The sequence below is a fragment of the Anastrepha ludens genome, chromosome 6 (genome assembly GCF_028408465.1).
Source record: "Anastrepha ludens isolate Willacy chromosome 6, idAnaLude1.1, whole genome shotgun sequence".
NCBI lineage: Eukaryota > Metazoa > Arthropoda > Insecta > Diptera > Tephritidae > Anastrepha > Anastrepha ludens.
In genome coordinates, this window is record NC_071502.1 from 13,647,327 (window position 1) to 13,858,366 (window position 211,040).

Sequence of the window (211,040 nt, forward strand, 5' to 3'; positions counted from 1 at the left end):
TCGATGGTTGTAACTTGTGTTTTAAATCGAACCGGAAGTGAGTGACTGCAGCCGAAATGGGTAGATCTACACAGCAAACAGAGTCTAAAATTCCTTACACGTTTCATTTAGGGAATATGAATCGATCATCAGATGCGTGATTCACCGAAACTAGCAAATAAATTTACCTATAAAATTAAAATAAAAATTATATGGAAGAAATACAATTTTAGTGCCATTTTATTCCTTCCGTCCAGCCCAAAAAAAAAAAATCGTATTAAATATTTAATATAAACGCTTTGAAAAAATTGTTGGCCAAGAAAAATCTTACTTTTCTTGAGTTTGTTTTATTTCATTTTTTTTTTTTTCAAAAAATTCAAAAGATAAAGTTAAATTATTATTATTATTATGTATAGGGGATATATACAATATAACCCTAACTGAATTTGCACACTGGCTACAGGAGCTGGCTGTTGTTGTAAGTAAACGCTTCGGAAAAATTTGTCGCCAAGAAAAATTTAACTCTTTTTAAGTTTTGTTTTATTTAATTTTTTTTTTTTTTTGCAAAAAAGTTAAAATTAATAAATGTCTAATATCTTTTATATTTGGCTCATTGAGTGAAGTTCTGGTTAATATAATTGCAAATAAATTAAAGCCCACGAGAGTATGTGTATATGTCACAAATAGGAAGTGAAGTTCTGAATGAAGTTCTCAATATATGTACATATATAGTATTTTCCCATGATTTTTATAGAACTAAGTGCTCATTTATTGTTAAAAGCAAAATTGAAAAAAAAAACAATTTATATTCCTCGAAAAAGTCGGCAAATTATTTCAATAAAAAATCAGTCACCCTTTGAAAAATCATTTGAAATGCCAAATAATATATAATATATTTTTCCCCCCCATAACAAAGTATTTTAAACTAAGGAACTTACTTGTTTTTCCTTTCAATTTTACTTGTACACATATCATTTTTTTTTCTCTTTAAGTCGCCATTCCTACACTTGTAGCACCCTAACCATTTCTTGAAACAGCTGGCCTACCATTTCGACCGGCTCTTTCGCCGACTTACAAGCCCACGTCTACCAAGTCATCGTCTAGCATAAGCCGCCGCCATACACTCGAAAACCACTTGAGTTCGCTCAATCATCAAATCGATGTCAAGTCTAGTTTTTTCGAAACCAAATTTGGTAAGTACAAATTCTGTTGTTAGCCTATGCCACCAACAAATCTACGAGCAGAATATAGCTAATTTACTCGAACAACTAACTAACAGTCTATTACCGCCATTCTGACCGTAGAGTTCATTATACTCGCCTATGACCGAATTTGGTTATAACTTGTATATAGATTCTCTGATGATACTCTCATGTGTATGAGTATTTAGTGGGTTGCGAGAGTGCTAGCGGATACGTCATACACGAATGATAATCACGCATACAAATATAAGTTCAGTACACAGAGATACGCACGCACATACACATTTACAAACGCTGAGAAACAACTACTTGTGAGTATATGGCGCCTTAAAGAATGGAGCTAACAAAGAAAATGTAGTAAATTAGGTGAAGTGATGAAAGTTAAGTAAGAAATATAAAAATAATTTCAAATACGAAGAAAGTCAAATAAATGGAATAACCGTAAACTAAGTTTAAATAAATGAAAGAAAAGAAAACAGAAAAGATAAAATAAAGTAAATAAAATAAAATAAAATAAAATAAAATAAAATAAAATAAAATAAAATAAAATAAAATAAAATAAAATAAAATAAAATAAAATAAAATAAAATAAAATAAAATAAAATAAAATAAAATAAAATAAAATAAAATAAAATAAAATGAAATAAAATAAAATAAATAAAATTAAAATAAATAAAATAAAATAAAATAAAATAAAATAAAACAAATAAAAAATAAATAAAAAATAAAAATAAATTAATATAAAATAAAATGAACTAAAACAAAATAAAATAAAATAAAATAAAATAAAATAAAATAAAAATAAAATAAAAGAAAATAAAATAAAAATAAATAAAATAAAATAAAAATAAAATAAAATATTGTAAAATAAAATGAACTAAAATAAAATAAAATAAAATAAAATAAAATAAAATAAAATAAAATAAAGTAAAATAACATAAAATAAAATTAAATTAAATTAAACTAAATCAAATTAAGGGGACAGATCCCTGTAAAATTTCGAAAAAAAAATTTTTTTTCATAAAATGTTAATATAATTATTTAAGAATACGTCAAACAATTTTATAACGTAAATTTAAGTACATTCCAATCGTGATAGTCCGACACATACGGGACCGACTCGTTGTCGGATTATCAAATATTCCGGACTACCGAAGGTTCCATTTAATCAATGTTAATTCGAAAATTATTATCAAAATGCATAATGCAAAAACAATCTTTTTATTAATATCTCTTTTAGTGGGGGAACAAAAACGTAACTGCTAAACTTAAAGAAAATAATTACACGAAAAGACAGAAAAAAATCACATCAACACCGTCAGAAATCACGAGAGAACTGGCGTCGTTCAAATTTAATGACAACGGGAAACAAAACACAATCCCCCTCTGCTGCTCTGCTACGACTGATCAAAATAAAATAATGCCAATTGCATCCATAGACGTTATGAGGTTGTCGGATTACCGAACGTGTCGGATTAAGAAATGTCGGACTATCACGATTGTACTGTATTTCTTAAATAATATTATAGATCGTCAACCGTGACGACTCTATTCTTTGCGTTCGATTGCTGGGAGAGGTATAGTGACGTATTCAAACTTTAGACGCGTTTTTCTCAAAACTATATTTTTCGAATTGGCGTACACGATAACTCGAAAAGTTATTGACCGATCTCCATGAAATTTTGCACACATCTTTTTTATGATATTACTTTCTATGTGAATTTACAATTCGAAAATTTTTCGAAAATTTAATTTTTTCGAAGCACAAATTGTAGGAAAATTCGCCTGAAAATTCATTTTTTTTAAGCATTTTATTCCGCGAATTTTTTTTCCATTTTTGTTTAATTCATATAGAAATTTTGACATTAATAAACAAACTAATCTTTGTTTTTTTAGGTTTTATTCAGGTCACTGACGCCGATGCTACAATGCCCGCCGATTGAGAAGCCCCGCTGCGACCTTCCTGGAAGAATTGAGTGTACATCCGCCATTTTAAGTGATTAAAATATAAAAAAAAAAGTTTATATCATTTTAATGTATAAATAAACTGTATGCCAATTTTGAAAAAAACTGTATTGACTTCTTCATTTTAAATAATTTGAATGAAAATCCGGGAAAATATGGCCGGTATCTGTCCCCTTAAATTAAATTAAATTCCATTAAATTAAATTAAAATAAATAAAAATAAATAAGAAAATTTAAAATAAAAAAAGATAAAATGAAATAAAATAAAGTAAAAAAAAATAAAATAAAATACAATAAAATAAAGCAAAGTGTGTGTGTCCGTGATATAGAGTTCTTCTAATATCGACAAATAAATAAAAAAATTACTTAATTTGTTCAACCGGCATGGAATTCATAAAATAAATTTAGAAAAAGCAAAATAAAATCAATTAAAAAGAAGTAAGAATGAATTAAAGAATGGACAGGTAGAAAACTAGTCGACTGTGTTCACTCATCACTTGCGTAAAATTAACGGTAAATAAAAAATAGTACACATATTTATAGTGTTTGTTGTCACTATTAATTTGGCGTATTCACTTTTCGCAACTTCTACGCATTCTTCAAAATTTGTTCGGTTAGATGTGAGCTTGCGGAGAAAATTGTGCGCAAAAAGCAAGAAAATGGTCATTTGTCGCACAATGGCATAACAGAAATTTTAAATTGTCCGAAAAGTGCGCTAACTTATGTGTTAAAAAAGTTTAACAAAACCTTGTTGGTGGAACGAGACCTGGATGTGAAAGAAATAAAGGATTTGTGCCCCAGTCGAAAGCCAAAGAAGTGGTGTCATTATTTCAAAAAAACCTTGCCCTTTACTTCGAGATGCTACAAATCAGGTCCATATGTCCATGAAACATAAGTCAAAGTCGACTTTAAGCAGATTCAGGGCGCTGAATTTCATACTGCAGCGAAGAGCGGAAGAGTTCCAGATGATTTTAGCTAAAAATGTTGAAGAAAGTGCACTAAAAAATATTTGGTTTGTCAAGCCAACTGCCAGTGTGATATGAAAAGCAAAACGGGCACTAAAAATCAAGAAATTTATTTGAAACAGTGTTGACAAAAACGTTTGCTGCCATTCGTAAAACAACATAAAGGCTTAGTTCTGCTCTGGTCCAATCTAGCATCGTACCATTACAGCCGTCTGCCATGAACTGGAATGCAAATCACGCGGTAAATATTGTCCAAAAGAATCACATCCGACCAAAGTGTCTACAATTGCGACCCATTGAAAAATATTGGGCAATTGTTAAAAGAAAATTCCTAAAAATAAAAAAAAAAAATTAAAAATGAACAGCAGTTTAAAACGAATTGGCAGAGAGCAGCAGATACCGTAACAAAACCTCTTGTTGCTGTTGTTGTAGCAGCATAAACAATCCCCATACAGTGACAGTCCTTGGCCGGATATAAATCCGGGTCGTTCCGGTAACGTAGAACCGACTGTCGTGGGAACGAAACAAAAATTGACGTCCATCGCCTAATGAGAGGCGTCAAATCAAAACCGCGCTATTTTGTTTACAACAAAGAGAATTGATATGACTGACATCTGTACGTGCCTAGTTACCTAGTTCTTTATACTCTTACTACCTTTCATGGTATTTTTTTTTTATCGAACCAAGAAGCACCGAGAGATTTGGTACCTCTAAAATACTCCGAATAAAACGTCCATTGTATTTAAATCTCTGAAAAGTAAACGGGAGATAGTCAACGAGGATAGGAGAATGGAGAGAAGTAACAGAAAGAAAGAGATAAGATAGAATAGAGACATAGAGGTAGAGCTAAACCTGTGCGAAATTTCCATATTCTTTGGCAAATCTGAAAATATCCTCCTGTTGGAGAGAACGAATATTTCGCATTCTCATGGCATCGGAACCTAAAATTCGTACCTCCAGCAAAGGCAGGACACTCATAGAGAAAATGCTCAACACTATCTGCCTCCTCTCAGCAAGACAGGCAAATCGGTTCCTCAATGATTCAAATGGTGGTCATATGCTGACCCCATGGATTGTGTCCTGTAATAATACCGACCAACAACCGAACGTCTTTTGTTCCAAGTTTTAGTAAAATATCTATTTAAAACTTTTTCTGTTTTTTTAATTTAAATTTAATTAAAAAAAGAACTTTATATTTTTTAAAATTTTCAAACTTTTTTTTTAAATTAAATTAAAATTTAAAAGCCAAAACAAAAACATTTATTTAATATTATAAATTTTTTGTTTGTTTTTAAATACAACCATCAAACGAACAAAAAACATTTTCTTTTTAATTTAATAAATTTAAAATTAAAAAAACCCCAAAAAAAACTTTTTTAATGACGTTTTCAAAAACATTTTTTCTTTTCTGTTTTTTAAATCTTAATTTAATTAAATTTATTGTTTTTTAAATTTTAACTTAATTTAAAATAAAAAAAAACTTTATTAAAAAAAATATTTTTTTTTATTTTAAATTAAGTTAAAATTTAAAAAACAAGTTTTTTTATTTTAAATTAAAATTGTAAACCTTTTTTTAATTAAATTCAAACTGAAATACAAAAAAAAAACATTTATTTAAAATTATAAAAAAAATATATTTTTTGGTTTTTTTTTTAATTAAAAAAACTATTTTTAATTTTAATTGTATATTAATAAAAAGCAAAACTAATATGGTAGTTTCAATGACATGTTTAGGAACATTTTTTTTTAATTTTATTTTATTAAATTTTAATTTAATTAAAAAAAAGAAAGTTTACTTTTTTATAATTTTAAATAAACGTAGCTCAACCGAGGCTCCCTTAAGGGGGGTTTCTAGTGTAGAATTTTGAAAAAATCGAAATTTTTTTTCCTATTTTCAAAGTTTAGACATTTAAGAATACGTCATTAAGAGGATTTATTAAAATTCCTATTATTTCATGAGTTATAGCCTTTTTGGTCACATATCATTGGTTGCAATCCGTCTTGTCTGAAAACTTTGAACGCGTTTTTCTCAAAACTACTTTTTTCGAGCTGGCGCTATGGATATCTCGAGTTCTAATGGACCGATTTGCTACAAGTTTGGGGAGATGTTCTTTATACATTCCTTCATCAGATGACCCTAGCTCGAAACTATAACTTTTTATTTAGTATTTAAAAAAAATGGAATTGTTGAAAAAATATTTTTTTTTTCAAACAGCCGCCATATTGTGAGAAAAAAAGTTGTTTAACTTGTCCAAGGCACATTTGATAGCGGCATCTATAATAATTAAGAATCCATTTGGTTTTTATTTTTGAGATCACCAGGAGGGTTGGAATCATGCACGCCAGGACACTCTCTTTGTTTTTTTGGACCCCCTACTTTGACTGCGCATAATTTTGTCGATTTAATTTCTTTTAGGTTAATTTTTAATGTATTCGATAAACAAATAATAAATAAATGGATAGTAAACATTTTTTTTTGATTCGCTTCAAAAACCGGACGAAATTCATGCCTTTACACTAGAATACCCCCAAATTTGAGCTGTGGAATGTACAGCCACTTGTAATCAACTGAATGAACCAGACAAAAAATTTTCATCATTCCGCTTTGCACTTACCTAATTTTAGCCAAACAAAACAAAAATGAAAATTTGAAGTGAAAAGGAAAAAAATTACACTTTTTTTATAAATTTATATAAATTTAAGGTTCATGCAAAGGCCAATATGTTAAAGAATATCGCTGTAAAACTTTAAATTTATATCTTGATTAGTTTTTGAGTTATATTCGATTAAAGTTTTCCTTCTCACTCATCTTTCGTTCGACGCTCATCATTTAACTGACTTTATAGGGGCTTTTTAGACTTTCTAATAAGCTTGAATCATTCAAATGATATTCTTTAGATTGTAAATGAATTTTTAAAGCAAAAAAAAAAAAAACAATAGAAAATTTGAAAGGGCTGGAGGAGCTTGCCCTCCTTAAAGTTTGAATAATTCTAATTTAGCTTCACAATATTTGAAAAATTCGTTCACAGTTTTCAAGTCAGTCAAGTACAAATTGAGTACAAAATGAAAAACGTGTAAATCCCTCTTAATCTACAGCCATTTTTTTTTTGCTTCCATAATCACTCCTCTCGAGAGCATAGGACCTCCTTTCACCCTTGCTTTTTAACTTCTACATCTCGAAGCTCCCCCAACCACCAGCGGGAGTTTCCCTGATCTCATACGCTGACGATTGCACGATAATGGCGTCGGCCAATGACATCGATGGCCTGTGTTCCAAAGTGAACAACTACCTCACCGACCTTTCTCGCTTTTTCACTGCGAGGAATCTCCAACTTTCCCCCACCAAGTCCACGGCGACCCTTTTCACCACCTGGACAAAGGAGGTCAAGCTGTCCCTTAAGGTAAAAGTCGACGACACACCAATACCGACTGTGAATAACCCCAAAATTTTGGGTGTAACCTTTGACAGCTTGCTCTCCTTCTCTGCGCATACAACCGGAATTGCCACTAAAGTCCAAAATCGCAACAAGGTCCTCAAATCGCTGGCCGGCAGCACTTGGGGCAAAGACAAAGAACTGTTGCTTTCAACATTTAAGGCAATTGGCCGGCCGGTTCTAAACTATGCTGCGCCTGTCTGGTCGCCTGGTACTAGTGATTCGCAGTGAACAAAGCTTCAGACATGTCAGAATACCGCCATTCGGACAGCGACCGGGTGCCTCCTGATGTCACCTATACAACACCTGCACAACGAGGCACAAATGCTCCCAGTCGCGGAGCACAACAAATTGCTCAGCAAGCAGTTCCTGCTGGGGTGTTACCGCAGGTTTCACCCCTGCAGACACCTGCTTGAGCCTGAGCCGCCTCCCAGGCACGTCAGGAGACACCTCCTCGACTACGCTGACGAACTCCAGGACAAAACTGACCGAAACCTACTAGACCGGACAGTATTCAGATAGTCAATAAACGACATTCACCGGGAGACCGTTACCACCTTCATGAACTCCCGTACTGTGAATGCCGTAATCGGAGTCCAACCACCACCTATCGCAGATGAAGAGCTTCAGCTTCCCCGTGAGACTCGTGTAACATTGGCACAATTACGTTCTGGATATTGTAGCAGGTTAAACTCCTACTTATCCAGAATTGACCCCGACATACCAAACACATGTCCGGCATGTGAAGGTACCCCGCACGACACTAACCACCTCTTCACATGCCCCCTTAATCAGACTCATCTAACCCCCCTCTCCCTCTGGACCCAACCCGTCGAAACAGCATGTTTCCTGGGCCTACCCCTAGATGAGCTAGACGAAGACGACCGATGATATACCTACACTGACAGGGCAAACTATGCTGTTAAAACAACAACAACAACCAGGCTCTTCCATCGGACACGGTTCTGTGCTGTTGCCCATGAAATGTCGGCATCTGCCAGTTCGCGCAACATCAACATTTTCCAAGTGTTTTTTGTCGACTGCGACCTCTGCTCTCTTGCGGGTTCCCGTCCAGTGCCATTCTCGTGATGCTATCTGCGTTTGATCGCACTTTCTGCGTTTTATTTACCTAAGGATGGGTCCCTCGTTCGTTAATCTCCACAGTGCGTCGTTACTGATGGTGTTTGGCCAAAATATTCTGCAGATGATGCGGAGGCATTTGCTGATGAAGGATTGTAGTCTCTATGTGATCGTGTTAGAGACCAGCCATGTTTCGCTTCCGTGCAAGAATACGGACTTCACGCATGAGCCAAATATTCGTAGTTTAGTGCGCCTGGAGATTTGCGAACTCCCCCTTACTGTATGCATTCGCCCGAATGCCGCCCTTGCTTTGTTTAGCCTGCAGTTGACATCTTCATCTGCTCCACAATCTGTTGTGATGATGCAGCCGAGGTAGCAGAAGCTTTCGACGAATTCCACCGGGCATCCGCATTGCGTTATTGTGGTTAACTCTCATAGCCTTGGTCTTGGCGATATTGACCTCCAGTTCGACAGGGCGGGCCAGCGCTACTAGTTTGTCCACCTTCGGTGGCATGTCAGAGAGTTTGTGAGAGAGAAGGCAGATGTCATCGGCGAAGTCTGGGACCTCAAGATGTCTGGTGAAACTCCATACGATGCCTTTTGTGTACGGGGTCATCAAGGACGATGGCGAAAAGAAGGGTCGACAGGGGACAACCTTGCCTTACACCTGCGTTGGTAGTGAATGAATCGCTGATATCGCCTTTGGGAAGCACTGCCTGTTCAGAGTTCTCGTAGGTGGCTTAGATGAGACGGATTATCTTGGCGGGAACTCCCTTTCTACTCAGTGCCAGCCATATTGCGTCTCGTTTAAGAGTGTCGAACGCCTTCTTAAAGTCTACGAACAGCATGTAAAGCGGGGAGCGCCACTCAACTGATTGGTCTGCTATAATCCGAAGTGTGTTGGCTTGGTTAACACAGCTTCGGTGAGGGCGAAAGCGAGCTTGCTCTCTCTTAAGGAGCGTTCGATATCTTTGAGCCTGCTTTGTATGATCACGGCTACAATATTGTAGATGGTGTTAAGTAGGGTTATTCCTTGTCAATTGCCGTAGTCACGCAGGTCGCCTTTCTTGGGCAGCTTCACGACAGCGATAGTCAAAAGTATTTACACAAAGCTGTAATTTCGCATAAAATCAAGCGCTTGCTTTAATGTGAAATATACTCTGTTGTTGCATTTCAATTTGCACCAGTTATCTTAGCATACTGTAAATATTTCAACAACAACAAAAACATTTTTCAATAGTGTTGCTTAACAACAACAAACAAAGGCATTCTGGTGAACATTGTGAATACTTTTGTGTAAATATTTTTGACTATGGGTGCATGTTGCAGTCATCAACAAATTTTCATATAAATTTCAAGAATAATTAAAAGCTGGCATATTGTATTTTCTTTTAAAATTTTATTTCAATTCTCAATTTCGATTTTTTTGTTGTTTTTTGTATATATGCATTGATTTTATGATTAACAATTTTGGATATTTATTTTTGTATCATATTTTTTAAATTAATTTTAGGTAATAAATTTATAGTTTGATTGCTAAATTTCAATAGCAGGTTTTGCAATGCGAAATTAAATTTTTCCACTAATGGACGTCATCATGCACACAAATCGAAATAAAGAATTGTAGAAAAATGTATCTCTATATCTATGACATAGAACTGAAAGTTGATTGAATCGAAAATTAGCAATCAAAGAAGCCTTAATAACTACGCTTAGTTGCTTAGTTGTTGGTTGGTACAGTACAAAAAGTTATTATTTCCTTATTTTTTATTTACGAAACGCACTAGAATTATGCATATATATTTTTATATATATATTTTTTTTAAATATATATATATTTTATTTAAACAAGTGCAGTTTTTGTTTTTGTAACTGCGCTAAGTTAGCCGGCATTTAATTTATTTTACAAATGTATGCGCTTAAATAAATTTCTTATCAAACTAATTTGTAAGTAAAATTTCTTGAATATTATACTTTTATGTGTGTAGGTGTTCTTATTATTACTTTTATTATTTATTTTTTTTTGTTCTTGGTTTAATTTGTAATTTGCATATATTTCATTTTAGAAGAAGGCGTTTGTTTTAAAATGAATTTTTGAAAAAACGGTAAATGGGGAAAAATTGGCCGTTTATTTATGTTATGTCGTATATTTTATGCTAAAATGTTAAAACTTAATATGAAAAGCGTATAAAAACTTTTTCGCAATTGCAGTTGCCGCAGTCACGCAGTTTTTACACGTTTATTTTGGTTATTTAAATTGTTTGCAAAATTTCTGAGATTTTTGAAGCCACAACACAGCGGCAGCAAACGTTTCAAAAATTTTTTTCAACTCATAGGCTACTTTTGGCAGCGCATTGAGTCTAATTGCTTTTGAAACACAAATTCTTTATAGAGATTTATTGAAAATCCACGATTGAATTGATTATTTAGAAAGTTCAAGTGGCAAGCGCGCGCAATACGTATGAAATGTATTTAGGGAATATTTTAGGGCACGTGCAGATCAACATTTTTATGTACTGTTACTTCAAGAGATTTGAAAACTTATTAATGACAAACTCAAATCATATTTAAGGAGCGAGCCTGGTTTATAAGGTCAAAAAAATCATTTTTTTTCGTTTTAAGCGATTTCTAATATATTTCAGAATATTCACACAAAGTTACAGAGCCTAACTCTCAATATATCCGTAGATACAAAGCCAAAGGTAGGCGAGCGTTAGGTAGTTACGCTGTGACCGGACAGCTCTAGTAAAAACTTTATCTTCTTTTCTCGACTTTTCATTTTTATGATTTCTTTGAATTGGCGTACATGAATGAAAAAAAACTAATGAACCTTTTGAAATGAATCATAGCTTGTTCCCTTCAGTATTAAATTCTCTTCTATTTGAACTAACAACATAGATAAAAAAAAATTTTTTCAAGATTTTTATACCAAGTTGAAGTGAATTTTTTTTATAGAAAGGCATTTTTTTCTTTAAAACCTCCAAAAAGTTGAAATTTTGGAATTTCTCTCAGTTTTCTTAGTTCATCTAGAATAAAAAATCATGATAATTAGAAATCCATTTGAATTTTTTGCTTTAGATAATAATTACGAGCTGTATCTTGTACGCCAGTTGGAAGCTCCAGCGTTGCAGCGCTCTACTAATTTCTATGTTAAACATTTTTTTCAACTCATTTTAACCAGTACAAAAATTTTTTATACTTTTTAAATGTTCATTAAAAGATAGAAAAAACTTTGCAGTGCTAAATTAATTTTTTCCTTAAAAAAAATCGCAAATAGATGCAATTTTTAGACCTCATAAACCAGGCTCCCCCTTAACTACTCAGTGCGCACTGGGCAGCATTGTCGCAATTCTTTTAACTGCCTACGGTTTTTGTTTGTTTGTTTGTTTTTCAAAAGGCTCTTCTTTATAATAAGTGATTGTTGTTGTTATTGTTGTAACAGTAAGTGATATTCTCTTTTGCATACGAAACGTTTCAAGCGCAGGTTTTCTCAAGGCAACGATACTCCGCACATTGTAACTGTTAAGTTGAATCCATTATTTTGAAAAAAAAGATTGAAAACGCCTTAATTTGGCTTTTCGTATTTTAGTCACAAAAAAAAAACAGCGAGTTTTTATAAGCTAGCAATCTTTCACTTGGAACTTTCCATCAAAACTCGCAAATTTCTATATATATATGATTACCTACAAAAACCCTAGCGCAAAACACAGATATTAATTTTTTCAGTTAAAAATATTATAATACGCATTTAATAGAATTCATGTTGAACATTTAACAATTAATGCATTTTTGAGTCTAAATGAAGATGAAATAACTATTTGGATAATTGAAGATTGAAAGTTTTAAAGTTAAAGAAGTGTTGCATATTCACCGCATTCGGCGCATTTAAGGCAAGGCGAAACTCTATTAAAGGTGGTGTTGGAACATCAGCTGATTTGTTTCTTTTTTTCTTTTGTTCTTTCGCCGTCTCCCTATGGCTGTCAGCACAGCATAAAACAAGGCGTATTAATTTTTTGTTCATCTACTTTTCCAATACTTTGCCGTGACAAGCAAACGTACAAAACATTGTTGTTGGTCTAGTGTCACCACCACCGCCTTGGTTTAAGGCATAGGTATGAAAAATTGTTTTTAGTAACTAAAATAAACTACTAGCACTTGTTACACACACACGTCATTATTAAGAAATGATCAAAAGTTCAGAGTTTTCTCCCATATTAAGCGAGCAATCAATATTTTGCGTATTCTAGCGCAGCTTCAAAACTAATTTCTCCACTTTTTAAGCTCCATGCAAGCAAATTTGCATGTGTCTGTAAGAATTGATTTAATTTTCAGTTTCTATTAATTGCCTAGCACATGCACATCCTCATCTTCGTGTTCCTTTTCACGTTGGCGTACGGCAACTGCCGTCTCCACCAGCAGGTACAGACATTTGAATTTATCTTTATCGTCACGTATAACGCCTATAAAGCAATTTAAACAAATAATTAACACAGTGACTTCATCAAAAACAATGGCATGCACACAAACCTTTCACCAAATGACTACCAGGATGTATGACTTGTACAGATGACGTAATCGCATTGTTATTGGTGGCGCTCGCACTATTATTGTTATTATTGACCAAATTCGAGGCTCCCGACGTTACCACCGTGGCTTCGGCACCAACTGTAACACCAGCTTCAGCTGTCAATTCAACGGGTGTCACCAGCGCGTTCACATTAGCAGCAGCTATCACATTGTTGCCTGTTAAGCAAAATATTTGAAGACAAATTTTCAAATGCTGGCACATTCTAAATCTCTGACGTTTTAACACGTTCCCGCCGACATGTACCACACTAGTGGTACATTGAGGCCTGTTCCATTGGACGGCTTGTACCATTGGCGGTACATACACAATTGTCTCATCGGCCGCTTTTCTGAGAATGCTGGTAACGATTGTCTGAGCAAAAAGGAGGGACATAGTTTACATCTAACGCAGACATAGTCGGCAGCTCTCACTGAGCGATATGCAATTACAGTTACAACAGCGTCGTCCGATGAAACAATCTTGCGGTTACAGAACCGCCAGATGCCGAGAACAACAAATTCGGTCGCCGGCGGGAATGTGTTAAACACTCGGTTGTTGTCATGTACTCACCAATAGCACCCGTTGTGGTCGATCCGGTGGTCGCGCCTATCACATGCGACTGCGCTGTCGTCGTATGCGGATGCGATGCTGTCGTCCAGTAGGTGTTATTCGTTGCTGTTGGACTAGAGGTCGTTACTTCCTCGGTACTGAAAACAGTCCCGCAAAAAGAAACGTTCAATAGACGAAATATTTGTACGCATACATTTCAGTATAAAGTAGAGCGAACAAACGAAATGGATCAGAATGATTTTAAACCAAGTGGTAGATGGTTAATTTAAGGCGGACAACAACGCACAAATACAATGGTGGAGAGGTTTTTTTTTTCGGAATGAGGGCGTGGTTCCGTGTGGCGTGTAGGGTATTTGGATAACATATGTTTGCGGTAGTGATATAGCAGTAGTAGTGGTAATAACGTTGAAAAATTTAAAGGCAAATCATAGGTTGTAGACCAAAAACGTGTGAAAAACGCAATTTTTCGAGAAAAATCATATTCAGTGAAAAAATAGAAAAAAATTAAATTTAAAAGAAGTATAAGCATGAAAAGAATATAAGAGTAAATGGAAAATAACTACACCTTTTTGCATAAAGCAACGTGCAAAAGAAACAAAAATTAAAACGTAACAATTGGGCTGTCCGGAAAGAAATTGTCGATTTTTTAAAAGAAAGTAAATACATTTTTTCAAAACTTAGAATGAACTTAAATCAATTATATATTTTCCATTTTGTTGGATAACCTTTTGCCATCATTCCGGCAAATTCATTATTCCGCGCTCATAGAACTTCTGGTCTTTATTTGCAAAAAACTGAACCAAGTGCGATTTTATAGCCTCGTCATTGTCGCAAGTTTTACCATTTAAAGAGTTCTGCAAAGACCGAAACAAATGGTAGTCCGATGGTGCCAGGTCAGGCTATATGGTGGATGCATCAAAAGTTCCCAGCCAAGCTCTCTCAGTTTTTGGCGCGAGTGACCAAAAATGTATGCGGTCTAGCGTTGTCCTGATGAAATATGAAACCTTTAGGACCGATCAATTCTGGTCGCTTCTCGTTGATGGCTGTAATCAATTTGTCCAACCAGTAAACATCCGAATTAAACGTTTGGTTCCTCTGAAGCAGCTCAAAATATACCACACCCTTCCAGTCCCACCAAACTGGCAGCATAATCTTCTTTTGGTGAATATCAGCCTTTGAAGTTGTTGTTGTAGCAGTACCTTTGCCCTGCCAGTGTAGCGTAATCACCGGTCGTCTTCGTCTAGCTCATCTAACGGTAGGCCCAGGAAACTAGCTGTTATGACGGGTTGGGTCCAGAGGGAGAGGGGTTTTAGATGAGTGGATCAGCCTTTGAAGTGGTGTGTGGCGTTTCATCATGCTTGGCCCATGATCGTTTTCGATTGACGTTATTGTAAACAATCCATTTTTCATCACCGCTTCAAAAAGGGATCGACTTCATTGCGTTTAAGATGCATATCACAAGCGTTGATTCGGTTTGTTAAATGAATTTCTTTCAATTCTTGTGTTATCCAAATATCAAGCTTTTTTACCAGTCCAAGACATTTTATATGCTCATGAACGGTTGATTTTGATATATTAAACTTCTCTCCAATCTCACGCAAAGTTACATGACGATCTAATTCGATTAAAACCTTGATAACGTCTTCATCGACATCACTTTGCCGACCTGAACGTGACTCATCTTTAAGTGAAAAACCTCCAGAACAGAATTTGATAAACCAATTTCGACACTGTCGTTCTTTTAAGGCTTTATCACCTTTCACCATACAAATCACGCAACTTTTTAGCAACCTTCGCTGCGCTTTTTTCCTTTATGGAAATAATAAAGTAAAATATGACGACAATGCCCTTTTGTGGGCTCCATTTTAAAATTGACGGCAAACAAACAAATATAAACAATGGACAGCTAATAACTGTCAAAAGAAAAAATTTAAATAAATAGTCACGAGCGGTTCAAAACAATTATCAACGCCGTCTATATGTAAAATCGGCAATTACTTTCCGGACAACCCAATATCAAACTCCAAATACAAGAACCAACAGAAAAGGGAGACCATCTAATAAATTAAAATGGTAATCAAAAATAAACTAAAATTTTACATTTGATTTCCTTTCAGCAAAAGGTGTAGTTAGCGGCGTATTTAGAATAGTTAACTTACTTCATAACACTTTGCCAAGCGTCTGAGCTTTCGAATTTGCCCTCCTCTTCACTCTGTGGCTCGCATGAATCATATTCGTTTACACTATCATCCTCAGATCTGCAAAAATTAAAAAATGAAAAATTATTTCATATTACTTACTGTTCGTGCAAAATACAAACTATTACGTAAATTAGAAATATTAAGGTGAAAAAACAAAAAAAAAATTATTCAAACAGATAAATGAAGCAAATTCAAAGCAAAATGATACGCTAATAATCAATCAATCTCACGGACGGCAAAAATCAACCCTACAAGAATAACAAAAGAGAATCGTCCCTCTACCTCAACGCATTAAAATGTGAACTCTTCGAAGGCGGCATACTATTCTGGATGTGAAAAATTTGATTGAGTGTCTGCGAATAGAAATATTTCGTATTATTGGTATAATGTGCGACAGCCGCGCCAGAGTTGCTTGAAGATGGTAGAGTAGTAGCTGACACACCCGCAACAGCAGCACTATTCGGATCTTGCATTATATGAGGGCTTGTACTATATGAGGGCTGTTGCATTTGTTGCATTGTAGCGGCGGCAGCTGTCGCTGCTTGCCTTTGTTTAGCTGCTTGAATCTTTGCCAAAATTTTCGCTTGAATTTGCGGATGTAAATTTTGAAAGCCCTGTGGATTGGCGGCAATCGCCTGTTGCCACCTGCATACATGATTATGTTTGGACAATTCGATTGATTGATGAACAGTGGAAATAAACGCAATATTTTATAAACATTAATGGATGGCGTTAGTATGTGGAGGATATGTAAGTGTTAGGAAATGGTCCAACAAATTGAATACAGCAAATTAATAGAGAATATTTGGTTTGGATGAGAGTGAAATTAAGAGTGTTTTATACCTGTAAATTACGCTATCATCGTAATCCATATCCGGCTCGACTTTAACCATGTGGCCGCCTGGCGTTTGCACAAAATGACCTAAGGCTGTAAGCACATTTGCCACACCATCATGTACCTCATCGCCTTCCACTTCCTCTGTGGCGCCAACGATCTGAATAAATAATATATTTTAGTTAAGTTTGACAAATTTGCATGCACAACATTCGCTTACCACTTCCGAAGCTGGACTGCCAGTAATAGGATTTGGTACAATACCAGACGTACTAAGACTGTTTGATGAGTTTATAGATGTGTTGAGTTTTTTGCCACGTCTTGAAATCGTAAAATGCAACGGATCATTGCCTTCTCGGCGTATCATTTCGGGCAGTATACGTCGGCGTGCGTTAATGAACCAATTACAAACCTTTTTCAATGAAAAAAAAAATATGTGTACAAGAAATTTTAAAAACATTACAACTTTTATGCTATCGATTTAATAATTTATTTTAGATTTATATATATATATAATTGGCGCGTACACCCTTTTTGGGTGTTTGGCCGAGCTCCTCCACCTATTTGTGGTGTGCGTCTTGATGTTGTTCCACAAATGGAGGGACCTACAGTTTCAAGCCGACTCCGCACGGCAGATATTTTTTTTATGAGGAGCTTTTTCATGGCAGAAAACACTCGGAGGTTTGCCATTGCCTGCCGAGGGGCGACCGCTATTAGAAAAATGTATTTCTTAATTTTGGTGTTTCACCGAGATTCGAACTAACGTTCTCTCTGTGAATTCCGAATGGAAATCACGCACCAACCCATTCGGCTACGGCGGCCGCCAATTTAGATTCAGATTTAATAATTTTTTTTTTTTTTAGTAACTCACCTGTAGCACAGTTAAATCCGCCTCTTGTGAGAGCGTAAACTTTTCTGCATCACTTGGATATGCATTGTAACGATGTTCATACAACCAACGTTTCAAAATCTTCACTGATTGTTTCGGCAAATTGCCACGTCGCTTACGCATTGATGAAGTGTCCGCATTGGCGTCACTGGACTCCATTAGTATGTCCTTGAAATCTTTAACATCTTGCATATCGGACAAATCATGTTCGGTCAAGTCTTCTTCAACAATGGTTTCATGATGATCGCCATCGTCATCATCATCCGCCTCAACGACACCCAGCACTGTAACGCCGTCGTGGTCAATATCCTCATGCCCATCTTCCTCAACGCTTGATGTGGATTGAAAACGATCGCGCGCTAGAAAATGAAAATAAAAATATAATCATGTTTCCATAACTTATACTTTTAACATAATTTTCGAGCTTTCAATAAATAATAGGGCGTTTTTTTTGTACGTGCTTTAAACAATATAACCACCAACCTAACTGGCACCGTTTTTTGTGTAACAAGTCACTCTTCACGAAATCAACAACCTCAAATGGCATGTAAATATAGTGGCAATTGTGTATTGATTTCGACTTTAAGTGAAAATGACATTTTATGTCAAATTACAAAATTTGACATCTCCAGTGGTGGTGACAAGCGCCACCCATCTTATATTGTGATATTCCTCTTTGAGGTAATGCCAACACTGCTTGCTGCCTCTTATCAAAGTAAACTGTTGGATACTAATATTTAGTAAAGAAGCATATACCGAACGCAGTGCACACTTTTTGAGTTCTCAAGTATATAAACATACATACATATATGTAATATATTATAAAGCTTTTCGTTACGTTATCTAAATGGTATTTATCAAGAATATTTACATACCTTCGTGCTCTATAATTTGTGCTTGAATTTGCGCCTCCTGTGCCATATCTTGTATGTCTTGGCGCACCTGTCTGTCCAGCGCCAGATTGACTTCTTCGTGGTGCAACGTGTCCGGCGAAAGCATTTTTAGAAACTATTTGTGAATATGTATTTTCCCCGTAATTAACAAAATCGATACCACAGTATCATTGAAGCTAATGGCTCAAACGTGCTTATTCACGTTTTATATAAAACGGTCCAACTGGTAAACCTGCAAACAAAAGATTTTCGAATAAGTATCCCTTTTTGCCGAATGTATTTTATCCATAAACTTTAGTTGTATTTGAAATAAAGCAGATGCACTAACAATGTTTTTTTGTTTAATAAAATGGTTGCTCCCAAGCGACAAATTAATGTCTTCAAAAATCAAAAAGTGAAATATTCAATTTTAGTCAAAATTGAAATGTGCGCCAAACGGCTGCTATCTGACTGATATGTTACTATTCAAGTGTTTTTTCGCTTAAATACAATTTAATTATTTTCATAAAGTGGATTTTTTAACAAAGTTGCCTTTTCAATCGCAAGTCAATAGTTGCTTGGATGCACCCAATCGCTTTCCTAGATTGTTCCAGCCTTGGGCCTATTGTGCACAGTAGTTTTCCGGCTCCAGTGGCTTTTGACAATCATTTGTAAACAAAAAACAAAACGTCAATTTTTCTGCGATTTTTGATTAATTAAACTTCAAAATTTTTTTCCTGCTAAAAACTTCAAGGAAGCAAGAACTTATGCACGCGTTTGACAGTTGTCATTCGCCCGAACGATGCTTGACACTTCAGTCAATTCCCACCACAAGCAAGAGTGAAAGCGCAATACTAGTGACGCATGGAGCCCCTCTCAGTAAGAAAGGGTAAACAGGTCTACAAAATTTACTTCTCATTTTTTTGTGGCTGTTGTCAAAATGGCGGAAACGAAAGAATTGATGCGAAATATGTGAGGCGATTGAAAAGTCATTGGAAAATTCTTTCTTATCTACATGCGTATGTACATAAGTATATAATATACATACATACAGATGTTAACATAAATGTGACAATAATTACATGGTTCAGAAGTTACTACTATTTGGCTACTTCTTTTTAACAATCTTGGAACAAGACTATTTTGTACGCTACAGGAGCTATGATTTCCTAACCATTTCCTGCCTAGATGAATAACCAATGTTCTTCACTGTTCCTTTACCGATATTACCCCCGCCCCCTCTCAACAAAATAAAATAGGTCAATGGTGAGGCACACCGACGAAACAAGCTTCTGCGCAACATGGTAGTACAATGCCAAACTTGGGATTTCCAACAGTTTCTATATAGCATCCAATTCACTTCAAACTTTAATATTCATTATATTCATAGCAAGCTGCACTAAGTGATATCATCTATGGCCAAAATACTACGTTGACACCACCGATATATTTCATACCTCAAATGTCGTTCAATTGTCAAATAGAAGCAGAAGAGACAGCAAAATACCGATAATTTTTCACAAAGCAGAAAAAATGAAGTTTTGTCCGTCAACTGGGTAAAAATGTCAATTTGACATTTTCAACGCACAAATTTTGTTATTGTGTACACTCAAAGCAACGAATTGCGACTTTGGATTCTGCAAATCACTTTAAAAATATATTTTTATTACAGTTTTATATATTCCCGAAATGTTCACGACTTTCCACCGATTGCGTTAACCATACAAGAAACGATTCTATTGAATACCAGAAATGCAATCAAAAAGTAGACGAAAAGACCAACCAGCTATAGCCGATTTGACAGCCGAAGCAGCGAACGAAGCGGAATTTGCTTCGCTTTTGCGCCTTTACAATTTCGTTTTGTATACAAATTCGTAGAAGAATTTGTACAAAGGTAGAAAGCACAATAGCCGTTTTGTTTTGCTTTGTATTTTCTGCATGGTTGTAAAAATATTCATACTACGTTTTTGCTCTTGCAGATAATTTTATTATCAAGTGACATTAACTTGTTTTTTAAAAATGTATCTTTTATTTCAAAATTAGCACGATGATGTATTAAAATGAAAATATCTGATATATTAATTAAAAACTCGTTGCAACCCTGCATATCCCTATTAACCCATTTGATTAACGGAAATTTTATGAGCATGAGTGAGTAGTACAATGAAAATACTGCATTTTACAAAGTGCGATAACGATTATATTCTACCAACAGATCAAAAACAATGAGTTTTTCGCCGAAAGTACTAGCCAACATAAAACAGGCAATTGATTCAGACGAAGATGAATATGATATTATAAAAACTTTTCCTGAAGCTACAACAGCAATCGAACCGATAGTAGAAATACTTCCAAGGTGCAAAGATTTCAAGGAAGAGTTGGATGCCAACGTTGATCCTCTACTTGGCAATGTCGAAAAATTTGTTCAAAATAGCTTTGTTGGTACTTATCAAGATACGGAAATTTTAAAGACTGATGAAAGTGATGACAATGAGGACAATGCAACAAGTCGCCCTAGCAAGAGAAAACGGCTTGAAGATGAGGTAAAAGGCCGCAATGGCTATACATGGAGCACAAATAAGGCCGCGGCTTCAACTGACCGTAGCTTTGACTCTGCTTTAGAGTTTCTTCAACCGAAGGGGAAAGGGCCCGCACATACAATAAACAATATACTCGAAATGTGGAGTTTGCTCTTGGATGAGCAAATTGTTTCCCAAATTGTACACCACACTAACGTAGCTATAAAAGAGCGTAAAGTTAAGTTGCCCCATCAGCGATTGATTGACGCGGTGGAGCTACGCGCTTGGATAGGACTTACATATCTTTGTGGTATTTTTCGAAATGCAACTCATAATGGCCCACTGGATGAACTATGGTCACTAGAGTTAGGTAATGCTATCTTTCGCGCTACAATGTCTCTCAAAAGGTTTAGGTTTATATTGGAATGCATGCGATTTGGCGAAAACTCAAAACAAGGAAAGACACAGCAGTCACAGGCGGTCATTGATATATGGAATAAGTTCATAGTAAATTGCCGTTCATATTATGCACCCAGCGGAAATTGTTCTGTGGGTGAGGTGGTGATGAATTTTACAAATATAAACGATGCGCCTCGATTACTAATGATATGCGATGTCAAAACGTTATATATGTGCAATGCTGTTCTAAATCCCGCTGGCGACGATTATAGAGACCGTGACGTACTACGACTTGTATCCGACATAAAAGGTAGCAAACGAAATATCGTACTTCCTTCACATCTGACCAGCATAGAACTAACAAATAAACTGTTGGACATGGACATGTCAGCACTGGGCATTTTGCCGTATACAGCTAAGGAAATACCACAAGAGCTTACGTCAAATAGTGCAATACGAAAGTTATACTCTAAATCTGCTAATTTAATATGCAGTCAACAAAATTTAGGCATCTTATTAACCAGCGGAATTCCGAATAGAATAAAAGTTGAACATCTGTACAGTTTAAGTTGTAACACCAGCCAGAGCTACCAAGAAAAAGTTTGTATGTATTCAACTAGTCATGCCGCACAGCCCAATCAAGATTGCTATGCATTGAATTTCTTTCAAAATATTCTTGACTATGCTGTTGTAAATGCCTGGATACTTTTTGTACTTTCTGCGAATAGCGATGGCAGTATGAAGCAACGAGACTTTCAACGACATCTTGGACTATATCTAACGCAACAACAACTCAAGCGGCAACTTCATTCCAATCGTCTTACGTTGCCACAGAAGATACAAATCTCAGATGTTCTGGGTGAGCCAATAGATCAGTTATTTGCAAGTGTCACGACAGGAACAACAAACGATAGCATTATTGCATCCATACCCAACGAAAAACTAAACTTGCCAGACGGTGTTAAACTAATGCCTAAGAATTTGAAAACTCGCACTCGTTGTCGGAAATGTCCGAGCAAAGTTTCACGAAAAACTAAAACAAGATGTCAACAGTGCTTAAGGCCACTCTGTCAGAAACATTTTATACTGCGATGCCGTGATTGCACAGGTGTTCCAGAAATGGAAACAAGTGCAGATGTAGAGGAGACCGAACCTGTATTGAGTGAAAGTGATGGAGAACAAGGACAAGATGATAATGACCTTCTCAACTTTGAATAGTGTCAGTTGTCTGTTGATTAACTTTTTTTATATTGTAAAACGTATTATAGGTTTATAATGCATATATGATAAAAATGAAAGTAAATGTATGTAAATATTTAATTATTCTTAAGTGACCAGGGTGATTTAAACAACGTTTGTATTGGGGCATGCTAAATTAATTAGCAGTTAAGTGGAGGTCGGGCGACAGCTAAAACCCCATTGATTAGAAAGACGTACCATACGTAGAGAGGCGTACCAAAACAACAACAACTACGGCGTACCAAACTTAAACAAACGTACGCACTAACCCATCAACCGACTCCAGGGGAGTCGTTTGAAAATGGTGTAAATCACTATTTGGGTATAGAAAATGTGGAGTTACTCGGGGCAAAAACCCCAAAGAACAGGAGCTATTGAATTTTTTCATATAAGTATACATACTATGCATACGCTCCTTCGAGCTTGCCCCGGCTGGTCTCACTCTTAGGAATAGTCGTATACTGAAAACAGTCGCTACTTTCAAAAGCTACGTCTATCACGGCCCGTGCAATAGAATAGCCATCAGTGTCAACTCACTTCATGGTGTTCTCGACTTCTATGGTGGAACCTACGATACTTTTCTGCGAAATGCCAAAAATATCATCCTATAGATTTTTCTCAAGAACCGTCTGGCCCATTTTCTTTATCATTGTATTACTAACCAGCCCTCTATAAATTCTGTTTCTGTACCCTCTTTTTATTTGTATGTACAGTGGCTCACAGCTATTTCGTGTGGCTGTATGTTAAACTAAAGAATTGTAAAATTATTTTTATTTGATTTACTTTAAAAAAAATTTAAATGCACAATCAAAGATAAATTATTTCTAATTACAAACATGTATAAATGCATTCAAATTTTTTCTGCTTTAGTAGAATATTTATAACAAAAACAGAATACTAGATAAATTGACGTCACAGCTTATTTCGTGTGTTCACTTTTACCGTTATCGGCGCCAGTAAACCGGTTAGCAATTATAGGAAATTTATTTTGCATAGTATATTAGATTATATCCTTATTTAGTTTACACATTGAAAGTAGTCAGTTGTCCAGCTTAATTTAAAAATACCGTGATGGGTCGTCGTACGTCGATTGAAAAGCGCGAATTAGTGATTACGCATTACAAAAATGGAAAGTCGTGGAAAAAACTTGCTGAAATTGTAAATTTAAGTACTTCCACAGTACAGTACATTATTCAACGCTTTTCTCGTGAAAAAAGAGTGGTTGACAAAGGCCGCCAAGCTCCAAACAAAATTTTTACAGAAGCTGATGAAAGGTGGATATTAAGAAAAATTAAAAAAGACCCACGAATTAGTGCGCCAGCTTTGACAAAAGAGGTTGAAAAAGTACTTGGTAAGTCATGTAATCCTGAAACAATAAGAAGAATTCTGCGCAAAGCTGATTTCAATGGTCGTACAGCTCGAAACAAACCGTTTGTTAATGAGCGTAACAGAAGATTAAGGATGGAGTTTGCCGAAAAGCATGTTAATAAAGACCAAACAATTTGGAATGACGTTATTTTCGCCGACGAAAGCAAATTCAACCTCTTTGGTTCCGATGGAAAGTCTTTCATTTGGCGTAAGCCCAACGCGGAGCTGGATCCGAAGAATCTGCGTGGTACAGTAAAACACGGTGGGGGCCATGTAATGGTTTGGGGCTGCAGGTCAACAGCTGGTGTCGGAAACTTGGTTTCTATCGACGAAATTATGGATAAAACTTTTTATTTGAATTTATTAAAAAATAATTTACTACAAAGTGCTGAAAAATTAGGCATTCGGGACAGGTTCAGGTTCTATCAGGACAATGATCCGAAGCATAAGTCGGAATTAGTGCAACGGTGACTTATATGGAATTGCCCTCATGTGGTAAAAACGCCAGCACAATCACCTGATCTCAATGTAATTGAGAATTTATGGAATATTCTGGATCAAAAAATTAGAAAACATAACATAAGCAACAAACAAGATCTAAAAACATCTAACACCTCTCTCCCTCTGGACCCAACCCGTCGAAACTGCCAGTTTCCTGGGCCTACCGTTAGATGAGCTAGACGAAGACGACCGGTAATTTACACTACACTGACAGGGCGAAGATACTGCTACAACAACAACAACAACATCTAAAAACAGCATTGCAAGTGGAGTGGGAGAAAATATCTCCTGAATACACTGGAAGACTTGTTAGCTCCATGCAATCCCGGTTAAAAGCTGTATTAAAACAAAAAGGCTACCCTACAAAATATTAGATTAGTAAAAACTTAATAAATTTAAAAAAAAAAATCATGTTTTTTCTAGTTTGGTTAAGCACACGAAATAAGGTGTGACATGGATTTACTTATAATTTTGATTTTGCTGTAAATATATTACTTAAGAAGAAATAATTTAAGTTTATTTATGTATGTTTGTAACAAGAAATAATTTATCTTTGAATGTACGTTTAAGTTTTTTTTCTAAATAAAGTTTATACAAAAATATTAAACTTTTTTATTTTGATAAACGGGCACACGAAATAAGCTGTGAGCCACTGTATATTGCCGATTGGCGTTTGTTAAATAAATAAATAAATAAATACTATATGTACATGTATCAGGTGTTTTTTTAAGAGCTTGAGAACATAACACGATAATAAATATAAAACATAAATATTGTTGTAATGTATTTTTTTGAAGTGAAAACTTCTTTAGAATGTTGTTGTTGTTGTTTTAACAGCATAGTTAGCCCTGTCAGTGTAGGTATATCATCTGTCGTCTTCGTCTAGCTCATCTAGGGGTAGGCCCAGGAAACATGCTGTTTCAACAGGTTGGGTCCAGAGGGAGAGGGGGGTTAGATGAGTCTGATTAAGGGGGCATGTGAAGAGGTGGTTAGTGTCGTGCGGGGTACCTTCACATGCCGGACATGTGTTTGGTATGTCGGGGTCAATTCTGGATAAGTAGGAGTTTAACCTGCTACAATATCCAGAACGTAATTGTGCCAATGTTACACGAGTCTCACGGGGAAGCTGGAGCTCTTCATCTGCAATGGGTGGTGGTTGGACTCCGATTACGGCATTCGCGGGACGGGAGTGCATGAAGGTGGTAACGGTCTCCCGGTGAATGTCGTTTATTGACTGTCTGAATACTGTCCGGTCCAGTAGGTCTCGGTCAGTTTTGTCCTGGAGTTCGTCAGCGTAGTCGAGGAGGTGTCTCCTGACGTGCCTGGGAGGCGGCTCAGGCTCAAGCAGGTATCTGCAGGGGTGAGACCTGCGGTAACACCCCAGCAGGAACTGCTTGCTGAGCAATTTGTTGTGCTCCGCGACTGGGAGCATTTGTGCCTCGTTGTGCAGGTGTTGTATGGGTGACATCAGGAGGCACCCGGTCGCTGTCCGAATGGCGGTATTCTGACATGTCTGAAGCTTTATCCACTGCGAATCACTAGTACCAGGCGACCAGACAGGCGCAGCATAGTTTAGAACCGGCCGGCCAATTGCCTTAAATGTCGAAAGCAACAGTTCTTTGTCCTTGCCCCAAGTGCTGCCGGCCAGCGATTTGAGGACCTTGTTGCGATTTTGGACTTTAGTGGCAATTGCGGTTGTATGCGCAGAGAAGGAGAGCAAGCTGTCAAAGGTTACACCCAAAATTTTGGGGTTATTCACAGTCGGAATTGGTGTGTCGTCGACTTTTACCTTAAGGGACAGCTTGACCTCCTTTGTCCAGGTGGTGAAAAGGGTCGCCGTGGACTTGGTGGGGGAAAGTTGGAGATGCCTCGCAGTGAAAAAGCGAGAAAGGTCGGTGAGGTAGTTGTTCACTTTGGAACACAGGCCATCGATGTCATTGGCCGACGCCATTATCGTGCAATCGTCAACGTATGAGATCAGGGAAACTCCCGCTGGTGGTTGGGGGAGCTTCGAGATGTAGAAGTTGAAAAGCAAGGGTGAAAGGACACCACCCTGCGGTACGGATTGCTTAATCTTCCTCTGCTTTGACATTTGATCTCGAAAAATCACTGACGAGTGCCGACCGCTCAGGTAGTTCGCGGACCACCTCTTCAGCCCTGGCGGGAGTGTCGACTGATAAATATCATCTAGTAGCGTGGAATGGCTGACTGTATCGAAAGCCTTCTTTAGGTCCAACGCTACTAGGACAGTCCTCTCGCAGGGGCGGTTTTGGTTAAGCCCGCGATTTATCTGGGCGTTTATGGCGGTGAGTGCCGTGGTGGTGCTGTGCACTCGTCGGAATCCGTGCTGATGTGGGGCTGGGGCCAGGTGGGTCGTGAAGAGTGGGAGTAGGAGGGCTTCAAGTGTCTTCACTACTGGGGAAAGGAGAGTTATCGGCCGATAAGACTCCCCTTGGTTGGCGGGTTTCCTAGGTTTCAATAGTGGGACCACTCTCCCTGCTTTCCACTTGTCAGGGATGATGAGAGTGGCCAGAGACAAATTGAAGACCCTTGTGAGGTATCCTACTTCCAGGGGTCCCAGATGCTTCAGCATCAGCGCATTAAGTCCGTCAGGGCCAATGGCTTTCGATGATTTCGACTTGTTGATGGCCCCCTGAACCTCATCACCGGAGAAAGTAAGTGGCGCACTGTCGTTCGTCAGTTTGTGCAGCCTTCTGGTAACACGACGTTTGGTTCTGTCGCCCGGAGGATGCAGTGTAAACAGCCGGCTAAAATAGCTCGCGCATCTCTTCGGGTCCGACGAAGTACAACCGTTGAAGGTGATAGCCACCTTGTCGTTGTGTTTCGTCAGGGACCTAACGGTGGACCAGAGCTTACTCACTCCGGAGGTGAGGTTACAAGTCTTCAGGTGCTCAACCCATTTAGTCCGCTTGTGTTGATTTACCAGTTGCCGGATCTCCAAATTGAGATCCCTTATGCGGGGATCCCCGGGATCGGCCTGGCGTAGGTGGTCACGCTCGTTTGCTAAACTGGCTGCTTCTGCTGGGAAGTGGGGACGGATGTCCTTATAACATCCAGCTGGGATGAAGCGAGCCGCAGCAGCTGTGAGCACCTTGCGGAATGCGCGTTCGCCGACGCGCACATCAGTGGGGATGGGAAGAGCGGCGAAGGTGTCCTCGGTGAATTCCGTGAAGCCGGCCCAATTAGCTTTTTTAAAGTTAAAATAGGACCGGTGATTCGCGGAAACGAAATCGGCAGGTCTCTCGATCGAGACGATAATGGGCAAGTGGTCTGATGCAAGCGATAGCATAGGTCGCCACGTTATGCTATTTATCAGACCCGCGCTAGCTATTGTTAGGTCAGGCGAGCTGCTACAATTGCCCACTACCCTGGTGGGGGCGTCGTCGTTCACTGTGCTGAATGTCGAGTCGTCTATCTGCTCTGCCAATTGCTGTCCCCTACGATCATTTGGCAGGCTTGAATGCCAAAGATCGTGATGCGCATTAAAGTCACCTACAACCAATCGGTTTTCACCTCTGATGAGCGCACCTATGTCAGGGTGATATCCTGCCGGGCAGCAGGTGACAGGGGGTATGTATATGTTAAAAATTTCGAGCTCGGAATCGCCTGACCGGACAGCTATGCCTTGACATTCTAAGGTGCTGTCCCTGGGGTCGATTCCTTCATCGATAAGACGATACTGCACAGTGTGGTGGACTATAAACGCTAGGCCACCACCGTTGTCTCGCTCGCGATCGTGTCTGTGCACGTTATAGCCATCCCTGGTGATCAGAGATGACCTAGCGTGCAACTTTGTTTGTTAGACCGCAGCTATCTTGATACTGTGCCGGTTCATAAAGTCGACTATCTCGTCGACCTTACTCGTAAGTCCGTTGCAGTTAAACTGGAGAAGCTTGAAGCTTCTCGGTAAGGTCAGTGTAATCCGGGGGGTGAGGGACGCCTGGGGTTGTCTACGTTGGACCTGCTGCGCAATCCACTGTGGTTGTTGCGGCCTGATGGTGGTGGGCGGCCGCGCCTCCGGGGGAGGTAGTGGGTGCAGAGCTCTGCAGCAGGGGGCAACGTAGGCAGTTGTCCACTCACGGGTGGTGCGCAGGCCGGAACATGTCCGAAAATGGCACCAGCCACTGCAGGAATTGCATTGGACTGATACCAGATTCCGAGGTATTACGGTCTGACACACGGAACAGACTGTACGGGGGACCAGGAGCTGCTGGTTTGTCCCCGCACTGGGGTTGGAGCAGGAAGGGATAGGAGGGATTAAAGGGGAGTTGTGTTGCTCCGATAGGCTCCTCACCGTGGAGGTGTGGGTTGTGGTGGCGGTTGGTAGTGCCGGCCTATCAGGGGGTGTGGTAGCCGTGAAGGCATCAGACGCCTGTTGGCGGGAGCAACACGTGGCCACATACCGTGTGGACTACTCCCTGTGCGACTTAAGGCCTGAGCAGGTCTTAAGGTGGCTCCACCCATTGCACTTATTGCACCTAACCGAGGTGGAGTTCGGGTGGAGCCGTTGATGGCAGACGCAGCAGTAGAATGCCTCTGGCCCAGGGTTGGATTCGACTCCAGCCCTGAGGAGAAGTATTTGGAGCAGGTTAGCTGCGAGAGTTTGCTCCTGTGACGTAAGGGGTGGGGTGATATACGATACACTAGACAGGGCTAGTGTACTGGGGCGGCAGCCCTTGATCGGGAAAACCCCGAGTCATTCCGGTAACGTAGAACCGGCTGCCATGGGAATGACTTTAGAATCGTTGGGAGTGATTTGGAAAAAGTGAAACGAAAAAAACGACACTCTTGGCTACGAATATTACATATACACGTAGCGACGAACTAAATAACTTTTAGGCCAGCGCCGACAGCATGGCGCGATAGCCGAGCGGCTAGCAATGTGAGCTTCCGATCCAAAATCCTTGGTTCGAATCACAAGAAAAAAAATTTTTTTATACAGTTATTTTATTTTTTTATTTTATGATATGTTTATGAGGAGCTTTTTTTCATGGCAGAAATACACTCGGTGTTTTGCCATTGCCTGCTGAGGGGTGAGCGCTATTAGAAAAATAGTTTTCCTTAATTTTGGTGTTTTCACCGAGATTCGAACTGACGTTCTCTCTGTGAATTCTGAATAGTAGTCACGCACCAACCCATTCGGCTACGGCGTTTGTTTAATTTTACTGATGCAAAAATGAGGAAAAATATATGAATAAAGTTTGCTTACTGTTTACACATTTTCCAAAGGTGACGGAGAACCAAAAAAAAAAGTCGATTTTCAAACAAATACGAGTGCATATGTGTAATTGTGTTAGAGTTTCGGTCACGCCCCAGCAAAACCTGCGTGCATATGTGTTTGTAACATTCAAAAAAATGTAATTGTGTTAGAGTTTCGGTCACGCAGGTTTTGCTGGGGACGCTCATAATAGCAACCGCGTGTGTATTTTTATATTCGTAAATATTTTCATTTTTAAATATTTACCGCAATTATGCCGAAAAATAATGCAGAAAAGTGTCGTGAATATCGACAGAAAAAAAATCAATAAATAGTATCACGGAATTCATTCACGAAAATTTAATAAAGTATACACCAGAAGTATCGCGGATACTTAGAAAAGATTACAATAAAGTTACAATGATTTTAAGTGGCGATTTTAACGTAAATTTTGCATTGGACACAGCGGTTCCTTTAATTGACGTTCTCAATACAACATTCAATTTAAAAATGTGTAACAATCGCACTGAATCGACAACACGATCAAAAACAACAATTGACGCGGTATTTCAAAGATAAATTGACAATATCGAAACCAAAGCATTTGTATCATATTTTAGCTATCATAAGCCACTCGTATCATTTGTTGAAATTGAAAACATGGAGGATGAATAATAATAAAATGAAGAAAATAAAATATGAACTTTATAGCAATATTATAATGAACCTATAATTATCCCGCTCCTAATGCTGCTTTCGTCTCATTCTCTCTCAGTTTGTTTTACGGAAGGTTTCACTTCTATCGCGTCTAACCGTTAGACTGGTGTTTTTTTTTTTTATTGTAATCTGGGGTAGAGGTATTTTGTTTTTAATATAATAATCGGCATACATCTGAGGTATATTCAGAAACGCATTATAATGCGCAACGTACTTTTGCAGTGTTGCCAAAGCGTTCAGAAATGCAAATATGGCAGTACTGCAAATGCATCGCGTTCCAAAACGCCATTTTTGTATCAAACGTCACGCATTATTTGCAGGAAAAATTTTAATACTGCCGTTGATTACGCTAATATGTTGTCTGATGAAAAGTGAGTATAAAACTATTTTTTTAGCTTTTAATGCAAAGATATATTAAATATACGTTATTAAAACAATATTTTATTACATTTTTCTTGATTTTAGCGATTATCTAAGTACATCGGAAGTAAAGTTGCTTCTCAGAGTCCGACTGAGCATGGAAAGTGAATTTGCTTCAGGGAGGAGGAAAAAGAGTGTTTTGTGGAATAATGGGGCGGCGGAAATAAAAAAAGTGAATAAAGATTTGAAAATAGACGGGCAAATCGCGCAGCGAAAATTGTTTCAAAAGAAGATTTTTTTTTTTTGTTTTTTTTTTTTGAAAATTGGAAAGGTAATGAATTACAATCACAATAAATTAAAAAGCATTAGCGACTAGGAAAAAAAGGTTTATTTTTGGGAATTTTTCGTTTTAATGAACATCTTACTATATGTGATCTTCTTTTTAACTTTTACACGTCTTTCTTTTTCTTAAATTTAGCAAAAAACTATCACTTTTTACTTCAAATATATCGTCAACAACTAAACTCAATAATACTTCCATTTTAGTGTAAAACGCGTTCATAAATGCAACAAATCTTTTTGCAAATCGTCGACAAATCTTTCAATTGCATCACTTGTCACATTGGCAGTGTTGCCAGCGCTGCAATTACTGCGCATTTATGATGCGTTTCTGAATATACCCCTGCCGCGGCTACGAGTTACATGGTGACATTCCATCGGTCCAAATTTTGACTACTTTTCCAATTAATCTGAATAATAAATCTAAATGAGCCCAATTAGCAAAAATGTGACGTAGACTGCTACTGCTAAAACAACAACAACATGGTCATTTAGCTCCAATTCTCGCACAAACTGTATTTGATAGGCACTTAAGCCAAATCCTTGCGTGGTCGAAGAACAAAGGCCAATAAGTTGACAACGACAACGAATCGACATTTCGGCGTCTTTTCCAACACTTCGCTCTAAGTACGTCGGGAATAGATTTTTATTTTATTTTTTCAAAGTAAATTTCCACAAATTCAAATCGTTGTTCGAGTATTAAACAATTCATGATGTCTTGCCAAATCTTACTGAACAGAAATGTCAGCACAGTTTTCCATGCTTAGCTGTCAAACCATAGTTATCGGTCTCATGAAGCTAAAAGCACACCCGATATTCTGTATTAAGTGGATGTCAATATAAAAATGGATTGATTAACTGGCTGCTTTAACGAAATTTAATAAATTAGTGTACAGAATTTTTAAAAATTTCGTTTCAAATTTAAGGTTTGGAATCTTAACTAGAAATGCGTGTTACATTTTTTTGGTCGGGTCACTAATTTAGACACAATAACCCGAAATCATTAAGTAATTAACTAAACCGTAGCCTGTGGACCATAATGTGGTAATTTTAAAGGAATCAAATCAATTACTAAACTATATCTGCCGATATTATCGTGAAAAACATGTTAAGGGGTCAAGGGTAGTCAGAGGCCCGAGAAAATTATGATTTTCAATATTTTTTTTTCCTGGTCAATTGCTCTATTTTACAAAAACGTAGCATTAATACGTCATGTTTCGACTTGACTTTCAAAAAAAAAAAAAAATTAATAATTGTAAAAGTGATCGTTGTTTGTGGAGCCCATTTCTCTAGAAGCCCCTTGCGTGATCATCACACGTACATGGAGATTCATCTAAAATCAATCGGACAAGAGAAATTAGTTTAATCAATAGATAATCTTGTGCCTAATCGAAGTTTTTTTTCAAAATTAACAATATGGCGGCCTCAGGAAATATTTTTTAGACTTTCCAGAAAAAAAACCAGCAATTTATTAAAAAAAAACAAATCGAAATTTTTGAAAAAAAATCCTGCGATCAGGCACGAGTTTTTTATGTTTTTCAAAAGCAGTATAAATTTTATTGAAATCTGACAAGCGGTTTTTAAGTTTCAGTGATCACCAATTCGAAAACCATTGTTTTGAGCAAAAACGCATTTAAAGTTTTGCTCCGGAGCGTTCGAGCGCCCTTTGTTAATTGTTGAATAGCTCGAAAAGTATTTATTGGATTCACTTCAAATTTTCACATAATATTTTTAAGATATTATACTTTAAGAAAATGCAAAACAAATTCCAATTTTTTGAAAATTCTGACTACGCCTAACCCCTTAAAACTTAGACAAGTATTCCGGAAGCGGATACAATGATAACAGAATTCTTAAGAAACTGTAGGGAAAGAGAAAAGCGAAAAGCAACATTTTTAAGTATCTGCTCATCATATAAAGCGGCCTATACACGACACTAGCTCCGCACCAGTTACTTGTACAATATTTATTTCTTTACATAAAGTGTGAGTAGCAGATCGTTATGAATGAAGACTAAATTAACACTAAGATTCCTATTGCTATTGCCTCGGACAGAAAACGAAAAATAATAGGAACAAAGCAGTGTGTGTGTTTGGGTACAGAGCTACTTAAAAACTGCTTCTTCAATGACCTAAATTCGTAAAATACAATAAAAATAACATATTCGTATTGATATTGCATCAGCAGCTGGTACAATCCCACCAGAAGCACATACACAATCCCACAATCGTCAGTATACTAGCCCTGTCTAGTGTACCGTGCATATTCCCACGGCAGGCACAATCGCTTGATGGCGCCAGCAAACCATTGTGGTGTATGTACCCTTTAAGCTGTAAACAATATATTATATTGACTATAACGTTCAATCATAAAATACATAGAAATATATTATATACATATATATAATGCAGTACATACTATATATTAAAGGCGAAGCATTTTAAAGACTGAAAAGGATGAAGAAAGTAAACAAAGTAAGCCCTTAATGGAAAATGCAACCGTGCACACTAAGCTTAACCCTTTTCGCTTTTTGTTGTCAAACGCAGTCAAAGATTTTACGCAGCGAATAATAGACAATTTTTATTAATTGAGAAATAATATAAACCACCCAGATAAATTACCGGCAAAAATGAGTGATTCAGAGGAGGACGATAATAAGCTATCTCTGCAAGCTTTAAAAGAAATATCTATAGTTACTGCAGGCACAGAGTATGTTGAGCCCGTTTTACAAGACGAAGTGAAGCAGTCTTTTAGTGATATAGACCTTGAAGACGAGTGCACGGATCCCCTCAATGATAAAGAACAAGATATAGTATCCGCACAATTTCAAGGAGAATACAATGAATGTGATTTTATTAATGAGCATAGTGATGCTGAAGAATCGAGTCCACTGCCAATGCCTAGTCGTAGTAAGCGGTCAAAGACTGTAAACGAGTTTAAGTCGCCTAACGGACGTGTTTGGAGTAATAATAAAACATGTTACAAACGATCTATTCCAACTGATTCAGTTGTACTACAGCAGCTCCCGACGGGAAAGGGGCCTGCAACCAAGCTTAAAAATCCACTTGAAGCTTGGTATTTGCTTATGGACGAGCGTTTATTGGCTACAATTCTAACACATACTAATGAGAGGATACGCAGCCATAAAGGGAAGTCGTCCTTTGAGAAAAGTACAGATATCGTGGAACTGCGTGCATGGTTGGGATTGAATTATTTATGTGGTATATTTCGTAACACTTCGCATCCCGGCCCATTGAAGGAATTGTGGACCTGGGAATTAGGAAATTCGATTTTTCGTGCTACTATGCCATGGAAACGATTTGAATTTTTAACGACCTTTATTAGTTTTGGTGCACCGGCTTCCAAGACGGGTGCGTTCGGGAATTTTTTGCAAATTCAAGAAGTATGGGAACGATTTCTAGCGAACTGCCGTTCGTATTACTCTCCCAGTGGTAATTGTGTTGTACACGATATGAAAGTAGATATGAACGACCACCAGGAAAACCTGCATCTAACTGTATTATGCGACGCAAAATCCTTGTATATTTGTAATATGTTAATTACAAATCAAACAGGTACGAAAAATAGACGTGAACGCTCAGTTCTACATTTGGTAACGGACATTAAGGGTAGCAATCGCAATATTGTTTTGCCTGAACTTTACACAAGTACGGAAATTGCGACCAAGTTGAGAGAAAGACAATTGACTTTGGTGGGTGCATTGCCGAAAGAATCCGAAGAATTACCGAAAACTTTATTATTAAATGAAACACCACAACAATTATACTCTGACATTGGTTGTTTAGTGCGCGGGCGTGGTGAAGCAGCTCCTTTTTTGCTATCAAATGGATTACCCGGCAAAGTAGCAGTTGATCGTCTTTTCAAATCGAGCATACGATCATGTAACCACTTTGAAGAAGCTATCGAAATTTTTAGCACTACTAACGCTGCTCCAGAAGCGCCAAACAACTGGCCTTTAACTTTATTTTATCGTATTATGAACTTTGCAGCTTTAAATGCCTGGATCCTGTTACGGCTCTCTACATCGGGTATTAGCAGCGCACCAACGCAACGTGAATTTCAACGCGATCTAGGCCTTTATCTCACACAAATGCAACTAAAACGGCAACTTCAAGCGAGGAACAAACTCAGCCTTGCACAAAAGCTACAAATATGCGAAGTGTTGGGTGAGTCAACAGAGAAACTACTAGTCAGCGCTTGTGAAGAAGCGAAAAAGAATTCAGCTAAAGGCTTTGTACCATTAGAGAAAATTAATTTACCTGAAGGTTTGGTGCTGATGTCCAAAACATTAGATCGACGTAAGCGTTGTTGTATTTGCACGAAATATCAAACGCGTACGCGTTGCCAGCAATGTTTACGGGCACTTTGTTATCGTCATTTGATTGCACGTTGCAATGATTGCATGGGAGTCACAGAGTTGCCCGAATAATAACGGTAGCTTTTATTTGTAGAATAAGGGAAATAGGTAACATTTCAAATCAAACATGGTAATTTTTATATTGGCATGTGTTCTTAAAAGCAACTTGATAATAAAAAGAAATAATTATCTACTTGCAACATTTAAACAGTATATTACTTTATTATAAACTTTACATAATGAATCATTGTATGTGTAATATTGCGATAGACATAAGTATTTTCAAGTATGACGTGAATATGAATGACCGCTCTTTTCAAAGATCAACACTAGAGTTTGATTAACTTATTTAAAAAATATCGACAGATAGACCCAGAACTCTTGACATATGATTCCAGAACTGTTGAGATATCTGGCGATAACTTATAGCCTTCGAGCTTTTAAAACTTATATTGAAACTCTTTAATTGGTTTTCGTGTAGCAGCTGTGGCCGGCTGATTTAGGAACAAACTCAAAAACTGCTCGTTTTGAATTTCATTTAGTGGCATATCCAACGCGTTGCAGGACTTCACTACCTCAGCGCAAGCACGCAAATCATTTCGCAAATCTGAAAATTTAAAAGTATTTCCTTTTATGTTATTTCTTTCTAAATATATAGTAAAACTTTACTAACATTGATAATTAAATAATTGACCGAGACAGATAGCGCACGCCTCTCGCTGTTCTTTTTCTAAAAACAATTCAATAAGCCGATGCACAGCATCCACATTATTTGCTCGTAGAAATGATGAGCAAAGCGAACTCGATCTACGAACGGAAAGAAAGAAAATGTTTAAATGCCTTGTATATAATATTTTACGCACACCTACCGCCTGGCTACGAGGTGTTGCAATTCTGTGTAATTTTCGTATAGGTCAGCCGCCGATTCCTGATCGCAAAACCAATCACTAGCGAAACATTGCTTCCACACGCACGCTACAACAAAGATATCCTTTAGCTCCGTGTATATTGAACGTGCCACGTAGAGTAGGGAAACCAAAACGGCTTCGCTCTTCAGCGCTAATGTATCTTCAATGATGATACGAAACACATAGCGCGCCATTCTACGGCCCTCATCTGTTCCCGCGCAATCGCTATAGCCGCGATGCAAAGTCATCAATGCTATATCTGCACAACCGCTACGCCAGATGGCCATCGCTTTGAAGGGTGCAAAGTTGGCATACACTTTAAGTAGGGGATGCGCATGTAATTTACACAGATCTGCCAATGATTCGATCTGTTGAAAGTGACACAATTGCATGAGGTATTTAAGGCAATCCACTAGCACTTCATTCGATGGTAGCTGCTGATGATGGACGCACTCCCGAATTAGGTATAGAAAATCGGGTTTATTTCTTATTTCTACAGTTGATAACAATAAATTGTCTAGCTGTGCTTGAGACAACGAACGTATATCTAGACCCAATTGCGGCGCACGAATAGACTGCAAGTCACTCACAACCCCTTTGGACAAAATTTTTACATTCTGACCAAAACTGGTCGAGGCAATGTCATTGCATTCGCTAAAAGAACCTGAGTTTAATTCACTTTTATTTGTTTTCTTATTAAACGAGTATCTCAACTTATCCCACTTCTTTGAATTGCGATTCACTAATTCATTAGTTAAGCAATCAATGGGATCCATTTGTGTTGATTTCCGTTGTAATGAATGTGTTTGTGTTTGGGTTGGTGCAGAATGAAGTGACGGCCAAAGAAAAGCAATACAATTTTGGAAACGATGTAAAGCTTTTGGCGAACCGGGAGCGGTACTACGCGTTAACATGGACATGATGGAGACTCTGCACCACACTTATATTTTACGCGTCCACTGCTGTTATATTAAGCGAATCTCCCGCATATATTTTGTTGTTATTTAACTTACTAGTTATACTACGTAGTTTACTTTTTCCACTCGCTTGTGGAAAATATTACGAAAAACGATAGAGGTGGAGCAAACAACGGTGGCGCTATCGATGTTTGATGCATATTTGTCAAATATCGTTGGTTGTTGGCGACTATCGAAGATTTCTCTCTATACTTCTGCGACACCACTTACGATGTATATAATAAAAAGCTGCGGCCATCATTACAATACGTTCACATATTTATAAGTAGATGATATACTTTTTCGCGCTTTACTCAAAATCTGTGATTAAAAAGCGCGATTTCCCATGCAAAATTTCTCTCCCAAAATCTGAGATTATAAAATAATCCTAGATAATAACGCTACTTATTGACATAGATCCCTGTGTTATCGATAACTATTATTACGAATATAGGCAGAAACCAGTGATGGTAAATGTAGGGAAAATTCCCCACATGTAGGGATTTTTGTCGAAAAAGAGGGACAGATTTTTTTAAATTCTGTAAATGTAGGGAATTTCCATTAGTTTTTAGTTTACTTTTAGCTTTTTTATATTTAAAATTTATATATTTTACAGAAATGAGCTGCTCCTCTTCAACTGACTCTTCGGAGGAACACCAGGAGAAAAATTCAAGTATCGGAAACAAAAGTTCAATAACAAGTGGCTTGAAGACGACAATTTTAGTGGCTGGTTGAAAGCTGTGGCTAACGATCCATTTAAATGCAAGTGCGCTGAGTGCGACAAAGTTTTGAACTGCGGCAATTCTGATTTGCAGAAGCACGCCGAAGCAAAAATGAATAAGAAAACGCCGAGTAAATCAAATAGTTCTAGAAATTCCGAAATAAAACTTAGCATGTCCTTCGCTGAACATAATGTCGCGCTGCAAGTGGTGGACCATTTAATCCCAATCTTAAAAGTAATCGTGCCGGATTCTGAAAAAATAGAAACTCTGTCTTATTTTAAACAGAACTGAATGTAATAAAAAAGTCTAATTTTTAGTTTTTTTGCTGAATTTTTCTTTATATATGTGTTTATAATATAATAAATATGTGTATTTATATATATTTTTGAAATAAAATTTCTTATTAAAGTGCAAAAACAGCACCAAGCCCAAAGTTTAAGCAAATAATTCAATTTTGACGTTGCAAGTGCCTCATTATTGTGTAAACACAGGAGAAAAATATGTAGGGAATTTTGTAGGGAAAATTTTTTGAAGCGTAGGGAAAAGTAGGGATTTTTTTTGGGCTGTGTAGGGATTTTTCAAAAAATCATTTACCATCACTGGGAGAAACATCAAAATAAAAACTAAAAAAAATGGATGCCGCCAAAGAAAACAGGTCTTTAAACATAATACTAATAAAATTTTTGTTAAATATTATTAATTATGGATTCATTTTGCAGAAAAAAGCGTGTGTCCATAAACGTTTTGTCCTTTCTTTTTCTATGAAAAAAAAACCTCTCAAAGCAGATTGACAGCTGGTTGTAGATTTTGCAGGTAATCTGCCATATGTGAACGTATTATAAATCTGAGATTGTGTTGAGCATACGTTACACAGCAAGCAATTCGCTAAGTAATTCGTGAATTACCCTGTTTCCATGGCGTATACGTAATTCATTTTGGTATCTCTTTTTGTTATTGTTACTTGCATTATTTTATTTATTTGCTGTGAATATCGGTTGTGGAGAAAAAACTAAACACTATGATTTTACTTTACTTTATAATTATCATAGTTGTTAAGGGGTTTGAGGTAGTCAGAATTTTCAAAAAATTTAATTTTTTTTTTGTATTTTCTTAAATTATAATATCTTAAAAATATTGTGTGAAAATTTGAAGTGAGTCCGACAAATACTTTTCGAGTTATTCAATAATTAGCGAAGAGCACTCGGGTGCTTCGGAGCAGATAGCAAAACTTTAAATGCGTTTTTCTCAAAACTATGTTTCTTGAACTGGTGATCACTGCAACTTAAAAACCGCTTGGTAGATTTCAATAAAATTTATACTGCTTTTGAAACACATAAAAAATTCGTGCCTGATCGAAGGATTTTCTCGAAAATTTGAAAAATATTTCCTGAGGCCGTCATATTGTTAGTTCTTAAAAGAAAGCTTCGATCAGGCTTAAGATTATCTATTAATAAAACTAATTTCACTTGTCCGATTGAGTCTCCAAGAACTTGTGCTGATCACCGTAAGGCACTTCGGGAGAAACGGGCTCCACTCAAACAGCGATAACTTTTACAATTATTAATTCTTTTTTGAAATTTTGCTAAAGTCAAGTCGAAACATGATGTATTAATGCTATGTTTTTATTTTTGTAAAATAAAGCAATTGACTAACAAAATAAAATTATTGAAAATCATCATTTTTTCGAGCCTCTGACTACCCCTAGCCACTTAAAAAGCCTTCGGCTCATCCGAAAATTACTGTTGAAGGCAAGTTCATCAGCACGCAGGCAGTCTGTCTCCCAGAAAGATTCAGTTCGATCGTAAAATATTTGTAATAATATATTTTACAAAAATATTGACAAGTTCATACAAACTTCTTAATGGACTAATTTTCCTCCAAGTTAAACCTTCAGAGGTTAATAACTTCACAGTTCTTAAAAGATGCAGTTGCTTCTCATGGGGGTGGAATAATTTCTCAGAAAACAATTCAGTCTCCTTCAAAATTTTTGAAGCTTCAGCAACGTTCTCGACATAATAATTTTTTCACCATACTTTTGTGTACTTCCTTTATTAAAATTTATTTTTTACTGGTCATTATTAAACGCTTGTTAATATGTTTTTTTTTTTACTCCTTCATTTTAGTTTGACAGCCAATTTCGATAAATTTCCGATAAAAGCTACACATTCCAATGATTTATTCGTAATTTGCAGGGTGATTCAGATTCAAGAATGATAGAATACAAGATTGCGTTTTCTGAATTAACTGCGGGGTCAGGCCCCTAGAATATACAAATAAAAGGAAGGGAAATTACTTGTTTGTGAAGGCAGAGAGTAGGCGAAAACAATAGGAACTGCCAAACAAAACACATTCCCATTGCAGCCGGTTCTACGTATCGCAATGCCTCGGGTTTCACCCAGTAAACTCGGAGCAACCTCACTCCCAATTTCAAGATTCGGCAACTGTTTACTCAACATAAGCAGATCAAATGGGCTGAGCACCTGCAACTTCACCTCTGGTGTGAGCTCTAGTCCACAATAAGGTTCCTGTCGAACCCGACGAAGTACAACGACAGGATGGCAATGATTTTCGGTGGTTGTACTTTGTCAGACCCGAAGGGATGCACGAGCTTTGTTAGCCTAACCTATCCATTCAATAGGGTCAAGCGTCGTACCACCAGATGACCGAAAAAGCTGTCAAATATTTAAGCACCGCTTTATTTCTCCAGCAATGAGGTGAAAGTAGTCATTAACAAAGCTAGAGCTTTCAAAGCTATTGACCCCGACGCAATTACCATGTCGATGCTGAAAAACATGGGTCCTCACAAGAGTCCTCAATCTGTCCTTGGCCACTCTCATAATTCCTGACAAGTGGAAAGCAGAGAGAGTGGTCCCAATATTGACACTTAGGAAACCCGCCAACCAAGTAGAGTCTTATCGGCTGACAACTCTCCTTTCCCCAGTAGTGAAGACTCCTAAGGCCCTCCTATTCCCACTCTACGCGAAACATCTGACCCCAGCCACACATCAGCATGGATTCCACAGAGTGCACAGTACCCCCACAACACTCACCGCCAGAAATATCCGGATAAACCGCCCCTTCAAGAGGACTGTAGCGCTGGACTTGAAGAAGGCTTTCGACACACTCAGCCACTCCACGCTATTGAATGATATTCTACAGTCGAACCCCCGCCGGGACCAAAGAGATGGTCCGCGAACTACCTGTGTGGTCGGCAATCGTCTGCCATCTTTCGAGATCAAAGCTCAAAACAGTCGAGGATAAAGCAGGGGGGTGTCATTTCACCCTTGTTTTTCAATTTCTAGATTTCATAACTGACTAGACCTCCCTATTGCCAGAATGAACTGACCAAGAATTAACGAGCTGTCACAAGCATGCCTGCCGATTGGAATTTAAGTGTACTCTGCCCAATCCACAAGAAGGGTGATACTGTAATATGTGCCAATTACCGCGCCATTAGCCTTCTAAATATCGTCCAAAAGTTTCTAGCGAACGTATTGTGTGAAAGGCTGAAGCCCACCATCAACCAACTTATTGGAATTTATCAGTGTGGCTTTCGGCCTGGCAAATTCACCATCGACCAGATATTAACAATAGATACGCAAAGTATTGGCAAAGACCCATGAAAGGATAATCGATAGACACCATTTTTTTGTCGATTTTAAAGAAGCTTTCGACAGTACGAAAAGGAGCTTGTATGGCTTATACTCGGCTTTCGAGGTTGTAAAAGACTTCGTTTATTTAGCTTCGATAACAATGTCAGCCAGGAAATCCAACGTAGAACCTCTCTTGCCAACAAGTGCCACTTTGGACTAAGTAGGTAATTGAGTAGTAAAGCCCTCTTTCGAAGAACAAAACTAACATTCTACAAAGCTCGCATCATACCCGTCCGAGCATATGGGGCAGAAGCTTAGACGATGACAACATCTGATGAGGCGACGCTTGGAGTGTTTGAGAGATCGATTTTGCTGAAGATTTTTCTACCTTTGCACGTTGACAACGGCGAATATCGCAGGCGATGGAACGATGAGCTTTATGAGCTTTATGAGCTTTACGATAATATAGACATAGCGCATCCAGCGGCTTCGTTGGCTGGGGCATGTCATCCGAATGGAAACAGACGCACGAACGCGGCGGCTCTGAAAGTATTTGATGCGGTACCAACTGGTGGTAGCAGAGGAGGAGGAAAGATCAAGTGAAGAAGGACTTGGCTTCACCTGGTATGTCCAACTGGCACCGGTAAGCGCGAGAAAGAACGACTGACGCGCTTTGTTAAACACGATCAAAATCGTGCAAGGGGTTTCGTGCCAATTAAGAAGAAGAAGATCTCCATAAAAGTTCGACTTATCTTTATAGCCTTGCTTGGTACTACAGGATGAATAAAAAATTTCATTAACAGATTACAAAAGTGAAAAATTTAAATACATATATTTAAGTGTTGTAAAAACCTCAAAGTTTCACAAGAGCATTTGCATCTGAAACTGAATAGATGTATTATTATATATGTAGGTATCCGTTAACACTCGTAACTTCTGTATACAAATTTGTTGGCCCTACCAGTGGCTCGCTCCTCAGGTTTGTTTTGGGCCATTTTTTTTAATGCAGTCCTTCTAATTGGGCCATACCTGTGATTGGAAAATAATAATAGTTATCTAAATTTTTTGCATAAGAACCAATGCTTAGAAAATATATGTAAATACTATCCGCAACATATCACAAAAAACAATTTGTGAATATCTTACCATGCACCTCAGCAGTTGGATAACTGCACACTTCATTACCAAACTACATCACCAATTATGTGGCCAATCAGGAGATTGCACTCTACACTGCAGTTTGCATTTACATTTTTCCATCCGTTGACGTGTTTTTGCAGGGGTCCTTCGCTATTGAGCAGTTTCGCAAATTCAGACCACAGAACCTCCACTTCCACTCTGCCGCCTTTCACAGAATTTTTAAAGAAAATTTCAGATTCTTTTACTTCAGCCCATATTTAGTACAGGCCACAGAGCGTCCACTTCCACTCTGTCGCCCTTCACAGAACTTTCAAAAAAAATTCAGAACTTTTTACTTCAGCACATATTTAGGACAGGCGTTGCATAGCTCTTTATGGCGAAAACATTCTTCTACTCGAACTCAAAGCAAAATACTAAGTAAATACGGACTTGTTTACTTCGATTGGTATCAATTTCAAAAACAAGATGTCTCGCATACATTTTTAATCAAAAATTAAAAAAATATATATATAGTATAATTGCAACATCTGACGCAAAAGCCAAGGAGACAATTAATAAAAATCACAGTATCACTTATTTGTGAACCCTTAACTTCACGTAAAAGAAAAGATACTGGCACGTATTATATATAATACATACATACATATGAATATAAAGTATCTATGTATGTACTTGTAAGTATGGAGGTCAGTTGGCCAAAGCTTTGTGATTATTACTTTGTACATGCATGTGTATGAATTAATTTTTTATTAAACTCAAATAAGAAATAATCATGGGTGTATACATAAATCCATACATAAGTACAGGGTCCGGCACTCGAAGCATAACCACCTTCAGACCGCTCGCGCACAGGCATCAGCTGTCTATAAGTTGGCTAAATGACAGTCCAGAGTATTGTTTACAAGCGCGCGGAAGCATTTACCCGAGATTAAACGCGAAAAAAGAAAATCAGTAATGGATTTCAAACGTAAAAGTGTGATTGTATTATATTTGGTTGGAAAATCACAACCAGCGATTGTTCGTGAGCTCGAGCATCTTAAAGTAAATAAAGTTATTGTTTATCGCACCATTACTCGTTACAATGATACTGGTAGAACCGCGAAACATCAAAAGACTGCAACGTCGTGTGAAATGGTTCAAAAAGTGAAGTAGCGACTGAAGCGAAATCCCCAACCAATCAAATAGCGACAGAACTGAAAATATCTGACCGTAGCATCCGCCGCATACTGAAAAATGATCTCAAAGTCAAGCCTTACAAGATCCAAAAGGCGCGTGATCTCACACCAAAGCAGCCACAAGTCAGACTTGAGAGAGCGAAGGAGTTGCTTCACTTGTCCCAAAGCGGTCAAATTCCGAACATTGTGTTTTCTGATCAGAAACTTTTTCAAATTGAGCAATTGGTGAACTTCCAAAACGATAGGGTTTATTTGACCAACCGTTCATACGTGCATTTGAATCATCGATTGGCCACCAGGAGGCCGGACTCGCCACAGGTAATTGTTTGGGTCGCTGTAATCGCAGATGGACGCTCTCCAATCGTTTTCATCGAGGCTGGCGTCAAGGTACATAAATGCGAAATATTATCGGGAAAGTATTCTGTTGTTTTGAAGCCGTGAGTAGACAAACATTTCAGTGGCAGACCAAGGACGCTTCAACAGGACCCGGCACCGTCTCACAAAGCCCGAGTGAACCAAGAATTGCTAAAAAACAACGTTCCGAAGTTCCAAAGTGCTGAAAAGTTGGGAATTAAAGACAATTTCCAATACTAGACAACGACCCTAAGCATAAGGCACTTGATGCCCGTCTCTTGCTTATGTACAATTAACCTAAAGTCCTCAAAACACCTCCACAAACTCCAGACCTCAATGTAATTGAACATCTGTGGGTTCATTTGGAAAACCAACTGAAAAACCTTGTTATTAGAATCAAGGAAGAATTAGGAGATGTTATTAAAGAAGAGTGGGGGGAAATAGATCCTTTAACATGCAAGACTGAATCCTGTGGGAAAAAATAAAGGCTTGCCGACTAAACATTAATTGTACGTTTCTTCCTCAAATATTATTTGCCTAACTCTACTTTGTATAAAATCCGAGTTCTTTTTTGTGAGGTAGTTTGTTAAATTTGTCTAGATTTGCATTTTGTTTTTTTATTTAAAACCATATCACTTGGGTGTCCGAGTTCTTTATTGAGCCACTGTTAGTACAAATGTAGCTAATCCAACAAATGAGAAAATGTAAAATGTTCCTAAAATGGTCAAAGGCTAATAGATGGGGATATTATAAACATTTCGACGGCCGCCGTAGCCGAATGGTTTGGTGCGTGACTTCCATTCGGGAGTGCGTAGCTTCGAATCTCCGTGCGTAGAACAGCAAAATGATATAAAAAGTTGTTTCTAATGGCGATCGCCACTCGACAGGCAATGGCAAAGCTTCGAGTATATTTCTGCTATGTAAAAGCTCCTCATAAAAACCATCTTGCCGTTCATAGTCGGCTTCAGAGTCCCCCCATTTCTGGAAGAACATCGAGACGCACACCACAAATAGGAGGAGGAGCTCGACCAAACACCTAACTGAAGTTTACGCCTCGAATATTTTTTTTTAACATTTAGATTGGTTTCCCAAGACTCGCTTGCGCCTCGGATTGAAGAATTAGGGAAATTCGCTTTAACCTATCCAAATGGAAAAAAACTCATTTTACGGCAGTGACTTATCGGAGAGCTTCACTGGTTCAGTCAATCAGAACTTCGACAATTAAAATAACAAGGATTCAGTATACTCAGGCCTATTTTAAAAAATTTTTTAAACCGTATTTACAGCTAATTTAATCACAAATGCCAGATAGAATTTACGCTTTAAAATTACAAACATACATACAAGTATGTACGTATGTATTTATATTTTAAAAAATTTACATTTCAACGAAACTTGATTCAAGTCGGCCATTTTATCGATTTATTAGCTAGAGTAACTTTTTCAATAGTGTCCACCGCCGCGACCACCTTGGCTGCCACCGTATCCTCCTTGTTGGCCACCGTAGCCGCCACCTTGACTGCCACCGAATCCTCCTTGTTGTCCGCCATGGCCACCACCTTGACTGCCACCGAATCCTCCTTGCTGTCCGCCATGGCCACCACCTTGACTGCCACCGAATCCTCCTTGTTGGCCTCCGTAGCCCACACCTTGGCTACCACCAAACCCTCCGTGCTGTCCGCCACGGCCTTGACCACCTCCGTAACCTTGTGGATGTGCCACTGCCAGCGCAACACATACAGCGAGGATTATCTAAAATTTAATTCAAAATGTAACAGGAAATATTTAAAGAGTTATTTGTTTCTTACCATAATTTTGACCATTTTTAGAGCTTGAAAATTTTCACTTATTTAATAATTAAATCTTTAAATTGAAACTGAATAAATTTTGAGAACGTATAAGTAAATTCAAATTCGTGCACAAACAAATATTTTTTAAACATAAGAGTGCAATTAATTGCTATAAATAATATAATTAATAACATAATTTTTATACCCAAAGAACAAATTTATATTTCACATTATAATTTCAAAGAAGTGCTTTCTAAAATAGCGCCGCATATAGGAGGTATAGACAATTACTGCAAAGATTCTGAATGTCGTTTAAAAATATCCTAAGGCGCCTGCTGAATCATGATCCATCTATACGTCCCCTTACACGGGTCATAAATATCAGAATCCAGTATTGCGATTCAAATATTTCACCAAAGTCGGAAGCTGTGAAGACCTGGAATCGTATGTACGAGTAGAAGAATCGGGTTTGAATCGAATTCCCAGTTGCGTAGGCGCAAAACACGGAATTACAGTCAATAAAATAAGAAATAAATAATTGGCGCACTCTTCTGTCAGGTGCTTAGGCGAGCTCCTCCTCCTATTTGTACAAGGTGAAGTCCAATAACAAAATAAACAAGACGGGAGTCATACAAGTGTTTTGGATGGCGCCATCTTTTTAATGAGTTAGTGCGTTGGAAGTTGCATTCCTAGCTGACTTCCAGTGAAAATTTGGTGACATTTGATTCATTGGAAGCGAAGTTATTGTGTCTAGAGTGTCAGTATGTTTGTGTCATCGGTACAAAAATGAGTTTCGAACAAAGAGCTCCCAGCTAATCAAATTTCGTTTTAAAATCGGTGAAACGTTTACCGAAATATTTGAATTGATGTAAAAAGTTTACGGCGATGATTGTCTATCTCGTGCCAGAGTTCTTGAGTGGTTTACACGTTTCAGAGATGGTTGTGAGGGCATAAATGACTATGAACATGAATGAAAATGACAATGAATTTATCAAAAATGAACCGAAATCATCGTTGAAAGACACGGAATCGGTGTCGAATATCACCATAACATCGATTTATCGCATTTTAACTGATCATTTGGGCTCACGATCCCGCACAAGTTAACTGAGGATCAAAAAATACCAGTCTAACGGTTAGACGCGATAGAAGTGAAACCTTCCGTAAAACAAACTGAGAGAGAATGAGACGAAAGCAGCATTAGGGAGCGGGATAATTATAGGTTCATTATAATATTGCTATAAAGTTCATATTTTATTTTCTTCATTTTATTATTATTCATCCTCAATGTTTTCAATTTCAACAAATGATACGAGTGGCTTATGATAGCTAAAATATGATACAAATGCTTTGGTTTCGATGTTGTCAACATATCTTTGAAATACCGCGTCAATTGTTGTTTTTGATCGTGTTGTCGATTCAGTGCGATTGTTACACATTTTTAAATTGAATGTTGTATTGAGAAAGTCAATTAAAGGAACCGCTGTGTCCAATACAAAATTTACGTTAAAATCGCCACTTAAAATCGTTGGAACTTTATCGTAATCTTTTCTAAGTATCCGCGATACTTCTGGTGTATAGGTACTTTATTAAATTTTCGTGAATGAATTCCGTGATGCTATTTATTGATTGATTCGGTGAAATATAAATTGCCACAATTAAAACTGTTTTTCCATTGCTCAATTTGGTTTCGCATGCACATATTTCTCCCACTTTAGAGAGCTGAAAAGACAGTGATTCTAGTTGCTGTGCATTCAGATCTATTTGTGGAGTTACAATACGAGCACCGTCATTTTGATTGTGGTATATTGCAACACCGCCTGCAATTGCGGTAAATGAAATGGTAATGAAAATATTTACGAATATAAAAATACGGACGCAATACAGCACACGCGGTTGCTACTATGAGCGTCGTAACGCATATATTACACAGACGTACTAACTTACACACAAACATTCGTAGGACGCTTGGCCTAAGCAAGTATTAGGTAGTGTAGTATAGGTATACATAATGCCTTCTCGCTCACCGTGGCTCCGTAATACGCAGGCGCGCACATACGTACTAGCATACATACAAACATACATACGTATGGCGCTTGAACTAAACACCAAAGCAAGTAATAGGCAGTGTAGTATACATACTACAATACTCACTATACTAGCGTGGCTCAGCAGTACGCAGCCACACACATATAACGCTTCGTAGTGTCGCTTTTTCGTTTCTTCGAGTCTCAAATCACTCCCAACGATTCTAAAGAAGTTTTCACTTCAAAAATTGCTCAGAATGCAACATTCGAAAGACCTCATTAAAGAGGCGAGAAAAGATGAAACGAGGTGTTTCCAACACGAACCTGCACCTTAAAGTAAAAGACCCGAATGGAAGACGAGCCACCACCCCAAAAATCGCGTTTGGAGAAGGCAAACATCAAGACGCTGCTCATTTGTTTTTACGATTTCAAGGGAATTGTCCACAAGGAGCTCATGCCAACGGGCCAAGACGTCAATGCAATTTTCTATTTTCGCGATTTGAAGCGTTTGATGCATCGCATTCGTCGAATTCGCCCTGAATACTGCAAAGAAGGAAGCTGGCGCTTATTGCATGATAATGCACCAGCGCATCGATCCACTCTTGTGACTGATTTTTTGAATAGAAATCGCATTTTAACCAACAATCACTCACCACATTCGCCTGATATGGCTCCCTCTGGCTTCTACCTATTCGGAAAATTGCATTTCGCCATGAAAGGAGAACGTTTTGCTTCCGTGGAGGCCATCCAAAAGTCTTGTACCGACATCCTGAGAGACATTGCGGTCAATGACTTGAAACACAAAACAGTGTATCGAGGTGTGTGCGTCTTGATGCTGTTCCACAAATGGAGGTGCCTACAGTTTTAAGCCGACTCCGAACAGCAGATGGTTTGCTTTTCATGAGGAGCTTTTTCATGGCAAAAATACATTTGGAGGTTTGCCATTGGCTGCCGAGAAGCAACCGCCATTAGACAAAACTTTTCCTATCAATTGCTGTTCCATGCAGGGAGATTCGAACCTATGCACTCCCAAATGGTAGACACGCACCATCAATTCGGCTACGGCGGCCGCGGTATACGCGTTGGGTATAAAAATTTGAGCTTCCAGAATTTTATAAGTATAATGTGTAATTTTGATATGCCGTCAAAATAATTAAAAAGTTTTGTTTATGATTAGGAAAACCCAAATCAGTACTTGTTTATATTAATACCAATTTAGGGTTTAGGCTAATTTTTTGAATTTCTTCTTCACCTCTTATTTTTTTGTTTTTAATCTTGACCGTTCTTTATTATTTATAATATGCATTTGAAACAATTCTGTGCAACAAAATTCAACTTTTTTCGAAATAACGAAGCTCTACCAAAAATGAATTGGTGCGTGACTACCATTCGGAAGTGCACAGGTTCGAAACACCAGACATGAAACACCAATTGATAGGAAAAAAATGACAAACCTCCGAATGTATTTTTGCCATGAAAAAGCTCCTCATGAAAAACAAACCATCTGCCATCGGAGTCGGCTTAAAACTGTAGGTCTCTCCATTTGAGGAAAAACGTCCAGCAGCACACCACAAATATGAGAAAGAGCTCGGCCAAATACCCAAAAATGACGTAAGCGTCAATTATAACCACACCGAAGGTGGAAGCTGTAAGCTCCCTCTTATCTTGGCAATTGTAAAAAGAACAACAAACGCACAATCGCGTAAATCTTAAATCGGAAAATGAAATATAAAGTTGTATGAACATAAAAGTGTTTTAATTAATTTTCTTAGTTTTAAGTTAGTTAGCTGTCAAAAAAGCTTGGTGGCCGAACATTTTGGTGACCCCGACGTGATTGTCGTGTGTTTTACTTGTGTAAAATAAAAATTATTATTCAATATAATAATATTTGTTAACCCTTCGAAAATATTTTGTTACGGTGGTTAATTATTGTCGCGTAGTGGTTCCTAATACCTATTCAATAAATAAAACCGTTTGGTAATAGGACTATGAATAAGTTCGTGCGGTTTTTTTCGAAATTTGAAACTTTATTGACGTAAAATGGTTACAAATTTAATATTCAAAATATTGTCCATCGCTTACTACTACTTTTTCCCATCTTTCTGGCAATTCACGGATTCCCTTTGTGAAAAATTCGGTCGGTTTTGCCGCAATCCACGAATCGATCCATTTTTTGACTTCATCGTAATTACGGAAGTGCTGGTCAGCCAGGCCATGTTGCATCGATCGGAAGAGATAGTAATCGGATGGCGCAAGGTCTGGACTATACAGCGGGTGGGGTAGGACATCCCATTTGAGCGTTTCTAAGTATGTTTTGACCACTTGTGCAACATGTGGCCGAGCATTGTCATGTTGCAAAATAACTTTGTCGTGTCTATCGGCGTATTGCGGCCGTTTTTCTCGCAGTGCTCGGCTCAAACGCATCAATTGTCGTCGGTAGACATCCCCCGTAATCGTTTCATTCGGTTTCAGTAGCTCATAATACACAACACCCAGCTGGTCCCACCAGATACACAGCATAACCTTCAGGCCATGAATATTCTGCGCCGACGTCGATGTTGAAGCATGGCCAGGGTATCCATACGTTGCCCGACGTTTTGGATTGTCGTAATGGACCCACTTTTCATCGCCAGTCACAATTCGATGCAAAAAACCCTTTCTTTTGTGCCGTTGAAGCAGTTGTTCGCATGCCATAAAACGGCGTTCAACGTCTCTTGGCTTCAATTCATACGGCACCCAATGGCCTACCTTTCGGATCATTCCCATGGCTTTTAAACGTTTGGAAATGGTTGATTGATCAACTCCCAAAGTTTTTGCAACCTCTTCTTGCGTTTGAGCCGGATCTTGATCGAGCAATTCCTCCAATTCGGTATCCATGAACTTTGGCGGCGCACCCTCGCGTTCTTCGTCTTCCAAGCCAAAATCACCACTTTTAAAGCGTGCAAACCACTTCTGGCACGTTCGCTCAGATAGAGCATGCTCACCATAAACTTCCACCAAGATACGATGACTTTCGGCTGCTTTTTTCTTCATATTAAAATAATGAAGAAGAATTCCCCGCAAAAACACATTATTTGGCACGAAATTCGACATTTTCAAGTGTGGTAAAAATATTGTTGCTTACGCTTCAAATAAAAAACTTATACTGACATTTGTGCCTTACGACAGTAGCTCTCCAATGAATGTTTGGAAATGTGGATCGATGGAATAATAATCAAGTTACGCCATCTGTTGTAAAACCGCACGAACTTATAAATAGACCTATTAACTTTTTGCGGGACTTGTAAAACAAAGCAGTTGAAACCGCAACCTACATATATTTACGGTTAATAATTAAGTTTCACCATTTTCTATTTACTAACTTTTTCAACGGTTTCCGTGTACATAAAACCGTGCCTATATATTTGCGCGCTATCTATTTAACCGGTCAGTTAGTTTTTAAAATCAAACGATCAACATGTCGCTTAGTCTGTGGGGGAATAGATCCCCCACATGTACTTTTTATTTTATATTAACACTATTTATTTGTGATGTTTAATTCAAGACTGTTAAGATAAAAACTTATAACTTATAAAGAAACTCTAATTTTATATGTCTCGTCGTTTGCAAGAACGCTTCTCGAATGATCTCTTTCTTAGAACGAATAACGACGTTAAATTAAATTGAATAATGAATAAAAATGAATAATGAATTCAGTGTGTCCAAAAGGATAGGTATAGGTGTGTTCCCGTACGACACTTTCAGCTGTGTTCCCACAAGTCCAGGTAATGGTACCTTCATTAGAGGCGATTCACCGAATACTGCACCAACGAGGTGGCAACCGTCTTCAGATCGCGTGTCGTCTTTAAAGCTGAAAACATTGTCAGTCTTTAATCGACTTGAGCATACAGCAGCAGAGATGAACATCGAAATGCTACAAGGCATGGATGAGTACGGCTTGACAGCAATTATGGAATCAGTGGGGGATTTAAAAGCAACATTCACCGTCGCTCACACCAGTTTGAAGGAAATGGACTTTGAGTCTATTGCCAGTGACCTGCCCTGCAAATGCGATGCTACATTAGTGAAATTTAAGGCGAACCTGTAACGAGAGATTGGGAGACGTAGCACAGGCAGCACTGCTCGACATTTAAAGCGAACACTGGTGACTAGCAGTCGATCATCGTGAATGCCAATCGTTCTCGCTTGCCTTTGCTAATGTTGCCTAAATTTAGTGACGCCTACACCGAGTGGAGCAACTTCTTCTCTATGTTCACCTCCGTCATTGACAACGATGGCGACCTAACGCAAAGCGATAAGCTGCAATACCTGCGTTCCTGCTTGAGTGGTACTGCTTTGGACAATATGCAATCTCTGGAGATAAACGAAACTATGATAATTATAAAAATTCATTAGATTTACTCAAAAAACGTTTTGATAACATGCGAATTATATATATTTCAGGCACACATCAGACAGATCTTTGGACTGGACAGGGCAGATACATCCGCAAGCAAGCTGCGGGAGTTGACAGACAAGGTTACATCACACATAAGCGCGTTGCAGTCGCTTGGGTCAAAAGAACAAATCGCCGACTGTATCATAGTGGAATTACTAATCCAGAAATTGGACAAGCCTACTCAATCCAAGTGGGAAGAAAATTCATCTAGCAACGAACTGTCGTCGTGGGATCAGTTAGCTGCATTTTCGGAAAAGCTGTGGAGCTTGACATACAAACATATACATATATTATACAATTTTACAACTTTTGCATTTACGTATATTACGTTTTAAATCTTTGCATTAAATCGTTAGGCTGACATTTTTTTAATCTTGAGGAGTAGCTTATCTTGGAAAGGTTATTTGCTCGGTTATTCGGATGAGTGGCAAGGCGGTTGTTGTATCTCTGGCTGAAGTTGTTTATTTCTTCGAAAACTGTCGTAACTTTTAGGTCACGGTGCAATATCTCGTTTCGTACAAACCTTGGCGCATTGGCACACATGCGGAGCACCTTTGACTTTGCGCAATTATTGGATTTATCCTTTTTAAAAGCAGCTTTTCGAAGAGCTTAGAGGCAACAGGCAATAGACTTATTGGCCTTCCATTGGGGTCTTCCCTGGCTTTTGTATAAGGATGATTTCAGCAACTTTCCACTGAGTTGGAAAATACTCTTTTCTGATCATCGCGTTAAAAATAATGGTGAGGAGTTTGTATCCACATATGGGCAGTTCTTTTAAAACCTTACTAGTTATTAGATCGTAACCTGGGGCCTTTTTGGTTTTAAAGTTTTGGTTGCTGCGTATTTAACTTCTTTCCAGGTAAATCGTACAGTTGGAAAATCCATTTGAAACGGAGCTGAGAGAAATTCGTTAACTTCTGAGTATACCTCCGCACTTTGACTCGGAAATGGGTAGAAAGCATTTGATAGATGTTTGGTAAACTCTATTGCTTTTTGTTTATCAGTTTTTGCCCAATCTCCATTACACGTTTTTATCGCTGCATTGGGAGGCATGGGTTGTGACATCTTTTGCGTTGCCTTCCAGAGTGAGTAGTCAGAAGCTTCTGTAGGTGACAAGTTAGATGAGTATTCATGCAGTTCTGAGTTTTTTGCGTTTCTTATAGTATTTCTTAATTGTTTTGTGAGCTTATTTAGTTTTTTTTGTCGTTCTTGTTTCTGGTGATTTGCCAGTCAGTCAAGAAAATGATGAACAATGTTATCGAAGCAACAATTTTGACTGGAAAATTCAAAGGTGAAGACGTACTGTTGCCACGTATCCCAATGATACCGACAGATATGCCATTCGAATTCAAACGTTTACAGTTCCCGAAGCGACTCGCTTTCGCAATGACTATTAACAAAGCACAAGGACAATCCTTACAAGTGTGTGGATTAAATTTGGAGAATCCATGCTTCTCACATGGACAGCTCTATGTGGCTTGCTCACGTGTCGGAAAACCTTCTGATTTATTCGTCTATGCACCAGATGGAAAAACAAGAAATATATTTGCTAGGACTGTTATAAGCTTACATGGCAAATTTCAGCGTGATATTTCACATAGTTTGTTTTCTGTGCTACTGTAAACAAGTCAAGCTCGAGTGTGGAAAATTTTGAGTTGTGACTCTTTTGTATTTAGGGTGCGATATGTCCTCCTTGGGTGTCAATTACCGCTTGAAGACGACTTCGCATTGATTTAATTAGTTTCGGAATATCATATTCAAATGGTATTTTTCCCCACTCTTCTCTGGTGATTCTGGTTAATTCATTTTTATTAGTTGGCGATCTTTTTCCTACTTTTCTTTTTAAATGAACCCACAAATTTTCGATTGGGTTAATGTCGGGACTTTGGGCGAGAGTATCAATAACTTTGGTAGAGTAGAGTAGAGTAACCAGGACCTGCATAAATAAGATTTATGTTTGGCATCATTATCTTGATAGTAGTTGTATTTAAATTTGTTCCGATTTTCCGGGTCAACAAAGTCGAATTTTTTAATACTGGAAGTCAGTTCGTTTTTTAAAATATCAAGATATACTTCCTTGGTCATTATTTCATTATATACAACCTTAAACCATTACTGATAGTTTCCCAATCTTTAGGGTAGGAATAATATTTTTGTTTTGTAGTGCTGTGAGAGGCTTACGCCAAACTCTCTGCGGTCTATCATGGTAGTAGAGCATCATTTTCGTCTCATCTGATAGGAAGTGATATGTGCTCGGTGGCAAATCGCAATATTTTATCAACTTTTTGTGCTGATATCAGGGGTTTTTTCCTAACCACTCTTGAAGAATATTTGTGTTTTTGCAACACTTTTCGAACAGTTTCATGAGAAACTCTTAACCCGTTTTTCCTTTCTTTGAAGGTCTAATCCTCTTGTACTGTTTGCGGGCTATTATAGATAGTTTTTTTTTGGTCTGCCTGTAGATCCTTTCAACTCGAGTCTTCCTTCATTTTCAGCACGGTTTATTCTATTATATACAGTTCTAATTTTGAGTGAGAACATATCGGCGGTTTCTCTGTCTGATTTGCCTTTGTAGTGATTGAAATACACTAATTGAATAATATTTTTTGAAACTCGTTTTCCTGGCATTTTTTTTATTCAAATCTGAGATCACTTGTAGCACTGAAGACAATCACTTTATAACTAAATAATTTCGTACCCCTTTCACATTTCATACCATTTGCAAAAAAACTCAAATGAATGAATTTCTTTTTTATTTCTTGTTGGAATTCTTGATCAAAGCTAAAATTTTAAATCTTTCTTCACTGTGCAAAGATATTCTTGACAAACTGTACACACATATATTATATACAAGCTGGGCTAAGCAAACATTTCGAGACTTGAATTTCGACATCAGCTGGGACCGGTTAACTTCAGCAATTGTAAAAAAAGAGGTTGTCTGTAAAGTCGGTTTACTGGCGATAGTTTAACGTGATAATGTCATAAGAAAATACTGATTGAATGGTTGCATTTTTCAAAAGAAAATTTTAATTTTATTTGTTTGATAGATATTTTGTATGGATATAGAGAATGAGTTAACATTAACGTAACATAACATAATATACTTTAACGTAACATAACATAACATAACATAACACAACATAACACAACACAACATAAAATAACATAACATAACATAACATAACATAACATAACATAACATAACATAACATAACATAACATAACATAACATAACATAACATAACATAACATAACATAACATAACATAACATAACATAACATAACATAACATAACATAACATAACATAACATAACATAACATAACATAACATAACATAACATAACATAACATAACATAACATAACATAACATAACATAACATAACATAACATAACATAACATAACATAACATAACATAACATAACATAACATAACATAACATAACATAACATAACATAACATAACATGCTGTTCAAGCAAGGTAACGACGCATGAGCAAGATAACGACGCATTTTTTGGTGTGTGCAGCCGGCTACATAGAATTATAAGACGTTATCACGTCAAAAAATAATAATAACATTAAAACAACAGGTATTATTAACAAACTTGGTTTTATTTTAAATTCTTCAAGTGAATCAAATTAATAATAATCAATAAGAAGGCATATGCAAATACAAATACGTGAATTTATATATGTACATATGCGCATATACATACATATATACGCTCGCTTAAGTAGGAGAGAGCAAGATGTCGAACGTTGCCGTTCGTTTGCTTTGTTTGCTTTGTCGTTCGTTCCGCGCTTTCGCTTGCAGTTCATTCAATGCAATGAGCAAGGTAACGACAAATGAGCAAGGTAACGGCAATGAGCAAGGTAACGACATATGAGCAAGGTAACACTAATGATTACGGTAACGACACATTTTTTCGTGCGTGCAGCCTGTTAAATCGAATTATAAGACGTTATCACGTCAAAAGAACAACAAACACACGATCGCGTAAATCTTAAATTGGAAAATAAATTATAAAGTTGTATGAAAATAAAAGAGTTTTAATTAATTTTAAAATTGGTGGCCGAACAGACAGTATTTAAAAAAAGCAACCGAACAACATCGAGACGCACACCACAAATAGGAGGGGGAGCTCGACCAAACACCTAACTGAAGTGTACGCATCACATAGTTTTTATTTTCTTAACATTTCGATTGACTTCGCAGGACTCGCTTGTGCCTCGGATTGAAGAATTAGGGAAATTCGCTTTATACGATTTTTTAACCTATCCAAATGGAAAAAACTCATTTTACGGAAGTGACTGATTGGACGGCTTCACTGGTTCAGTCAATCAGAACTGCGACAATTAAAATAACAAGGATTCAGTATACTCAGGCCTATTTTAAAAAAATTTGTAAACCGCATTTACAGCCAATTTAATTAAAAATGCCAGATAGAATTTACGCTTTAAAATTACAAACATACATACAAGTATGTAACTATGTATTTATATTTTAAAAAATTTACATTTCAACGAAACTTGATTCAAGTTGGACATTTTATCGATTCATTAGCTAGAGTAACTTTTTCAATAATGTCCACCGCCGCGACCACTTTGGCTGCCACCGTAGCCACCACCTTGGCTGCCACCGTAGCCACCACCTTGACTGCCACCGAATCCTCCTTGTTGGCCACCGTAGCCACCACCTAGACTGCCACCGAATCCTCCTTGTTGTTCGCCATGGCCACCACCTTGGCTACCACCACGGCCTTTACCGCCTCCGTAACCTTGTGGATGTGCCACTGCCAGCGCAACACACACAGCGAGGATTATCTAAAATTTAATTCAAAATGTAACAGGAAATATTTAAAGAGTTATTTGTTTCTTACCATAATTTTGACCATTTTTAGAGCGTGAAATTTTTCACTTGTTTAATTATAAAATCTTTAAATTGAAACTGAATACATTTTGAGAGCCCGTGGTGCTTTTATAGAACCTAAGCGACTATTGAAATGAATAAATTGTTTGTTATCACCACAAACAACAATAAGCAAAACGTGTAAGTAAATTCAAATTCGTGCACAAACCAATATTTTATAAACATAAGCGTGCAATTAATTGCTAAGAACAAGTAATAACAAAATTTTTATACCCAAAGCAGAAATTTATATTTCGCAATCAATAATTTCAAAGAAGTGCTTTCTAAAATATCGCCGCATAAAGGAGGTATAGACAATTACTGCAAAGATTCTGAATGTCGTTTAAAAATATCCTAAGGCGCCTGTTGAATCATGATCCATCTATACGTCCCCTTACACGGCTCATAAATATCAGAATCCAGTATTTCGATTCAGATATTTCACCAAAGTCGGAAGTTGGGAGGCTCTGGAATCGTATGTACGAGTAGAAGAATCGCTTTTGAATCGAATTCCAGTGAAAGTTTGGTGACATTCGGTGCAGTGGAAATGAAGTTATTGCGTCTAAAGTGTCAGTATGTTTGTGTCATCGGTACAAAAATGAGTTTCGAACAAAGAGCTTCCAGCTAATCAAATTGTTTAAAATCGTTGATAAAAGAAGTTTATGAAGTTTAAGATGATTGTCTATCTCGTGCCAGAGTCCATGAGTTGTTTAATCGTTTCAGAGATGGTTGTGCGGTCATAAATGACAATGAATTTATCAAAAATGAACCGAAATCATCATTGAAAGGTACGGAATCGGAGTTGAATATCACCATAACACAGATTTATCGCATTTTAACTGATCATTCGGGCTCACGATCTCGCACAAGTTAACTGAGGATCAAAAATTGCTCAGAATTCAACATTTGAAAGACCTCATTAAAGAGGCGAGGAAAGACGAGAACTTCCTTTACAACATTGTCACAGATGATGAAGCGTAGTATTTCCAACATGAATCTGAAACTAAGCGTCAAAGTGTCGAATGGAAGGCCCCAGACGAGCCACCACCCAAAAACATCGCGTTTGCAGAAGTCAAAAATCTAGTCGATGCTCATTTGTTTTTACGATTCCAAGGAGATTGTCCACAAGGAGTTCGTGCCAACGGAACAAACCGACAATGCAATTTTCTATCTTGACGTTTTGAAGTTTTTGTTGCATCGCATTCGTCGAATTCGCCCTGAATACCGCAAAGGAGGAAGCTGGCGCTTATTGCATGATACTGCACCATCGCATCGATCCACTCTTGTGACTGATTTTTTGACTAGAAATCGCATTTTAACCTACAATCACTCACCGTATTCACCTGAAATGGCTCCCTCTGGCTTCTACCTATTCGGAAAATTGCATTTCGCCATAAAAGGATAACATTTTGCGTCCGTGGAGGTCATCCAAAGGCTTGTACCGACATCCTGAGGGCATTCCAGTGAATGACTTGAAACGCAAAACAGTGTATCGAGGCCAGAAGGGACTATTTTGAATAAATAAACACAAAGTTGTAGTGTGCGTCTTGATGCTGTTCCTCAAATGGAGGGGCCTACAGTTTTAAGCCGACTCCGAACAGCAGATGGTTTGTTTTTCATGAGGAGCTTTTTCATGGCAAAAATACATTTGGAGGTTTGCCATTGTCTGCCGAGGAGCAACCGCCATTAGACAAAACTTTTCCTATCAATTGCTGTTTCATGCATGGAGATTCGAACCTATGCACTCCCGAATGGTAGACACGCACCACGCCATTCGGCTACGGCGGCCGCGGTATACGCGTTGGGTATAAAAGTTTGAGCTTCCAGAATTTTATAAGTATATTGTGTAATTTTGATATGCCGTCAAAATAATTAAAAAGTTTTGTTTATGATTAGGAAAACCCAAATCAGTACTTGTTTATATTAATAGCAATTTAGGGTTTAGGCTAATTTTTTGAATTTATCCTTCGCCTCTTATTTTTTTGTTTTTAATCTTGACCGTTCTTTATTATTTATAATATGCATTTGAAACAATTCTGCTCAACAAAATTTAACTTTTTTGGAAATAACGAAGCTCTATCAAAAATGTATTGGTACGTGACTACCATTCGGAAGTGCACAGGTTCGAAACAACGCGCATGTGTTTCTGTCACAAAAAGGTCCTCATAAAAAACAAACCACCTGCCGTTCGGGGTCAGCTTAAAAAAGTAGTTCACTCCATTTGAGGAAAAACGTCCAGACGCACATCACAAATAGGTCTTCCTCCAAATACCCAGAAGTGGCGTAAGCGTCAATTATAATCTCACCGGAGGCGTCGGGTTTATTCGCAATACGAAAGCTGTAAGCTCCCTCTTATCTTGGCAACCAGTAAATTAGTGAATATTGGTGTCTCACAACAACAACGGCTTCGAACACATAATGGGAAGCAGAGGCGTAGCGAGGGCGAGGCGAGTAAGGCGGCCGTTTGAGGCGCCAGACCAAGAGGGCGACGAAATCGTACGGATATAATATAGAACTTTTTTTTCGTGGTGCTAATTTGTCATCTTGCCTCAGGCGCTGAAAAAGCTCGCTACGCCTCTGATGGGAAGACATGCCCTTGCCAACTTAAACAGCGGTAAACTGTTTCTTGAACTCTGCAGTTCCTTCGATTTGGCTATTGGCGGCCATAAAACAACCTGGCTCTCCCCCGATAGTATAACAGAAAATCAAATCCACCATACATATAAGTATATACATGAGTCGAAAATGGCGCAAATATATTAATACACATTATCCAATATTTGTCATTTCCTAACTTTCGTATCGACTTACATTCTTATATATGATACATATACATATTATATACAAGCTGTGCTAAGCAAACATTTCGAGACTTGAATTTCGGCATCTGCTGGGACCGGTTAACTTTAGCAATTGTAAAAAGAGCAACAAACACACGATCGCGTAAATCTTAAATCGGAAAATAAATTATAAAGTTGTATGAAAATAAAAGTGCTTTAATTAATTTTAAAATTGGTGGCCGAACAGGTGCTATTTAAAAAAAAGCAGTTTTGAATAAAATGGGGTTAACCCATTAAGGTCCATTGATTTAAACAAATTCCAAATTACAAAAATATAATTGAGTTTTTGGGATCGCTGATTAGAAATACGGTGTTCAAATTGGCCAATGTAAATTCAGTGTTCTCTTGGATGACCTTAGCTCAACTTTTTGATTTTGCATCCGCCATTCTAAACAGATATGTCTCTCATCCTTTACGCTAAACATTGCAATGAAAAAATCTATGCAATGAAAAAATTGAAATAGGTGAAATATTTCCCCAAAATTCCCAACTTGCTAACTTTTTCAAATCCCTGCCCAGCGGTGACGGCAATTGGAATACAGACTAAGAAGCCATGATCACAATTTACAAAGGAAATAGCTGATCTGTGTAGAGTGTGGATGATAAAGACTAGCGGTACAGAGTGTGGTCCTGCGTACGGCTGCAGGAGGCCTTCTTATGACATCGAATCATAAGCTTCACGACGAAAATGAAATGAGAGCATTCCATTTTAAATCGAGCTGCCTTCCCGGCACATGATTGGCTTTTCGAAGGAACAAAGTTCATTACACCAAAGCACTGAACGACCATCCCGACGTACTTGTAGTACAGGGTGGCTGATGAAAGCCGCTACCAAAAAAAAATTGAATCACTTTTTTTCTTTTTAAGTTATCTGTTCCATTTTTGTTTTAATTTGCAGATTGATCTTTAAAATTTATTAAAATGGATAACTGGGACACGCAAACAAGAATTTGGATAGTCCGCCGCTATCACGCACTGGAGTCCGTAGTTTTGGTACAGAGAGAGTACAGGCGGATGTTTGGCGGCGATCCCACGAGCAGATGGACCATAATGAACTGGTGAATAATTTTGCTGAGCAAGGAACAGTCGCAAGAATGCCTTATCATCGAAACCCACCAGTTCGGACGGAGGAAACGATCGCTGCTGTAGCTGCAGCTATACAAAGCAATCCAAGGGTTTCAACAAGAAGCTTATCTGCTCAACTTGGTGTCAGCCGACAGTCTTTGCAAACAATAATGCACAAAGATTTAGACTTATTTCCCTACAAAATTCAAATGGTTAACAAACTGAATGCAGCAGACTTGCCGATTCGCTTGGAATTTTGCCAGAAGATCCTGCAATTGGTGGAAGAAGGCCAAAACATTTTAAACTGCCTTTTCATGTCTGATGAGGCCCATTTCGATTTAAACGGCAATGTGAACAAACAAAATTGTCGAATATGGAGTACTTCTAACCCACAGATACTCCACGAGACGGAATTGCATCCTCTTCGCGTGACAGTGTGGTGTGCGGTTTCTTCACGCTGTATTGTCGGACCTTATTTTTTTGAAGAAAATGGTCACACCGTTACGGTTACTGGAGACCGTTATTTGAAAATGCTGAAAGAATTTTTCTATCCAGAACTACGCCGAAAGAGAATTCCTTTCAACTCTGTGTGGTTTCAACAAGATGGGGCAACGTCTCACATGGCCCAACTGTTATGACAGAGTTGCGACGAAAATTTCCCAATAAACTGATTTCAAGAAACTCCGAATTTCGTTGGCCCCCCAGGTCGCCTGACCTTACTGCACCTGACTTTTTCTTGTGGGGTTTATGTAAACAAGAAGTTTATAAAACAAAGCCAACAAATTTGGATGAACTAAAACAATCCATTCGGGCAACAATTGCGGCTATTCCTGTCGCAACTCTCAAAGCAGCAATGAACAACTTTTTACTAAGATGCCGCACTTGTGTCAACGAGCATGGGGGGCATTTAAATTCAATTATTTTTAAAACTAGTTAAGCTACATTTAATAAAATTTAATGACCTTCAACTTGAAAAAAAAAAATAAATGAATTCCATACACTAAAAAAAAAGTTATTTGAGTTTCTTAATGTAGCAAAATTCATCAGCCACCCTGGCCAAGGCCTTCGCTAGAGTGAAATATTATCTCGCATTTGCTGTTTATTAATAAATGAATCCTCTGAAATCCTATGAGAGTTTGTTTTCTGAATTAGGGCATTCGGTAATGGTATGGGGCTGTATGTCCGCTGCTGGTACTGGAAATTTGTGCCTCATTAGCGACAATATGGACCACAAACAATACCTAACAATTATGGAAAAAGATTTCGTCCAAAGTGCTGAAAGGTTGGGAATTAAGGACAATTTCCAATACTATCATGACAATGATCGCAAGTATAAGGCACCTGATGTCCGTCGATGGCTTATGTACAACTAACCTAAAGAACTTGAAACACCTCCACAATCTACTGACATCAATGTAATGGAACATCTGTGGACTCATTTGGAAAACCAACTGAAAAAACTTGCTATTAGAATCAAGAAAGACCTAGAAGATGCTATTAAAGAAGAGTGGGGGAAAATAAAGGGTTTTTCAATAAGGGCGGGTAGATGTTGAAATGGAATGTCGTGGCGTTTGCTGTGTGGCACGTAGCGCCGTCCTGCTGGAACCACATGTCGTCTAGGTCCATATGGTTCAATATGGGCCATAAGAAATTGGTTATCATCGTTGTGTAGCGCTCGCTGTTGACGGTGACCGCCTCACCAACGTCGTTTTCAAAAAAGTACGGACCAATGACGCCACCGGCCCAAAATCCACACCAAACTGTAACTTTTTGAGGATACATTATCACCTGGTGAATCTCGTGTGGATTGGTGTCGTCCCATATACGGAAGTTTTGTTTGTTAACACAGCCATTCATCCAAAAATGTGCCTCGTCACTAAAGATGATTTTTCGCCCAAAACTGGGGTTCTCTTCCAAACGATTCGAAGCCCAGTCAGCGAACAAACGGCGTTGTCTGTGGTCATCAACTTTGAGCTCCTGGGTCAGTTGAATCTTGTACGGTTGTAGGCCCAAGTGCCGACGCAAAATTCGCCAAGTTGAAATCTGCGAAAGGCCAAGTTATTGTGAACGGCGAGGAATAGACTGCCTCGGGTTCTGCTGTACACTTTCACGGACCGCGGCAATGTTCTCGGCTGATCTTGCGTTCCTTGAACGTACGGGTGTTGGCTAATTGTTTACTGACCCGGTCGTCTCAAATTTGGCCACCAAACGTTGAAGAGTCGACTTTGAAGGGCCACCACGTCTACCGAAAAATGGGCGCAATGCACGCAACGTTTGCGTTAATGAACACTCATTTTGATAATAAAGTTTTATCATTTGAACGTGCTGTTCAATCGTGTAACTTGCCATGATGATTTGGCATAAACAACTGAATAATAAACAAAAGATTTGACAGATGTCACAAGAAAAAACAAAATGGCTGCCACAGGGCGCCAAAATCGACACGCGCCAATTGAAAGCCCCTTTAGATTCTTTAACATGCAAGAAGCTGGTCGAATCCATGCCGAGAAGACTAAATGCTGTGAGAAAAAATAAAGGCTTGCCGACTAAATATTAATTATAGGTTTTTTTCTCAAATATTATTTGCTTAACTCTACTTTATATAAATGCCCGAGTTCTTTTTTGTCATGTATTTTGTTAAATTTAATAGGATTTGCATTTTAATACATATTTTTTTATTTAAAACCATTTCACTTGGGTGTCCGAGTTCTTTATTGAGCCACTGTATGTACAAATATAGCTGATGAGGCAAAATAAAATGGTCAAAGGCTAATAGATGGGGATATTATAAACAATTCGACGGCCGCCGTAGCCGAATGGCTTGGTGCGTGACTACCATTCGCGACTGCGTAGCTTCAAATCTCTTAATGATCATCAAATGATAGAAAAAGTTTTTTCTAATGGCGATCGCCACTCGGCAGGCAATGGCAAAGCTTCGAGTGTATTTCTGCCATGAAAAAGAAGAATTAGGGAAATTCGCTTTATACGATTTTTTAACTTGTCCAAATGGAAAAAACTCATTTTACGGAAGTGACTGATTGAAGGGCTTCACTGGTTCAGTCAATCAGAACTGCGACAATTAAAATAACAAGGATTCAGTATACTCGGGCCGACAACAATTAAACATTTTTTTAAACCGCATTTACAGCTAATTTAATTAAAAATGTCAAATAGAATTTATGCTTTAAAATTACAAATATACATACAAGTATGTACATGTCAATGTATTTTAAAAAATTTACTTATAAACGAAACTTGATTCAAGTTGGCCATTTTATCGCTTTATTAGCTAGAGTAACTTTTTCAATAATGTCCACCGCCGTGACCGCCGCGACCACCTTGGCTGCCACCGAATCCTCCTTGTTGGCCACCGTAGCCACCACCTACGCCACCGAATCCTCCTTGTTGTCCGCCATGGCCACCTCCTAATCCACCATGGCCACCACCAAATCCTCCTTGGCCACCACCACGACCTCCGTGACTACCGTAGCCGCCTTCACCGCCGCCATAGCCTCCTTGTTGTCCGCCATGACCACCACCAAAGCCTCCTAATCCTCCTTGGCTACCACCAAATCCTCCTTGCTGTCCGCCATAACCACCACCACGACCGCCGTGACTATCGTGGCCACCTTGACCGCCGCCATGGCCTCCGTAACGTTGTGGATGTGCCACTGCCAGCGCAACACATACCGCGAGGATTATCTAAAATTTAATTCAAAATGTAACAGGAAATATTTAAAGAGATATTTGCTGTTTACCATAATTTTGACCATTTTTAGAGCGTGAAATTTGTCACTTGTTTAATTATTAAATCTTTAAATTGAAACTGAATAAATTTTGGGAGTCCATGGTGCTTTTATAGAGACGTAAGCGATTATTGAAGTGAATGAATTGTGCGTTATCACCAAATAACCAACAATAAGAAAAACGTGTAAGTAAATTCCAATTCGTGCACAAACAAATATTTGCTATAATTGATATAATTAATAACATAATTTTTATACCCAAAGCACATATTTATGTTTCGCAATCATTATAATTTCAAAGAAGTGCTTTCTAAAATATTATCGCATATAGGAGGTATAATTACTGCAAAGTCGTGTAAAAATATCCTAAGGCGCCTGCTGATTCATGAACCATCTATACGTCCCTTTACACAGCTCATAAATATCAGAATTCAGTATTTCGATCCAAATATTTCACCAAAGTCGGAAGCTGTGAGACTCTGGAATCGTATGTACGAATAGAAGAATCGATTTTGACCACTCCCAGTTGCGTAGGGTGCTAGACAAGGAATCATAAATCAGTAAACTTAAAAATTGGCGCGTACTCTTAGGTGTTCAGCCGAACTCTCCTCCTCTTTGTAGTGTGCGTCTTGATGCTGATCCATAAATGGAGGTGCCTACAGTTTCAAACCGACTGCGAACGGCTGATATTTTTTTATGAGGAGCTTTTTCATGGCAAAAATAAATTTGGAGGTTTGCCATTGTCTGCTGAGTGGCGAACGCCATTACAAAAAACTTTTCCTATCAATTGCTGTTTCATGCAGGGAGATTCGAACCTACACACTCCGGAATGGTAGTCACGCACCACGCCATTCGGCTTCGGCGGCCGCGGTATACGCGTTGGGTATAAAAATTTGAGCTTACAGAATTTTATAAGTATAATGTGTAATTTTGATATGCCGTCAAAATAATTAAAATGTTTTGCTTATGATTAGGAAAACCCAAAACAGTATCAATGGGTTAAGGCTAATTTTTTGAACTTCTTCTTCACCTCTTATTTATTTATTTTTTAATCTTGACCGTTCTTTATTATTTATAATATACATTTTTAACAATTCTGTGCAACAAAATTTAACTTTTTTGGAAATAACGAAGCTCTACCAATAATGGTTGGTGCGTGACTACCATTCGGAAGGGCACAGGTTCGAAACAACGAGCATGAAGCACCAATTGATAAGAAAAGTTTTTTCTAATAGCGATCGCTTCAATTGTTGAACTCCGAGTGTGTTTCTGTCACAAAAAGGTCCTCATAAAAAACAAACGATCTGCCGTTCGGAGTCGGCTTAATACTGTAGGTCCCTCCATATGTGAAAAAACGTCCAGACGCACACCACAAATATAAAGAAGAGCTCCGCCCAATACCCAAAAAAGGCGTGAACGTCAATCATAATCACACCGATGGCGAAAGCTGTCTTGGCAACCAATAAACTAGTGAATATTGGTGTCTCGCAACAACAACGGCTTCGAACACATAATGGGAAGACATGCCTTTGCCAACTTAAACGGCGGTGAACTGTTCCTTGAACTCTGCAGTTCCTTCGATTTGGCTATTGGCGGCAAAAAAAAAAAAAAATGGCTCTCCCCCGATAGTAGAACAGAAAATCAAATCCACTATACATATAAGTATATGCATGAGTCGAAAATGGCGCAAATATCTGCTAGATGTCAGATTGAAAAGAAGTGCTTCTATTGACATTCGTCCTCGTTCGATCCATCTTGATCTTGGGATGCCTCTGGCATTCGTTGTAAATATTTTAGCGTTTATTATTTTTCATTGAGTTTTCGTGGGGTCCATTGCCATGGTATGGCCTAGCCATCTTAGTGTTTGAGCTTTCATGAACCGCACAACATTTTTCGCTCTTATAAGTTGTTCCAGTTCGTGGTTCCATCTTATACGCCACTCGCCGTTGCCTTTGAGTACCGAAAATTAGCCTCAACATTTTTCTCTCGAATATTTGGAAACTCTTTTTGTCTTTTTCACTTATTGTCCAAGACTCCGCTCGTAGCAAAGAACTGGTCGGACTATATGTAGATTTATACAGCGAAATGTTGCAAGGTCTCTTCAGCAGCTTAGATTCAAAAAAGTTTAATAAGTCAGTAGAATGCTTTATATGCTGCTTATATTCTCTCGTCGATTGTGCTGGTAAATTTCATAAATGTATTTAATTTGACTATCATATAAGCACTCATATTATCATCATCACTATCCTCATTAAACTACACATTTTCGTTCTTGCCATGGGAAAGTTCTAATAGTTCCCCCTTGTCGGTGTGATATTCTCGCTCTTTTTCACCAATAGAAATTTCATATGACTGAGAAATATAATTACTAGACTCTAAAGGCAAGGCAACTAATCATTTTTATTCTTACAATGTAATAACTGCTGACTAACTCTAACTAAACTCCTCATTGTCGTCATGACAACCTTCTCAGCACTAATAATCATACTTCTCAATTTCGTTATCAAAAAGTAATCAGCACCGATGACAAAAACTCCTCATTTTCGTTATCATAAATTGTTTTATTTAAAAATATATAAAATTAATATTTTTTTGTATTCATTAGAAAACTTTTAAATATCAATTCGTTGTTTCATCCACGGAGATTCGAACTGCCGCATTTTTTAATGTTAGCCAAGTACCTATTTATTCGACTATGACGACCATACAAAAAACACAACAAAATTTCACATTCACTTTTTACGCACACATTTCACTTTTTCAGAGCAGCCACATATAAGCATAGAAATGAGTTGCCTTGCCGTTTAAAGTACAGTAGATATATTTTTCACTTATATGAAATTGCTATTATTAAAGAGAGATAGAATTCAAATCGAAACGGGGAAAGGAATATCAAGTGGGATACGGTAAACTAGACAGGGCTAGTTTACCCCGCACGACACTAGCCACCTTTTCACTGGCCCCATAAAACGCACTCATCTCCCTCTGGACCCAACCTGTCGAAACAGCTAGTTTCTGGGGCCTATCGTTAGATCAGCTAGACGAAGACGACTGGTGATTACACTACACTGACAGAGCAAAGTTACTGCTGCAACAACAAAAACAAGGTATATCAAGTGAAATATTTAATTTCTCCATTAAAAAATGTTGTATATGCCATTCTGATAATGCGCATGTATCAGATACTAATGAAATAGTTGTAAATGTGTTGGAATTTTTGCCGAAAGTACTCAGCAGTGTGTTGTAGAGTAGTTAACCTTAGCAATCTGCTGTCGTGGTTTACACCGTTCGGCAATTTTCATTTACATCATACACCCATTAGTTAAATCGTATCACGAGTTGTAGCCCCTGGCGGCTAGTACTCGTTCTTGTATTAGTTTTAGTATTATATATTAATTCTAATAAGTAAATAAATAAAATAAATCGTATCAGCTGTCACGTTCTACATATGTGTTGATGATTACTCGCATTAGTAAGTCAATCACTACACCATTAACCGTTGACGGGGAATCTTTCATTCATATTGTACAATATTTTCTTTCCTAATCGGAATTATTACGAGTTTTATTAAAACTTCTATGCTACATTTTTTATACAAAAAATCGAAAATAAAGCGGGCACTCTCAGATCATTTGCTTTCATTTCTAGTGAGCTGGTGGTGTTCTTGCTGGGTAATTTGTACCTACATATGTAAATGCAAATGTTGCATAGTTTAGGGCGCATTTTAAAGCGAAAAGAACTGTGCATTAAGTTTGAAATTTACATATAAGAGCAGATGTTGTTGTTGAAGTGGTTGAGTATTTCCCCTGAAATAATCCTAATTAGTGACCAGTACCGTTTTACTAAGACCGTCCTCGTGTAATGATGTTTTTTTTTTGTTTTTTTTTTTGTTTTTTTTTTTTTGTTCTAAGTCAGATCCATTTAGTGAGGTCCAAGTATAGCAGCAAATTCTTTATCTCAATGCCTGAGATCTCATTAATTTGCTGCAAGAAAGACTTGCCAAAGGAGCGGAGTCGTGCCCTAGCTTGCCCTGGGCATTCTCATAAGTAGTGGAAAAGACTTTCCTTCACCCCGTCCGCTTGACAGCTTCTGCAGAGAGAATTGAAGGAGAGGTCGAGTTTGGCTGCAGGATCCTCTACCTTCCAATGATCTGTAAGGATTGCGGTGTTGCGTGAAATGTTTGGCCGAGAGCATCCTAACAGATCATTCGCCCTTTGTATTTTGTATGACGGCCACATGTTTTTTGTTGTAATACATGTAGTTAGTTGCTTCCATCTTCTTTTGGCTAAACCATGATAGTGGGGAGCAATGGATGCTTTTATTGTGTTGAGTGGGGTGGAGACTGCCACCGCCTCTGCTAAGTCTACTGTTGAACCTTTTCTTGCTAGCTCATCCGCTATCTCATTACCCCGTATGTTCCTGTGACCGAGAACCCATATCAAAGTCAATGACTCAACATTTCCAGCTCCTCTCTACACTGTAAGACTAGTTTGGATGAAATGGAGTTGGAATCGATAGGCCCTTATAGCTGCTTGACTGTCTGAGAAGATAGCTACTCTTGCACCAACTTCCTTGTAGAGTTTTAGTGATTTGCATGCTTCTCTGATCGCCAACAGTTTTGCCTGACACACACTGGCATAGTCAGGAAGACGAATTGACTGAGATAGGTTGAGCGGCTCCGAATGGAAGTCAGCTCCCACACCACAGTTCATCTTAGAACCATCGGTATAGATTTCGATATCGTATCTTACAATCACCTTCCCTTTGCTCCATTTGGCTCTCGGTAGGAAACGCACCGTAAAGTATTTCTTAAAGTTAGGGTCGGGGACAGTGTAGTCTGATCTGTTTTTGAGCAGTGAGGGTCCTTGTAGGAGAATCTTACTGTGACCGTACGACCTTGTTGTCCAGCTTCCTATGTCTCTGAGTCTCGTCGCGCTGCAAGTAGCGATTGTTTTGTTGTGTAAATCTAATGGTAGCAGATGAGTTAGTACATTGAGCGCTTCAGTAGGACTGATGCTAAGCGCTCCTGTAGTTAAGATACACGCTATTCTTTGTATCTTGTTCAGCTTAGTTTTGTTATATTTCTTTTCTGTTGCAGGCCACCAGACTAGTGCCGCATATGTTAGTATTGGCCTTACAATGGCTATGTAGGACCAATTGGTTAGTTTTGATTGGAGACCCCATTTTTTATAAGAGTAGTAGTTGTTGTAGTTGTTGTTACAGCAACATAAACATTCTCCATACATATACGGGGAATGCTGCTGAAGTGACAGTCCTTTGCCGCATATAAATCCGGGTCGTTCCGGTTACGTAGAACCAACTGTCGTGTGAACATTTAAGAGTCTTTTGAAATATTGTAACATCATTGTTTGCAGTTTAAATAAAAAATTTATTTGGTTTCATATGAAATACATAATGCTTGATATAAGACTGAGTTGATTGCAACTAAAAACAGTAGTGTGATGAGTCAAATGAATCCTATAATACTGATACTTTCACACATGTGCCACATCCTTAACCCCATACTGGATAGATGGGACGACGATAGTAGCCGCCGCCATAACCACCAAACCCTCCATATCCACCATAACCATGATAGCCGCCATAGCCCCAACGTCCGCCATACCCATACCCGCCATAACCTCCGCCATGCCCATATAGACCACCGCCATAAATACCCGGATAATAGCCCAAGCCAAAGGTTTCCGAGCCCTTTAAATCAGCGTCTGCTTCGGCTGATGCCACAGCAACTGCACCGGCGCCACCAGCACCAATGGTTTCCTAAATGAAAGACAAAAATAATCAGCAAACAACAAACACTAGCGTATAAGCAGCAACAACAACGAACCGCATCAGCGTTGGCTAGCGCAGTAGCTTTAGCAGCTTGAGGATAACCATTTACAAAGCAATGTTGGCCAATGAGCAGCATAGTCCCGAAAATTAAAACATACTGCCAAATCGAAAAAGAAAACAATTTTAATAAGTGCAAAAACAAATTTCTGTTTATTTTCCGTGCATTGACACGCGTACCTGTGCAGTGTGCATCCCCATGATTTACGTATCTGTAAGTCTTCTATTTACTCAGCGAATTAACACTTAATTTTCGAAATAATTAACACTTTCGAGCCGCTGAACTTTGTTGGGCAGTTGGGCGTTCAAATTTCGTTCTAAAGTGTGTTGGTTACTTCTAAATTGCTATTGAAACTGAACTTGGCTATGAACTGACGCATCTTTTATAGTAAATCGGCATATCGGGTGAGCCCGAATGCATGAGGATCAGAAATCAAATCGTGTAAAAAGCTGCGTTTTAGATTTTGTGGCTTGCTTTATTGACTGCATATTCTGCCATATACGTACGCATACACTTACATACTAATAAATAAGGTGCGTTTCATAATCATAAGACACCCCTAATTTTTCAAAGTATTTTAATTTATATATTAGATGTCAGAGGGATATAAAAATTTTACACATCGATTAAAGTAACAATCTGTTTCATTACCGAATTTAGAACTTTTTTTTAGACATAAAGAAAATTTTTACAATAGCAAAAACGTATTTCCAGGCGTTTGAAAATGATAAGGCACTGTTTAATTTAAGTGATCGCGTAACAAAAGTATACTTTTTTCGAATTTTTTTTCTGTCGTCTAGATTTTTTTAGTATTCTATAGAAGCACCATTTGCTTTAGCGACACAAAATAACCTTTTTTTTCGTCGATTCTGCCAACTTTTTAAGTAAATTTACATCTAGAGAAGCCCATTCTGTCTTAATTGCTGCTCGTTAATCTCGTTGATCTGACTAATAAACCCCAAATGTTTTCTATTGGGTTTAGAAACGGAGAACACGCCGGCCAGTCCATAGTTTCTATGGAACAATCGGTCAAATACTGCCTTGTTTACCGCACAGACCGGATATAGTCCTGCTGTAAATAACTGTTAAACAAGTTGGTAACGAGGATGTGGCAACAAAATGGTGCGGAAGCGCTAGTTGGATTCTGGATGAATCACCACTCTAACCAACCAAGACGCGCCAGCTTGAGCCGTGGCAAAAGTTGGGTTCCTTTTCTTATTTTTATTAATTTTAAATGATGGCACCTCTGTAGTGTGCGCCAAACTGTTGTTTTTCAAATCTTATTTTGAACAACAGCGGCCAAGTTGGCGCAAGACTGAGTCGAGTTAGAAGCTTTTCTTATGGTTGCCTGCTGTTCTCGACTTGTTGCAATTCTCAGGACTCCGTAAAAAATTCTGGATAACACAACGACTTCTGCCTGTTTTTTTGATTGACAATCCATAAATCCTTGTAGGCCAAAATATTTCCACACTCCTCTTGCGATAATATTGAACCTCTCGGCATTTTAGGTTAAATTGAAAAAAAAAATTATAATTAAAGTCATCCAAAACAACAATCAGCACCTTCTATCTCTTCAGAGATAGTCCACAAATGCTCAACTCTCCCCACCCCTCTCCTTTTCGTCCTATCTTTTCTTCCTTCACCTCTTTTTCCGCTCTTGCAATGGTATCACAAAGGATGAACCAAACTTCTTTCGTCCAAGTAGGCCCACTCTCTGGGCAACCATTACTACCTAACCTAACCATCTCTTCAGAAGCTTATTTTCGTCTAGTGTCGTATAATTATAAAACGCCGAAAAGAATAGCAAAAATGCAGCTTCTTGCAAACAGATAACGGTTCTACAAAATAGAGTGAGCTTTCGCACCAGAAACAATTGATGGAAGCCTTAAGTCTATAACTGTTAAAATCACGCCAAATAAAAGCTACTTCGGGAAGTAAAAGCGAGCTTTTAGTAGTTCAAAAATTGTATACCAAAGGTGTCTTATGATTATGAAACGCACCTTGTGAACATGAATTAGCATGCGAGTGTACACTTGTAACGTATTTTCGTTGGGGTATTTTTTAAGCCACATACCTACATTTTTTCAACTCTTAATCCAAAAGGAACGAAGAAACCATTCTAGCTGCATTTTTGATTGCGCTTTCAGCGTTCATCTTCAGATTCCATATCTATGCTTGCTTGCAAAAGCCATTATTGTTGCAGTGGCAGTGACTGTTGAAACTATTGGAGCTGAGCAAAGGCAAGGTTGTTGTAAAGGGGTTTTCACTAGGGATGTAATATAACTTTTCAAGAGCATATTGAGAAAATGCCATTCAAGTGATCAAGAGGCTCCACTGCTTGAGCTGATTTGATCATTTGAGGTAAGATCAGAGGGAAATTCACACCAGACGGGGACGGAAAGGCGTAATTTGGCTTATTTTAAACTGAATCATTTATATACAGTGGTCACACAATTTATTCGTACACACAGTTTATAAACAGATACACCTGATACTTACCACGATTTATACAAAAGAACAAAATTTGGATATATTCGGAAAATTTAACGCATTTTTATTCAATATTTAAGGAACAAAAACTTCCAAATTCATTTCTGGAGTTAGAAAACTTAAGGTAATAACGAAAAAAGGGACAATTTTATGCAAAAATATTATTCGTACATAGCCATATAAAGAATATTTAACCAAAACACTTATACTAAGCAAAATCGACTACGGTCTGTTCCTCTTTGGGAACACACCAAAATCGGCATTAAACATCTTCAGGCCGGTATATCACCAAGCGGCGCGAACGAGTATTTTTGCACTTCGCGCAACTCCAATAAAAAACCTTTTAGCAGAGGCTGGCCTATTAATAATTGAAGAAAGAATACATCACATTCAAGCGAGACTCATTCCTAAATTTCTTTTTCCATCCAACTCAATCATCGACAAAGACATCTCAAATATAAACCGATCCAAAAGCCAGGAAAGAGTTACTTCTGTTATGCATCAAATATCGTCGGAATCGCCAACAAGCTAGAGTTATCCAATCTGATGGTAAACTACCAAGCAAAAATCCCCCTTAATGGGAGATAACGAAAGTATCCTGTGACCTCAGCCTATCCAAAATGGCAAAAAAACTACATTACCCAAAGCATTCCTTTCTATATTCCAGGAGCGCAAGACATACTATGAAGCAGACAATTTGACTTTGTGGTTCACAGATGGCTCAAAACGGAGACACTCTACGAGAGCAAACTTTGCCGGACTTTTCATCTGTTTTTACTGCAGAAGCAGTTGCCGTTTGTCATGCTACAAACATGGCCTTGGAAAATGACCGTAAAATTCTCATATCCACCGACAGCAAAGCAGTTCTTAATCCTCTATTCAATTCATCCACCATTAGCAGAATAAGAGAAACGCTTATTGGCAAGGAGGCTTCCTCACGCTTCTTTTGGATACCAAGCCATATAGGAATTCACGAGAACGAGATGGCCAAACAAGCCTAATCAGCACCGATAACAAAAGATCACACATGCGAAAAGAGAGATATTCTGTCAGCAATTAAACGATATCTCAACACCAGCATGAAAATAGAGCGGCTAAACTACACCCACCACCACTAAACTACCATAAACCGAGATCATATACCCCCACCGGCGAAGGTAAAACACAAATAAAACATTTATCCCGGCCACGTCTTGCCCACACTATTAACACCCATCAACACATCCTGACTGGCAAGCCACCTCCAGTCTGCGCACACTGCGGAGAAGCTCACCATATATTCCATGATAGTCCCGTTTTGGTAGACGCCAGAAATCATTAGCTGAGGAAGAACTGGATTAAATTGTTAAAAAAAAAACCCCACATCCGATAATATCATCGCTTTAACAACTGTATAAAGCACATCCGAGCCTGTATTTGAATTAAGTATAAATTTTCCGTACTTAGTTTTTAGTATATAAGTTTATAAGTACAAGCATATTTCATTTTATTTCTACACAAGCATTCTAGCCCTACTGTTTTTAAATACTTTTGTAGAGCTGATAGCCCTGGCAGCTAATGCTCTTTATCAATATTAACGTAATTAATTTAGTTTAATTTGTTAATAAATAATAATAATATTAAAAAAATAATATCAAAAACAAGTATTCAGTACTTTGTTGAGCCGCCTTTAGCTTTAAGGGGGGAGCCTGGTTTATGAGGTCTAAAAATTGCATCTCTTTGCGATTTTTTTTAAGGAAAAAATTAATTTAGCACTGCAAAGTTTTTTCTATCTTTTAATGAGCATTTAAAAAGTATAAAAAATTGTTGTACTGGTTAAAATAAGTTGAAAAAAATGTTTCACATAGAAAATAGTAGAGCGCTACAACGCTGGAGTTTCCAACTGGCATACAAGATACAGCTCGTAATTATTATCTAAAGCAAATTCAAATGGATTTCTAATTATCATGATTTTTAATTCTAGAATCTAGATGAACTAAGAAAACTGAGAGAAATTCCAAAATTTCAACTTTTTGGAGGTTTTAAAAAAAAAAATGCCTTTCTATAAAAAAAAATTCACTTCAACTTGGTATAAAAATCTTGAAAATTTTTTTTTTATCTATTTTGTTAGTTCAAATAGAAGAGAATTTAATACTGAAGGGAACAAGCTATGATTCATTTCAAAAGGTTCATTAGTTTTTGAAGTGAAACTTCTTTAGGCGCGTCGGGGGCCCCAAGGCAGATTGAAAATAGGCGAGTGAAACGGTAAGTCCGGAGCGTTACCGAAATCCGTCAAATGAGCGGGGCCAAGGAGCAGCTGCTCCTTCCCACTCTCGCCTATTCGCTCTCTCTCATTAATTTGTATATGCATGTTATGTTCCGCAATTATCTCTTTTATATACAAGTAAATAGCGTGTGGAGACTATAATAGAGGATTTTCGCTTTAAAAATTAGTTTGACACTGGTATTTGAACAAATTTCTATTGAAGAATACTTAGTTACACAACGAAATACTTCGTCTGGCCTTCTTCTTCTAGAAGATAAACCAGTGCAAAAATGCAAACGTCTCTAGCACACCCTGTAGCGAATAATTTCGAAATAATATGAACTGAAATGTATATAGCACACAAGTAAGCATTGAAGTAGACTGGCGACATGCAGGCAACCGACAATCGACAACCGACAACGGGTATTATAGATAGCCATAGCCCGTGCAAATGAGTGCTGTGTGTGAGTATCAGATAAAGCGCCGATTGAATGTGTGTAAGCGGGAAAGCAATAAGAAACTGCTGTGAAGTAAATAGATGGTAGGTATGGAGGAGACGAAGCGATACAATGAGTGCGTTTGCCAAACGAGTGACGATAGTTGAAGTAGAAGGTTGTAAAATGACATTTCAACCGTTTCGGTGTTCAAAGCAAATTGATTAACGCGCCAAAAGTAGGCAAAAAATACCATTGGAAGTGCAAAGAAATGTCAGCGTCAAGTGCAACACTGCACCCAAGTGTCAAATTTGAAGCTAATAAGGACAAAAATAAATAGTACAAATTTATGTGGAGTGATATAGAAAAAAAAAATGAAAACCTGAATTTAACACGAGAGAGAGGGGAAAGATCTAAACCGGGGCTCCCATGCATGGAACAACCAACTTAGAAGTTTCACTTTTACCGTGCGTGAGTCTGACAGACCCTAGTTTTTTTTTTTCATTCATGTACGCCAATTCAAAGAAATCATAAAAATGAAAAGTCGAGAAAAGAAGATAAAGTTTGTACTATAGCTGTCCGGTCACAGCGTAACTACCTAACGCTCGCCTACCTTTGGCTTTGTATCTACGGAAATATTGAGAATTAGGCTCTGTGACTTTCTTTGAATATTCTGAAATATATTAGGAATCGCTTAAAACGAAAAAAAAAAAATGAGTTTTTTGACCTTATAAACCAGGCTCCCCCCCTTAATAACTGCTTCCAAACGTCTATGCATGCTTTTTACCAATGCCTTGATTTCATTAGCTGCAATTTTCCACCACTCAACAATTAAAGCTGCCTTTAATGACGCCTTTGATGTTATTTTGTGCTTTCGGATTCTCCTTTCTTTCTTTCTCTCCTTTTAAGAGCTCTCAGACATGCCCAATTGGGCTTAGATCCGGTGATTGAGGTGGAGTTTTAAGCTGCTTATAGTGTGAAATAAGCCATTCTTAGGCGAGATAAAACGAGCGTTTTGGACCATTGTCTTATTGGAACAAGAACCCTCTAGCATTCAGTCCAAGTTTAACGGCACTATCACACAAATTATTCTTCAAAATGTTTAAATACAGAGGTTTGTCTATTTTATCATCAATAAAAAACATTTTTCCTACTCCAGTTGCAACTATGCACCCCACCCCCAAACCGCTGCATTTCCTCCTCCATGCTTAACGGTAGGAATACGATTGTTTTTTTCATTCTATTCTGTACTTTCTTTTCGCCAAACTCTGGGAGGGCAATCTGATCCGGAAACATTAAATTCCGACTCATCACTTATGCTGCAAATAGTCATCGACGTAAACGCATACCCCTGTCAGCTGTTACGATCAAACTAACGATCCTCTCAGGATTGCTCTCTCACCACACAGTGTTGCCAAACAGTACATTTCGAAATTATTTACAAAATAAACTTGGACAAATTTTAATTTTTGTTAAAATAACTTAAAAACAATGTTGAATAATGTTAATTATAGATAAGGAACTATTTGCATTTGGTGGCCTTTGACTTTGTCATATTATACAATGACAAATTGTAACTGATAACGCGGATGTGAGAAAAAGTGATTAAGCAAAAATAGCAATGGCAACATTGTAGAAATACGACCAAACACATCCACACACAAACCGATGTATTGTATAAATATGTAACTAAAAGAACGCAGTTGTTCTCTACGGGATGAGTTTTGCTCAGTTTTGTGCTCGTTAGGGGCCGCGGTAAGGGATTACGTACGTCGGTCACTGTTTTCAGCATAAGGGACTACGAAGATACGTCGGTGTCTGTTTGTAGCATTAATATGACGTTTTCCCAAAAAGAATCTGGCACAGTCTTGGGCGAACTTCAATATCTTCTTACTGTTTATATCTGAAATGTAGGGCTTGCGGCGTGCCACTCTGCTATATGATAACCAGCATTTTGCTGGCAATTACGAACTGTTTGTGAGCTTACTTTTTTATGCAAAGACTCTTGAATATTTCGGCATAGTATCGTGGAGGTTATTTTTGGATATTGCGCGACGGATGCTACTATGTTGCGTTCCTGCGTTTACGTCGGTGAGTGTGCGCACTATCAGTCTCTCAGTGTCCCTGCCAACGAATATGCTGAAAGAATAATTGAAGACTACCAATGCGAATTTCGTAGAGGCAAGTCTACAATCGACCAATGTTTTGTTCTTAGCCAAATGCTTGAAAAACACTATGAATACGGGTTAAATGTTCACTGCCTGTTCATTGATTTCAAACAGGCCTTCGACAGTGTTAAAAGAGATAGGATCCAGCATATATTGCTTGTTCTTGGAATACCTGCCAAACTAATAAGGCTCGTTAGCGCAACGCTCACAAATTCACAAGCAAAAGTAATCGTTCAAGGGAAGCTCACAGAGTCGTTCCCTATTGAAACAGGTGTAAAACAAGGTGATGCCTTATCAACAGTCATATTCAATTTGATGCTGCACTTTGTCCTAAGGGAAGTCAACCTTGATAACTAAAACAACCCAAATATGTGCTTATGCAGATGACATCGCTATTCTCTCAAGAAATAGGAATGACTTAAATGAAATTTTCTTAAAAATTAACGAAATTGCGCACGATATTGGCCTTTTTGTAAACGATGGCAAAACCAAATATCTGTTGAAATTGAGGCGGACTGCACAGATGCCAAATTTCCATGTGGGAGCCTATACTTTTGAAGCAGTGCAGCATTTTGAGTACCTAGGAGTTATGTTCGCATGTAGCGGTGATTCAATTTCCGCCGTCAGGAATCGCAACAATGCCGCCAACAAAGCGTATTACGCCCCCCTTAACTTGTTCATGTCCCGACTTTTGTCTAAAGCTACAAAGTTCACTATGTACAAGACTCTTATTCGACCAATCCTAACATATGGTTGTGAGGTATGGACTCTTAAGGTTGATGATGGTACCAATAGAATCCGATTGAACTCTGAACTGAACGATCTAATTCAGAACGAGACAACTGTGCGTTTTGTTAAAGCGCAGCGCATAAGATGGCTAGGTCATGTGATCCGTATGCCTGTTGACTGTACCGTGAAGAAAGCCTTCACGGGAAAGTTAATGGGCGTGAAGGCCAAAGGCAGACCGAGAAATCGTTGAATAGACGCAGTGGAACACGATCTTAAGAAGCTGGGAATACGTAACAACGAAGCAACAGCTCAAGATAGACTGCTTTGGAGGAGCATTTTGAAGGAAGCTTTGACGCACCCCGCGTTGTAACGCTATGAAAGAAGAAGAAGTGTCCCTGGCAGAGGAACCAGCAGGCTTTTTTATACATTTTATATTTTATCCTACGCACAATGGCTAAGCGATCTAGAGATGATACGTTAGATAGTGACTGTTCTGACGAATATTACTTTGCATCTAATAAGACGGAAGATGACGGCATTAATTCGTCGAGTGGAAGTGAAATCCGTGCAGTAAGGAGTCCACTTAGGCATTTCAATATTACCTTAATTTTACAATTAATTTTTGATTTTATAAAAATTTGTTCTTGTGTTAAATAAAAAGCCTTAGTTTTTATAACATTCAAAGTATTTATTTTCTTTACTGCGCACTCCAATACTTCTCGTCCTCAGCGACGCTCGTCCGTTGAGCGGCTCCGTCCCCAAAGAGTTAAGATGTAAATTAAACTCTCGACCACCAATTCGAAATTTCGCAAGTAATTTTTCCAAAAGTTTCTCAATCCTGAAAATCATCATGTTAAAAATATAGACCTTGAATGAAAGGTTCTCATTGCCACATACTATTACAAATAAAAATAATTGGTGTATTTGTATATATCACCAAATTGTAGATCCCTATTGAAAACCCCATTATTTGTGCGGCTTTTTTACGTAGAGCCATAAAACGAATACCCAAATGCTTATACATATACGTATATGCATGTATGTAGTGTATGTATATGCAGATCTACTAAGGTCGTCATATGAGCTTACATAAATAAGCAGATGAGTCAGGCAGGATGCAAGTATACTAAATGTGCATACATACATATATGACCCGTTTTTCAAGTTTAAGTTTAATACACCCTTATTATTGTAGTAGTACAGAGTATTTTATAGTATTAAGGTCTCGCATCGCCTTTTAATAGGAGGTACACGTGTTGTGTTTGCAGTATTGGAGCATGCAACAGGCGTGTTGAATGTGTGCCTTCAAAGGATCATAGGCATACTTATCTCACGAATACTCCACATATCCCAATATCCCGAAATTGCGCCCGTCTCAGTTAGGCTGATTTTTGCGTGATCGGTTGATCTTGGGTTTGAAGAGCAAACAATAAAATGCTCACAATGCCCGTTCAATGCTTATCAAAATCATAGTGACTATTTGTAGTAGCAGAATTCACTGATCTAAGTAAGCTACGTATATTTATTATTATTATTATAATTTATTAACAAAATTAAATAAATTAACTTGCTCTTGCTATTCAGCTCTTCTTAATTTTATTATTATTTATTAGAATAATATAAAATATTACACTAACTTAAAAACAAAAAGGAGCACATTTGCTGCTTGGGCCTTCGGCCAAGCTCTTCTTATATGAATATAATGCATATAATTTTTTTTATATTGTACTAATTTTAGATTGTTGCTTTCACAGTTTTGATAAAGTTGTTGATTCAAAATTATGCTCACTTCATTGGGAATCTTGAGCAGTTCAATCCATTTGCGTTTGAGAAGACGGTTTGTGGTTTCTTCGAGAGCAGAGCATTCAGAAAAAATGTGCTTCAGAGTCAAAATATGTGGACGAAGCGGGCAAGTTGGTGGTTTACTGCCTGTTAGAAGGTGTTGATGGGTCCAAAGACTGTGACCTACGCACAGTCTTATAAACGTTCGAGTGCGCTTTTTTGAAACATTTGTTGGATAATAAAGGCGTCTTGAGCTCTCGATTTATGGCTATGTAATGGTGGTTGAAATTAAACCAATTCTGTACTGGGATACGGTACACTAGACAGGGCTAGTTTACTGGGGCGGCAGCCCTTGGTCGGGAAAAACTCGAGTCATTCCGGTAACGTAGAACCGGCTGCCATGGAAATGCAATTCTATACTCTTACGTTTCGGATGTGATTTAGTATAAATCGCCTGACTTCTACTTTTTCGATTGTGTTCTTTGTTGTTACAGGTGTTGAGTTAGTCGATTTTGCGACACGATCTGCTGCTTCGTTGCCCATGCTACCTAAGCTATGTATAAAATCGTGCAAAACTGCAAGTTATAGCCTAGACAGACAGCGGCGTTAATCGGGATTACTGGTGCAGTTAAGTCTGATTAAAATTGTACTGTGACAGGCGGTTATTACACGGATTAGTTAACAGCTGATTTGTTTATTGGATAGTTTTGTCAGTAAAAGATGATACGCAGGCGGCAAATATGGGTAGTACCTGCTCTGATAGCAAAAATAATTATCATATTTATTAAAAAAAAAATGTAAATGATATTTCTGAAACTGCTCAGAAATATGATAGTTTTGAACGTTTAAATAACCCCTTTAAGGGTTAGAAGGCCGAAAAAAGCGAATTTTCCAGAATTTTTTCTGAGAAAACTTTCGAATTTATTGATCTAAAAATTTGTGCACGTATTATGTTATCTTTTAACTATATTTTAAGACTTAGTATTAGTTAAAATATTTATTTGAAAAGGAGCTACAGCTGATAGCCGAGAGCTCTTCTCAAAAAAGCCGTTTCGCCGTGACCACTATATCCCTGAGCTGGATCCTCTGAAATTAAAAACCCAAACAGATTTCGTTAAAGTAATGTTAAATCTAGTAATTCATTGTAGGAATAAGCAAAATAAATTATTTTGACAAAATGGCGGCTTCTCAAACAAAAAAAATCGATTTTTGTCTAAAATGTCGGCCTTAAATTGTTAATAAAAAAAAAATATATTTATCAGTGAGAAATAATCTCCGATTAATTACTAAAAAATATATTTAAGAAGCTCGTGTTAAAATTTGAGACTTAGCCGTTTCCGAGTAATATTGGTCACCGATTTTGAAAACACCATTTCGAGAAAAACGCGTTTAAAGTTTGAAAAGCACTTTACAAGCACTCTGAAACGACTTTTCAAATTTGCCTTTTCAAATTTGCCTGTCGAAAATATTCACCCGATATTAAATTTTCTGTGTGTATTCTTAAATAAAGGGTGGTTAAGTTTCAAGGGCCGGTGTTTATTTTGAATAAAATACAATTTTTGTAGGAAATTATTGTCATTTCTCTTTATTATGATAATATTGGTATAGCTCAATTACGTATGGAACAAAATATCGGCCAAATGGCCGCCATGGCCTCGGCGGCACACCTCCATCCGATGGTCTGAATTTTCGATGACGCTGAGGCATGTTTGAGGTTCTATGCCGCACCAAACAGTCACTCTTTGTGGGTGCATTGGTTTTTCGGCAATGACTCTTGGATTATCATTCGCCTAAATGCGACAATTCTGCTTATTGACGAATCCACTGAGGTGAAAATGTGCCTCATCCCTGAAGATGATTTTCTTCACGAAGTGCGCGATATGCATTTTGATTTGAACGCCCGTTTTCATAATAAGCCTGAATAACTTTAACGCGTTGCTCGATTGTGTATCTTTCCATGGTTCAAATTGAGTTAGTCTGAAATTGAAAAATGTCAAATGAAATGCAGAAAAAAACTTGACGTTTAGGTGTGGTTCACATTCAACATCGGCCCTTAAAATTTTACCGCCCTTTATATGTACCTAAAAACTATTAAAAAACTATTTTTGAAAATTCTAACTGTATGTTACCCCTTAATGCAAACTATTCAAGTCTTTCTTGTGCTTCTCTTTAAAATTTTAATTATTTTTCATTTACAATGGATATTAACTGCCATTTTTCGGCAATGTTGTCATCGAAAATTCCCCGAATCCGCTCCAATTATAGGAATTAAGTCTAGTGGTCAATCTGCATTAGTTGCACAAGTTGTTAATCCCGATTAACGCCTCCGTCTGTCTAGGCTATTAGACAATTAAACCATTATATTATATTTAGTTATCATCTCCGTCATCGTATGAGTTTTCAAACCGATCTCGTTGCGTCGTTACTTCGCAATTTTACGTATACTATTTTGTTTTTGTAAATCCAACGAAAACGGCTAATCGCCAAGTCCTTATTACAACTCAAAAAAATATTTAAGGTATATATGTATGTACAGGGTCCTGCACTCCATAGTCAATGCAATAGGTGGTCATATCGAGCAAAAGTAAAGTGATTCTTAATATTGTAAATATTTTCACACATTTTTTTACGTTAAATTGAATAAAAGTAGTTTTCCAAACTAAATTTATGGAATTTTTAATTGGTTACACTTCGAGTGCCTGTAGATAATAATAAACAAATCGCTAGGTGTGTTAGTTTTTGTAAGACTGATACAAATGATTTAATTAGTTCTAATTAACCTGCAAGAATTTAATTCTGTAAACCCTAAATAAATAAATAAGAATTTTTAACAATTTTATTTGGTTGGGAATAATTAAAATCTATTGATCAAAATAAACGCTCATAAATTTGTTATATCATAACCAAATTGATCGCTATGAATTTGACAGTTTGAATATTTCAATATGAAATCTAATTAATCTCAGTGACGCCTGGTATTTTAGATACTGGGTTATTTACATCGATTTGAAAAAGCGATGCTGGTATTGGGTTTTTGCTGCTGCAGCTAACTGACAGTTTCACCAAAATGGTGGCAGCACAGTTGAACGCAATTGCGATTAGTGGTGGTTATGATTGGTGTGACTGGTATTATAGTTGTTATTGGTTGTTTGGCAACAGTCAACGAAAAGGAAAGAAGAAAACGAAAGTTGGTGGAAACAATACATGATTTTTTTCCGCTTTGGTGTTGAGGCCGATGAATCTGAAGATTTTTTTTAGGGTGGAGTGAAAACTTTTTGTGAACAATGAAATCGAAGCGCTACAAAAGTGAACCGCAAGCAGAAGATGCTAGTAGGACTTTGCTTGCCTTTGAAAATGGTGATAATGAAGCCGCGGAGTTCAATGAAAGCGCCGAAAACTGTGAGCTGCAGTCGCCACAAGCCCAAACACGATGGACACCAGAGTGTACGCGAGTTATGTTACAGTTACGCTTTGAGCGCCAACTGGAATTTCAACAACGAATACGCCAAAAAAAGGAACTTTGGTCTGAGATTGCTACTGAAATGAGGCGACAAGGATTATGTGATTTTTCGTTAACAGCAGAGGTTTGCGATCTAAAATATCGCAACATGTTACAGACATACAAGAAGAATCGAATAAAAGAAGATAGTGGAATGCAGTCGCTGATAGCGTGGGAATATTATGAACTCTTTAAGGATGCGCTGACTGCGGTTGATGAACTGGATGCTGCTCAAGAGGGACAAGAACGTGTTGTGCCATCATTGTTGTGTGAGTCAGTGTGTGAAGCCGGAAACGAGGATGAAACATGGCCAGCAGCCAATGAATTAGATTGCAATCAAACGACAGTGGAATTATCTTTGAATGCGCCACAGGAATCATTAGAAATAGAAGCGGAGGAGGTCAAATCTGTTACAAATGTGGGTAATTTAGTATTAGTGAAAAAGATTAAATATATAATAAATATGTAATTTCTAGATTAAGCCTGCAGCTGTCAGCAGCCGAAAGAGAAGTAGAAGGTGCGCCATGAAAAACGAATCGGTGAGTCCACCACCGGTAGGTCAAATCACTTTAAGTGTACCTACTGCAGAAGAAGCAACGATTACAGAAAATTCGAAGCAGGAAAGCTTTTCACACGCTCCCCTAAATGAAACGGTAATAAATAAAAAAATAGCTCCACTATCTCAATAAACATAGTATATTATTTTAGCCACTGCAACTGCTCAACCCAAGGTCATGTAATTCTGCGCGCCCTCAACGAAAGCGTGCCTGTCCGTCCTTTATTGCAACAATACCACACACAGTAACTATAGAAGCTGGATCTGTGGGGATAGATGCTCAAAACGAATCCACTTTGACCGCCATACCAAACGAGCCAATTATTTCATCAACCTCCGCTGCAACAATACCAATTCCAGCAATAATGCAAGCACCAACAATACAACCACAACCGCCACAGATTGCAGCACCTCTAAGCCAAACGCCAGTTACCATAGTTCATCCAAATCATTTGCAAGCTATACCAACTGGTTTAGCACCTTCGGAAATGCGTGAATGTCAGGTGTTTGGCGAAAGTATTGGACTGCAATTGGCGCATGTAAGAGAGCCGCATGTGCGAGCGATGTTGCAATTTAAAATACAAGAACTACTTTACTTGGCGAAAACTGGTAAACTTCTAGAAACTGTTCGCGTTTGAAACTTCATTTTGGCAATGATGAGAGACCTTTCTATAACTAATTCTAGATATTCTTCGTGCTTTTAGGTATAATGTATTTCTAAGTGATGTCTGAAATTAAATTACATTAAAATTTAAAAATGTAAAAATAATTTTCATAAGGTTCAATTGGGAAAAGAAGATGGTACTTACAAAACTAGACTTAAAAATTTCACCCATGAGAGCAGGGGTCACTCTTCCAAAACTATGCGAGCTTATACGAGGTCAAGGATTCTTACTTCATCGCTATGCTCAAGATTTGTTACGTAGTTATGTTACAACAACAGTAAAATTCTGGATTTGTTATATTCAAGGCGCGTTCATTAAAGGTGGTGGCACTAGACCAACAACACTGTGCTGTACGTTTGATTGTCAAAGCAAAGTACTGAGAAACTAGAAAACAAGTAATGAATTCGCCTTGTTTCATTCTGAGCTGATAGCCACATGGACACGGCGAAAGAAAAAAAAAACAAATCAGCTGATTCGCCTTGGTTATATTATGAAAATTTGATTTTAATGATATTTCGACAGCTATTCTATGAACAAAAAATAATACTTGTCAAAAAAATATGTATACCAGCGTTGAACGGTATGAACCCACACAACTATTTTTCAGAAATGAAGGTGATTATAACGAAAGCGAAACTTTCAAACCAATACTAAACTTGCATTGACTTTATGACGCTTTGTTAAGAATATTTTTTTGGTTATACGGCGCGGCGGTACAGTTTTTCTATGGTACTGTTTTTGTTGTATAATAAGCCAGAACCGCGCTTCAGAAAAAAAATGCAAAGATAAGAATTTTTAATTATCCCTAGTCCATGATTACGTTGCGTTCAGTCCAATGTAATCAGAGTCTTACTTTATACCTTTGCTTATACTTATACCTTTATACTTTCTGGCATCACCACAAAATTTTGACGTTTTTTTATCTTATGTCATTCTGACATTTTGGTGGAATGGTGAAAAATCGTTTCGTGTTTACATCGGAAAGTTGAATTTTTGTCAGTCTACCGGAATTCGTCGCCACATAATTTTTAATACGTCGGCAGTCGGCAGTTTTCTTCATTCGTTCTTGTTGGATTTTCTTCTTTCCCCTTAAAATTTTTTTTAAAGTTTTCAATTCTTTCAAAACAAAAATTTTCCGCGAATAAAATTTTCACGCCACGCTTTATTGAAAGCAGAAAAGCGGTTCAAATTTATCAGGTTAAGCCGAAAGCTTTTTTGTGCGCGTCCTTGTTTGTGTGAAAGGAAAATTGAAATAGAAAGAATCCAAGTGAATCTTAAAGAAAAGTGAGTGAGTGTGAGATGCTGAGCGGCAATTTGTCCAGCTCGTCAACATCAATTTATGTGTATTCGAATTTATTTTATATTGTTTTTTGAATTGAATTCGTCTGAGTCAAGCTCAAAGTGTTGACGTGATTTGCTCTGCTATCGGTAACGTTTGTGTGGTCAAATCAAGTTTAAACACAAAAAATTGCAAAAATAATAAATTGTAATCTAATAGGACGAGGAAGTAGCAAGCGGATTGGTAGTCAAGCCGCAGGAATATCATAAAATTATGACAGTTTTATTTTTATTTTTTTAATTTTTCACATTTCGTTTTTACGCAAACCGCTCAACGTACATACATATATGCGCGTTTATGTGTGCAACTTGCCGCCGAACTTGTGTGCGTGCGGAATTTGCACATTGTCGGCACTGTAAGTACGTGTGTGCAAGCAGAGCGACTAGCACAATAAATGCTATGTTGCTGAGTGCCTCTCATTCGCCATACGTACACGCGAGAGTGTGTTATCTGAGTCCAACACCCAAAAAAGGGAATAAAAATGTTGCTGCTGCCGTCGATTGCTGCTACGCTGACCCCCGCACTGTTTGTAGCACCCTTGCGGTCGTAGTTTGTTGGGCCAGCGACACAAACATTGATAGAGCGATTGAGCATTTTTGTTTGTTTTATTAAATTACTGTAAACGCATTGCATTTCATAAATATGCCAAGTTTTGTTTAGAAATCGAAGTCTCAAAAGCTAAACAATATTTAAATGTTTGCGTGAAAATGCGTAAAAGCATTTAAATAATTATTTTCGATTTAATTAACATCCGACGAAGATACAGTATGCAACAAGTCGTTAGAATGTAGAGAGTGAGAGCGTCTCTCCGGCCAAGGACATTTGTAAAGAGTTTCCTTTGGATATTTTTGTATGAAAAGCATCGATATTATTAGCGGAGAAGAAGAACGCTTTGTGTGTGCCAGGGATGTTAAAAAGAAATCGGTTTCTCAAAAAAAAAAAAAAAAAACTACTGATGTTGCAAAAACTATTTTTTTTTATTTGCTTAAAGTACATTCACATATCGATGGTTTTCGAGAAAAGTGACATAATTCAAAAATACAAAATACTGAGTTGGGTCAGTTTTCTAGATAAGTGACGCGCCAATTCGATCACCTGACAAAACGACACTAACGCCATCTCAGAATTGCTTCAAGTTTCGCTTATGACGCTTTTCCAGATAAAAATATATAAACTCTGTAGTTGATTTTTGCTTGTAACGGCAAAACTCCGAATTTTGAGTTGTGTCGCTTTTCTCGAAAACCATCGATATGCAGTGATTAGCAATAAATCCACAAAATGAATCTACCCGTTTACATATGGCAGATTAACTGCAAAATTGACAATTAGCTGCCCAGACTGTTTTGAAAGGTCTTTTTTCACACAAATTGGTTTGGTGGAATAGTTTAGTGTTTTCGGTTTGTTTATTTATTAATAAGCAATAGTTAATTTCCTTGCGCTGCGCAATTTGGAGAAATTCGTAAACGACGTCTACTGATGTTGCAAAAAATTATGGCAATAAAAAATAATGGCGCATGCGACTATAAGCAAAACAACAGGCCAAAGGGTCTATGGGCGCAGGCTTTTTTCTGTAATTTACCCGTATAATTAATAATATATAACAATTTTAATTATGTCTACAAACATCTTCTCTTTGCCGCCATCCGTTTTATTAAGTTTTTACTTTTGCATTTCTCCTTACATTTGTAATAATAATTATCGATAAATACAAAACAAAATACACAGAGTTGTACAGCACAGACTATATTTATAATTTGAGATTATTTTATAATCTCGGATTTCGGGAACGACATTTTGTATGAATTGAGATTTTTTTAATTACGGATGAGGGACTTAGCTCGAAAAAGAAAATACTCTATAGGGTTGTCCAAACAGCGGTGTTATTTTGATATTCAAAGTAAATGCTATTTTTTAATATGAATGATCGGATGTTTATTTCATTATAAAGAGGGCGGGTATGCCGTTAATAGTGGAAAATAACATCAGGCAAATTACCACCACGACCGCGCTTACAGGACAATATCCTTTTCATGAAATTTTCCATAACCGAATTGCAAAGTGGCTGCCTTATGTCCTCAATAGCCTCACGAATTCCATCTTTGAGGTCTTGAATCGACCCTGGGTTGTTGGCGTAGACCTTCTCTTTCACGTGACCCCAAAGAAAAAAGTCACAAGATGTAAAACCACAAGATCTCGGTGGCCCATTATGATCGGCTCTTCGACAGATAACGCGGTCCGGAAACTTTTCCCGTAAAAGATGAATGGTTTTGTTGCTTGTGTGGCACGTAGCGCCGTCTTGTTGAAAATGAACGTTGTTCAGATCAATACCATCCAATTCTGGCCATAAAAAATCGTTATTCATCTCTCGATAGCGTCATCCATTCACCAATAACACCTGTTATTGGAAAATGTACAGCACTCCGACACAATTAAGTCCATTGTACTGCACTCGGATTCCTTTTTAATTTTCTTTAAATCTACCCCACCTCCGAAGAAATCTGAGTAGATCTTGTGATGCCAAGGAGCCAAGGTGGTCGCTTCTTAACACATCAGTGCCAAAGACCTCAAGACTGATTCGAGCAAAGGCGAGGCAGACGCACAGGAAGTAGTCCGCCGTCTCATCATCCTCTTCACAAGCTGAGCAGAGTACACTCTCTGAGATGCCCACCTCTTCCTAGTGCTTCGTCCACAGAAATTGGCCCGTGACCAGTCCAACCAACTGTCTGCAGTCCCTTCTGCTTAATGACAGGAGGATTTGCGACAGCCGGTCGGACATGCAGCACTTGAAAGGTAAAATAAATTTAGTTCATATGCTTCAAAAGTGTCACATTCCAACAAATTTTAGCAATTTGCTTCTAAGAATGTCAAATTTCAATGAGAATGTAAACAAACAAAGAAGGCAACAACAAAGAAGCAGGGCACTTCTAACTTTCAATCAGCAGATCGCAAGAAAAAACAAATCAGCTGCTAGAGCGAACTCACCTTCTGCAGATTCGCCTTGATCACACTCTTGCAGCAAATGAGCGATATGAACTGTAAACGGTTTGAAACCTAAATAAAAAACCACGATTAATCACAAGCAATTTTTTTTTTAATGATGAAGAATTTTTGTGAAAATAACAAGTTTTAATTAAAATCATAAAAATAAATAAATAATTCGCGTGCACACTTCTGTTTTCTATTTGGCCGAATTCTTCCTCCTATTTGTGGTGGTGCGTCTTGATGTTGTTCCAATGGAGGGACGGACCTAAAGTTTTTAAGGGACCCACGTAAAGAACGGTCCTCGCACTTTTCCAAATTTACCTCTTTCCCTGTTTTTTTTTTTAAATAAAAATCTCATTCCTCAACCCCAAAAACTTATCCTTTCCATCCTTACTCCCGCACAGTAGACAGCGCATTATTTGCATTGTGGCTGCTAACACAAGCAAAGACAAACAGTTAAACATTGCATCAGTGGCGCCAGCAAGAGGGCAATAGCGCAGACACATCAAATTTAGCGAAGCCCTCAACCGTCTGTGCGATCCTTCTGGCAGAAAAATGGGAAACACAGATGGCGCTGCAAGCAGTAAGAAGGCTTTGTTCCTAAGCAACGACAGGTGGGCATTTCCACCATTTGGGACTGGTAGCGACAGGCTAATTACCTACCCTGTTAGAAATCAAACAGATTATATGGAAGGCCCATGCTTCTGAGAGGAGTGAATAAGGAAAACAAGTTTTAAGCTGACTCCGAACGGCAAATGGTTTCTTATGAGAAGCTTTTTCATGGTAGAAATACGCTCGGAGGTTTGCCATTGCCTGCCGAGGGGGTGATTGCTTTTAGAAAAAACTGTCTCTATCATTTGATGTTCATGCACGGAGGCTCCAAGCTACGCACTGCCGAATGGCAGTCCCGCACCATCCCATTTGGCTGCGGTAAATGTAAAACGAGAATGTAGCATTTTTTTTTTGCTAAACCATTGAATATTTTTTTATGTTCCTCTGCGAGTGCGATGAGTACAAAAACATCCATGTGTAGAAACCAGTTTTGGGAAGCTTGGATCTAAAACAAATAATTCAATTTCAGATTTTTTTTTTTAATTCCCGCCACTTGTTTTTTACGCCATCTTCGTCATCGAAACATATTCATAAAATAAAAATAATATCTAAATATTTGTGAACGAGTTGAAAAGTATCGACTATTTTCTCATGACTACTAGACGCGGCTCATCACTACACTTGGCATTTTTGTTCACATAAAAAAACTGGTGCGCCAGCGGGTAAACGAACCGTCAATCAGTTGGTGCGCCCCACATCTCGCCACACGCACCAATAGGCGAAATGTTCATATTTACACATGCATACATACGTGCATATACATACATACACATGTATGGGTCTGTATGTGCAATGAAGTTGTGTGGCAGCGAACAGTAGTCGACATGCAAATGTAGCAAATAATAACTACCAAAGTCATTAAGCCAGCAGAAATGTGTAGCAAAAGAAAACAAAAAAATTGGAAAAATTAATGAAAACAACAACAAAAATCATGTAAAACAAGGGTTAACATCAAATGGCTAAGCAAGTGTGAAAACAAATCGACAACGTGACCTCCAACTGTGAAAGAGAGCGGCAAGAAATCGCGTTGAACAACACTTTTTTTGTGCTATTGCGCATGCGCGCAAGCGTATGGTCACGGCAATAGCCGTCTCCACATAGATATCCGCGAATGTTAAATTGCTTGTGCTATACGTCTACACTAATATATGTATGTGCATATGCCTCTATATATAAAATATGTATTTTGGCTGGTTGATGCCCCCACGCACAGTACCAAAGAACGACATACTGAGGCCGACGACGTTAACTGCTTTTCTATATAAGGCATAAGGAGTAAAGCCGGACTAACGAAAAACAATGCCATTTTAATTATTTTTTTTTTTTTATATTTATAGAGTATTATAAAATAACTATGCCTATTATTGAACTAACGAAATATAAAAAAAAAATATTTAACTTATATATTGGCGCATATTGAGAAATATTAATTAAATACAAAATTAAAAAAAATATATACATATGTATATAAATTAAAAATTAAATAAAAGGGTATTACCTGCTTTCATTTTAAGTAAAATTTTTTATTTATTTAACTATACAAAAGTTAAAATATGAATAAAAGTCCGAGCAATGGCCAACTGCTGAGAACGGCGATTTTGAGATGTCCTCGGTGACGCCTTGGTCGGTTTGGATTTGGCCTTTTTAGATTAGAAAGAGCATCACCAGTCGAAAATCTTTCGTACAAACGCTTAACGGTGTTCTTAGAAGGCGCACTTTTCACATTATTTTATTTTTTATACGCACGTTGAGTTTTCACAATTGACTTCTTTTGTTGAATGTAAATTTCAACAATTTGGGAGCGCTCGCGTGGCGTGTACTGTTCCATGGTAAAAATCTGCTTGGACTGACGCTTCCAACGCGGTATGTCATTAAGCGATTTGACGTTTCTGTCAAAAGATACAGGGTTGTCAGATGGGTCCGTCGAATATTGGCAACCCTCTACTATAACCAGCGGTGATAGTTCGAGCAAACCTCCAGAGCAGCTGTAACTAATTTTCGTATTGCTTCCGTAATGCCCACGCACGCCAGGCAATGTAGTTGCAGAGCTTGCAGCATTGTTGATAAGACTGTGCTCGAGAAGCTGGCTAGGTTATTGCTGATCAGATCATCATAGTGTACATACATACATCTCAGTATTCTCGGGAGTTGACACATACATATGCACATTTCGCGAAAACTACGGTAATACAAATATCTCAGCAATTCATTCGCAGATTTCCTATGTGCCCAACAAACAAGCACCAAATTAGCACACTTTAAAAATGTATTCGTATGTACGTAAAAGAGAACAAACTAATTTATAAGCCAACGCGCAAAAACCACAATGAATAGAAAAAACTCAAATTTTATTTAAAATTAGAAATAGAGTGCCACTTTCACTTGTCGCACAGCAAGCTGGCTGACTGACTGGCTGGCTGTCCAGGCAAACAAGGAGGTGGGCCGTAAGCAGCGTAGCTATTGCAGGCATCACGCACGCACGCAAGAAACAAAAAAAAACATGGATGCAACCAATGTGACGCAGGCGGCAAGCAAGCATTCATGCGCAGACTAACCATAGCCAAGGCAGCCACTGGCGCAGTCAAGCTCCGAAAAGCCAAAATGAAACCACAGCAAAAGCGCCGAAGCAGTAATATCTGAAATGTGATTTAGCAACGCAATGCCTCAACGCCTTAAGCAACTTGTCAACTTGCGACAACACGATCGACCACCAGCCAGTTAGCTGGCCAGCCATTCAGATAGACTGTTAGCTCCCTTATATATGTATGTACAAATGTTTGTATGTACATACATACATACATAAATACATATGAATCTAGCTAAAGATAGCTGGCTTGCTAAGTTGGACAGCTAACAGACACATGGACTAACGGACGGACGGACAGAACGAGTGTACATTCGTGTAGCAAAGTGTTTCAGAGACAACCAGGCAGACAGTTGGTTGGTATTTTTGTCACCCGTTGCAAAAATTATTTCAAAAAGTTGTATAAATGCAATAATCATTAGCACACTGTAGTTAGCTACACACACACGCACTCATACGCCAATAAGAACAAAAAAATTATATTGTAGCAAACGGAGGAGTAAAAATTATCAACTCATGAGTATGTTCATATGCCCCTACATACATACATACATACATACGTATCTATCTAGCATGCGTTGAAGACGAATGCGTCATCCATATCGGCGGCACAGCAGCCACAACAGTAACAGTAGCAGCAAAAACTGTAAAACATATTGCAAGCACTGGCGTCGTCATTATCGGCGCATTGGCATTGCTCATCATTACAGAGTTGCCGTTCGTAGTCGCCATCAGCAAGCCTTTGATTGCATATCGGCTACTGTTGTATGGCAAACTCCGAGTTAACATACGTACATACCTACATACGTACGTATATACATACATATATTTAGCTGGTGTGAGATATTCCATTGCGTTGCTTGCTGCATCCTTTGCCTGCTAGCGTCTTGGGCTACATAACTTGCTATCTGTACATACAAACATACATACATATATATGTACATACATGCATAATACACACACATTCATACATAAATAGGCACATGCATACACTCGGACATACATACATATATACATATGTATATATTGAGTTCTGTATTTTCCGCTTCTTATGTTCGCGTGCAGGTTTTAATGAGTTTTTCACAATTTGTATTTTCCTAAAATTTTTTCTATATATTGCCCGTATGTACATACTTATGTAACTGTTTTCCTTTCTTAATGTATAATTCGCACATTGCTGCTAATAAATATCCACATCTGTGTTCAAAATAATAGCAGCGCGACATATTGCAAAGTTTTCACTATTTATTCAGTTCTTATTTAATTTCTTATATTTTTTATGCAAATATAGCCTGTACTGCAACAAAAACCATATAATTTCAAGTATGAAAAATTGATTTTATTTTATTAATATATATATTTTTTTTATTTTATATATATGTATATTAGGCCGGGTCGATTTGTGAAGAGGCAAAAAAATCGCCCATTGCTCTGTGAAAATCATATTCTAGGGACCAAAATAAGAAACTTTGCCGAAGGAACCATACCTCTAAAACGAATTCTGATGTCCCCCAATTTGGGTCGCACTTTTTAGTTTCTTTTCTATAACTCACTTAAATTAATTTTTTCATTTACATATGTTCTGACTAAATAAATTTCTTAAGAGAACAAATAGATATTATTATAAATAAATAATAAATATTCTTTTAAATAAATAAAAATAAAGAAAAAACATAGCCATTTAGCTTATTTTTTCATGTAAAGGCCAAAAGTGGTGATATTTTGAAATTGGGGGACATCAGAATTCATTTTAGAGGTATGGTTCCTTCGGCAAAGTTTCTTATTTTGATCCCTAGAATAAGATTTTCACAGAGCAATGAGCGAGTTTTAAATCGACCCGCCCTAATGTACATACATATATATATATATTTTAATTTTTTCTTTTTTAAGTGGGGCGAACGCTATTAGGAAAAACTATTTTTTTTGTTCTAATTGTTTTTGTCAATTTTGTTATTTTTTTTATTTTTTTTTTTATATGCTTTTTTAAATATTTTTTCTATTTTTCTATTTTTTTTGTTCTATTTTGTTTTTGTTTCTATTTTGCCTTCCTTTCTATTTTTTTTTAATTTTTATTTTTAATTTATTTTTTCTATTGTTTTTTTTTTCTTATTTTTATATATATTTTTTTTATATATTTTTTTAATTATTTACTAATTTTTTTTTATTTTATAATTGGCGATTGCACCCTTTTTGAGTGTTTGGAGGACCTACAGTTTTACGGCCAACTCCCAACGGACAAATGGTTTTTTATTAGGAGCTTTTTTATGGCAGAAATACACTCGGAGTTTTTCCATTGCCCGCCGAGGGGCGAACGCTATTAGGGAAAACAATATTTTTTTTGGTCTATTTTCTGTTTTTTCTATTTCGTTTTGTTTTGTTTTTCTATATTTTTTTTTGTCTATTTTCTGTTTTTTCTATTTCGTTTTGTTTTGTTTTTCAATTTTTTTTTTTTGTCTATTTTCTGTTTTTTCTATTTCGTTTTGTTTTGTTTTTCTATTTTTTTTTTTTGTCTATTTTCTTTTTCTAATTTTGTTTTTCTATTTTGTTTTTTTTTCTCTTATTTTTGTTTTTTTCTATTTTTTTCTATTTTGTTTTCTTTTTTTTCATTTGTGTTTTCTACTTTTTTTTCTATTTTTTTTTTTTCTATTTTTGTTTTCTATTTTGTTTTTTTTGTTTCTATGTTTTATTTTTTTTCTATCATTTGATGTTTCATGCACGGAGATTCAAACTTACGCACTTCCGTATGATAGTCACGCATCAACCCATTCGGCTACGGTGGCCCAGTTTATTGAATATTGGTACAATAAATTAAAGGGGGTTGTTGTTGTTGTAGCCGCATAAACATTTGCCTTACATATACGGGGAGTGCTGCTGGAGTGACAGTCCTTGGCCGGATATAAATCCGGGTCGTTTCGGTAACGTAGAACCAACTGTCGTGGAAACGATTCGAGGAGGCTTAAAAATTGCGGTGATTTTTGATTTTTTCTGGCGGTTTTGTACTTTTCTCTACATGGAAGAAAATGCATAAACAATTAACACAAATAATTATCAAATCCAACGCGAATTTTGAGCCACTTTAAGCAGGCACTTTTTGCCAAAATTTAATGGATTACAAAACTGCATACTCGAAATTTTTTGAAACTTTAATTTGTATGGTTTTTTTATAAAAGGTGATCAATTTAGAGGTATGGGATTTTAAATTGAAATAAAACAACGAAAATTCACATTGATTGGGCCAACTTTATTATTTTTGTGTAGAACCACTCATGACATTTATTTTTTAAAGACAATCTCTTTCAAATGTTTGCTGCAACTGCGCCGTAATTCGGCCATCCGTAAACACCAATTTTGAATGACTCGCTGGAGAACTTCAGTCGGTATCTCGTGAATAACTTTAGTTGGCTGAATGTTGGCTTCCAATGCCTCAATCGAAGCTGGTTTATTCACAAAGCATTTACACTATACATACCCTCAAACATGACAGTGCAAAGGTGCGATATCACACGAACTTGGTGACCAATCCACTGGTCCGAGACGAGAGATACACGGGAACGACGTCGCAGTAAATCCATTGTTTCTTGGGCTATATGGAAAGTAGCGCCGTACGCCGTCTTGTTGGAACCAAATGTGTTGGAGATAACGAGCTTAAATTTTCGATATCAAGAAGTCGTTTATCATGGCGCGATAGCGTTTGCCATTCACTGTTACATTGGTGCCAGCCTCGTCTTTGAAGAAATATGGGTTGATGATTCGTCCAGTCTATAGGCCGCACTAAACAGTTGTATTCAAAGGATGTAGGGGTTGTTCTTGAATGGCTATGTGTTTCCTTTGACAATAATCTCGCGGGGTCTGTCAAAAAAAAAACCTATTGAAAAAAGTACCTCCAATCTGATCACCCTTTATAACACTGTAGAATTTTCTTTATTAGGAAATTGTAAATAATTTTTTGTAGTACATTTGGATAATGCGAATAAAACATAAAAAAAATTACAAAATTCGGCAAACTGACTCACTTTGACTGGCTTTTACGATACGTTTCGAGGGTAATTTATTTGTTTTTATTAATTTCAGAAAACAAATAGCAAAAATTTCAGTTTCAGTTACGCAGGTAGATATGACAAAGTTATCAGTTTTAAATTTATATTAGTCATATTTATTTAATCTTAGTAATAACCTCTTTTGTGTAAGGGTCGCTTTTATCACTTTGCGTTCTATACTTCTTGCTGTTCGAAATCATTTCATTCACTGGATGACATCATGGCACGAAAAGAATGAAATGCAGTTTTTTTTTTTTTTTTTTTTTTTTGTGTATTTTCAACCAATGTGTCCGAAGCAGTTCATATAAATTGTATTGTTTGAAACTTAAGTTCTAAAAAAACGTTCTGATAAGCAATTGATAGCCTAATTTGTATTAAAAGTTTTTGCTTACATAAGTAAAACTTCGCTGCTTGAGTTGTATACAATGAAATTGGAATACGTGAATATACGACACGGCTATATGAGCTTCGATTGTACACTCCAATAAATACCTACCAATGTTTGTAATACAACTTTAGCGGTCGATTATACCTTCATATGTATGCACGTATTTATTAAGTGGGTGGCAGCTTTGCATTTCGATGCGTTAAATGATAAGGTGGCGCATAGTGAAATGGTATATCTGCATAGATACAACTGTTCTTCCGTTTCGTTAAAATTGCATACAGGGTTGACCGTTTAAACTGGAAGTATCGGGTGGCCCTTTAAATTTGGACAGCCAATGGGGTCGATTCTCATTCTGTGTAAACGTGAAATGAAACGTTTTTCCCGTTTTCATTACAAAAAATGAAAAGAAACGTCAACATATTTTAATATGAATTTTTTTTTTCACTGACGATTGTGAAAAAATAGAGAAGGAGGTCCGTGAAAAGCATGCAACTGCGAGCACAGTTGGGTGGCTACAAATTGGGAGGAATGTAGGTTCGAATCTCCGTGAAAAACCAAAATGAAGTAAAAGGCTTTTCAAATAGCGGGCACCCCTCGGCAGGCAATGGCAAACCTCCTAGTGTATTTCTGCCATAAAAAGCTCCTCAGAAAAATATCTGCCGTTCAGAGTCGGCTTGAAACTGTAGGTCCCTCCATTTGTGGAACAACATCAAGACGCACGACCCCGCCACAAATAGGAGGAGGAGCTCGGCCAAACACCCAAAAAGGGTGGGTGTAAGCGCCAATTATACATAGATATACACATATATAATATCAGGTCAATATCAAGTCGAATCCTTGATCTCTCTCCTTGTGTTTGTGACTTGATTTTTAAGTTGTTAAGAGGTTAGGGTAGTCAGAGGCTCGAAAACATGATGATTTTCAATAATTTTTTTGCTAGTCAGTTGCTTTCTTTTACAAAAATAAAACATAGCATTAAAACATCATCTTTCGACTTGAATTTAGCAAAATTTCAACAAAAAAAAAAATTAATAATTGTAAAAGTTATCGCTGCTTGTGTGGAGCTCGTTTCTCCAGAAGTTCCTTGCGGTGATCTTCGCAAGTCCTTTCAGATTCATCTAAAATCAACCGGAGAAGATAAATTAGTTTTATTAATAGATAATATTGTGCCTGATCGAAGATTTTTTTTAAAACTAATAATATGGCGGCCTCAGGAAATATTTTTCAGATTTTCAAGAAAAAACCGACTATTAATTGTTAAAAAAACGAAATTTCCTTCTTTTCCTGTTCCTTCGAATAGACACGAGTTTTTAATGTTTTTCAAAAGCAGTATAAATTTGAATTTGAAATTGAAATCTTTTAAGCGGTTTTTAAGTTACAGTGTTCACCAGTTCAAAAAACATAGTTTTGAGAAAAACGCATTTAAAATTTTGCTATCTGCTCCGAAGCACCCGAGCGCTCTTCGTTAATTGTTGAATAACTCGAAAAGTATTTGTCAGATTCACTTCAAATTTTCACACAATATTTTTAAGATTATACTAAAAAAAATAAAAAAAATAAATTTTTTTTTTAATTCTGACTACCCCTAACCCCTTAACGTAACCAAACCTTCATTTACAAGGTTATAGGAAGCCCATTTATGCGCCAACATACGAGTTTAACTCGCCGCCTTATCGACTGAAACATTGGCCTACGCAAAGAAAATTCCTAAAAATAGCATATTTCACTGTCTGGGTCAAAGTTGGCTATTTGCGCAATATCACCCACGAAAAGCAATTGAAACAGATCTCATTGAACTAAAGATTTTCTTCTTTACTTTTATTTATTAATTAATTTATTTTTGTTTTGAATCTTTTTTTATTATTTTTTTTCTATTTATTTTTATTTATTTTCTTCTTTTTTTATTATTTTAAATTGTTTTTGTTGTGTAGCATAAATTTTTTAGCAGAAAGTATAGACTCCAATTAAAACGGTTAAATAACACAGTGCGATTTTTAGGTCATCGGCTCGGGCCCAAACCAAACCAATTGAATTTTTTGTTAAATTTTTTTCAAGTACATTTAACACATAGATGTTCAATGTCTTCGACAACCCCTAGTGAAATTTTTCAAGGAATCTTTTTGTAGAACATATTAACCCTTTAATATCCAGTTTAAGAGGGCTTTTGAACCATTTAAAAAAATTAGTTAAATAGTCAAATGACGGTGTGATTCAAGGAGTAAAATGTTCTACAAAAAAGTGTATCATTGAATCATTCACTAAAAATCTTCTAAGACGAAATTTAAGAAAAATCAATATTTGTACTGGATTTACCATATTTGATATGGCAATTGCTCAATATTGCGAAACTTTAATACACTGTAAAAAAAAAAATTGTGACCCGGTAAACCAAAACCCATTTGGGGTTTTACTATTCTACATGAGTACTTTCATTTGCAATTGGTTTGGTTAGGGCCCGAAAATTGGTGTCGCACAGTGTAATCTGCTCGAACAAAAAAAAATATTTTTTAAGGATTTTTTAGAAACAATTGCCACCATTTTAAACGGTCAACCCTGTATATTATATATATGTGCAAACAGGTGATTTTCTATGACGACGACACTGTAATACACAAAGCCATATCGACGCATAATCTTATCAATATGCACACCTGAAACCTTTTTTCCATTGATTCTACTGCAAATCAAATGATATCAATGAAACAAACATCACGGTAAAGCTGATTTTTAGACAACTAATTTTAATTTAAAGTTCAATTCTCCAGCGCAAATCTTAATGTGTGCAGTTTAAGTGTGGTGAATTACTTTTAAAGTAACTAGAAAACAAAAACGAGCCAGATGCGTCTTTATGTGGCGCTACCAATGGAGAGACCCACAGCTTAACGACGCCTAGAAACAGCAAATGGTTCTTATGACAAGTTTTTCCTGCAAGAAATATGTAACATATGTATGGTATATTCAGAAGCCCGCATTGCATACATTAGGAAACCACTCGCCATCATTTGGTGGTGTGTCATGCCCATAGTGTGCATCGTACCAGGGACTAACCGAATGATAGTCATGCATAAACTTCGACAATAATCTTGTGGTTCTTATCTCAGTTATCACTTTCATCATTTTCTCTACAGAATTCAATTTCGAAATTCCGATTTTTTGACCAGCTGTGATTTCTTTTCTTTTGTACTTTTTGTTATTTTATAAAAATATAGCTTATTAAAAAAAATATACGTATATTTTATATATAAATCAAAGCTTTACACTTTGTAAAAAAATCAACAAAAACCCAACAAAAACTTCCAAGCTTTTAATCAGAATTAAAAAATAAATTGGGTATGCAGTTTTTTTTTCTTCCTTGATAAATTATATATACTTATAGATGGCATTCTCAATTGCAAATAAACAATTTATTTAAGAAAAACATCATAATTCATATTATATCGCTCTTAATCGGAACATAGGGCGGAAATACAAAGAAACAAACTCAGTTTTATAGCCCATTAAATTTTCGTATAATAAAATGCAAGTTTGAAATGACTCTAAATTCTAGTTTCTTTTTGATACTTTTTTTCGCTGACTGTTTTGCGCATTTTCTCCACGAAACGAATGCACGACATTTTATTCTTTTCTTCTTTTTAATTGGAGCGATAACCCCTTACGCGAGTTTGGTCGAGTTTAACAAAGAGCGCCAGTCGTTTCTTTCTCGTGCTAACCCGCGCCAGTTGGACACATCAAGTGAAGCTAAGACTTTCTCCACCTGATCTTTCCAATGCAGAGGAGGCCTTCCTCTTCCTCTGTTACCACGTCGAATACTTTTAGAGCCGAATACTTTCATTCGGACGACATGACCAAGTCAACGTAGCCACTGGATCTTTATTCGCTGCGCTATGTCTATGTCGTTGTAAAGCTCATCGTTTCATCGCCTCCGATATTCGCCGTCGCCAACGTGCAAAGGTCCAAAAATCTTCACTCCAAGCGTCGCCTCATCGGATGTTGTCATCGTCCAAGCTTCTGCGCCATACGTTAGGACGGGCATGATGAGAGCCTTATAAAGTGTTAGTTTTGTTCGTCGAGAAAGGACTTTATTACTCAGTTGCCTACTTAGTCCAAAGTAGCACTTGTTGGCAAGAGAGATTCTACATTGGATTTCAAGGCTGACATTGCTATCGGTGTTAATGATATTTTCATGAAAGTATGCATTTTTAGAAATGCCAAATTTTGTACTGATGCATGCAGGTGAAATTGCCATGAGCTCTAACTTTCAATCTTCAATCTTAAAAAATCTGGTCACCATTTGTATACTGGGATTTAAAGGTTTTAGACAAACTTTACTTAAGGGGTTTCGGTGGTCTAGAGATCGAAAATTTAGGGTATTTTCAGGAATTTTTTTTTTAGAATAAAAAAATTGAAAACGATTTTTAAATTTTTTAGTCTTTTTATTTTAAAAATAGCGCTGAAGTTGACCATTTTGGCTCTTCTATTTATCTGAAACACAAAGACCAAAAAAACTATTAATAAAGAAAGAAAAAAAAAATTTGACAAATGTCTCGGTTTTGAATTTGGCACTCTAAAAATCGTTTTTTTCCAGTTTTTTTATCAAAAAAATACGAAATAATTGAAATAATAATATGATTCTAGTACGGGCGGTAGCCATTGATGTTGTGAACAACATATGTATGTACATAGTAAAATTTCCGACGATTTGATTAAATCGTTTTTTTTTACAACACCTGGCCGAAAAAAGTATCTAGTTTTGAGATAATTGAGTTTAAGGTTTTGACCATTTAAATGCGACCATTGATGCCGCCGCGTGACGAACCTGGTTCTACCTGCTAAAACGGCTGTATAATCGAAAATACTGGGAATATCCTACCAAAAATTTGACTGTATATTCTTAAAAGCCTATACTTGCCATTTTTAGGCAGTTCCACCTTTCTATCTCTATTTGCAATTTTTCTAGGCATTTGAAAGAAATAGCGCAGTTTTCACAAATCCTAAAAACCATCATCCGACTGTTGTTACTTGTTGCTTTTTGTTATTTGTTTTCACATTCATCATTCGCTTATGCCAAATGCCTGCGATGTGTCATCAACAGCGCAAAAATGCAACAGCAGTTGCGGCAAATGTAATTTCTTATCGCGTTGCAGACATCAGTGAAATATTTTTACACAATTAAACCAACTACTGTTGCCTGCTTGCCCGCACATACAAATGTGTTTGTGTAAGTGCGCTTGCCGTTGACACTTCGTTGTTTGGTGTGTGTAAATGCATTGTGTTGCAATAAATGCAATTGTTGTGACCGCCTACCCGCACCAGCTCGCAAATGCATAAACCGCATTCAATACAGTTATTAACATAGCGCATAAAATGTTTTAATAACATATTAAAAATGAACTTAAGTAGTAAATGGCATAATACCTATAGTGCGCTTGCATCGGCATAAAGATCTTACAGTGTTGCTATTCGCATTCGTCGTTGTCATAAGGAAAGAATGCAAATTGACGAAATGGAGCCAAAAAAGGAATACATGAGGTTCTTCAACTGAACTTTATATGTATCTGTGATGAATATCTCAGCCGTAAAATACATTCTGATCTACGACGCCACAGTTTGGTGGGGCTGTAAAAAATCGAAATGAAAAGTAGGATAATGGTGGGACATAAAGCGTAGTCAGAGCAGCTAGAAAACACCAAACGCCACCAGCTTACAACCAGCTTCCATTCTTTTTAGTATCTTCAAGCTCAATGAGGCGTTAGGTTTGGTTGTTTTTCCTCATACTTTGTTTTCGCTTGCGTTGACGAAGTTTCTGCAATCTGCGTGAAGTTTAAAAATTATTCTGCAGTAGTGTCATAATCGAAAACAGATTTTTTTTACTCACATTTATGGATTTACGCAGAAAGTACACAAGCTCTCCTTTTATGATGTATGAAAAATTCATGGCGCTATTAAAGGGTGCGCAGTGGCGGAATTAGGTTTTAAATTTAACGTTTCTTACTAACCGTTGAGCGTATGAGCGGGGCGTAGAACGCATTAGCTTCATTATTCGTGCTGGTTATTTATAGGCCTGTCGCAATGGGTCCGTTGCGGAAAAAAATTTTTTTTGAGCCATACGAGGTTCGTTCAAAAAGTAGTCAGCCTTCAAAAAGTTGTCTTCCAAAAAACGGTAAGTCGCTGGCGACACGGATTCCGGGTCTCACAGGTGTCTGAAATTAAAAAGACAAAAAGATTCTTGTTCAGTATGAATGTTGTCATCGTGTAAACTACGATCTTTAAAAAAAAATTCTTAAAATGGCGGATGTTCAAAGATGGAAAACCGTTGTTTGACCCTTTTTTTACTTTAAAGGTCCGAAAAAACTACTAAAAAAATTGTTTCCTAAATAATCGTGGGTCACACGCTAACGACATCAATCCTACGCCATTTAAATTTTATTTCATCAAAATCGGTTGAGTAGAACCGGCAACTATATCTGTGTCCATTGTCCGTGTGAAGACCATTTTTTTGAAAGCTGACAACTTTTTGAATAAACCTCGTATGCCCAAAAAAAAATTTTTATTTTTTAACAATGGATCAAAAAATAAAACACTCAAAACAAGAATAAAAAATCTTTTTTCGTTTCCGTTTTACACGCTTTTAAAGAAAAATCCAAAAAACACCATTTCAAATGAGGCGAGAACCTTAAGTAAATATTCCCCCACAATTATCCGAAATCCACCAACCAATATTCTTTGGCAAATGGAATATAACATTCTCATCAAATTCTTTAATTGTTTCAATTTGCATTTCAATTCTCATAATTTATCTTCATATTAATTAATATTTCTGTTCTGTCAAACTTCCATCGTTCGCATTAAAAGTAAATGTCAAATTGCATAGATAATCGCGTTGCCAAACGCAATAAACTACTAATTGTGTGGAAATTGCAGCAGTCGCAATTAAACTTGAAATATTTTCACGTTGCAGTGACGCTTGCCTGCCTCTACCACTGCCTGTCTGTCTGCCGGCCGCCATTGACTCGAACGAATGTTGAGTCCGCCCTGCTTTGGTATGCAATGAAGCGTTATTCATTGGTGATTGAGCGTGCAAAAACGGAATTTATGATGAGCGTATTTTTATTTATGATTTCATAGACAAATTAAAAGCAAATTGACAATATTTACGAGTGCAACAAATGCGACGGAGTAACAAGAAAAAATTGTATTTTTATTTTATTTTATTTTTTTACAAATCTACTTTCTAATCCAAGTTATGTGTTTGCATCAGTAGGTACACTTGCATACCCTTTAGTGGTAAATGTAAAAGATTCATAAATAAATAAATATTCTAGAGTCTGTAATAGAACACCAAGTGCAAAATGACTAGTTCAAGTTTAATGCATACCAAAATTTTCAGAAAACTTTATAAGTATACGAGAGGGGTTCAATAAGTGCCCGTGAAGACAGCATTTTCCAAAAACAAAATTTTTTTATTTTTCAAAAAAAAAAATTTTATTTAAAAAATAAAAAAAAAATTTCCAAAAAAAAAAATCAAATTATTTTCCAAATTTATTTTTCAAAAATTATTTTTCTAAAAAAAATTTTTATTTTTCAAAAAAAAAGAAAAATTATTTTTCAAAAAAAAAAATTAAAAAAAAAATTTATTTTTCAAAAAAATTTGTATTTTTCAAAAAAAAGTCCCCTTTTAGAAAGATACACTTCTCCCAATACTCCGGCAATTTTTTGAACCCCTCCAAAAAATAGGATTTGTCAAACTCTCCAAAATACGCTCTGTCTCGGCGGTGACTTCTTCGTTTCAACAAACATTTTTTCTCTCAAGCCATTTCTTTATGTTAGGGAACAAGAAAAAGTCACAGGAGCCAGATCGGGTGAATACGAGGGGTGTGGCAGCAATTCATGCAGTTTTCGGCGACAACTCCGGATGAATGTGCTGGTGCGTTATCGTAGTCAAACAGCACCTACTTTTTCGCCAAGTGCGGCCTTGTCTCCTTCAAAGCTGGAAAACGCTCCAATAACTCAATGTAGTATTGTCGAGTGATCGTTCTGCCTTTTTGTAAAAAATCCATTTAGATGACGTCGTGCCATGACTTTTCCGGCCAATGGGACCTTCTTCGCCTTCTTTGGAACAGATTCACCGGGGAAAATTCCATTGTTTTGATTGTTGCTTAGTTTCTGGTTCGACACAAAAATTCCTTCGGATCTCGCTTAAATTACTCCAACCACTGCTTCGAAGTTAACAGCCGCAGCCACTTGTTGTTGCTTGTGAGTAATCGCGACACCCGAACTTATCATGCAAAATATTAATTGCCGTTCCGGTCGACCTCTGGCTTCTATTAACTCGCGCGAGAGTGAACATTTTGAATGATTTCTTCGGTAGCCTCGTCCGCTGGGCGTCTTGATCGCCTGCGAAATTATCAATTCTGTTAAAAGACTATCCGGGATATCGCCGTATAGAGTTCTCCAAAAGAATGTGATTTCACATCTCTGCACTAGTTTTTGCAGTTCTATTTGAAGCGGACGAGAAGCTATTTAAGCCTTGGAAGTCAACATCAAACTCCAGATATTCGTCCCTCATATGTTACGCTTCGCTGTCTTATAAATAAAAATAAATAAATAATTGGCGCGTACACTTCTGTTAGGTGTTTGATCGAGCTCCTCCTCCTATTTGTGGCGTACGTCTTAATGTTGTTCCACAATTGGAGTGACCTTCAGTTTTATGCCGACTCCGAACGGCAAATGGCTTTTTATGAGGAGCTTTTTCATGGCTGAAATACACTCGGAAATTTGCCATAGCCTGCCATGGGGGGACCACTATTAGAAACAACTTTTTCTATCATTTTGCTGTTTCATGCACGGAGATTCGAGCCTACACACTCCGGCTTGACGGCTCGCCGTCATATGCCCGATATATTTTTTCTGCTATTTGTTATTTTTGTTTTAATTTACAATTCAACATCTCAAAAAGTATGTAATTTATTTATGGTAGTAGTCTGGTCAAATACTCATTTTTTATAGATATTTTTTAGGAATTTTTTTTTTAAGAAAATAAAATGCGATTGTTTTGATTTTATAGTATGTTATTATTGACATCAAATAGTATACAAAAACAATTTTTTTTACATATTTTTTTGTAGTAGGGTGGCACCAAAGTAAAGCTTGTCAACAGGATTTTGGCTCTCCAGGGCATCTGAAACGGAAAAGTTAAACGTATTACTATTCTGCAGGCTTGTCATTCTGGCAGGTGCTACTTTCGTTTCTTTTCAGCCCTAACTTTCCATACTACAGTCTGATTTCCACCCGAAAACATACCTTTTTTTCAAAAGTCCGCTATTTTTTATTTTTCAAAAAAAATTTCCCTTATATCAAACCTTGAATGCAATGCAAACCAACAAATCGAAATCAGATAGAACAGCGTTTCCTTTAATTTTAATTAAATTTTCTACAACTTACGTGTATGCATTTAACAAAATAAAAAATTAAAATGAAAAAATTATTGATTATTAATTTCTATTTTCTTTCTCTCTTTGAACCGAAGTCAAAATGTATAAAATATTTTCATGGAAAAATCCCACTGTTGCCATTTCAGAATTGGTTATTTTTGCCAAGAATTAAATAAAGTCTTTTGATTTTTGTCCGCTAATGCAGCTGACCAACTGTTGTTGGCATTGAATAAAAATAAGAGGCGAACTACTAACGCTTGGGCTGTGAAACGAATTAGTGATTCGTTTGTTTAGAACTAAACGGTTTGCCTGTAGGGTATCGCTAATTCGCAGTTTACAAGTGCACTTGAATTCTACTATTCACTGCATTCTCGTGCCACAAGTGTCAGAGCTTTATCGCACTACCCACAACTGTGTGCGAGTACAAGCCGATACTCAGCAAACAAGTAAGCTCGTACTCCCGACTTACATACATTTTTATGTACATACATATGTGTGTGCACTCGTATATGCTACCCTAAGAATGTTCGTGCAGTAAGTAAGTTTTATCGCTAAACAAGAACCGCATGCAGCCACTAATACCAATGCTGACGTATATCGACTTCCGTGTACGCATACATAAGCCGACAAATGGTGCGTAGTATTAGTGCAATTTCTGATTTAATTTGTATTATAAAATAAGGCTGTAGTAGAAGTCATAATCTTGAAGGTATGGTTTGTGAAAATCAGGCATTCCAAATTTTTTATTATGAACACTCGTACGTACATTTGATTCTAAATCCACTCAAGAGTCAAAATCAGCCAAAAAGAAATGTAGAATTCTATTAAAAACACTTAATTTGGAATTAATGAAACAATTTGAAAAGGAACAACCTTTCTTTTGTAATAATTGTAGGCAGGCGAAAGCAATAACCGACAAATAATCGATTATCGTGCGTTCGCTGTTGCAAGAATTTTCAATGACATTTTAGCATAGTTTTGCCTAAATTTAAGGGAGCAGCTCCGCCATACAACGAGTTTTTCAAACATGTTTTGTGGAAAACTGAGAGTATTTATTATCTTAAAATAAATTACATATTAATCTTCCTGCTTAAGTGAATATACAAAAATTTTTTCGAAAAAAAAATGGCGGCGCTACGCTCAAACGTTTAAGAGGGTATTCTAGTGTAGAATTTAAAAAAAATCGAATTTTGTTTGCATATTTGCAAAGTTTAGACATTTAAGAATATGTCATTAAGAGGATTTTTGAATTTAATTGTCATTTATTATAGCCGTTTCTATTATTTCATGAGTTATAGCCTTTTTGGTCACAAAACTTTGAACGCGTTTTTCTCAAAACTACTTTTTTCGAGCTGGCGGTAAGAATATCTCGAGTTCTAATGGACCGATTTACTTCAAATTTGGGGAGGATGTTCTTTATACATTCCTTTATCGGATGACCATAGATCTATAACTCTTCATTTAGTATTTTAAAAAAATCGGAATTGTTGTGAAAATAAGCAAAACCAAAGCATTTTGTTTTTCAAACAGCCGCCATATTGTGAACATGTTTTTTTTTTTAACTTGTCCGAGGCTTATTCAATAACGGCATCTACAATAATAAAGAATCCGTTTGGTTTTTATTTTTAAGATCACCAGGAGGGTCGGAATAATGCACCCCAGGACACCCTTTTTTAGACCCCCTACTTTGACTGCGCATAATTTTGTCAATTACATTTTTTTAGGTTAGTTTTTAATGTAATAATTAATAATCGATAAACAAGTGATAAAAAATGTTTTCCTTGTTCTTTGTACGGCGAAATTCATGCTTCTACACTAGAATACCCCCTTAATTTGCGCCGTAGAATGTACAGCCTTTTGTAATCAACTAAAATGAACCAGACAAAAATGTTTCATTAAAATAAGTTATTCCACTTTGCACTTACCCAATTGTAGCCAAACGAAAAAAAATAATAATTTGAAAGAAAAGAAAAAAGTTACACTCTTTTTATAAACAAATTGAACAAAGCAATATTTTTAGTGATAATACTCGTAGAAAATTTGAGGTGCATGCAAAGGCCAATATGTTAAAGAATATCCTTGTAAAAGTTGAATATTCATTAGTTTTTGAGTTATATTCGGCAGCGTGGGAAAAACGTATTTCGAGAAAAACGCGATTAACCCTTTGGGGACCGAGAAGAAAATAAATACGTTGAACGTTATTAAAACTAAAAATTTTTATTTAACCCAATAAAATTTTTTCATAAAATCCAAAAATAATTATAAACAAACTGCTATCACTGCTAATTTGGAAATGCCTGAGTGGCTGCATCGGAGAACTGAAATTCGTGCTGACTCTACCGTCGTCTGACGCCGTAAGTTTACACTATAAGGAAGCCATCGCTGATCTCCCCTAGTGTCTTTGAATGAAAACGTGACTCTTTTACTATACCTTTGCGTATCTTATTCCTTCATAACGACAGACGTCGCGAGCCTTGCAGCTGCCAACTAATTTGGGCGGCTATATGCCGACACGCGTCCCCAAAGGGTTAAAGTTTTCCTTTTCACTCATCTTTCGTTCGACGCTCATCACAACACTGACTGTATAGGGACTTTTTAGACTTTATATTAAGCTTAAAACATTGAAAAGATATTCTCTAGATTTTAAATGAATGTTTGGAGCAAAAAAAAACAAAAAATGGAAAATTTGCTTTAAATTCAAAAATTGTGCTCCAGTTATTATCATGTATATTCCAAAGCAATAAATTTCACGGCGCCTTAAATTACATTAACTTGGTGGACAAGTCACTTCGCCTTGACGAGAAATAGCACATTTTTTGAAGACTTTCCATAAAATTCACTATTTTTCGGCAGTTAATTTTTAAAAATTTCACCATCACTATTGACACGAAAAAGCTCTACCATACTATAACACATGGGCTGAAAAGTCCCGGACCTAGGTTAGATTAGGTTATACTGGCTGGCCAAAGCCACGCAGAGACCATTTTGGTCCATAGCGATACCAGATCACAGTCCTATTTAGCGAAAATATGCATCACTAAAGATGCGCGTACTGTTCGCGAATTTTAGTAGTCGCTCGAGCTCCAGTTCAGGGATAGATTCAAGCCTTTCAAAGCTGTAAGCACCCTGGTAGCATAGTCTAGTTTTCGAGAGAGCCGGACAGTAGTTTACAAGATGTTCCCAGGTTTCTCTTGTACCCGGCTCATTACATTTCCCGGACCTAACAAAGAAAACATTTGCTTCAAAATGTGCCTCAGTTTCAGCTATAACCTCTTCACTCGTGCGAAATTTCTTACCAGCGAGCATTTTGTAAGTCTGCGAACAGTCAGTAGTTTCTGAGAGCGAAATCTGAAGAATATGGTGGATGTGGGAGCAATTCGAAGATCAATTCATGTAGTTTTGCCATTGTTTTGATTGACTTGTGCGTTGTCTTGATTTTGGTCAACAGTGAGCAAACGCAACATCCACTTTGAACAGAGCTTTCTCATAGCCAAATGCTCATGCAATATAAAGTCAATACATTCTTTTGATATCTTTACGATAAAATTGCTGATGAGCTTGCCAGGAAGGGGACTGAATTGGCCTTAGAGACCTCCTACCCGGTCATCGGTATCCCCCTGACAGTTGTTAAAGGGGAACTGCACAAATTATTTCTCATCAAAGCGTAGAAAAGATGGAGCTCCATTTCTTCATGTGCTATTTCGAAAACCCTTTGGCCCCAATACAATATACGAAGGACTCAGAAAGTCCTTTGGTCTTCTCGCCATTCAATTTCCAAACTCGTAGCTGTGTTTACCGGCCACTGGATGATCGGCACACACGCGGAAAAGCTAGGGTTACCATTTAACCCCCATTGCAGAAGCTGAGGGGACCTTTCAGAGAAGCCGACTGTAGATCACTTTCTCTGTTAATGTCCGGGTTTGGCAGTTAGACGACTAAGGCCACTGAGCGCTCTTTTCTTCGACAGCCTGAGGCAGTGCGCCAACCTAAATCCCATCAATCTTCTCCATTATAGCAACAGCTCTGGCTGGCTGTAGATATCTGCCTGTTGGAGGTCTCATAATGGTATCAAAACGGCGCTTCAGTGCTACTTGAGGAGTGCCAGACTGATACTTCAACCATTTCACCTACCTACCTACGATGTCGCTAACTCAGGCAAATTGATTTTTCGATCATTCAAAACTATTTTGCGGATTTTTGATGTTTTCTGCCGCATTTGAACGTCAACTGCGTTGTGCGTCATCGGTGTCTACGATCACGATCTCTGATGGAGCGAAGTCCTATAACACTTTTCAAGCCATTGCTTCGCTTGAATGGTATTTTTCCCCAAATAATAAAACTAATGTCATTTATGTTTTCGGTCCAATACTTTTCAGCCCATGTGTTTTTAAGAAAGGCAATTTTGGAAAATGCACCGAATGTGCAGATACATACATACATATATACCACACAAGCCTAACATTATGGTATCTATGTATGTATATTTAAATTGTTAAAATGCGCCAACCAAATTTATCGGATAACAAAGTACTTTTTTATGGTATTTGCCTTAAATAATAGCCCATTGATTTAACACCTATCGGTTGTTTGCACAATAGGAGTATATGGAAATTATGGCAACACGCGAAGCCGTGTTAAACGCCACAAAGTGGGTTAATGTTAAACCATAAATATTTAGAAATGTCCATAAGATATGATGTAAACTGTCACATATTGTTTAAAAATAGTTATTGTTTATTTATTTAAGTCTTATGCAAAATGGTGTTGAGTTTTCGATGTACCTATGTGCATATTTTTTTCATTCTTTTGTAAAATAAATTTTCAAAAGCTGCTTTTACATTTTTTCTTTCGTTGAAGGTCAAAACATTTCGTTTATGTTTAATTTTGAAAGGTGTTGGGGGGAAAAATTACCATCTCTATTCAATTGCCGTGCCAATCGAAAGTTGACCAAAATTATGACAGGCGCTGGTGCTTGTATGAATAGTTTTGGGTTAAAATAATTTAAGTTATGCAATAAATATAACGGATGTTTTTTTATTTTTGTTGTTGTTTAAAGATATAGAGGTTTCGATTGGGAGATTTTTGAAACCAGCTACATGCAGTGTATCACATAAATAAGTTTCCCCCAGCAAAGTTATGTTCACAGTATCCAGAATATTTTGGTTTATAAATGAGAATATTGAAATTTCTTTTGATAAACTATACACATAAATAACATACAGTGGCACAGTAAAGTCTTCATACCCCATTGAAAAGCGAGGTTTGGAGATTTCTGTGAACATTGTAGCATTAGAATATATTCCAAACAAATCCAATCTAACAACAAACAATAAATTTTAACAAAAAAATTTTAATCCAAAAATATTTATTAACAAAAACAAACAAAATTCATTTTCCAAACACAGAAAAGTCTGCATACTTTGTAAAAAGAATGTGTTTCACTTAAAAGGATATAAAAAGACAACCGAATTAATACTTGGTGGGTCCGCCACGACTTTCTAGAACAGCATTTAATCTATTTTGCATGGAATTTACCAATACTTTTGTGTAATTATTCGAAATTAAATTCCACTCTTCAAGTAAAGCATTTTTGAGGTCCTGTTTATTTTTAATTGTCCCTTTCCTAATGCGACGATCCAATTCATCCCATAAATTCTCTATGGGGTTCAAATCCGGTGACTGGGGTGGGGAATGAAGTTGAAGGGGCACATTATATAGTAGCCATTCTTAGACAACACCAGCAGTATGTTTTGGGTCGTTATCTTGCTGAAAGTACCAACCCGCCATAAGACCCAGTTTACTCGCGGATTGCTTCAAATTATCTTTGAGAATGTCCAAATATACTATGCGATCCATATTAATATCAATAATTGTTAAATTACCCACCCCAGCCGCTGACATGCAGCCCGAAACCATTATGGAGCCACCACCGTGCTTCACCGTAGGAAGCAAGTTTTTGGGCAATAATGCTTCATTATTTCGACGCCATACTTTTTGTTTGCCATCATAGCCCAACAAGTTGAACTTGCTTTCGTCACTAAATAAAACATTAGCCCAAAAATCTTCGTATGCATCAATATATTTCTTAGCAAATTCGACTCGTTTCTCCATATTTATTTTGCTGATGAATGGCTTCTTTCGAGGCACACGGTTGTGGATTGCATTGCTTCTCAATAAATGTCTCACCGTTTCTGGATGCACTGAAGCAATATCCTGATTTTTCAGGGTTTTTGCAATTTCTATTGCTGTTATTCTTGGATTTTCTTGCACGTCTAACAATATTTTTCGCTTAGCACGAGGAGTCAGTTTAGGTGGGCGACCACTTCTTGGTTTGTTTTCTACACTATTAGTGTGATTATATTTCCGAATAATTGTTTGAATGCTTGATTTTGGATGTCCGACCAGTTCTCCAATGTCTCTTAAAGATTTTTTTTCCTTATAATATTTCACAATTAGCTCACGTACTTTAACACAGATTTCTTTACCCATTTTGGTTAAATTAACACAGCTAAAATATTAATATCGAAGAACTAAACTTCTTTCTAACTAACGGTATCTAGTAAAGACGCCTGAAGTGATTGGTAGCACTGTTTGAGTACAGAACTGCATTTTGTGTACTCCACTACAAAGCCGTATGCAGACTTTTCTGTGTTTGGAAAATGAATTTTGTTTGTTTTTGTTAATAAATATTTTTGGATTAAAATTTTTTTGTTAAAATTTATTGTTTGTTGTTAGATTGGATTTGTTTGGAATACATAATCATGGCTGTGTTATTCATGGAGCACATCTCCATTCAAGTGGCTACCTTGGCTAGTTTGGTAGTAGACCACGTTGAGAAACATTTACTTTATAAAGAAACTTCTTGGTGGCCTACCCTGTATTTTGAATACATTTTAATAGCATTCGGAATATTGCTGCAATCGTTACGGAAAATTTGTCGTAGGTTATGATTTTTACTATTACCTTCGGGTGCATCAGTAACATTATGCAATATTATTTACATTTTTGTGGTCGCAAATATAATAATATATACGTACTTGTATATAAAACGTAGTGACATTGAAAATTCGTTACAAGTTCGCAAACATGAAATGGAAATAATTAAAAAGGGAACAAAAAACAAAAAAAAAATATTAGGATTGACCGCTTCAGATGCCTTAAAAATAAGTAATATTTTAGAATTTACAAACCCAAATAAAATGTGTTGTAAATTGTTAAGATTGTCATCGACGTCAAAGACACATTTTCGAACTTATCAAACGATTTCCGTGCTGTAGACTTGCCTATGACCCCTTCTCTAGACATGTCTTAAATGTCCCGGGCTACTTCGGCAGCTTCTTGACCTCGATGAAAAGCAAAGAGGAGCAGGTGTCGAAATTGTTAATTTTTGCCTCCTGGTATTCCATTTCTAATCCTCAAAACCAATAAAAAATTAATTGACTCAAAAATACAATTAGCATAGTTTTGTAGAGCAGAAAGAGTTCTATCGAATGGATGCTTACCCTTTGCCAAACAGCAAACAAATCGTTGTAAAATAAAAGAAAATATTAAAACGCTATGAACTTATTCCCCAATATTTTGTTTTTAGAAAGCAGCGTCGAAATAAATAAGAACTTTGAGAATATATAAAATAATGGATTTATATATGAATAGTACAAGTTATAGTACAAATTGTAAAGAAATGTTTATACAAAATTGATGGGAAAAAACTTCTCCATGAAGACGCATTTCAAATTCTATAGTCTGCTTGAGTTAAAAACAAGCAAGCAAAAATAGTAGTGCGTCGCATATATTTTGCGTTTGTCTATTTAGTAAAATTTATTTATTTTTGTTCATTATCTGGTGTGCACTTTACTTATTATTATTATTAATTTATTTTTTATTGACAGATTCAACGCGTTAAAAAGCGTGTATGAACGAAGGAAGAAGAATTCCACTTGGCTACTACCTAGTAACGATTTGTAACAGTAAACAAACAGAGTCAACAATAGATCAACTAGCAAAAATACACAATAAATAACAGCAAATATAGCAACAATAAAAACACAAAACTTACAGATCGAGCAACATCAATCGTCAACCGTCAACAATCAAGAATTCACAAATAAGTAAGCCAAGTTAGCAAACACGACGACGACTAACACCAATTCGAAATCTAAACATTTCCGTTAGAAAAAAAAATAACAAAAAATTACAACAGCAATAAAAAAGTTAAAAAAAAAAGAAAATAGCTCATTACTTCGGCGACTCATAGCAAATGAATTAGGCGAATTAAAGAAGAAATAAAGTTTTTTTGTAACAAAAGAAAAAAACAAAAAAAAAAAATAGTAAACCTAAGTAAAAGCGGTAAAATATCACTAGCAACAATAACTACAGCAAGTAAAGTAGTTGTAGTAGTAGTAGTAAACGGCTATAGTAGAGGAGCAGTAAACTAAGAGCGGCCAAAAAAATGTCATTTCGCGTTGTACGAAGTTCAAAATTTCGTCACGTCTACGGTCAGGCACTGAAACGTGAGCAATGCTACGACAATATACGCGTCTCAAAAAGTAGTTGGGACTCCACATTCTGTGCGGTGAATCCGAAATTCTTGGCCATCATTGTGGAATCCGCTGGCGGTGGAGCCTTCATTGTACTGCCACATAATAAGGTAAGCGCACACACACACACACTTGTACACATTTATGTGTGTTGCATGCACGTATATCAAATGTTTTTTCTTTTCTTTTATTTATTTATTTGTAAGCGTGAACGCACGTTCAAAGAATTTAGAATAGACAGACTGACGAAAATGTAATTTCTATAAAAGAATTATTGAAAAATAGAGAAAACCGTGAAAAAAAAGAAAAAAGAGTGCCACAAAAGTGGATATTGAGTGTGGGTGCAGTTACGTTTTAGTTGGACTACGTGCGTCAAGTGGAAGTAAAATGTTTATGATTAATCAGTTTTTATAACTGTTGACGTTCGTCAGGTATTGCATGGTAGACATGCATACACACATACAGTGCCGAACAAAACATATTGGACGCTAATATGAATTTATTACCATATAATTTTCAAAAATTAGGAAATAAAATTAAATTTAAGGGGCTGTAAGGGGTTAGTGGTAGTCAGAGGCCCGAAAAAATGTTGATTCTCAACAATTTTTTTTTTGCTAGTCAATTGCTTTATTTTACAAAAATAAAAACAAAGCATTAATACCTCATGTTTCGACTTGACTTTAGCGAAATTTCAACAAAAAAAATTAATAATTGTAAAAGTTATCGCTGTTTGTTTGGAGCCCGTTTCTCCAAAAGCCACTTGCGGTGATCATCACAAGTCCTTGGAGACTCATCTAAAATCAATCGCACAAGAGAAATTAGTTTTATTAATCGGTAATCCTCTGCCTGATCGAAGCTTTTTCTTTTTTTTCAATTTTTTTTTCAAAATTAACAATATGGCGCCCCCAGGAAATATTTTTCAGATTTTCGAAAAAAAATCGAAATTTTTGAAAAAAAAATCTTCGATCAGGCGCGAGTTTTTTAAGTTTTTCTAAAGCAGTATAAATTTTATGGTATCCAACCAAGCTCTCCACAAGGCTTGCCCAGCAGCTAAGCATAGAGGAAAGAATAAGCCACCCTGGTGGTCCCCCGAACTGGACAAGCTACAAAAGAATTGCAGGAAACAATTCAACATGGGCAAACTCTCCCAAAGAAAAAACGAATGGGACTTGTACTATGATAAACTGAAAATATATAAGAAAGATATACGAAAAGCAAAAGGATCTTCATGTAGAACTTTTTGTGGTGAGATCGAGACTACGGTAGAGGCATCTCGACTGAGAAAAATCCTAACCAAGTCTGCTCAACCCATAGGGTATCTTCAGAAGCCAGACTCCAGCTGGACAGAATCCAGCGAATAATCATTAGATCTATTACTGAATACTCACTTCCCAGGTAATTTACAGGAAACAATAACCACCAATACTCCAACTTCGGATGCGGTTTCCGATATCCTCAACATTGTCACAAAAGCCAAGATAACGTAGGCTGTAGAAAACTTCCAACCATATAAAACACCGGGACCGGATGGAATGATCCCTGCGCAACTACAACAGACAATGGGCAACATTATGGAATGGCTGATAACCATATTCAGAGCAACATTACGACTAAATTACGTCCCCCTAAGGTGGAGGGAAATTAGAGTAGTTTTTATACCAAAGGCTGATAGGAGATCGCATACGAAACCTAAAGACTTCAGACCTATTAGCCTTTCCTCATTTCTATTAAAGACGTTAGAGCGATTAATAGACACCTTTATAAGAGAGAACTTGACACCGTCGCTACTCGCGAGATCACAACATGCATACTCTAAAGGTAGATACACAGAGACAGCACTAAATTCACTAGTTACAGAGATAGAGAAATCAATAGAGAATAAGGAGTATTCTCTGGTAGCCTTCCTATACACATAGAAGGCACTTTCAACAACATCCTACAGGAGGGTCTTGTGAAATTTGCACAACAATTGCTATTAAGCAGGTTCGTAATTTCGACGTTGAGCCTCTCGACGATACGCAGATCCGTCAGGAGGGGTGCCCCTCAGGGCGGTGTACTTCTCCTCTGCTGAGGATTCTGGCAATGAATCAATTGTTGAAGAATCTAGAGGAAATTAGGATACACGTAGTAGCCTACGCAGATGGTGTTGCAATACTAATAAGAGGAAAATTCCCAGATACCCTCTGTAATATAATGCAAAATGCTTTGAACGATGTAAGACGGTGGGCTGTGTCGAGTGTTCTTGGGGTAAATCCCAACAAAACAGAACTAATCATGTTCACCAGAAAACACAGTCACACTGCCAATTGGGGAAAAGCCAAGCTACCTAGGACTAGTATTAAATAGGAAGCTCTCGTGGAAACAAACGATTAATGATAGAGTAACAAAAACAGCCTCAGCACTCTATACATGCAAAAGAATTGTGGGGGCAAAATGGGGCCTAACCCCAAAAATAGTACACTGGCTATATACAGCAGCGGTACGGCCTATCATGACATACGGAGTCTTAGTCTGGTGGCCAACACTCGAGAAAAGAACAACAGTAAAATGCCTAGAAAGTATTCAAAGGGGTGCATAAGTGGGGCACTAAAGACTACGCCCACGGCAGCGACGAATGTCATGCTGGACCTATTACCGATTGAGGCCTACAGCAAACAGTTGGCGGCGAAATCGGCACTTAGGTTAAGAGAATCTTCTAACTTAGCCACTAACAGAAGAGATCACGCAAGAATACTAGACAAATACCCCTTCCTACATCAAACGACAGACTTTTGTAGCTCAGTAGAGTTGAATTTAAATACATCCTTTACCACAACTTTCCCAACCAGAGAATATTGGGACAATGGGGTAATGGACAAAAGAAGCGGAATCAGTCTACATATATACTGATGATTCCAAGCTAAATGATCAAGTAGGCGGAGGCCTTCATTATGAAGGAATGAATGCCAACATCCCATTCCGGTTACCGGATCACTGTAGTATATTTCAAGCTAAAATTCTGGCTATCAGGTAAGGCCTGCTAGCCCTGAATAAAAGTGTCCTCACCACAAGAGATATACACATATACGAGTATTCAGATAGCCAATCGGCCCTGAAAGCTTTAAAATCGTCTAATATTAACTCGAAGGTATATTAGTAAAAGAATGTATTCACGTTTTGACAGAACTATCACAGTACTTTGTAATAAACCTGCTCTGGGAGCCGGGTCATAGAGACATTGAAGGCAATTGCAAAGCAGATGAACTAGTGAGATTTGTTACCACATTGCCGATCTAACCAGACAAAGCGAACATACCTATACCTTTAGCAACATGTAAGATGCTTTAAGATAAACACACTATCAGTGCTGCCAACAGACTATGGTCTCAGTCCCTAACTTGTGCAACAAGTAGAATGACGTGGCCAGAATGGAACATGGGCCGCACAAACCGACTGTTGAAACTAAACAGGAAAAACATGAGAAATCTTCTCGAGGTCCTAACAGGGCATTGTCTGATTGCCTGACATGCCAGTAGACTGGGAGCACCCTATAACAACTATTGCAGAAGCTGTAACGACATTGAAGAAGAAGATACAATAGAACACTTTCTATGCGGGTGCATGGCTGTGGATAGAAGAAGGTGCAATATTTTAGGAAAAAGTTCCCTGAATAACTTGGCAGAAGTAGCCAATATAAAAATATCAAGCCTTATTAGATGTATTAAAGCCACAGGTTGGTTCAATGAGGACAATGTAGAGTGAGGAGAGGGGACAGCCCTTGTGGTATCACATGCAGCAGACCTAGGTGTGTCAACCAACAACCTCTATACCTACCTATCTACCTACCAAGCGGGTTTTAAGTCACAGTGGTCATCAGTTCAAAAAATATAGTTTTGAGAAAAACGCATTTAATGTTTTGCTACTTGCTCTCGAAGGCTCCGGAACGCCCGAACGCCCTTTATTAATTGTTGAATAACTCGAAAATTATATGTCAGATTCTCTTCAAATTTTCACACAATATTTTTAAGATATTATACTTTAAGAAAATGCCAAAAAATTCGAAACTAAAATTCTGACTACCCCTAACCGCTTATGGCGGTCACGCTTCCAATAGACAAACTAATAATATTATCCTTTCGGTTTCAAGGTGTTTCATTTATGAAAATTAAAAAAAAAAATTCGAATCACTTGCATTTTGCTTATTTTTTGGCGGAGTCATAGGTGGGTAGGTAGCTGCCGTATCAAGTGTGCGGAGCCTCCTTGTCGCTAAGCTTTCACACTCACATAAAAGGTGTCTGACTGTTTCTTCTTCTTTATAAATCAGCTCCTACAGAAATCGAAGTACAGGAGTCCTAAACTTCTAGCGTGGCTTGCTATTAGAGAATGACCAGTTAATACCCCTATAATTTTTCTTATAGCTTCTCTGTTAAATCTTAACAACATTTTTGATTGACTGCTGTTCCATTTCAACCATGTCTTATCCAGTTGGAGATCAAGCATTGTACCGGTTCGAGCAAGTTCATGTGCCTTGCAGTTCCCTACTATATTTCTGTGGCGTGTCACCCAAATAAGGTGTACTTTGTATGTAGTATTTAGATAAGTCATTTAGAAGTTAAAAGCATTCTATGACTTTTTTTGACGAGTGTGTTTTAGATTCTAGCGATTTCACTGCTGCTTGGCTGTCCGAGTATATGAAGACTTTATTACCGAAAGTCCCTCTTTTATGGCAATGACTTCCGCCTGAAATACACTGCAATGATCAGGTAGGCGAAATTATTGGCTAACTGCGAGTTTATCGCAGTAAACCCCTCCACCTACTCTGTTGTCTAGTTTTGAGCCATCTGTATAGATGTTTATATAATTTTCTCTAACAAAAAGCCCGTTATCCCATTTATTTATTTCAGTTAATATCTTTGGTCTTACAGAAATCCGTTGTATCAGAAATGCAGGGAAATTTTTTATAAAATTGAAGAGTGTCGTCTCGGGTTCGTTCTGAGTAGACCGATTTCTGTTAATGTTTGCTTACCAAATTGCTCTATTGGTAATAGGTTAAGCATAATAGTTAGTGCCCCTGTGGATGTAGTCCTAAGGGCCTCGCAGATGCAAAGACTGGCCATTCTTTGTACATGTACCGTGGTTTTTTTTAATATATACATAACTTATCTAAAGCCGGCCACCATACTAATATAGTATACGTTATGTTAGGATTAGTCTTACAATTGCTCTGTAAAGCCAATATACGATAGATGGGGAAAGAGCCTAACTTAGTCCTATTAGCTGTTTACAAGAGTAGAGTGCTATTGATGCTATTTTTACTCTATCCTCGACATTTGACTTCCATCTTAGTTTTCTGTCTAGTATTAGACCTAAGTAGCGGGCCTCATCACTAAATGTCAGTGCCGTTCCACCTAGTCATACACAATTATAATTTATGTATGGTAGTGAGCGTTGCACTTTGTTTTTTGGCTAAATTTTCTTCGAGCAGATTTAATTCTGTAAGCTAATTTATTAAATTTGACCATGATGAAGAGGCGCAGCTAGCCTTCTAACGCCAACATTAGCATTTTACAATATTAAATAAACAACAGCACATGCACACGCGCGTAGATAAATTCGTCCTTCAACTCGTACAAAAAGCACACAAAAAAAAATAATTAAGATCAAAAACAAAATCTGAATGATCTTCAACATCTTTATTATATAAATATTGCTATTTTTACAGTTTTCCAACGCACAGCCTCTCATACACACACGCACACATATGCTTATACTGTTACCTACTACATTCATATGTGTGCTTATACTCGTACTTTACATAAATGTATTTTCTCTCTAATTGGATTGCTGAAGTCGATTCCAAATAAGGTTAAGGTTAAAATAAAAATTTCGCTCTTTTTCTGGTTTAACGGTAGGTGAAGGTGGTGCTGCGAGTATATGCGCTCGTATGTGTGAGTATGTGCATAGAAAATAACTAAATTTAGCGCATATTGGATTTTTAATAAATTATTTCTATCTACATATAAATTTATTATATGGAAAAAAAATAAATATCACGCTTTGATCTGACGATGGGAATATTAATTTAAAATCGTGTGAAAGCAATGTGAAACGCATTTGGAGAAAGAAATGAAACGATTGTGCGAATGAATGCCAATCGAATGCAGAATGAATGCGAAATTACACGAAAATCTACTTATGCACGAGTACAAATGGTTAGCGATGGTAATTTGAATGCGAGCAACACTGAGCAGCCTACCGCCAAAAGTAGCACATACACACTCATACATACATGCGTATAAAACAAAAAGTAGCACCAAAACTGACCACTAGCCGGCCACTTGATCGTTCGTTCGCTCGCTAGTGAAACATTTTTTTTTGCGTGGGCGCCCGTGTACCTACCCACTGCACGGAGCGTGTAAGGCCTCTATTTATGAGCTAAAAATTTTCCAAAAAGTTTTACTTTCTAAATCTGTTTAATACGCAACATTATTCTTGCTCTTCTAATGAATGATGTGTGGCTGAGAAAGGAGGGAAAGTGGTGAGGGCTAAGAGGTGGTGACACCAATACATATGCAGCCAAGTTGTGTAAACGCATTCAAAAGTGATTTTTCATTTAGAATGAATATCTCGCTTAAAAATAGAATACGACTACGATACATTTTGGCAATTGACCAATAATTGAGGTAACGCGCGCAAAAATTCTAATTTAAATTAGCGACGTTAGTGTTGGTGCTGCAGGCAGGCAGGCAAAGCGGCGACAGGGAGTGTAATGCGTTGTTGGTGGTGGTGGTGGTGGTGGTGAACGGTGGGGGCGATATAATTCGAGGCAATAATAAATCTAGCAGCTGTGCTTTTTCGGCATAATTTTTCAGCATTGCAATAAATTTCAGAATTAGAAAGTGTTGACAATTATTTGTGGCATTGCCGAATGAGCAATGTAGGTAATGTAATGGAAGAAAAAAAATTAAAACGCCACATTTTTATTGTAATCAAATGAATTACAAACACACACTTAGTTCTGTGGACTTTTGAGAAAATTTTTTTTTTATTTAAATTCTGATATTTTAAATTCTATGATTTCTAGGGACTTTTGAAAAAAAAATTTTTTTTTTACTTAAATTTTGATATTTTAGGGGGTTAGGGGTAGTCAGAGGCCCGAAAAAATGATGATTTTCAATAATTGGTTTTTTTGCTAGTCAATGGCTTATTTTACAAAAATAAAAACATAGCATTTAGGGGACAGATACCTGTAAACGGCCATATTTTCCCTGATTTTCATTAAAATTATTTAAAATAAAGAAGTCAATATATTTTTTTTTTACTTTAATCATTTAAAATGCGGATGTACACTCAATTCTTCCAGAAAGGTCGCAGCGGGGCTTTTCAGCGGCGTCAGTGACCTGAACACAAAAAACCAAAAATTTTCTTGTTTATTAACGTCGTAACTTCCATATGAATTAAAAAACAATGGAAAAAAATACGCGGAATAAAATGCTCAAAAAAAATGAATTTTGGGGCCAATTTTCCTACTATTTTTGCTTCGAAAACTTGAAACACATAGAAAGTAATATAATAAAAAAGATGTGTGCAAAATTTCATGGAGATCGGTCAATAACTTTTCGAGTTATCGTGTAGATACGCCAATTGGAAAAATATAGTTTTGAGAAAAAGGCGTCTAAAGTTTGAGTACAACGTAACTATACCTCCCCCAGCGCTCGAACGCAAAAATGTGGACGATCTATAATATAAGAAATACTTAAATTTACGTTCTAAAATTTTTTCACATATTCTTAAAGGATTATATTAACATTTTATGAAAAAAAAAAAATTTTTTTTCGAAATTTTGTAGGTATCTGTCCCTTTAATACAACGTGTTTCGACTTGACCTTAGTAAAATTTCAAAAAAAAAAAAATTATAATTGTAAAAGTTATCGCTGTTTATGTGGAGCCCGTTTCTCCAGAAGTCACTTGCGGTGATCATCACAATTAGATTTATTAATAGATAATCTTGTGCCTGATCGAAGCTTTTTTCCAAGAATAACAATATGGCGGCCTCAGGAAATATTTTTCAGATTTCCGAGAAAAAAACGACAATTAATTGTTAAAAAAAAAAAAAAAATTTTAACAAAAATTCTTTCGAACAGATACGAGTTTTTAATGTTTTTCAAAAGCAGTATAAATTGGAAATTGAAATCTACCAAGCGGTTTTTAAGTTACAGTGATCACCAGTTCAAAAAAACATAGTTTTGAGAAAAACGCATTTAAGGGGGTATTCTAGTCTAGAGGCCCGATATTGATATTTTTACGATACATTTTTTTATCATTTATCATTATCATAAATTTGAAAAAAAAAATGAATTTTCATGGAGTTATGCGTCCTTGAAGTGGAAGGGGGGGAAAAAAAGGCAGTGTCCCCGTCGTCACGATTTCTACCCTTGTGGTCATCTGAAAAAAAAAAAAAACAAATTCTTAATTAATATGAATGTCATTATCGTATGAACCAGAAAAAACGGGGGAAAAAAATTGTCCATAAAATGGCGGCTACTCAAAAAATTGAGGTCGATTTTTCTCTTATTTTTAAGCTTTCTCGAATTGTTTACACATATTAAAAAATTGAAATTTCCAGTTTTCCGAGCTTCATATGATAGAGATATATTTAAGGAATATTCATGACAAATTTCAAGCAAATCGGTTGATTAGAACTTGAGATATCGTGCCGACCGTATCGAACGAAGTAGTTTCGAGAAACACGCGTTTGAATTTCGCCGTCCGCTCAAACCAGTCTAGCTGTCGCGTCACTAAAATAGTTGTAATTTCGAAAATAATTCGAATTTTGCAAAATCCTTTTAGGGAGATATTTTTGAATACTAGTTTAGGTAGGTTTTGAAAAAAAAAAATTTCGATTTTTTCAAATTTCTAGACTAGAATACCCCCTTAAAGTTTTGCTATCTCCTCCGGAGCGCCCGAGCGCCCTTTGTTAATTGTTGAATAACTCGAAAAGTATTTGTCCGATTCACTTCAAATTTTTACACAATATTTGTAAGATATTATACTTTAGGAAAATGCAAAAAAAAAAATCCAATGTTTTGAAAATTCTGACTACCCCTAACCCCTTAATTTCTATGATTTATGCGGGCTTTTGAGAAAAATCTTCTTTTTTTAATTTTTTGTTTTTGTGCTTTCAGATCTATAAATTCTGATATTTTAATTTCTATAATTTCTGTGGACTTCTGAGAATTTTTTGTTTTGTTTTTTATTTAAATTCTGATATTTTTAATTCTATGATTTCTGCGGACTTTTGAGAAAAAATCTTTATTTGACTTTTTTTATGCTTTCAGCTCAATCATTTCGGATATTTCAATTTCTATAATTTTGTGGACTTTTGAGAATTCTTTTAAATTTAAATTCTGATATTTTAAATTCTATTATTTCCACGCACTTTTCAGAAAAATTTCTTTTCTTTAATTTTTATTTCTTGTGTTTTCAGATCTATAAATTCTGATATTTGAATTTCTATAATTTCCGTCGGCTTTTGCGAAATTTGTTTGAATGAAAGAAAAATCTCTTTCTTATTTTTTTCTGTTTTCTGATCTATAAATTCCGATATTTTAATTTCTATAATTTCTGTCGACTTTTGAGAAGTTTTTTTTTAATTCTGATATTTCAAATTTTATGTCCGCAGAAATACTTTTGAGAAAAATCTCTTTTTTTAATTTTTTTTTTTTTAATTTTTTTTTTTTAAATTTTTTTTTGTGCTTTCATCTCTATAAATTCTGATATTTTAAACAAAAATTTAATATTTTATACCACTTTTATTGCGATGCTTAAGATGCAGCTATGAATGATTAGTAGTGTAAATATTACATTAAAATCTAGTAATTAAATGCTTGACAGGCAAAGTACCACGCGATTTAAGTTGTTTTGTGTGTCTGAAACCCACAGATTTTAACCGTTGGTTGGTGTCATAGATTTTTAAAATATTACTAAAAATAAAATCAGAGATTGAATCCTTTCCCTTTTTTGTCACGCTGACGCACATTTGCGTACAATGAAAACAACAAAACATGAAAAAACTATATCATCCCAGGATAGTTCATGGGAAAAACTTTGGTTTTCAACAATCTGCACAAACACCAGCAAGCCGGCAGGCTTGCAAATGTGTGTGAGAGTGGCGAGCATGGTGAAGTGTTATTTAAAAATAAATGTTTAATTTTAGTTCTTCATCAGAGTTGCGTCTTTTAGCGTTCGACCACTCACTCTGCCAGACCGCCACCGTAATACACTTATTCGTAAATACACATCAACATGTATATGTGTGTGTATGTTTGCATATAAGAGGATGTGCCAACCATGCAGATAAATTTGCGGATTCCTAACTAATGAGTTTCTATCGATGTAGATGAAGATCAACGATTGGCCAAATTTTCGTTCGAAAACAGATATTGGAAAAGTCTCGTGAATACGACATGACGACGTCTCGGCTTTTCATAGATTTCAATCGCAGCTTACGACAGCATAATTCGTGACCAGCTCTTCTCAAAGAGCTATTCCACGCTACTAGATGATATTTTTCAGTCGACACTCACCCAGGGCTGAAGTGGTGGTCCGCCAACTAACTGAGCGGTCGTCACTCACGAGTGATTTTTCGAGACCAAACATCCAAACAGGGGAAGATCAAGCAAGGTGTTCCGCAGGGTGGCGTCCTTTCATCCTGGCTGTTCAAGTTCTATCTATCGAAGCTCCCCCAACCACCAGAGGGAGTCTCCATGGTCTCATACGCTGATGCCTGCACGATAATGGCGTCGGGCAATGACATTGATGGCCTGTGAACGTCTACTTCACCGACCTTTCTCACTTTTTCACTGCGATGAATCTTCAACTTTCCCACACAAACTCTATGGCGACCCTCTTAACACCTGGCCAAAGGAGGTCAAACAGCCTCTCAAGGTATAAGTCGATGACACACTAATTCCGACTGTAAACAATCCCAAAATTTTGGGTGTAACCTTCGACAATTTGCTCTCCTTCTCTGCGCACACAACCACAATTGCCCCTAAAGTCCAAAATCGCAAACTATGCTGCGCTTGTCTGGTCGCCTGGAACTAGTGACACGCAGTGGACTTCTTCCAGCTCCAGACTTGCCAAAACACTGCTATTCGGGCATCGACGGGTTGCCTCCTGATGTTCCCTCTTCAACACCTTCACAACGAGGCAAAGATGCTCCCTGTAATGGAGCACAATAAACTGCTCAGCAAGCAGTTCCTATTAGGGTGCTACCACAGGTTTCACCCTTGCAGACACCTACTTGAGCAAGAGCCGCCTCTCAGGCACGTCGGGAGATACCTCCTCAATTACGCCGACGAGATCCATGACAAAACTAACAGACCACCACTGGACCAGATAGTGTTTAGACAGACAATAAACGACATTCATCGCGAGACCGTCATAACCTTCCTAAGCTCCCGACCACCGAATGCCGTAATCGGAGTCCAAACACCACCTACAGCAGATGAAGAGCTCCAGCTTCCCCGTGAGACCCGCGTAACACTGGCACAATTGCGTTCTGGATACTGTAGCAGGTTAAACTCCTACCTATCCGGAATTGACCTCGACATACCAAACATATGTCCGGCATGTGAAAGCACCACGCACGACACTAACCGCCTTTTTACATGCCCCTTAAAACCCACTCATCTAACGCCCCTCTCCCTCTGAACCCAACCTGTCGAAGCAGCAAGTTTCCTGGGCCTACCGTTAGATGAGCTAGACGAAGACGACCGGCGATGTACATTACACTTTTGTTGCTTTCACATGCAAATTATTCGTCAAGTGAGCAGAGAGCCTAGAGATAGCGGGCAGAGAAGTGGTGAATAGAAGATGCCTAATGTAGCTTAACTAGCATTTATTAAAAAATGGTAGGAGCCTCGCATCTCGAAAACTCTACGCCATGAGTCTTGCTCTTAGTGAGCGGATCATGATCAAGTTGCCATTGACTGGAATGCAATGAAGAATTAGATTAAGGGGTTAGGTGGGTTTCAGAGGTTGAAAAAAAGGAGATTTTGACTATTTTTTTTAGAATATAAAATCATATATTTTATTTAAACAATTCACTACATCTAAGGTACATATATAATCAGTATTTTGTGAAATGTTTATTTAAAAATTTCGAAAACTCAGCCGTTAGTACCTCATCTTCCTTGACGTCTCAAAAAAAAAATGCTCTTGCCGTGGATAGCATAACTCATTATTGGTTCATCTAAAATCAAAAAACCAAACGGATTTCGTTAGTACGTAAATCTCGTTGTTGTATGAAGGAAAAAAAAACAAAATCAAAATTTGAATTTGAAGGCTTTGAACCAAAAAATAAATTTTTTACTGAAATTTTCGACATACATTGGCTCAAAAAAAATAGTTGTAATTAAAGAAAAAAAAATTCTTCGTTCAATAACTAGAAAAAAACAAAAAAAAAAAAGATTATTCATTTTGATGTAATTATCTTCTATGTGAACTAAAAAAAACATCCAAAAACTTTTTTTAAGCTACTTTTTTACCCAGTTGAAGAGTTTTTTTTTCCTTGAAAAACCACTTTTTTTTCTACCTTCCCCAAAAATTCGAATTTTACGTGTTTCTCCCAATTTTCTTAGTTCACATCGAAGATAATTACATCAAAATTAATAATCTTTTTTTTTTTTTGTTTTCAGATGAAAATTGCAAGTTGTATCTTATACAGAAGTTGGATACAGGCGCTCTGGGAATCTATTGATAACTCGGCTTACAATATATTGTTGGAGATTGTACAAATTTTTTTTTTTAGTTCAAATATATATTAAACTATCCCCAAAACTTCATTTGGCTAATTGTTTTTTTTCTCATCCTACAACGCTTCGCTAAAACTACTGAATTTAGGACATCTAATTGGCCCGCCGGCCTTAAATACACCTCTTTGTGGTTTCATGTTAACCGATGCCAATCTAGCCGCTAGTAGACTAGTTCTCACGTAAAATAGGGGATTTATATTTGCACAGCCTGGTGGGATCTAAATATATATGCAGAATATAAAAGCAATTTGCATACAAAACTGTTATGTGCTGTTTCATTTAATATACATTCGATTTTTCTACTTTTCTAACTTTTTTTTATTTGGCTGCTATGTTTTATTTTTTTTTATTCTATTAGCTAAGCTTTAAATTTAGAACTTTCACAATTGTTAGCCAAATAAAGGGATTTCCTTAAAGTGTGTGTTGCTTGGCGACTGAAAGAATTACTAATTTCGAAGTGCTTTCGGTATAGACAAATGTATTGTAGTTATGTATGCATATACATATACATATGAATGTTGCATGAAGACATTTTGCAGAAATTGTTTTGAAAAAATATATATTATATTTTTTTAATGAGGACGAAGAGATTAAGAGCTGTGAATTTAAATTGAATTTCGAGGGAGCTGTAAAGGATATGAAAATAGGTGTTTTATTATGCTTCATTATGATTTTTTTAATTGTTCAAGTTAAAGTTTTGTTATGTTATCTCAAATACAATATATTTCCAATGTGGTGCAATCTTGTTTTTCAAAATGATGTAGAGTGATGGAAATTTTAATTTTGACCTTTGCATGCTCCATTGCTTGTCTATTTGTATACTGCAGCTGTCTAGTTCACAAGTGTCAAATACATATGATTGATTGCTTAATACCATTGGCAGTGCTTAGTACCATCAGTGAAAAGAAGATTCCAAACATTTCGTTTCATAGAGTGAACTATGCTCCAGAAAATTTGCTGATATGTTGTGCTGTTGGTGCACTGCTTCCGTAAAAAGCATAATTTTTCGATAAAGCTCTCTGAATTTATTGAGGTATAATATTTTCATTGGAGATATTTTCAAGTTTAAATAGTCGGTGAGCTCGTGTACCTCGCATAATGCTGGTTTATGTGAAAGTGGTCTTCTTCTTTTATTCAGTAGCTGAATCTCAGGATGAAGAATATGAGTAGAATCGCAAAGTAATTTATATATTATGCGACTTCTCAGATGCTCAAGTGTTTGAAAACCACCTTCCATAAGCAAATTTCTAGTAAGTGTTGTCCTGAAAGCACGTAAACTCCGCCGAACCGCGGCATGAAATGATGCCTTGATGAAATATTTGACAAAATATCACCGTCACAAGGTTTCCATTTAACGATGTTGTATACATAGCTTCCTTGAATACGTTTTAGATTACAATAAAAACACCAGAGCTTTTCAAATTTCAAAAGAATGCACCCTAAACAGGGTGATACCTTTCCTAAAAGGGAAATCTACCGAGACAGTCCACACGAAGTAGTAGGGACTGTAGAGAAATCTCTGGCGGGAAGGCATAGATTGCTGAGTCAATTGTCATTGCACTAAATAGGCTAGGGGTGGAAAGACCAATCTACCTCTGAATCTCGTCCTTGCTTGGTTGTAGGGAAATAAATGCTGTGGCAGGAGAGGATAAAATCACTAGGTTCGTACATAGGGGTACACCGCAGGGCAGCGTCCTCTCGGATCTCCTTTGGCTAGTAGCTATTGACGAAGCTTTAACTCGTTTAAACAGGGGTGGGGTAAAGGTGATAGCATATGCCGATGACTTGGTCCTAATGGTTTCAGGACCCCTCCCATCAGTAACAGTTGAAATTTTGGAAGGTGGTCACACTCAGTATATGGACTGCCAGTTGCTGTCTCCGAGTCAACTCTGACAAAACGGAGTTGATGTTATTCACCAGGAAAATATAAGCCTTCACCTCTTAAGCTTCCAAGGCTAAACAAACACTCTCATCGGAACTCAAGTATGTTGGTGTAATACTTGACCCCAAGCGCCACTGAAAGCTGCAGATAGAAAATCGAGTTAAGAAGGCCAGTATAACCTTCTAAAAAAAAAAATAATAATTGGCGCGTACACTTCTGTTAGGTGTTTGGCCGAGCTCCTCCTCCTATTTGTGGTGTGCGTCTTGATGTTGTTCCACAAATGGAGTATAACCTTCTACGCCTGTAAATACAGGGTGCACCATCTTTTATGTCGGTATGAAAATATTGAATGTTTTTGAAAAAAAAAAACTGATTTGTATAAGTGAGGTATTTTTATTTGGTTTGGTTATTTACAATTTATTAAAACTATTTTTGGAATACAATATCAATCAAGTGACCACCTTTTTTAGCAACCACAAACTGCGATCTTTTTTCTGCGTTTGTCGTCACCTTGTCGAGCATTTCGGGCTTTATAGCGTCAATTTCGGCAGGAATGTTTGCCTTAAGCTGGTCAATAGTCTGCGACTTGTTGGCGTAAACCTTACTTTTCAGATAACCCCACAAAAAGAAGTTCGGGGGAGTTAAGTCAGGTGATCTGGTGGCCCGTCGATGTCGCCTCTTTTTAACATTAGACGTCCCGGGAATTTCCGTTGCAGAAATTCAATTGTTGCATTCGCAGTGTGGCATGGCCCACCGTCTTGTTGAAACCACTAACCGTCTAAACCTTTCACACGCATTTGCGGGCAGACATAATGAGCCAACATCCATCGATATCGGTTTCCATAGCGCTTGAGAATCCTAAGCGTGCCCTTTGGGGATGGCTTGAGGAAATTCTCCAGCCTAGATCCCTGTTCTCTACTCCACTACATCAACAGCACTGGATGGCTGTAGATGGTTTTCTCTTCTCTAAATTTCTTTTCGCAGGTAGGGCTCCACATTATGGTATCATAGTGTGTACTTTTGCCATCTAACCTACCTACCTACCTACCCTGTTTTTAAAAATGCCAAAAACTATTACTACATGCAATGTTTTGAAGGTTTATTGAATTTTAAAGGCTTAATCATATTCGGTTCTCCCCGCGCTACCAATTTAACGTAGTTTACGTTACTTAAGCATACAAAATCAACAGCTTTCTATGTTTCATAAGTTGGAGTAATCGTTTGTACATCATGCCCATTTCGCAGGTTTTTATTTAAGTTTGTTAAGTTACGTTTAAGTCTAGAATAACTACATTGTTAATAAGTTTTATTTGCAGGGGATGTATCAATAAGTCTCTGAAAATTAGAATAGATGGCACTTCCACCTCAAGTCCAGCATTTTGTATAATATTAAACAATTAGCAACTGAAGGTACGCGAACATGAGAAGTCTGCAAGTTTATCAATCAATTATTCATTTTGTTTTTTGTTGTTTTATATAAATACTTTAATATGATAAAGTTATGTGAAAGATGGGTCAACAAGGTCACGGTAATAGTTTTTTTTTTTTTTTTTTTGCGATATACCTCTTTCACCTCGATTCTCTATAGTAGAGTGCGAATAAAACGATCACCGATTTGAAGCAAAAACTGCGGCATTTGTTCCACCAGGTCAGCGCACTGGTCACTAGACTAATTGCATGAATTAGGGTACGAATTGCTTCCCCATCAAACATATTCGATTTAGCGCCATTCGACTATTTCCTGCCTTCAAATATAAAAATGTGGTTCGGTAGTAAAGGATTTGGGTCGCATGTAGAGGTCATCGATAAAGCAAACGTCTGCCTTTAAACCTAAAAACTTCTAAAACTCAGCAGAAAGGGCCCGAGAGTACTGGTGGGTGTAATCACAGGGCACAACGCCTGTGGTCAGCATATGGCTGCCATGGGGGTCGTTGACAGCGCGATATGTTTAGTCTGTCTTGAGGATGACGATACTGCAGAGCATTTTCTCTGTAGCTGTCCGGCGTTTTCCAGAACCAGACTTAGGATATTGGATTGCGATATACTGAGTATGGATAAAGTTCATACTCTTCCTCTTCCGGATCTCTTAAGATTCATCAGTGAATCCAAAAGATTTGTGGAAGAGTGACCTCAAACTAATTTTTTCGTCTTACAACCCACATTTCATCTTTCCTCTCTCTATTCTTTCTACTGAAATCTATCCGGGTGTAATACAATGGCCTCCTGACTTAGTGCTTGTACTTGTCCAACCACCCACAAATCTAATCTAATCTAATCTGCCTTTAGACCGTCTGAAAGTCATATTTGGTTGGCATAAACAATTTGCAGAAACATCGAATGAAGTGTAAATAATTTGTTGTTGTTTTCGTTGTTTAAATGTTCACTGGGTTTTAATGGTCCACTCTTGAATGCTTATAACCTGCGGCATTTAACGAAAAATTACGCATCAAATGCATATTTCATGTTTTTAGTGTATTTATGGAAGTATAGGGTGTGTATTTAAAATCACCCATTTAAGCACTTAAAAATTTGAAAGCGGATTATTTTGTTTTTATAAGAAATGCAAAACAAATCATGTAACCTTGATGGTGAATCCACACATCGCCACGCCGTGAACTTACATTACTTTATTACAACCACAGGAAAACTGCCATCATTTCGAAGTGAAATCTCACTAATTTTCACACTGTTCGCCACTGACGGTGGTCAATCAATGACTAAAAAATATGTTGCTTTCATAAACTAGGCGGCCTTAACAGAATTTTGGAATAAAGGGTGATCAGATTGGAGGTACCTACTTTTTCCAAAGTCAAACTCTTAGGTTTGGGAATAAGTTCGTAGAGATTTTACCGCCGACTTTTATTTAAACAAAAACCAATAATTATATCAATAAGTTAATCAATTATATATATCCCCTTGGCTGTTTACAACCTCTTCCCACCTTCCGATCAATTTGTTGATGACGTTCCGCCAAAAGTCGCCTAGTCTGGAGTCAAAGAAGTTGTTGAGCCAGTTCTCAAGGACCTCTTTGTTATCGAAGGTAACACCCTTCATATAGTTTGACAGGCAGTGGAAAAGATAGTAATCGGTCGATGCAAGCTCCGGAGATTACGACGAATGCTGAAGAACCTTCCATTCGAACTCTTGGATTGCGGCGTAGTATGGTTTGACCATGTCGATCAGGTCTTTTCAGTCGAATAGCCTCATTCACATGGTATAGTTGGGCAATGTAGCGCTCCTTGTTGACCGTGGCATTTTTTCGAGCATTTCCCAGTGCACCATGCCCTCCCAGTTCCACCAAACACATACCATGATCTTCTTTGGTTGAAGATCCGGCTTGACTCTCGGCTTTGGCGTATCTCGTATAGCCACCCATTCCTTTCTTTGCTTCATATTGATGTATAGGCAACATTTCTCATCTCCCGTGATGATACGGTACAAAAAGCGTTGTTAATAACCGCGTGTTGCTTGATAGCGGGCGAGAAGCTGAGAAGCAATTTGAAGGGGACTTTCTTTGTTTTTTTCGTTGAGCCCTTGAGGCACCCAGGCTCCCAATTTTTCGGTAAATCCCATTGAATGAAGGTGATCGAGAATCGTTTTATGATCGCAGCCCATTTTTTCCGCCAATTCATGACTGGTTAGCCGAACGGTCGGCTGAGATGTTATTTTTTCGTTCGCCAGTTTTGAACTTTGCAAACCATTTCCGTGCTGTAGACTCGCCTGTGACACCTTCTCCATGCACATCGCAAATGTCCCAGGCTGCTTCGGCAGCTTTTTGACCTGGAAGAAAAGCAAAGAAGAGCAGGTGTCAAAAGTTTTGATTTTGGCCCCGGGTATTCCATTTCTAAGCCTCAAAACTAATAAAAAATTAAATAATTCAAAAATACAATTAACATAGTTTTGTAGAGCAGAAAGAGTTCTATCGAACGAATACGGGTACCTACCCTTTGCCAAACAGCAAACAAATCGTTGTAAACTAAAGGAAGGAGGAATCATCGGCCCATTTCAAAGACGAGAGTGGCGCCAATGTACCAGTGAATGACGAATGCTATCTGTGATCTCCACAACATTTGGTTCTAAGAAGACGTCCCACGGCGCTACTTGCCATACAGCCCGTGAAACAGTGGATTTACTGCGTCGTCGTTTCGTTGAGCACTAAATCTCTCGTCTCCGACCAGTAGATTGACCACGAAGTTCGTGTTATATCACTCCTTTGGACTTTTATTTGAGGGGGTATGTAAAGTCTAAATGCTTTGTGGATAAACCAGCTGCGATTGACGCATTGGAAGCCAACATCCATAAAGTTATTCGCGCTATACCGACATAAGTTCTCCAGCGAGTACTTCAAAATTGGAGTTTACGGATGGCCGAATTACGACGCTGTTGCGGCCAACATTTGAAAGGGATTATCTTTATAAAATAAACGTCAGGAATGGTTCTACAAAAAAATAATAAAGATGACCCAATCAATTTGAATTTCCATTGTTTATTTCAATTTAAAATTCGATACCTCTAAATTGATCACCCTTTATGTATAAATACAAGCAAGCAGGCAACGAATACAGCAGTTGCGTTGCATCAAAGATAATCGGTGGGAGGGATCTGGAGAAAATAAGTGTACGCCAATCTCTAGTTATTAAATTTCGACTCTGCTCTTTAATATGCATAAAAATCCTAGAAATGTCAGTATGTACATATGAATGTATGTACACTGAAGAGCAAAACTGTAACAAAATGTAATACTTTCTATTTCAACACATTTTTTTTTAGACATGTTTTAACAAATCAAATATTTTTTTTGCATAACTTTATTGGCATGTATGTACTCTCTCTCTCAAACCGATTTGGTGTCAATGCAACAACAACAACACTAGTAGCAAGCAATAATGCAAATAAAGACAAATGTTACAGTTTTGCACTCACTCTTAATTTTCAAATTTTCCGTTATTTTTCTCGTAATTATATATTTGGTGGATTTTTAATTATTATAAACGTGACCGTGAATAAGACAAAATGTTAAATCGGGAAGTACAATGCCAAATAATTGATTTGCTGAAGAAGGGCGGGTCTATAAGAAAAATAGCTAAAAAATTCGAAGTGAGCCACATGGCTGTGCAAAGGCTGCGGAAAAATGTACCAGACGCTGTTCCCAGTAACAAAGGAGGCCGGCCAAGGAAGATAAGCGACCGCGATGCCCGCCATCTGGCAAATTTGGTAATACGCAGCAAGGCGGTCACTCCCAAAGAAGCACTAAAGATGCTGGATATTGATGCCAGTCAGTGGACAGCCAGGCGCAGCCTGTCAAAACTGGGGCTAAAGGCAGCGGAGAAGAAAACCAAGCCAATGCTGACAAAAAGACATGTGCGGTTGAGGCGGGATTTTGTTGCGGCTCACCAAAGCTGGACAGTTGAAGATTGGGATCAGGTACGTCTTTATAAATGGATTATAAAAGACCTTTTTTCATAAAATTTCAAAACGATTGCAGGTTATTTGGTCTGATGAAACCAAAATCAATCGATTTCAGTCAGATGGTCGGGCCTGGTATTGGGTTAAAGACCCAAATGCAGTCCAGCCACATCACATCAAGCAGACAGTAAAACATGGTGGTGACTCCATTATGGTGTGGGGCTGCATTTCCAAAAATGGTGTGGGTCCTTTAGTACGAATAGACAGTATAATGCGGAAAGAGGAATACCTGGCCATATTGCAACAAAATCTGCCGGGTGTAGTGGAAAGTATGGGTCTTGCTGCTGAAAAAGTAATTTTTCAGCAAGACAATGACCCTAAGCACACCGCACATGTTGTACGAAATTGGATGCAACGCCAAAAATTTCGTAACTTGAAATGGCCTCCACAATCACCGGACATGAACCCAATCGAAAATTTATGGAGTCATGTAAAATCGAAGCTTGCCGAATATTCAAGTCCGCCCAGTGGAGTTAATGAGCTGTGGGAGCGAACACGCGATGTATGGGATGCTATTCCGACTGACTTTGTCTTGAGGTATACACGAAGTATGCCCAATCGTATCCACGAGCTGAAAAAATCCAAAGGATATTGGACATCTTATTAATATTTATTTTATTTATTGTAAAAAATAAAAAATGGGTTGAGTGCAAAACTGTAACATTTGTCTTTATTTGCATTATTGCTTGCTACTAGTGTTGTTGTTGTTGCATTGACACCAAACCGGTTTGAGAGAGAGAGTACATACATGCCAATAAAGTTATGCAAAAAAAATATTTGATTTGTTAAAACATGTCTAAAAAAAATGTGTTGAAATAGAAAGTATTACATTTTGTTACAGTTTTGCTCTTCAGTGTATGTATGCGCACATACACCTAAATACATACAAATACTTGTATGCGTACATTTATGCAGTTCGCAATTTAATACGATTAATGACCGGTTGTCAGGTGTTTCGGTGTTTTGATGTTTTGGTGTTTCGGTGCTTTGGTGGCATTAGGAATCTCACTGAATGGGTCGGAGCCACCTGCTTCACGCATTTTCACGGCACATTGCTATTATTTACCAGGCGCTGGCTCATAAAAATGTGCCGATTTGTATACGCAGTGGTCCGGACGGTGCTGTCGGAAGCGGGGTGGCGTACGGTGGAAGTGCTGCGGCACTACTTAGCAGGTGAGAAATATCGAATGCGACGATGCGGCTGGTGGTGGCTGGTTGTACGAATGTGTTAGTTTTAATTTTCAGAAAAATATGAAAACACTGAAAATTCCGAAAATCTACAAAACGAATAAATAAACAAATGAAAGCAAAGAGGTGGAAAGAATTGATGAGGAGCGCGCTTGAAAAGGGAATGGAAAATAAACTGTTTGTTATGTTGGCAGAAATTAGGAAATGAGGTTGACAAAGCATCATACCGGCAGGCACATACTTATTTATACATATAAACACAAACATACATACATACATATGTGGACACCGATGCTTGCCATACACACTCTTTTGACGGATGTGCGCGGGTGTAGGAATATAATTAATTTGGCACTCGTATGCAAAAATAGAATCATTTTCGCTTCAGCTGTTTTTAAAAGTTTGCTTTCGTTTATTTATTTCACCTATCTTTTTATTTATTTATACATGCACACATACATATATATGTACATAATTCTACTTATTTTCACTTGCATTGCTCTCATTGCTCTTACTGCTGGCTGTCTGTGGTCTGGCTATCTGAAACTTATACTTTGTACGTTAATTTATCTCCCTCTACACTTGCAGGTCGGTCGCATAGCTGCCGATCATCCATTGGTGGGTGGCCATAAAGGACCTGTGCTGGATATTGCCTGGTGTCCGCACAATGATAATGTGATCGCCTCTGGTTCTGAGGATTGTGTGGTAAAGGTTTGGCAAATACCCGATGGCGGTCTGTCGCGTACACTCACCGAACCAGTTGTCGATTTGGTGTTCCATCAACGTCGCGTCGGTCTTGTGCTGTGGCATCCGTCCGCGCTCAATGTGCTGCTGACAGCGGGCTCTGACAATCAGGTAAGGCTATCGAAATATGTTAATTTAAAGATCGTAACATAAAAAACCGCGTGAATAGCATAGACACATCAACTTTAAGGAAGTCCTCAACCTTTTGTACGATCCTTCTGGCAGAAAAATGTAAAACACAGAAGGCGCTCCAAGCAGTAGTAAGAAGGCGTTGTTCCCAAGCAACGACAGGTGGACATTCCCACTACTTAGGACTGAGCGGCAGGCTAATCACCTACCCTGTCAGAAATCAAATAGATTAACGTAACCAACGCAAGGCACATGTCTTGTCGAGGCCCTATGCTCCCGAGAGGAGTGAACAAGTAAAAAAAAAATATATAAAAATCAAACAATACTTGTGACTTTTTAGAGGCTAAACTCCATTTTGACAGAACGATTGAGTTGAAATTAAGTTATTCAAAGTGTTATTAGTTTTATAATTTTCTCCTTGATATGGAAATCGAAAGCTCTGAAGCCTTATGCGCATAACAGGGTCCGGCACTCGAAGTGTTACCAATTAAAAGAGGCCATAAATTTAGTTTGGCAAATTACTTTGATTCAATTCTTACTTACTTAGGTGGCCTAACAACCCGTTACCGAGTTACGGCCGACTTCACTAGCTCTCTCCAGGCGCCTCTGCTCCGCGCGCGGCTTCTCAAATTCTGTACACCAAGCGAGCATAGGGTTTCCTCCACCTGGTCTTTCCGCCGGAGCAATGGTCTTCCTCTGCGTCGGCTCCCTTGGACTTCGCCCTCGAACACCTTCTTTGCTGGAGCTTCTTCATCCATATGCACGACATATCCTAGCCAACGCAGGCGTTGGATGGCGATGCGTTGAACTACGTCAATGTCGGCGTAGAGCTCATACAGCTCGTGGTTCATTCTTGAACGGTAGTCTTCGCCAACGCGCACAGGACCGAAGATCTTACGAAGAACTTTTCTCTCGAACACCCCAAGAGCGGCTGCATCGCTTTGTGACACTACCCATGCCTCTGCGCCATAAAGCAACACCGGTATGATGAGCGTCTTGTAAAGTGTCAGTTTGGTCATGCGAGAGAGGGCTCGACTACTCAATTGCCTACTTAGCCCATAGTAACACCTATTAGCAAGAGTGATTCTCCGTTTGATCTCCAGGCTGATATCGTTGTTGCTGTTAACGGCGGTGCCACGATAAATAAATTCTGGCACAACTTCGAAGGTATAGTTGTCCGCAATGACGTGCGTTCCTATACGCCGTGTGTTCCGCGTTGTAGACAGCATATACTTCGTTTTTGATTAAATTCAAAGTAAAAAAATGTGTGAAAATAATATACAATTAAGGATAAATTTACTTTTGCTCGATATGACCACCTTTTGCCTTCACTATGGCCTTGAGACGGTCCAGAAACGAATCGAAAGCTGTCCGAATATAACTTGTAGCTATTTTGGCCCACTTGCGGACAATGGCTTTTTCCGCGCCTCGAGACTGGTGGATCTTCTAGATCGGTCCTTGCTCTTCAAAATGGCTCAAAGAGAATAATCCATCGAATGCGCGTCTGGTGAACTTGAGAGCCATTGTGTGGGCGTTATGAAGTTCGGAACGTTGTTTTTTAGCCATTCTTGGTTCACTCGAGCTTTGTGAGATGGTGCCGAGACCTGTTGAAACGTCCATGGTCTGCTACCGAAATGTTTGTCTGCCCACGACTTCAAAACAACCTCAAGAATACTTTCCCGATAATATTTCGCATTAACCTTGACGCCAGACTCGATGAAAACGATTGGAGAGCGTCCATCTGCGGTTACAGCGGCCCAAATCATTACCTGTGGCGTGTGCTGCCTCCTGGTGGCCAATCGATTACTCAAATTCTCGTATGGACGATTGGTCAAATAAACGCCATCGTTTTGGGAGTTTACGAATTGCTCAATTTGAAAAACTTTCTCGTCAGGAAACACAATGTTTGGAACACGGAAATTGATCGCTTTGGGCCAAGTGAAGCAACTCCTTCGCACTCTCAAGTCTGACTTGTGGCTGCTTTGGTGTGAGATCATGCGCCTTTTGGATCTTGTAAGGCTTGACTTTGAGATCATTTTTCAGTATGCGGCGGATGAAAAGTAACACAGGTTTGATAATTTCTGAAGCACCGAGTTGGATTGTTGTTGCCATCAATGCGAAAAGCTTAGACGAATAAAGAATTTAGTTTTTCTTCGAAATTTTAACATTTAGTTGCTGTTGTTGTAGCAGCATGAACATTCCCCATGCATCTTGTCGTTACAGTCCGCGCTGGACCATTGCCTCCTCTACAATATACCTCCATTCTTCACGACAGTCCGCTTTCGCTCTATGTTGCGAGATTTTCATCTTTCGTATAGCGGCCGCCGTAGCCGAGTGGATGGGTGCGTGACTACCATTCGCAACTCAGAGAGGGCGTAGGTTCGAATCTCAGTGAAACACCAAAAATTAAGAAAAAGTTTTTTTTCTAATAGCGGTCGCCCCTCGGCAGTTAAAACCTCCGAATGTATTTCTGCCATGAAAAAGCTCCTCATAAAAAATATCTGCCGTTCGGAGTCGGCTTAAAACTGTAGGTCCCTCCGTTTGTGGAATGACATCAAGACGCATACCACAAATAGGAGGAGGGTGGCCAAACACCTAACAGAAGTGCATGCGCCAATGATTTTTCGGATGTATTTCCCGGTTGTATTAACCTGTTCGAATAGATAGATTCTGATATATCTCAGACTGAGTTGACCTCCCGGAAGTGTCAAGGTTGTTCTCTGCGGCAGCATCCCATCAGAAACTGCTTGTAAAGCAAGGTGTGTTGGAAATTATCTGAAACCAGAATGCCTCATTGCGTAAATGGGGACACCAGAAGGTATCGTAAGTGCCTTATTGTTGCAGACCTACAGATACGACATAAAATAGAATTTTCTTCCTCCATGTGATATTACATAAAACTTTAAAATGAAATTATTTTTCCACAGGTTGTCATTTGGAATGTGGGCACTGGTGAGATACTCGTTCACATCGACTCTCATCCGGATGTTGTGTACAGCGCTTGCTTCAACTGGGACGGTTCGAAGTTGGTTACCACCTGTAAGGACAAAAAGATTCGCATCTATGATCCACGTAGCGGTGAAATAGAAAGCGAAGCACTTTGTCATGAGGGATCGAAAGCAACGCGCGCCATCTTCCTGCGTCATGGACTCATATTCACCACCGGTTTCAATCGCTCATCGGAACGTCAGTACTCGCTACGCGCACCCGACGCCCTCAATGAACCCATCGTCATGGTGGAGTTGGACACATCCAACGGTGTGATGTTCCCACTTTACGATGCCGATACGAATCTGATTTACCTCTGCGGTAAAGGTGATTCAGTCATACGTTACTTTGAGGTAGATATGCATGCATATTCAAAAAAAAGATGGTATTATTTATTTCTGTTAATTTGCAGATAACACCAGAGCCACCGTTCGTGCACTATATTAACACATTTCAAACGCCAGACCCTCAACGCGGTATTGGTTTGATGCCAAAGCGTGGCTGCGATGTCACAACCTGCGAAATTGCCAAATTTTACCGGCTGAATAATAATGGTTTGTGTCAGGTGATCTCGATGACAGTGCCGCGTAAATCGGATCTGTTCCAAGAGGATTTGTACCCGGACACACTGGCCGAAGATGCAGCACAAACAGCTGAAGAATGGATCGCTGGCAATGATGCAGAGCCACTAACATTTTCGCTTAAAGTAAGTGTATTGGGTGTAGGGTGTGACATTGAGTGCTACCTAAAATTGGAATACATTTACGGTTCGGGGGCTTGATTAGCGACCATCATTGGTGGTCGGTCAATAAGTGAGCTGCTTTATAAGTTTGTCCGAAAAGATTGTTTTATAAAAATATCCAACTAAATTGGATAACTTCTTAGGATATTCGGGTCCATGATTTATAAAGTTGTAGCTGATTTCATGTATTTTTTTTTTGTAATCATACAGTTTTTGAGCTTAAACGTTTCTGATCTAGTGGGAAAGCGGAGAAAATCCACCTAAAGTCAAACGAAAACTACCAGACTACTACTACTGCTAAAGTACTTTAGAACACCTTCTGTGCGTTTATCCGGGATTATTAAAAACGCGTTTAAAATATCTGGGAGCTCCACTGTTTGAGTGTCTGGAGGCCGTCTCAAAAGCGGATCTCCCAGCTCAGCTTAGATTCGCCAAAAGCGTTGACATCCTACATGATGTCTACTTTCAGTATTCATAGAACTCAGTCTCCATCTGGTATCGCTAGGGGCCAAAAGGTCTATGCGTGGCTTAATGCCAACCAGGCTAACCTAACCTAACCTACAAGGGCAACAAGCTGAGTTGTGTTTTAAGTCATATGACTGAAATTGAGAATCAACCATTGCCACTCTGTTAAGGGGTTAGGGGTAGTCAGAGGCCCGAAAAAAAAATTTTTTTTTGCTTGTCAATTGCCTTATTTTACAAAAATAAAAACATAGCATTAATACATCATGTTTCGACTTGACCTTAGCAAAATTTAAAAAAAAAAATTATAATTGTAAAAGTTATCGCGTTTTGTGTGGAGCCCGTTTCTACAGAAGTCCCTTGCGGTGATCATTACAAGTCCTTGGAGATTAATTTAGTCATTTTAGAGCTTAGGCCTCAGCATTTAAGGATTTACTCAAAAGTTGTTTTGTTTTCCAAAGGTTTCTCGTAGCCTTTTTTATTACAGAGTGATGGGCCGCCCAGGTGAGTTTTTTATCCAGGATAATTCCTAGATATTTAACCTCTCCCTTTAGAGATACTTCTATTCCATTTATTTCCAGAGTAGAGTGGAGTATATTAAAACCCCTTTCCTGGTAAAGGAGTAATAGTGGTTTTGGTAGGGTCTATTGATTGTTGTTGTAGCAGCAACTTTGCGCTGTCAGTGTAGTGTAAATCACCGGTCGTTTTCGTCTAGCTCATTTAACGCTAAGCCCAGGAAACTTGCTGTTTCGACAGATTGGGTCCAGAGGGAGAGAGGTGTTAGATGAGTGGGTTTGCTGGGGCCAGTGAAAAGGTGATTCGTGTCGTGCGGGGTGCCTTCGCATGCCGGACATGTGTTTAGTATGTCGTGGTCGATTCTGCTACTGTATCCAGAACGTAATTGCGCCAAGGTTAGCGGGGCTCTCGAGAAAGTTGGAGCTCCATTCGGGGGTCGGGAGCTTAAGGGGTTATATACCTTGTGAGGCCGAAAAAATGGACGATTGTCATAATTTTTTTTTAATATGTTTTAAAACTTTTATTCAAATGAGGCATACCTATATCATACTGAAGCGTAACTCTCGAAGAATACATTTTGGTGTTTTTCTTTTAAAAAATGTTATTATTTATTGTTGATATCGCTCCTCTCCCGAAACGCCGTTTTTTAGAAGAGGCTTGTGGTGATCACGGTAGCGCATGAGCAGCTCAACTGAAATCAAAAAAATTAAATGATTATTGTAGAAAAATGTTTTTAGTGAATCTGAACGGTTTATTTACCAAAAAAAATTTTCTCGATATGAAAACAGCTTTGCACCAAAAACAAAACGATTTTTGGGGGGTTGAAAAATTAAAAAAAAATTAATTCCAGCGAACTATACAAATATTTATAAAAAGTGAACCGTTCGGATTCACGAGGTTGTAACTTCGAATAATTAAAAAAAAAGTTTATGCAAATCGGTCAAATAGTTCTTGAAAAATAATGATAAATTTTCAAAAAACACGACTTGGAGATAATCGCGTCTAAAGTTTTGCGTGCACTTCGTTTATGGATAAGGTCGCGCGCTTCCACAGCCTGTAACTTTCGTTCTAGTGTTCCGATCTTTATGATTTTTTGAATTTATATTTTTTAGATGATGTACTTTTAGAATATGCCATAAAAAATTTTCAATTTTTTGGTTCAACACAAGGTATATAACCCCTTCAGAAGGTGGTAAGCGTCTCCCGATGAATGTCGTTAATTGTCTGTCTGTACACCGTCCGATCCAGTAAATGTCGGTCTTTTTTGTCCTGGATATCGTGCGCGTAGCTAAGGAGGTCCTGTATGACCCTTTCGTGGTTGCCCTTAATTATTACAGAAATGTTATCTGCATATCCTATTTCTTTTTGGATCCTTTATTGTTAAGCGTTTGTACCAGGTTATCAGCCAGGGCAGACCAAAGTAGCTCTCATAGTTTTCAATGTCTTTTAGAAGTCGTTTAATGTTACCGCTTTTTAGACGCAGCCGTTCATTATTTTTTATGATATACTCAAAATGTAATCCATACAATCTGCGTTATTGTGCCAAAACTTTTCCGCGATGCGAAGTCTAATGATTTGTATTCCAATTTAGAAAGTTTTTTGAAATTTTCAATTCATGGTTTGACTTGGTTTGATGGCTGCATACTTCTGCCTGACATGTTTGAAGACCACTTATACCACTAATAGCATTAAAGTATTCTCTAAGTATTCGTTACAGTTTTAAAATTGCAAGAATTTTGTTTGAATGCCGTTCCAAAATGTTTAATTAATTGTACAGTGCCAGTTGAATAGCGTTTTTCATTCAAACACAAAGCATATGCTATATTTTTTTTTTTTTACAAAATGAAATGAAATTTTGTTTTCTACAAAATGAAACTCCTTATTTTTTGAAGAGACTGCTTTGTCCATAAAAACATAAACGCATATAATTTGTTTTTCTAAAAACCACTAAAACATTCATAGCTTTAAGAGCCGCTTCCAAAAAAATCAGCCATTCAAAAATTAACCCATTTCCATACAATTTTGGACATCAAATAAATATTTCATATGCTCTTCATTAAACCGTTATAAATAATCTATTGAAGAAGTTCAACGACAATTCAATCCACTTTTCGGCAAGAAACTGCAATTATATTGCTTTGAAAGAGGTATTGAAACAACCTCAAACAACACTTCACAAACGCATGCATTCACACTCATACAGAATACATACAAGAATACAATACAGCATTTTCAAAACGCATGCCATCCACATCACCCACATACATTCACATTCTACATTCGTTCATCTCCACCGCTAATACGCACGTTGTATGGCGTCGTTGTGTTTTCGTTGTGTTCTTTGTTATTTTCCATTTTTCATCCGCTCCCTGAGTGGGCGGAACAGTATTACTAAAACGCTGAAATAGGATCGTGTCTCTATTGTACAGGGTGGCTATGTCTCACAATCGGCCAGCAAGTCGCTGTCGGTGTCAAAGAAAGCGAATATCCTCAATAAAGCTTCGGCGGGTACTTCGAAGAGTGCGAGCAGCGCAGTAATTGGTGGCAATCATGCAACGTCGATTAACAACAACGCATCGAGCGGGTCCGGCGGTATAAGCGGTGTCAGCGTAAGTATACAAAATAAAAGAAAACAATTTGAAATATTAAAAAAAAAAACTAACTTACTCATAATTTGAATTTATGTTTACAGGAAAAGGATTTGCGAGACATCACCGACGAAATACGTAAGCTGAAGGCGATTATTGTGAAGCATGAGAATCGTATACGCGCGCTAGAGGCAGCTGTGCGTGCACAAGAAGGCGACGATGTCGATGCAAGACCAGCGGCGTCGGCTGCCGCTGCTGGCAACGGCAATACTTCGTCCAAGTCGGCAACAGATGGTGGCGCGCAAAAGGAGAGCAACGACAATAGCAGTGCCAACGATCAGAGTCACCCGACCACCACTGCGAACGACGATGAATTTAATTAAATTTATATTAAAATAATTTTTAATTAAACTTGCTCCGCGACGCTTTATCGATTCAAAATACGTTTCGTTTGTATTAATATTAATATTATTTTATCGATTTTTAAATTATTTTAAAATAATACTTAGAGCTTTTTCCACCTTTTAATTTTATGAAAACCAGAAAAATACATTTTTACATTTTCATTATTACATTTTTAAATAAACTTAAAGAAATATTGTTTGTAAATTGTCCACTTACACACACACACTCACACACTCTAAATGTGCTTTAGTTAGACTTAAAATATCGTAAATAACAATTTAAAAAAAAAAAAGAAAATGTAAAAAGCAAAACTTGTTAGAAAATCGTTGGAAGTTGTCTGTAATTAGAACAACTGAAAATAAAGCAAATCGAAAATTTGTATATTACCATTGTAAAAGAGTAGTTTAACTCTAAACATGCATATTTCTTTTCACACACACACTCACACAAGAGCTGACGGCAACAGCAATGTTAACTTTGGACAGGGCAGTTGACTACGAATATATATATAACATAGTTTGAGTGAGCAAACGCTTAGGTACAGCAGAGAATGTTAATGCAATGAGAAGGCGCAAATGTTACTGTTAAACATTTTCAGTACAATTGAGTTTTGAAAGGTTGTTTGTAAGGTTTTTTGGAACACCGACCATATCGACACCACACCGGTGATATACACTAGACTGGCAGAGCTTAGTATTGCTGCAACAACAACAACAAAAACAACACAACACTGAATTTTGCACACACAAAAATTGAAAACACCACACATTGGCATTCCATTAACATTCTCTGCTTACAGCTGCGTGCTCTGCCGACACGAACAGAGCTCTGTTAAACAGTTTTGTTATAACGGATATTAAGAGTGATTTTGAGTCATTATGTATGGATAAAACGCGTGATTAAACATGCATAATTAGAAAAAATTACTATTATTACAAAAAAGAAGTATAATTCGTTATGTGAAAACGCATTAATATTATGGTATTCAGCTCTTATAAGCGTGAAATTAACAGACATCTGCAATTCGTGCACATAACTGAATAGCAGAGCGCCAGCCTGCATACAAGGGCGCTCAACGCCTGTATCTCTTACAAAACGAGCCAAGAGATTGTCTGGTAGCATTTTTTTTTTTCTTTTTGTGTTTTTGACTGACTGCAATAGACGCACTTAAATTCAAATTTTCGAGATTATATGATATTTGTATATTTGCCGTAAATGTAGTTATCGTTTCGATTAGTTGTTTTACACTTGAATGTGTTTCCCTCCCGCCGTTGCTGCCTTTTAATGCTCACAAATTTTCGCGTTGTACAATAACTTTATAGAAAAAAATAGAAATATATATTTTTAAAATCAGTTGTTGCTACTCACCGAAATAAGAACATTTTTGCACTCCGTTAACGCGCGCGCTGGTTATTTCGTTAAATATGCAGACATACGTACATGCATACGTATGTATATGCATGGCAAGTTAGAAAATGCGGAAATAAAAATGCTAACACGAAATTGTGTAATTTTAAATGGAGTTTGTGAATAATTGAAAAATAAAATTATCTTAGTTCAAGTTGCCTCAAAATAACATACCTGTGTACTGTATTAAAATAATCTTAAAATGGTGAGCGCCAAATCATAAAATGCTATACTAAATAAATACTAAGAGATTAATACAATATTTCAATGTTCAATTATTTGCTTATTTTCATTTTCATTTCCCAGATGTTAAACGTAGAACAATTAATAAATGTATTTGAGCAGCATTAATGAAACAAAACTAATCAGCCGATTTAACAAAACACACTACTATTGTGACTGAAACAATGCGCGGCGATAGCAGAGAACTGAAAATAGCTTATTTTCGTAAAATGAACAAAGATTTGATAATATCAAAAAGCATATAATAAAAAACTGCGAAAACTGAAAACTCTTTTAAGGGTGGCTATTTATGTATGTACATTTTCTGCTGTCTGTCCAACGCTGCAAATCGTCCTCTCTAATATTAGCATACTTATATAAAATTTATGCCAAATTAATAATGTATTTTTACTATACATACATACATTATTGCCTAAAAATATATATATACAAAAAACATATATATGTATGTTAAATAAAGCTAAATATGATACGAGAAAAAGTAATAATGTATTTATATAGGCATTTTTTGATAACGAAAAACGAAAAAAAAACTTACAAAAGTCGTTGTAAACTTTATACTAAGCGTGGAAAAAATCGTAAAGTATGTGAGAAGCTGTGTAATGGCAAAATACGTTAAACTGGTCTGGCGAAACGATTATATAAGAAAATGAAAGTAATATTTCGTTGACTAGTGTTGCGTGCGCAAAAACTAAAGAATTAGGACGATAAGTATAACTGGACAAAGCTTGAAAAACATGAAACACGAAATTTTATATACGTACTTTAAGAAATCTATTTTTTTCCTGTTTTTGGTTTACCTTATTTCTGTACACTTCAGATTTGCCTCGAAAATTGTGTACTTTCCGTTTGCTTGTAATATATTTAACCTGTTAAGTGATTATGCCGTATATATGCGTCAATTTCAAAAGTTAATTTTTTAGTTTATGTCGTATGTGTATGTGCGTCATGCCGAAAAAGGAAATTGCATTTGCTATGAAATTTAAAGTTAAGCCAAAAACGAAAATTGCCCTGTTATTTTGACATTATAAAGTAAGCATAAACACTGAATTTCCTGATAATCGTTCAGCCAACGCGCACGGTGCATCCAATATTTGGCTGAAAACCGGTTTTGCATCGACAGTCTTCGCTTGAAATTAATTCAGCACAGTAAATCGAGCTTTATAAGAAAAACTAATCGCTTAACAGGTTAATTGTAGTCTTAATTTTTTTAAAGACGTTTTAAATGTATTTAAATTACTTTAAAATAATTCGTTTGTATGTCTCTCTTTTTTACACCCTATTTTTGTATTATTATTTTGTGACTTTTCTGTATTGATACAACAAAAAAATGACTTGTTATGGAATGTTTCAATAAATGCGATTGTAGTTCATATTTCCAATTTTTTTCTTTTTCGCTTTCGTTTCATTAATTACGTAAAAAGTTATCGAAATAAACTTACATAACCACAGAGTGCTTTCCTGCCGATTTTCAACTAGCAAATCATCCTATAAATTTAACTTGAAAAACAAAAATACTTTGTAATATACCTAACTAATTATGTAATATGCGTGAAAACAAAAGGTTTATACTGAAGCTTAGATGTTTTGATAACCCTTTTACAATTGCAATAAATATATGTAATTCTAAATATTTAATATTAAAGCCTGAACTTTTTTACTTAAAAGAAATTTACCAAGGCGAATCCCTATTAAAGGTGGTATTGGTAAATCAGCTGAGTTGTTTTTTTTTTCTTTCGCCGTGTCCATGTGGCTGTCAGCTCAGAATGAAACAAGGCGAATTCACTATTTGTTTTCTAGCTACTCAATACTTTGCTTTGACAATCAAACGTACAGCACAGTGTTGTTGATCTAGTGTCATCACCTTTAATGAATGCGCCTTGAAATGTACAGATATTATGACAAAAATTTGCATCTGCGGAATCAAAAAAGAAATGTATTCCGATTCAATGCAATTGGGTTAAAACTTTTGAGGTTGGATTATTGAAAATTCTGCATAACACTCTGGAGCAGTTCACAATAAAGTGCAAATGACCTGGCATCCTGGCATCACAACAACTACAATAACACAGCTAAAGTATCCAACTAAATGGCTGTCCAGAGTATTGTTTACAAGCGCGCGGAAGCATTTTGGCGACAATAAACGGCAACAACTCGGCCAAAATCGCGTAAGCGCTTATCGCGCCAATTAAGAAGAAGAAGAGCGTCCGCTGCATACTGAAAAATTATCTCAAAGTCAAGCCTTACAAGGTCCAAAAGGCGCATGATCTCACACCAAAGCAGCAAAAAATCAGACCTGAGAGAGCTAAAGAGTTCTTCGCTTTGCTGAATGCGGTAAATTTCCGAACATTGTGTTTTCTGACGAGAAAATGTTTCAAATTGAGCAATTCGTAAACTCCCAAAACGATATGGTTTATTTGACCCACCGTTCATACAAGAATTTGAGTCATCGATTGGCCACCAGGAGGCAGCACCCGTCACAGATAATGGTTTGGGCCGCTGTAACCACAGATGGGCACTCTGCAATCGTTTTCATTGAGCCTGGCGTCAAGGTAAATGCGAAATATTATCCAGAAAGTATTCTGGAGTTTGCTTTGAAGCCGTGGGCAGACAAACATTTCGGTGGCAGTCCAAAGACGCTTCAACAGCAGTCGGCACCGTCTCACAAAGCTCGAGTGAACCAAGAATAGCTAAAAAGCAACGTTCTGAACTTCACACAATGGCTCTTAAGTTTACCAGACGCGAATCCAATAGATTATTCTCTTTGGGCTATTTCAGAGGGCAAGGTCCGAAATAAAAGATCCGCCAGTTTCGAGCCGCTGAAAAAGCCATTGTCCGCGAGTGGGCCAAAATACCTGCAAGTCACATTCGGTCAGCTTGTGACTCGTTTCTGGATCGTCTCAAGGCCATAGTCAAGGCAAAAGGTGGTCATATCGAGCAAAAGTAAATTGATTCTTAATTTCGTTTATTTCAAGTCTAAAACATAATTATAGCTTTTACATAGCACTTAGAACTAATATGCGCTGAAATTACTACAGACAGTTAAATCAATAAATTAAAAAAAGAGTTGAGAAATTTATAAAATTCATTCTTGGACACCGAAATGTCAAGCGGTATAGAACTAGAGATCTCACTAAATTCTCTTAGAGCTCGGAGCAGAGCTTAGGAGCATTACGCGCGTGATTTGTGTTAAGGGGTGCCGGTGGTCTAGAGCTAATAAAAATTAAAACTGATATTTAAATTTTTTAGGCTTTTTATTTAACTTCTTTCATATACGAAAATGAAAAAAATTTTTTTTTTTTTTTAATTTTAATAATTCTAAAAATGGCTCTGAAGTTGACTCTCCCGAAAAATTGGACCTAAACAGAGCTGTCCATTTTGGCTCTTTTATTTATCTGAAACACAAAAACCAAAAAAATTATTAATAATAAAAAAAAAAATTGACAAAATGTAGCGGTTTTGAAATTGACTCTCTAAAAATCGGGGTTTTTCATAAAAAAAATACGAAATAATTGAAATATTAATATAATTCTAGTACGGGCGATAGCCATTGATGTATTGAGAACAACATATTAAAATTTCAGACGATTCGGTTGAATAGTTTTTTCTTTTTTTTGACAACACCTGGCCGAAAAAGTAGTTTTGAGATAAATCAGTTAAAGTGTTGGGAGTGGATAGTGCGACCATTTAATTAAAATTAAACAGCAATTATAGGAAGGGATATGATTTCAGAATTTTAAGGACCTGAGGCATATTTAACATGGTTCGAATGCATCCTTCATTAAAATCCTGTTACGTCTGCATATATTGAACGCAAAAGAGCCCATGGCTAGAAAAATATTTGAAGAAAGCATTAAAACATACATATCCACTCACTAAAGATGTTAAGCTAAAATTTCTATTAGTTGCATTAGTTTGAAACCAACCTACAAAAAATACCAGGGACTTTTACACCGAATCCGTGGACGTTGTACTCGGTATTCGGCAACTCGTTAAACGTTTCATTTCGTTAAAATGAAAATGAATCTTAAAAATCACCTGATTTTGTATTCATAGCGAGAATTAAATGATTGCGTTTGTTTGGAAGTGCTTTATTTAATAGTGAAAACAACAAATAATAAAGTAGTATTCCAAGAAAAGGTGAGATGTATAAAATATCTGAATATTTGATATCCAATGGAGTTGAAAGAATTGCATTGCATGCAAGGGACTCATTGAGTAAAATATAATACTGAGTTTACTTATTTTTCTAACTTCCTTATAGAGCCCTCACAATAGGTCAATGAGCCTGCACATTTGATTAAAATTTCTACTTAATTACAATTTGTACTATGAACAAGAACTTGCTCGGTATGTCCAGAATTGTAGTGTGTGAATAGTGTCAGAATTCTAATGTCAAAAGTGAGCAAACCTTTAATAATTGAATCATGAAACAAATACATATAGCCTATCTACAAAGCTGTCAGTCAAGTTCAAAGGCTCAACGGACACATTGTGATGAGTCTACTAGTTATAGCGTATCAAAGCCATTTATTCATTTCTAAAATAAATTTAGATAAAATTCACTTTACACTCTAGATCTGAAGCCAATTACCTGCTTGAAATGGATATCAAACACAAATAAATTAAAAGATCTACTTGAAATATTCAAAAACCGAACACCTCTAATAACTTTCATTTATATATTTTACATATGGCAGCACGATGTTGCAGGATTGCATTTTGTACTTCCTCAATGGCCAAGGCGAATTCGTACAAGGTGAACACACATGGTGTACAGAAGCTAAAGATGGCGCCTTCCGAAATTCGTACCTTATTTTTTCGGATTTTGCGGAACCGGAAGAAGTCATCGCTTGAAGTAAACGAAACAAATAGGGGAAAGAAGTTACTAGTTTCTAAACATTCAGTGAATGGTTTGGTAATATTGTGATTTAAAGATTTGTAACTTTTTAGTTAAACAAAGTTATGAAGATAAAGTGCCGCCTGTTAAATTTGTGAAGGCACGCATTATAAAAATATTTAAAACTCGTTTTGTTTTTTTAATTTCTATGCCGACGTGTCGTCGTTGTTTGTGTGTTTAATTTCTTGTGTTTGGTCGTTGCTGTTGTTGTAGCAGCATGTAGAGTTTGGCAATTTCTATTGCCTTCGCTTATTCTTCCGCTAGACAAACAAGTAATTTTCCTTACTCTTGCTTGAACATTCGTAAGCGATGACGTACCAGCGAATTCGGAAGGCACAGTCTTGTATTCTATCACTTGTTGCAAATACTCGTACATGTAAATTTACATAAGTGCGAATTTTGATTTTGCCATTTGGTGGTTTGAGTGTAAAAATCAGGTAAATACTTTCAATTAGTTTTACCTCGATTTTTAATCAGAAAGTAAAAAAAAACTTGTCACTTTGACATTCAAACTACCAAAATGGAAGAAAAACAAACCTAATCGCCTGTTCTAGTCACACCACCCAGAGGAATGATGGAGAGCAAAGTTTGCACTGATAGATGCACAACATTTCTTCGTTCAGTCCAGGCAATTATTGTCTTGCTTCACGGTTACGATTCTATATCTGTTTTTATAACAACAGCTAGTTGGTCCAACTTAGTGCAATCATTGAGGATAAATTTGGCTAAGTTAATGTTTTTATGTATTATGTATTATATGAGTGTTTTCAAAAAAATACAAAGTGATCTTTATATAATAGGTATATATATAGCAAGAACAATAATTTTATATTGTGATGAATCCGACCGAACAGCTGATTGAGAAACAGGAGTGAGCAATGCACGATCTGAGGTGCATCCATAACAGGTGATAGGAATAGAACAGCTGCTTTGTTTTCCTTTGCTGATTGAAATGTTAAAGTAATCAAGAAGTAATCGAAGTAATGATCATTGAAATTTGATCATTCAAATTGGAGAACAAAATATATGTCTATTTGATTTTTGTAGCACTGGTATCACCCTGTATGAATTCGCCTTGATTTCAGCTTTTGAGTTAATAAAAGCGACGCCAGCTGTATCCTCAGTTCCAAGGTGGATTTAATAAGGTGACAGCATTCACCCAGCTGAATTTTTCGCCGTAGGTATGGCTTACGTCAAAATGATATGTTTTGTTTGTATGTATTGGTATGTTTTCATTCGTATGTTTACATTTGCTTGTTGATTTTGACATGATGCTTGCACCAAACGCAACAACAAATACATGTAGGGTTTTACTTATATGTGTTTGCTGTCACCTGTAATAAATTCGCCTTGCTCAGTTCGCAACAAAATAAATTGAGTAATTTAGCAGAGCAGATGGGCACCAAGAACAAGGAGTTGTTATCTATGAAGGAGTTCCTGTGATCAAATGCACAATCGCATATATAAGTAATTTAATAGTATCTATTAGATAGTTTGACGTTTGCAACCTTTAGAAAAGAATGCTGCGGGAACAGCAAAAACGCCAAAGAACTAAAAATTTGTTAGAAAACTAAGAGATCATCCTACTTTAGAAATAAACGCGTGAATGGAAAAGAACTGATTGCAGATTGGTTGAACAAAAAAAACAAAGCAGCACTACAATATTTGGATTAAGAATTCATGAAAAATAATACATACAATTTCAAGTCATATAGCAACCAAAAAGGCGAATTACAGTTGCGAATTGAGTGGTCGCATATAAAAAGTAATAAGGGAGCATATACGAAGTGCTAGGTTGTCAAAAAAGTCTTGCGGTATTTCCGCAAGCTTGTCTTTGCAAGCGCGTAGTTCTAGTTGTATTCGTCGCATCGGTTCACGCTAGAGCTTTTTGGAAAACTCTTTTCACGTGCTAACACGTGTTTGATTAATTGTTGTTTGCTTTTAGTCGTTAGTGAGTTATAGCGTCGCAAACATGGAGCAAAATAAAGGGAAAATACGGCATATTTTACAGTACTACTACGATAAAGGCAAAAATGCATCTCATGCTGCCAATAAAATTTGCGCAGTTTATGGACCCGATACAATTTCCATTTCCACCGCACAACGATGGTTTCAACGTTTTCGTTGTGGTGCAGAGGTGAGCGAAGATGCGCCACGGTCCGGAAGGCCCGTCGTCAAAAATTGCGATAAAATCGCTGAATTGATCGAAAGAGACCGGCATATTAGCAGCCGTAGCATCGGCCAAGAGCTGGGCCTGAGTCATCAAACCGTTATAAACCATTTGAAGAAGCTTGGATTCAAAAAGAAGCTCGATGTATGGGAGCCACAAATAACAATTAAAAAGAAAATGTAAAAAGCAAAACTCGTTAGAAAATCGTTGGAAGTTGTCTGTAATTAAAACAACTGAAAATAGAGCAAATCGAAAATTTGTATATTACCATTGTAGAGGAGTAGTTTAACTCTAAACAAGCATATTTCTTTTTACACACATAAAAGCTAACGGCAACAGCAATGTTTACTTAGCATAGGGCTGTTGACTACGAATATATAACATAGTTTGAGCAGAGAATGTTAATGCAATGAGAAGGTGCAAATGTTACTGTGAGCTTTTTTTAGTACAATTGAGATTTGAAAGATTTGTAATAAGGTCATTTAGCACACCGAGTTTATAGACACCTCACTGACTTTTGCCCACACAAAAATTAGAAACACCACACATCTTTCACCTCAACACACAACACATTTCTCACCTCGACATTAAACCAATTAAATTTTTACTATTTTCGTATTTTTGAAATAATAAGCGAATACGTAAAATTTATTAAATTTTTTTTTTTCAATTACATTAAAAAAAAACGATTTAAAAAAAAAATTTATAAAAAAAAGTTTGCGCCGGGAATTGAACTCGAGTCTAACATGTGGCGAGGAAAAATAGGCGGTGCGTTTATTTCTTCGACTGCTTATTTTTTGACCATTTTGTTACTTTTGAAATGATAAGCGGATACATAAAATGTATTACAAATTTTTTTACGATTACATTAAAAAAAAAAAATTTAAAAACGAAAAAAAAAAAAATTCCACCGAGAATTGATGGCGAGTCACGTGGGAAGGAGAAATACGCAGAGCGTTTATTTCTGCGCCTGCGTTGTGAACAAAAGGTTTTGTGCATGCGCGCGACGCGAATAAATTTTAATAAAGTTCTGAAAGTAATTCATGAAGTTTTTCATTACATATGTACATTCAAAAATGAACGTATACTTTATATGTAAATAAATGATGGTATATGATAATATACATAAGTACATAATATGTATGTACATGTCAATAGGAGGTATTTGCATTCAGAAAAAAAGAATGGTTTAAGATAAATCAACACTTATTTTATATTGTATGTCAATTTATAGTTTATGTTTTCGACAGCATTTACATACATATGTATGTATGTACATTTGTATATGAAAAACAATAATGCACAAGCGCAAGAACATCATATCACATATGCAAAGTATGCCCAAATAACCTTGACTTATGTACATATGTACACATGCCACAGCACATCACATTCTTACAAGAAATCAAATACACATACGCACTAGTGAACGAGTTTCTTCCTAACAAGTGCAAAAACAATTCTGCTCTATGTATGTATATATACCCACTTTATGCCCAAGCATATATACACACATATACGAGTATACCTACTTGCCTTCTAAACTTCCTACAAAATAATTGTATTCATATGTTACAACATCCATGCACGTTCATACATTCATGCATATAGTATGCGCGAGCACAGCGCTCCCTTCTTGCTTCCGTGTACTTTTGTCTTTCACCAGTCGATATTCCTAATATTGTACTTACAAAAACACAATACTTTGATAGACGCAAAAGCAACAGCAAGCACAACGCGATGGCCGCTTTGCCACCACACATTCTAAAATGTTCTAGAACACAACAAAAACACATACTTCACATGCGCATGTCGCCCAAAGCTAAAATCTAAGCCTAGCGACTACAAAAACAAAATACATTCGTAGACGCAGTCGCAGCGGCCATGATTCTATCAGCGACGGCGCTGAACAATTTAGATCAAAAACAAAAAACTTCATTCATAAGTTCGAGCTCATATTTCAATTTCATTCATAAAACGAGCCGCCCATATGCCAATTTTCGCGACCATCCGAAAATAGTCAATATTGGAATATTTCGCGTCGAATTGAAATTATTTGCCAATATTTTGTAAGTCTTGAATTTTTGTGATGTCGAGTGGCCGTATATATGTATGCACGCTTCTATGTATGTAAATATGTGTTCCAACTGCTCGACAGCCGCAGCTGCTGTGAGTCAAGTGTTCGCAAAAGCTACAGTAATAGGCACAAAAAAACGACAAGTAGTATATGAAAAAGTTCTGGCCAGGACATTTCGATACTAGGGAAAATTTCTAAACCATTATTTTTAGTTCTCGCGTGGTATATAAATATAAAGTTAACATATTCCTTTACGTATGTGGTTCTCCGATTGATAAAAAGTGCACAAAAGCATATGCATATTAGCAGCAAAGAAATAAACTTACTGTAAAATAAGAGTGCGGTTTTTTTGTAGGCTACTGTGCAGACATTCAGCCTTCCCATGAAGCACAAAGTGCCAAACATTTAATATTGAAGAAATCACTGAAGCTTCTGCGAGTTGTGTTGATGTGCAGTATTGTTCATAACAAAAGAGACCGATGTCTCAAAATTTGTAACCAAAATTTTTCAATCAATATGTACTTTTTATTTCAAAGCTGTAACACTTAACACTCGACATTAATATAAGTATTCATATACCAAATAATAAATTACACTTCATAAAAAAGGTCTAAAAAGGTATCTAAGTATATTATGGGGCAGTTTTGTTTTCGCTTCATAATTCATAATTTTCGGCACAATGCTGTGCCTTTGAATGCTCTCCCCTACTTAAGTGAGCGTATATATGTATGTATATGCGCATATGTACATATATAAATTCACGTATTTGTACTTGCATATGCCTTCTTATTGATTATTATTAATTTGATTCACTTGAAGAATTTAAAATAAAACCAAGTTTGTTAATAATACCTGTTGTTTTAATGTTATAATTATTAATTTTTTTATAATATATGAAGGAAAAAATGTATTTTAATATTTACCATATATGTACCTTATAAGATATGTTGTCTATACTAATATTATAAAGAGGAAAACTTTGTTTGTTTGTAATGAATAGGCTCAAAACTACTGGACCGATTTTAAAAATTCTTTCACCATTTGAAAGCTACATCATCCACGAGTAACATGGATTATATTTTATTTCGGAAATAGGGCTCGAGATATAGGTCAAAACGTGGACCCGGGTAACCTTCGGATGTGTATGTACAATATGGGTATCAAATGGAAGCTGTTGGTGAATGCTTTAGTCCAGAGTATTTTTCATGCCGCTCCGTGACTAGGGTCTCGAGATAGAGACCAAAACGTGGACCCTAGAATGTGTTTGTACAATATGGATATCAAATTGAAGCTGTTGGTGAATGCTTTAGTACAGAGTCTTTTTCATGCCGCTCCGTGACTGGGGTCTCGAGATATAGAACAAAACGGGGACCCGGGTAACCTTTGGTTGTGTATGTACAATATGGGTATCAAATGAAAGCTGTTGATAAGTGCTTTAATACGGGGTAATTTTCATACCTATTGATGACTAGGGTCTGGAAATATATGCCAAAACGTGGACCCGCCGTGTCTTTGCACCGAATTAAACCAAACTTACACACATTGTTAAGGAGGTATTGAAGATGGTTTCCGTATAGTTTGGATACCTATTGGTAGGTAGGGTCTCGAGATATAGGTCAAAACGTGGACCCGGGTAACCTTCGGATGTGTATGTACAATATGGGTATCAAATGGAAGCTGTTGGTGAATGCTTTAGTTCAGAGTATTTCCATCCGCTCCGTGACTAGGGTCTCGAGATAGAGACCAAAACGTGGACCCTAGAATGTGTTTGTACAATATGGATATCAAATGAAAGCTGTTGATAAGTGCTTTAATACGGGGTAATTTTCATACCTATTGATGACTAGGGTCTCGAAATATATGCCAAAACGTGGACCCGCCGTGTCTTTGCACCGAATTAAACCAAACTTACACACATTGTTAAGTAGGTATTGAAGATGATTTCCGTATAGTTTGAATACCTATTGGTAGATAGGGTCTCGAGATATAGGTCAAAACATGGACCTGGGTAACCTTCGGACGTGTATGTACAATATGGGTATCAAATGAAAGCTGTTGGTGAATGCTTTATGATATGTTATGTTATGTTATGTCATGTTATGTTATGTTATGTTATGTTATATTATGTTATGTTAATGTTAACTCATTGTCTATATCCATACAAAATATCTATCAAACAAATAAAATTAAAATTTTCTTTTGAAAAATGCAACCACTCAATCAGTATTTTCTTATGACGTTATCACGTTAAACTATCGTCAGTAAACCGACTTTACAGACAACCTCCTTTTTTAATTTAAAAATTAGTTTACAAAATATCATTCTGGATTTAACTTAATAACCATTGTTTAATATTATTCCTAGCAATTTCCGTTTGTATCATTTATAATTTAAGTATAAACAAAACATTTTTTGCTAAAGTTGTTTAATTGATCTATTTTCTTCGCCCTTCTTAAATGCGACCTTTTGTAAGGGAGTGTCAGAATTCTAATGTCAAAAGTGAGCAAACCTTTAATAATTGAATCATGAAACAAATACATATAGCCTATCTACATAGCTGTCAGTGAAGTTCAAAGCCTCAACGGACACATTGTGATGAGTCTATTAGTTATAGCGTATCAAAGCCATTTATTCATTTCCAAAATAAATGTAGATAAAATACACTTTACACTCTAGATCTGAAGGCAATTAAGCGCTTGAAATGGATATCAAACACAAATAAATTACAAGACCTATTTCAAATACTTAAAAAACGAACCCCTCAAATCACTTTCATTTATTTCTTGTGACATCTTTAGAAAGTGTGTTGAATGAAAAAAATCAACTAATTAAACTGTTTAAACATTTTACGAGTTCTATAAAGAAAACTTAATATGAAAAATTTCTTGCGATATAAAAAAAACATTTTATGTATGGTGGTGCGAAGCCCACTGTACTTTTTAAAATTTGATTGTGGTGGTCACCTATATACAGGTAAGGTGAAAGAGCCGATAAAAACTTGTAATTAAACTTTGATTCTTTAATTTCCATTTCAATTTTTTACGCTAAATAAATTATGCTAAAATAAATAAAGTTAAAAATGTTTTTCCAAGGGCTCCTGGAGCATTAAATTTTTTATTATATTTTCGTCCAAAATGACTTGCAAATCGATAAATGTATCATTGATTACTGCGTCACGCAAATGTATGTATTCCTCTGATCTTAATCGGGCTTGACTCTGACGGATGAAATTGAATAGCTCACTTTCAATTTTGGCGTACATATCGACGATATTTTGATGCGGAAGTTGATTGCATCGCAAAATAAAATTGTTTTCTTGAGGGCGAATCATCAATCGATACGAATAAAAATTCATCGCACTGACGGTTTTCGTTGATTTTTGACCTGCAATGCAAAAAATAAATAGCGTATGAAAATTATTTAAAAATCATATTTAAACAAAAATGAAATGTGTATGTACCAGTTGTTGGATTTATCATTGGTATGTTGATATGATAGCCATCGTCCCCTCTCCAAAACAAAATGGGGTATTGCAATGCATCATAACAGCGATGGAGTTCTGAAATACGTTGTAATTGCTCATTTCTACGATACAAAACAATTTCTCGTGACCGAAACTGTTCACCAACCACAACAATGGCTACTTCATCAATCGTTGGTACATTGAATCGTCTGGCGTGCTCCCCAATTGGTGTTTTATCGGCTTTTATTATGATTTTGTGGCCATCGGTGGGCATCAGATCGAGTGCCACTTTGAACAATTTCACCAATTCATTGTGTTGATGGAACTTTATTTGCAATTCATTCACGATTGATCTTCTCGTATTCGTCGAAATTGCACAGCGCTGATCTAATTCACGATTCTCATCACCAATAAAATATATTTGCAAAAACTGAATTCCAACGACAGCAAATTAATATTAACATAATACACTTACAACCACAACAGTACAACAGAAACGCTCATAAGCGTAAAATGTCATAACTCAGGAACGGCTGCACCGATTTCAATCAAACTTCACACAAACCACCTCCTCAAAGATAGAAAAGAACTCTAAAATTTGTGTGTCAATCGGTTCGGCGGCTCTTGAGTTATAAGATTACCAAGGAAATGTAACTTCTTTTTATATATATAGATTTTATATTTGGCAGCACGATATCGCAGGATTGCATTTTCTACTTCCATAATGACCAAGGCGAATTCGTACAAGGTGAACCGTCATGGGGTACAGAAGCTAAAGATGGCGCCTTCCGATAAGTCTAGCTTTGTTTGCCAATTTTGCCTACTGGTAGCAGTCACCGCTTGAAGTAAACGAAACAAATAAGGAAAAAAAGTTTCTTGTTTCTAAACATTCAGTAAATAGCTTGGTAATATTGTGATTTAAAGATTTGTATCTTTTAAGTTAAACAAAGTTATGAAGATAAAGTGCCGCCTGTTAAATTTGTGAAGGCACGAATTATAAAAATATTTCAAATTCGGTTTTTTTTAATTTCAATGCCAATGACACCGTGGCAAGAAAGTGTGTGTGTGTAATTTCTTGTGTTTGTTGGTCGTTGTTGTAGCAGCATGTAGAGTTTGGCAGTTCCTATTGCCTTCGCTTATTCTTCCGCTTGACAAACAAGTAATTTTCCTTAATTTTGTTTGAACATTCATAAGCGATGACGTACCAGCGAATTAGGAAGGTACAGTCATGCATTCTATCACTCGGGGCACATACATGTAAATTTGCATAAATGCGAATTTTGATGTTGCCATTCGGTGGTTTGAGTGTAGAAATGAGGTTAATACTTTCAGTTAGTTTTACCTCGATTTTCAATCAGAAAGTGAAAAAAAACTTGTCACTTTGACATTCAAACTACCAAAATGGAAGAAAAACAAACTAAATCGCCTGTTTTAGTCACACCACCCAGAGAAATTATGGAAAACAAAGTTTGCCCTGATAGATGCACAACATTTCTTCGTTCGGCCCATTTACGTCACAATATAAAAGTCGTGTTGGCTAGCTGTAAATTACTTTGTATTATCCTAAGTTTTAACTAAGATGCGATGTATGTATATTATACGCAGTCGCACGGTCGCTATTTTAGTAAGCAGATAATTTGCTGGATGTTGAAGCAAAGGAGAAAGCGCAGGTACTGTTCGTGAGGATACTGGGTATAACCGACCTCCAACGTACGAAGACCCTAATTGCCAGCAATAACATCTTTAACACTAGGCAATTATTGGCTTGCTTGACGAATACGATTCTATATCTGTTTTAGACGATCTAAGTTGAATCCATAATAGGTGATAGGAATAGAACAGCTGCTTTGTTTTCCTTTGTTGGGTGAAATGTCAAAGTAATCAAGAAGTAGTCGAAATAATGATCATTGAAATTTGAACACTCAAATTGCAGAACAATATATATTCGTATTTGGTTTTTGTATCACTGGTATCACCCTGTATGAATTCGCCTTGATTTCAGCGAAACCGGTTTCTGACCAAGTTTTTTTTTTGGCATTTTGGCCATCTTGCGATGCCAGCCGACAGGGCAGTCACATTTTGACATTTGACGAGTTTAGTTTAGAAACTTTATCTGTGTGGAATTTTCTTGAATATTCACAAGTTAAATATAATTACTAAGTTAAGCAAAAGAATTATCTGGTAAAGGAAAGTGAAATACGGCGTGTGAGAGTCAACTGAAGTGCATATAAGCTACAATCACATACACACGGCAGGTAGAAAAATTATTTCTGCAATTGAACGAAGGTATTGACGAAAAAGGCGTTCAGAAATTATATAATAAAACAATACTTCATGGAAGATGCAAAAATCTGTGAATTACAGTAAAATACAAGAAAATTTCTTCGGACATTATTAAATACTCATACATTTAGGGATTGTTTTAATTTTTCTGTCTGAGTTGACGGGTCGATGAAATTTCATCATCACCGCAGAGGCAGAGCCGAACGCAAAATACAGTCGTGAGCAAAGAAAAAAAAAAACAAAATCGAGAGGACTTTTTCATACATACCCGAAGTAAAAAAATCTCAGCAATTATTCACACCACGGGAAGATGTTTAGCAGTCATATTACAGCAAAAATAACTATTCCACTGAAAGGCCAAAACAAGAGCTTTTTAGTTAATAAAAGCGACGCCAGCTGTATCCTCAGTTCGCAACAAAATAAATCGAGTAGTTTAGCAGAGCAGTTACGCACCAAGAACAAGGAGTTCCTGTGATCAAATGCACAATCGCATATATAAGTAATTTAATAGTATCTATTAGATAGTTTGACGTTTGCAACCTTTAGAAAAGAATGCTGCGGGAACAGCAAAAACGCCAAAGAACTACAAATTTGTTAGAAAACTAAGAGATCATCCTACTTTAGAAATAAACGCGTGAATGGAAAAGAACTGATTGCAGATTGGTTGAACAAAAAAAAAAAAAAAAAACAGCAGCGCTACAATATTTGGATTAAGAATTCATGAAAAATAATACATAAAATTTCAAGTCATATAGCAACCAAAAAGGCGAATTACAGTGGTCGCATATAAAAAGTAATAAGGGAGCATTTACGTAGTGCGTGTAATATATCGATCGTAATTAGCTGTACGAGTGTCCAAAAGTGGACAAGAAAAAAGACAAAATTGCCGAAAGCACAAAGGAACCACGATTTGGTGCAACAACTGTGTCGGAGAAATCGGAAGACAAGAAGGAAACTACAAAAATGACTGCAATCAATTCAAAGTCGACCAAATTTGGAGGCAAATTAAATTTAACCTCCCATGTGAAGTATGAGCATTTATTAGCGGGCATTTCGGGTGGCGTAACATCGACACTAATATTGCATCCACTAGATTTGATAAAAATTCGTTTTGCTGGTAAGTGAAGTTATTTAAAATTGAAGCACATATTTTGATATAAATGCATTTTTATTTTAATTTAAGCACATATTTTAATATAAAAATGCAGTGAAGTTTTGAATTAATTGGCACCTGCATATGTAGGTTTGAAAAAAATAAAAGAACGGCATACAAAAATTAAAAAAAAATATTTTGTTGACGAATTCCCTTACGTGCCTTGATATTAAACCTGATAATGATTTTTACATTTGTATATGAACCTATTTTTTTTTTATAACTGACTAGTCTGCTGATATTTACTTAATTGCTAATGCTTCCCGTTATAGTTGTCATAGGTTTGATTAATATTGATAAAACATTCATAAGTGTTAGAGCGCGTGTTCCTATCACCACTCAATTAAGTGGTCTGGTCAACGGCGCAAAATGATATTTTATTTCAATTAATCTCAAAGTGTGTATGTAGGTGCTAACTATTGTCTACTCTTCGCGCTGGGCACAATGCTCACTAGTTTGTATACAATGCATTTCGTCTTGTATTTATTATGCCTTCGAAATAACCAAAGAAGCACAGCCCCAAGCGTAAACCATATGTCATTGCTCACTTGTCGACACGCGTCTGAAACGTGATTACCGCCAATCGAAAAATGGAAATTTTCGCTAACTAAACAAAACGTTAAATATACAATAGTAGGCACGGTGATATAGAGTCGGCTCTTTTCATTCAAAGCGCCCACAAAGGCTGGCTATATATCAGGCGTCGCCAACGCTATCATTAGGTTACCGCAGACATTATGGTAAATATTGCGACGGGGGCAATAAAACTCCACACTTACGCGGCGGCGCTACATACATATGTACATGTTCGCTTATTGTTTGGAATTGTATTTTTATGTATGCAGAGATGTAGGTAGGTTATATGTATATTTGTTATAACTAGAATGTGGTTTTTTCCGCTGACTTCAGCACGGTCAGCTGGTTTGTTTGCTTTTTAATGTGATTAAACAAGAAGAAAATCAAAAAATTGTTAACATTGTATAGGGGTTTTCAATAGGGGCATATCGTCACTTTTATACAGCATATTCTGAAAAGATTCAACGCTTCAAATCATCAAGAGGCTAAAAGTGAAAACGCGCCTTAATGTCCATTTAGGGGTTATATACAGTTAGAAGGCCGGAAAAAAGCGAATTTTCCCGAATTTTTTCTAAGAAAACTTAAATTTATTGAACTAAAAATTTGTACACATATTATGTTATCTTTTAACTGTATTGGTGCGTGAATGGGTTGGTGCGTGACTAACATACGTAATTCACAGAGAGAACGTAGATTCAAATCTCGGAGAAACACCAAAATTAAAAACAATTTTCTAATAGCGGTCACCCCTCGGCAGGCAATGGCAAGCCTCCGAGTGTATTTCTGCCATGAAAAAGCTCCTCATAAAAGTATCTGCCGTTCGGAGTCGGCTTGAAACTGTAGGTCCCTTCGTTTGTGGAATAACATCAAGACGCACGGCACTAATAGGAGGAGGAGCTCGGCCAAACACCCAAAAAGGGTGTACGCGCCAATTATATATATGTATTTTGTTAAAAATATTTATTTTGAAAGGCTACGGCTGATCTCCGGGAGCTCCTCTCAAAAACGACGTTTTGCGGTGACCACTATATCTCTGAACTGGATCCTCTGAAATTAAAAACCCAAACAGATTCCGTTAAAGTAATGTTAAATCTAGTAATTAATCGAAGGAATAAACAAAATAATTTTTTTATCAAAATGGCGGTTTCTCAAAAAAAAAAAAAAAAAAATCGATTTTTCACCAAAATTGTTTTCAGTATTTAATTTTTCGATACATTGTTAAAAAATAAGTTTTTTTTACCATACGAGGTTCGTTCAAAAAGTTGTCAGCCTTCAAAGAAATGATCTTCCAAAAAAAGGTGGCTGGCGACACGGTTTCCGGGACTCACAGGTATCTCAAATCAAAAAGACAAAAAAGATTCTTGTTCAGTATGAATGTCATCATCGTGTGAACTATGCTCTTTTAAAAGAAAAAAAAAATTGACTAAATGGCATACCTTCAAAGATGAAAAACTGTTTTTTTTTACCCTTTTTTGACTTCAAAGGTACGAAAAAAATACTAATATTTTTTTCCGAATGGTCATAGTTCACACGAAACGACATCAATTGTACCTCATTTAAATATTATTTCATCAAAATCGGTTCAGTACAACCGGCTATATCTGTGTCGACAGCTCGAAAAACATGGTTTCGAGAAAGTAAATAGCGCGTTTCTTCTTGAATTCGAACAGCTGGTTTTGTAATGATTTCAACCCCTAAATTTGAACGTGTGTACATATGTATGCTTATATCATATTTTTGTTTGTTTATGTACCTGGCAACTAGTTTTGCAGTTTTGCTTCCACAAACCAAGGCGCATCCATTAAAGGTGGTGGCACTAGGCCAACAACAATGTTCTGTACGTTTGATTGTTAAAACAAAGTATTGGAAAACTAGAAAAGAAATAATAAATTCGCCTTGCTTCATTCCGGGCTGACAACCACATGGACACGGCGAAAGAAAAAAAAAAACAAATCAGCTGATTTACCAACACCACCTTTTAATAGATTCGCTTTGCCAAAAACTAAACTACATTTTTGTGTATAAATATCAATTCTTGCTTTTTTTTTGCCTGAAAACTAATTTTGAAGTTTTGCTGTAGAGGTTACGTCACTAAAATGACTATTCGGAATTTTGAAAAATCGTTTTAGGACGATAGTTTTGAATATTTAATCTGCATAAACAAAGAAAAAAAGCGACATTTTTTTGGTCGAATGAGGTGAGATTCTTAAAAAAAAAATAATTATTTTGTTGTTTTGTTTTAATGTAGATTAAATCACCAATAAACTTCGTTTTTCTTTTAATTTTTGTTACAGTACTTAGAGCTACTTTGCGTATTTTTTACTACCTTTAGGCAAGAAGGGGGAAAACTGTTTCCCCTTTTTCTACATTCTTCGTAAATGCAGCCCTGTATGAGGGAGTGTCAGAACGCCTTTGTCATTATTTACCTTTTCCACCAACGGACCCATTTCGTGGTCTGAATGGCATCGCGTCCCTATGTGTGATGCGGCTGCCAAACCTAACCTAACCTTCTATAATTGAATCATGATAAATATGTAAATTTTGATCGATTAGAAATTGGCAGATTATGAAAATTACAAAATTCGTTTGCCTCCTGTTGTTGTTGTAGCAACATAAATATTCTCCTAACTTACATACGGGGAATGCTGCTGGAGTGACAGTCCTTGGCCGGAAATAAATCCGGGTCGTTTCGGTAACGTAGAACCGACTGTTGTGGCAACGTATGTCCCTAGTGAAACCCCCTTTATCACAATCGTGTTATTTTCTTATAAAGTGAGCGTTGAATAGTCAAACAATAAGGCGCAAAATTTGAATACATTAACAATAGAAAATCGCAAAAAGAACCAGGACTGGCAGTAAAAATGAAAGAAAGACTAAAATAAATTGCACACTAAATATGTGGGTTGGAGCATAACACTTGAACTGACTTGTTTTTGTTTAACTTTCATATTACGAATTAAAGTTTTTTTTTTAATTTTGTTATCGTCTGGGTTATGACGTGGTACTGGATTTTATTATTGTCGCGTGTATCCAATTAAGTTGTTTACAGGAATTTTAACACATTCGCAAGAAATTCAAAAACACACTCCTTTATTGTTATTATTATTTAGTTGAAGCTATTATATGATGATACATGATAATGCCCTACTGATATGGCTGGGTGATATATTTTGTTTCCCATAGAAATGTACATAAGCACCTAAGTGTATTTAACAAAGTTAAGTAACTATTTGACGCACGCTTATTGGACAACATGAAAATATACAATTTGTTGCTCATTTGTTGTGAACCCATTTGTATTTTTGTACTTGAATGAAGTATCATTTTGAGCGTGGACCAGTTCCACATTAGAAACTCCTCGACACAAAAACACAACAAGCATCAACAATTTCCGTTTACTCGTTATGGGTTTCGCGCAAACAAGTTTGTCTTGTGGCCTAATTCAATGTGCAAATGTGACATTTTTGCAAATCCTAAAATTATTGCTACTTACTTGTTTGTTTAAGAGTGGGAAGTGATTTCAAGGAAGGTACTGCATCGGAAAGTTGGGCGCGTCGCACTTTTACCCATTCCTTCCTTTGTGAATTGTTGGATGGAACACAACAGATTTTTTCGTTTTATAATATTATATAGAAAGGGTGATCAATTTAGAGGTATCGGATTTTTAATTGAAATTGAAAATTGACGTCGCCATTAAGCCGAAAGTGGGTCTCATAGCTGTATCCCATAAGTTAGCCTGGAAGGCCGAAAAAAAAACGAATTTTCCAGAATTTTTTCTTAGAAAACTTTTAAATTTATTAGCCTAAAAATTTGTACACATATTATGTTATATTTTAACTGTATTTTAAGACTTAGTATTAATGAAAATATTTATTGGGAAAGGAGCTACAGCTGATCTCCGGGAGCTCCTCTCAAAAAAGACGTTTTGCGGTGACCCCTATATCTCTGAATTGGATCTTCTGAAATTATAAAACCAAACAGATTTCATTAAAAGTAATGTTAAATCTAGTAATTAATCGAAGGAATAAGCAAAATAAATTTTTTTGTCAAAATGGCGGTTTCTCAACAAAAAAAATCTATTTTTGACCAAAATTTCGGCCATAAATTCTTTATAAAAAAATATTTATCGGAGAGAAAAAATCATCGCTTAACTACCAAAAATATATTTAGATGCTCGTGTTAAAATTTGAGAGTAATCGGTTTAGCTGTTTTCGAGAAATGTTGGTCACCGACTTTGAAAACACGATTTTGAGAAAAACGGGTTTAAGGTTTGAAAAGCACTTTACATAGGATACATTTTTTTTTTTAATTTGCATGTGACTTCGAAAATATTCATCGGACAATTTTAAATTTTCTCTGTGTATTCTTAAAAAAATTAAATAGGTAATAAAAAAATCGATCTTTTGGAAATTCTAACTGTACGAGTATGTAACCCCTTAAAATTTCGGATTTATACTATTATTATACAATATTAAACCCTTTCTACTATTACTAAGATTCAGCATTACGTGTTGTTCTTAAATAACTTTAGCTGACGTCAGTTATTTACTTTTTACTGTTTTCGAAACGGAAATTAAGATTATTTCGTATCTTAAGTGGATAATTCCAGTTTTTTTGTGGTTTTAAAATGGTAGGAGGTGCGCGAAAGCAAAAATTATTACCACTGCTTTTCTCTTTAAATGCGTATTCACATACGCACATATGTATGTGTGTTTGCATATTTGTATGTATGTATGCTTGCATATACATACATATGTATGTAATTTGCAGTTTACTTCCTTTTATAATTAACAGCACTCACTTTATACACTGTTTTTGTGTCCCATCGGTACAACATCTACGCATTTGTGAACGAGAAAAACAAAATTTTATTGTTGTATAGTCAAACAAATAACCCTGAAGTAATACGTTTTTTGTTTTCAATATTAATCATAAACGTATTGCAGCACTTGTTAGGAAGCACTTATTTGTAATCGCAATGCAAATAGTTTCAGTGGTATTCCTGATCGTAACAATTCCATGGTATAGTTACATATATGAAATGCAACTGAACGCCTGATCGATTTTTTTGTTGTTTACAATATTTATTTAATTAATTCAGTTAATTATTTCTTTAATAATTAATTATAATTTTTTAATTTTTAATTAAATTTTTTTTAATTTCTAATTAATTATTTTTTAATTTTTAATTAATTTTAATAAATTATTTTTTTTTTTTAATTTTTTAACAATTTTTTTTTTATTATTGTTTTTTTTTTTAATTATTTAATTATAATTTTATTATTTAAAAAAAAATTTTTTATATTAAATTATGTTTTATAATTAATTATTTTCTTAATCTTTAATTATTTCTTTAATTTTTTAAAAGAATTAATTATTTCTTTAACTTTGGTGTGCAAACAGACGCAGAGTCTCGTCGCTCTCTCTGGTACAATGCAAGCATATCTCTCTATTTGCTGTAGTATTCTATGCACTATGCAGAGTTCAATGTAAACAAAAATATAATTGCATTTCCAACGTGTGTTTGTTATTAAAATTTAAAATAATTATTGTTGTTTGTCATAGTAAAAACTAACTGACGTTGTCGTTAACCTCTTCACCTCACGATTTGATAAGTTTTCATCCTCATAAAACAGCATCTATTATATTATTATATTGCTTACCCAGTAACAGCTACAAATCTGAGCAATTGAAAGTATGATGAAAATGCTGCAAATATATATTTCGATATGAACATTTCAACTATTCGTTGAGTTGAAGACTAGAGCATATACATACATACATTCGAGTACACTTGTATGTATGCGTGAAAAAAGTTTACCTTGTCAGCTGCTCGGTAAAATGCATAGCTAATGCATGAACGAGTGCATATGCACATATACATATATATTATTTTATTTATTTTCAAGTAAACAACAATGTTTGTTGAGAAATCTCAAGTATTGCTTTATTTTCTGTATGCACTGTGCCGTGTGCCAGTGGTTGTTAGTGTTATTGTTTGTTTTATATGTATATACGTAATATTAAATGTACTGCAAAAGTGACAGGTCTTGGCCGGAAATAAAAGCCGATATTTTTGGTTGTTGTTGCCGCTGCTGCAGATGCATGTAAATTTAACAGCTTAAAGTTGGTCCATTCGCCCACTTCAGTTAACAAAAAATATAATTTTAAAATGCAATGCAATCATTTCGTCAACTGTAAGTAAATACAGTGCACTCGCGATAACTCGAACTAATTAAAACAGGCGCTGTTCGATTTATCGAATTTGTTCGACTTATCAATTGAGTGTGCTATGTTAAAAAAACAGTCATTGATATCGATTTTTCGATCGATTGTTGAAAATGGAAGCCAGTAGAAAATTTCTGTAGTATAGTTTCGTTATACGAATTACATTTTGGTCCATTGGCTGGATCAATGGTGTCACATTCGGCGGCATAAACATAGTTAAAATTAAACCATCCTCGGACTTTAATTCGATTCCGTTGGGATGTGATGGGGCATTATCAATTAGAAGAAGAGCCTTCTCAGATAGTCCCCCATCTTTCAAATATTTTCTTACCTAAATATTAAAGTCATTTAACTTGGTTAAAAAAATTGTTTTAATGAATCTGGATTTTACCTGCGGCACGAACGAATTATGAAACCAGTCTTTGAAAATCGCCGAAGTCATCCAGGCTGATTTGGAATTTTTGTACTCCACCGGACAGTTAAAATTTTTGAAAACACGAGGATTTCTTGCTTTGTCAATAACGAGAAGTTTAAGCTTATGGTTGCCGGTAGCGTTAGTGCAAGCCATAAATTGCCTTATCTTTCTTTTTTATAAGACTTATGGTGGACTTGGCTACCCCATATTCCTTCGATAGAGAAGTAACACTACGTCCACGTTTAATTTTGTTAAGGACTTCAGCCCTCTCTTTTAATGTTAAACACTTCAACCTTTTACGATCCATTACTCACGTGCACTGATACACTACAAATGACAAATTTAAAGCAATTTGGTCAATGCAAGATGTTGTTCCCAGAAAACTAACGGGATGTTAACGCCGAAATATTCATATGGACAATACACTAGTATACATATAATTTATATACATATACTATTACATATGTATGTATGTACAAAATGTACATGTTTGAAAAGAATGTGTGTACAAATAAATTTGTTTTTTTTGTTCGAGTTATAGCGCTTTTTGATTGTTCGAGTTACAAAGAAGTCAATAGGGGGTAAAATGTGTTCGAGTTAGCACGTCGTTCGACTTAGCGGCTATTCGAGTTACCGCGAGTGCACTGTACTTCAAATGAAACTCCGGATTTTTCTTTGTGTGTTTTTGTCCGCACTTCTCGTTTTTTCTACAACGAACTTGTGCTGATTTTCGCCTCTTCAATCGATACACGCATTCCATTTGTTTATGAGCCACGTGACGTTAGCACTGACGACATACATACCTATAACTACTGTGGCGAGAATACAGACATCATCTTTGCCCATAACCATTCCTACTCACTCATGCATGCCAACGTCAGCCTAGCGAATGTGATATGTGAAAGATAAAACAAAATAAACGTTAAAAAAATCTCAAAAACTCGCACGGCTGCAAAAAGCACGGAATATGTACATATACACACTTAAATGTTGCATTTACTCACCAATACCTACATATGGCAAATGTTTATTTACTTGGCATGTTTTGTATACTCTTGCCTATTTAAGCTTTCGCGTGTTCCCAGCCCGTTACTTGGTGTGAGAGTGGAGAAGAGTGTTCGTACATTTGCTCGTACTTGTTGCTAAGTGCTTCATTTGAATTTGTCAAGGGTTAGTATGCAGTTGCTTCGGCGTATCCAGTTGTCGTGCTACCTTTTTTTTTTTTTTTTTTTTTTTTTTTTTTTTTTTTTTTTTTTTTTATGAGGAGGAAGCATCGAAAGCCTTACCCCGTCAGTGTGGGACTTTAACCCGAACTAAACCTCCTACCGTCAAAGTACCGATCCCCCCGGTACTACCGTCAAGTATTTCGTCGGGAGGCGGTTTGAGCGTTGCACTCAACGTCAGTTACTGTTCTGATGCAATATGTCACAAGCTGCATCTGCCTATTACCACCACTGTTAGGTCATATCAGAAGACAACCACCCCTGTCGGATCTATACGCCCCCTCCCCCCATGTCCCTGTTCGTTACCATAGAAAAGCTAGTTTCTAATAGTGGTGTCGTCAGTTTACCTGTGTTTTCATCTCTGGATAGGTGTGCTGCTTCACGTTCTTATTTGACGTTCGCGCATCCTCCTTGCCTGCTCGCTATTTCGAAGTTGCTGCATTATTTCAGCAGCCATGTTTTGGACTTTGCTCCAATTGTCCTGGCTCATCAACATCAGTGGCACTAAATTCTCGGGCGTGATGCTGCTGCCAAGGTTGCCTTCTAGTTTAGCCCTTACTCTTCTGAAGCGGGGACACGTGAGAAGCACATGTTCTGCGTCCTCCTCAACTGCTGGTGTGCACTGCTCGCAGTATGGACTTTCTTCGTGTCCAAAGCGGTGAAGGTACGCTTTAAAGCAACCATGGCCACTTAGGATTTGGCAGACATAGAAGTCTACTTCTCCGTGCTTTCTCTGGAGCCAAGCTTCAACGTTGGGGATGAGACGGTGGGTCCACCTGCCTTTATTTGCACTGTCCCATCGCGTCTGCCATTGGTCCACGCAGCGGTGGTTTATGGATTTTCTCAGTGCCAGCTGATCGCATTGGGCTTGGTTGTTCCTCATACGTCTCATTTCATACATCTCCTGCGCTATCAAGTCGAGTGGGCATAGACCGGCTATGATGAGCGCCGCATCCTCTGAGACTGTCCTGAAGGCAGAGCAGACTCTAAGAGCACACAAGCGGTACGTGGAGTTACTACTTCGTACGTATGAAGCGTGTTGGAATGCATCGCGCCAAACTGTCGCGCCATATAAAAGGATAGACCTCACTACTCCAGCCAGGACCTGTCTTGCCTGCTGCCTTGGTCCTCCAATGTTCGCCATTATTCTAGCCAGGGCTGCTGTCGCAGTCGCAGCTTTGTTGCTAGCGTATTCCAAGTGGTATCGGAAGCTAATTCGGTGGTCTACCAAGACGCCTAAGTATTTTATGTATGGCTTTGACTCGATAATGCTGTCCCCAACTCTAATCTTGACCTTTTCAACTCTCTTTCGGCTGCTGATGAGTACGGCTTCTGTTTTATGCGTAGCTAGCTTTAAACCATTCGCGCCTAGCCATCTTTGAGCCGCGCCTATAGCTTGTTGCGCGATATTTACAATTTCCGCGAGCGTTTTCGCGGTTACAACGATTGATATATCGTCCGCGAAGCCAACGAATGTTGCTCTCTTGTGTACCTTTAGTCGCAAAATGCCGTCGTACATAATGTTCCACAGGAGGGGCCCTAGAACGGATCCTTGTGGCACACCAGCTGTGACCTGGTAGTCAACAATTCCGCTGTCGCTGCCGTAACGTAACACCCTATCAGACAGGTAGCTGGATATGATACGCTGTAGATAGGTAGGCACTTGCATCGCGCGGAGGGCGTGTAGTATGTCTATCCATCTGGCACTGTTGAACGCATTTTTGACATCTAATGTTATTACTAGGCAATATTCTTTTGCACCACCTAACCATCGCTTGCCTTCAATTGCCTTTTCCGCAATTACTTTTACGGCCTCTATCGCGTCTGTGGTAGATCGCTTCCTCCTAAAGCCAAACTGGTAGCTTGACAGCTGTCCGTCTACATATATTTCCAGCCGGTTTTTAATCACAAGCTCAAACAACTTACCAATGGAGTCCAGCATACACAGTGGACGGTATTCATTTGGAGCGCAAGCACCTGGTTTTTTTGGTACAAGTACCAATTTTTGTAGTTTCCAGATATTTGGAAAGACGCCTTCTTGCAGGTACACATTAAAAATTCTCGCAAACAAGCACGGGTTTTGCAGCACGGCTTTTTTCAACGCAATGTTTGGAATTCCATCTGGCCCAGGCGCTTTTCGAGACGATAATTTGCTACTTAGTTTGAGCACTTCGGCTACATTTACCGCCGGGATGTTGGTGGCTGGTTCGCTATCTATCTTTCTCACAAAGTCAGGCTGCGGAGGGAAGAGTTCTCGTACAATCTGGTCCAAGAGAATTGGGCATGTTGGTTGTACCGTCTGTTTCATCTTGTTCCGCACTATTTTATAGGCTGAGCCCCATGGGTTATTATTGACGTCGTCACATAGCTCTTTGAACATATTGCGCTTGCTATCGCGAATGGCCAGTTTAAGCGCTTTACGCTTATTTTTGTAGTTGAGCCTGAGTTCTACAGTGTTGGTTGCATTCCGTGAGCGCTGACATAGCCTTCTGGCCTGATTGCATTGTGCTCGCAACTCCGCAATCTCGTCGTTCCACCAGTATGCTGGCTTACGTGTTTGGTGTCTTCCTTGTCGGACCATAGCGGTATCGCATGCTTTGGTGATGGCTGACCTTATCTCCGACGCTGCAGTTTCAACCGTGCATATTACCTCGGTTTTGTCGAAGGCTATCTCAAAGAGCTTCTCGTCGAAGCTTTTCGCTTTCCACCCATTTTGCCGTTTGTAGGGTATCGTGCCTACTTGAGCTTTTTCGATGGCAATGACTATTGCCTTATGATCGCTATGTGTGTAGCAGTCGCTGAGGTACCATCTTGTAGCTCTACTTAGTCCCCTGCTTATGAAAGAAAGGTCTATGATGGAACCAGTACCATTTTTGCTAAATGTGTTCTCCGTACCACTGTTGAGTAGAACAAAATCAAGCGCTGCTAGTGCATTTAAAAGCTCCCTGCCTTTCGGGTTTGTTCTCTTACATCCCCACTCTGCTGCCCACGCATTGAAGTCACCTGCTATGAGTGCCGCGCTTCTTTGCTTAGCGTCATTAACCAGTTCGTCCATGATACTGGCAAAGGTACACAAATCTGTACTGGGTGGTATGTAACAGCTGTATATGTGTATATTATCTATTTTGGCACGCACATAGCCGATTGTTGCAACTGGTTTCCCCAGATGGGTTGGGTTACTCCCGCAGCTCCATATGGCACACTTGCCATTTACGTTGCTGGCCCATGACGCCTCGTGCCTGTTTCTATATTGCTCGCTAAGTATAGCAACATCGATGCCCAGTTCGTATACTGTTTGGGTAAGCAGGCTTTGCGCTGCTTCGCAGTGGTTGAGGTTAAGTTGCAAGACCTTCATACTTTCTTCTGTTGGGCTGCTCTCTGGAATGCGGGGCATGTTCGCCCTCCCGACACATGGTTAGTGTCACTTTCGCCGTGCTGTAGACATAGCGCACACCTCGGCGTATTTACGCAGTTTTTAACCTTATGGTCTTGCCCTCCACATCTGAAGCACTGAGTAGTGCGGTCATCTTCGCTCTTGCAGTTCCTTGCCAGGTGGCCAAAATCGTGGCATTTGTAGCACCTTGTTATAGCTGCCTTTTCCCTAATGCGGCAGTAGACCCAGCCAATACGTATTTTGGATAGGCTTATCAGCTTTTGGGCGGATGCCGGTGGTAGGCTGATGGTGCATGTCTGCGTGCCACCGTATGCTGTATGCATTGCTCGAATGACTGATAGCGTAACTTTTCCGTCCGGGAGGCTATTTTTTATCGCCTCTAACACTTCTTCTCTGGACGTCACTTCATCAATATCCTTTATTTGTAAGGCCGTTTCTTGGGTTAGTGAGCGAACCTGTGCACTTTCGCCAAGGACACATTCTATTGCTGTCTTGAGCTTTTCAGTAGCTGGGTCAGCTTGCCGCTTTAGTTCGAATAATAATTCGTCCTTCGCCGTCTTTCTAATGCCCTTTACTATATGGCTCAGTTCCTTGAGGTCAGGTTGCGATTTAATTTTTTTTAACATTTCCGCGTATGAAAGTTCACCGACTTTCTTCAGGACCAATGCGTCAGGTTTCGTTGGTATTTTTTGAGTGGTTTTGGTCTTACGTTTGACCACTGTTGACCAGCCTTCACGTGATTGGATGCCCTCCACGCCTAGGGGCGCATTCATGTCTATCGCTGCCACACTTTGCTTCTTTACAGCATCCCCCTCTTTTGGTTGGTTGGTGCAGTGTTGTTGCTCTTTGGGCCTGGCCTCTATTGCTCCTCTCGGCGATTCTAAGCGGATGCACTTTGCTATTTGCTGCGGCGAATTGGGCGCATCCCGTCCGCTATTGGCCGCCGTGCGGGCTCTCTTTGCATGCTTTTTGCGATCGTTCTCTAATTTGTCAGTTTGTGTGCTTTGATTGGCGCGCACAGTGGGTGGCTTAGATATGCTGTGCATGTCTAATGCTTTCTTATGCAGCCTCTCTATTGCACTCACCAAGTCTTTCATAGGAATGTTGATATGCCTCTGCACTTCCATCATACAAATGAGCTCTTTTATTATTTCTCCCATCACGCGTAGCGGCTCTCCGTTTGATTCTCGCTTTGTCGCTTGCTCTCTTTCCTCTTCCTTCTGCTGTTGCGCGTCGCTTTTTTCCATGTTTGGAGTTTTATGCTCGCATTGGTGCTTTTCAGCGCGCTCTTGCTCAGAAGTGAGTATTTGTTTTCTCACAGGTGAGCGGGCGATTCTCGCTCGTCTCAGGAACGGATTGATCGTATCGCTCTTTTCCTTCGATTCTCCATATATGCCCGGAGACTCGTTCGGCATGTTGTTGGGTGGTTTGCTTATACCTGTGGGAGTCAGCTGTCATTCACCTGCGCGGCTGTCTGGGCAGATGTGCAGATGGTAATCAGCTATTCTATCTCTTCCCACCGACACTTTGCACCGCTCGCTGTATGTATATGTTTTTTTTTTTTTTTTTTTTTTTTTTTTTTTTTTTTTTTTTTTTTTTTTTTTTTTTTTTTTTTTTTTTTTTTTTTTTTTGTGAGGAAAGTTACGCAGTTGCCTGGGCAGATGTGTTTTTAATAAGCAACTGTTCTCTCTCTCTCGTGCTACCTTGTCAATATGTATTTGTATGAGTCATTTTTGCTGTGTTGAGCGTTAAAAGCTTGAATGTGTACAGATGTTTTTGTTTAGTTTCTTTCATGGAAGTATTGGTGCATGCATTCGTTTCCTGCATGCGTTGCATCAATCTCAATTGAGTTTCATTGAAAAATGTTGTCAACCTGTTAAAATGTTTTTGTCATTCATTTAGCGTTTTTTTTTACTCCTTTTTTCTTCTTCTTTTTCATGTTTATCTACTTTTTTTTTAACACGCGTGTTGATGTGCAAAAATTATATAGCGGTATTTACTCAGTATTAGAAGCAAACTTATGTACATACATATATATGCGTGCATTCTTACTTAGAGAGCTGTGTGAAATTGAAAGTCGATTTTTTTATAGTTTTCGAACAATTTATTAGCATTCTTTATTCTTTATATTGTTTTCTACGTTTGTTTTTTGTGCATTTCTTCCAATTCAATAAAAGCAAATGAAAATTCTAAAATTTCAAAAAACTACATTGTTTATTTAACAATAGAAACTAACTAAATGGTGTACATTTGTTAATTAGTTGGCTATTTCGCTTTCGATTTCGAATGCATTTACTTTTGTTAAGTCACGTGAAATGCTCATTGGTCGCCGTTCAGAAATTCGCTTAAAATTTGTTTTTCATGGCGCATTAATGACTTGTTAAAAAGACCTTCGAAATGTGGCTCAAGTAATTAGCTGATATCTATGTTATGATTGGTGAGTAGTTTGAAAACTGGTTTTGCCACACACATTTTTATTTTAATAAAAATACGTTTATGGTCTTCGCCTATTGACATGAAGACCGAAAAAGCTTCACTAAAACTGGCTATGATTCATTTCAAAGCAGCAGCAGCATACGCTACGGCAAAAAATTGTTCACTGTTTTTAAATCGGAGGTAGCTAATCTTCATTTAGGGAGCAATATCAAGTTGTATATCACAATTTTTTTTTTTCAAATGTACTTATATACATATTTATCTTAAAACTAAGATTTCCATACTCCTTATTAGTGATAAAGGGTTGAGTTTTGCTAGGTGACCATTATCGCTCTAACATTTTATATTAAATGGCGTATATAAAAATTATTTACTTATTTTCTATGTTTATAACTTGTCGATTTCTTTGCAGCCCCCTTTTTGATGTCAGTTCTTTTATTGGGAGTAGATTAACTTCATTGTTACTGTGTTCTTCAAAGGTGGCGTAATTCCTTCTTGTTGTTGTCTTTATTTGCTGTTCACAAATTAGGTAAAGAAAGTTGGTGGTCGCGCACTCACCAAAAACTAACTATATTGTTCATATTTTTTTTTTTCGAGAAGCAACTGTGTACCAACCCATCTCTCAACAACATCTCATCCATTAACCATTGTCTTTGCCGCTATTTACTTCTCTATCGAAACAAAAACAAAGGCCTTTCCGTATTGTATTCTATGCTCGCACTAGAAAAGCTCTCCCCACCAACAACACCATCCGCATCGTTTTAGTTGTTGTTGTGTTGTGATAGCAGCATAAACATTCCCCATACATGCACGGGGAATGCCGCTGGAGTGACACTCCTTGGCGGGATATAAATCCGGGTCGTTCCGGTAACGTAGAACCGACTGTCATGAGAACGACAAACCAAACGCATTTTTTAATTGTAGCACGGACGAGCCTCTAGCGCTTTTGAGCTATATTTGTATATATTTAAAAAATAAATGGACAGAAAAAATTTTGTTGCTCATAAAGTTACCCATTTTCAAGAAAAAATTGACGACAAAAAAAAAAAAAATTTGTTTGTATATACATACGAGCAAAGGCTCTGAGCTGGACCTTCAGCGAGTGGTAGAGAACATAAGCATTCCTCTAAACAATCTGTACACTGCGATTGACTTGAGCGTAATCGCGGAAACCAATAGATGGTGGCATTTGACTACTAACTGCAGGGTCTCCAAACCGCTCTAGCCAAAACTGAATCTTAAAAGGGCAAAATGTATGCTTGGATTCAACAGATAAACTACCAGCGTCCTCACAGGTGTTCTAACGGGTCATTGCGCTATTGGTACCCTAGCCAGTAGAATGGGTGCACCTCACAATGACTTATGCAGCAGTTGTGGAGATGACGAAGAAATTGAGTTGGTACAACACCTCCTCTGTGAATGTCCTGCTCTTCACAGAAGGCCTGCCCAATATCTGGGCAATTATTTCTTTGAGGACCTGGGAAATTTGCAAAATGTCTCACTGGAGGGACTGTTTACCTTCTCAAAAAGATGTAAGTGGTTTAAGCAATTTAGCTGTTTCGACGGGTGTGTGACAGAAAGAGATGTTAGGTGAGTGGGTTTAAGGGGGCACGTGAATAGATGGTTAGGGTCGTGCGGGGTACCTTCATATGGCGGACATATGTTGACTATGTCGGGATCGATTCTGTATAGGTAGGAGTATAACGGAGTATAAAGAATGGCGTGGCATGAGGCAGCTCAAACTCTGTCTGCAGTAGCAGAAGGAGTAAGTCGTTCTTTATGTTAAATATATAATTTGTGGAAGTGTTGCATTTTTCTTGTTCTATTGTCATAGGAAATGTGCAACATTTTCACAGGGCGTGTGGAAATAAAAGTGATAAAAAGTAAAACAGTTGGCAACAAAAAAAAAATTATCCTATTCTACAGTAGATACGAAACACAATTCATAGTGACCAAAATTTATGAAATTACTGAGTACACATCTATGCGCCTATTTGGCTCTTAATCAGCGCTTATTTTTCGATGCTTTTATTGCCCACTTGTTGTTCTCACGTCCATAACCCTTGGCTCTCTGTTAGAAATGGGACAATAACAAATTTAGCCATGAACTTGGCAACATCAGATATTTTCAGTAGAGATAGCTTTCTATCGCTTGCCAGTAATGTTATTAAAGCAAAATGTTCAACACCCCTGCCGCTTCTCAAAAAAAAAAAAAAAAAAAAAAAAATGCCAGAATTAGCAGCGATAATAACCGGCCAGATCGGACATATTTGAATATGTGGTTATCAGGATTGTGTGATATATAATATATGTCAAATACGTTGCTATTTTGCGGCACAGCAACAAGTCTTCATTGTATTTTTGCGGAGTTTATTCTTTTTTTTCTCTATTATTTTTATTTTTTTTTTGTAGATATTTACGACCGCATTTTTTATTAAAGATTTCAAGATTTCGCTTTTATGTGTGGTATCTTTGTGTGCAATATATCATATACATATATGATTCCCGTAGGTCTCAAATAAAAAAAGTACCTCAAGAAAAAATATATATTTTGTGGAAAAAAATAATAATTACATTTTTATTATCACAGAACACGTCCGCACGAGTGTAATAAACAATTATTTCAAGTGCTGATAAAAGTGAAATCTAATAAATATAAAATTCTAAATGAGCAAAACAATTTTTGATCTTCGGTGTACAGTCTGTATATTAAAGGGCATTTCAAAAGACACGCCCAGTTGTTATTTTAAAATAAAGCATGTAAAAATGTAGATTTTTTCAGGTTCCACTATTTGTATTTAAAATACGACTCCTAACCATTATATATATGTAGGAGAGTAGGCAGAAAGGAGTTCGCCTTAAGTTGTCGGTGAGTTAAGTCGTATTTTCGTGTGCGCGCTTTTGCTAATAAAAAGTCGTTCTTTTCAGTTGCCCAAACAGACGTGCCGTACTAAACTTCATCTTTTTAATCACCATCTTTTTAATTTAAAGTTGAAATAACTATTGAATAACATTTTTACTAAATATATTATCTTACATTTGGGGGCTCAACCGTCGCGAATAAAAGTTGATAAAAATTTGGTTAATAAGTTGAAAAAACCAATTCGGAAAATCTAATACCGTGCAGTTTTATTTTTTATTAAAGTCGACCTAATTGTGTTTTAAAGTTGAACAAACACTTTAAGAGAAGGTTAAGTTGAAGTTGCTTAAAATCATAAAAGTTGCTAAAAGTAGAATATATATTTTGATATAAAATATAAACGGTAAAATTTATGTCTATGCAAAACGGCGAATCCAATTTGCAAGTGACAAAACCAACAAGCCGAGAGCAGCGCGCAATAGCAAGGGCAAAAAGGTCAGCAACAGAAGAGATCGATTTACTGGAAGAAAATATAAAAGAGAAGTTTGAAGTCGACGACGAAGTTTTTCTCGACGCTACCAACGACGAAACATCAGAAAATAAAATAAAAGCAGAAATGACTGAAATTGGCGTCCTAATAAAACTTCTAACGTTGAAGTTTCAGAAGGAAGAAGAGCAGCAAAAAACAAAGCAAGCAGCAATTTCAACAGAAAACGTTGATAGTGTAATCGGAGATTTCGATGGTCAATCACCGGTGCGTGTGGAGAGCTGGTTCGAGAATTTTGAGAAATGTGCAGCAGCTCTGAAATGGAGCGATAATCAAAAATATGTTTTCGCTCGCAAAAAGATGACAAAGACGGCTAAACTGTTCGTGGATTCAATTTGTGTTTTTGATTATGATACTCTTAGAAAAGAAGTTGAACGAGAATTTCGCCGTGACTTTGTAAGTGCCGACATACACAAACAATTGCAGGAGAGACGCAAAAAGAGTACAGAAAGTATGCATGAGTATATGTTACACATGCGACGGTTAGGAACGTTCGGGAAAGTAGATGACCCTTCGATCATTAGGTACATTATTGATGGAATAAATGAAAAAGCAGAGAACAAAACTTTTTTACATGCTGCCAAGAATTTTGACGACTTGAAAGCAATGCTTGAAGCTTATGAAAAACAAATAGAAACGAAAAGAGAAGCAAAAGCAAATAATGGTAGAAATTCTAGTGCAACGGAAAGTAATAAAAACAAAAAGAGCAAACGAGAACATTGTTATAATTGCGGGTCTACTGACCATAAAAGAAGCGAATGCAAAGAGCAAACTAAATGTTTTGGGTGCAATAAAACGGGACACATATCCAAAAATTGCCCATCAAGTACGCAAAAAAATAATGACGTAAACTTGGTCCATACAGTTGAGCAGCAGCAAAACATGCAAAAGACTGTACAGATTAACAACATAAAAGTTCGTTGCCTAATCGACAGCGGTGCAGAAATTTCTATAATTGAGCAAACGGTTGCAAAAAAATTAAATTGTTCTTTAAAGAAATGTAGTGACAGTCTTTCGGGTTATGGCAATAAAAAGGTGATTGCTATCGGCAGGTGTGAAGCGAATATTTCTGTTGATAACCTTGTTTGTGCGCATAGCTTCTTGGTCGTACCAGACAATTTGTCTAAGTATGAGGTCATCTTAGGTTTTGATTTTATCGGAAAATGCGAATACATTTATGATAGAAGTGGTTATAGATTTACAAAATTTCTTTCGGAAAAGGAAAATTGGATTCACAATATTTCGATTGAAAATAAAGAGTTAGAAGTGCCAAAAATATACAAAAAACAAATAGAAAATATTGTTAAAGAGTATTCACCTAAAACCGAAGTGACAAGCCCAATGAGTATGAAAATTGTGTTGTCAGAAGATAAAGTTATTCGACATTTACCGAAGAGACTACCATTGCCAGAACAGAAAGTTGTAAGCGAGCAAGTTGAGGACTGGCTGCAAAAGAAAATAATACGTCCGTCGAGTTCCGAATATTGTAGTCGAGTTGTGATAGTCGATAAAACAGATGGTAAAAAACGTTTGTGTGTAGACTTCCGAGACTTAAATAAAATAGTGCAAAAAGATCGTTTCCCAGTTCCACTCATGGAAGAGGTCATTGAAGCGTTAGAAGGCGCAAGCATATTTACAACTTTGGACCTTGAAAATGCATTTTTTCATGTACCAATAGAAGAGAGTTCGAAGAAGTACACCGCTTTTGTTACCCGCGATGGTATTTATGAATTCAACAGAGCACCGTTTGGGTTCTGTAATTCACCGGCTATGTTTTTACGTTTCGTCAACCACATCTTTCGTAATTTGATTAGAGAAAATGTTATGCAGATGTACATGGATGACGTTATAGTGCCCTCGAAGAATGAAGAAGAAGGTATAGAGAAGTTGAAGAAAGTATTAAGTTTGGCTGAACAGTATGGTCTCCATATTAAATGGCAAAAATGCAAGTTTTTAAAGCACGATGTAGTTTATTTGGGATTATTAATAAAAAACGGATGTGTTTCACCTGATGCAGAGAAATGTCTTGCCATACGAAAGTTCCCAGTGCCTAAAAACGTGAAACAGCTGCAACAAATGTTAGGACTGTTTGGATACTTTAGGAAATTCGTTGAAAATTATGCTGTAATCACCAAACCACTCACAGACCTATTGAAGAAGGAGGCCAAATTCGTATTGGGCACCGCAGAAATGACAGCCATTGAAAAAGTAAAAGACATACTAACTAGTCAACCAGTTTTGCGTATCTTTTGCCCGTCAGCACCAACGGAGCTTCATACCGATGCGTCGAAGGATGGTCTTGGAGGAATTCTTTTGCAATTATTCGATGGAAAGCTGCATCCTATATACTATTGGAGTAGAAAAAATACTGCTGAAGAAAGTAAGTTACATAGCTTCTACCTTGAAATAAAAGCTGCATATTATGCTGTACAGAAATTTCGTCACTATCTTCTGGGACGAGAGTTTAAATTAGTCACAGATTGCCAAGCGTTTAAGAGCACTACTACTAAAAAAGAGTTACCACCCGCCGTAACACGTTGGATACTATATCTTGAAGATTATAAATATGTTATAGAGCACCGTAAAGGAACTTCGATGAAGCACGTGGATGCTTTGAGTAGAGCACCAGCGAGTGTTTTAATGATTGACGAAATAAGTGCTAGACTACGCCTAGCCCAAACAAGCGATGAACATTTTAAAGCCGTGAAGCAAATTTTACAAACGCAAGATTATGAAGATTACGTTGTTAAAAATGGTATTTTGTTCAAAAGTCAAAATGGTTTACTACTGCTTGCTGTACCACGTTTAATGGAGCAACAGATTATTAGAGAAGATCACGAAAAAGGGCACTTTGCGGTTGATAAAACAGTTAATGCGGTTCAACAAAGGTATTTTATACCACATTTACGCCAAAAAGTTGAAAAATATATCAAAAATTGTATCAAATGCATTTTATTCAACAAGAAGCTTGGGAAACAAGAAGGGGAAATGCATATCATTGATAAGGGAGATGCGCCACTGCTGACAATCCACATCGATCACCTTGGACCTTTAGATGCAACAGCAAAATTGTACAAGCATATTTTAATCGTTGTTGATGGTTTTAGCAAATTTACTTGGTTGTACCCTACAAAAACAACATCTGCAGAGGAGGTAATCAGAAAAATGTCGGAATGGGCTAACATATTTGGAGCACCGCATCGCATTATCAGTGATAAGGGGTCAGCATTTACATCGACGGCGTTTAAGGACTGGTGTCAGACAGAAAAAGTAGAACACGTCCTGACAACAACGGGTGTGCCGAGAGGCAATGGCCAAGTCGAACGATTGAACCGAGTTGTTATAAATGTTATTTCGAAGTTGTCAGCAGATCGTACAGAAGCCTGGTATAAATACGTTGGCAAAGTGCAAAGAGTCATCAATAGTACCATCAATAAATCAACGAAATACACACCATTTGAAATAATGTTTGGTGTGAAAATGAAAACGCCAATGGATGTCAACATAAATAATATGGTGGAAAGTGAAACAGCCGATATTTTAATATCTAATCGTGACAGTATGAGAGAAAATGTAAGAAGACAAATCGTATACGCTCAGAAAGAATACAAAGAAAACTTTGACAGACGTCGTAAATGCAAACAAATCTACAAATTGGGAGATTTAGTGGCTATCAAACGGTCACAATTTGTCGCAGGGAAAAAGTTGGCCAACGAGTACTTGGGCCCTTATGAGGTGATCAGGGTCAAACGAAACGATAGGTACGATGTAAAGAAGGCAGCAGACTTTGAAGGCCCCAATGCAACATCAACGAGTTGTGACTATATGAAGCCGTGGAAACGGGATGAATCCGATCTATCCGAGACGGATGATATTGTCGAATGGCCGAATGTAGGAGAGTAGGCAGAAAGGAGTTCGCCTTAAGTTGTCGGTGAGTTAAGTCGTATTTTCGTGTGCGCGCTTTTGCTAATAAAAAGTCGTTCTTTTCAGTTGCCCAAACAGACGTGCCGTACTAAACTTCATCTTTTTAATCACCATCTTTTTAATTTAAAGTTGAAATAACTATTGAATAACATTTTTACTAAATATATTATCTTACATATATATATATATATATATAATTGGCGCGTACACCCGTTTTGCGTGTTTGGCCGAGCTCCTCCTCCTATTTGTAGTGTGCATCTTGATGTTGTTCCACAAATGGAGGGACCTACAGTTTCAAGCAGACTCCGAACGGCAAATATTTTTATGACGAGCTTTTTCATGGCAGAAATACACTCGCAGGCTTGCCATTGCCTGCCGAGGTTAGAAAAATGTTTTTCTTAATTTTGGGTGTTTCACCGAGGTTCGAACCGACGTTCTCTCTGTGAATTCCGAATGGTAGTCACGCAACAACCCATTCGGCTACGGCGACCGCCATCCTAACCATTGCATGTGAAAAATTACATCATTTAAATGTCCACCCAAAGCACATCTGCAGGTAAAATCCAGCCCACAGTCCATTCATGAAAGCCTAATTTGTGAGAACGTCCAGGGAACGATGTTGTAAGTTGAAGGTTCAGTAACACTTTGCGCACCAAATTTCAACAGGACGCCCAGCCAATGAATTTGTCAACTCATTCGGACGATTATTTCCACCAAAAAAATCTCGAATTTAGCGTTATGTGGTTTTCAATTTTGTATTAACTACTGGCATCTAGGCGTCACTTTTAACAGACCCTTTAGTTCTCAGTTGTTTTCGCAATTTCTTACCAAATTATCACGCGTACTTTTAAAAAGGGGCTCGTCTCTGTCACATTTCTACGAACAAACTGTGACATCAAAGTTTATTTTTAGCCATGAATATTTGGTTTGATGAATCGCGTTCCTACGTTGGTTAGTTGTGTGAGTTGTTTGCGTAAGTGACTGATAGCTGTGCTGCTTGAGTGGTTTCTTTTGCCTTTTTTTGAACAAACTGAAATACGCGTGACAACAGGAATCCAATGAAATGGCATACACCACTTCCCACTTAGAATATACAATACAATAGGCTTGGAAGGGGCTTAAGCCAAGTGGTGTAGCAAATGGAGCTTTTTTGTCCGTTACTTTGTAAAAATAAAACTATTCAATTTATATTTTACATGAACTTTATTTGAATTAACTATAAGTATGGAAGAGGGGGCCGCCGTAGCCGAATGGGTTGTTGGGTGACTACCATTCGGAATTCACAGAGAGAACGTTGGTTCGAATCTCGGTGAAACACCAGAATTAAGAAAAACATTTTTTCTAATAGCGGTCGCCCCTTGGCAGGCAATGGCAAACCTCCGAGTGAATTTCTGCCATGAAAAAGCTCCTCCTAAAAATATCTGTCGTTCGGAGTCAGCTTTAAACTGTAGGTCCCTCCATTTGTGGAAAAACATCAAGATGCACACTACAAATAGGAGGAGGAGCTCGGCCAAACGCCCAAGAAGGCTGTACGCGCCAATAATATATATACATATACACAGGGCCCGCCAACTATCGTTACGGATTTGAACTAGGTATTATTTGAAGAATGGTAACACTTAGCTGTCATCTGATTTGACAGAAAATTAGTTTTATTCTTCCGCTGAATGCTCAAAGAACGCTGGGAAATATTGCGACATTACTTTGAAAATCATGGTAATGTTGCAGGATGTGTACGAAAATTACGTACGGCAATGGGAAGAAGAAAAGCACCGAATGAAGCGTATGTGCGTTACTTTGCGAAAAAAGTAAGAGAAACTGGGTTCCTTATTGACAAACCAACGCGTGACCGACCAAAAACCGTGCGTACACTTGAAAATATTGCTGCTGTGGCCGAGAGTGTTCGTGAATCACCAGGAACATCAGTTCACCGTCGTTCTCAACAATTGGACATTTCGGAGACATCATTGAGACGAATTTTGCGTAAAGACCTTGGTATGACGCCGTACAAAGTCCAATTGGTTCGGCAGCTGAAGCAAATCGACCACCCAATGCGTTTTTGCTTCGCTTCATGGGCTTGGGATCGACTTGAAGAAGATGAAGACTTTTACCGAAAAATCATCTTTTCGGATGAAGCTCAGTTCCATCTCGGCGGGTATGTTAACAAGCAAAATTGCCGCATTTGGGGCTCAGAAAACCGCACGCACTCGAAGAAAAGCCGATGCATTCACAACGAGTCACTGTTTGTTTGGTGCGGATTTTGGTCGAGAGGCATCATTGGTCCATTTTTCGAAAATGAGCGAAGAGTGGCCGTAACCGTCAATGAAGAGCATTACCGGGCCATGTTGAACGAATTTTTTTTCCAAGAAATTGAAGAGGAGGATATTGGTGGCATTTGGTTCCAACAAGATGACGCTACTTGCCACACAGCGAATGCTACGATCAGTCTTTTGCGCACATTGTCTTCGAAGATCGCATTATCAGCCGAAATTCTGATATCGTTTGGCCGCCTCGGAGCTGCGATTTGACGCCGTTGGATTATTATCTTTGGGTTGCCGTCAAAGACCAGTGCTATGCCAACAAACCAGCAACAATTGATGCACTGAAGACCAACATACGCGATGTCACAGCTGAAATACAGCCGCATACAATGGAAAATTTGTTGAAAAATTGGACCGATCGTATGGGATGGTGCATGGCTAGCCGAGTCAGACATATGAATGAAGTTGTGTTCCATCATTAACCGGAAGGATTGTACTTCAAAATAAAAAAAACAGTTTGGAAAAATGCTGAGTAGTTTCTTTTTAATAGCATTTTAAATTCCATAAAGTTATATGGCGGACCCTGTATATGGAAGATAAATCAAATGAGAAAATATACAATGCGACGGGTGTGCGTCTTAGATCGAATTGATGTGTTATTCTTAAGCTGCTCCCATTGCAGCTATGCATGCAAACTGCGGCGATGACTAAAACGATGCGGATAGTGTTGTTGGTGGGGAGAGCTTTTCTAGTGTTTGTATATATAAATACTTTTAAACGTTCTTTCAAATATGTGTTGACGATTTGCCTTTAAAACCATGATTGTTAAGGGACGAGAATTTTCAGAAAATAAAAAATCAATTAAATTAAAAAGAAAAAACTTTTTAAATTTTATAGGTCGTTCCAAAAAACAGTTTTCATTAGCTTAGCCATTTGAGATTACATCATTCCAGCGCCTTGTGTTGATAAATTTATTTATCAAATTATCTTTAATTTTTAATGCATATGTATTTTCATTCATTCAAAATAAAAAACAAAAGAACTAAAAGGCAAACATATCTATGTATATAAAAAATCTAAACCCGAAATAGCAAACACAAAAATGTGTTATCTCTATTATGATCATTTCTATACCATTTGTTAATAAATATTTACCGTCGGCATGCAATAACAACTTTGTTATACCGAAGCGGCGCGTGTATTGACGTCAATGGTAGAGGCTGCAGCTCAAATAACCCAGTTGGTGTTAAATTTATGCAGTCGAGTAGAATTTCTACAATTTATAAATTTTTATAGTTTTTAAGCTGGCTATTCTTTGATTTTGAGTTAAACTAAAATTATTTTAACTATAATAAAAACCATTTTTTTAATTTAAATTTTGCAGTGAACGATGGGCGCACAACAACAGTGCCGCAATATAACAGCTTGAGCAGCGCATTCTCGACTATTTTCCGACAGGAAGGCTTTCGTGGGCTCTACAAGGGTGTTACACCCAACATCTGGGGCTCAGGTTCCGCTTGGGGTTTCTACTTCATGTTGTAAGTAATGCAATTTTTTTATAATCATTCATTGCTATTATCTAAAAATTTAATCTCATACTGTACACATTTTCTTTAGCGAAAGACGTTAAAAAATAATAATAATTAATAAAAAGTGCAGTGATTAAAAAAAACAAACAGAAAGACTTGTACACCAAAGGGTTTTGTATGCAAGATTTAGAAAATTAGATTTATAGAAAAAAACCAAAAACAAAAAATGTAGTTTCGTTTTAATTCTTTTAATTAGTGGTGTTTAACTTCTTTAATTGAAAAAAAAGTTAAATATTCCTCTATAAGTCAGCATTCTGAATTAGTGCCCGGACTCGAAACTCCGGACATGAAATACCAAATGATGGATAAGGGTTTCTTCTAATAGCGGTCGCCCCTCGGCCGGCATGTCAAACCTCCGAGTGTATTTCTGCAAAGAAAAAGCTCCTCATCAAAAAAACATCTACCGTTCGGACGTGGCATAAAACTGAAGGCCTCTTCATGGGAAAACACCACAAATAGCAGGAGGAGCTTTGCCGCCAAACACCCAACAAAAAGGGTGTAACCGCCAATTATTTTTATTATTATAAAATAGTCGCCGTGTTGTTTCCCATAATCAAAAAATTCCGATCAAATTAATACCATCTGCCATTATTATGAATTTGTCGCCCTTAACAGAACCGATAAACTGTTTCCAACGTAAAAGTGCTCTTTAACTTTTTTTAATTTTCTCAAACACCTGACAAAGATAGATTTCTTCGAAGTTTGCACTTCGGCCTCATGGTCTTTTGTGCCCTCTGCTCATCACAGTAGCTCATCCAGACTCAATTGTGCGTAGGTGCCGTCTGGCTGCAAATGGCCGAGATGTCTCAACCGTATCCGCGCTATAGCGCTGCATTCCAGGAGAAGGTGCATTGGAGGAGTCTCTTGGAATTGGTCGACGAGAATCCGTGGACCATATCCCCCGATTATGGGCAGATGACTACGTAGTCTGCAGTGGTCCGTGAGACAGCCCGTGAGCATTTTGTCTGGTTGTATCCTCCCGATAAGGGTTTGGCCTGGCGAAGTCCCATTGTTTGGTGACAGCAAACCTCTCTTAGCACTAGCTCTTCACTCCTAAGCTTCTCTTTGGGGAAGGGAAGGGCTCGAGTCCTATTAAAGACGAGGCTGCAGCCTCGTTTGCCACTTAGCCACTTCGCTCCCAGTGTTCCCCTGTGTCGTCCTGGAATTCAAATTAGTCGAAGGCAATTGTGCGTACCTATCAGATTCAGTTTCTCGATACACTCAAGAACCAGTCAGGACTTAATCTCATAGAGCCTTGCGTGCCGCCTGACTGTCGCACAGAATGGCAATTCGCTCATTCCGGAAATTTCTGTCTAAGTTTATTTCTGCACAGAGACAGATCGGCTGTTGTTGTTGTAGCAGCAGCATAAACATTCCCCATGCATTTGCGAGGAATGCTACTGAAGTGACAGTCTTTGGCCAGATATAAATCCGGGTCGTTCCGCTTACGTAGAACCGACTGTCGTGGTAACAGATCGGTATATCCCCATTTGGATGGAAGATTCTACTAAAACTACACATCGGCACAGAACGCTTGGTTCTGGGGTTTTATATTCCAGCGTCTATGCCTTCTGGAATTTCGAGCCATCTGTGTACCAGATTACACTCCTGGAGTCTACTGACAAAGATAAATTTACTTGTTCTCGAGGGGCACGGCAAGGTAGTAAAAACCTAATTTTTTCAGACTAGATCGGCTCTAAACAAAATCATTTATTTAAAATCGCCTTAATTTCTTTCATTCCACTTTTCCACTTCAAACTTGCCTACAAATTTTAAAGGTCACAGTAATTCAATTTTAAATATATTATATCGGGCTTGTGGGAAAACGAAAATGAGTCGAAAATGTGGATTATAATATTAAAGGTTAGTTGAGAAAACGGCTCATAATTCTTGAAAACTTCTAAACAAAACGTTTGCTTCAAGCCAAGATGAATCTATTAAAGATGATATCGGGAAATCAGCTGACCTATTTTTTTCTCTCGCCGTGCCCATGAGGCTGTCAGCCCAGAATGAAACAAGGCGAATTCATTCTTTGATTTCTACTTTGCCAATACTTTGCTTTGACAATCAAACGTACAGAACATTGTTGTTGGTGTAGTGTCTAAAAAATCGCTATAGAGGTTCCGTTCACTATGGAAAAATTCGACATTATATTTTTATATTTGATTATGCTATTGTCATATTTTAACAAACATCTACTATATTTCTTTTTTCTTTACTCATTTTAGCTACAACACAATTAAAACTTTCATTCAGGGCGGCAATACGACACAGCCATTGGGCCCCACTTTGCATATGTTGGCCGCTGCCGAATCTGGTGTGCTCACTCTGATGCTTACAAACCCCATTTGGGTGGTAAAGACTCGTTTATGCTTGCAATATGGCGCCGAGACTTCAAGTAATAAGGCGATTGAATATCGCGGTATGGTGGATGCGCTGGCGCAGATCTACCGTAATGAGGGCATTCGTGGATTGTATAGGGTATGTTTTGAAATGCATTTCACGGCATGCCGAAGTAAATATTAACTTGTATGTATATATGTATAATAAAAATCTCAGGGCTTCATCCCCGGCATGTTTGGTGTGTCACATGGAGCTTTGCAGTTTATGACCTATGAAGAGATGAAGAACCATTACAACACATACCGTAAATTGCCGATTGATACCAAATTGGTGAGTAAAACTAAACTAAACTAGTGGTGTTTTCTTTTCTCGCACTGATGTCGCACTCATTCCGCCCTGCATCAGAGCTGTCATATTTCTTTTCTCAAACTGCTATACTCTGATCAAGCGAATGTGTGGCGTTTTCTACACTCTACAAAAAGTGACTTTTTTTTTATCTGCGTACAAAAGTTCGTCCAAATAGTTGTACGAAAATTTTGAAGGTTCCATAATTTTTTTTTTCGTTTATTTCATTATATTCAAAATACATCTATACGTATATTTTTTATTATATTAAATATATTTTTTGTTGAGTTTTCCTTGTTCTATTCTCATATGTAATGGCAAACATTTTCACAATATTTTTTTAGTATCGTCGTAAAGGGGTTTTCAAAAGACGTGCCTAGTTGTTGTTTTAAAATGAAACATGTAAAACTGCGAATCCAAAAAAGGGTGTTTACTTTGCGCCCAATTGGAGGAAGAAAGAGAGGCCGTCCAAGAAAGAGATGGCTTGATGACGTAGAAGCAGACTTAAAAGCGATGAGCGTTCGTAATTGGGGAAATGAGCCTAGAGAGAGACTGTGAAGCTAAGAGAGAGAGAGAAAATTGCGAATCTTAACAATTATGTGTGAAAAATGCCATCAGTTAAATGTTCACCATGAGCAGCACACCTTCTATTGATGTTAGTTTCAGTGACATTTCAGGAGCAATAGGTTGTTAGCGTTAAGTCCCAATATACTATATACAGGTTGGGTCTGTCACATTTGATTTAGTTGGGAGGCAGCAGCATTTCTAATTCAGCCGCTTGCTACAAGACAGACGCTGTTTGCAGACGCCCACTATGGAACATACGCTGCGGGGTTTGGGCTTGATGCTTATTTAAAGGCCTCATCTCCTCGCCTAGACAATGCTGACTTCGTCCTTGTAGTATTTAACTAGTTTAACGAGTACAGGACCCACTGTACACCTCCACTACAGAGTAGTACAGCATCGGCTACTTGTCCGGGACTGCTTATTTGTTATTTCTAACGGATTCGCTGGTTGCCTCTATATCTAGAGGCATATTACTATTTCGCAGCCTGTGACCTGTCCAGTAGCCTACAACGTGGCTTTCATAGAGATAAATTTCCATGTTGCCGTAGAGGACGACCGCGACGAACATGGGAGCCTCTATGACGAATTCACTACATCTGAAGACTCGCTCACTACTTGGCCGCAGATAAAGTCAAAAGCAGCAAATCGACCCCAATGGAATTTTTTTGTATTGGCACTTTGCGCTCCAGACGGCGCGATAGCAAATAATAATTACAAAAATAATGAGCACATCTGCAGCTAAAGTCCCCCATACGGGCGATTCATTGATGCCTAATTATTGGGAATGTCCGAATATCGATTTTAAAGTTTGTTCTGCAAAACTTTGCGCTACAACAGCAATTTTCTCAACAGAATACCCAGTTTTTGGTAGTTGTTGTTGTTGTATCAGCAAAAACATTCTCCAAACATGTACGGAGAATGCTGCTGGAGTGACAGTCCTTAGCCGAATATATGTAAATTCGGGTCGTTTCGGTTACGTAGAACCAACTGTCGTGGGAACGAAAGTTTTTGGTCCACCAGCCCTCTTTCTATCCTCGAAAGAACGAGTTTCTTCAAATTTTTTCGGCAACCTTTGAATTGTCAACTCATTCGGATGATTGTTTTCACCAAAGCATCGCGTATTTTGCGTTATGTTGTTCTTAAAGATCGACCATCTTCATAATAAGCTTCAATAATTTGAATGTCTACTTTTTACATCTACAAATGTCAAAGATGACATAAAAAAGGTATCGTGTAGGAATTATTCTCTACTGCCATCTAGGCTTTACTTTGGAAAGAGTCTTTATAATGAGGTGACATTTTTTCCGAGAACAGAAAACCTGATTAAATTATATTAGCAAATAATTTGTTATATAGAGCATATATATGTATGTACATATATGTAGTAGGTAGTAGTAGTATTCGTAAGTTTTCAAGTTTGTGTTTTGATAGTCGCAAAAAATTTTAATTTTCACTGCCGCTATATTCTGCAGGCCATTCTACTATTTGCAATACTCTCGAATATTTGCTAGTTTGTATTTTAGTTTATCAGTATACTTAAATACAACAACAACTACAATTGCATGCATATGTACACCCGCACAACAGTCACATGGCATTTGCATGGGCTACACGCGCCTTTGCCATTCTTCATTCTTGAATATAAGATCAGCAATTTTTTGGCCGCAATCCAAATAATACAGGTAATGTGCGCTATCGCAGAATATGACAGAAATGCAAAGTCGCCGGCAAGCGCTGACCGAAAAAAAACGATTTTTTTGAAAATTCTGCACGTTGTAACCCCTTAAGTTAGAGCGTAAATTTTTCCATACTTGAGTATGTGCCCTACCTATTATTAAGTCAGATATGCATCATGTACCACTTGAGTAGTAGTTCTTGAACTTGAACTTTATGATTATGCTAAAACTAGTAATTTTAATTTAAATTTTTCGTTTAATTTTAAGTTATGTGATCTTTTGAAACTGAATAGACTTTTGCTGAACATTAACTGGGATTCGAGGTTTTTAGAACTACGGTGGTAGACGTTTGTAAAAGTGTTATTCCTTTGGTAACAAAAAAAAAAAAAAACAATTTAAAGTACCCTGGTACAATGCTGCATTGATTAAACTTTGAAATAATAAAACCAAATTACTCCATAAATACAAAAATGTAAAAATTCCACTTTCTTTGCTCTGCATAAGAAATTCAAAAGAGTAAAAATTAAATTTTCTTTGCTCTGTATAAAAAATTGAAAAAATGCAAAAATTCAACTTTCTTTGCTCTGTATAAAGCAAGGCGCATTCATTAAAGGTGGTGGCACTAGACCAACAACAATGTTTTGTACGTTTGATTGAATTTGAATGAATTCGCCTTGTTTCATTCTGAGCTCACAGCTTTAATAGATTCGCCTTATTATAAAGAGTACGATAAAAAAATTCGTCTATTTGGATAAATTTTTACACTACGTTTTTAACTTCGAAGAAAGTTTAAAATCTAATCCAAAAGCGTTTTGTTTCCAATATTCCGTTCGCTCTTTTTTCGGTGACAAAGCTGCTAATAATACTCCTGCTGATATCGCTAATCTCTTTGCTGTGTTCTTTAATTCCAACTTTGCATCGGTCGCCGACAGTGATTAAAATGTTTCCTTCGATATGCAACCATCTATTGATTTGGGCAAGCTAGTATTATCCACTGAAGATGTCTTTCGAGGCATAATTCGACTTAAGCCCTCTTCAAAAACAGATGTTGATGCTTTTTCTGCGGTGTTATTCAAGTAGATCGGTTCTTTAATATACCCTCTGTTGTTTTTGTCGTTTTGCAACGTTTCAACTCAGTAAGAAGGCGTTGTTCCTAAGCAACGACAGGTGGACATTCCCACTACTTAGGACTGATAGCGACAGGCTAATCACCTACCCTGTCAGAAATCAAATAGATTAACGAAACCAACGCAAGACAAGTCTTGTCGCGGCCCTATGCTCCCGAGAGGAGTGAAGAAGGCAAAAAAAAAAAAATGTCTGAGATTTCATTAATTTGCTGTAGGAAAGGCTTACCCAAAGAGCGAAGTCTTGTTCTCGCTAAACCTAAACATTCGCATAAATAGTGGAAAATGCTTTATTTCACCCCCTCCGCCTGACAGCTTCTGCAGATGTGATTGAAAGGAAGGTTGAGACTGACTGCACGATCCCCTACCTTCAAGTTACCTATATCATCTGGATCTTACGTCCGTAAAGCTCCACAACTTACGATTATAAAGGGGAAATAATTGGGTCCACCGCGACAGCGCTCCATACCGCGATAAGGCCACAGTTACTCTCGAACGCGGCCAAGTGATTCCCTGCACCGTTCAGTCCTCGGCCCGATTCCAAGTACACCTTGACTTGGGAATTGGTTGCATTTTATTTTTCGGAGTCTCTTCAAAGACCTATCCAACATGGTTGAACCTGAGATGGCATAGCTCCTTGGTTTATTGACCCTACTTAAGCCCTTTCACCGCGGCAAGGTGGGCAACCGTCGAAAGGGTCTGTAAGAGTTGCAGTAATACGTGAAATGTTTGAGCGAGAGCATCCTAACAGGTAATTTGTTCTCTGGATGTTGTACGACGGCTATGTTTTTCTTGTTGCGGTACATGGAGTTAATTGTTTCCACCTTCTTTCGGCTCAAGCATAGTAGTATGACGCAATGGATGTTCTTATTGTATTGCATAGGTAGCAACTGTCAACGCCTCTGCTATGTCTAGTGTCGAACCTTTTTTCATGCTCTGCTTTCTCATTACCCTCTATATTCCTGTGTCCAGGAACTCATATCTGGGTGATATGAAGCCGCCAATGACCAATCAGTTCTAGTTCCTCTCTACACTGTGAAACTAGTTTGGATGAAATGGAGTTGGAGTCTAAGGCCTTGATAGCTGCTTGACTGTCTGGAAAGATAGCTACCCTTGCACCAATTTCTTGGTAGTGTTTCAGTGATTGGTAAAAAAAATATAAATTAAAACGCTCGAAAAAAGCGATTCTTTGCTTCTAAGAATTAACTTTTTCTTAGTGATGTATGTTTTTGAGATTATAGTACAATAAAAAATATTAAATTTTATTTTCATGCACTCACTTAATCACACATCCATATCTGTTTTCAGGCCACTTCGGAGTATTTAGCATTCGCTGCCATATCGAAGCTGATCGCTGCTGCAGCTACATATCCCTATCAGGTGATACGTGCACGCCTGCAGGATCACCATCTTAACTACAACGGTTCATGGGATTGTATTAAGCAAACATGGAGGTACGAACGTATGCGTGGTTTTTATAAGGGCCTCGTACCATATTTAGTCCATGTCACCCCGAATATTTGTATGGTCATGCTCATTTGGGAGAAATTGACCAATTAGAATTATAGATAAGCAAAAACAAAAAGAAAAAAAGTAAAACAAATAGAAGCGGAAAGGTAGTGACAGTACGCAAGCAAAAGTTAGTAAACATAAAAGTAAGACCATTGTGTGCACAGCGATTTTCCATTATCCAAGACGTGCATAAAATTAAACAATCGAATATTCAAGAAAAAATTTCCATTATAGATTTAGTGATTGCTTACGGCATTTTATTAAGAAATATAACTAAGTAATTGCTAATTGATGTTATTACAAAAAAAAAAGAACAAGAGAGGAATGAGAAATGAGAAATTTGTGACGCCAGCTGTTAGCTGTAAGAGAGTACAATAATTTGCAATTTGAGGCAGAGCAAAGCCGCCGCGCATATGTACATGGAATTAGCAGAGAGCGAAGGAAAAGGAAAACGAAAGTGCTTTTAGCTGTAAAAAAATGTATGCATCTGTTGCACAAACAAATATGTATGTTGAAGAGAAGTGAATCAACTGCTGCGTTTCGAAAACTTAATTTATTTCTAATATACTTAGTGCTTTAGTTTACTTTTGGATTTTTAATTTTAGTTTTTAATTTTTTAATTTTAATTTTTAGTTTTTAATTTTACTTTTTAATTTAAGTTTTTTACTTTTCTAATTTTAATTTTTAGTTTTTAATTTTACTTTTTAATTTAATACTCAACTTTTAAATTGCCTATTTTTATATAACTTTCTATTTAATTTAATTTTAAGTTTAATATTCCAGTAGTTTGTAGTTATGCTTAATTTTCAACGTTAGCTGTTAAGTGTCTTCATACTGGCATTATCAAAAAAAAAAAAAAAAAATTTAATAATTATTCTCACCTCTGTCTGCCAAATTGTGCAACGTAATATAGTTTAGCGCATACGAGAATTTATTATAATAAAATCAAAATAGTTTATTTTAAATTCTTGTCAAGTTAGAAAAATTATGCAGCATTCATTTCTTGAAAGTTTATATCGAAAGAAAATGAAAAAAATGTGTTATTGGAAAATGTGATACGAAATTTTTGAATTGAAAACGAATTGAATTGGCGAATCAGTGAGAAATGTATTAGTAATTGGCAAAATATGAAATCAAAAAAAAAAAAAAAAAAATCCAAAATCATCATGACGATTTACCCTAATAAGTAATATCTATCATAAATAAGCCGCTTCAAGTATTTTAAAATATTTTAGCTAATGTTTGGTATTGACGAATTTCGTATATGAAATGTCGTAGCTTGGGAAGCAACAACAAGCAGTAAACATCACTCAAGCGTTGGAAATTTTAGTACGTAAGCTGCGGCCTCGTTCATACATATACATACATATACAAATAAGCTGGCAAATGTATCTTTTTACTAATATATATGCACACACTTAACCGATTTAAAACCAAGTACATAGAAAGTAAGAATCTTGCACAATAAAAGCTATGCAATTGGAATGTCCGCAAATGTATGCAAGCAGAAAAGTAGCAAATTACTTGCAGTCCGTTGAAAATTAACTTAGATTACAAGAAAAAATAAATTTAGCAACTAGTTTTTAGTTATTAATTCATTTGGCAAAAAGATTCTTCATAACTTTTCATGTAAAGCAGTACATATATGTATGTAATGTTATGCATATTACAAATGAACAAAAACAAAAAACAAAAAAAAAAATCAAGAAAAAACAAGAAAAAAAAAATTAAAATATCAAATATCAGCAGCTTTTATGATGAAAGCCTAATTAAATCTGTCAAGAAGGTGGTAAACATTATTCTCAAAGCGTTAAAATTGTCTTATTAACTTTTGATATGTAGAAGCAGAAGCGAAACTAACGGTTTTCAAAACTTATTGGGTACTCGCATAGTAAGTGCCATTATTAACTCTCGTCTGTTGTTATATGCCGCCTGGGGCTAGCCTTGAGTGTGTGATCGGACTTGTTCGCAAAACTATAACATGCTTTTGGTCACATACCCATGCCCGACGGGCTTCCACTAAACTAAAACCGAAAACCAAAATCGAAAAACCAAAAAACGAAAAATCCAAAAATCCAAAAACGAAAAACCAAAAAACGAAAATCCAAAAAAAAGTAAGCAGCTCACGAAAAAAGTAAGTAGTGTGCACGTGCTTGAACTCGCTCGTAGCTTTAATGTCTCGCAATTGCGTAAAGAGTAAGATTTGAATTTTTATACTCGTATAATTGCAAAATAATTTTATAAAGTAAGTCTTAAACAGTTTTGCAGAATCTATTTGCTAATTGAATGAAAACTCGTATTTTTATAAAAAATACTTGCACGTTCGCTGTGGAGGTAAGCGCCTTTGTACACCATCAATTAATTAATCTTCGCATTTTATTTTTTTTCTCCAACTCATTACAGATTTGAGGGCCCGCGTGGCTTTTACAAGGGCATGCAAGCCAGTTTGACGCGTGTGGTGCCAGCAACTATGATAACATTTGTCATGTACGAGAATGTGTCGCATTATTTGCTGCATAGGTCCAAGACCATCGATATATGAGATCTCAGCAACCATGAAGAAGAAGAAAAAAGACGAACAGCAGCCAAAGAATGAACAAATTCCTACGCTTTAAATGGCTTTAAGTGGCTTTAAATGGCGTTAAGTGGCTTTAAATATACTTGTGTTTATCAGTTTTTAGTTATATTTGCGTATTATTACCTAAAATAAGTTCATTAGCTTAAACAATCTTTGCATATATTCCACTATCATTTACTAATTTTAAGCGCATATTCCATACCGACGTCGTCGCCGTACAATGTGCCCGATTGGCCTGGACCGATTGCCCGTTAAAAATTGTAGTTACGTTTTCTTAAATTTTTCTTTGTGTGATTTACACAAGGTTTGTTTTTTTCTTTGCTTTTTTTGTTTTTGGTTTGTTTGCTAAACTAACAAACCATGCCATTGCCTTACGCTTATCGGCTTATCTTAGAACTTTTTTTGTAAATCTCTGATACAAGTAAGTGTTAAGTTTTATTTTAGAAATAAAGATTTAGTTGTGAATTGTGATAACATGAAAACAAAATGTATTCTGCTTTCTTTCCGCTTCGAAGTGTTTAGTGCTCGAACGTGACAGTCGCTACACAACATTCCATTCGTTCTTTTGCAGTTTCCTAACAGCAGAGAATGTTAATTAAAGAATGTTAAATGTTAATTACAGAGAATGTTAACTAAAGAATGTTAAATGTTAATTACAGAGAATGTTAACTAAAGAATGTTAAATGTTAATTAACATTGTGTTATTCATTCTCTAATTCATTAACATTCTCTGCTAACAGTCTGTTTAACATTTTTGTGGCTGCAAATTTACACTGTTAAAATGCCGTGGTTAAAACAGCGAATGTTAATGACATTCTCTGGTGAAAATGTTGCCAACCCTGTTAGCGGCCAACGAGGGACAGTTTCCAATTTGCATTTGTGAATATGAGATATTCTTTACGTACTCTGCTGGTAGTGGGCTTACATCTTTTGCGCCTAAAGATATGTTACATCTATACTTTATTCGCTGTAATTACGCTTAAATGTGGGCAGTGGAAACGAGAGATATATGGGTCGATTTTAAGTGCAACGCTTTTGAGGGATTTCGGAGCAATCTCATTTTAACTCCTGCAAAAGATCTAATTTTACTTAGCGCATACGAGGTGTGTTAAAAAAATAAGGTGAATTTTCAAATTTCGTGAGCTACACACATTCTACTTTCGATTATTTTTTCTTGTTTATGTTGGTACACTCGTCTCGAAGATATGTTCACGGTTTTAACACAATTTTTTTTTTCTTTTTTTGATAACCCTTTTATTTATTACAGTCTGTTATACATATATTAACAATATGTAATTTTTGTACAATTGGGGTCTATTATGTTCTTTTACCAATGTAAGAAGAATCTGTTTTTTTTTTATTTTGTTATGTAATTACAGTGTAAATCTTATAGTTAGGTCAGTCGGTGTGAGTCGCTTTTATCTTCGTTTGTTATTTTCTGCCGGTAGTATTTTACTCATTTGTTCGTTTTGGTGGACTAATTTCACAAATTAATATTTTTTCAAGCCTTTCGAAAACAAAAAAAGGGTAAAACCACAAACTCATTTTTCAAACCTGCACCATTTTCTCAAAAAAAAAAAAAAAAAATCTATATATATAAAAAGAAGTTACATTTCCTTGGTAATCTTATAACTCAAGAACGGGTTCACCTATCTAAACTAAATTTTTAGGCTTTGTTTGGACTATTCAGTAGATGGTTTGTGTTTTGAAATTTTAAGAATCGGATACCAGGGTCTCGAGAAATAGGCCAAAACGTGAACCCGGGTAACCCTAGGATGTGTTTGTACAGTATGGGTAGCAAATGGAAGCTGCTGATGATTCTATAGTATAGAGTATTTTTAATGCTCCTCCGTAACTAGGGTCTCGAGATATAGACCAAAACGTGGACCTGGATAACCCTAGGATGTGTTTGAACCACATGAGTATCCATTGTAAGTTGTTGATAAATGCTAATGAAAGAGGACTTTTCTTTTCGCTGGGTAACTAAGGACTCCAGATATAGACCAATTGGGAACTCGCCTTCAGGTTAAGAGATTGCATTCTTATGTACTACAACCAGTTAAAATGTTTTTAAAAATTCAGATCCGTTATCTACATATATTTCTCGAACTTTACGGATTCAAGGTCAAATATACCATAGAGCTGGGTCTTTGCTACCATTACCAGATGGTGACCATCAATTTTTGCAAATATATTTTATTGGTGATGAGAATCGTGAATTAGATCAGCGCTGTGCAATTTCGACGAATACGAGAAGATCAATCGTGAATGAATTGCAAACAATGTTCCATCAACACAATGAATTGGTGAAATTGTTCAAAGTGGCACTCGATCTGATGCCCACCGATGGCCACAAAATCATAATAAAAGCCGATAAAACACAAATTGGGAGCACGCCAGACGTTTCAATGTACCAACGATTGATGAAGTAGCTATTGTTGTGGTTGGTGAACAGTTTCAGCCACGAGATATTGTTTTGTATCGTAGAAATGAGCAATTACAACGTATTTCAGAACTCCATCGCTGTTATGATGCATTGCAATACCCCATTTTGTTTTAGAGAGGGGACGATGGCTATCATATCAACATACCAATGATAAATCCAACAACTGGTACATACACATTTTATTTTTGTTTAAATATGATTTTTAAATAATTTTCATACGCTAATTAATTTTTGCATTGCAGGTCAAAAATCAACGAAAACCGTCAGTGCGATGAATTTTTATTCGTATCGATTGATGATTCGCCCTCAAGAAAACAATTTTATTTTGCGATGCAATCAACTTTCGCATAAATTTTTTATCAAATTGCAAGTGATTTTGGACGCAAATATAATAAAAAATTGAATGCTCCAGGAGGAACTGGAAAAGCATTTTTAACTTTATTTATTTTAGCATAATTTATTTAGCGTAAAAAATTGAAATGGAAATTAAAGAATCAAAGTTTAATTACAAGTTTTTATCGGCTCTTTCACCTTACCTGTATATATGTAGGTGACCACCACAATCAAATTTTAAAAAAGTACAGAAAAGGCTATTGTGACATCTTTAGAAACTATGTTGAATGAAAAAAATCAACTAATTCAACTGTTTAAACATTTTACGAGTTCTATAAAGAAAACTTAATATGAAAAATTTCTTGCGATATAAAAAAACATTTTATGTATGGTGGTGCGAAGCCCACTGGGAAATGCTAGTATATATATAAAAAACCGCCACGTACGACGATAGCCATTGCTGTATAGATTACGAATTTTTTTGTTTTTTTGCGCCCAGATGATTTTTCACCGCTGTATCGTGGCCACCAGGGTACATCAGTTTTTTATGACGTCATTGCATTAATATTAATAACAATTGCAATTTTTAATATTTTTTAATAAACATTTGTGTCAGTATAGTTGAATATATGTTAAATAAATTATAATTTGTCCGATCGTCAAATAATCATCGGTACTTATAAAAAAAATTCATGAAAATCACTTAATTTTCACGCGTTCACAGTGGTGTTCCCCCTTAAGTCACAATGTATGGCTTCATTGGAGATAAACCAACCAGCATTTACTATATTTCGTAATATTTTGGATTGTATTCACTGTATGAGCTCAAGATTTGTGTTTTTATCCGTTCTCCATATTTCTATTCCGTATTTCCAGATTGGAGTAACAATTGTTTTGTATATAAGCACCTTATTATAAAGTGATAGTTTTGATGCGCGTCCGATTAGCGAATTTAATTGCCGGTACTTATTCTTAATTTGATTTCTTTTGCTAATGATATGCTGCTTCCATGTCAGTTTTTCATCAATAGGTATTCCAAGATATTTGGTGCTGGGCAGATTTTTATTTTGTTGTTTTTTAAAGTAAGATTATATTTTGATGTCTTTTTCTTTGTATATGTAACTTGCATAGTTTTGTCTTTATTAACTTCTACGAGTATACCCCATTCGTCAAACCAGTTTACTGTACTGTTTATTAATTTTTGAAGTGTGAAGGTCGCCAGTGTTTCGTCATTGTTTGATGCTATTAATACAGTATCATCCGCGAACGTTGCTATCATTGCATTATACTCGTATGTTGTTGGAGTTGGCAGATCTGCGGTGTATATTAGATATAAAAGAGGACCTAATACACTGCCTTGCGGTACTCCAGCTGTCATTGGTGGGATATCAGAATATTCGTCTTCATATCTCATATAAAATTTTCGATCAGTTATGTAGCTCTTCAAAAGATCATAGTAGTTTTGTGGAAAGTCCTTTATGCCAAACTTTATCAAAGGCTTTTGCAATGTCTAAGTATACAGCTACACAATATTTTTTGTCATTCATATCGTTAAATATTTTGTTGACAACCCTGTGGATTTGTTGGACTGTTGAGTGTTGCCGTCCAAATCCGAATTGATGGCTTGGTATCACTTTTTTTGCTGTAAATATTTTTTCAAACACATTTGAAGGTATTGGTTGTTGTTGTTGTTGTTGAGGTGGTTGAACATTTCTTAGCTGAAATGCTCCTAATTAGTGACCAGCACCGTTTTAATACCACTATCTCGTGAAATGATGATGAAGTTTTTTTTTTTTTTTTTTTTTTTTTTTTTTTTTTTCCAAGTCAGATCCATTTAGTGAGGTCCAAGAATAGGAGCAAATCCTTTATATCGATGACTGAGATGTCCTTAATTTGCTGTAGGAAAGGCTTACCGAAGGATCCTTCGCCCCCTTCCGCTTGACAGCTTCTACAGATAGGATTGAAGGGTAGATTGAGTCTAGCTGCATGATCCCCTACTTTCCAATGTCCTGTAAGGGTTGCAGTGATCCGTGAAATGTTTGGCCGAAAACATCCTAGCAGGTCATTTGTCCTTTGGATTTTATATGACGGCCATGTGTTTTTTGTTGTAATACATGTAGGTATTTGCTTCCATCTTCTTTCGGCTAAAGCATGATAGTGTGAAGCAATAGATGCTTTTAGTGTGTTCAGTGGGGTGGAAACTGCCACCGCCTCTGTTATGTCTAGTGTTGAGCCCTTTCTTGCTAGCTCATCCGCTATCTCATTGCCTCGTATGTTCCTATGACCGGGAACCCATATCAGGGTAATTTCAAGCCAATGGCTGAGCAGTTTCAGCTCCTCTCTACACTGTAGGACCAGTTTGGATGAAATGTAGTTGGAGTCTAAGGCCTTAATAGCTGCTTGACTGTCTGAGAAGATAGCTACTCTTGCACCAACTACCTTGTAGAGTTCTAGGGATTTGCATGCTTCTCTGATCGCTAAAAGTTCTGCCTGGAACACGGTGGCATAATCAGGAAGACGAATTGATTGAGATAGGTTGAGTGGCTCCGAATGGAAGCCAGCTCCCACACCACAGTTCATCTTAGAACCATCGGTATAGATTTCGATATCGTGTCTTCCAATCACCTCTCCTTTGCTCCACTCGGCTCTCGGTGGGAAGCGTACCGTAAAGCCTTTCTTGAAGTTTAGGTCGGGGACTGTGTAGTCTGATCCGTTTTTGAGCAGCGGGGGTCCCTGTAGGAGGATCTTACTGTGACCGTACGGCCTTGTTGTCCAGCTTCCTATGTCTCTGAGTCTCACCGCGCTGCAAGTAGCTATTGTTTTAATGTGTAAATCTAATGGCAATAGATGTGTTAGTACATTGAGCGCTTCAGTAGGACTGGTGCTAAGCGCTCCTGTAGTTAGGATACACGCTGTTCTTTGTATCTTGTTCAGCTTAGTTTTGTTGTATTTCCTTTCTGTTGCAGGCCACCAAACTAGTGCCGCATATGTTAGTATTGGCCTTACAATGGCTGTGTAGGACCAGTTGGATAATTTTGGTTGGAGACCCCATTTTTTTCCCAACATTCTCTTACATGTGTAAAGTGCTATGTTCGCCTTCTTTACCCTGTACTCTACGTTGGACTTCCAGCTGAGTTTGGGGCCCAGGATAACCCCTAGGTATTTGGCCTGTTTGGTTAGCGTGAGGCTGACGCCGTTTAGTTTTGGGAGATTAAAGTTTGGCACCTTGGTTTTCTTGGTGAATAGCATCAGTTCAGTTTTTCTCGGGTTTACGCTTAAACCACAGTCCGTGGCCCAATCGCTGAGTAATACCAGAGCTCCTTCCATAATCTCACTGATTGTGGTTGGAAACATTCCTGAAACCATGAGCACTATGTCGTCCGCGTACGCCACCACCAAGGTATTGGTAATATTCCAATACTGTTAGCCGGCCACTTTTTCTCAATTATCCAGTATGCCACGTTCAAGATGGCATAGACTTCCGTAAAGAATACCGTGGTCATCTGTCTTGTTGCATAGGAGTACTTAGTGTCTTCGTCTAAGTACCATCCAGATCCGCTACCATCACTGGTTTTGGATCCGTCGGTGTAGAAAGTGTACTGGTATCTCGTTAATAGGTTCTCTGGACTTGACCATTGATCTCTATCTGGGATCAAAACTTCATGATTCCTACCGAAGCAAACAAAAGGCACCCGATAGTCCACTGGCATCAAGAACAGTGTGTACCGCTCCGACAACTGGTGGTATATCTGGCCGTGGCTTTCTTCATTTCCCCAGACTTCGGTTAACCTGAGCCTTCATCGCTTCGTTTGGAATTTGAAGATTTTGAGGTTGCAAGTTCAGAATGGCATTCAGAGCATCATCAGATGTCGTACTCATGGCACCTGTGATACCCAAGCACACACTTCTCTGTAGTCTGATTAGGGGTTTTACTTTGGAATTAACCATTGTAGCCTTCCCCCATACTACAGAGGCGTATGTAATAATGGGTCTAATCAGGGTGACGTAACCAGTGTACTATCGCCGGTCGTAGACCCCATGTCTTGCCAAAGGTTCTCGTACACTGCCAGAAGACTTTAAGTGTTCGAGAGACCTTCTGCTCGTCGTGCTTCTTCCAGGTAAGCTTACTACGTAGGAGTCATTTTGACTGGTTTTGGTAGAAATAGGTTTATTTAAATATCTGGTAAATGTAGTGTTAATATTTTTTTGATAGCGCGTTTCATGGGCACATCGTGCCTACATTTCATGAAATGACCAGCTAGGTTTACAAATTATGCTTCTGACCGAATTTATACTCATATCTCTTTCCCCTTTTTTAGCTTAACTGTTATGAAAATTCACCGCAGGTGCCTTTAAAGAACTACAAGCGTGTCTTGTCTCTACAGCATTCGCGCTCACTTAACTTTTCCAACCAATCAATTTAAAGTCCAACCACACAGCTGTTAACTTAACTGAACAATCAAAGCCAATTTATTAGATGGCGCGTCAAGGCATTCATCCACCGCCAATTTAAACCAGTTCAGTCGGCATGACATTGATTGCGCTTATTTTTGCCAACTGCTGCAGATTTTCCGCCGCTGCTGCGATGCCAAGTCGATCACCTTCCGGTTGCTTGGTCGCTAAAAACGAACGCAACGACAATAACAACATCACCGGCAGAGAGTAGTATTTTAAGACATTTTTAAATAAAAAGAAATAAAAAGTGTGTTTTACTTTCATTTTTGTAATCACGAAGTCGCAACAACATAATTTGAAATTGAACGTTGATTAAAATGCTATCAGTGTTACATATACAATGTAAAATCGAAACAAAAACAAAACAATTTATATAAATAAGAAAATAAGTTAATTGCCGTTGTAAAAGTTGTTATACAACTATTTTTTGCTACGATCTAAGCGCAGTGTGGATTTCAGATGCCTGCTCTTATTGCAATAAATCTGTAAACTTATATGTATGTATGTATGTGCATACACTTACTTTGTAGTACACTCGAATATGTTTGTATGCATGTGCAGTGTGTACTGTGGGAATTGTATGACAATTGACGGCTCAACAACATGCCTACATACCTACACACATACATACATACATCCACGTGTAGGTACGGATGTACGAAGCGTATGAGTGATATTGTCTGGTACAAATGCGGATGTGTAGGTACCTACGTGCAAATGCGATTATGATATGTGAAGTACATATATATGCATGCACATACTAAAGAAATTAAGAAGAATAATATCAAATCAAACCAATATCATTTTATTTGAAAATTCAATTCACAATTTCGATATCACTTAGAGCGAATATGTACATACGTACATACAGCTATGAACAGGGAAATAGCGCACTTGAAATTGAATCTCAATACCAGTTCCACAACAAAAGTTATGGTAAATGAGAAATTTACCAAAAGTATAGAGTGCACCACGGGAATACGACAAGGGGATCCATTAAGCCCACAACTTTTTAGTCTCACCATGGATAAAATTATTTTTGAAGTTAACCAACTTCAAGATTACAAACTAAACAATCAAAACATAACAATTATTTGCTATGCAGACGATGCAGTTTTAATTGCTGATAGTTGCTGATAATCTTCAAAGGCTCTTGCACCGTTTCGTTACTACTGGCTTGAAATTTAATATGAAAGTTTCAACTAGAAAAACAAAATCAATAGTAATATCTAAGGAACCAATAAGGTGTAAAGTGGAAATTAACCAGAATATTATAGAACAAGTAATGCAATTCAAGTATTTGGGAATAGATATATCGTGTGATCGGAATATCATCACAGAAATGGGAGAAAGATGTTCAAATGGTGCAAAAATATCAGGATTTTTGCGAGATATTATATGGAAGAACAGATACATGAATGTGAAAAGCAAAACGCATGTGTACATATAAAACAATCGTAAGACCGATATCAATCGAAACAATTCTTACGCTCTACAGAAATGCACACGTTAAGGACGATAGCAGGAAAAACGAGATGGGATTGCTATAGAAACCATGATATAAGAATCCAGACGAACACTTACGACATTGTCAAATTTATTAGATCAAGAAGACGGGCATTGAATGAGCATGTTTCAAGAGCTTCCAACAACTGATTAATTAAGATTGCACGTGACGAAATTCCAGGAAGACGGCGTCCTTAAAGACCGCCGAAAAGGTGGGTGCAAAGCTTGATATCAACTTCAATAGAAAATGAATATCAAACATTTAAATATATAATTCAGCATATAATACCGTTTGTGGAGGAGGAGAAGGAGCTTAGCCAAACACCCAGAAAGGCTGTAAACGCGAATTATATACAGGGTGAACGATATGAAGTTTTACCTATTCAAAACACCATAACTTTTTTGTGTGAAATTAGTTTTTATTGATTTCAAAGTCAAAATTGTTCAAAAATGATTACAATTTTAACATTTATTCACTTTAGCTCGATATGACCACCTTTTTCCTTGACTATAGCCTTCAAACGGTCGAAAAATGCTGCACGAATGTTATCTTGAGGTATTTTGGCCCATTCTAGTATAATCGCTTTTTTCAGCGCATCCATACTGGCATATTTTTTAGTCCTCACCTTGCTCTCTAAAATGGACCAGATGGAATAGTCAATCGGATTTGCGTCTGGCGAATTCGAAAGCCATTGTGTGGACGAAATGAAGTATGGAACATGATTTTTTAACCATTCTTGGTTCACACGAGATTTATGAGACGGTGCCGAGTCCTGTTGGAACGTCTATGGTCTACGACCGAAATGTTTGCGTGTCCACGGCTCTAAAGCAGCTTCTAAAACATTTTCCCGATAATAAGTCGCATTTACTTTGACACCAGGCTCGATAAAAACGATTGGAGAGCGTCCATCAGCGGTCACTGCGGCCCAAACCATTACTTGCGATGGGAAATTGCTTCGATTGGCGTTTTGAGTGTTCATGAACTGCTCAATTTTTTTTTTTTCATCAGAAAACACAATGTTAGGAAATGCGCCACGTTCGTGCAAGCGCAACAACTCTTTTGCTCTTTCGCACCGAACTTTTTTTTTGCTGGGGTGAAAGATAGTGTGCTTTTTGGGACTTGTAAGCCTTGACCTTGAGCTCATTTTTCAATATGCGTCGAATGCTGTCTTGTGATATTTTCAGTTCTTTGGCCATTTTTCTTCCACTTCGACGTGGATTTCGTTCAAGTCGAGCCTTCACTTTCCGAACCATTTCTGGTGTTGTTGCGGTTTTTTTGGTCCACCTCCATAGCGTTTTGCAATGCTACCAGTATCTTTGTAACGTTTTATAGTGCGATACGCAAACATTTTATTCACTTTGAGGTGGCTGAGCTCACGAACAATGGCTGGTTGTGATTTTCTAGCCAAATATAACGCAATCTCACTATTACGTTTGAATTCCATCACAGAAAAAAAAATTCAACAAAACTGAGACGCTAATGCTTTTGATGGCTTATAAACAATATATTGAACTGTCATGAGAACAATTTTGACGTTGATGTCATGAGCTGTTTTACAGATACAAGCAGTGTGAAGTTGGTAACACTTAATATCGTTCACACTGTATATATATATAATACATAATTATCTATATGATAAATTATAAAATTTTGTATTTAAGAATCTGTGTAAATAAAAACAGGCATGCCTTAAATAAAAGAAGAAGAAAAAATTTAAAGTTTAAAGGTCGAGCCAAGAAGCACCGAGAGTCTAAAGCTCCGTCTAAAAGGCCCATTGTATTTAAAGCTCTAGAGATGCTTTCCATTTCAATTCAACCGGGCTATTCGGCTCATGTTCTTCGATTTCGTTGTAACTTAAATATGTTGCTCTCTGGTCAAAATAATGAGACCCGTATTTTTTTGTTCGCCCGAAAAAAATTTTTTTCAAGCTTTATCGGCAATTTTGTTTTTCGGCTGAAAATCGATTTTTTTTTAATAATATAAGATTTTTTTTTTTTAAATGCTCATAACTTAGTCAAAAATGAACCGATTTTAATAATTTTGGGTTCAAAATGATCGTCATTACTTACACGAGCGATTATATGTAGAAATAGTTGCAAAGAAGTAGTTGCAAATTTTTTATTTTGCAAAAAACAAAAAATGCGAAACAGGGTGTTTACTCAAAAATTCATTACTCAAAAACAACTCATTTTCGCTACTAGGCATGCAGCTCAATTAAAGTTTGAGATGTCCTTTTGATTTGGAAAAAGTTATAAAAAAAACAAAATACACTTTTTGAAATATTGAATTTCGAAAAAATTTCAATTTTTTTTCTTTTTTGCTAAATAAAAAATTTTCAACTACTTTTTTGCAATTGTTTCTACATGAAGTCGCTTGTGTAAGTAATTACGATCATTTTGAACCCAGAATTATTAAAATCGGTTCATTTTTGACTAAGTTATGAGCATTTAAAAAAAAAAAAAATCTTATATTATTAAAAAAAAATCGATTTTGAGCCGAAAAACAAAATTGACGATAAAGCTCGAAAAAATTTTTTTTTCGGGCGAACAAAAAAATACGTGTCTCATTATTTTGACCAGAGAGCAACATATTTGAGTTACATCGAAATCGAAGAACATGTCCCGAATAGCACGGTTGAATTGAAATGGAAAGCATCTAGATAGCGAAAGGGTAGACAGTTAAGTAGGAAAGGAGAGAACTAACAGAAGAAAAAAGATAGGATAGAATAGAGGAATAGCGGTAGTTAGACCTGTGAGAATTTTCCAGATTCTTTGATAAATCTGAAAATATCCCCTTAATTGTTCCCATGTCATTGGAACCTTAAATTCGTAGCCTTGCTCTAGCAAATGCGGACACTCAGAGAAAATTTCCGTTTGGAAAACAGTTGCCATTCGTCCCAAAGCGTAATGATACTTATTACTCTCGTTTAAGTACCATCCGGCTCCAGAACCTATTTCATTCTTGGACCCATCCGTAAAGAAAATATCCGTCAAACCTCTTTGAATGCACTCTGGATTCCTGGAAATAGCGCGCTTACTAGGTTCTTCAATAAGTTTTGGGCTGTCAATACTGCTTTGGGTGGGTTTTCTTCATAGAAATTGGTTTGGTGGAATATTTTAGTGTTTTTGATTTCTTAAATTATTATTAATGAAGTGAAAAAGGCAAAGATAAGCAATTTACTGCTAGTAATAGACAATTGGAGGAAATCTGTAAAGGACATCTACTGAGGTTGCAATAAATTATGGCAAAAATACGCATGCGAAATTCGATATAATATTTTATAATAAACAATAACAGGCCAAAGCGTCTATGGGCACATGCTTTTTTCTATAATATGAATGTTTATTTAATAATATCCAACAAACATTTTATTAGAACTATGCCTACAAAGCTCTTTTCTTTGCCTGCGTTCATTTTTGTTATAGTTTTTACTTTGACGTTTCGTTTTACTTATATTCGTAATAATAATTATCGATAACACAGAAAACACCGGGTTGTACGGAAAAAA

The 211,040-nt window shown here is 37.2% G+C and overlaps 11 protein-coding genes across 15 annotated transcripts; 5 read left to right on the forward strand and 6 right to left on the reverse strand.

Moving 5' to 3' along the window:
* Positions 1 to 10,004: 10,004 nt before the first annotated feature.
* Positions 10,005 to 20,106, reverse strand: LOC128868775 (uncharacterized). 3 transcript variants are annotated; one of them, XM_054111257.1, is made up of 9 exons: positions 20,017 to 20,106; positions 18,563 to 18,812; positions 17,670 to 18,046; positions 17,019 to 17,210; positions 16,807 to 16,958; positions 15,922 to 16,020; positions 13,763 to 13,899; positions 13,153 to 13,368; positions 10,005 to 13,085 (listed from the first exon to the last, which is right to left on the reverse strand). In XM_054111257.1, the coding sequence occupies exons 2-9, from the start codon at positions 18,684 to 18,686 to the stop codon at positions 12,964 to 12,966; spliced, it is 1,419 nt and encodes a 472-aa protein (XP_053967232.1). In that variant the 5' UTR covers positions 18,687 to 18,812; positions 20,017 to 20,106; the 3' UTR covers positions 10,005 to 12,963. The 3 variants fall into 3 exon arrangements, with proteins under 3 accessions (XP_053967232.1, XP_053967230.1, XP_053967231.1); XM_054111255.1 differs by having other exon boundaries at positions 13,763 to 13,910; positions 15,921 to 16,020; XM_054111256.1 differs by lacking the exon at positions 20,017 to 20,106 and adding an exon at positions 18,909 to 19,087 and having other exon boundaries at positions 13,763 to 13,910; positions 15,921 to 16,020.
* A 255-nt stretch (positions 20,107 to 20,361) lies between these two features.
* On the forward strand, positions 20,362 to 22,790 carry LOC128868774 (uncharacterized). Its single transcript, XM_054111254.1, has 3 exons — positions 20,362 to 20,453; positions 20,603 to 20,710; positions 20,775 to 22,790. The coding sequence occupies exon 3, from the start codon at positions 20,785 to 20,787 to the stop codon at positions 22,693 to 22,695; it is 1,911 nt and encodes a 636-aa protein (XP_053967229.1). The 5' UTR covers positions 20,362 to 20,453; positions 20,603 to 20,710; positions 20,775 to 20,784; the 3' UTR covers positions 22,696 to 22,790.
* A 10,936-nt stretch (positions 22,791 to 33,726) lies between these two features.
* On the forward strand, positions 33,727 to 35,799 carry LOC128866679 (uncharacterized). Its single transcript, XM_054107584.1, has one exon. It carries the CDS (start codon positions 33,849 to 33,851, stop codon positions 35,667 to 35,669), a length of 1,821 nt encoding a protein of 606 aa, XP_053963559.1. The 5' UTR covers positions 33,727 to 33,848; the 3' UTR covers positions 35,670 to 35,799.
* Positions 35,800 to 35,833: 34 nt separating this feature from the next.
* Positions 35,834 to 37,596, reverse strand: LOC128866681 (uncharacterized). The gene is made up of 3 exons (XM_054107585.1): positions 36,467 to 37,596; positions 36,271 to 36,404; positions 35,834 to 36,204 (listed from the first exon to the last, which is right to left on the reverse strand). Exons 1-3 carry the CDS (start codon positions 37,423 to 37,425, stop codon positions 36,038 to 36,040), a joined length of 1,260 nt encoding a protein of 419 aa, XP_053963560.1. The 5' UTR covers positions 37,426 to 37,596; the 3' UTR covers positions 35,834 to 36,037.
* An 8,292-nt stretch (positions 37,597 to 45,888) lies between these two features.
* Positions 45,889 to 52,122, reverse strand: LOC128868951 (TATA-binding protein-associated factor 2N-like). The gene is made up of 2 exons (XM_054111607.1): positions 52,057 to 52,122; positions 45,889 to 46,197 (listed from the first exon to the last, which is right to left on the reverse strand). Exons 1-2 carry the CDS (start codon positions 52,120 to 52,122, stop codon positions 45,889 to 45,891), a joined length of 375 nt encoding a protein of 124 aa, XP_053967582.1.
* A 4,984-nt stretch (positions 52,123 to 57,106) lies between these two features.
* On the reverse strand, positions 57,107 to 57,671 carry LOC128867937 (uncharacterized). The gene is made up of 2 exons (XM_054109576.1): positions 57,582 to 57,671; positions 57,107 to 57,525 (listed from the first exon to the last, which is right to left on the reverse strand). Exons 1-2 carry the CDS (start codon positions 57,594 to 57,596, stop codon positions 57,280 to 57,282), a joined length of 261 nt encoding a protein of 86 aa, XP_053965551.1. The 5' UTR covers positions 57,597 to 57,671; the 3' UTR covers positions 57,107 to 57,279.
* A 7,108-nt stretch (positions 57,672 to 64,779) lies between these two features.
* Positions 64,780 to 71,475, reverse strand: LOC128865643 (uncharacterized). The gene is made up of 4 exons (XM_054105869.1): positions 71,292 to 71,475; positions 71,110 to 71,211; positions 70,779 to 71,042; positions 64,780 to 65,217 (listed from the first exon to the last, which is right to left on the reverse strand). Exons 1-4 carry the CDS (start codon positions 71,310 to 71,312, stop codon positions 64,819 to 64,821), a joined length of 786 nt encoding a protein of 261 aa, XP_053961844.1. The 5' UTR covers positions 71,313 to 71,475; the 3' UTR covers positions 64,780 to 64,818.
* Positions 71,476 to 84,053: 12,578 nt separating this feature from the next.
* LOC128865989 (uncharacterized) lies at positions 84,054 to 85,767 on the forward strand. The gene is made up of 3 exons (XM_054106439.1): positions 84,054 to 84,877; positions 84,936 to 85,112; positions 85,168 to 85,767. Exons 1-3 carry the CDS (start codon positions 84,245 to 84,247, stop codon positions 85,651 to 85,653), a joined length of 1,296 nt encoding a protein of 431 aa, XP_053962414.1. The 5' UTR covers positions 84,054 to 84,244; the 3' UTR covers positions 85,654 to 85,767.
* Positions 85,768 to 86,658: 891 nt separating this feature from the next.
* Positions 86,659 to 148,529, forward strand: LOC128868476 (coronin-1C-A). Of its 3 annotated transcripts, none has more exons than XM_054110600.1 (7): positions 86,659 to 86,964; positions 114,943 to 115,700; positions 137,512 to 137,778; positions 140,724 to 141,137; positions 141,197 to 141,490; positions 144,913 to 145,113; positions 145,197 to 148,529. In XM_054110600.1, the coding sequence occupies exons 2-7, from the start codon at positions 115,503 to 115,505 to the stop codon at positions 145,473 to 145,475; spliced, it is 1,653 nt and encodes a 550-aa protein (XP_053966575.1). In that variant the 5' UTR covers positions 86,659 to 86,964; positions 114,943 to 115,502; the 3' UTR covers positions 145,476 to 148,529. The 3 variants fall into 3 exon arrangements, with proteins under 3 accessions (XP_053966575.1, XP_053966577.1, XP_053966576.1); XM_054110602.1 differs by having other exon boundaries at positions 144,934 to 145,113; XM_054110601.1 differs by having other exon boundaries at positions 86,659 to 86,877.
* A 10,233-nt stretch (positions 148,530 to 158,762) lies between these two features.
* On the reverse strand, positions 158,763 to 160,423 carry LOC128867362 (uncharacterized). Its single transcript, XM_054108512.1, has 2 exons — positions 159,755 to 160,423; positions 158,763 to 159,678 (listed from the first exon to the last, which is right to left on the reverse strand). Exons 1-2 carry the CDS (start codon positions 160,029 to 160,031, stop codon positions 159,368 to 159,370), a joined length of 588 nt encoding a protein of 195 aa, XP_053964487.1. The 5' UTR covers positions 160,032 to 160,423; the 3' UTR covers positions 158,763 to 159,367.
* A 1,390-nt stretch (positions 160,424 to 161,813) lies between these two features.
* On the forward strand, positions 161,814 to 199,169 carry LOC128868208 (mitochondrial folate transporter/carrier). The gene is made up of 6 exons (XM_054110039.1): positions 161,814 to 163,157; positions 188,442 to 188,595; positions 190,875 to 191,127; positions 191,206 to 191,319; positions 196,010 to 196,155; positions 198,617 to 199,169. The coding sequence occupies exons 1-6, from the start codon at positions 163,004 to 163,006 to the stop codon at positions 198,753 to 198,755; spliced, it is 960 nt and encodes a 319-aa protein (XP_053966014.1). The 5' UTR covers positions 161,814 to 163,003; the 3' UTR covers positions 198,756 to 199,169.
* The last annotated feature ends 11,871 nt before the right edge of the window (positions 199,170 to 211,040 follow it).

Excerpts from the sequence above, each read along its gene's own strand:
- LOC128868775 (XM_054111255.1), bottom strand. The coding sequence starts at position 18,686 with ATGCTTTCGCCGGACACGTTGCACCACGAAGAAGTCAATCTGGCGCTG. Across the intron at positions 17,211-17,669 it reads CGGATTTAACTGTGCTACAG|GTTTGTAATTGGTTCATTAA; the intron begins GTGAGTTACTAA and ends TCATTGAAAAAG. Across the intron at positions 13,086-13,152 it reads TGGTAGTCATTTGGTGAAAG|GCGTTATACGTGACGATAAA; the intron begins GTTTGTGTGCAT and ends ATTGCTTTATAG.
- LOC128868774 (XM_054111254.1), top strand. The coding sequence starts at position 20,785 with ATGAGTTTTTCGCCGAAAGTACTAGCCAACATAAAACAGGCAATTGAT.
- LOC128866679 (XM_054107584.1), top strand. The coding sequence starts at position 33,849 with ATGAGTGATTCAGAGGAGGACGATAATAAGCTATCTCTGCAAGCTTTA.
- LOC128866681 (XM_054107585.1), bottom strand. The coding sequence starts at position 37,425 with ATGTCCATGTTAACGCGTAGTACCGCTCCCGGTTCGCCAAAAGCTTTA. Across the intron at positions 36,405-36,466 it reads CAACACCTCGTAGCCAGGCG|ATCGAGTTCGCTTTGCTCAT; the intron begins GTAGGTGTGCGT and ends TTCCGTTCGTAG. Across the intron at positions 36,205-36,270 it reads TCAATTATTTAATTATCAAT|ATTTGCGAAATGATTTGCGT; the intron begins GTTAGTAAAGTT and ends TTAAATTTTCAG.
- LOC128868951 (XM_054111607.1), bottom strand. The coding sequence starts at position 52,122 with ATGTTTTCAGCTTTAAAGACGACACGCGATCTGAAGACGGTTGCCACC. Across the intron at positions 46,198-52,056 it reads CCTCGTTGGTGCAGTATTCG|ATAATCCTCGCTGTATGTGT; the intron begins GTGAATCGCCTC and ends ATTAAATTTTAG.
- LOC128865643 (XM_054105869.1), bottom strand. The coding sequence starts at position 71,312 with ATGGGGATGCACACTGCACAG. Across the intron at positions 71,212-71,291 it reads TGGGGATGCACACTGCACAG|TATGTTTTAATTTTCGGGAC; the intron begins GTACGCGTGTCA and ends TCGATTTGGCAG. Across the intron at positions 65,218-70,778 it reads CCATCTATCCAGTATGGGGT|ATAATCCTCGCGGTATGTGT; the intron begins TAAGGATGTGGC and ends ATTAAATTTTAG.
- LOC128865989 (XM_054106439.1), top strand. The coding sequence starts at position 84,245 with ATGAAATCGAAGCGCTACAAAAGTGAACCGCAAGCAGAAGATGCTAGT. Across the intron at positions 84,878-84,935 it reads AGGTCAAATCTGTTACAAAT|ATTAAGCCTGCAGCTGTCAG; the intron begins GTGGGTAATTTA and ends TGTAATTTCTAG. Across the intron at positions 85,113-85,167 it reads ACGCTCCCCTAAATGAAACG|CCACTGCAACTGCTCAACCC; the intron begins GTAATAAATAAA and ends ATATTATTTTAG.
- LOC128868476 (XM_054110600.1), top strand. The coding sequence starts at position 115,503 with ATGTCATTTCGCGTTGTACGAAGTTCAAAATTTCGTCACGTCTACGGT. Across the intron at positions 141,138-141,196 it reads CAGTCATACGTTACTTTGAG|ATAACACCAGAGCCACCGTT; the intron begins GTAGATATGCAT and ends GTTAATTTGCAG. Across the intron at positions 145,114-145,196 it reads GCGGTATAAGCGGTGTCAGC|GAAAAGGATTTGCGAGACAT; the intron begins GTAAGTATACAA and ends TTATGTTTACAG.
- LOC128867362 (XM_054108512.1), bottom strand. The coding sequence starts at position 160,031 with ATGCCCACCGATGGCCACAAAATCATAATAAAAGCCGATAAAACACCA. Across the intron at positions 159,679-159,754 it reads AATGATAAATCCAACAACTG|GTCAAAAATCAACGAAAACC; the intron begins GTACATACACAT and ends TTTGCATTGCAG.
- LOC128868208 (XM_054110039.1), top strand. The coding sequence starts at position 163,004 with ATGACTGCAATCAATTCAAAGTCGACCAAATTTGGAGGCAAATTAAAT. Across the intron at positions 191,128-191,205 it reads GCATTCGTGGATTGTATAGG|GGCTTCATCCCCGGCATGTT; the intron begins GTATGTTTTGAA and ends TAAAAATCTCAG. Across the intron at positions 191,320-196,009 it reads TGCCGATTGATACCAAATTG|GCCACTTCGGAGTATTTAGC; the intron begins GTGAGTAAAACT and ends ATCTGTTTTCAG.